The sequence below is a fragment of the Ochlerotatus camptorhynchus genome, unplaced genomic scaffold (assembly GCF_037179485.1).
Source record: "Ochlerotatus camptorhynchus isolate MF236.1 unplaced genomic scaffold, CSIRO-AGI_Acam_v1.1 ptg000204l, whole genome shotgun sequence".
NCBI classification, from domain to species: Eukaryota; Metazoa; Arthropoda; class Insecta; order Diptera; family Culicidae; genus Ochlerotatus; species Ochlerotatus camptorhynchus.
Genome location: NW_027040694.1, coordinates 226,099 through 514,456, shown reverse-complemented (window position 1 = coordinate 514,456; position 288,358 = coordinate 226,099). Strand labels below are relative to the sequence as shown.

The window sequence follows — 288,358 nt, the reverse complement described above, 5'->3', positions numbered from 1 at the left end:
CTGGCTGTCCATGATCCAGCCACTCCGGCAAACGCGACAAGCTGCAACACCAAGAACATGCCGCATTAATGAAAATCCATCTCCATTCAACACCCAACCCACACACACTCACCATTCGGTCCCGCTCCGGTGCAACCTCCGGTGGCGCAAGCCTTATGGCAGTTTGAGCAGAGCAACTTTTCAGCGTCACGAAATGCCTCGTAGTGCTCCGGTCCACAGCCGTCGCAGTTTTCCCCGACATAGCCCTCCTCACAGGAACACTTGCCGTTTCCCTTCCGGGTTCCATTGCCCTTGCATTTCCCGTTGCCAAAACAGCTCGGACATGGATCGCAATTCGGACCATAGAATCCATCGGGGCAGCATACTTTGGCTTGCTCCACGCACAACCACTGTTGCAAGTCAGGTTGCACAGTCTGATGCTCCTTCCACCATTCTTCGATCAGGGATTCGTGTTCCTCGGCCAACTGATGACACTGGTCCTCCCCGCGCCCCACATCCCGACACAATCCCTCCTGTATTTCGACCAGCCGGAGTTCGCTGGTCTTGTAACTTCCAAGCCGTTCCTCTTCCCATGCGGCATCACCGCCATCGTGCTTTGACCGTTCCGTACGTTTCATACCATCGCGGTAGGAATCCACCAGTACCGTACACGCTCGGCATGGTGGTAGCTTTTCGGACTTTTGACGATCCTTTTTCGATTTTGCCAAATTCGGCAACTGGGGAATGTCGGCTTCTGCCAACTGAGTGCAGGCGGAAAGGGTTAGGAGAAAAATTGAACCCAACACCCGGTTGAACCTCATTCCTTCCACAAATGTATGTGTCCTCTACAGTCCTCTGTTCCGCTGGTGGAAGATGCAGTGCTGGGAAAATCAATAACACGTCAGTGTTTTCGGTACACCTAAACTCGGAAGGTGTCGACCGAATGGAAACGTCCAAAAACACTCAATTTATGAAAAGACAATTAACTAGCACCACTATCACTTACCTTTTCTGACCTTTTAATTCATAAATACCCTAATTTCACAAGAATTTATAAGGTTTTACTGAGAAATTTTACAGATCGGGCCGAACTTGCGAACGATTTTCTGGTGCGGAAGAAGACAACAAAATAAAACCGAACCAATTTGACAGTTCGAGTTGACGTGTTCTTTGCACCACAGAAAAACAAAACTACCCACCGCTTGGGTTTTTTAAACTCAAATTTGAGTTATTTTACCTCTGCCCGTTTCATTTCCTCTCGCTATTGTTGTCAAAAGTAGAACGAAAGATTCGACTCAACCGTCTAGTTCCGTACGAGAAGCCAAAATTGAGTAATATGCGATATACCCAAATTTGAGTTAATTGAACTTAATTTTGGGTAGAAAAAATTGAAAATAACTTAGCGATGGGTAATTTTTTTTGCCGTCCTTAAATGCAAACTACTTTGAGCCGGTTTACCCAAATTTGGCTTATCGTACGGAACATGGGAGATGAGTGAAAAGAACTTAATTTTGGGTTGTTTTGAATTTCTGTGACGAGATCAAACTCACTGGGCATGAGCTGAGCTGACCATTTGAAAGGGTATGCGCGCCAATTTTAGGTTTAATTCAAAGTCCTAACTTCACAGCAAAATGATTTTAAATTACATTAATGGTGGTAAGCTCCAACCGGTATTATCCTCGGATTAAATTCCGATCAAGAATGGCCGGCTGGTTTGATGTCGACATCAGAGTTAATCAACATAACTTTGAGCAAACATTTTTCAGATCATACAAACAGAGACGGTATTAAAAGTTAATCCGAGTTGGAGCTTACCGCCATAAATGTTGATCAACGTAATTCATGCTTTATCCAAATATTTAAAAATTTAAAAATTGTATATTTAATACGGATGCAATTGCAAACAGCAGTTACAATCACCTCTATTCTGCGTGTCGTGCATTTGAAAAAGTGACGCGAGATTTGTATGAAGTTCAGTATGAATTTATAGTAGGGTAAAGTATATGGCTTCAGCGCCCATCAATGGTCTGGCGAAACAACATTTCGAAATGGCGCATTATCTACAACCGATCAAACTCCAAGGGTACACACTTAGAAAATATTACCGAACTCGGTTTGATTTCAACCGAGTTTTTATCTGCTGAACGCTCGGTAGCCTGTTCGGTTCAAGGAGGAATAACCAAGCTGTCGTTAGTTCTTATTGTTACCGACAATTTGTCAAAGTTACCGAAAATCTCGGTTGACGAAAAATAAATTTAAGCAGAAATAACCGAAAATTCGGTTTACTCAAAAATTACCGAACGCTGTCAAACAAACCAACCCACCTGTTGTACTTACGGAATTCGGTTCTCTTAGGCAGCGTTCGGTTTTCACTTTAAATTTTGATTAAGGATGCGTTGATCGAATTTTCATAAAAATAAAACCAGTTTTGTCAAAGAAATGTATGAAATATATTTATTTGATTTGTTTTGGAGAATAAAAACTCCCGTAACGCGAGTTACAGCGTGGAAGAGTACAGTCAAAAAAATATCACTGACTTTGAAGTCAGACTTATTCAAATAGTTTTCAAATGCCTTTGCAAACCAAAGACATAATCTTGTACATTTTCACGGCAGTAGAGACAAACTATAGCACAAGATGCCTGCAAATAAAATCATTCAGTTAGTTTCAAATACTTACAAAAGATTTCAATCAAACGTGCATCCTCCTGTCACAGTTGATTCAGAACTTTATCCATTTTTACTAAAGTTTTGCACATGTCCGATGAGCACACGGGAGAAAACATGGCTGACTAATTTTAGACTCAGTTTAGAGAACTGAGTTTTCGGTTAAAATTTCCGTCGCGAAGTTGAGCGCAATTAATCATTTTGTCTGACCATTTTCCACAGAGATGGCGCTGTTCCGCTGGTAGGAAGTGATAAAATTCCCCATATAGAAATTGAGAGAAGTGGGAATAATTCGCTTTCGGTGCATATTCAGGTGAAAAAAAGTGAACAACCTAAAGAAATTAATCAGGGACTTTGTCGTTCAATTTTTCCCAGAAATTATTGTTAAACAAGCTACAATTAAATAAAAATGATTTTTCCCCATACAATTTTACCTGCTTTACTACCAGTCCCCAGAGAGCCAAAAAAATTCAAATTTGAGAGAGAAATTCTCTCTCACGAGCTCAATCTCTCAACATGCCATGTATTTTGTTGACACTCGATTTGTGATTTCCCTTTCACAGATTACAAAATAGAGTACACGACACTACAAAACATGTCTGGTACCTCTATATATGCATTTGCTGTAACATTTGAAGTCCCTCCTTTTTTACATATTCTGCGCAAAGGATACTTTATGCCCCGCCCCATACATAAAATTCGGCGGGAAATTCTGTGAGGGGTGAGCTATTTTGTGTGCAGAATGTGAAAAAAGGAGGGACTTCGAATAATAAGCTAAATGCATATATAGAGGTACCAGACATGTTTTGCACTGTAGTGTCTTCTGTGAACAATTATAGGCAAACAGATTGTGTCTAGTTTCCGATAGATGTCACCGCAAACAACAGCTGTGACATCTGATGGAACATGAATGCAGAAGCTTGACAAAATGATCAATAGGAACGTTTGACGTTTAACACGTTTTAGCGAATACTCGGTTCAGTTTACCGAGTTTCTCGGTTTCCACGTAGTGAATTCGTAAATGTCGATACTTTACCGTACTGTTCGGTTCAGTACGGGTTTCTTCGGGTGTGCTTCGATAAACGATGGTTTTTAAACCATTTATTCGGTTTCTCGTTTGTAACCGAAGAGGTTCGGTAGAAAATTAAACCGAGTTCGGTATTATTTTCTAAGTGTGTAGTAACCTCGTCCACATTTATGGGATCATTTTGTTTTCTCCGAGGGGCACGCAATACAAAGAACAATTTTAGTCCGGAAGTTGAAAGGTGATAGCTCTGTTGAGATTCAGTAGCCCATTTCAGAATGCCTGGTCACTCACGTCCATTCCGAGGTTACTTTCACTCAGTGGCGTCGCCCTAACCTCAATCTACCTGTTCAGCAACTTTCAAAACGTAATCAAATAAAACAATATTGGTATCAATTAATATAAATCAGTGAAATTATAAGACCCTGTGCCTTTTGAAACTTATTTGAATATTAAAATGACCCTAAATAACGTTTCCAAAGCTGTTGCACAGGTAAAAAGTGAGGTTACGCGACGCCACTGCTTTCACTTACAACAAACCCGCATACACGTAGTACCGATATAAATTGTATATTGGTACTGCGTGTACATTTCCATCATCAAAGCAATTCCTGCTTTGTAGATGGCACGTATTTAGTAGGATGCATTTCATATTATCATTCTAGTTGTAATCAGTTAGATCTCACCGCTTATGTATTGTGTCCTTGCTGCTGAATCTTTGTCATCTCGATTCTCGTTGAGTCCTGTTGAATAATCGGCATCTGTAGTGGAATACTCCTCTCTCTTTCTCTTTTTCGATGTTTTTCGTATCTCTTCTTGAATATTGTAACAATCCCATTCCCAACTGTCTGCTGTCTGACAGTGGCAGTATGGATAAAATCTCCCTGCACTGCAAGAAGCTTGAATCCTGGAGTTAGAAGATGACAGCTCTACCGCAGTTCCAATAGCCCATTTCAAGATCGCAATTATTCCGAAGCTATTTTCACACAGCATAAGCCCCGCCAAATAGATTATCGATGCTAATTAACCACTGATAATATATTGAAACTTTCAATCAAGCAGAATGATTCGAGAAAAAAAATTGAATTGAAAATAAATACAAAATATATTTACTAAATTCTCAGGGTAAATTTTGTTCATCAATGTTTAGTTATGTGAAAAATTGGCTTGAACAAAATGGTTAGTTTTGACCTGATTATCTGACCAACACACAGAAAACCAAATCGATCACGTTCTAATCGACGGGAAATTCTTCTCCGACATGATCAACGTTCGCACGTACCCCAGTGCGAACATAGGCTCGGACCACTACCTAGTTGCAGTATGCATGCGCTCAAAACTCTCGACGGTTCATAACACCCGTCGAAGTCGAACGACGCGACCCAACATTGAGCAACTACGGGACGCCGGAGTTGCCCAGGACTACGCGCAGAAGCTGGAAGTTGCACTACCCACGGAAGAGCAGCTTGGCGCAGCTTCTCTTGAAGATGGCTGGAGGGACATCCGTTCAGCCATAGGTAGTACTGCTGCAGCACTAGGTACTGCAATCCCGGACCGAAGAAATGACTTGTTTGACGGCGAATGCAAACTGTTAGTAGAGGAGAAGAATGCAGCACGGGCGAGAATGCTGCAACACCGCACGAGATTGAATGTGGAGCGATACAGACAAGCGCGGAACAGACAAAACTCGGTTTTCCGAAGGAAGAAGCGTCAGCAGAAAGACCGAGATCGCGAGGCGATGGAAAATTTGTACCGCGTAAACGACACACGGAAGTTCTACGAGAAGCTAAATAGTTCGCGCAAAGGCTACGTGCCGCAAGCCGATATGTGCAAGGACTTGGACGGTAACCTTCTCACGAACGAGTGTGAGGTGATTGAGAGGTGGAAGCAGTACTATCAACCGGTGGAAACTAACGATTTAAAATTGGCTCACTACTTGACTAGCCTATTGGTCCCAAGCAAATCGATTAACGTACCCCCTTCTAGTCGAAATTCTAGTACTATACAATGTTTGTTTTGATTCACTATGAAAGTTTGACAGATAAAAGTAGTGGATTTTCCTATGTTTCGAGGGGTGAATCGATTAGCTTGGGACCGAAAATAGTACCAGAACTGAGCCAAAAAGTTGAGCACGTTTCTTCGGGACCTTCTGGTCTTAGAGTTACCTCTATGGTACTATGACGAGCACCTCAACGGTGAAGCAGCAGAAAACGAAGGTGGCACGGCAACATACCTTGGAGCACGCGCAGAAGACGACAGGCTACCGGCCCCTGATCTTCAAGAAGTTGAGGAGGAGATCGGTCGGCTGAAGAACAACAAAGCAACTGGTGTAGATCAACTACCAAGTGAGCTATTTAAATACGGTGGTGAAGCACTGGCTAGAGCGCTGCACTGGGTTATTGCCAGGATTTGGGAGGAGGAGATATTACCGGAGGAGTGGATGGAAGGTGTCGTATGCACAATCTACAAAAAGGGCGACAAGTTGGATTGCTGCAACTACCGCGCGATCACACTGCTGAGCGCCGCCTACATGGTACTCTCCCAAATTCTATGCCGCCGTCTGTCACCATATGCAAGAGCGTTCGTGGGGCAATACCAGGCGGGATTCATGGGTGCCCACGCTACCACGGACCAAATTTTCACGATTCGGCAGGTTCTGCAAAAATGCCGCGAATACAACGTGCCCACACATCATTTGTTCATCGATTTCAAATCCGCATACGACACAATCGATCGAGATCAGCTATGGCAGATTATGCACGAGTACGGATTTCCGGACAAACTGACGCAATTGGTCAAGGCGACGATGGATCGAGTGATGTGCGTTGTTCGAGTATCGGGGACACTCTCGAGTCCCTTTGAATATCGAAGGGGGCTACGGAAGTCCATCCAGCTTCTTGGCTTCGCCAATGACATTGATATTATGGCACGGATCTTTGAGATGATGGCGGAAACGTACATCAGACTGAAGGCTGAAGCTAGGTGGATTGGACTTGCCATCAACGCATCAAAGACAAAATACATGAAAGGAAGAGGTTCTAGGAAAGACAATGTTAGCCTCCCACCCCGAGTTCAGATTGACGGTGACGAAATCGAGGTGGTCGATGAGTTCGTGTATTTGGGCTCACTGGTGACCGCTGAAAACGATACCAGCAGAGAAATTCAAAGACGCATTATGGCAGGGAATCGTGCCTACTTTGGACTCCGGAGGACGCTCCGGTCGAATAAAATTCGCCGCCGCACGAAATTGACTGTCTACAAGACGCTGATTAGACCGGTGCCGGTGGTGCTCTACGGCCACGAGACCTGGACTATTCTCGTGGAGGACCAACGCACCCTTGGTGTTTTCGAACGGAAGGTGTTGCGTACCATCTACGGTGGAGTGCAGATGGATGACGGAACGTGGAGGAGGCAAATGAACCACGAATTGCACCAGCTGCTGGGAGAACCATCCATCGTCCATATTGCAAAAATTGGGCGACTACGGTGGGCTGGGCACGTCGTTAGAATGCCGCACGACGACGCAGTGAAAATGGTTCTAGAAAGCGACCCAACAGGAACAAGAAGAAGAGGCGCGCAGAGGGCAAGGTGGATCGACCAAGTAGAAGGCGACTTGCGGACCCTTCGCAGACTACGAGGTTGGCGAAGTGTGGCCATGGATCGAGTAGAGTGGAGACGACTTCTTCGGACAGCAGAGGACACCAAGGCCTTAGTCTGATTGGTAAGGTAAGTTTGACCTGATTATAAAAAGAAACTTTGACATACATAAAATTTAAAACCTATTTAAATTATATAAACAAGATTATTTTCCTGGTGGACTTATGAAATTCCTGTTTTTTTCCCGGTGAAAATAAATTCCCGAATTTTTCCCGGTTTTCCTGGTTCACTTGCCACCCTGTTAGGTGGATATATGGCCGGAAAGAATTTTGAATTTGAAGACGGTTAAAAAACATGTGGATGAACACACCTACCATCACGATCTCTCCTGTTCCGGAACCTTCCGAGTTTTCAACTCCCATCTCTGAACTAGACAAACTAGAGCAACCAAACGAACTGTCAAAAAGTTCAGCCAACCGAACATCGCCCATTTTTACAGTTTTGGTTTGATTCAGTCCATTTCACCGACTTCGGATTGTTATTTAAGATGTTGCGCTGCGTTTGTAACGTAGTAATTTGTAGATTGCATACTGGAAAATATCATGTATATACTTAAACACTCTTATTCTGATTGCTCAAGGAAAACTAGTTGGGAGTGAATAGCTTTGCAATCAGAGTTCAGAGAGCAGGAAAAGCATGATAATTACCATTGCCGGCCACGCCCATGTTCTCCGTTACGGGGAAAGGGAGGATGTTGTTGATGTCAGCTTATTATGATGGTTAGTTTCCAGAACGTCTGGAAGTCGTCGTTGTTTCTGCGGTCCACCATTCTGACTTGAATGATTGTTGTTAGGTGGTTACAATTGGTCTACAAGACGGACGTACCAGAGTGTTGGTACTGCCTTTAGATAGAGCTACGTCTGATAAGGTCTTAGTGTGATCTGTCAAGGTTCCGAGTATTACTCATCTGTCTGCTCGATGACTTCAACATCACCGGTTGTACGGCGTAGGTAACAGTGGTGTCTGGACAAGTGATTTATTCGGATTGTTTCAATTTGAATACATTTCAAAACCAATACTGTTATTTTCTTACAAATCGACTTTTATTCAGCAGATCAATAATTTGCATCGTAGAAAACTATTTCTTTGAGCGAGATTTCTGAGTAAACAAACAAAAAAAGAAAAAATAGTTATACAAAACTTAAGTTTGAAAATTCCCTGAATTCATCAATTCTATATCCGTATACGGGTTGCGTACTTTCTTCAATTCATGAAGACACACGCACGAGGCTCCAATTTGTAGCTTACATTATCCGCTTAGCGTGCCGGGAAAAAGGGAAAAACTGATGACTTAACAACTCTTATCTAACTCTTACCAACTGTTTTTTACCAGTTGGAGATATTCGAAAAAAGATAGCTTCTTCAAAAAAAATACTTGGCAGTGATTGGCTTGCCACTTTTTTTTTCCCCGCTCCTCCTAAGGCACCGAATTGGTAGCAATGGCAATGGGCCACGTAACCGGACCCTTCATCACAATATCAGCCAGACTCTGTTTGATCCGAATGAAACGTCGCTTGAATTCCAAACCACATCCCTTCGATAAGCGGAAATCGCACAGGATTCTGCCGTCCATTTCCACGATGTTGGCCTTGAAGATCAGCTGCAATTTCCGGCGGTCGATCGTCGAGATGGTGATGACGGCTTCGTCATTGCACTTCCAACTGTAGCCCAACTTTTCGAACGCGGACGAAAGCCGCTTCAGCGTTTCGTCACACTTGGTGGACACGAAAAACCGAGTCATACGACGTACCAACCGCTGAAAGGGGTTGTTCGATTGAGTCGCTCCCACGGACTGGGTGGGATTCATCTGGGTGCACAGGATCAGATCATCCAGCATGGTAGGTTGCGAGAAGCAGAATCCATTGCGAGCTTCGATCGCTTCCTCGACTCCGTGCACCTCGGTGTGGGTTATCGTCGGAACCGGCTGAGATTGCCACATCCGCGAGGTGGAATCATCCAACGGGGACGATAGGTCCTGATTCGAGCAGAGTCGTTTGGCGCGAGGTGAAACGACACCATCGACCACGTCCCGTCCGTTTCCGCTGCTGTCCGAGAGGCCTGCGTTGGTGGAGAGAGAAAAAAAGATGGGGGGAAAAAGTTGTTGATTATCACAGGTCTGTTTTGTTGGAAGGACATTTTATTTGAAACTACAGAAACGAGCGTGCACAGTGTAACGTTTAATGGCGGTGTGTTCTAGTTTTACAAATATGTGGATAAATTAGTCAGACAGACGAATGTATGACTTTCTTCGAAAACTGTATACCTCTCCTTCTCATGGAAACACATGTATTCTCCAACTTTTCGCACTGAATGATTTTTATTCTTATCCTTAGTTGAAATGTGATTGCTGGGGAAATGGGGGTAAAATAAGCATACGGGATAAAGTGAACAATAGACGATTTTAAGTGCTTATTCATTCAAATGTCAATCAATTTGACGCACAGACATACACAATCCTACCCAGGTATAGCTAATAGAGGCCTGAAAAACGGCACATTAGCGGGATTATTGATTGTTTGGATGTATCGGAGAGTATTACTTATAAACTTGTTTCTCTTCCACTGAGCCTAGATTTAAACGGGCAAGTCTGATAGCCATCATATCTGAGAATGAATTGTTTGTTATTCTATATACAATCATGAAAAATACATTTTGTTGCTGGACATCGCGACTAACATTTGAAAATGGTCTAAAATGTTTAACATTCATAATTAGTATTTTTTGAAATTCACATTAACCTGAAAACGGGTGGACTAAGGAAAAGAGTTTGTGTGTGCAAAATTTATCAAAACATATGAGTACAATCGAAGAATCCAAATAAATTATTGCTTTACTAAGAAATATGCAATTTTGTAATATTTTGAAATCAATAAAATTTTTTAAAAATATTGAATTTTATTGAAGCCAGTTACCTGGCTACACTTTTCACCAAATTTCAGAGCATTACTTTAGCTTTCTTAACAAAAAAAAAAAAAAAAATAGATGAAAATCGAAGGAGGCATGTTTTGAGAAAATCAACGATTTATGTTTTTTTTACTATGAATTTACCTAGTTTTTTTTCTTTCAGTGTATTTTTTTTTATCAAAGATCGCTTAGTTACCAAAAACTTTTTCTCAATTTGATCAGATCAATCATTTTCATGTTGATTTTTTGAAAAAAATATAATCTATTTTTTGAATACACCTTTTTCAAAAGTTACTCTTGAGAAAAAATCATAATAAATAAGTAACCAATAGTGACATTTGATCTGATACTGAAATTATTTGTTTTTGTCATGCAACTTAACATGACAATTTCATAAATTCTCCTAATTATATCGAGTCTCACAAAGGAATCTCCTATATAGACCAATGAAGCCACTAGCTTAAATAGAGTTAAATAGATCATTACAACGACAGCATTTTTTATTTTTGAAGATCTTGGATTTGATGCTACGTTTGAAATATTAAAAATTAGAGGTAGATAACTTTGAAAATTCGCTAAGATTTTTCACAAAATTTCTTTAGAATGATCTCAAGAACTTCCCCTTCTCTTAAACTTGCATCTAAAATAATATTAACAAAAATAATATTGTATTCTTGAAATCCTTGGCAGAACAATTAATTTAATTCTTGTAGATAGATTATGTTCGTAGTTGAAGATGCTTAACGTCAAATATCAGACTTAAAGTGTGACATTTTATACGATAGTTGAGGAGATGAAAGTATAGAGTTGATAGTTCCGTTAGAGTACGGCAATGTGAAAATTGTGTATAGAAAGAAGAATGCGAGCAAAGGCTAATTTTGATGAAGGCACGAATCGGATCGAGCATTCCTTTTACCAAACTCACCCATTGATGGATGGTGAGGGGCATTTCTCCCCGCCACCACTGGCAAAAGGGATGATCGCTGATGTTTCACACTCAAATCGCCATCTGACATGCATCTACCCGATTGCTCTCCTCAAAATTGTCCCTTACTCGTCTACTATCTAGGGGGAATGGCTCTAATGTTGGCCTATCGATCTAAGATTGGGCCCATCGCTAAAAATTTGCTATTTATCAATTTTATCTAGATGAATGCGTCATTGGGACGGTACTAATGGATATTTTTGTCGTTATTGAAAATTTAGTCGATTGCTGAATTTATGTATAGGCTCACATTAGGGGCATTTAGGCCGACATTACATCCATTTCCCCTATATACAATTTTCACACTGCCGTACTATAACGGAACTATGAACTCTATACTTTCATTTCCTCCATCGTAAAAAATGTTCCCCGCTAAGTCTGATATCGATAACTTCACGCATGAAGTAATGAAACATGATTAGTTAAAGTAGAGTATTTTTGATTTTTTAATGATTCTTCCAGGAATTCCTTGAAGGTTCCTTCCATTGCTTAGAATTATCTTGGAGTTCTCCCCTGAATTCTATTGGAAATTCAATTCGTATTTCCCTCAGAATTCCCATGGTATTTTCTCAGAATTCTCAAAACCAAAATTCATCTCAGAATACTCTTGAAACTTTTGTCAGAGTTCCTTTGAGATTGAACCCTCCAAATTTGATTCTATTGGAATTCTTTTCGCAAATTATTTCGAGCTCTTTAAAATTCTCTTGGAAATATCCTCAGAAATAACTCCAGAATTCTTTTAGAACTATCAGCAGAGATCTCTCAGAGCTGGTCATAAATAAATCAGAACCTATTTTGAGTTCTTATTAGAATTGGACCTAGAATCCTCATCAAATCATCATAGAATACTTCGTTATAATGCACATAGAGCTCTTCTCTCAATTATATTGGAATTATTTCCAAAATTGTTTCGGAGCTGAATTTTGGGTCTCTAATAGTTTAAACAATAATCAAAAGCGGCGCTCGTATTTGTCAGTTTCAGGGCCGGTTTTCTCAACTCCGCTTAAGCCTTGAAAATCTGATTTAAGATTTCGAGCGGAGGTGAAGAAATCGGCCCTCAGAGCACTTAATTTTACATGAGACTTTCGTAGTATGTACTTTGGTATTATTCTCTGAACTAACTTGCTGTCATCCCTAGAGTTCCTTTAAAAGACTTCTGAAGATCTAGCACAGACAAATTCCATTTAAAAAAGTTCCCCATGTTTAGAATTTATTTTCGGGAACAGGAGGTATATTTCACCGATTCGTAATCGAAATTGAAGGCATTTCCCAGTATTTTTCCTGGTTTTTTAAAGTTCCTTGAATATTTCCGGTTCACTGGCCACTCTGGTTAAATTTTTTAGTTTTTTAACAGATATGCAAATTTTGTCAAGTGCCAAGTAGTCAATTTAAACATTTTGTTGATTTTTTTTTTCAATTTCACTCTATTTTGATTGTGAAAAAGTGACTTTATTGACGATTTTTAGAGAAATAGTAACTTTAGTGACTGACTTCAAAATAGTGACCAAGTCACTAAAAAGTAACATACCAGCTCTGTGTATGTCAAAATTTATTCAATAATTCGAATTATTTGATGGTTTAGAAAAGTGTTTACAAATAATAATCTTAGGTAGAGTAAGCACAGTGTTGCTTTTTGCCGTTTTCGTGCGCTTTTTTAATAGCTTCTCAAACATTGATTTTAGGGGTATAGTTTGTTCAAAGATGTTTTTGCATATGTTAATCCGCTTCTTTTGATGTAGACGATTTGGCAATTAATCCACCGAAAAGTGAGATCAAAAAAATATTTTTTATCTGATTCAGATAGAGACTTAACGTCTTGAATAAAGTATATAAGGTTTGGAAATTGCAGCTATTGTTACCTCTACCACGGTATGTGCTCCTGTCATCGTCGACTTGACGATCTCGAGGGGACACGGGTAGGGTAGGTGCTGCTACTGTACCTTTCTACCAATGACAGTAATTGATGGTATGCTCCCAACCAGAGTTATGTACTTTGACTATATGTTTAGTATTACTTCTGCGTGAAGTCAACGATTTACATAGTTGAAGATGCTAATTTCAAATAACAGACTAAAGTGATAATTTTTATACGATAGATGAGGCCGTACTCTGACGGAACTATCAATTCTATACTTTCATTTCCCCTGCAAATCAGCAAGTTCGATGAGATCTATTGATAGTTATTTTAAGCTTCAAATACATATCTTCTTAAATTAGTTTCAGAAAACGTATTAGCATTAATAAATTCTAAATATTACTAGTTTTGAGCATATTTAGTGTTCGGTTATTGAGTTATAGCAAAGAAAGGAAACCTCATATCTGCTTCGAAAATTGAAAAAAAAATCGATGTACTTTAGAGTGCCACCTAGCGATGGAAAGTACGCTTTTTACACGGAAAATATTGGTAGCATTATACCAGTTTCAATAACAGGTACAAGTACAGCTTAGCTGCTTTAAAGCGGTTTTATAAAAAATGAAATATTTTTCTACCAATACAATTCATTTGTATAGTAACGTCTACGGTAAAGTAGAAAACCGAAAATTCCGCCACGGGCCAATTGATTTTACTCTCAATCTGTATGTAAAACATAACGTCGAACAAAGTTCACTGCATTCGCCCAACGTTTTATGTGTACAATCTGTCGAATTGAAACATGCTTATGGTGGTAAGCCTCAACCGGTATTGTCGTTCCACTTGGAAGCTGGAAATTAGACTCGCGAAAAATGTTTTTTGTTTTATACGTTAAACCTATCGTATAGTGCGCTGTATAGCGCGTCATTGGGTGATCACAAACAAACAAAAAAATCATTTTTCGCTAGTTTGATTTTCCAGCTTTCAAGTGGAACGAAAATATTATACTCGGGTTAAATTCCGATCTCAAATGTCAGGTTTATTTGCTATCGACGTTGGTGTTAATTTATTTTATATCTTTATTAAGGAGAGTTTCAGCCCTGGGCTGGTTCGTCTCCTGGTTGGTGTTAATCAATACATTAACAATCATTCAGCAGATTTTCCAAACAGGGACGGTATTAAAAATTAATCCTGGTTGGAGTTTGCCACCATTAATGTACCAAGTTTGAAAGCATGGTTAGCAATTCGGAATCTGTTGGTTAGCTCTGGAAAAAAAATTGTTCCAAAAGTTTGATGGTATCTTCATTTACAATTTATGGAAAAATAATCATTGAAAATTGTTTTACATTGCGATTAAATTTAATTATTACGTTTGAAAACGTACATTATCTATGTCCGATTTTTAATGAGGAGGGGGAAAGTCTGGAAACTGTGACGATCCATACAAAATTTTATGGGTTGACAATTTCTCATTTCCGTGTAAAATTTTTGATAGATCTTACCGAGGGGAAGTCAGCTTTCATTAAAGTACCTCTTGTACTCAGATTTACTCATAGCTACGCTGAATTACTCTGGTTTGCTGCGAGACACAACTAACTAGGCATATAGTTTTGATTCCTGATTCTGCAGCTGACAGTCCATCGACGAAACACAAACATTTATTATTTTCGCTTGTAAATAACAAAAATACTTTTCAATATTCAATGTAATTCTTAGTTTGAGTGGTAGCCAGAAGATATTTCTGTAATGCTTAGCACAATCGTTTTGTAAAATGCTCTATAACATTAAATCAATGATGATTTTTCATAGCGATGAATGTGTTTTTATGTCGTGTGTCGAATATCGATTTCTGATCACTTCATGTTGTTCCTGTTCCGGAAATATTCAAACTGATATCATAATATTTCTAGATAAATCTCAAAATAGGTAGAGCTAATGGAAGTTCTTATTTTTATTTATGCCACATTGATGATACTAATTTGAGATATGGTCAATATATCAAGATATTGCATAATCAAGAAACTCACTCCTTGGGAATAGGGTATGATTGTGCTTGCCACACAATATACGAATGCAAAAATGGTGCAGGCTAAGAAAGCTCTCTATTAACAACAGTGGAAGTGCTAAAAAAAACACTAAGTTCCCCCCCTCCCCCCCCCCCAACTTAGTGGTGGGGGGGGGGGGAGGTTAGAGACAAAGTGGTACAATTTTGATCGATTCTCTTCATCGACTTTCTCATTTGATAATCACGGCACCAAATAATTTCACATTATTTCCGCTACATAGTTTGGTAAAGGAGGTTATTATCTGTCATACAGTATAGCAACCGCATCAAGGAATATGTTTGCCACTGAGTTATTAACGAAAGACAAAGGCGATTAAGAGAATCAATCAAAATCAATTGTACCCCTTTGCCTCTAATCCTGAGGGTTTTGACGGTACTCGTAAGCAAGCGTACTCGGCAAGCGTAAATAGAAATAGAAGTAGGGCATAATAGCCAAAGAAGAAAAAGAAGATTAAATTTTTTATCTTTAAAACATTTGGCACAAATAGAATGATGCATGTTTGACAAGCTGTGGGTACTCAATTAGAATATCGAATGAATCATGAAATTAATAGATAAATGCAGACAGGACCTCTTGAAATGTTAATCTAGATATGTCCAGTACATAAATACAAAAAAACTTGTTTGTACAAATTGATATGAGCTTTAAAACAACAGTTCGTATTAAGCAGGATGAACTGTAAAGCTAACGGTCATTTCAAAACGTAGTAAGAAATTATACCATTTTATTCTAGATTAAACTGGCATAAACGAACACGTTAAATATAAAATGATTAGATGAAAAGAAATCGATGTTGATTTTTCAATCGTCAGAGTAAACACTTTCTGGTTCATCGTTTGTATGAAGTTACTGTTCCTTTGTTTGGTTATAGTGTTCGGCTTTTTGAAATTCAGTCTAATGAGCCGGAGATGAACCAGCGTTCGGTTGAAAATCCCCTCAATGATCAGAGATCAGGGTGGCCAGTGAATTTTCATTTTGAAATTCCCGGCTTTTTCCCGGTTTAAATCTTAAAAAATTCCCGGTTGTAAATATTAAACAAAAAAACCAAATTGAACACATTTTTAAGAAAGCTCTGAAAGGAATTTACTAAAAGGACAAAAAATGTGATATAAGAAGATTCCCAAGATTCTGGGGCTTTAAGCTTTTTTTCAAAATTTGTGATTACTAACAATCTTTATGATGCAAGATTTGGAGTAAAAATAATTAAAATGTGAGATTTTGGAAAAAAAAATTCAAGATCACAGATATGAAAAATTAAATAAATATCATACTTATGAGTCGTGGAGTCATAATTGTCACGCTCTGAGACTTGGAAGCATTTTAAGGGTTATAAGAAATTTCATAACAATCTATAGAATCTAGCGGACAAACCCTGGATTTTTTAGTAAATTTTAAAAGAATTCAAAGTGTTGAGCAAATTTACAGAATTATTCTGACATGAAAACCCTAATAATTGTTAGATGAATTTGCAAGGATTTCTGTGGAGAAGAATGCAAATTCTAAGTTGAATTGTTAGATAATTTTAGAAGATTTAAAAAGGAGTTGTCAAAAACAAAACATTGCGGAAAATTCCTACGTGATTCTGATGAGATTTGTATGGGTATCGTGAAGAAAATTATGGATGAATTTTAAGAAGAATTCCAAGACAATTATGATCAGAATTCAACCAGAAACAGAGTTCTTAGATTGTGCTGGCAATAATTTCAACCCTAGTGCGAAAGATTCATCACAGAACTCCAACAAAATTTATTGCAAAAAATTCTGAGAATTAGAAACAAATTGTTTAAAATACTCCAAGGAGTTTCTAAATAAAATTTCGAAAGATTTCTGCTATTTTGAATAGAGTTAAAATAAATTTTTGAAAATATTTTCAAAGGAATCAAAGTCTCCGAATAGGCTTAAGGGAATTCTAAGAAGCATTCCAATTAAATTCTTAGACGGGGTTGCAAGGAAATTCCAAAAATAATTCAACGGTAATTATTACGCGGAGTGTCTTCTGGTTTATTTCAGAACAATTTCAAAATAATTCAGAGCCGAATTCCAAGTTAATTCTGGAATTCATGTCATGAGAATTTTGAACAACGAAAAATTAAACCCCCGGAAAAGAATAATTTATTTTCGGTTTTTACAAATATTTGTTTTGAAAGTCCAGCATCTTCAATATTTTCTTTTAAGGACCATGCACTTTACAACTGAAATTGAGACGACAAAAATCAATTTTCAATATTGCTGAGTGATTAAATTCTAAAAACAATAACACGGGAAACTGAAAAAAATTATGCAGCAAATAGAGCAAGACATTCATTTGGTAAAGGATAACTCTGTTTCAATAATTTATTCTGAAATTCTGGTGTAAAAATTTGTTCTTATGGTATGGTTAATTTATTTTCCCGGTTCTCTCACCGAATTCCCGGGTTTTTCCCGGTTTTCCCGGTTACTTTTCAAATTCCCGGATATTTTCCGGTATTCCCGGTTTGCTGGCCAACCTGAGAGATGTTATGCCTCAGAACATCTCGGCGGCGCTGACTGGGATTGAACCCAGGCCTGCTGGGGTGAAAAGTAATTACGCTTACCACTACACCACCGGCCCCGCTACATTCCAAGGATCATTCTAGTGACATTGAAAACATAATTTACGTTTTCAATTTCTGTAAGGACATGATAAAAGAAAAAAAAACTAATCTATAAAGAGATCACTTGACGTTAATGGGTTGGTAAAGACAACCAGTCTAATGACCCACTACAAAAAATAGCCTACCATTCAACTCCTATTTCAAAACCTGGCTATACCCTAATACGAAGCTGAAAACGCTACTTATCCAAGCATCGAGTTAAGTTTCCTAATCTTCTGAAAATTTGGATCATTGAGATTTTCAAGCAGGGCGAAGAATTAGGACGTGGGAGTATGGTGAACTCAAATTTTCACTGTTTATTTTCTTATTAAAAATGAAATTCCATTGAGCATATGTAGGTACCTGAAAACGAAAAAATAATCTATTGTCTTGTGCACGCTAGCGCTGGAGTTATTTTTCAAATTGGGTTAATATCAAAAAAGCACAACATAAACTAAAATAAAAACAATAATCTTGAGCAGGGCGGTCTGAGCGCTGCTGCTGCGGTGTTTGTGGTGCTGGTGCTGCTTTTTCTGCTGATGTTGGTGGGATTATGTGCAAAAGAACTAAAGCGAAACTCAAAAGTCAGCATTCATTAGGTTTTTGGTGATAAAGCTATATGCAATCGGAAACGTATCAGCATACAGCTAAAATCACCAAAGATCCAATAAATGTGATAACACAGGCGGGCGGGCAGGCAGGCAGGCATAAAGAAGCTGAAACTAAAGATTTTCTCACAACACACACAAAAAAAATCGGAATTCAACCAAAACTAATAAAACCAAAGACGATATAAAAATCACTTTTGCCGATCACTTGGTCGGTTTTCGGTTTTTCCGGTTCTCCTCGGCACACACGTACACGGACTCACCGCAAGCTTCCATGCTTTGGTAATCTAGCTTTATGAAATATTAAATTCTATCATACAGCTAAAGCGCCAAAGCGTGGACGATGGGTTCAATCTCTGCTGCTTTATCTCGGTCCATTTGGTTGACTGATCTTGGGGGCAGCTCTTTCGCAACACCGGCTTAGGTACCGAGGTGCACTCAGGGTTTTAGAAATGTACATCTGAGAGTCACTCAGTACCTGAACCAGGATCGCGCGCGACCGCCTTCCAGTAATGAATGAGTGCTTATCACCACTTACGATTTGCAGACGTGGAACAATTTTTCATTCATTCCGGGTGTGTGAATGATTCGATCACATTTTTAACAATTGCCAACGTATGTCTTTGAGGTGCAATAAATAGTCCAAATTAATCACATCACTATTATAATTGAAACATTGCACATTCTGCTCATCCAAATTGCCTTTGTCTTCGCGCACACACAAAAAAAATATGAATGATAATCAACACGTCAAATAAAGCAAAATCTAAAACAAACCTCAAAATATACTGACATCACACGTATAGAAAGCCACACCACTTACCTTGGCTGCTGTGGTTGAACTGCATCTGGCACCACTTGTGGTCCTGGATTTTGTCCAGCGTCAACCGCTGGGACGGATTCGGGACCAGGATCTTCCGCAGCAGTGACAGGGTCAGCGTGTCCAGTTTACTCCAGGGCGTCGCGGTCGTGTACTTGTTCTCCTTCCAGCAGAGATACTCCTGACAGGCCGACGACGGTTGATCCCATGGCAGTTCTAAATCGATGGCACACATTACGGAACGACCGACCGAAATGGAGCCCAACGAAGAAAAAAAAACAAGAACAGAACCGATATCAGTATACCGTAGTTTGGTACAAGCATATTAATTTATCATTCTTTATCAGCAATCGTCCGAGTTCGGCACCATTGCCTATCATCACGACGATTCGGAGTGTGTCCGATATATATTTTTTTCTCTTCTGTTGTATCGTTTTCACATTAGGGTGCCAAGAGCGTGCGAATGGGTATTTAATGGAAAAACAACATCCAACGGGAAAAGTGAAGGCATGGGGAGAGTGATGTGAACTACAAAGTGCAGTGCAGAGAAACACGAAGTCTCGATTTTCGGTCGTATCGGGAATCGTTGAGATATCAAATTTTATCAGTTTACCAGGCTGGAAATAGAAAACAAAAAACAAGCGGCACTTTTGGCGACAGCAACATATACACGGAAGCAGCAGCGGAAGAACAACGATGTCTCGGTCGGTCGGTTGGTGAAATTTTTCGCCACACAAAAGGTACTTAAACTAGACATTGCATTTAGGTTGATTTTAACTTCACAGCGATCCTTGAAGTTTTTTTTAAAGAGTGTGAGAGAGAGAAATGTGAAGGCGAAGGTGAGCGATATTTGGGAGAAGACATTTTCGAGAGGTTAAATATGCGAGAGCGTGATCCTTTTCATTCATACGTTGAAGGGTGGGATAGGTGGAATATATTTGTATTTGTTTACGCAGACAGAACATAAGGACGAGGTGTGAGATATTTGTTGCGTTTGAGATGGCCTGATGGGTTCGCAAAGCGCCGTCGGAGTGGGTTGAGTAATTTCCTTGTAACCCAAGTAACAATTCATGTACAGTAAGAACAGAAGCTGATTATTTGTTGATTTAAGGTGTACAAAGCTGATTAATATTATGCTGAATATATAGTTGAATAGTAGTGCATGAAGCGAATTGTATGCCCATAATCCAACCTCGATAAGTTAGCTGATCTAAAGATTGAACAAGCCTTCTTTAAGCTTATCACAAGTCCACAAATCAGCAATGCGTTACACACATTTTGATAGCTCCTAAATTCACTGCCTACATTTATAATTACAAGCAGTGGCAGGAGTAGAGACTAGGAAGAGCAGATTTTTTGGAATAGCCCCAGGTAGATGTGGGCTGCGACGACTTCGGAAGAGTTAGTATTTGTATTCCTGTGTTTTGTTTGTTATATTGCACTGAAGTTTCAGACCGAATTATTACTCAATTATGGTACTAAAATAGCATCGAAATGACCATCGAAATAAAGCACGCACTTGTGTCCACTTTGTATTAACTGCCCTTGAAAATGAGAGGAATGTTTTACTGTCACCAGTTGTTGTTTACAATTCTGCATTGCTGTATAATACTCTTCCGGTTAATTCAACTTAAATATGACGTGCTTCAAGTCAATGATCATACCATTTGCCACACATATGCTGAAGTCAGGGTGGCCAGTGAATTTTCTTTTGAAATTCCCGGTTTAAATCTTAACATTTCCCGGTTATTAATATTCAACAAAAAACGAAATTGAACGCATTTTTAAAAACGTGCTGAAAGGATAACAAATGTGATTTAAGAAGATTCTCAAGATTCTGGAGTTTTGAAATTTGTGTAGAGTTTGAAACTAGATTTTTTCTTCAAAATTTGTGATTAATAACAATCTTCGTGATGCAAGATTTGGAGAAAAAATAATTAAAATGTGAGATTTTGAAACAATTTCAAGATCACAGATTTGAAAAAAAAAAAAACATATACTTATGAGTCGTGGAGTCATAATTGTCACGCTCACGACTTGGATGCATTTTAAGGGTTATAACAAATTACAGAACAATTTATAGAATCTTGCGGACAAAGCCTGGAATTTTTAGTAAAATTTAAAAGAATTCAAAGTGTTGATTTCGAACAAATATTGAGCAGGATTCTCACACAGCTTTCGAAGGAGAAGTTCTGAGCAGAAGTGATTTTAGAAGATTTCACAAGGAGTTGTGAAAAACAAAACTTTAAAGAAACTTCCCACGTGATTCTGAGGAGATTTGTATGGGGATCGTGAGGAAAATGACAGATGCATTTTAAGAAGAATTCCAAGAGAATTATGATCAGAATTAAATAAGAAATAGAGTTCTAAGAGTGTTCTGGTAATAATTTCAACCCTAGTGCGAAAGATTCATCACAGAACTCCAACAAAATTGATTGCAAAAAAAAAAATTGCTGATAATTAGAAAGAAATTCTTTAAAATACTCCATATATAAAATGAAAGATTTCTGCTGTTTTGAATAGAGTTAAAAGAAATTTTTGAAAAGATGTTCAAAGGAATCAAAGTCTCCGAATAGATTCAAGGGAATTCTAAGAAGGATTTCAAATAAATTCTTAGAAGGGGTTTCAAGTAAAATCCAAAAAGAACTCAACGGTAATTATTCCGCGGAGTGTTTTTTTTTTATTAATTTCAGAAGAATTCCATGATAATTCAAAGCAAAATTTCAAGTTTATTCTGGAATTCATATCATGAGAATTTAGAACAACAAAAAATTAAAAACCCGGAAAAGAATAATTCAGTTTCGGTTTTTACAAATATTTGTTTCCAAAGTCCAGTATCTTCAATATTTTCTTTTAAGGACCATGCACTTTACATCTGAAATTGAAACGATAAAATTCAATTTGCAATATTGCTGAGTGATTAAATTCTCAAAACAATAAGACGGGAAACTGAAGAAAATTATGCAGCAAATAGAGCAAGACATTAATTTGGTAAAGGATCACTCTGTTTTAAGGTTCAATTTACTTTGATGCATTTTCGAAAAATTCATAAGTTTTTTTCGACGAATTATTTCAGATTGCTAAAAGCTCGCGTCATTTTGTGTAGAATAGCAAAAGGAATCGAATAGTTCAAGCATTTTGCAATCTGAACTAATGCGTGGAAAAAAACTGCTCTTCAATTTTTCGAAAAAGCAACAAAATAAATTGAACCTTAATGGTTTATTATGAAATTCTGATGAAAAACATTGTTCCTATGATATGGTTAATTTATTTTTTCCGGTTCTCTCGTCGAATTTCACGGGTTTTCCCCCGTTTTCACGGTTACTTTTCAAATTCCCGGATATTTCCCGGTTTGCTGGCCACCCTGTTAAGTGGTTGACGCCTGTGAATCAGCGACTGCCTGGTTCGAATCCCGAAATGCAAAGGTAATTTTTAGACTTATATTAACAATATAAATATGTAAATCCAATTAGTCAGCAACAATATAAAAACAGTTCCACATAAATGCATAAGATATGAAGCGGTCTTCCATTATTTTTGAAAAAAATTAGAAGCCTGAATAAAGGGTTGGACTGTTATTTAATACCTTAAAAAGCTTATAATGTTTATTACTGTTAAGATTTTGGATGATTAAAATCACCAGATTTAGATGTACAGCAATTATTCAATCAAAGGCTGAATTAAAATCGATTAAACAACACTTGTTAAGCATCAAATTGTTACCTGGGAATTGCTTATATTTTGACAGATTCAACCACTATTTGCAGACATGGGATTCAAAGCTATTTTTTTAAATTTGGAACTGAACTAAATAAATAGAACATGGCATCGACTAATGCCAATTTACCTCCTTTCTTATGGGGCAATTCTCTAGCAATTCCTAATCGTTTTCGGAAGGACTCTTCATAAAATAGTCTCTATAAGTCTGGAGTCCTTTTTGATTCTATCAGACACTACTCTGCTTATTCTTCCTAGAGGCATTTGGACCCGCTACCTCATTTCAAGAGCCACATGTGAAAAGGGCATACAAGTTTTTTTTTTGTAAACAAACCTTTGTAGGCCCTTTTCTCGCCAACCGAGGGTCGCCCACGCAAACCAACAATATCATCAAGAACGGATACCGGGTGATGTTGATGGTTTGCGTGGGTGTCATATAGGTAGCGAAAAAAGGGCATTAGAAGGTTTGTTTACAAAAAAGCGTATATGCCCTTTTCGCATGTTGTTCTTGATTTCTGTTTCATTTGATCATCAAAAAACTATTTGTCGTATGTGCCGACAGATCAAAACATAGCTTAACGTTACATACGACACCTAACTTCTATGGAGGTGTCAAACGCTGTATGTAACAAATTATACAGAAACGTAAACGCTGTACATACGACCTGTCGTTTTTTCCTAAGAAAAGTGCAAATTTTGCAAATCTTCAATTTAAAACGGTTGTGAGTGGTCCATAATACAGTAACTACGCTTTCCGTGAGATATTATTAATTGTAACACTTTTTAAAAGGCGCACGGTCGAATGTAACACCACGGCATGTAAACGGTCGTATAATATTTATTGGTTAAAAAACGTTTATGTTAGAAGCACTCCACTCCTGAGATGCTAGTAAATGGGAATTTTGAAGGGATTATCTATTTCATTGAAAATAGAAACAATTTTTAGTACACCAAAACAAAACACTTCGTTTCCCTAATTCTCTAATTCTCGATTACTTTTTCGAAGGGACGTATCAACTTTTGTAAACAATGCATTTGATCGTCGGTTTGGCGTAGCTGGTAACTCGTTCACGCATACTAAAACCACTATCATGTAGGGGGAAAATTCCTCTATCTGATGGTAGTGGACTAGCTACCAGTTACGCCAAATCGACGATCAAATGCAGTGTTTACAAAAGCTGATACGCTCATTCGTCAACAGTCAGAAGCTATCGATGCGTAGAAATATTTCTGATCGATTGGTGATAAAATTATTGAAATTGGTCTAGGGGCAGCTGAGTTATTAACGTTTAAAATCTTTCATAATTTCGTTACATGTTCCATTTTTGGTTTTCACAAAGTGTACTCCCATATAGAAATCACAGACGTAGTTCTACGTAAAAAAAATGCCAAAGAAAGTATGAAAGTAACATGAAACTTCCGGGGAAGCCACCAGAAGGACGTCTGAGGGAAGAATATTCTGGTGGAAGTCTGGAAAAACTTCCGGAGCATGTCGGAAGAAACTTCGGGGGGGGGGGGGGGGGATCAGATAACATTACTGATAGAAATCAAAAGAAACTTCCTAAAGAAATTGGAACTTGTTTCCAAAAATTTGACTGATTGGTACCTCCAAGGGCGAAAGGGCGTCAAGCTAAAGGAGCGAATTCAGAGAACTTCTACTAAAGGGCTGTCCATAAACTACGTAGACGATTTTTTAGTTTGAACTTGCACACGGCTGGTCTTATAACCTCTTAAGTAATAAAACAGCAAAAAAGGGTTTATATTCCACTTAAATAATTTTGGTATCCATGACAGATACGTATTTCGACTACAATGTGGAATGACACTGATGAAGACTGCACATTGTAGTCAAAATACGTAGCTGTCATGGATCCCAAAATTATTTAAGTGGAATTAAATGGAAGATAAACCCTTTTTTGCTGTAAGCATTCCGCTAAAAACCCAATCTCATTACTTCATTACTCTCAAGTAACATTGCAAGTTTTATTGAGGTTTAAAGCATTCTAAAAATCTTAAGTATAACCTGCAGAGGTTGTAGGACAAAAGGTCGAAAGGACAAACTATCTTATTATAATTAGAGGGACAAAATGACGAATTGAACATAGACGGACGAAAGGTCAAAATGGATAAACTGGCCAAATTGTTGGATGATAAAATGGGTGGCTTTCCATCTTTAAATCAAGCAGTTATTTGGAAAATTTGTTATCTAACAAATAGTTACTGTGCGTGTCAAGGCAATTGAAGAGAAAAATAACTGCCTTTCTCTAGAATATATTCCTTACTTAAATCATGAGCAGATCTTTGGGAGTATTTGCATAGTATTTATTTAAAGTTCTTTTAATATCTCGAAGTAACTGCGAAAATTCTTTGGAATTGATTTGGAATATCTCAGTACTTGTTCTGGATGACGTCTGTCTTTTAAATTCTCGGGAAATAAAGTCTTTTAGACTTTCCGTTGAAAAGACCTTTGCACTTGCTTTAGAATTACTAAGGGCCTGCTTTGGAAGCCGTCTTGCCGTGCAAGTACTTGTCAAGAATGTTCTTTTGCCTTATCTTTTGAAAGTCCTTTAGACTTGTGGTAGAAATCCTCGGAACTTACTTTGAAAGCCTTTGAATTTATCTTGATTCGCAGTGGAAGTCTTTTAAACTTGCTTAAAGCCTGTTGTACTTAGCTAGTACTCTGAACTAGTATAAAAACCTTCTGGACTTACTTAAATTATTCTGAATGTACATTGAAAGTTTTCTAGACTTGACATATAAGTCTTCAGAACATACTATGAAAGCCCTATGTACTTACTTTGGAAATTCTAAGGAACTGTCTTAGAAGCCATACGGACTTGGCATGAAAGAGACTTTTCGACATGACTTGCAAGTCCTCTGCACTTACTTTAAAATGTATGTTTGACTGTAAGTCCTCCGGACTTGCTTTGAAAGGCTTTTAGATTTGATTTGAAAGTCCTTTCTTTGGAAGTATTTTAGACTTGACTTGGAACTTTCAAGTTGAAAGTCTTTTTAATTTGCATAAGAAGTCCTCTGAACTTGCCTTAAAATTGATAGATTTGGCCAGACAGTAATCTGAATTTGCTTTGATAGTTTTTGGGACAAGACAAAGAGATTTATCTTAAAGATAAATCGTCCAGCTCTAACCTTTGTAGGGGGAAGAGGTGGGACCATCATCATCATCATCATCATCATCACCATTTCAACAGTGATGAACTAGCCTACGACTAAAAATCTCACAAATAAAGTTAAAAAAGAAACAAGACTTTCAAGTCCTCTGGACATGCATTGAAAGTCTTTTAGACTTAACATGTAAGTCCTCGAAACTTGCCTTGAAAGTTCAAAGTCCTTTGAGTTTATCTTGAAAGTATTCTGGACTTACATCTATAGTCATCTTGATTTGCCTTGAAAGTTCTCTGGACTTACTTTAAAAGACTTTTAAATTTGACTTGAAAATCCTCAAGACATTCCTTTAAAAGTAGTTTAGACTTGACTTGGAACTTCCAAGTTGGAAGTCTTTTAAATTTGCATAGGTACCCTAATAAAAAAAATTAGCATAAACGAACGATAACCCAAATGATTGAACTATTCCATAAATAGTTTGGATGATACCCCGAACACGTCTTTAAGCAAATTAACCATAACATTTTTATTAGGGTAGTCCTCTGAACTCCTCTTAAGATTGATAGATTTGACTAGACAGTTCTCTGAATTTGCTTTCATAGTCTTTGGGACAAGATTTTCAACAATTATGGAACTTGCCTACGACTAAAACTCTCAAATAAAGTAAAAAAAAACAAGACTTTCATGTCCTCCGGACATGCATTGTAAGTCTTTTTGACTTGGCTTGTAATTCCTTTAAACTTGCCTTGAAAGTTCAAAGTCCTTTGGGCTTATCTTGAAAATCTTCAGGACTTGCAACTATAGTCATCTCGACTGCAAAGTCCACTGGACTTGCTTTGAAAGTTTTTCAAACGTGACTTGGAAGTCCTTTGAACATGAATTGAAAGTCCTTTCAACTTGATTCGAAAGTCTGCTGGACTTGCTTTAAGATTTTTAGATTTGGCTTTGATAGTCTTTGGGACATGACTAGAAAGTCCTCTGGACTTGCTTTGAAAATCTCTTAGACTTGACTTGAAAATCCTCTGAACGTACCTTGAAATCCGAAAGCCCTGTGAACTTCCTTTGAAAGTCTTTTGGACTTTTTTTTTCCTTTGGTTTGTTTTTTTCCGTCGATCTTGTTTTCCGTACTGAGCACCAATGCTACCGACGTGCCAGGAAGGCAGCTCCCACACCTGGACCCTACCTATCGACCCATCAACTCATGAACCGGGGACCACCGGCTTTACTTCCCATCCGAAGGAAGGCGTGATCAGAGATGTTATGCCTCAGAACATCCCGGCGGCGTCGACTGGGATTGAACCCAGGCCTGCTGGGGTGAGAGGTTATCACGCTTACCACTACACCACCGGCGCCGTTAAGTCTTTTGGACTTACATCTATAGTATTTCCATAATGTGCCTCTTGACTTACATCTATAGTATTTCCATAATGTGCCTCTTGACTTACATCTATAGTATTTCCATAATGTGCCTCTTGAAAGTCTTCTGGACTTGCTTTAAGATTTTTAGATTTGGCTTGAAAGTCTTCTGGTCTTCTTTGAGTCTTTGGGTCATGACTATGAAGTCCTCTGGAATTGCTTTGATAGTCGTTGGGAAATGGCATGAAAATTCTCAGGACTTGCATTGTAAATTATTTTAGACTTGACTTGGAAGTCCTCTGAACTTGCCTCGAAAGTCTTCTGATCTTGCCTGGATAGTCCACCGACAGCTTCGAAACTCTTTCAGATTTGACCGCTGAACTTGCCATGGGGAGCCTCTGAACTTACGTTGAAGGTCTTTTGAACTTGCCTGAAAAGTCCTCTAAACTTGCTATGGGCATTTTTACATTGAATGTTTTTTGAACTTATCTTGAGAAGCAACGTTACCGGTTTTATCTTGGCCTTCACGTCCATTCTAGCCTTATGAATCCGGCAAAAACCGTGATAGTCTCGAAATTGTACTTGAGATAGAGGACGTATAAGTCTTCTAAACTTACTTTGATGGTCACCGTAGCTTGGAACTTATCTTGACTAATATTTTGAATTTACTTTGAAAGTCTCCTGGACTTACCATACAAGTCACAAGGTACATTAGAAGCCCTATGGACTTACGGATTAACTTCTAAGTCTTTTGAACTTGCCTTGAAAATCTTCTGTGAATTGCCTTGGAAGTCCTCTTGATTTGCATTGATAGTCTTTGGGATATGGCTTGCAAGGCTTCTGGACTTGCTTTGTATTTTTGATTTGATTCGGAAGTCCTCTGGACTTAACATGAAAGACCGTTGGACTTGCGTTGAAAATCGTTTAGACTTTGCTTCAAAGACTTCTGGATTTGCTTTGAAGCACCTTATAAACTTGCCGTGGAGGTTCTTAACACTAGCTTTGAAAGTCTTTTGGACTCACTCTATGGAGCTTCTAAGTGTCCTGGAGTTACTTTGGACTGTCATATGGACTTGCTTTGACAGTCTTTTGAACTTGACTTGAAAGTCCTTTGGATTTCCCTTGAACGGTCTCCGGGTTTTCCTTGGAAGCCCTCTGGCCTTGCTTTGACGGTTACTTGGAATTTGCTTGAAAATCTTGTAAACTTGCTTTGAAAGACCTTGGACTTACCTTAAAAGCCATATGAATCTTTAACTTCCTCGCACTTGCCATGAAGCCCTCCTTACTAACTAAGCCCTATGGACTAACTTTGAAAGTTTTAAGAACCTTACTTAGAAGTCCAATGGACTTGGCTTGGAAGCCTTCTGGACTTGTTGCTTTGATAGTCTTTGGGACATGGTTTGAATGTCCTCTGAACTTGTATTGAAAGTACTTCGCATTTGACTTGGAAGCCTTCTGGACTTGCTTTGAAAGGTTTTTAGATTTGGCCTCTGGACTAGCTTTGATAGTCTTTGGGACATGGCTGGCAAATCTTTTAACCTTGGAAGTCCTCTGAACTTGCCTTGCAACTCTACAGGGCTTATTTTTGAGTCTGGACTTAAAAAAGAGAGAAGGATTAGGGTGCGTGTACCAGCAATGGCCATACGTTCCTATTATGGTGTGTTCCAATTATGGCCTATGGGAATTCCCGTATAGCCATAACTGGTACATCTACCCTAGTAATTTACATTTAATTCCACTACCTTACTTCCAGTAATCCAAAAAACTCTTTTAAATTGACCTGACTTGACTTTCAAGTTTACTATATTTAGTTTAGATTGTTTGAATATGCCTCTTAAATTTACCCCTTGGTTATCTATCAAGAAGTTCTTCGAACTTACTCCAAAACTTAATCTGGAAGTCAGAAATACGCGTAGCTGACAAGGATAAACAATTAATGTAGTGAAATTTCAATGGAAATTACCAACCCTTCTCTCTTTCTGCATATAGCTAATCCACTATAGACGCCCACATTCATCAGGTTTCCTTTGGACTTACATTGGTAGTTCTCTGGAGTTACCATGAAAGGCATTTGAATTTGCGTCTTTTAGACTTGGCTTGAATGTTCTCTGAGCTTGTCGTGGAAGTTGTCATAACTAGCTTTGAAGCTCTTTTGAACTAACGTTTGGAGTCCTATGGACTTACCCTCAAGTCCTCTTTATTTACTTTGAAAGTCCTGTTGTGAACTTATCTTGAGTCATTTGGATTTACCTTGAACTGCTGGTTGCTGCTTTGACAGTTACTTGTATCTAAGCTTGACGCGAAATCCCATGGTCGAGTGTTGAAAGTCCTCCAAACATTTCCTTTAAATTTTCCGGACTTATCCCTCTAGATCACAAAGTTAACTTTCAAGATTTTTGGAATATGTCTTCAAATTTGCCCCTAAAAGATTCTACCAAGAAGTTCTCTGAACTTATTCCAGAAATTGTAGTTCAAAAGAACTTAATCAGGAAGTCAAATGGACGACACAACGGCAAAAGTCCAGTTTTTAGATCCTTTAGAAATGTCCCGGGAATTATTTACGTGATTTGTCGGTAAATTCACACACTAAAAATTTAATCCGTTAGTGAAGAATTTATAGCGAAACCCACACCAAATTGTCATGGTCCCAAGCTTATAAACATCTCTGAATGCTTCTTGAAACTTTTTCTTTGGCTGAACTTAGAATAATTCATCACCATCGATATACAAGATTTCAAAAACTTTTGTTAACCCAATTTCTAAATCAATCTTTTAATTTTGTCGAACCTCTTAACGGAATCTCTGTCAAAAGATAATCAATTATAACGGAATTAAAAGGAAATAAATCAACTCACTCAAAAAGCTCTTCACAATTTCTATTTTTTAACGTAGCATTACGTCTTTCGGCAACTTATGGGGGGTGCAATTTCGAAAAAATCAAAATCGACCGCGTTACGAAAAGGGGTCAGGTTTTGACCACTTATAACTTTGTCAATAGCTGATGGATTTTAATTCTAAACAAGTCATTCGATTGGAAATTTGTCTACAAATCTGCTCAGATGAACACTTTATCAATTTTTAATAGCTCACTATTTAAAATTACACAAATGTCCAACTGTTACAATGATGATCAAAACTATCACCGCAAATGCAAAAAGCGCACAGATTTTAAAATCTAAGCCGGTCTCGACGACCGATGCTAATTCAACGACCGTGTGTGTGGTGGTGTCCGGTCGATCGTCATCATCATCATCAGCAGCAGCAGTGCTATCGGCGCGTGGCGTTGAACACTGTAGAACACTCCAGTACACAACGAAAGACTGCCCGCAAGCAGCAAGCTGCAGCCCACATGAGCGTCCATTCACCGAAGGAGGAGGAAGAAGCCGCACCGCTGCTGATCGGATTCAGTAGCTCTTCGTGAGTCGCTGTGGCCCATCTATGCCGAGCGCATCACTCTTGTTACAAACAACATACGGCTCTTGCCAGCCTCATCCGTGTTGAACACCCTAATAGCTCAGCATTACTCAACCATCATGACAAAACGGTTCTTTTCAGGACCGCCATAAATTATTGTTGTTTAAGAGTTAATTTCCATTGAACGTTCGGTCGCCTTGCTGCCAGCCACATCACTCCAAAGCAACCAAAAGTTTGTGGTCCAATGCATAACAATGCATTCTCGCAATGACCGAATATCACATGACCTTGTCAATCAACCAGAAACACTTCAAATTAAGGAAAGGCTTTCTCCAGGACGCTAAAAAAAAATCGAATTTATATCATTGATCGCGTATATCTCACGATTAGCAAGAAATTCCTCCTCCTCCAATCAATTTTTGCTTTTTAATTATCTATTGAATAAACCAAAAATTCCATGCGTTTTGTGCACGAAAATGCGTAATTTTGTCATCAGAAAACGAGGCGTTTCCGTGATGGAAAAAAAGGTTTCCCTAACACAGTCGCCGAATATTAATACTGAGCACGTAATCCTACGTCAAATCGACGGTCGTGTCTTGGATACAACCTCTTACTTTTTTCTCTCGCAAGTAAAGCAAACAAGAGGGAGATATTTGTTTTTCCCGATGGAGTCATTAAAAGCAATTTGACAAGCTTTGGCAAACTCGCGATATTCTGAGCTCCAGTGAGCTGATCCCGTTAGTTACCGCTTCGGAAGACTGATGAGGATAGTATCAAGTATACCGTAGCATAGTGGTAGAGCCCCCGTCTAGTGTACTGGAAGGTGTAGGTTCGATTCATTTTCGCAACATAGGGGAAGGAGGATCATAGTGAGCTTCCAGTGCTTTAGCTTTGGATTTCTTATGATGCGAAACATATTAGTTGGTCCATAATCATGGCAATGGTGATATTGAACCTACTGCCAATTAATTTGATTCGAACAATAGAGGTTTGGGACTAGAGGGCGGGATGCTCATTATGCCATCTTACCCCTTTCTCTCCTTTCAAGCCCAAGAAAAGTAGATTGTCTCAACATTAATCATTTACCCTTAAAATTATGCCAAATGTGGGTAGAGTCGTTTATGCAGATGACCGGAGATGAGCCAGCGTCTGGCTTAAAATCTCCTTAATAAAGACAACCAACCAACCGTTTATCCAGACTAAATGACTTCTATAGGGATATTGTACAACAATTGTACGCATCCTTTTCGATCGCAATATGTATCGAACTGGGTGTCCCTATTCCCTCTTGGTCACGATAACATGAAACCCACTCCAACAGCATCCCTACCTTGTGATGGTATGTGAATCCTAAAGGGGGGGAGGAATGACATTAGTCACGCAAATTCCGAGAAAATGGGAGCGAATCGCAACCTCCAGAGCGCGAAAACAATGGCCATCCGTATTGTGATATGATCGATCAATGGAGAAATCCTTGGGAACGTTCGGGAGCGCATTGGTAATGGTGTGATATCTTAGTCACAGTCGTTCGCTATGGGAGAGCAAACATTCCACGACTCGGCGCGGAAGGAAAAAGTGTGTGATAATAGCAATTTAGTATTAACATCGCGAAATTTGGAAAGAGGAGACAGACATGCGCATTCGCATTGGAACTGAAAGCGTTTTCTAATGAGCGAGCGGAGAGAAAGATGCGAACCGAGTCTGACGGCGACGGTGAATGAAGGAAGGAAATGTCACGCCGTCGACGGCCGTGAATGAGCGGATATGGACGCATTAGAGAAGGGAAACAGAAACACACGCACAACACAGCGACGAAGACGACGGACGATCGTTTTGGGGTGCAGCTCATTGCTCTAGAATTTAGGATGTTATCTTAAACGATGCTCCTGACTGTAGTATTGTGGTCGGTTGGTATGATTAGGATATTAATGTTAGTAGTCTGGTTGATATCTGATTGAACAAACTAAGCTAGTTCATTGCAGTACATCTCGAATGCTTCGTGAATGGGATTTAGGTTAATTAGTGCTGTCACTATCACAGATTCCGAGTTTGATAGCCGCGATTTTGTTTTCTCTTATGCTTAGAAACTGATAGCCATCGAGTTGGACAAGCGTGCAATTAGCCAAATACATTCCTGTAACAAACAGCAGCCAAAATAATAACAATTTTCGATTATCACTCTCATCACTTCACACACAGTTTCTCTTCGACGTTTCGACTTTTGATGGAACACTCAGTTGGGAATTCAAAATCACTCTCACACATTCTTCAATTTTTTATATAGATATATAAGTATGTACCTAGTTAGCAAACTTTATTTACTGCATTACACAAGCGATCATAACACGGGCACAGTTTATCGGGTGATAATTTAGATTTATCCACTGAATGAAAAAAGAAATCTGTATAGAAAGTATTTTTTTTCAGAAAATTGTTCACATTTTACAACCTGTCTAGCCTATGAAAACTGCAAGGCTGAGCTTACACTAAATTTACCCTAGGGATAGTTGGCCTGAAAAAGCATCCACAATTAACTGTTGAAATGTTTTACCACTTTAAATGTGGTTTTTGTTTCAGTGTCGTAAGTTAAAAAAAAAACAATTTTGATCATGACCAATTTTGCTTATCTTAAGTAGATTTACTTGTTGTTAAAACCAAGATAGAAAAACATTTAATTCAAATTTGGCCAGCTGAAACTAGAGTTCTTGGTTAAGTTTCATGTGCAAAGTGCATTTTTACAATTTTACCGATAATCACAGAGCACATTTTTCCATCGTCAATTAATTCCGAAACTATCGACGGAATAGTTATTGCAGGGTGTCGACTCAATTATGAAAAGTAAACTACCTGATATTCCCTGACTTTCCAGTCGTTTTTTCCAAAAAATTCCAGACAGGGTTGACAGAAATAAAGGAAATCAATCAAATAAATGAAGCTTACTGATTAAAGTTTAATACGTGAATCTACAGTGTTGGTGCACATCAGTGGCGTGCCGTAACCTCACTTTACCTGTGCACCAACTTTCAAACCCAGAATTCATACTCGAATCGACTGAAAAATACACTTAATCTTCTAGTTTACTCGATATCTATCCATAGCAAGCAATATTTTGATAATTGATTATGTTTTGAGCGTTGGTGCACAGTAGACTGATGCAAAATTTGACTCTTTCGCTCCACAGTGCTTAAATGGTTTCAAATCGGGTCCTGATTAGCCTCTCAAAGTTACAACTCATTTGGCTAGAAACAGACTTCGCACAAGCCATTTGAAGTTAACATGTAAATTACTATGGGAAATCTCAGCTTTTTGTTCATTGCCTACTTGTCTTTTCCCATATTGAGCTGCGAAACAGTTCGATAGCCATTCTTATAGAAAATTTTCTCAGCTACAACTTTGCAAAAGATTGCAAAGACAGGGAAAAGTTATTAATTATTCAAGAGATTGGTAAACTTATGACATGATCAAGCAGCTGCTCTGTAGGCAACACTGTATTTTGCAGTGTGACATAGTAGCCATGATTTGTGTGTCCTATTCAACGCCCCATAAACACCAATGCTGCCTGCTGAGCAGTTGATTGAGCATGATCATAAGACATCAGCGCATTGAACCATTGATAACTTTCGATCCTTGCATTTAATTAAAAAGTGGTCTTGAGCAAAGTTGTAGCTGGGAAAATTTCCTACAGGAACAGTTGAAAACTTTTGAAGCAGACCGATATGGTGAATTATTAGGTAGACATGAACAAAAATGTTGGTTTTACCATGGTAATTCTCATACAAACTTCAAATGGTTTGTGCCATCTCAGTTTCTCACCAAATGGGTTCAAATTTTGAGAGGTTAGTTAGGATCCGATTTGGAATCGTTTAAGTATTGTGGAGCGAAAATTTCAAATTTTGCATCACTCTAGTGCACAGGTAGATTGAGGTTAAGGAAACGCCACTGGGTACCATACTTCGATAGAAACTAGTTACTTTATGGTTTAGTTATAAAGTAAATTATTAAGCTCGTCATCCAGTAATAGGCAACATTTTTATAATTGTGGAAGTTCCTAATGTTGGTTCCTATAACAGAGGAAACAATTGAAGAACAACATGTGAAAAGGGCATACAAGCTTTGTTGTAAACAAACCTTCTTATGCCCTACGCAAACCACCAAGAACTGAGCAGAACATGATGAGTCTAATCTCAGGCCCATCCACATTCAAGATTCGTCAATCGTTTTATTTGTTAATATGACTACATGGTAATAACAGCAACTCGGTGATTAAAAAGGTGCTCGTCTGCCTAGTGGCAAACGTTTTTGCTTACTGAGCAGAAGACCGTGGGTTTAGTCCCAATCTCCTTCGCGTTATATGATCGTTAGGACATCAATTCAGCTTATCGTTTACCAAAACGAACCCTGCTGCAAACCCAACCCTCTTATCCAACATCCCAGTGATTCCTCGTGGAAGTGCAGAGGTGTTCTCGGCTTCCATCAAAGCGAGTGTCATGTCAACACAATCCTTCCCATTCCTTTCTTGACCTGTGTTCGGGCGCGGCCGGCGCTGGTATTGCCTAATTTAAGATCACCAGTTTTTACACATTGAGGATGATTGCTAGTCCCAAGCATCGTCTATTGGTTCTCTGTATAATTACAGCTGATCTGGCAATAACAGAGTAGCAACCGTGGGCGGTCAATCAAGCTCAAGCTCAAGCTCAAGCTATTAAGCACAACCCGCACTTAGTCTTTCTTAATGTATCGTAATTTAGCACCAAACGGAATGTTATTATTACTGATGGCTTCCAAATTTATTTACCTTTCCGTATGTACCGTAAGATTTGATAAAGAGAAACCAATCGTTGAGATATTATCAAAAGTCTAACACTGCTTCTTGACGCCAAACTCGGCCTACGGATTCCAATGCCTAACGCATTGAAACGCCAATGAATTCACTTCGGCCTATCGGATGAAGATAAAAATTGATTCGGTCGGAGCGCTTCTTTTGTTTTTTGGGAATAATGGGTGCAAACCTTCATTTCACGTGTACTCATTGACTTCGTTCCGTAGCTTATTAACTAAAGTATCGTACCAAACGCATAATTGACTTGTTAACTCAGAAATCATGGATTTATTTGAAGTTTTTTGCTCGATAGGCCCAAAATGGGCGATTAGGCCGAAGTAGTTCTCTACCCTATTCTCCGTTTTAATATTGCTTTATCAGCATGTCGTATCACCATTTTATGAAGCGACCGACATAGACTGACCGAAAGCATTTTCCCAGTCAGGTATTACATTTCGAATGAATTGCACTACTTGGCTGGGAACTGAATTCCAAATATCAAAGGGTTCTGTCAGCCTGTTATCCAGGAAAATACCCCTCTTATTGAAGATTGCTGTACAAGAGCATAGCAGGTGTTCAGAGTCTTCTTTTTCTATGCCACATAATCGACACAATGTCAAGTCATGTCCTCTTGAAGTTTTCCTATTAGCTTCAAGTGATATTTACATGAACAGTGTCCTGTTATTAAACCAGTGTACATAATGAAATCTTTTTTTTGATAGTTCAAGAATTTTGCTATGAAATGCTCAGATTAATAAACCGTTTCGACTGCCTAGCAATGTTCCAATTGGTCTCCACTTTCATTTTTTCCCATTTCTTGAACTCCATTCTAAGAGAGCAAGCAGAAACTCCACAGAATGGTTCTGGTCCTGTAAATTGTTGAGATGATCCAAGCCTAGCTAGTGTGTCGGCTTTATCATTCCTTTGAATTCCGCAGTAACCAGATACCCAAAATAGGTTCACTTGGTTTTAACATGTCAATTTTTGGAGTGACGTTGCACATTCCCATACAAGTTTAGAATTACATGTTGCTGATTTCAAAGCATCTAGACATAAAGACATAATGCAGATATTCGAATGTCTATAATTACTACGCAAGCAACTTTTAGAACATTCTAGAATTGCTTGGACTTTTGCTTGGAGCACGGTAGGCCAGTAGCCCATAGCTGTTGAGATATTTATTCCTGGACCTGTTACCTGGACCTGTTAATCTAGAGCCGTCTGTATAAAAGACAATTGATCCTGGACGAATGTTTGGTCCCCCATTGTCCCACAAACCGCAATCCGCATCTGCTACATTGTAAAGACGATCGAAGTAATATTTTTTCTTCATCCAATCTTCATTTTGTATCACAAGAGAATCAATATTGAACATTTTTAGGATGCTCATATGTCCTCTAAGATCATCTTTAAGGAAGTTCTGTGACCGTCGGATCCTTAATGTACTCCTTTTGGTTTCTAATTGAATAATTTGATGCAACGAAAGCAGATAATGTAGAGCATCTAGTGCCATTCTTGGTGTGCTGCTCATTGCATCAGTTATTGAGAGAGTGGCTAGTTTTTACAGCCTCCCCGAGCTTCTTCTGAGCTGATTTTTCATTGCTTTTAGGCCACCACCTACGGGCTGTGCATAGTAGGACGGAAAGTATACTAAAACCGAAGACTACAAATCAAGAAGACTGGCAACTCTGCCAAAAATCAGGAGACAGTAGCGGCAACGCCTCTTCTGAGCAAAAGTGGAACCTGTGAATGATGGTGTGTGTCAATTCACGAGTGCATTCACACACATAGGTAGAAATAAATAGCTGAGTTTTGTTATGATTGTCGTAAAAAGTGAAAAGTTTCTTTCTTTGACAACGAGTAAAATTCCAGCTGAAATTAAACAGATGCGTCAACAGTGTTCACTCGGCTGTCGAGAAAAGCAGACCACTCTCGATGTGTGCTACGCGATCGTCTGTTTTCTCGGCAGCAACCATTGTGTGGTCCTCCTCATTGTTCTTCATCAGCAGTTCTTTCGGTCGATGCGTCGTCGACTTTGGAAAGCAACCGTTTCGTGATGAGTGTGTGAGTGCTGACCACGTTTTGCGCCCATTGCTGCAATGGACGCGCTCTGACCCTCGTTGGCGTACAACAATTTGCCATACAATGAAACTACTGGAAGCGGCTCCAGTTCTGATGGAGGAGGCTTTTTGGATAGCGGAAGATAAAGTGTTTATTGTGTTGTACCTTTTGACTATATATTTAAGATGTATTGTATAGTGACCAAGAATCCTCGGCTCTGTTAAGTTAATTCTGTTGAGCCTTATCAAATAAATTAATAAACAAAAAAAAATAATAAACAGATGCGTAACTAAATTTGTTTTTAAAATTAAAAAAAATGATGGTGGGACATTCCTCGATCATTAATTTGTTATTTCAGAATTATCATCCACTTTTCCTTAGCCCTTTAGTGATGTATTTATGGGCATTCGTATGGTGCATTAGTAAAATGCATGCCCGTTCCGCATGGCTTTGGCACCCGGCCGCAGTGGGGGAAGTTAAGTTGTTACGCTCGGCAACTTGGCACAGTACTCGCTGACCATTTGAGCATACAGAAGATCACTATTCGGTGGTTTTATGTTCAGACAACATCTAAAATGGAAATATATTCTTTATCAATACAATCAATAGGGATTGTAGTCCTTCAACCTTTCATTTTCATTTTCTCCAACATTAGATCCTGCTACGCCTTCCGTTGGATCGTGATGTAGGTACCGGATCTTGCTTATTTTTTAATCCTTGAATTCAGCAGCTTCCGAATGGTAGTTCACTCAATGGTGGTGGAAGCTGCCAATGCCTCGTAATTGATTGCTTCCAACAGGCAAAATAAACAATAATTCGATTCACGTTAGAGTTATTTTCACTAGGTATCGATCCTAGTTTCAATCCTCTACTTGATCCACTATGACAAGTTTTTCGGTTTGGAGTTGGAAACCACCGGCTTGCTGGATACAAATTGCCTTGAAATTTTGTAGAGCAGATCAAAAACAACAACGAGTACCGTGTTATGATTATTCGTTTCGGTGTCTAACTAACACTTGTGCTTCAAAGTTCCACCTTTGATTGACAGAGGCGCTGTTATCAGTGACGTTTGACATGTGTATGGGAGAAGGGAACAGTTGCCAGTCTTCTTGATTTGTAGTCTTCGCTACAACCCTTAAATTGGTCATTATTAAGACAGCATTTTCTGTAAATTTGGTTCTGCATCGAAGACTTCAAACTTTGTCTATGAAAATTGGCTCAAAACTTTATTTTATTTTATTGTTCTCAAGCATTTCTTTGAATAAATACTTAGAATTTTATGTATTACCCGTATTGAAGGATTTTCGCCATGAACTTAAGTTTATTTAAGAGGTACAGGACAAAGGATTAAACCCATTTTCCTTCACAGAGTTCTTTTCAGAATTCTTGTTAAGTAAATTAGGGTTTCTCTCTAGGAAAATTTCTTAAAACAGTCTAGGCATTCTCTGGAGAAAACAAAACAAAATCATGAAAATCGTCCTTTTTCATCCTGTTAGGTACATTACCACTGCGACCATTTATTTGATCTATTGAAGTATAGGTACTCCCCGGTGTTTTGTTAACCTTAGCAGGGTGAAACATTACCATTAGAAGTAACCATCAACGCCTGACTTTAGGTATATTCCCAGCAAGGAATTATAATTGGCGTAGCTAGAAAATGTATATGGAGGGGGCCTAGGGGGCCTGTTGGATTTTTTTTTTTTAATTTTGCTATACTACGATTAAATGAAAACAACATTAAGAACATGTAGAAATGTCGATCTCTTCGATTAAATTTATGTCCGGAATTCAGCTAATTCTTGACAAAATAGATAAATCACCAAGACATGGGTCTTCCCTATAGAAAATGTACAAACATGTCCATAAAATATAGATTCATCATTCAAGATTCCATCAGGTTCAATTAGCTGGAAAAGTGTTTAATGCTTCCTGAACAACCTACAGTCTTGAAAGATAATGTGAATTTTAAAAAAGTTGTTGTTTATTAATTTATTTGATAAGACTCAAACGAATTAACTTTAAAGAGTCGAGGATTCTTGGTCACTATACAATACATCTTAAAACTATAGTCAAAAGGTACAATACAATAAACACTTTATCTTCCGCTATCCAAAAAGCCTCCTCCTCTATCAGAACTGAAGCCGCTTCCATTGGTTTCATTGTATGGCAGTTACGCCAACGGGGGTCAGAGCGCTTCCATTGCAGCAATGGGCGCAAAACGTGGTCAGCACTCACACACTCATCACTAAACGGTTGCTTTCCAAAGTCAACGACGCATCGACCGAAAGAACTGCTGATTAAGAACAATGAGGAGATCCACACAATGGTTACTGCCGAGAAAACAGACGATCGCGTGGCACACATCGAGAGTGGCCTGCTTTTGTCGATAGCCGATTGAACACTCTTTTAAAAAAGTTGGAAATCCTCAGAACTTGATCAACCTTTTTTACTAATATGTTCGTCTATATGGCGATCTTTTGAATATTTCCTGCTGTCTATGAAGGATGTCTGAAAGAATATCCTGTCACTTATGCAACGTTTCCTGAACATCTACAATACTTCCTTAAGTTTTACAAAATATCCTTCAATGTTCCAAATTCCACATTTGTTCCATCTCTCTTATTTCTACGAAGATCTCTGACGGCAACGAAGATTCCTAAACTAAAGCGAGGATCCCTGAAGTTCTTAGAAGTTTATTGAACTATTTTAAGATCTTCTACAAAATTCCGTGAACTTACATGAAGTTTTAAGTAGTTCCTCAAAACGCTACGAAATTCGCAAAACTTCTACAAAGTTTGCTGCATTTCTACGTTTCTCGTTGATTTTCCGCGAAACTAACGAAATGTCTTTTTTTTATCCAGTTCGTTTATCGCGTTCAATCGCGTTAGCTTTACGAAGCCGATAATTCATTGTTCTTTGTTTGTAACAAAATTCTCTTAATTCTATGTCAAGTAGGAGTTGGGCCGAATACTCGCGGCTTACTCGAGGTTAGAGGGGTACATTGTCGAAGGATAGGAAAAGGGGAGGAGCTTGGGAGTAGGGTTTCGTTGTCTCATCAGAGCGTTGTCGCCAGTATGAACGGTAGTGTGGTTCTAGATTCATCTGAACGAAATGTCTTGAATTTGTACGTAATGTCCACACCTATTTCAAGTCCGTAAGACCTAAAAAAAAGTGCCCTGAAATTAAATAGAGGTTGCCGATCAATAATGAGCATCCCTGAAATAAAATTATGTTCCCTTGACTTCTACGAAGCTCATCAAACTTAAATTAATTTTAAACTTCTGCGCAGATTTCAGAACTTTTCCAAGTTCCTTGTTTCTACGAATTTGTCTGAAGATCTATGAAGTTCCCTAAATTTCTACTACGTTTCCTGAACTTTTTGGAAGTCCTTGAAGTTTAACGAAGTTCTCAGAAGTTAAAGAAAAATCCCTTGGTTCATGGCCAATTTGTAGAGCCTGAAGACGTCTTATTATGCCATCGATTGAATATCGATATAATATAATGAGTGAGTCAGAAAAAAAACAGCAAAAGTTCTGGGGGGCTAGATAATTCTGGAGGGAGCCTGGCCCCTTGGCACCCCCATTAGCTACACCAATGGGAATTATGTGTCGTATTAAACGCACTACTTTACTAGGAGATGAACACCATATTTCAAAGAGCTGTAGTACTAGTCCTTTATCAAAGAACTTTGCCCTTCTGTTAGGAAGTGCTGCACAGTTGCACAATAAATGTTCAGAGATTTCTGTTTTCTCGTTACAATACCGACAATTATTATCATCGACTTTTTTTAATTAGTCTAAGATGATATTTGCCTGGACAGTGCCCTGTAATTAGTCCTAACAGTAAGTACATAGGTCTTTCTTTGAGAGACTAAGGAGGTTTTTTGTGTGTGATGCATTTGGCATCACCAACGTTCTTGATTGTCGGGCTAACAGTATTATTCCAATTACAATCTATCATAATCTTTTCTCAGTTCCCTAATTCCTTCTTCATGGAGCTGGGAGAGACCCCACAAAGTGGATCAGGTCCTAGAAATTGGTTAGATGATCCTTACCTGGCTAGTTAATCAGCCTTTTCATTACCTTCTACTCAACAGTATTGTTATCAGACAAGTGTTTAAGTAACTGAAAGCATTCCCATACTAATTCGGAAGTACATGTACATGATTTTAAAGCATTCAAATCTACATGGCTATCAGAAAAGATGCATATATTTTGTCTGTAAAAATTCGTCCTTAGATTCTCTTCAAATTTAAACTTTTCTAAGAATTTACTGAAGCTCCCAAAGTAACTAACAAGCCCGATTAGGGCCTTTTTTTGCAATATAAATCTGATATACGGTAGATATAAAATATCTTCTTCTTCGCATTTCAAGCTTATTGCTTATCGCATATTAGCTTAATGCATGAGCCGTGGAACTTTTATGCGTATAACGGTAGTATAATTGTATGGCGAAAGTATGTACAATCATACTCCTATGCCCAGGGAAGTCGAGAAACCCGAAAAATCCCTGAACCGAACCGGGAATCGAACCCAGCCACCTTCAGCATGGTCTTGCTTTATAGCTGCGCATTTACCGACTGAGATAAGGGTCGATATAAAACATGGAAGCCCATATTAACCTTATTTTCCAAAAAAGGCCCTTATCGTGTTATTAGTGGGCATCGGGGTTACGTGGGTTTCTTCAATTATTTTAATTCGCTTGAATTCTCCTAAGAATTCTCATGCAATTCACATCAGAATTGTATTAAATTTTGCTCAGGATTATCTTGAAGTTCTCCTCTAAATTCTTCAGAAAATTCGCTTGAAATTTTCCTTAAAATTATACAGAAATTCTTTTCGAGATGATCTTAAAATTATCCTCGCAATTTCGTTTGAAACTCTTCGCAGAATTTCTTTGGGATTGCACCATTAAAATGCGATTCTCTTGTTTTTTTTTTCTAGGAACCTGGAATCCTCTTCAAAATTGTCATGGAATTTTCCACAGAGCAATAGCAGATACAATTGATTTGGAATTCTAGTCAAAACTCTATTAGAGCTCATCCCAAAACTCCTTAAGACATTTTCTTTGAGATACCTTGATGTTATCTCTAGGATTCTTTCTTAAATCTGCTTTGGAAAAACAGTTCTAAAATTATCTTAATAATTCTTCGAAGTGACAACAATCTAGTCCAATACTGGTCTTGAATTTTTTCAAGGCATTTTTTTAAGAGAGCAGGAAGTATATTTTTTCCGATTTCTCGTGTCACTTTTCAAAAGGTCCTAAGTAACAAATGTATACAAATCAAGTTAAGCGATACAAACTATTGTTCTTCTATCATCGTATGTGATACAAAAACACCCATCCAAAATACTTTCATTTATTTAAGATAATCATACACACAGAGAAATGATTTTTAAATTCAAATGGATATATTTTTGGCTCTGGGCCTAATATATTTTTGGTATTGATTCAAATATATTATTCGGTTAATCCAAAGAAAAATATTTTTGAATCAACAAACTGGTTGTAGAGTCAATAATCTGTTTGTTGATTCTAAAAACCATTTTGTTGATTCAAAAATATGTTTCGTTAAAATAGTGATACAATATGTTTGAATCAATAACAAAATACATTAGGCCCTGAAATAAAAATCCATTTTTCTGCGTGTAGGTCAACAATTGTCCAATGTACAGTTTGAAATGATGGGTACATGATTGTTACTTCGGTCATTCGGACTGCCTAACATGATTGGTGCTCATTTTCTAAAGGCTGGGCCAATCTAAAGTGAGGTACTCTACTCTGAAATCTGTGAAAGGGAATCTAGTATCATGTAGAACAAAACGTCCAATATAACACTCATTGATTATGTCATTGAGAAAATCGTCCAATGTAACATGTCCGATGTACACCTTGACGAGTCAAAACATCCAATGTGATTTTGTGTTTTTTTTTCTATATTGTAGCATGAAGTTCAAAGTAAAATGGTGATTTTACCGTTTCTACTGAATTTTCTAATAACGTTGACTGACTACATTAGAAATAGTATTGCAAAACGTATTGTTTCTAAACAGTTAAAATAATAATCTGTCGAGCTTCAACTTCAATTTTCTCAAAATGGTTGAAAAGTGACGCGAGATTTGTCATTGAAGTTGCCGGTTTTTTCTCGGTGACTTCGAATTCCCGAACTTTCTCAGTTTTCCCGGTTCATTGGTACCCTGCTTTAATACAAATAATGGAATATTTTGACTTTAAATGATGTTTATTCCTTGTATTTGTGTGGTTAACATATTTGAATTCACAAGTGACACAGACGTGTCTCTTCATCTTTAATTAGTTTGAAATTTGTTTATTTATTGTTGAATTTCCTAATCCTATCAGGCCTATTTTGAGCATTCCCACCTTGGTGGGTCTAATAATGGAATGTTATCTTCTTATATTTATTAAAGAAAGGAATATTGTCTTCTCCGAATATCACTACTTTTATATCATGATCTCCTCAAGCAATATGAAGCAACACCTCATGTTCAAATTTTGATCTCATCTCATCTTTAAGATGGGAAATTACCTAATTGATCATGATCATGATCTGTTCCTTCAATGATAGAAATAATACAAATTATTATTTTACACCAAACCTGCCACTCAGGATGCCGAAACCGGAGGAAGTATTGGAGCAGCCCGAACCGCCATCCGGAAGCTTGGATAGGACCGGAAGATCACCCAAGCTTTCGCCAATAAGAGTAGTGCCTCTGTCCGAGATTTGACCAAAAGCTGTAAACATTGACCAAATGATAACCAAACAGCAATGGTAATCTATTGTCTTACGGATTTTGTGGTTAGCTCCGTCAATACTCGTTCGGACTGTCGCGGGGAGAAAGGGTTAGGTTCTCGCTCCCATCGGTCAATCTTTTCGTCAACATTAATTGTCTACCCGGTTGTTGGAATGGCAATTTAAGTTGACAATATTAGAACAAGTAGAACAAAGTCGATTAGGTTGTTAATATTTTAAGAAGGTTATAGATAGTAGTCAGACGAACTGCACGCCTGTTCGTCCAATGGGTTCTTCAATAGATTCAATAAAAAAAATCTACGCTTCAAGTTTTAATCATTCTTTAAACAGGATTCTTACATAAAGATAACTGAAATAATGCCCCCCTCAGATGTAAATAGTGAACAATTTTCTGAAAATCATCTTCCTGTACAGACAGTATTTTTCTTCTCAGTATAGAGACAGTTCTCAGTTTATCGGATGGTTACAGTCATGTATTATAGGTAAGAAAACACAAGTGAATGGATTAGGAAAAACCAAATTAAAAAAAAAAAACAGCATTCAGTGCAGCAGCAGCAGCAGTCAGCCAGCAGTAGCAAGCAATTCCCAGTTGGACCTCTGGTACTAAAGCTTTAGAAGATACCGTGTTACAAACTCAACATTCTACAGCTAGAATACCAAAGATTCAGCCGGAAATCATACATACGGATTACGAACGAAAGATGTTACGAAACACAACAATCACAACAACAGAAAAAAAATAGATATCGCATCAAACATCGAAAGTACAGGTGCCAAATTTACAGCGCCGCGCGCGGTGTTAGGGGATTGCGTAACCGTTTCTTGCTTTACAGGACACTTGAGCAAAATTATTAGGGTGCTTGTGTGGTAAGTAAGCCATTCTCTTCAGCAGCAACAGCGCTTCAAAACGTACACTTGCAGCAGCGGTGCAATCAATCAAGTCTTCCGGCTGGGATTGATGATGATGGTGGTAATGGTGGTTGTGTGGTAGTGGTGCTGGGAACACTTAAGCTTGCGGTTTAGCAGAGTTCAAATATTTGCAGTAAGACGATAAGGAGCAAATTACACAATGATCTTTTAAAACGAAACGAAAAAGGATTCCAGCAAAGATAGCACAGTTTTCTTCTGGGCAGAACGAAAAAAAAAAACTTGTTTAAACATTCACGAAGCATTCGAGCAAAAAATGAAAGGAAAATGTAGAATTAGTACACAGCAATGTGAGTGTGTGGGGGTGGTGAGTTTCAAAGAAAAAAAAAATAAAGGCAAACAAGAGCATCACTTACCGCCGGCCAGCATCGTGACTAGGATGATCCCGCAGGACCAGATATCGGCTGGGGTGGCCTGGTATGGTTTCAGCAGCACTTCCGGCGCCACGTAGGGCAGGGTACCGCACTTTTTGTCCAACAGCCGCTCTCGACCCTTCATTCTGCGTAGTTGTAGTAGTTGATGGTGGGATTGCGGCGAACGAAATGGGGAAATCGAGAAAAGAAACCAATCAACACTTTTCTTAGATCGTCACGTTCGGACGGGGTCACGGAAGTGTACCTACTACCTAAACATGGTGGCCATTCCGTAGTCGGAGATTTTTACGTTGTCATGCTCGTCCAGGAGAAGGTTTTCCGGCTTCAGATCCCGGTGGGCTACCCCTCGTGTGTGCAGGTAGTCCACACCGGCCAGCAGTTGGTTGAAGTAGCGCTGTGCTTCCGGGATGGGCATCCCGACGTCCGGTTCTGGAAGAGGGAGAAATAAACGGATGGTTGAGTTATTGATTGGTATGTGTTTGGTTTGAAGAATTCTTGGCAATACATCAGGGGCTACGTAGACAGTTTGTTTTGGGTAATTTTAGTTTTTCACGTGTTTGCGGAAACGGTTTGCTTTCCATCCCATATCCCACTTTACTAAGTCGCTGCTCTCCCATCACAATCCACTTCTTATTTTCTTCTTCCAATGTTTGTACGTTACTTTTCCTCATCTGTTTTTCTCCAATGTATACTAAGTCGACCCTCTTTCTTCTGTTCACAATTTAAAGTATAGGCTAACTTCAAAGGGTGGTATGTATCCCTACACTGAAAAAAGTTTTCATATAGTTTCCATTGAGAACGCACATGATATTTTTCCAATAACAAATTTAATGATTTTTATCTGAAAGTCACATAACATTCACATGATCACATGAATTCTATATGATAAATCACATAAACTTCATTGGACACATAAGGTTCATGTGATTTCGTGGTGCGATTCTCAATTATGAGATCACATGAAAGTTATGTGAAATTCTAATGGATATTTTCCATCTGAAATGTGATTTATTTTTTGAGTGTACGCAAAACATGTCCAAAGTAATAATTTTGCGGGAGTACCTTGTTTGGCATAAACGCGGGAAAAAATATAAAAGAATAATTCTAGACCAACAATTGAAATAGGCGAAACAACCAAACGTAAACAATGGATTTAAACGCAAATTTCTCGAGAATCAAAACACACCCACGCAATCCAACAATCTAACATCTGATAGCGTTAAATTCTAGATAGAGCTGCAATTAGGGCGTAACAGCTTTTGTAAAAAATGACTTCTATCGACGATTTCTAGGAACTCAAGGCATGCCCACGCAAACCAACATAACCGACGGGTAGGGGAAGTTTTCCTCTACCCGATGGTGTTGTTGATGGCTTGCCCCAACGGGACTCTCAAGGGCCTTCAGCACACTATCCTAATGATAGCCTTCCAGGTAAAGCTGGACTCCGTAACGGCCGAGAAGATGGCAGCTGCCTCAGTCGACGACGTAGGCTTAAAAAGGCCTATGCTAGTATCTAGGTTGGGGCCGAATACACCATAGCCGACTTCGTTCACTGTTTTCGAACCATCCGTATTGATGAGCTCGTACCCATTCAGCGTTGTCGCTGGTGAATGTTTATGAAAGGTTGCCGATGCTTCTGAAAGGTTATTTTCTTTTTTTGTTAAACTTCTTTGAAGCACTCTGACTAACACTCGTTCCACTGAATGTTTCCGATGTTTCCTGAGAAATATACTATACGAACACACTTTGTAGACTCTTGTTAAGATTTCTCTTATCTTTCATGAAGTTAGCTTCTCAAAGAACTTCTGACCGGTTCAGCAAGTCGTGGAGATCAGCATGTTTTAAAGAACTCCAGAGATTTTCATTGAGCTGTGCATACATTTAAAATTCCGTAGATTTGGCATCGCTGCGGATAGAGATAATATCCCTAACACAGACATCAATTCCAGAAACCAAAACACCAATCCTAACAAGAAAATTCAACCATTGTCTACAGTCATGTATTGATCGCTCCATAGCGAGGTCAGTTAAGCGCGGTGAAAGCTAAATAGATTTTCTGTCAGATTAGCCGCAACGCGTCAAATCCGGATGTTTGTGCGTCGTTGTTTAGTCTGTGAATGCGGCGGTGGTCACAACTAAAGAGGCTGAATTTATAAAGAGACGACACGTCAAAATAGGAACAATCGATTATCAGTCAAAGTCATAGGAAAAGTTGTTCCAATCGAGCAGAAGACTTGTCAAATGTATAAGATGTCGCCTCTTTACCCATTTCAGTCTCTTTAGTCACAACGTTCGTCACCGTTGAACCACCTTGACTTGAATTACTCGTACCGCGTATATCGCGATTTCAATCACACGGAAAGTTGCTGTCTACGGCAACGTTATTCAGATGAACAAGACCTATTGGACAGTTCGGTTCTCACTCACTCACCTACGACCCCAACAATCACAGAAGTGATTGCTTTGCAAAATATTCTGAAATCCTCTTAATAATTCTTCAACGTGACTGTATCCTAAAAATCTAGTGCAGTCCAGTCCGAAGGGTCTTGAAATTTTTCAGGTCCAAAATCTTATTTTTCAAGGAGAGCATGGACCGGCGCCGGTGGTGTAGTGGTAAGCGTGACTGCATTCTAACACCCCAATGGGTCTGGGTTCAATCCCAGCCGAGGTCGGTGGGATTTTTCTGAGGCATAGAAATCTCTGGTCACGTCTTCCTTCGGAAGGGAAGTAAAGCCGTTGGTCCCGGCCCATGTGTGTTGAATGGGGGAGCGATATCCTATGCAGGTGTGGATGCTGCCTTCCTGCACATTCGATTGCCGTCAATGGATGGCAATCGATGTCCGTCGGTGATTGGCACTAGATTGCAGAACAGAGACCGACGTTAAATAAAGGAAAGAAGAAAGGAGAGCATGAGCATGATTGACCGCCAACGGTTTCTACTCTGTTATTGCCAAATCCGCTGTAAGTACGGAGAGAACCAACAGACGATGCTTGGAACTAGTATTCATCCTCAATGTGTAAAACTGGTGATCTCAAGCTAGGCAAGCGCTTTGATGGAAACCGAAGGGTCCTCTGCACTTTCACGAGGAATCACAATAAGAGGGTTGTGTTTGCAGCAGGGTTCGTTTCGGTAAACGATAAGGTGAATTGATGTCCTAACTATATAACACGAGGAGCTTGGGATTGAACCCACAGTCTTCTGGTCAGTAAGCAAAAACGCTTGTCACTACACCGAAAATAGTTTTCATGTAGCTTTCATTGGAAACGCACATGTTTTTCATCCATAATCGAAATTAATGGAGTTCATCTGAATTTCACATAGTATTTATGCGATCACATTAATTTAATATGATTTTTCATATGAATGCCATCGACCTCATATTATTCATGTGATTTGCAGCTATGTGATCACAAGAAAGCTATGTGAAATTCACATAAATTTCATCCATTAGATATGTGATAAATTTTTTGAGTGTAGGCAAACTAGCTCCTTTTTAATCATAGAGTTGGTTCTATTACCTTGTTCATATTAACTGTTCCATCCAAGTAATCACGATGTTCCATTCAAGTAATCGCAGCAATCTACAGCTGCGACCGAGATGGAAAAAATAGTCATTCGAAGTGTAGATGTCAACCTGAATAAACGTATAGTTAGAAGCAGTCAAACTTTCTTTATTCTTTGAGAAGAACACTTCAGTTGGCGACGAGGATGGGATTTGCTTTCCGTTTTCAGTGGACGATGCTGGTTTCTGGGTTTCTGCTCCGAAATGCTATGGACCGAATTCTTCAAACTTGATGGATGTTCGATCATCGTAGTGTCCGACTTGATGTTGACGAGCCGCTGGAACTCGTCGATCAAAGTTTAAATTGTCACCGGAGCATCAGCCGTTTCACCTTCAATCCGGGATAGAAGCCTTGCTCGAATGTCCGCGTAGCGTGGTGCTTTGAGACCACAAACGAAAATCAAGCACTTGAAGTGATCAATCTTCAAATTCTGGTATTCGAACTTTTCACATGCCCTGTTGACTTTTCCATCGAAGATGATTATGTCGTCGGCCTCGGACTTGAGTAGCTGCATGCACTGGTAGCGTTTGTGGAATACGGTGGCCTGTCTGCCGAAGATCTTTGTGAGTGTCTTGACGGTATCGGCAAACGTGACGTCCTTTGGTAGTTTCGGAAGGATGTAGTTGACGTAGCGACTGTGAGAGGACGTGTCCAGCTTCCGGAGCAGAGGCCTAACTTTTGCTGCGTCGTCCAGACTTCGTGCGTCGCTTTCAAACAAATCCGAGTAACGGGCAAACCATTTTTCGAATGTGGTGCCGTTCTCCGGATCGAAGCAGAACTCGCTGATGGTCGTCGACAGGGATTCCAAAACTTGCTCTAGGTTCGTTGCTTGTGGAACGACCAACCGCTGAGAAGCTGCAAAATCGCTGCTTGGAGTTCTTCGTTTGTCGCCGCCATCCTTCCTCGGTTCGATTATGGAATTTCTTGAACTTGTGAGCTTCCAGAAAAATCCTCAACCGTACATCAGCAGCACAACCGAAAGCAGATTAGCAAAACAAGCGTTTCAACAAGAAGCATGGAGCGATTTCGAGGCAGTTCGTTCCGGGTGATGCTGTATATGCTCAAGTCCATCAAGCGAATTCCTGGAAATGGCAGGCTGCCACAGTAATCGAGCGTGTCGGAAAAGTCAACTACAACGTTTTCCTGGAGGATAATCAGCGGCTCCGTTCTCATGCCAATCAACTGAAGCAACGTGCGGTCGAATCTGGTCCAGATCCTAGTCCAAGCCAAGGTCCTAGTCTGTTATCGGTATTCTTCGACGGTTTTGGCCTAGACGTACCATCCGTTCCAGCAACGATACCGGCTTCAGTGCCCGACGAACTTGGTCCAGTTGATGAAGAGCTTGGAAGTGATGAGGCGGAGTATTTTTCGGATGATAGTGAGGCAGACTCGTTTACCAGCTAGATTCGAGATGGAAAAATTAGTCATTCGAAGTGTAGATGTCAACCTGAATAAACGTATATTTAGAAGCACTCAAACTTTCTTTATTCTTTGAGAAGAACACTTCATTAACAAATTGACGAATCTTGAATGTGGATGAGCCTGAGATTAGGCTCACGATGTTTTGCTCTAGTAAGCAAAAAAGGTCGCTCTAAGGCCACCAAGCCCCTCATATCACATCATACCGTTACTCGAGTTGTTGTAACCATTCAAACCCGACACCGACAACGACGACAATTTTCGCAAAATACACCATAAATATTTTTCAAATGAAAGGACCTGGGACCGCGTTTTACTGCTCAGTAAGCAAACCACTGCAACCGACGCTCGTTCAAATCCAAAAACTAAAAGCTACGAAAAAGCACTTCGGCCTTCATTCAATTCCATTTTGACGATTGTTTAAACCCTGTTTAAACAAGCTATTCAAATGAAATTTCGTTTTCGAAATTTGATTCGAAATGTATTCCAAACTAAATCAAGAGTGCGCCCTATGTTTTCTAAACATTCCGAAGCGTTCCACCCAAGATCTATCAGTTACGATTTTCTACAATAATAGCCTGGGATAAATCGTAATGTATTTCTAGTTTTCAATAAACATTGAAGTCTTTCTTAACAAATATTACTTAAGTTCATACGGGGCAATATTAGCAAAATATTTTCTACTTAAATTCTTCAATTTTGCATTATTCTTTTATAAATATGACTGTATCATATGAAATCACGTTTTGAAGCAGCTGCTTTAGTAAAAAAAACAGTCATTCACAAGGCAGTACTTCTCAATTTAAATTTATTCTACAAAAAAATAATTATTTCTTTTAAACGTTTTTTATACTAAAACTGTTCATTGTTGACCCTTCAAAAAGCCTCAAGAGAACGGAAGATTCTTACCGGTTGTTTACAAGGGCGCTGTGTATGGACCTCCCCCGGGCAAGATTTGTCTACGTAGTTAATGAACAGCCCCTCATAAGATTCAAAAATTTACTTTTAATATTCAATTTGTACTCATGATGTAAACAGTGCTTGAAACTATCAATTTGGTTTAAAATCATTCGAATTATCCACATTATATTTGTGGGTATGATTTTCTTAAGGTTACCTAATTGCCCCACTTTCCCCTACATCCACAAGAAATTAAAATACAACCTACCATTAAGGTGACCACAAATTAGGTTTTGATTTTTCTGGTTTTCTCATCGAACTCCCCCCGGGTTTTCCAGGTTTGCCCGGTACTTTTAAAATGTTCGGTTTTTCCGGTTCGCTGGCCACCCTGCCAGTTTGATGAGAGGGCGGATGGATAACAAAACCTTACCGTAAAGAAGCTACAAGACGAGGTTGAAAGGTATGCGTTTGACACATAAAATCTCAATCTGAACGTAAAGTAAAACGTGTAATCATAACATCTTATTATTGCATAATGAGCAACTGCAAACTTGGCTCAAGGAACACAAAGTAGAAATCAGGCGTTGAGTTGGGACATCATAGGCGAGAAGAAGAAGCACTTACGACCAATTGTACCTCTTGTAGTGTGTCTTTCTAATATTATAAGATCTTTGACTTCAAAGAGAAAAGAATTACCTAGAGGTAAGATTGCCAAATTTACCACACAACCGATGATGATAAAATTCCCACCTTTTTTTAAATAGACTTATTTACTTTTCTATCCAACAAGCACAACAAAAATGCACACGAATTTTGACACACTTCCTTCTCTTTTGGATGTCACTGCTCCCAGATTTGGACAACGCACTCTGATAGTGTGTGACTTATCGATTATCACATTGGTATGCTTAATGAAGCGATATTGGCGACTGGCAAAAAAATAAAACGGTACAAAGTAGAAGCTAAAATCTTAATATCATAACAGCACACTTGATTTCCTCCACAATTAGAACAAATTAATCCTGATAGCAAAATCGCTAAAATTTTCATGCTCAATTTCATTGATCTACCACGCGCACGGCGATTCGTTTTCCATCATGGTCTTATTGTTCCACGAAAATCTTCTGCGAACCAACCCTTATCACATGTTCTCAATTATTCGCTCCCCCCTCCCCAATCCCCTGGTCCTCGCTCCATCAGCCCCATCACTTTCACTTCACACTGGCGAACTTTTCTGGGAAAACTTTTACTCCATCTTAGGAAATTTCCCTCCCCGGGTTCAAGTACAAAAAAAAAAGTTCACAAACTACCACCCGGGTACTACAAGTTTGCAATAATGCAGACTTACCTATTCGATCGAACAGCTCCCCGCCGGCGGCGTACTCCAGGAAGATGTACTCGATGTCGCCCTGGGTGCGTTTGCCGAAAAATTTCAATATATTCGGATGCTGCAGGATCTTCTGGATGCAGACTTCCTTCTTGACCGAACTTTCCGCGTCCGGATGCTTTTTCAGATCGACCATCTTCATCGCGACGGCCTCACCCGACTGGCGGTTGATGAGCAGTTTCACTCTGCGGGGACAAGTACACACACCCACAACATAACGGGAGGATGGGGTTTGCGCGAGTGTGTGTGTGTGTTTGAGTAAGTGTTGAGATATAATTTTTTGGATTGCATTCGTTCCGACGGTGGGTGGTGGTGGTGGTTGGTTGGTGGTTGGCGAAAAAGGAAAGCACATGACACGATGCGAGCGGGAACAGCCACGGAGCGAGTGTGAGAGCGGTCATCCAGCGGCAAGTGAGCGTCGCGGTTTGCACGTTCCGATTCAGGAGAGAGCATGAGAAAGAGAGAAAGAGAGAAAAACAGGACAAAGACAGGATACACAAGGTGATTAGTGAGGTTGCCATGTATTACGTTTGTAGGGATGTTCATTATCTCAGTGTTTGGTTTGTTTTGATTTGGAAATCCTTATCTATAGATGGTGAACCCTTAATTCTTTACACACTATAACTTCAGTTCTTCTAACTAAATCAACAATAGCTCAACAATCAACTCGTCAATATGTTACTGAAAGGATTGAGATTGAGAAGGTTTACCTTATATAACTTTCAGCGTAAAGATTAGATTATGAAACAGGAGGTTCTTACATGGTTTACTAACTTCATTCTTCCGAAGACAATATGAATCCTGATGAATGTGGGCGTTCACATAAGTTAGTGGAATTAAATGGAAATTACTACTAATCCTTTTCTCTTCCTTTATACGAAGACAATATATCAAGAAGACCATCAACTGTCATGATGCAAGGAATAAATACAGTGGCGCTGCGCTTGAGGCTAATTAGAACCCCTACATAGAAAAATACTAGTGACGACTCTATCGAAGATCCAGAAATTTTGCAGTTTGCATTTTTTATGAACTTTAAAAAAGAAACAAATTAAATAGGGGAAATGCCTCTAATGTTGGCCTATGGATCTAATATTGGGCCTATCGCTAAAAATCTGCTATTTATGAATTTTATCTAGATGAACGCGTCATCGGGACGGTACTAATGGATATTTTTGGTCGCTATTGAAAGTTTAGTCGATTGCTGAATTTATTTTTGGGCCCAAATTAGGGGCATTTAGACCGACATTACATCCATTTCCCCTGTATACTTTTTGAGGAGATATTTGAGTTTGTTTTTACTCAAAATTACTTTTAAAAAACCATGTATATTTTTCCCAGGAAGACTTTATTCTTCTCTAACTTTGTCTTGAACGTCGTCATTTCGAGGTGACGTTTTCATGCTACAATTTATTGAAAAATTTTAAAAACGCAATTTTGAAAAAAAACAACATTTGAAATGGCCGAATTTTGAAAAAAAAAAAAGTGAATGATTGTCCATAACACACAATTTTGCAAATCGTAGAAGGTCAAGTTTTTCCGATTCGTCATTTGGCGTGGATTTGCTCCTAAGGAAATTTTCAATATTTTGAAGCAAGGACGGTATTTTACATTCCTGAACTTTGCGAGATTGTTTACATGAAATATGGCCTATTTTAAATACAGTAATGACCCGATTTTGTCAGCCACTCCCTCCGCATTTCAGACTTAGGGGCTGTTCATTAACTACGTAGACAGTTTTTTATTTTATTCTTGAGCCCCCCCCCAATTGTCTATACAAAATTTTAAAATTTTGTATGGGCCGTGGATAATTGACAACTCCCCCACCCCCTAAATTGTCTACGTAGTTCATGAACAGCCCCTTATACTTTTTAAATAATTTCACATCATCGTTGTTCCAAATCTTTCTCATTCATCTTCAAGATGAGTGTTTAAGGTGCAATAAAACCACCTGGGCATCGTAGAACATTAGAAAAGATTTTCGAAAAGAGAGCTGACAAAATCGAGTCAATACTGTATATCAGCATAAAAAAAAGAATCATGGCTCTTGGACTACGACACAATTTTAGGATTCTGATACTTCAATGCATTGGTTAGACAATTAACCTGTTAACGACCAAGTCGTTTTCGACCTCTGGACAATGCGCGATTTTTTCCATGAATAACCCAAGTATTATGCTCACGCTAATTAATCATATCGTCCGGCCATTTTCCACAGAGGTGACGCGACGCTGTTCCGCTGGTAGGAAGTGATAAAAATCCCCATATAGAAATTTAGAGAACTGGGAATAATTCTCTTTCGGTGCATATTCAGGTCGAAAAAGTGAACGACAATCTGAAGAAATTAGTCAGGGACTTTATCGTTAAACAAGCTACAATTAAATACTAAGGATTTGTCCCTATACCGTTTAACCTGCTTTACTACCAGCCCCCAGAGAGCCAAAAAATTGAAATTTGAGAGAGAAAATTTGCTCCCACTTGTATTTCTCGACATGCCATGTATTTTTATGACACTCTATTTGGGATTTCCCTTTCACAGACTACAACATAGAGTACCTGACACTACACAACATGTCTGGTACCTCTATAGAGTAAACGCTCCTATAGTTGCGGTACGTTAGAAGCGTTAGGTCTCCATGCACAACTACAGTAAACTAACGCTTCTAACGTACCGCAACTATAGGAGCGTTTCCCCTATATGCATTTCGATTAACATCCGAAGTCCCTACTTTTTTACATATTCTACACAAGATACTTTCTGCCCCGCGCCATTCATAAAATTCGGCAGGAAATCCTGTGAGGGGTGAGCTATTTTGAGTGCAGAATGTGTAAAAAAGAAGGGACTTCGGATGTTAATCTAAATGCATGTATAGAGGTACCAGACATGTTTTGCACTGCACTGTCCTCTGTGTCCTCAATTCGGAAAACAGATTATGTGTATTTTCCGATAGATGTCACCGTCAACAACAGCAATGACGTCTGATGGAAAATGAATGCAGAAGCTTGACAAAATTATTAATTGAAAGCAAGATGTTAAGGATATTCTAAGGCTCATTCTAGTAATATTGAAAACATAAATTACGTTCCCAACTTCTAACACCCCGATGGGTCTGGGTTAAATCCCAGCCAAGGTCGGTGGGATTTTTCTGAGGCATAAAAATCTCTGGTCCCGTCTTCCTTCGGAAGGGAAGTAAAGCCGTTGGTCCCGGCCCATGTGTGTTGAATGGGTGCGATATCCTAAGCAGGTGTGGAAGCTGCCTTCCTGCACATTCGATTGCCGTCAATGGATGGCAATCGATGTCCGTCGGTGATTGGCACTAGATTGCGGAACAGAGACCGACGTTAAATAAAGGAAAGTTCCCAATTTCTGTTAATTGTTTTCTTCTATCATAATGGTGATCTAATAAATAGATCACTGGACTTTAATGGGTTAAAGATGAATTCGAGGGATTCAGGATTTCTGGGGAGATTTTCAATGGAGTTTGACTACAAATTTGAGGTAATTTTGGCGAAGCATTTAAAGAAAATTTCAATGAGAACTACAGGTGATTTCTGAGTAGTTCTGAAGAAACTATTGATGAGTAGAATTTTAGGGAACTTTAAGTAAGTCAGAAGGAATTTCAAAGATCATTCAAAAGGAATTCGTGAATTAATCGCGAAGCACTTAACTGTCATAATACCGAATGCGTGTCGATTATGTGACAAAGCACGAATGTCCCCCGTTGTCGAAAAGCAAGTTTGTTAGTTTCAATCTAATTCAGAATTTAGTTCGAAAAATTCTCTGCAGAACTTTAAGAGAATTCATAAGAAATTTGGAGGAATTTCAAGAAGTATCCGGTAGGGCAGGGCAGGACACTTTTAGCATATTTCCAAACCAACTCTGAAGTAGTGTTCCAGGAGATTCTGAAGAAATTTTAACAAAAATCTAAGGAGAGTTTCAAGAGAATTCCAAGTAAATTCCAAGAGACCGCATTAGAGAAGCGTTTCAAGGAAATTCTGAGGAACTTTTCTTTATGGAATTGTGAACTGTACTCCAAGGAAATATTGGGATAAAGACTGGAAGCGCAAAATTGGTCGACACAAAATCGTTTCTTTCTGTCAAAATTCATCACAAAAATCTTATTTTTTTTTTGGTAGTTCAATTCATATATTTCCGGAGTGATTTGAGATTTGGGCGTAATTACTATTGTAAACAAACACTTCAATCACCGATTTCTCGCGAATAAAAGCTCAACCTTGAAAACTAATAACGCTATGAGGTAGAGGAATAATTCCTCTATCATTTGGTATAGTTTATTTATGAGATTAAGCATCAATTCAAGAGAAATCGACAATTGACGTCTTTGTTTACAAAAGCAATTACGCCCAAATCTCAAATCATTTCGGATTTAAAGGAAAAAATGTTCGTTTATTCTTTTGGTTTGCCAAATCCGAACTGCCGCGCCTTCCGCTTAACCTCTTCCATTCAATTTTGCACAGTGGTCTCATCGACCTTATTCGCCGCCGAACGCCAGTTAGATTTAACTGCTGCTCGTTTTCCATGGTTTTATTAGTTTTTTTGAGATTCCGTTTGACCAAGGCCCAATACCAGTTCGATAGGGCGGAGTTCTGGTCTGTTGGGAGGGTTGTGGTCTTTGGGTATCACAACCACGTTGTTCGCATCGTACCACTCGATTGCCTTTTTCTCATAGTGGCAGCTCGCCAAGTCCGGCCAGAACAGCACAGGTCTATTATGTTGCTTTAGGAATGGTAGCAACCGCTTTTCCAGGCACTCTTAGACGTAGATCTCTTGATTGATGGTTCCCGTAGTAATGAAACTGCCGCTTTTTAGACCACACGTGCATATAGCCTGCCAGACGAGATATTTTTTCGGGAACTTTGATGGTTTGATGATTTGGAAAATTTCAGCCACCTTTCCTTTTCTTGATGCGGTATAAACCTCCTGTTCCGGAAGCTGCTTGAAATCCGCCTTCATTCGTCGTCCATGACGACACAGTCGAACTTTGTGAGCAGATTCTTATACAACTTTCGGGACCGCTGCTTTGCCGACGTGTTTTGTTTGTAATCTCGGTTCGCCACCTTCACCTTCTTAAACGTCGACAACCCGGCTCGTTTCTTGGCCCACTGCACAGTAGTATGGGAGACATTGAGCTTGCCAGCGACGTCCGGATTACGATTGGCGCCGCTTCCAGGCTTCCTCTGGCGGTCGACAGACGCTCCCCGAACACTTTTAAAAACGTCCGTCATAGTCGATTTGACCACATTCAGCAATTTTGCCAACTTGGCGTGTGAGAACGTCAGATTCTCTTGCAACGCGAGCAAAATTTTGACACGCTGCTCCTCTTGCTTGGACGCATTTTGAAAACTAGAGCGCAAACGGTGAAAACTCATCATAGCAACCATTGTATATACACTCAAATTCCAAATGCAGCATTACAGGTTTTTTTTATGCATTTTTAACAGAAATACACCAATTTTAAGTTGACCAATTTTTGCGCGTTCCAGACTTTAATAATATTTTAAATTCCAAATGGCATACCAAGAGATTTGTAGGAATATTTCAAGTGAATTATAAAGAATATAATGAAGAGAAATTAAAGTACAGTCTTGAGAGAATTCTATGATAAATGAAGAGTGAATTTCGTTTTTCTTGAGGGAATTCCTGAAGTGTTTTACACAGAGCTCAGAGACTTTTATGGATACTATGGGGTATGCAAGATATTGGACAAAATTATGAGATTATTGAGGGGAATCCTGAAAGTAAAAGTGATTCTGATGACAATTGAACTTATCCCAAGAAAATCCTTGAGAAATTTACAAAATTATTGAGATAAGTTCCAGAAATACCTCAGTATAGTTTTACATTCTGTGTACAGAAATTCAAGATCCAGGATTAACATAAATTACCAATATTCCGAGACTTTGGTTGAGAACAAATTTCAAGATCTTAGGATTAGAAAACTTGTTTCAAGGTTATAAATAATATCAGACTTTGAATATTTATAAGAAAATAATGAATATGCAATTAAAGATTCCTTCAAATTCCCGGTTATTTTCGATTCCCGGTTCTTCCGGTTGAGGTGCCATACTGATATACGAAACAAGATTTTTCGTAGATTGATTCGTTAGCGTGAGATTTTTCGACAGTCAAAAATTGAGATTTAGATGTGTCGCACCTCTAGGGAAAAAATAGGAAGGCTTGGCATCATAACTTTAAAATTCCTTCAGAATGATGCAGGGTGTCCATTCAAATTCCATTTTTCAATTCCCTCAACTCTACCTTAAACAAAAAAGACGTTTAAAAATAACTCTTTAGAGAGAATGATAAAATTTGTCAGCAGAATTCCTCTACAATATGCAGGGCTGGTAGTGGGTATTTAATACAATATTATTGACCACAATAACGAAAAAAGTTACCAAATAGTGACTTTAAAACAATAAAAAAGTGACCAATAGTGACATTTATTGATCGAAAAGATATGAAAGATATGGATCTAATCTGTCGTTGAATGCGATCCGCTTTGACAAATATTATAAATTCCCAATCCACCATGAGCATTTTACAAGAATTTTCAAAAATAAAACAAATGGTTGAAGGATCTTATTAATTTGTTTTCGTAAAATCAGTATTGATTGGATAATCAATAGTTTAATTTGTAACCTCCATTTCCTCACATTTCTGCCACGATTTTTTGGAAATCAACCGTTGAATAACAGGGTGTCTACTCAATCCAAGGAATCAAATTCCCTGAGTTTTCCAGGTTTTTCCAGGTCGGATGAAAAAAATTCCAGGTGCATACAAATTATAGACATTATTATTTTATCGAACAGGGGGTGTTTGCTGGTGTTCACACTGCTTGCACATGTCGAAAGAACTGTCAATTTAGATTTCAAAACAAAACTGTATCAGGAATCAAAAGTAAATACTTCCATCATGAATTACCGGAAAATTGCTCTAGTTTCGGCAGACGTATTTGCTTTTATTATTTTAAATACAATGAGAAAGAGAAGGTGAACTTTGTGGAGTAGGAAATGGTTGCTCAGGAGGAACACCGGCAGGGATTTGGCTCATCTTGTCCATCAAGAGCTGCGATATGAAGATGAAAATGAATTTCAAAACTTCGCCAGGATGTCGGTACCAACTTTAGACAAGCTAGTGGGAAAAGTTCTCACTAGATATACATGATTCCTTGCGTTCTGAAAATTTCTGTTAACAACTCAATTCTGCAAGGTCTTCAAACCTTCTGACGTCCCTGAAGTTTTGTTTCTGTTCTCCGGTAAAATTTCTTTAAAGATAAACATTCTTTCCTGACAATCTGCAAATGTCTCGATAGTTCTACAGATTTCTTTGAAGTTCTGTATGTTCATCAGAAGTTCAGCAAATTTTCCTAAAAACCTACAAAGTTCCTAAATCCCTGAAGATTTAAGATCCTTGAAGATCAACAATAATCTCTGATGTTCACAAAATTTCAAATAATCTACAAACTTCTCGAAAGTTCTGTAATTTTCTTTGCAGATTTTCATGATTCAATGAATATCTGCAAATATCTATGAACATCTATACAATTTTCTAAAGAATTAAAAGATTATCTAGAAATTTTTGAGCTTTCCGGAAGTTTTAGGAAGTATTCTGAAGATTTTCTAATTTTTCTGAAGCTTTGCAAATATCTCTAAAGATCAGCGAACATACCTGAAGTTCTGTAAATGTCTTTCAAAATCCAAGAACCGCAGTAAAATTCTGAAAATTTATTTAAACATCTGCTAATTTTTGAGTAGATCTACGACCTACCCTCTGAACTTTTCTGAAGTTCCGAAAATTCATTTCAAATTCTGTAAAGTTTTCTGAAGTACTGTATTTCTGCTCTAAAGATCTACGAACTGCCCTGAAGTTCAATAAATTTCACAGTAGATCTCCGAACTTTTCTAAAGTTCTTTAAATTTCTTTGTGGATTCTTGATCTAAAGATCGGCGAACTTTCCCGAAGATCTGTGAGTTTTGCTGAAGTTTTGCAAATTTTTCTAAAAACGTACGAACTTTCTGACGTTCTACAGACTTCTCTTAAGGTCTACGGACTTCTCTGAAGTTCTTTAGATCTATCTATTTCCGACTTCCATGGAGTTCTGCAAAATATTGTACTTTTGTACTTCGCTGCGATTTGTTTTTGGAATTGAGGTGCTTTTCTGACATTTAACGAATTTTTCTGAAGATCTCACATTTGTGTGAAACTTTCTGTAAAATTCCTGCAAATATCTTTAAAGTTCTGTAAAGTTTTCTTAAGCTCCGTAGCTCTATTCCCAAGATCTACAAAAAAAAAAAAAAAAACTTGAGGCTCAATAAATTTCTCAGTAGATCTGCAAACTTCTTTGATGTTTTGTAAATTCCTCTCAGGTTACCCTGAAGATTTGAAAATTTCCTTGAAGATTACCTAAAGTGGTCAAAATTTATCTGAAAATATTTCAGCTTCTTTGAAGTTTTAAATGTCTCCCCAACTTCCCTGAAGTTCTGCAATTTTACTGACGATCCATTAACATTTCTGAGATTCTTGTGATTTTTTCAGAAGTCCTGTGATTTTTTTCAAAGTTCTGTAGCTTTGTTCTGAAGATCTATGAACTTTTCTGATGTTGAATAATATTTCGAGGATCTGCAAACTTCTGTGCAATACTTTATATTTCACTGTAGATTCTTGGACTTGTCTGAAGTTATGCGAATTTCCCTTGAAGATTTGCAAAATTTCGCTTATAGTTTTACAAATTGATTTGAAATTATTTTTGCTTGCTTGAAGTTTTGAAAATTTCGTTGAACATTTATCTGAAGATCTGTTTTTTATGAATTTCTGTTAATAACTTTTAATTTGTTTGTAGTTCTGTTCTCAAGATCTACGAACTACCCTGAAGCTCAACAAATTTCTCAGTGGATCTCCGACCTTCTCTGAAGCTCAAAAAAAAAATTCTATGTTGGGTCTCAGACCTGCTGTTTGGCATGCTTATTCTTATACAATACATGCTTCGTATGCTTCGTTTTGAGGGTTGCTAGCAGGGCTCTACATTTTCGAAGCTCTAAAATGAACTCGAGTTTTGTTTCTCTCATACAAACGTGTTCAACGCTTCATTTCTATAACGCCTAGCTAGACTATCAGCAAGAAATGATAATGAAAAAGAAGCACGCTTAGAAGGAAACGCTGGCTGTGGATCTTCTCGTCGTTGCTTTTCTCATCGCTTTCAATGCAAGTAATGTCGATTTTCTAGTTAAACGAAAAGTCATTATTGCTTTCAATCCCCTTTCACGAACACTCTATCACCGCTTTTTCCATTTGTTTAAAATGCGTTATGTCCCGTTTTCGTTAATTTTTTTTAGATTAATATGTGGATGGAAGATAAATTAAACATATTACGTGTAATCATCAAGTGTTTACACGTGAGAAATGCTTTAAATGTGTAATTTCATTTTCCGTCATATACGTCATGAAACTTCTGTTGATGCGTTTCATGAAAGAGAAAACTATCAAAGTCGAGCGCTCTTTCGCTCATCCGTTTCACCGAAGCTTAAAAGGAAGACCAATGGAGCGACGAGAGAAAGAGAGACAAGCAATTGAACATTTGTAACTGAGGTTCTAGAATGCTGCGAAGCTGTTCGACTTTAACAGAAAAAGAAAGCCAGCAGTCTCTTCGTCGCATCGAGTTGGTCGATTGAAGCTGATATTGTGACGCCCTGGTTGCCAGTCTCTCTTTTTCGGCTGTTTCCTTTTTACAACGATTTTGATCCTCCACATACAAATCAGCGAAGAGCGAGCGTGACAAGATTCTCTGAATGAACTTGTCTCGTTCGCACACGTTGTCTTAGCTTTCAGATGCTTGTCAAGTTCAGTGTCCTTAAGAAACGTTTCGAGAAACTGAACGAAAAACTTCTTTTGAATTACGAATGAAGTGAGAGTTGGAAAATTCCCTGAGTGGAACCAAAATTCCCTGAATATTCCAGGAAAAAAAATAAAATTCCCTGTATTTCCGGTTTTCCAGGTAGTAGACACCCTGAATAAGTTGAATTTAGATTCAGATCGCGAATTGGTTGAACTTTGGGATGTGAAAGATTGAACATAGAAATTTATTAGAAATCTTGAATATGAATAAATTGAGGCCCAGAGAAAAATGTTGAACGTCTTGAAGAAATTCATCAATTTTAATACAAGTAATTTTAAAGATCTCAAATATAGAGACATCTGTAAAACTTCAAACATAGAAAAAAATCATATCTCTGGAATCTAGGTATGTGTTCTGGATCGTATCAATAATTATCATTATTTTGGAACGAGGAAAATTTTCTCGAAAAATCTTGATCTTCAAAAAAAAAAAATGTTGTAAGATTCTGGTATACATTGTAGAGACATTGGATTTTTTTTAATGCTGGTACTTAGTAATTCGCGATCTTCAATTCAAACAAATTAAGAAAGCGAAGAATAACTTACGATATGTTAGAATGTAAGTTCACAGTCCGTGAAAAATTTAATGTTTCGAAAATATAGAAAGTATTTCATGATTTATTTTTATTTATTTAAAATCTGGGATTGGAACTTTGCTGATTCCGGACCTGTAGAAAATACAATTTAATGGCCTTGGGAAAGAACTTCAGAAAAAAAGAAGATTCTACTACATGATTTTCCGATGTTTGCCGATACTAATGCTTCCGGCTTTCAAAGATTTATCGAAATTCATGTCTTTGAAAAAATCTCTAGCGCTTGGAAAGTTTCCTAGACCATGTTTCAACATATTAGGCTTGGAACACTTTCAAGATGACGAAGAGATATCGGAACTAGAGTTTATTTTTTTCGAAACCTCAGAAAATTTGTGATATCTGAGATCATAGACAATGAAATTGTAGGGTTTTTGATCTAATTTCCGTCCTACTAAGCACAACCCACACTTTACCTCTCTTTTCTGAACGAGTTTAAACAAAAAATGGAACATTTCTGTCAAAAATGACTTCTAAATTTATTCACCTTTCCATACGTACCGTTGGATTTGATAAAGAGTCACACATTGTTGAGATATTGTTTTTCGCTTAACTATTGACCCTAAAGAATACAGTATGTAATATGTAGTAAGGTCAAAATATGTTATTCTCATTTTGGGATTGGAATTGACAAGAGAAATGCAAGGAAATTCCAATGATTGTTTTAAATAATCTTAAAATAATCTTTACAGGATTCCAAGAGGATGATTTGAGAATGCTTAGCAAAAATTCAAGGAAAGTATTTTTTATTTATAGTGATTGTCACACTCTCGGATCATTTGTGCTTCATCCGGGTAAGATTTGATCCCATGATTTTGGAGTGAGAGGTATGGATTCAGATCTATATGTTTTACAGACTAACCTTGGATTTTAAAGATGTCCTAATCTTGGTATCTGGTTAGCAAAAAGTGCAGAAATTAATGTTTAATTTATCTCTATGTCCGGTGCAAAGCATGATCGGAGTTTGTAAGGAGTTTAAGATGGCATGAATCTGCTTCTCTATCTTGAAGTAGCAGGATATGTCTCGCTCAGCCTTTATACTAGAACTACTTCACTTGGAAAACTGTAGCAAAAGAATTCAAGCAATGACACCATTTGCATTCTAATGACACCATATGAAATTCTATAAATTTAGCTATCGTAGTAGGAACAACGACAAAATCACCGCTTGATCTGGCGCGAACAGATTGCGAGTGAGAGAAAAGAATAATATGAAAGTTATAAGCAAGAGAATATAATGATGAATGTGAAAGTTGATTGATTTCAAGTAACATCACAAGTTTAAAGGTTTAAAGGATTCTTCAAGGCCAAATTATGGCCTACCAGACTAAAATAAAATCAAATTGTGACTTGTGATGAGTATATACGATTTTTCCCGGTGCAATTTGGGTTTTCCTGCATTTTTCCCGGTAAATCCGAATTCCCGGTTTCTTCCCGGATTTCCCGGTTGGATGGACACCCTGATGATGAGACTGCGCTTGTTTCTTCAGTCTCCTTGATATGCTGTCTTCGATTCTACCTGCATAGAAGTCATGCAAGTACGGGGAATACAGCGGACCTCTATGGAGCTTACTCTCCGTGGAAAAGTTGTTCCGAATGGGGGGCAGTTTAATTCAAAAATCCATCACTACTCGGTGCTAGAGCGTACAACGAGTTCCAACATATGGGGCACGGCATTATCTCTCATCACTAAGTGACGCTAAGCATTGTAAATTTCAACTTCCCGTACATCTTGTAACTCGAAATCTTTGCCATCGAGAAAGTTATCTTCATCAGCAATTTTATTGTTAAGCAGATTGATTCCATTGCGCCGCTCTAGTGTACATAAAGAATGCTTGTTCATACTGCATCTTGGGATCATAGCCTTCTAGAAAGCTGCTGTCTTCGGCAAAGGTTATCAAAAGAAGGTGAAGGGATTTCAAGGCGGTTAATTTCAAATCTCTTATGTTAGTTACTTTATGATTTCAAGACAATCTAGCTGACTTCAACTGAAAGTGAACGTGTCTTCTCCGAATCTGCAATTTTTTGCAACAAACCAATTTTAGTTATTTGTGTTGTGAAATCGTAAAACAATGCCAGTGGTCCAGAAATGCAATCTTGCGGAACAAAATTAATTACTCCAAAGCGTGCCATTTTCGTGACTTTGTGTTTTCGAAAATGTTCTTTTATGTAAAATGCGTCATCCTTTAGTAATTTTTTTTTACTAAACTTGTACTAACCTGCTACACGCCTTTCTAATAGAAACTAAGCGATCGATTCAGCCTCTGGTGGTGAATAGGAGAACGTCAAAAAGACTATTGTGAGCAGACATTGTTGCCTACAGACGGTATAGTAAACACAGACCGGCGGATACGAATCTAGCGGAGCCAAACGAACTGTCAAAATGTTGAGCCAAACGGACAAACGAATAATGTGTGGAGAGTATTGTAATCCCGAACATGGTTTTCCGTTTGTATTATGTTTTTAGTGATAAAAAAACGTTTAATCTGCTTGGTGTCTTGAGTGCACTTATTCTTTATAATGCAAGAAATAAGCGCACCGAAGACACCAATAACATGAGATGTAAACGAGCACTTTTATCACACTTTTTAATAAGTTAAAATGCGATCATGCGAAGTACGCAATAGATTCACATTGATCTAACACACAAAATAATCACTATTTGATCTCACAGAACTTTATTTTTGACACTGTTGACTCTGGGTTCTGTTCCAGACAAATTGGTTACATTCAAGATTCTCCGGAAGATTTGATTGCATACTTGTATCATTAACGGATTGAGAATAATAAACAAAATCGGCACTATTTTCGCCGTCATGTTCATCCGGGTGTAGGAAAATTTCGTCGAAATATTCAATATCTTGATACTGCATGCTTGATACTGTCGAGGTTTGTGGTCTTGGATGTATGTTCTCAATATCATCAACGTCATCCTCCATACTACGATCAGTGCGTTTTAGATGAGAAATTTGCTGGACATCTTTGTAGCAGGGAATCGCCCCGGAAACTTTTCTGATTTTTCCTCCACAGTCCAAATACACATGCTCCTCGTCAAAGTGCAACTAAAATCGGTTTTCGTTCTGTGTTTACTATACCGTCTGTAATTGTTGCCGTGAGACATAGGAAGCGGAACACTTTTTCACTTTTCCTGATAAATTGATTCATCTGAGATGATCCAAAACTTGATCTACAGTTGAACAATTTAATTCTGAATCATTTTTTCAACGATCCAGCTAGTGTTCAGTAATATTGTTGTTGAGAAAAATGAAAAATTTAAAAAAGTGCCTTAGTGGTTATGATCTTCCGGATTTCTTGTGTGTGAATAGTTTAGGCACAGAGAACAGACGTCCAAGTTCGGTCAGAAACTTGTGTAAAGTTAAGTGGAAACGTCGCCGTTACGTGGCGCTAGTATCTCCTGATTTCCTCTGTAAGTTTTGCACTTTCGACCAATTTGGTGCTAGTATCGAAGGGGCGACTCTATCTAAGATGCAGGATTGCTTTGCTGTAGTGAGATGCACTCGCGCTTAATAGATAGAAACACGATTGATTATGATTTGAAGATTTCCTGCAAAAAGGTGGAGAGCGATGCGGGTTTGTTTTTGTTTTCGTAGATTGATTCGCTAGTGTGAGATTTTTCGACCATTTAAAATCGAGATTTAGATGTCTCGCATCCCTCGGCTAGTATCGATAAATTTTCTGATCAAAATTGCCACTTGGCGCTACCAGCACTTGGTGTCTAGTGTAAGTTGTGCAGCGCCATCAGGTTGTCAAAGAGGGTTTTTAAGTGGGGAAGTCGCCGTTATTGGCGCTGAAGTCGAATAGGAATCTTTACACTAGTTTTTACTTTTCAGAGAAATTTTGTTCGAGCCTCAACGTCTGTTCTCTGTGGTTTAGGTGAACATCAGTTCAAATCGTTGGAAAATCGTAAATGGAAATTGATAAAAAAAAATGCTTTAATTTGCGTTGTGAAAAATCCTTATTCTGAAGTAAACAAACGGTTTGGATGACATTTCCTCTCGAACTCGCTTGGCGCACTCTACATTGGTGGTGCATTAAATAAGCCTATTCAAAATGTATATTTTTAATTATTCATTCTGGACGCTTCGATAAAGTTGAGAATGAGGGGTTACAAATGTGTGTCAAGGTATAGGAAAAACGTGACCAAAGGTTAAGGGGAGGGGGTTGATTTTCCCTAAATTTCGCGTGACGTACTTAATGCATGCTCCCTAAGGTAACCTCAGATATCCCATGGCTCTTCGAATAATACGGAACATCACAACTGAATGATGCTTCTTATGAGAGGAGCATTGTTTACAAAAGCTGATACGTCCCGTCGAAAAAGTAATCGAGAAATGCTTACGTAATTACCGGATGACTCCTGTCTACCTATTCGAAGAATTTCGATAAGTTTCTATTGATTGACACCATATACAACTCCAATTTCGCTGGCTTTCGAGAATTCCAGGAGTTCATGGACTTTGATCTGTAAGCAATGGAACAACAACGTTCGCAGCTTTTACAAAACAACGAAGCGAGGATTGGTCCCACTAGATGTTCCACCAAAACGAAGAACATGATCATCAGTAGGCAGCAATAGTGATGGTGATAAGTTTAAAGTAGTTAGTGAAATAATTTGGGTATCTTGCACCACTACTGACATGCAATGAGAAAATAAAAAATAAAATAAAAACGTTGTTGTCCCACTCGAGGAATTGGGTACGACTATTCCTGCTTCTAATCTACAGCACAATACAAAGTGGCTTTGTTTTCGAAGAAGGTTACTAAATTGCACTGAGATAAGGAACACCCCTCGCAGCTACCGGCAACAATGCATGCAAAGCGCGCATCACCACCGGAGAGTAGTGATAAAACGATTAAAGCGCTTTCCGTCGCACCCCCCTTGCTGCCCTTCGCTGCCAACAAACTCAAGAGATAATACTTACTCCCCGTAGGCACCTTCCCCGAGGGTCTGGGCCAGTGTCCATCCTTCGACAAATTCTCGATTCGTTTGAGTCGATGTCATCTCTGGTACTAGGTACGCGCCTTAGGATTTTGGTTTTTTTTATCGTTTGTAGGTATTGTTTCTGGCTCTGTGTCCTAGATTGAAATTTGATTTCGATCCAAATTATTCGCTACCGCAAAAACCGGATCGCGGTGACGACGGATGCTGCTGCTGCTGCTGCTATCGGTGGGGGTAGGATTTTTTCCTTAACGTCTATGGCGGCGGTGCAGTGTGGAAGCAGTATGACCACACACATGTACATGCACCGGAGGTACACACGTGGGATACGACACGAGGGGGGCGAGAGCGAGTTCTCTTTTTGGTTTTGTTCCTTCGGTTTCGGTTGCAATTCCTCCTCCGTATGGGCGCAGAACAATTGCACCAAGCGGCGGGGTTCGGGAGGAGAGGCCACGACACTCTCGACCGGCCGAGAAATTCGTTCTGGTGGCTAGTGATATTAATATTTTTGGTACTTTGCCAAACTGGCAGGGCAAGTTATTTGTGCGACCAACCGACCAACCAGCGAGAGCGATTGGGCTTTTTCTGGTCCTGGTTTGGGCTGCTAGCAGACGGTACTGCGGGAATGGTGATGCTGGCACGAGCTGCAGCAACAGCAGCAGTAGCGAGCGGTACAGGTCGTGTTCTGTATCGATTCAAACAGTCGTCCTTTCGAAACCGTCATCAGTGGCAGAGGCAGTGTTGCCATGTCCTTCCGAGTGGTGCATGCCCCGCGTAGGATTGTGGTATGTAGATCAGTTGGATTCTGGAAGCGAGAAAAAAAAATACGAGGAAAAACAATTAAATGCATTGCCAAGAATAAGGGCTTCGCGTACAATAGATGAGGTGTTGAAAGCTTTATGACGACGATAAATATCTTCACGGGATGTCCCTGATTGGTAACCATTATCAATTTTACGGGAGCTAGTTGCCTTCGGGTGGCATTCTTTTTATTTTAAAATTGGCAATCTGTACGCGTAATAAAGGTGGCTTATTTTACTGGCAGGTATTGAAGCTCCGACGCCGACTTGATCAGGACGACTTGCAATGATGAATAAGAGCTAAATAGCCCGAATGCATGGTACCATAGGGTACGGTGGGGCAAGATGGGTCATCTACTTAATTTATTTATGTTTTTGATTATCACCATCCACAGGCTCAATGTAGCCCCAATGGTGGTTTGAAAAAGCAAACCATCATTGGGGTTGCATTGAGCCTTTTGATTTTGACAAATAAATTCCACATGACCCATCTTGCCCCACCTTATCCTATATATTTTCTTCATCACACTGAAATATGAATTCTAAATTCCAACGTGAACTCTGTAAGTGCTTATCAGCGAAGAACATTGAAAAGTTGCTGAAGGTCTACATTATTCAATGTTTGCAGTTTATAATTCGTGCTTGTTGACGTCACAAATGGTTATTCAATATTCAAAACCCCATCGTCGATGGCATCCGAAGATGACATCAGCTGAAATTCGTGAAAGTAGTGGAGAAGAACTCAGACCAGACTCCTGCGAAAATGCGGATACGATTGGGAGCTCAGGGCGGTTGAACCTCAACAAATCGCAGATCGATTCTACCTGGGCCCAGGTCAAAACGAATGCAAGCAGTCAACCAGAATATAAATCATTCACATTAGCTTGAGCTTGATTGACCGCCCACGGTTGCTACTCTGTTATTGCCAGATCAGCTGTAATTACACAGAGAACCAATAGACGATGCTTGGGACTAGCAATCATCCTCAATGTGTAAAAACTGGTGATCTTAAATTAGGAAATACCAGCGCCGGCCGCGCCCGAACACAGGTCAAGAAAGGAATGGGAAGGATTGTGTTGACATGACACTCGCTTTGATGGAAGCCGAGAACACCTCTGCACTTCCACGAGGAATCACTGGGATGTTGGATAAGAGGGTTGGGTTTGCAGCACGGTTCGTTTTGGTAAACGATAAGCTGAATTGATGTCCTAACGATCATATAACGCGAAGGAGCTTGGGACTAAACCCACGGTCTTCTGCTCAGTAAGCAAAAACGTTTGCCACTAGGCAGACGAGCACCTTTTTAATCACCGAGTTGCTGTTATTACCATGTAGTCATATTAACAAATAAAACGATTGACGAATCTTGAATGTGGATGGGCCTGAGATTAGACTCATGATGTTCTGCTCAGTAAGCAAAAACGGTTGCTCTAAGGCCACCGAGCCCCTCATATCACATAATACCGTTGCTCAAATTTTTGTATCCATTCAAACCCGGAACCAACGACAACAACGAGTTTCGCAAAACTCACGGTACACAAGCGATTTTACCATAAATTTCTTTGATATGTAAGGACCTGGGACCGCGTTTTTCTGCTCAGTAAGCAGGCCACTGTAATCGACGATCTCTCAAATCCGAAAACTAAAAACTACGAAAAAGTACTTAGGCCTTCATTAAGTTCCACTTTCACGCGACGTTCAATGTTTCAATTTGCTCTTTACGTATTTTTCAGACTATAAATAGGCTCTTTTCAAAAGTTACGCGAGAAATACGCACAATCGTCGCCTACTTCGCAAAACTGGTTCCAAACGACAACAAAGGCATAAGCAACGATGGATTGATGAACTTTGCTGGCTGGTGTAGTGCACAGCAAAAAAAAAATGTAATATCGATCAACGTAATTCTAGCTGATGTATGATATAATTATGTAATTGTAATTTTGTAATTTATCAGCACACACCCTGGTCGACCACTGTAAACCAATCTGCCGTTAAGCGAGTGTGTACCTACTGAAACCTGGCCGTAGGCCTATGCTAGACCGTCAGAATATAAATCATTCACATTAGTCCTACGAACTATTAGAGATGCTCAGGGTAAACCTATTTGCTATTAGTAAGTAAATAAGATAGGTATTTACTTCTTTTTTTAGTATCTTTCAATAGTTCCTAGTTCTGAAAAAAAATTTGAGTTCCGGTAATCGGAGTTTTAATATTTGATTTCAAATAAGTCTTCACAATTCCTTAGGATCTAAGCTTTGAAGAAACTCAGGGAAAATATTGGCTTATATCCAGAGGCCATCTAGATAACCTTCAGAGATCTTTTATGTAAACATCGAATACTTTATGGAATTATAGCCTCACTAGTCGACTCTAGTGATTTTTTTTTTCTTGGCGTTTTCTAATTTTAGTGCAAGAAAGTGAAAGTGATCGGTTGGAAATGCATTCCAAAGTGTTTTCGTTTATCATAATCGATGATTCTTATTGGAAGCAGGTGCAAGAGCTTCTTTGAAGATCCGAAGGAATGTTATGAAATGTTTAGCTAGAACTAAGAGCTGCAACAGTCTTTCAAGTATTGGCTTCACGTGCAAACCATCGTTTATTTGGTGAGTTCGTTCCAGTTTATTTGTTTACTTGTTTCGATACCATCTATCAGTTTTTTACAATTTTGTATTGAACATCTTTTCGAAGAGCTACGTTCATGCTGTAATTTGTCGAGCGCACAATTTGCACACGTTGATATCGAGTAGGAACGGCAAGAGAGTCATCCAAGTGCTTTTGTTTCTGGTTTTAGACGTTTGATGTCTTCAGTGATGTTTTTGTACTTTAAAGTTCCCTTTTCTGTGATCATGGTGGGTCTGAAGAGTTTTTGTTGAGCACGCTGAGGCTAAGGCTGAATTGACGGTACTGAAGCAAAGGGTTATGTTTAATATCTTTATATTTGCAACGATGATGATTTCCTATAGTGACACATATCACCTTCTTAATGCTTCAGTATGCCTCAAACGATTAATTCTTGGTTGTTAATAGAACTTCCTTGATGAAATCGGCTGTCTCATGCAGACTGAGCAATTCTGATTATAGTATCAGATTTGTTCTTTATACAGAGGAACTGGGAGGGCTTATTAGAAACTTCTCATATAATAATATAATTAATTTTATCAATATTTTATTTTATTTAAGCATATTATTTTTGTTACAGTCAAATAGCATTAGCATACGATACAAGAGATTTAATATTACTTGCTCGTTTTTGCGTAAAATAATTAATATTTATTTTACTGGTAATTACATTTGAAAGTTTTTTTTTTTTTTTTGTAGTCACGTTTTATTTTATTTTTTTTCATGTAATCATCGTAAATAATAGTTATTCAAAATAGATCGTTCATCCATATATTCGTACTTTGACGCGAAGCGCTGTGGATTATGAGATGCTTGATGACCCTGGAGGGATCGATTTTGCTTACTAAGCAGAAAATCATGGATTTAACCCCAAGCTCTTCCACAGCACAATAAATCGCCACCATCATTTGTATATTTGATATTGAACATTAACCTCGGAAACTATTTGCATATCAAGCGAAAACGTAGTCCTGTATTGTCGCGAAGCGTTATGGTTCTGAGATGCTCGATGACCCTGGAGGGATCGTTTTTGCTTACTGAGCAGAAAATCATGGGTTTAATCCCAAGCTCTCCGTCATGACTCTTAAAATTCATGATCACTAAACAAAATGAATATGTTCTTTCGATAGCCGGCTATCGAGAGATCAAATAAACAACAAATAAATAATACATAATTTTGGTTGCATCGCCAACTTGAGGAGAATCCTAACCGAATACCCTACCCAACCCTCCAACTCCGTAGCACTTATGAGGGTGTCGCTAAGTCGGTGGCCTCTCGTTAAGTAAGTACTACATCAACATTTCCTTCCCTATCCCTAGTTCTGGTAAAGATGGGCGTGGCCGGGAATAGCGACAGTCATGCTTCTGTTACTCTTGTTTAGATTGGAACCAATGTTTACTCCCCAGCATTATTCCTGAAAGTAGTCTAACTGAGAATTTCAGAAGAGACGTGAGTGTCGTTAGTATCCAATCTACGAAGTATATCATAACAACGCTAACGCTAACGCTATAGCCTCACTAGTCAACTCTAGTGACCTTACTGTGTCGAGTTTTAGAGACCTTATTGGGTCAACACTAAATAGCTTTCAAGTCGAACCAACAGGCCTTCTAATAATAATAATACAGGGGGTCGACTCAATGAAGAAATTCCCTTATATTCCCTGATTTTCCAGTAATTTTCAAACAAATTCCAGTTGTAGTGTCTACATGGTTTTGTCAACACGATCTCATCGGCTATTACTTTACTCAGATAGGTATTACCCAACAAACAGTTCTAGCTGCAGACCAGCCTATACAGGCAAAAATTAGATGCATAACGTAATTTTTCGGTTGTTTCAGCTAGTCTGCAGCCAAAATTGTTAGTTGGGTAGTTGCTTTCTGGACATTTTTTCATTTAATACCACATGGAGAGATACCATGAAGAGTGTCCAGTACAATCTCAAATTGAATAAAGCGTACGATACATTTTATAGAATGCAAAAAAGACAGAAATCGCGTGTTTCCAAAAACGGGAAGGCACCACATTTTTCTAAATTCACAAATTGTAATCGCGGTTAGCGCCAGGTAATCAGTTCAATTAATGATTAATAGCGAAAGAAACTGCAACCATCTCGATATTAATTTTCAAACAAGTCGATTTACTCCATGATATGAGAAGATATCCTTTTCATGGAATCCTTAGAAGAAGTGTTGAAAATATTCACCAAAACTCACGATGACTCGCGAACTTTTACCTTGTTGAACTTCGTGAAATATCGTGAACTTTTTCAACCCGACTTAGATGTTCCTATCTGACTGTTTCTGAACTCAACACTAGGGGCAGAAATTCAACCAATTCTCTCACATCTTACATATTAAACACTTGTCTTTAATCCCTTGAGCACAATTTGAGACCCAGCTTCACAAGAAAATTAATCCGATTAATACGCTTAACCAAACGCTAATTTTCAGTCAGATTCCTATGGTGGGAAATCGTAAAAACAGCGCTTTCACCTTTCACTGCATTCAAATTCCATGAACAGTTTTAAAGATCCGAGGAATTTTATTATAATTTCTAAGGACCTAATTCCAAGGGAGCTCTGGAAAAAAAATCATTCAGAAAAACATCAAATGCAATCGAGGTAGTTCTGAGGAATTTTAGATTTCTTATGAAGCCTTAGTTTTGAGTAGAATTCCAAGAAATCTTAGGAATTTCTGAGGAGCACAACTCTTGTGAACTTCACCGGAGAATTCCAAGGGCATTCTGAGGATAATTTCATAAAGTTTGTGGGAGAAAACGGATCCGGAGCAGATGTCCTTGGAATATATATGAAAATACTAAAAGGAGCATTACAAATTAAATCTGAGAATAACTCCAGAACATGTTCAAAGGAATTCAGAAAATAAATTCAGAACAGTTTGCCAAACAAATTATGAGAAGAAATCTAAGGATTTTCTGAGGAGAAATGCCAATGAATTGTTAGGAGACTTTCAATGTAAGTAGAATTCTAAGGGAAGGAGTGAGATTCAAAGAGAAATCTGGAATGAATTCAATGAATACGCGGAGAATCTTTCCAAAGAATTTCTAATTGTGGAGAATTTCAAAGTAATTCCGAGGAAAACTAAAAGAAGATAGCTTCATCGAGCTTTTGAGGAAATCTCCGTTAAATATGGAATGAACTATTTTGAGGTCTTCAAAATCACTTGAAAATTCTCAATTTTTTCCTGAAGTTAATGAAACTGCCTTAAAGTTCTTTGGTAGTTTGATAAACTAGCCTGATGCTCACAATACTTCTCCTCAAATTCTGAAGTTTCTTCAATTTTTCCAACGATCGTGGATCTTCTTTAAAGGATTCACAATTCACTGAAGTTCTCTAAACTTCTTTAAAATTTATGTGACTTCTCTAATGTTGACGGAACTGCTCTGAGGTTCTCTTTTCTTTTCTGAAATTCCCAAAACTTCTCTAAAGTTTTTGCAGTTCTTATGAAGCTTGTTGTACTGCACTGAATTTAATTAAATCGTCCTAAAAATGATTCAGTGAACTTCTGAACTAATGCAAAGACCTCAAGAAAATTTTTAACGTCTCTGAAGTTATCTGAAAATCTGCTTTAATTTTCAAGTTTGCGGATCTCATCTCATCAAGCTCCATAGATTTCTATGAAGTAATGTTTCTGAAGACCACTGTCCTTCTGTAAAGTTTCCGAAGTTTTCTAAATTTCTGGAATTTAATGGGATTATTCTGAAGCTATCTGATCGTCCTCGAAGTACTCGGAACTTCGCTGAATATCAATAAACTGTCTAAAAATATCTAAATTTAGTTCTCTGGAATTTCTTGAAGATATCGCTGCTTGGTAAAAGTTATCTTCGTTGATGTTCTTTAATCAATTTAGCTAAATTTTCACGTTTTCCGGATGTCCATATAATTTTGATCATGTTCCAGATATTCTCTCGGAGCTTTGCAGAAGTTTCCGGAAATTCTCTGAGTTTCTCGAAATTTCTTTAAGGTTTCTACAATTTCCTTGAAATTATTTGAACTGCCCATTGATTATCTGATCTGTCTAGATGTTCTCGAAGCTCCCCTAAAGCTCTCAAGCTATTTACGATTATAGATTTCAAACTGCTCCAAAAGTCTAGACTATAGTTACGGGAACTGCTCTTAAGTTCTGAAATTCCCCAAAGATTTCTAGATCCAGCTTTTCTGAGGTGCTTAGAACTTCTTAGAAATTTGCACAATACCCCTCAAGTTTTCTTAAATTTCTCAAGTTCGTTTGATACCTGTGAAGTTCTCTGAAATTCTAGGAACTTTATAAAAGTTCCTGAAAAGTCTCGGATGCTAAAAGAACCGCTTTGAGGTTCTTACAGCTTCCAGTAAGTTTCCCATATTTTTAGCGTGGTAACTTCCCTTACGTTCCTGCAGTTCGTTTAGAGGGCTTCACTGAAATTCTCAGCATTTCCTTCGCCACAGTTCCTACAATTGTTGTAAAGTTAATGGACCTACAACGATGATCTCTATTATTTCATAAAGTTAATTATGAACTTGAAACTTACTTACTTGGAAAACTCAGGTAATTTTATCCAGAAAAATGAGTAGACATCCTGTATATAGAGAGAGAGACGATTAAACGTCACAACGAAAAGAATAATCAATCTTGAAATAAATTCACTCTAAAAAGTTGAAAATAGTGACTTATTACAAAAAAAAGTGACTTTAGTGACTTGGCCTTAAAAAAAAGAGACTTTTTAGTGACTGACTTGAAAAAAAGTGACCAAGTCACTAAAAAGTGACTCGCTACCAGCCCTGTAGTGAGTGTATGAATCCGCACCATTTGACATCGATTATTCTTGATTCCCTTTGGCTACTCGGCGGGATAACCTCGATTGAGCATGATCTATTGTTCGGTTGAATGTGTGCGATGAGTAAAGCTTTTGTTCGTCTTGAAGCTTGATTCGCTTTGAAATAATAGATACCGTGAGAGAGATCCAACATGGAGGCCTGTAGCTTGACTAATTGGATGTAGTTGTGTTTGGAGGAATGGATTCATAGTATTGATGAAAGTAGACACTAAACCTTGTCTGATTTGACTGATGAGGCTTGAGCAATTAGTTCATAATCAAAGCTCTGCAACTATCCCGTAAACCCTTCCAACTACAGAATCAGTAGGTTGAAGGTAAGTTAGTCACAAGTAGAAATACTCAGAGGGAGAGATAGGCGGAGAAAACAAAATACAATTCGGCCGCAGGGACTTGTTCCTCAATTATCTTGCAACCCTTGCTACAAGTTAGCATTTCTAATGACTTGTATTTTTGATTCGATTTACGTGCAAAATAATAATTGATTGCATCGCAATATTTTGCACATTTCTTGGTGCCATTCATTAACCGACGAAGATCAATTAATCCATATAGTCAGAATATTGTTTTTGATTCCAAAAACTAGTTGAATTTGTGAAGCACACAAAACATTAAGTTGATTGAATTTCTGTTCGATTACAATACTCTCAAATTTATTCTAGTAAGAATAAGCTCGGAAAATTCTAATGAGAATGTTCGATTCGCTCAGATTTTGACAGTTCATTTGGCTCAAAGCATTCTCTCCGCCCATCTCTCCCAATGAACTGGATTACCGAGGTGGAGCAGTCGGTTAAGTTGTGTGAGTAAAACCCCTGTATGATACATGCAATTAGTGACGTCACTACTTGCGTTTAGGTTGATTTTTTGGATTACTAATACAACCATATTTCACGATCTGCTTCACCTCTCTCTGTACCTCATTGCATCTCTCCCTCTGAGTATTTCTAGTCACAAGATCTCTGAAGTTAACCCTACACTCATAAAATAAATCACATAACCAGTGGAAAATATCCATGTGAATTTCACATAACTTTCATGTGATCCCATAATTGGAAATTGCACCACTAAATCACATGAACGTTATGTGTCCAATGAAATCTATATGATTTCTCATATAGAATTTCTAATGCTGTGATATTCAGGTAAAAATCATTGTTTTTGTTTTTGGAAGAATAATATGTGCGTTTCTAATAGAAACTAAGTGAAAACTTTTTTCAGTGTACTGTCCTTGAAGATGATTTATGATGGCAACTAAACTTGGCGAGGCTTGGCAGCTTAGTGGTTACTGTTTCTGCTTACTGGTTGTGAGTTCAATCTCAGACCCTTACCCTTCCCAGCAATTTGTCACTTAGCCTTATTCTATCACCACTAGATTTAGTGGTCTGCTGATTTTACTGATCGTATCAATTACCACAGTGAATTCTGATTTAAAATTAACGCGACACACTAGCTCAACTATCCTTCCCGAGGCAATTGTGGAGATGCAGAGGTAAACTCGGTCTCTGGTAACAACAATTCCCGTCCCCAAAGACTATGAGGAATGTGGCATCGGTACTGATCTATAAATTGAATGAATCTAATCCCAAGCTCCAATTTCACTGGTTCTGATCAGAAATGGAGTAGTAACTACTATGTTCCCGGTCTTTTATATAAATGAAAATATGATGGCCTCTTAGCTCATCCCATACGGTATCTGGAGTCTTCCAATATCAAATATCACAGAGATATTCTGATTTTATACAAAGTTTCTCTTGACTTTGACTATAAGTTGATTTACAATATATTTAAAGCTGACGCTAGTCTTATCCCTTAATACCAATAAAGATAATCGAAGCGTCAATAAACAGTTCGTTCTCGAGTGTTGTCGAAACCGACAATAGCAGCTGTATTCATCTATGTGAATCATGCGATCGCCTGTCGGTTTTTGAAAGCAAAAAAAAAATGAGATGGATGAGTAAAGACTACACTTTGCATCGATTTCCCCAAAGGAAGCGTGAGGCCTACCTTTGGCGAGATGGCCAATTTTATCAAGGCATTGGAAGCGGATGCTGTTGCGATGGAAGCAACTTACTGGATTTCAGAGGGGAAAACATGTTTCATTAAGTTCAAGTCTGAGGAATCTATGCTGTGTACTTTTACGCATAAATCAGATTTGATTCTCCATTATGTGGATGGAAAGGCAGTGGGGTGAGGGGAGTGGCCTAGGTACAATACGTGGGAGTATACGAATTATTACAGGAGATTCGTGACAGTATATTTATTAGCTGACGCTAGTCTTATCCCATAATACCAATAAAGATAATCGAAGCGTCAATAAACAGTTCGTTCTCGAGTATTGTCGAAGCCGACAATAGCAGCTGTATTCCTCGATGTGAATCATGCGATCGCCTGTCGGTCTTTGAAAGCAAAAAAAAAAAGTGAAATGAATGAGTAAAGACTACACTTTGCATCGATTTCCCCAAAGGAAAGCATTGGCAGCGGATGCTGTTGCGATGGAAGCAACTTACTGAATTTCAGAGGAGAAAACATGTTTCATTAAGTTCAAGTCTGAGGAATCTATGCTGTATACTTTTACGCATAACTCAGATTTGATGTTCCATTATGTGGATGGAAAGGCAGTACGGCGAGGGGAGGGGCCTACGTAAAATACGTGGGAGTGTACGAATTATTACAGGAGATTCGTGACAGCGATCAAGTCTTTTCAATAATTTAACATAATTTCCCTGATTTTCCAGTCGTTTTCCTCAAAAATTCAAGGCATGGTAATAAAGGAAATCAATAAATAATTGAAGCGATTTGATTGAAGTTTAATAACTTTATGGTTTAATTACTAAGAAAATTATAAATTTCGAGATAACAGATAGTAGGCACTATTTTTTTATAGTGATTTTTAGCCGTAGGCTAGTTCAACACGTTATACAGCAGATGGTCAGGCTAGATCCTGCCTAAAAAAATAGTTTAAAATTTGACATTAACGTGACGTATAACTGGCTCTGATTACCCCAACGAATGAGACAGACAACATTTTAAAAACTTAATGTAGAGTGAGGATTACATCGGGGCTGTGGTGAGGACTGGGTGCGCGAACAAGGTAGAGCTCCACCGTAGGAGACAGTGCCCGGTCTGGTGGAGAGACCCCGACGGCAGAAAAAATAGAAACGTGAGGAACACACGATCAGTGCAGCCACCGACGGGGGGCTAGATTTGATCATACAACTGGACTTCCTTCAGAAAGGCGATCAGCGCAGCCAACGTCGAGGGGTCATAACCAAGCAGATTACTGACGTTCTCCGGGAGTCCATGTTGCTCGCGTAGCTTCTGGAACTCCGTTCAGACGCACAGCACGTGTTCCACCGAGGCGGGGATGCTGCAAATTGAGCAGACCTTGCGGAAAGGTGTCCCACCGAAATTACAGGAAATCCTCGCATGGCCGGTCCGGAGTCTTGAGATGATCCGCTGGTCCTTGTACTTTTGGCTGTCCAGCCAGGAGCGTACGGTTTCCTTGATCTTCCTTAGGAAAGTGGTCCGCGACTGGAACCATTTCTGCTGTCAGGTTTCCATAATAGTATTCACATTCCAACGCCTGACGTCTAGGAGGGGTACGTTCCTGGTGTACCGGGGACGGGATGCACCTGATCCCGCTAGTCTATCAGCAGCCTCGTTTCCGGGAACACCACAGTGTCCGGGAATCCACATAAAGACGGTTGAAGGTGGGGCGTACCGTGTAATGGCTTGTATCGAGGGGTGGCTCGGGGCTTCGGCTTCCAGCGCTTGGATGACGCTGTGTGAGTCAGTTAACACGAGGATCGGTTGATCTGCCGGAGTGATGGCTGCGTCTAGAATAGCTGCGGCTTCAGCGGAAAAGATGGAATACTCCTCCGGTAGACTTTGACAGTGTTCGGTCCTGCCACTCCGAGTCCAACTCCAGCCCGCAACCACGATCCGTCCGTAAAGCGATGAACGTGCCCCGGATAAACCGACCGCAACAGAACGTCTCAACGCTACAGAGCAATATCCGGCTTGGAATCCACTCTTAATCCGCTTATCTATTTTGACGACGTTTGATCGCCAACTCTTCTCTCCATGCCAGTGGACCCTGGCCACCGGGGGAGGTCACGGTTGGCTGCAGTGCGGAGGGCTCTGTTCCCCTCGTTGAGGAGAAAAACCCTTTCGTTCCCGGATGTCTTAGCAGCGAGGGCAGCGGCTTTCGTAGCAATGGCTGCAGCAGATCGATAGCGGAAGGGGAGGATTTCGATTTCCACACATGCGGCGTCTGCAGGCGTGGAAGGGAGAAGGCCGGATACGATGCATACGTAGGTATTGTATACCGGAGCGAGGATGTGGTTGAGCTTCTCGGTGGCTAAGCAGGTTATTTCGAGGTAGTAGAAAAGTCGACTGTCGATAACAGCCCGAGCGACTCGAAGGCGGATCTAACGGTTGCTGGAGTGATGCGGCCGGGATATTGTCCTGACTATGTTGATGCGGCTACGACAGTTTTCTTTTACCATCCTGAAGTGCTGGTTGAAGCTTAGGGTGCGATCCAGTACTACCCCCAGAACGCGCACTGTTTTCTTGAGCGGAATCGGATGATCTTGGTACAGTTGTGGTAGTTGGTAATTTTGGTTCCCATAATAGATAAACTTAGTTTTGCCTATGGATTCTATTATTCTAAAACCACTATCACAATTATAGGTGCAAATTTATTCGTTTCCGTTAAACCTTTAATTCTGTATGTAAATCCGTCATTATTCGAGCAAAAACCCCATACCACAGCTAAAGCAACTCCACCAGAACCATTAACAGTTTCTAGACTTATAAGTTTTAGGATCGTGCTGTATGGAGCAAGTTGTTTGTAGTGATCTTTAAAGTTTGATATTTGGTATGGGGAATAAAAATTACATCAAATAACACATCCAATAAATTTATAATTAAATAGATTCAAATATTTTTGAGCAACATGGCTACAATCAAGTTTATATTTAAAAAAAATATATAAGTGATTTCAGATAAATTCAACTTCTAGATCTAATAAAGTTTTTCAATTTATGATCATTGCTTTTGTATTTTTTTACAAATCAAGGATCTTTCCATTATCTAAAGTCCTAAAATTTAAACTACCTATTAGTATTGTTTGAGTTTTGGAGCTGGTAATTTTCTATGCCCGGATATTTTTTTTTCTCTTAAATGCGAAGCCTCGATTTATTGCATTTTAACACTCCGAACACGATGCCTCCGGTAAAATGTGTAACGGCAAATTGGCAATGTTTGAAAAATCATTGCTCAGCAAATTAATCGATAGATTTTAAATCTTTTGATACCGAATAAATCGTTAAAGTGTGAAATTTTAAATCGTTTAAAAAAAATCGCAGTATTTCCAAATTTAAAAAAAAAATTGTAAGTCTCTAAAATTAAGCTTCAAGTGTAATAATTGCTTTCAGCACCATAACATCATTGAAGCTTTTAATAGTTTTTGAAAAGTTTAAAATGTATATGGAATCGAATTACAATTAACTCGATTTTTCTAGCCTAAGTGCATTTGATAAAACTAACTTTTTCGAACAGATAGCTAGTATAGATTTTACAAAATTATTGAAAAACACAGACGTTACGGAAATAATGTGTTTTGAAATTTGAGTCAATTATCAGAACCTGGCATGACAACAAAAGTTTTATAATCATAGAAACGCCAATCAACTCTGGATCTGGAATCAATTGGGCATTGTTGAACCAACAGCATGGATAATTAGGACGATTAGAACCGATACAGAAGCAATAAGTAAACACTCTGATGCGTCAATCATAACTGCCAAATTACTGGCTAAATATAATATTATGATAAATTTCAAAGCAGCTAATAGTTGTCACACCTCCTTATCCTTATCCTAAGGCCTAACATCAATGGAAGTCGCTTTGTATAATGCAAATATGTAGTTCTTTTTTGCTCTGATACCAACTAACACAGTGTTATTGATTTTAAATTTCCCGAGATCAAGTGCCGGAAGTCTCGTTACTAGTAGATGTACCTAGAGCAGCATGGTACACTGCTGCCGCCTCCTCCTGATAAGAATGAAAACGTCCTGTGCGCGCTCTCGCGCTCTCTCGTCTATATTCTCACAGGAGCAGCACGGATGTGTGAGAAGCAAAAATCAGACTGGGGCAGGTCGAGAATCAATACTCGGAAGTTTGTCCCTAGGATAGCGAAATTCGCGCTGATGATGGGAGCGTTCGGTTGTGCGTGTCAGAAGGTAGGTATGTGATGAACGAAAACCCTTCTAATGGGTTTGCAAACATGGATAGTATGTTAGGCATACTTACACATACACACAGCAAACCGCCCACGCTTAGCATCATCACCACCGACCGGTACAACTACAGCTAGGAGCATTTACACATACCAGCGCAGTGCATCTAACATCCGTCGATATGGGAATCTACGGAAGGGCAAGTGATTTACTTTGACTAACAATAGGTATTGGGGTTTATTTTGGCTCGTCTGTGTCTAGCTTTGGCACAGTTCAGCTAACGAGGCAGTTAGTGTTTTGTAACCAAATAAAAAAACTATATCTTTGCTATTACATATTGATAACATAGAGAGAGAGAGTCAGGTAGTTGATTGTTCTTATGGATTACTGACGATTCTCGATTACTTTTTCAAAGGGACGTATCTGTTTTTGTAAGCAGAGATTCGAACGTCAATTTGTCGAAACTAATAACACCATCTTGTTGGGGAAACATTACCCTTTCGAATGGTGGTGTTAGTTTGCGTGGGAGTGCTAACAGTTTCCATAAATTGACGTTTGAATCTTTGTTTACAAAAGCAGATACGTCCCCTTGAAAAAGCAATCAAGGATTATCGGTTGTTACTAGAAGAGGGGCAGTTTGAAAACAAACTGCCTTGGCCTCCAAGGAAATGATTTCTAGCAACACGGCCAATGCAATCAAGATAGGCGCTACTTGATTGGCTTTGGCTTTGACAGTTCGTTAGGCTCAAAACCAGCTAGTCCGCTCCTCTCTTATACCAGACCTTCTATAATTCTTACTATTAGGGTAGGGAACTACTTCGGCCTAATCGCCCATTTTGGGCCTATCGAGCAGAAAACTTCAAATAAATCCATGATTTCAGAGTAAACAAGTCAATTATGCGTTTGGTACGATACTTTAGTTAATAAGCTTCCGAACGAAGTCAATGAGAACGCGTGATATGAAGGTTTGCACCCATTATTCCCAAAAACAAAAGAAGCGCTCCGACAGAATCAATTTTTATCTTCATCCGATAGGCCGAAGTGAATTCATTGGCGTTTCATTGCGTTAGGCCAAGTTTAGAATCTGTAGGCCGAGTTTGGCGTCAAGAAGCAGTGTTAGACTTTTGACAATGTCTCAACGATTGGTTTCTCTTTATCAAATCTTACGGTACGTACGGAAAGGTAAATAAATTTGGAAGCCATCAGTAATAATAACATTCCGTTTGGTGCTAAATTGCGCTAGATTAAGAAATACTAAGTGCGAGTTGTGCTTAGTAGGCCGGAAATGGGGTAGTTAACCCTATAGATTTCTAGATGAAGTCTTCAAAAGGTCATCGACTTTCGATCGATAGGACTTTCGTCCAAATTTATCATATGCACGTTCACTAAACCACATCACTGTTAATTTAAATTTCGATTGGATCCATGGAAGGTCCGTGTGGCCACAAAATATTAACAGTGAGATCTTCTTGTTGGTACAACAACTGCTTCATCTATGTGGCTAGCGTCGATACTTCGTCGTGTCACAATTGAGTGTTAAGATGGCTTAACAATAAGAATCAATACTTCCGAAGTGAAAACATATTGAAAAATTTACACACTACCGCCATCTGTTCAGCGTACTACCCACAGTGTATTCAACAGATGGCGGTAATGTTTTGGTGACGATGTTTTACAGTGAGAAATATTCAATGTGTTATGTCTGCTTGTCTGTGACTCAAGTGCCACAAACGTGTTTGCTTATGGTACATGTGACTGAAAGCTAAAGCGACGTTTTCGCTGATAACACTGATAACTTCTTATGTCGCCAGTGGAGATTTTGACGTCGGAAGTCCCAACTCAGATTCACGCACTTCAGTTTAAAGGGTGATACGGTCAAAATTTGGTCAAGGGAAAACGCGTGTAAATCGGTGAAATCGTTTATTTAAAAAATCAAATTAAATTTCTTTTTCAAGTTCAATTAGTATAAAATTCAGGAAAAATATTCAGTTAGGCTTCTGCTTTTCCAAATCCGAATTGCCGGGCCTTACGCTTGACCCCTGCCATCAGATTTTGTACAGCCACCTTGTCCACCTTCTTCGCCGCAGAAAGCCAGTTTGCCTTGAACTGCTGCTCGCCCTTAGCAGTTTTTTTGGTCTTCTTTAGGTTCCGCTCGACAATAGCCCAGTATTTCTCAATTGGGCGGAGCTCTGGCGTGTTGGGAGGGTTCTTGTCCTTGGGAACCACCTGCACGTTGTTGGCGGCGTACCACTCCATGGCCTTTTTACCGTAATGGCAAGATGCCAAATCCGGCCAAAACAGTACGGAACAACCGTGTTTCTTCAGGAAAGGCAGCAGACGTTTATTCAAACACTCTTTCACGTAAATTTCTTGGTTGACAGTCCCGGAAGCTATGAAAATGCTGCTTTTCAAGCCACAGGTACAGATGGCTTGCCAAACCAGATATTTCTTTGCGAACTTTGACAGTTTCATGTGCTTGAAAACATCTGCTACCTTTCCCCTTCCTTTTGCCGTATAAAACTCCTGTCCCGGAAGCTGCTTGTAGTCGGCTTTGACGTAGGTTTCGTCGTCCATTACCACGCAGTCAAACTTCGTCAGCATCGTCGTGCACAGCCTCCGGGATCGCGCTTTGGCCGTCGTATTTTGTTTATCATCGCGATTTGGAGTCACTACCTTCTTGTAAGTCGATAGTCCGGCTCGTTTTTTGGCTCGATGCACAGTTGTAGACGATACACCCAGCTTATTTGCGGCATCTCGGAGAGAGAGGTTAGGGTTTCGCTTGAAACTACCGGCAACTCTCTTTGTCGTCTCAGCGGCTTCCGGTTTTCGATTTCCCCCCGATCCAGACTTCCTGGCTGTCGACAAACGTTCCCCAAACACTTTAATTACATTTGTAACGGTTGATTTGGCAACTTTTAGCGATTTTGCCAACTTTGCGTGCGAGTAGCTCGGATTTTCGCGATGCGCTAGCAAAATTTTGATACGCTGCTCTTCTTGCTTGGACATCATTTTGACAACTGAAGAGTGAATTCCAAAATCAAAATAGGAGCAACATTCTACACACACACCTTCAAAATGAGGGGTGTTCAGGTTTTTTAAATGCAAAATTGAAAGAAATACGTCAAGTTGATATTGACCAAATTTTGACCGTATCACCCTTTAGTGGAGGCGCAGCAATAATTTAAATGTCATAAATAGCTTAAAAGAACTGCTTTATAACTTCAACTATCAAAAGTTAAAGTTTAAATTTGTTTAACAAATCATAAAGAAAAATACTCTAAATTGTTTTTAAGATAACTATGTTTTTTTTTTCTGTTATCTCGATACAATTTATGTGTTTAAATCAACTTGGAACTTTATATAAATTATAAATTTTATCTTATGCATTTATTCCTCACTATTTGCTTCATAATACCGAAGACAACATATCAAGAAGACTAGTAACTCTATCAATTTCTCATACGACCGCTATGAGACCGGCACAATAGCGTCATCTGCCGCGAAAAGGTAAATGCTTCGAACGGATTGGATTGCAAAGATTACAACCTCAGAAGAATTGTTTGTGTATTCACTCATTTCTCTATGCGTTACTTCCACCTTCACTCGAGCGCAGCCCTACTGTATCTGTCGCTTAGATTCTGGCAGAGTTGCCAGTCTTCTTGATGTCTTCGATAATACTCTAGAAATTCTCTATAAAATGCTTTCTGATTAACCATATAAATATCTCTACTCAGTATTCTTCTAAAATTTCCATGGAATAATCTTCGAAATTCCCTCTATATTACACTCAGAATTCTCTTGGAGTGGTTCCATGAATTCCTTCCAATGGCCCTCAGAATTCCAAACGAAATCTTCTTTGAAAGATGATTACAGGAACAACCTTGAAACTCTCCATAGTATTCCTTTGAAAGTTACCATAAAACTTCGTTGGAAATTTCCTTGAAACTTTCCTCAAAACTGCTTAGAAATACCACTAAGAATAATTTTGGAATTATCCTCAGAATTTTCATTGAATTCTTTTCAGAATTCTCTCACTTTTCGTGGAATTCTACTTATAAGTACCTTGGATTTCTTCTTAGAATTCGCTTTCAGGAACGTTCAACGAATTTCAATTCTGCGAACTATAGATAAATCAGCGAACTTCAGGGAGCTACAATGAACTTTAGGAAAGTTCTGCAAACTTTAAAAACGTTCTACGAACTTCAGCGCAGTTTTGTAAATTTCAGTGAAGATTTTACCGCTTTAGGAAAATATTGCGAACTTCAAGAACATTTAGCAGACACTCGGAGAGTTTTACGAGCTTCAGGAACACTCTACGAACTTCAATGAACACTAGTTAGAATTCTCTTCCAAATTCCGTTGAATTTCCCCTGGAAATCTCGTCACATTTAATCGAAATCCTTCGTAGCATACCCTTGAAATAATTTCGGAAAATTCTCATTGATCAGGATGTTCACTGGATTTAATAATTTAAAATCCCAGTTGTGTAGCATAGTTTTCCCGGTTTGATTAAATCTTAGCTGATGTGATAAAAATACTCCCAGTTACATTACAAGTTTTATCGAGGTTCTACAAGAGCATTTTAAAACCAAAACAGTTACTTCGGACACAGACTATTATTTCGGATAAGGGAAAACCTGGCTTAAAAATCAACTCAACAATGCACGTGCTCCAAACAACCTACTATCCCGTATCGATACAGCCTATTCTACAAAATCTTATCATATTTTTCGAAGGGCGGAGCATTAATTCCACTTTGGAGAACAGTAAAAAAAACATCCTTAAAAATACGTACTTTTGTGAATTCTGAAAAACTCAAAAACTGTAAGTGTTACATACAATCTGAGTAGGGTAGAGAACTACTTCGGCCTAATCCTCCATTTTGGGCCTATCGAGCAGAAAACTTCAAATAAATACATGATTTCAGAGTTGACAAGTCAATTATGCGTTTGGGTACGATACTTTAGTTAATAAGCTACGGAACGAAGTCAATGAGAAGGCGTGATATGAAGGTTTGCACCCATTATTCCGAAAAACAAAAGAAGCGCTCCGACCGAATCAATTTTCATCTTCATCCGATAGGCCGAAGTGAATTCATTTGCGTTTCAAATGTGTTTCAATGCGTTAGGCTGAGTTTGGCGTCAAGAAGCAGTGTTAGACTTTTGACAATATATCAACGATTGGTTTCTCTTTATCAAATCTTACGGTACATATGGAAAGGTAAATAAATTTGGAAGCCATAAGTAATAATAACATTCCGTTTGGTGCTGAACTGTGCTAGATTACGAAAGACTAAGTGCGGGTTGTGCTTAATAGGCCGGAAATGGACTCAGCGAGGCAAAATTTTTAAAGTTCAATTCATTTGGTCGAAGTGCGCGGAAAAAGTTTCGATTTTGCCGACCAATGTAATCTTCAAAATCTTACAGTTTTAAAAATTTATCTAGTTTATTTTAAAATACAAAAACATTAATGTGCCTGAAATCTGAAAAATAAAGTTTCTTGAAATTTGCTCCATAATACTTAAAAAATTCTCAATAGAATGCTCTTTGATTCCTTCTGAAATTCTTTTAAAATTCCTAAATGGATTCGTACCTAAGAATTCCCCAAGAATTCTCCTGAAATAAGCTCTCTTCAGTATTCACTAACTCCAAGGAATTATCTTCGGAATTTCCTCTAAATTGCACACATAATTCTCTTGGAGTAGTCCCGTAAATTCCATGAAATGCCTCTCGAATTCCCAATCCTCTCTTTTTTGTGTTCTTTAAAGAATATTATAGAAATAGCATTGAAACTCTCCTAACTATTCCGATAAACTTCGTAGAAAATTTCCATTAAACTGGGTTTAGAATTCCACTAAGAAAGGTGCATATTTGACAAAATTCTTAATTCATATTTGTATGATGGTTAGACCTAGTCGTTTCCTGCATTGACCGCCATGAGGACTCGGTCTGCTTACAATTTGAATTCTAATGTCAGGGCTGGTAGCGGTCAATGCTGTCAAAAATAGTGATTTTAGTGACCATGTTGACGAAATAAGTGACCAAATAGTGACTTATAGTTGTAAAAAAGTGACTAAAAAGTGACCTAAGGGAAGAAAATTAGTCGTTCTGATGGCATACCAAATAACTGTTTGATGTTTTAGACTTATTCAATTAGATCCTCATAAACACTTAAATATGTACGATAGGAACCTTTAAAGCGAAAGATTCAATAGAAAGTTTATGACTAAACCTCCAAGCTTCTACTACCTGCAAAAATTAAAACCCGGGAATTCGCAGGGAATTTTATTTTTCCTGAAAATACCTGGAAGTATCAGGGAATCTTATCATTTCTCAGAAAATTTAATAATTTTCTTACTAAGAATGCATTTTAAATAAAAACATTTAAAATTCCTAGTTATTTTCATTCACACATTGAACTCCACATTTAACTTCCACATTAAAGATCCAGAATAAATTAATCATCAGGAACAAATACATACATTTATAAATTCTGAACTGAAAAGTTATGATGCTTCAAGAAATTTTTAAGAATCTGGAGTCAAATTCCTTGGACAGTTTAAAGGATCATGGAATTTTATTGTAATTTCTAAGGACCTCATTCCACGGGAGTTCATGGAAAAAAATCTATGAGAAAAACATCAACTGCAATCTGCTCGCAATACTTCTCATCATTTCTTTTAACTTCTCCAAACTTTTTCGGACTTCCTAAAGTTTCCACAATTTTCCTAACGACCATGAATCTTCTTTAAAGTGTTAAAAATTCAATGAATTTTTCGATTTTTTTTTTAAATTTAACCTATTTCTCTGCTCTGAGGATATCCGTGCTTTCTTGAAGTTTTTTTTGTATTAGCGTTAAAAAACAGCGTATTAGTTGTTTGAGCGAGATCAATATCTTTCTCGAAATTATCGAAACTTCTCTAAAGTGTTTCCAGTTCTCATGAAGCTTGTTGTACTACCATGAATTTAATTGAACTGTTCAAAAAATGTTTAAGCTTGCGTACATCTCTTAAGTTCTCAGAAAATTCTTGAAATTTCCCGCTAATTGAATTGAACTCCCCAGAAATTCTCTTTGTTTTTGGAGCTTTATTAAAGTTATTTGAGATGCTACCGAAATGTCCATAAAAGTTTCTGAAGTTCTCGGAGTTTCCCTTAAGTTCCATAGACATTTAGAAATTCTCTGTATTGAAGGTTTCGAAGTTATTCTGAAATTTTAGAAACTTCTGTAGGCTTCCGGTGAAATAATTCATATAATTCTATGATTTTCACTGAAGTTTTCAAGATTTGTCTGAAATTGAAATAATCGAAACTAATTCATAACTTCTTCAATAGTCTAGAGTTTCCTGTGGTTTTTAAAACTGCCAAAACATTTCTCAATTTCCTTACAATTCTCTAGACTGCCCTGAATATCTTAGTATTCTCTAAAAAAAACCCACAATTTTACTGGAATTGATTTAATTGCCTTTAAGTTCTACAATTTTCCTTAAGTTTTATTAAGTTTATAAACGCTCACGGAACTTTGCCTCAAAACAATAATTTTCCCTGGAAAGCCTGGACATCCCAGAAGTTTTCTATACTTATTGTATATGTAAGTCGCTGCAAAGTTCCTTTAGTTAATGTGATTTTTTCTGATCCTCGAAGTACTCGGAACTTCACTAAATATAGTGAAACAAACTAAAAATATCTAAATTTCTTAGAAGTTCTCTGGAATTTTTTGGAAAACGTAGGTTCTCGCCTTTTTTATTAATGGAACTTCTTTGATGTTCTTTAATCAACTTAGCTCAATATTCATTTTTTTTTAGATCTTGAAATTCCCATGATATAACACTCTTGAAATACTCTCACATTTGCCGGATATTCATATAATTTTTATTGCGTTCCAGAAATTTTCTCTAAGCAAAAGCAAGTTTCCGGAAATTCCGGTTTCTGAAGGAAATCCTTGAAATGTTCTGAACTGCCCTTTAATTCTCTGATCTGTCTTCATGTTCTCGAAGCTTCCCTAAGACTCTCAACTCTAATGAAGATCTCGGTTCTGCTTTAAAAATAAATGGAATTCTCGTAAACACCTTTAAACTTCCCTGGAATTCTCTGGATTTCTGTAAAGTTCCTGAAATGTTTCGGAAGTTCTCTGTGCTGAATCTTTCGGAACATCTTATGGGTTTTCGATTTTATTTCAGCCCATCATGGAACTATACTGAATTTGTCTAAACTCACACTTATGGATTTTTAAATCAATTCAATAGTCTGGGCAAAAGTTTCGGGGACTTCCCTTTAAGATCTCTGGAATTCCCCAAAGGTCTCTAGATCTAGCTTTTCTGAGATCAATAGAACTTCATTAAAGTTTCCACATTTTTGTTAATACGAAACGTCAAGACATTAAAAATGTTGTGATCTTAGACTTACTAAAATGAAGTAAGTTCAACATTTAATGGATTTGATAGTAAAGCTGTTTCTTTAAAACTAATTGTTATGTCTTAAAAACATAAAACTCAGGGAACTTTATTTAGCCAAATGAGTGGACACCCTGTAGACAGAGAAGAACGATTAAACATAAAAAAAACTCTATACAAGGTCTTCGAATTGTTCAAAAATAGAACAAAACATAGGCCTATCAAGAAGAATGATAAATCTTGAAATAAATTCACGCTTAAAAAAGTTTGAAATAGTGACTTATTACAAGAAAAAGTGACTTTAGTGACTTGGCCTTAAAAAAGAGACTTTTTAGTGATTGTCTTGAAAAAAGTGTCCAAGTCACAGAAAAGTGACTCGCTACCAGCCCTATAATGTGATTTGAGGTTTCACATGATGAATTTTATTCATTAGAGATAATAATTAGCCTCATGCCCCATATAAACCGGAGCATGTTTCGGCCATATTTCCGAAACCTGTTAACCGATTCCAAAAATGCTCTATGGGACCATCATACCTTTCATTTGGCGGCCGTTGCGTCTAATTTGGTTTAGTGGTTGCCGAGAAACATAAATATTTTGTTACACACGGATACCTAAACGTTTTCCGATGTCGTCAAACTGAGTCGACTGGTTTATGACACTCGACCCTGCGGGCTTCCCAAGCGTACAAATGATACTTTATATAATAGGTCAACCATGATTCAAATTCATTGCTGAATATACAGTGGTTGCCTTTAAATTAGCACATTAGGCCGATTTTCATACAAATTGGCTAACTTTGGCATGTTGCAACTATGTTTTGTTAAGATCAAATGAGTTGAAATGTTGACACAGAACTACAAATATGCTGAATTTTGCGTGTACGAAATATCAAATTAATGGAAGCGCTTGCCGTACATTGACGGGCTGGTTATAGCTTTAAAATTTTCAACCATATTGCCAATAGCCGACGGCGTGCTTAAAAAAGTTATTTACCATAATGTAAAAAAAAAACCGAAACAATAGAGTTCGGAAATTTTGAATTATAAATGTGCGAATTAGTTGGCCATTTTCAACCAGCCCGTCAATTTCCGGCAAGCGATTCCAATAATTTGATATTACGTGCACGCAAAATTCAACATATTTGTAGTTATGTGTCAAAATTTCAGCTCAATTGATCATAACAAACATAGCTGCAACCTGCGAGTTGCAACATACCAAAGTTGGCTAGTTTGTATGAAAATCGGCCTATTGTGCTAATTTAAAGGCCACCACTGTAAACGTTTAATTACATCCTATTTTGAAAAAAATATTCTTCCTTCAATATTATTAGAAACTAGAAAGGTAGACTTGTTCACCAAAAACTCATTTTTTCATGACCATATGTTATATTCACTGAAAGAACACGGCATACATATAGACGCAGTGTGAAAATGACATAAATAGGACCAACCAAAATCCATTGCCCTAGTAGATACCCTGATTTAGGAACCAGAAAGCTTGACACACTCGCCTGAGATTATTGTTTTGATCGTAATCAATGGCACTGACAGATTCTAGCTTTGCGGCGTGCACAGTCACAACTGGCAAGGCTACTAAAATAAGGTATCCCGGCAGCACTGTTCCACATTGGCCAGGCTCCGCGTGTGCATCGTTTCTCGCTGTCCTGTTGCTAAGCACGATCCCAACCATGGGAAAATGTCAAAACCTGCTTTTCTGCTTGCTGTTGATGCTGCTGCTGTTGCTGGGGTGGTTTCTTTCTCGGTGGATGAATGCTCCTTGGCTCACTCCTCATATGCACTTGCACTCAGATCAGCAGGAGAAGGAAGAAGCGCGAGTATAAAAGCGAATTGACGAAGGGAGGATGAACGAACTGAGAGGAAAAGGAAAACGACAAAAAGGAAGCGAACATTTCTTCTACTCCTTGTTTTCTCGCGATAACACAAAACTGGATTTGGATTATAATGTGGTGTGTGAAAGTTGCGCGAATGTTCCCCCGCAGCAAACACCGGTGTGCTGGGTGGGTGGCGCTGAAGCGGAAGGATAAGGAAGTGTATGAACCAAGGAAAAAGCAATTTCGTTGATTGTTTGGTGGGTTATAAGAGTTGCATTTTCTGGCTTGAAAATTGCGATAGCTTTTTTTTTAAATCTCATAAATTTTTAAAATAAATTCTTCGATCCAATTGGAATCTCGTAGGCCAAATTTAGTAAGGCAAAAAAAATATGACATGACACGTGAGAATCAGCTATGAAATAAATTAGCGTAAAGTACCACTGAGAGGAAGAAGATCTAAAACTAAAAAAAAAAAAAACGTCCACCAATACCACCAATAAGCATATCTACCATGTTGACCGCGTGTCGATGGAAAGAGTCAGTACCGACCGAACCGGGAACTGCGAAGCAAAAATGTAACGCGAGAAAAAGAGTACTACCAGTTCATGGATGAGAGGAAACAATGGGAAACCCCCGGAATATGAACCGTGAACCACCACACAGCCTACTTGAGCAAATACTTGGCTTTTTGGTTCGGTCAACTTGGCTGACCGACGGCGGACGACGACAACTAAGTGGCGGGAAAGAAAGAGTACTTGTACTAGAGGCCTCCTCCGTTTGAACGCAATCAGTCAACGAAGAAGGGGGTGGCAAGAGGCTCGAGAAAGATCACGGTCAATCGTGGTCTTTCTTTATCCAACGGAGAAACACCTCCAGCAAGCAGGCAAGCAAGTAAGACGACGATCGATCGAGTAATTTGTTTGCTCTTAAAATTGCAATTTTAGGTTTCGTAAGTTGCTAGTTGAGTTCAAATGGTCGGTCGGGGAGTGACCATTTTTGGCAATACCTTTCTAATGTTCGTTACATATCAAACATGATTTAATCATTGTTATTTTGACGGATGTTGCTTTCAAGATCACTATGGACAGTGGCGTCACGTAACCTCACTTTTTACCTGTGCACCAACTTTCAAAAACAGATTTAATACCATATTCATACTCGAATCGGTTGAAAAATACACTTAATCTTCTAGTTAACTCGATATCTATCCATTGCAAGCAATATTTTGATAATTCGACAGTGAGCATGCATAAGGGCCTATACGCGATGATCGATTCTCTTCGTCGATTTTCTCTTTTGTTAATAACTCGCTAGATTTAACGTTTCTCGGTGCGTTTGCTGTTGCTTTTGATAGCCAATACAACCTGTTACTACTCTGTATTGAACAAATTCTAGAAAATTGTTTCGCTTAGCTGCGGCAATGCAAAGAGAAAATCGATGAAGAGAATCGATCATCGCGTATTCGCCCTTATGCATGCTCACTGTCGAATTGTATCTTTTGTGAGTTGGGGCACAGGTAGATTGAGGTTAAGGCGACGCCACTGACTATGGAGCTGTTCCAGGGACATTCTTTGGTTGGTAGAGGCTGCTGGGTGCTACTTTTGGTCCGGTCTGGCGATTTTTCTGAAAGGAAAATCTCGCGACTCCTCTGGACATGGAGGATCATTATCTTTCCACCTGATATACAAATTCATACATTTGCTGGCATACAAAGCTCTCAGTCAATCATATAGTCGAGCAACCAACGATTTTAAGAAAATCAAGAAGCTCCTGATTTTTAAAGCTTTTGTTACGAGGTTCTAGAAGATTAAATCTATACAGAGCTGGAAATGAGCGAGTTGCAGCAAAAGCGGCATTGTACTAAAACTCGATTTTTCTCAACATTTTGGAAAAACCCGGTGCGGTTGAGCGGCACCCTGAGAAGTGCTCAATGTTTACAGATGTTTTTTTTGTATTTTTGAATTAACCAGAAACTTCAAGACGTGAGCCAAATAATCATCTAAGGTAGTCAGAAAAATGTTGGCCGCATCCGGACATGTTCTGGGTACCCCCGAGTAAGTGGCCAGTTTCTGCTTGAACCAACACCCTCATGCGACACATCAAATTACATGAGAATTCAAAAATATGACCATTTTTGTCCATATTAAGTACTGAAGACCACGTTGGCCAGATCTGGACATGTTCCCGGATACCCACGGAGAAGTGAAACTTTGACCTACATCCCCATGTGACACATCAAACTACATGAGAATTCAAAAATAAGAACATTGGTGGCCATATTAAGTACTGAGAAGAACATTTTAAGGAAAACTTAAAATGAATCATATGCAAGTTCAGAAGAGACTGCTATGGGGATTAAAAGTAGAGTTCCATGGAGCTCCAAAGAAAATTCAGAAGGGATTTCCGGGTGGATTCTAAAAGAATTAAACCTACGACCAAATTAATGATGATATGGCTACAATCCTGAAACAACGCCTAATGACGACCTACGGCATAAAATCTCCTAAAAGTTGATCGATCAATTAAGCAAATAGAAATTCAAAGTAGAGTAGAACAACCGTAAATGTGGTCAGTTCATGAGACTGTACTTATTGATATGTTATCATGTGAATCCGAAAGAACCGTAATAGTGCCAATTTTGAGTTTGTTCTTGATCTTTCGGAGGGCCATTCTGGAACCTGATGGCTGTCCAAACCTGCTCCACATAGTTCCATGAATCGTTCTCGATGGCCTTTGGACACCTCCACCAGTAGATTTACGGCTGTTGTTAGGATTCCGATCGCAACGAAAGACCTCGTAGCCAGATACATCAGGCAATAACTGACCATCATCAAGTCTCATTGGATACTCGCCATAGTGAGTGGGTTGGAAGACCCCTCTCCACATCCGACAGCAGGTCCGGAACGACTATGATGAACGAAGGCTGCTGATGGCAGGACTGAGACGGAGGGATTGGGGGCTTCCATGGGGCTTTTTACGGTGCGTTTCGGGTTTCCAGGATTGGGAGTTACAGAGGCATCATCACAATGACTAACATAGTCAGAATGGCTGAAAATTTGATCGGCATCAGGCAGTGAATACTTGCTTGTAGAGGCAAGGTGGAAGACTCCTGATTCATATCCAGCCACAGGTTCAGGACGACTATGCTGAACGCTGGCAGGAATCGGCACAACTGGGCTGGAGGAACCAGGAGCTTCCAAAGAGCTGTCTATTGTGCGTCCCGGAGATGAATTAGGATTGTTCGAACAGTAAAGCAGATGTTGTGAATGAGCGGTATCAGGAGTGCTTCTCAACTGGAAATAGCCGGCAGATGCTTGAGGCGTTGCACTGGAAGGAAGCTGATCAGGAAAATTACTGTAACTAACTTGCATACTTGCCTGAAAGCGATGGTTGGGAGACCCCACCACCGTACTCGACCGCAGGTCCAGAACGACGCTGATGGTAGGAAATAGAACGACTTTGATAGCGGGAAACAGCTAGCGCGACTGGATCGAGTAGTTCGAGGTCTCCCATAATGCAACAGGCAGTGCGTTCTGGTTTACAGCGTTCCAATTCACAACGCAACATCTTATTCTGAATCAGCATACTGGGTCTTGTCCGGAGATGGGAGTTGAGAACTCGGAAGGTCCCGGAGGAGAGATCGAGATAGCTGGCTTGTTCAAACGAGGCATCCACATGTTTTTTGAACCGTCTTCAAATTCACGGAACAAAATTCCTTTCGGCCATGTATCCGATGTAAGAGCAACTTCACGTAGTTTGGGAGCCATTCCGACTTTGTCTGAGATTAAGTTCATTCGACTGATGTCGAACCCTTTTTGACTAGCGGCACAATCTTAATCAGATCCTCGCACTGTACACAACCTTTGACCAGCTTCTCGATTGATTCCGATTTCACGCTAGGATGTATACGAGAAATGTACAGCCAAAACAGCTCGGTGGGTTCAGGGATAGTACCACCAACAAGTGGTTTGCTGGTGATCGAGCCTTCATCGCGGCGCCGTTTTAATGGCGGTTGACGCATAAGATCGCCGGAACTCAAGTGTGTTGGAGTTGTCAATGCGATTCGTTTCGACAGCTGAGCGATCTGCTGTCCTTGCTTAGTAATTTCCTTCCTAAGCTCAGCGAGTGCGATTTCCTGTTTCTAGGTGATAGAATCAATCGCACTACCCAACGACGAAACAGTAGTTTTGAACCGGGCACATTTCATCAGCTTCGCGCACTCGTTGCACATCCAGAGCAAGTTCGGGCTAGTGTGGATAATCTTCAGAAAAGCCTTGTTCAACTTTGTGCCGCCGCATTTCAGGTGAATCATCCTGTCGCAAAAAGCCATGCAGGAGACGGATTCTTCATCGCCTTTAACTGGTTTAGCGCATTGGTCACAAGCGGAAGTCATGCTGACTCAGTTTCCAAATCTAATTTAGAAACAGCGGTGGAGATGCTCTAATACGCAAGGAGGAGTTGGATTCTGCAGAGCGTCTGATATCGACAATAACAACAGTAAATACTACAAGATGACCGATTAAATAACTTTTTCACTGTTTTCACAACACGGAATATGCTCCAAATAGACGATTATCACAACGAACTGCACTTTCCACTAACAAACGGTAAAATTTTGCAAGTCTTCAGAACGGGAAAAACAAAGAACGATAGCCCGGGTGATAAAAAATCTTAAAATTTAACAGCGCAAAATCACGACGATGTGAATAACACAAACGATTGTCAACAACTTAGTGTGATCAAAGTAGTCAATCGCGTTAAGAAATAACGTCAAATGGAACTCGAAAGAAGAAAAAATATTGTGCACAAACACCTGGAAAATTCGAAGTGGTTCGGTTCCAAGCTGGCTAAAGTGCTGAAGATGCCGAAAACAACAGTTTGTCGAGTGCTCAAACCCTACAAGGAAACCCTGATTGTGGAAAGGAATCAGCGGACTTACGAAAAAAAAAACTGGAACCAGGGATCGTCAGCTGCGCAGCAAGGTGTTGAGGTGCGTTAAAGCCAACCCCGATTTTCGATCCGAGATGTGGCCAGAAGGTACAACGCCAACTTTCAAACGGTGCGGGACATCCTTGCCAGGAAAGGATACAAGTCGTACAAAGCCAGTAAGCATCCGAACCGGCACATGAAGCAGAATTCCGTGATTAAAAAAGCGTGCAAGGCTCTTGTACGACCGTTTTTTTTTTGACGAAACACAAGGGCTGCACTTTGATCGATGACGAAACATTCGTCAAACTCGATTTTAAAGAACGGAACGCAAGATTAAAGTTCGTGTATGCCGACAAGTTCACGAAGAAGGTCATGATTTGCCAAGCGATTTGCAGTTGTGGCCTGCCGGGAAAAGCGTGTATTACCGGTCACCCGCAAGAATAGGGGCAAAGTCATATTTTGACCTGATTTGGCCAGCTGCTACTACTCCAAGGTGGTTCTGGAGTGGTGTGCTGCCAACAAGATCGATTTTGTCCCCAAGCTAATGAATCCTCCGAATTGCCCGGAATTTCGACCAATCGAAAAATACTGGGCAATTTCAAAGCAGCGACTTCGACGAAGCGGCGGGCAGTCAAGGACATCCAGTTTTCACTATGCGGGCGTTGATGGGCTCCATCAAGAGGAAGGTTCATCTAATGCTGTAACTTTGAAGTTTTAATAAAAGTACTGTAAAGCAACCATTAATGGACTTTTTAGACTTATTGAATCACGGATTACAGCTCTTTTTGTGTGTACCAATTTACTTTTAGTCAGCATTTACACTGCGGTTATCCGAGTTTCAATATACAAAACAACCCCTCTTTCAGTCCCCTCTTCCTAGCTACGTCCAATATTGTTAAAATAATCATATTGTATATTTTAATACTAAATTGTTTCAAACTTCTGCAAATTGCTTCGAGTTAAAATTCCGGATAATCGAACCCAGGATAATCGAGTCCAACCTGTATTTACAACGTTGATATTAGATGCAAATCGTAAATTGGTGATTAGATCGCAAAATTGAGGCACAGAGAAAAATGTTTTCAAGGATTTAGACAAATTTTGACAATTTTAGCGTTTAGCAACGTGAAGTACCGCAGTCTAGAATTAGAAGTAGATCTTAGTTAGCTCTGAGTATTTTATCTAAAAAAAAATTGTTATCTTCTTTGTAGCCTCTATATTAGCGAACTAGTCGTCTCCATTCTTCTCAAGTATAGAATCTTCTTTCACAACTTCAACACAAATTCAAAACTCTGGGACCTAACCAACGTTTCTAGAGCGCAGTCTAAGAAAACATTTCATTATTATGGAACCAGGAAAATTATCTCAGATGGAAAGATCACGGACATACTACAAAATTTGAATGCATCTAGGACTAAAAATCTCGATCGTGTTAAATTAGAGATGTAGAGATGCATTTTAGAGTTTTGGACAATTTCTGGGACTTAAAAATTCGATTCTATGACATGATTTTTGGGTTGTAAAACATCTCAAGATCGATCTACGTAGTTTATGAACCTCTCTTTTTACCTGTTCTCAACGACTTTGAAAACGTTAATCAGGGTCGTGTTTACATTCAAATCAGTTTCAAAAGGCACAGGGTCTTCTAGTTTCACTGATGTGTATCTATTGGAAACAATATTCTGTTTATTTGTTCACGTTTTGAAAGTTGTTGAACAGGTAGATTGAGGCCGGCGCCGGTGGTGTAGAGGTAAGCGTGACTGCTTTCTCACCCCAATGGGTCTGGGTTCAATCCCAGCCGAGGTCGGTGGTCCCGGCCCATGTGTGTGTTGAATGGGTGCGATATCCTACGCAAGTGTGGAAGCTGCCTTTCTGCACATTCGATTGCCGTGAATGGATGACAATCGATGTCCGTCGGTGATTGGCACTAGATTGTGCAGACCAGAGACCGACATTAAATAAAGGAATAGCGGCGCCGGTCGTGTAGTGGTAAGCGTGATTGCCTCTCACCCCAAAATGCCTGGGTTCAATCCCAGTCAGCGCCGCCGGGATTTTCTGAGTCACAAAATCTCTGATCACGTCTTCCCTTCGGAAGGGAAGCCAAGTGCATTTTTTTTAACGCTATGGGACTAAATGGATCATTAGACCAAATTGTAAACAAAGAGAGATTGAATTAAAAAATGTTTCCCTTTAAATTGATTACAAATAAGAATAAATGGATAGAAATCCCCTTGTACAATTTGAAAAATTTCTATTGCTGATTATTCATAAAATGTGTAATTCAACTGATACGCAGATGCCTTGCAAAAAAGTTAATCAAGATCATACCGTTTATGCATTTTTATCGGACCTATGTGGTTAGTCTTATGGAATGTATAAGACTGATTTGTTAATTACTTTATTTATTTGTACAGGCTCAATCGAATAAACTTTACAGAGCCAAATTATCATTTCCGTTATACATTATTAATGTCTTAAATCTCAAGTTAAAAGCATTCAACCGAATACTCGCGGTGTTCTCGAGGTTAGTGGATGACAATTTTATAGATGTGGAGAGGGAGAAGGAGATCTGGAGTATGATTTATGATTGATTTTGAATTTTGGTATCAACCAATAGATTTCAAAACATTCAGATTACTAAATTTGATTTAATGATACATATCATAATAAAAACTAATTTAGTTTTTTTTTTGTTTTCCTTTCCTACCATAGTTATTGATTACTTATTTTGTTTATTATTAACGAAATTACTGATATCTAAACGCATACATGGATTTGTTATCAAGAATACATGATTTGTTATAATTTTAATATCCTTCATATGCCATTCGGATCTCATTATTGTTATGATTACTGTTAACTCGACCACACGATAGGCAAAATATGTTGATATTTTGAACGCTTATATCAAAATATCAAATTTAGTGTTCATTCTCTGCTCGGGTACCTAGCTGAATAGCCCTTAGTAGACAAATTGTCTAAGGTATCCTGTAAGGGTCCTTGCAGGTCGATCCCCTGTGATAGTATAAGCCTGATGTTTTGGAAACAAAGGTTGAAGTGAAACACATGAATGAAATACTTAATTTTCGTTTCGTGTAGGGAAAATTCTTGGAGTCTTCGAAGCAAGAAATTAAGTTCCCACTTGCATATAATAAACAGTATCCAAAAAAATAAAACCCAAAAAATCGCTGATTTTTTATATGATGTGTAAAAAAGCCAAGGACAAATATAAAAACATATTGCGCCCTATGTCTACAAACAATGAAAATCATAAAAAAAAAACAAATACAATTAATGTTTTTAATACAAAAGCACAAGCCCAGTTTTTTAATATCATTATTTTTTCCTAAAAAGTTTTTTGATCTTTGAAATCGGCCCAGTGGTTCAAAAGTAATAAACTTTTGAAGTCATTTCTGAAAAAAAAACGATTTTTTGGATCACCCTAACATGGAAATGGTCACCCTAATGACAAAATAAAAAAATACGAGTCTAATATTTTGCGATAAGGAACAAAACTACGAAATTTTGAGAACCACTATATCGTTTTGCTATGGAATGGCTGAAAAGTAATAAACATAAACCTCCATATGTCTTCTTCTTTTTCTTTCTCGCATTTCAAGCTTATTGCTTATAGCATATTAGCATCGACGAACCGACATGCCACAGGAGCATTTCGTTTGTCCACAATTCGAATTGTCAAATAAGCGATTCGAACTTTCAAACGGTCGATCAGATCTATCAAACGAGGTGAGACGCGAACCAAGGCAATATAAATTATACGTGGGTTCGTGTCCTTGCTCATGGTATGACGCGATCGGATGAGTAGATGTCGGTAGTGTTTAACGTATTTTAAATATGGCGTCTTGGGCACGAATTTGAAAGTAGCTTGTATGAGCTGTCACGTCGGTTCGTCGGTGATATTAGCCTATTGCGTGCTCTCAACTTAGTGTTCTAAATGCACTTCCACAGTTATTAATTAATCATATCGTCCGGCCATTTTCCACAGAGATGGCACTGTTCCGCAGGTAGGAAGTGATAAAAATCCCCATATAGAAAATTAGAGAAGTGGGAATAATTCGCTTTCGGTACATATGCCGTGTATTTTGATGACGCTCTATTTCTGATTTCCCTCTCACAGACTACAAAATAGAGTACCAGGCACTGCAAAACATGTCTGGTACCTCCATATATGCATTTCGATTAACATTCGAAGTCCCTCCTTTTTTACATATTCTGGACAAAATATACTTTCTGCCCCGCCCTATTCATAGAAAACGGCGCGAAATCCTGTCAGGCGCGGGGCTTAAACAGTATATTTTGTCCAGAATATGTAAAAAAAGAAGGGACTCGGATGCATTTTGTGTGCAGAATTTGTAAAAAAGGAGGGACTTCGGATTTTAATCTAACTGAATATATAGAGGTACCATACATGTTTTGACCGCACTGCCCTCTGTTAACAACGAGTTAACAATTAACGGAACTAAGTGTATGGGTAATTTCCGATAGATGTCACCATTAAGAACAGCAGTGACATCTGAAGGAAAATTAACATAGTCGCATGGGAACTTGGTTGTGTGGCAAGTACAATCATTCGAAAAATTCCTAGACCGAACCGGGAATCGAACCCAGCCACCTCCCAGCAACTCCAACTGTCTAGGAACCCAGCCATACAGCTACGATACGTTGTGTAAATTGTTAGTTGGAATTTGATAAGAATCCCAGAATTTAATGTAATAGGGTAGATAATTACTTCGGCCTTATCGCCCATTTTGAGCCTATCGAGCAGATAACTTCAAATAAATCCATGATATCAGAGTTAACAAGTCAATTATGAAATTGGTACGATACCTTATTTAATAAGCTACCGAATGAAATCAATGAGAACGCGTGATATGAAGGTTTGCACCCATAATTCCCAAAGACAAAATAAGTGCTCCAACCGAATAAATTTGTATCTTCATCCGATAGGCCGAAGTGAATTCATTGGCGTTTCAATGCGTTAGGCATTGGAATCCGTAGGCCGAGTTTGGCGTCAAGAAGCAGTGTTAGACTTTTTACAATATCTTAACGATTGGTTTCTCGTACAGTACGCACGGAAAGGTAAATAAATTTGGAAGCCATCAGTAATAATAACATTCCATAGGATTGTTTGGCATGCATAGTAACGCAAAGCTAAGATTGAATCAACAATTCAATTCTTCAGCACAAGGATGACTAGAAAAAAAAACAATGAATGGGATCGATCCAAGCTGCTTTTTGCATGAGATTTCTTGAAGACTGTGTTTTAAGTAATTTGTTCATGTATTTTCATCTTCCTACGTGGATTTTATTTTATTTTTCTGGACAGCCGGTGAAAATTATAACCTGAATTTATTTCTCCCTATTTATGAATACTGCATATTTGACTGCCGCTTGGCATAAATGCGGAAAAACGCTATTTATAACGATAAAGAACTTTTTTGCCATCTTTTTTTTCATGGACTGTACTTCCACGGAATATGAAAAAATAACTCATGATCAAAAGAAGGGATAGTAATCATTTGAGGGTAGTTCCTTTCTTTTGGACATGAGCTGTTCTTTTATGTTTATGGTAGAACAGATTATGATAAAAAAGCAATAAGTATTGTTCGATAAAGGCAATAAAATGCTTATTTTTTTCGGTTCATGTCAAACGGTTACTATGCCCATCCGGATGTAAAGATGATTAAACAAGTACCTAAAGACCGAAATACACGGTACAAGTGAGTTGATTCAACTCACCTTCGATTTAGTGGTCGCTATTTAAATGATATAAATGCAAACTACAACAGGTTGACATCGATCTAGTTAGTGAATTGAATACGACCTTAAATCTCCTATGTAATCTAGAGACTCAGACCTAGAAGCCAAATCTCATGACATTACTAGGTACTTATTGCCTACCCTCGAGTGTTGTTTAGATGTAAAACGCAATTAAATAACATTATTAAATTTATTTTTTTGCTGAACTGGCCCATTCCTACCGAAATCGAACCAAATCATCTCGACCGGCAGCACTGCCGCCGCTACTGCTGATGACTGCAAAAAGAAACGAAATACGCAGACCAACACGACTAAACTGGACTGGAATGGGTAGGTATTGGATGTTTCCGAATGGGACCTTCAGTTTCAAGTTTTTTTTTGCCGAAAAATCTGGCCATTTTCAAATTTACGCCCAAAACCACTTTGAGGCACCCAGTTTCGTAAAACCTTCCACTCGCTTAAGTTTATCCTACCAACCATATTTATCGAACAAAAGCAGAAACACTTACCTTCCAGCGAGACGCCTTCGTAGTCAATCTTCCGGCTTGTATGTTCCGGGCATAGAATCACTGCACACAAGCCACACACCCGCGATCGATTCGAGTGCACAATTTCGACACTAACCGGCGGCCAGATTGGCCAGGTTTGATCTTTTTTCTTTGGATTTTTAATCTCCGTTCAGATTGTTCCTGAATCCGGACAGCAACTTCTTTGTGCGGCGGCGGCGACGACACGAAAGAATGGAGAAAAATGTGGCGCTGCTGGCTGACTGATGGCAAATATGGCAGAACCAGAGAACACGCACACTCGCACGTACACTCTCGTCATAGGCCGATGACATAGTAACGCGTTTAGCGAAGCGTGCGCGTGCGCGTGTGCGTGTGCGTCTGAGCTGCTTTGATGAACGTCCATGCAAAATGCTTCGTGAAACGCTTACACATGTCATAGTACACGCGTTGCGATGCGTCAGCAATAGCGTCAAAGCACTCCTTGAAGTGTTTTCACGCGCGTGCACGCAAAAGACTATTGTAGTGCCATCGAATTTAAATGGTGATCGACTAGGAAACTGTGATTACGTATAAATAGCATCGGTAGATCGGACGTTTTAAATATAGCCGTTGTTGTTTTGTTTAATGATACATGTTAAATGTTAAACAAACTATTAATAAGAAATTGTAAATGTAAAATGTTAAATATTAAATGGTGATCGTTAAATGTTAATTTTTATATGTTAAATGCTACTCAATAAATTCTAAATTTCAAATGTAAAATTAAAAATGCCTAATGTTAATTGCTAAATGATGAATTCTAAATGCTGAATGTTAAATGTTACATATTAAAATTTACATGATAAATGTTACATGATAAATGTTACATGTTAAATTTTAAATGTTTAATGTTACATGTTAAATGTTGCATGTCAAATGTTTATTGTTTAATGTTAAATATTAATTGTTAAATGTTAAATGTAAAATTTTAAATATTTTTTGTTAATTGTTAAATGCTTAATGTTGAATGCTCAATGCTAAAGATTAAATGCTAAATACTAAATGTAATATGTTAGATGTTAGATGTAAATTTTCAATGTTAAATGTTAAATGCTAAATGTTGAATGTTAATTGTTACATTTTACACGTCACACTTTAAATGATTAATTTTAAATGTGAAATGTTAAATGTTAAATTTTAAATGTTAAATGATAAATGTTGAGTGTTTAATATATAAATTGGTTATTGTTAAATGTTTAATGCCAAATGATAGATGGAATTGTATAAATGTAAGATGTTAATTGTTAAATGTTAAATGAGCATGTCAAAGTTTATTTGCTAATGCTTGCTGTGCTATTACAAACAGAGAGTAACAATTTCAAATTTGTATGTTTTGTGGGAGCTGACATTTGTGCCTTTGAAGTTTCACGCTAAGGCTTCCTTAGAGTATTACCTTGATGTTAGACGTTAAATGTTGAATGTGTATGTCAAACGCTAAATGCTGAATATTAAATGTTACATGTTAAATGTAAATTGTTAATTGTCAAATGTTACATGTTCATTTTTCATCTTGTTAGTATCAATTTTGAGTAGCCCTAGTTTCGACGGAATTTGAGTAGATCAAAACTAGAGCTACTCAAAATTGAGTACTAAAACTTGGTACTAACAAGAAGACAAATGAACGTGTTACATGTAACAATTAACAATTTACATTTAACATGTATCATTTAACATTAAGCATTTACCATTTGACATACACATTCAGCATTTAACATCTAACATTAAACATTTAACATCTCTACTCAATCTCCTTTACTGAAAATTGGGTAGTTTAGGATTAGCGTAAAGACCAGTTATTTTAACTGACAACAATGCGAGCTGCGCTTTCAAAAACGCGTTGAGTATGTCATAGCACGCATCACTCGACGCTTTATTGAAATTCAGAAAACGCGAACAACACGCGTTGCTCGACGCTCCGCGTTTCTATGTCATCGGCCATACACTCTTGCGCACTCAGCAGAGCATCAGCAGAAACTGCGTCCGACGAACCGCAATCCGCCGTCCGCTATACAATCTCTCAGCTCTCGCACCAATACAAGCCCGGGTGCAACAGTGGAGTGGATATCAGCACAAAGCAGCAGCGGAGCCTTTTCTCGATGGATTTTCGCTTCTTTTTCTCTTGCTCCCGGTGGTGGATTATTCCTATTCCTCCTCCTGCGCGAAGGCTTCTTTCAGCACCAACTCTGTTGTATCGCAATATAGGTGTGTTTCGGATTATCTCCTCGCTGCGAGGCACTCTTCCTTTTCTATTCTTCAGGAACTCGGAACGTGTTTCGTCCTTCAACGACGCCCACTTTCACATAAGCTTTCTGGAGAATTTTCCACAGCCACGTTTCTTCAACCGGTAGTTTTTCACTTTCTACACTATTGCTTGTATAGTAACTTCTAAATCATTGAAACAGTGTTCATGGTCACTAACTTTATTTTATGGACAAAAAACATGCACCTTCACGCCCGACGATTGTTTGCCGCTAATTGTGCACAATTTTCTGCTTCTGCTTCTGCGAATCGACAACGAACGATTATGAAAAAAATGGATTTTTGCCGGCTTTTGCCTGTCGCCGCCGGTGCTTGTTTGACCCTTTTTTTGACGGATAAGGCTAGGGATGTCAACATTTTAGTACGAGTTCGGATTTTGCGCGCGTTTCGAAGGCATGGCCCAGTGAGTTTGAGACAGGGTGACCAGCACCCAAATGGGAAATCTATCAAGATCAAAAAATATCCCGAATAAACAAACACTATTTGCAGTATATGCTTCTTATTGTACAATAAATTCAAACAGTATCGTGATGCATTGTTTTATCCATAAATAAGCGTAATATTTTTAACTCATTGAGGTATGAAGTGTACGATTAGTAAATTTATATTAATAATCCAACAAACAGTAAATGCGCAGACAGACACGAGGGCACCCGAAAAAAAAAATAATTTTAATAAAACAACGAAATTACAATGATTTTTACTGTTGAATTTCGAGCACATTAAATTTTATTTTGTTAAATTATTGTACGGGAGAAAAAATAGATTTCGATTTTTAACGATACAATGCTCAGACAACGAAAATTAGTGTGATGAAATCAAATTTGTTCGAGAAAAATCACTTTTTTTTATATTGTTAAGATCTAGAGGCAAGACGGCTGTACCAACAATCAATACGAAACTAACGATTTTAAATTGGCTTACCACTTTAGTAGCCTATTGGTCCCAAGCAAACGATTAACGTACCCTATTCTAGTTGAAATTCTATTACTACACTATGTTTGTTTTGATTCGCTATGAAAGTTTGACAGATAACATCAGGGGTGTGTGGATTCATGAAGAACATGCAGGGGTGAGTGAAATAGCTTGGGACTGCTTGGGACCGTTGTTCTGGTACTGAGTGAGCCAAAAATAATAATGATTTTCTTCGGGACCCAGTGGTCTTAGAGTTACCTCTATGGCTGTACTCAGAGTTAATATTTTCACAGTGAGCAAATTTGAGCAACTCATATTTACTCAAAAGTGATCAAAGTAGTCTCACATTCGTCAAGAAATTAAAAATTAAATCAGTATAAACATACATTATCGGTCAGAGTGTCAGCACACAAAGAACAAAAATTGTTGCTATAAAAATAATGCATAATCAAATTAAAAGTTTCCCAAAATTCGTAGCTTCAACTATGAAAGTTTTCAAAATTAAACTTATATTTTTGGTTTAAAAATGTTTCTTTCACTTTCGACTTGTAATTTTAAAAGTGATTTTTTTAAAATAAAAGTTGTAAAACTGTCAAAATACCTCTTCATTGCGTAGTTTTTGACAGTACTAGACCTCCGTTTCCCGCTAAATTTGACATGGGAAATAAAAAATAAAACAAAACCAGCTGTGAGAACTTGCAGGAGTAGCAGCAGTGTATTCTATTTTTTCATATATTTCATCCGCCGGCACGATAGTTTCCCTTCTTTACGATACGAATAATAATATGGAGGCACCCGCGGGGACACTACTGAGTGGAAGGATACTCCAGTTGCCGGATTTGGAGGTAAGTTGATGAAATTTTTAAAGACTTTCGATCTTGCTTCCGATTTGACTAATTGATGTGTTTTGATCTTCAGCAGCCTCGTCAGTCTTGCCGGAAAGGAAAGCTACTCCAATCAACCATCACCATTAAGCAGGAACTTTTCTTCAAGCACGTTCCCACACCGAGCCCATCAGGAAGTAATTATTCAGATATTAACTGTACCATTAGTGTAAAATGCTTCCAATGGAAGATTCCACAATGCAGTGGCCTTTCAGTGATGATTGAAAATTTTAATAAACTAAAATGAATTAAATTAAATATGTATGTGTTTCATTTTTCTAAAGCAATAAATAATATTTGAGATGAAAACGTACACCATTGCGATAAAAATGCCCATCTTTTAAATTAAAACCTTTAATGAGTATATTTAAAAACCATAGGCTATTAGATTGACAGTTCTACAATTCGATTTGAAAGTTTCAACTTTTAAAATTAAAGAATGAGCTACTTTTGAATTGACAGTTGGCCGACTTTTGTTTTGAATTGAAAAGACTTTCTGCCAAAAAGAACCAACGCAAACTTTTAATTCTATCAATGGTTTTTTTTAAATTTTATTAACGATAATTTTTTGTGTGAGGGTAATCCTATCCGTATTTTATTTTTTGTATTCTTGCATCAAATACTAATTAATCCGTGTGTTCTTCTTTTCAGTATGAATTACTCTTATATGCGTGGTCTCTACTATCGTGGGTAATAAAGTTGACGAATCAGGAAAAGGTATTTCCGATATGATCCGGAGAAATGAACCCGTTATTTGGCGTGCTTTATTACGAATTGCCAAGGGTGTATTCTTTCGATGATGATGATGATGATGATTTAGCATTCTATTATCAGTTTTGGCATTGAATCTTATAATGATCATGCATTGGAAAGTGCTGATTAGACCTATTTTTAGTTTTAAGCCTGTTCAAAATTTGACCAATCAAGCAAAATTGGTTAAGATTAAGAATCTTAAACGCTGTCCAGACTGGAGAGTTATAACATGTTATAACGGTTGTCAAATAATTGCAACACAGAAACCACCATCAAGATAGCGCTATAACATGTTATAACTCTGTAGTCTGAACGTACTATTAACCGCTTCAAATGTATGATTTGATTTCAGCATCTTATAGTACGTTCAGACTACATAGTTATAACATGTTATAGCGCTATCTTGATGGTGGTTTCTGTGTTGCAATTATTTGACAACCGTTATAACATGTTATAACTCTCCAGTCTGGACAGCGTTTTATATAAATAAGTTAACACGAGTTGCGAATTCTAGTTTGAATTGTTCTGATAGAGCAGTAAATTTTTTTATTTGACTAGTCAATGATCCTACCAATAATCTCGGTTTAAACTTTGTGAAAACTGTAACTCCTCAATGATTATTTCTCTCCAAAGTCGTAAATGAAACGCGATGCAAAGGAAGAGAAAAACTACCATCAAAAAATTCAGTTTTCATTCGTGAGCAATACAGTCCTGGCATCATAAAGCCGTAGTCTTTGAAACCTCTGCCAAAATGTGCATCATCAATACGTTAAATTATGTCAACTCCATTTTCACTTGAAAATCCCATTATTATCATCGTAAATCAATGATAAGCATACACAGATTTTGCAGGCTGCAACACGGATTTTGGGGATGGCAATCCGGTACGTAATGTTGTTAAATGATGAACGTAGATTTTCCTCGTCAAACGTCTTTGCTTGGCAATCGTGGAATGCAGTCAAAACTAACAGGTTGCTATGTCACCGTGCATTAAATATTGAGCAACTCGAGTTACTCAGAGCTACTCAAAATTTACTCCAATATTACTCATTATCAAAAGCTGTCTCACCCCTAGGTTAAGATGCTTAACAACCCCCCTTTTTTACTGTAAATTTCTCAAATACCATGATTTTCATTGTTGTGAACCATGAATTTCGTTGGGATTTTATGGTAATGGACAAAAATGTCCAACGTTTTGACAGTGAATAACATGTTTACAATGACAATGAAAATCATTGTATTTTTCGAGGGGGGCGACTCTATCTAAGATACATGAATTTTTTTGCTTTGCTGTTGTGAGATGCACTCGCGCTTAATAGATAGAAACATGATTGATTATGATTTTCAAGATTTCCTGCAAAAAGGTGGAGAGCGATGCGAGTAGATGGGTTAAGATGCAAGAGATGAAAAAAAGATTTTTCGTAGATTGATTCACTAGTGAGAGATTTTTCGACCATTTAAAATCGAGATTTAGATGTGTCGCACCCCTCGGTATTTTTATGGAATTTTTTTTACGGGCAGACACTCCAGTTAGAAGCTCAGTATGTGTAAAATTTGATAACCGCCATTTCAAATGAGATATTCAAGTAGCGATAAGCCAGATGGCACCCTCACAACATTTCTTTAATTATGATCGGTACTTAGTCTGCTAAATTTGTTCTGCAAAACATAATGTTTACCGCGAGGGGAACAGCGTATATCGATGCAGGAAATAAAGTGTTTTGCTGTGGCCTGATGCTAGCTGCGTGCAAGCTGAGTAGATAGACAATTGCAATGGACTAGTCAACACACATAAATTGTACACACATCAGCAATTTATGCTTCGTCAGTCTTTCACTCTCACGCACTCATACACACTCATACACACTCATACACTGAACCAATATGACATATTCCTGTTATGTGGAAATCTTATAAATTTGCGCTATAAGATAATCCATTGAAAATTATATGATTGAAAATGTGCCAGGTAAATTCTATATGAATATCTGATACATTTACAATGCTGATAATTTGGTAACTTTTATATGATCGTCGTATGATAAATGAAAATCGATCAAATTATAATAATTAACTGAAATGGATTTGAAACCCATAAGCATAAGCTTTACGTTTCACCACAATATAATATATGTGTCATAAATCAATCGAAGTAAAGTTTATGTGAAAATCACATGAAATTTACTTCTTCTTTTGACACATATATTTAATCGATTTCTAAAAATAAATCGAAAAATAAACATCAGGCAGTGGGAGCTTTCACAGTTGTGTCTTTTTTTATTGCAGCTGATTTGGGATTCGATCAAGAACTGTTGAGGTGTGATGCTTTCGGTTTCTGCGCTCGATTCCACTGGGCCACGGCTGACTTCAAGATTGAGCTCGTTCAATTAGCATGAAGTAAGAACAGCTCTCCCGACATGGAATGTAGTGCAACTTTATGCTCGTTTTGCTAGAGTGAAGACAAATAGCACTGACAAGTTTATGTTCCGTTTCGGTGGTGTGGTTTGTTCAAATCTTTCTTAATGCACCTGTGTGCAATAAATCAACGACTAAATTATATAAGTTGATGTAACTGGTTCATGAAGTTCGAGTACTAGGGCTGGAATCTGAATTAGCCATGTAGAAGGCTTACAATTAGAATCATAGCAAAGTAAATATTGCAGTAGAATCATTTTTTTTTCAATCTCAATACCACAGACAAACAGACATAACACATTGAATATTTCTCAATGTAAAACATCGTCGCTAAAACATTACCGCCATCTGTTGAGTACACTGTGGTGGGTAGTACGCTGAACAGATGGCGGTAGTGTGTAAACGTCAAATGCAAGGGAATTGACTATGCGCGCCACAGGTGGCGGTACTACCAACTACGATACTTTTAAATTGACCGTTAAATGCTTGTTCGATGAACAACTTTCGACTGTTATGTCTGTTTGTCTGTGTCAATACATTATTTTCCGGAAACAAACAAAGATTATTCAATACAGTATCATTGTTGTTAGTAGTATTTAGTTCAACTAATCATTTTAATGAGTGTCCGATAACATCGTTGAAAATTGTTTCAATAATTTATAAAGAACAATCATGTAAGATGTATTTTATTGGGAGCGATATTCAGCCCAGAAAAACATGCAAAAACAAACGTTTGCTGTTGGATTTCTTAAAAGGCATATCTATATGACTATTAAATGATTGGGATGGATCTGTTTACAATCTTTAAACCTCAAAAATCAAAGGAAGCTATTCCAATGAGATATACATGTTTTCCTATACTGCAAATGACAGTCCAATAGTTTCTTCATGTCTGTTTACACGCGACATATCAACAAACGTCAAAAATCATTAAAAGCAACTCCAATAAAATATACATCATTATCTTATAAGATATAAATTTTAGTTAGCAATATTCATCATGAAAACAGGTATATTTTACTGGATTTTCTCATAGTGCAAACTTATATGATTTTCCATTAGTTTCTAGATGTCTGTTCCCACCCATGACATATCAACAGTTTTTCACCATGAAATATATCAGACAATATTCATATACTTATTACCTATCGCTAACCACGTTCGAAGCAAAGTATTATCAAGTACTAAGTATGTGAAATTACGATAGAAATCATTCCATATCGCAGTCATAGTTTTTAAGTGATAATCCAATGGAATCTATCAATCATCACATAGAATGAATAAATCTGCTGACATTGCTATGTTATAAGATGGATCCAATAAACGGTACATGTCGATTTGTTTCAGTGTACTGGCAGCTGTCATCAACGTTCCAGGAGGCTGCTATAGACACTCTTGTGATAGACACGCATCCAGGGGCTTTCACTTCTTACTTCCAACACTCCTCCTGTTCCGTAGCACTCCTCCTGCTTTTCGTTACTACTGGCTGCCTCAGGTAGTATAGTCCACCGCTCCTATCACCTACAGCGACATCCTTGCCAGCTTTCAAAATTCTGCAGTCCTTCGCACCCAACAGCACATCGTAGCCATAGCTGGTGATTCGACCACATTCGACTCACCGACAGCACACTTCCAGATAATCCAGGAACGTACAGCAATCCATTCAGCTTCATATCCACAGCTTCGCCCTCCAATACGGCGCCTGTGATTCTTCCTTGCCCACTTCCTCTTGCCTTCACGTCATACCAACAATCAATACGAAACTAACGATTTTAAATTGGCTCACCACTTTAGTAGCCTATTGGTCCCAAGCAAACGATTAACGTACCCTATTCTACTTGAAATTCTATTACTACACTATGTTTGTTTTGATTCGCTATGAAAGTTTGACAGATAATATCAGGGGTGTGTGGATTAATGCAGAACATGCAGGGGTGAGTGAAATATCTTGGGACTGCTTGGGACCGTTGTTCTGGTACTGAGTGAGCCAAAAATAATAATGATTTTCTTCGGGACCCAGTGGTCTTAGAGTTATCTCTATGGTCATACTGTCGAAGCTCACAGTCAATCCAGTCATATGTTTCGAACAGCCGGTGTCGATGATCCAACGACCGTCAATAGACACATCACTTGCAGTCGTCGTCTTGAAGCGCACTCCTCGACTACTGTCACTGCAACCGGCATCCGGTTGTTTGTCCTTAACCACCATCGACTTCGTTTGGTTTTGTCGCCTCTCCTCCATCAACACAGGACAAATCCACCGCAAATGCCCTTCTCGCTTGCAATGGTAACAAGCCCGTACCAAAACTCTCCGTTCTTCCGATCGCACTGGGGTTTCCATCGTCATTTCACTTGCCTTTTCATGCACTTTGCACGAGATTTTGCATTCATCTTCTCCGCCACTCATCTAGAAGCGTACCTTTCACGTACTCCGGCTTCAGGTCTTCTTCTGGACGGCCTTCAAGAGCATTAACGAGCGGGTTGTACGTCTCCGGTAAATTCGACAGCAAAATCGCCACAACAAGATGTTCCTTCAACGGCTCTCCCATGCTGGCTAATCGGTGAACCAACTCTGACGCTTGGACGAGATGCTCTGACATATTCCCGTCATCTATCAGACGCATCGAGCACAATCTCCGCAGTACATGGATCTTGTTCGACAGAGATCCTCGCTTGTGGTAGCCTTTGAGCTTGTCCCACATCTCCTTTACACTAGCAGTTCCCATAATGTGGCACAACTGACCATCTTCTAGCGCCAAACCGATCGTCACAGCAGCAACAACTCCATCCAGAATTTCCGAGTCGCCCAATTAAAATCGTTCAACCACAAACGAAGTGACAGACGGAGCGGCTCGAAAACTTTGGTGACTAATCTGCTATTGCCATTTTTCAGTGTACCACATGGCAACACCACTACTACTGGATTGTACCACATGGCAACACTACTACTAGATTGAACTAGCATTTTCACCAAATGTACTAGAATGTTTTGGTTCTATCTCTTTCACTCTACTCAAAACTGAAATGCATAAAAAAATGACAAAATGATACGCACTCTTTGCACACTGTCAAAGAATCATTGTACACAAAATCAACTTTGTTCAAATCAAAACAAAAATCCTAACCCATCTGGTGGATGATGGCACAAGCTTCTAAGAAAATTCTATTACAGCGAACCACATTATTTTAATTGATTTCTTCACCAGTAAGTCGTCTGTCACTTCGTTTGTGGTTCAACCGATCTAATGTTATCTGCGTCTCGGCAATTTTCCACGAAACAAAAAAAAACACTACGCGCACGGTCAGGCAAAGAAAACAGCTTCACAATCGAGTGAACAAAAAACAATGGTCACAATTCGATAATTTCCACAAAGTGTTCTTTCCTATAAGCTTCTTTTTTTTCGAGTGAAGTGTATCTTCTTCAGTTCAAACAATCGCACTTTTATCATAGAGGTAACTCTAAGACCACTGGGTCCCGAAGAAAATCATTATTATTTTTGGCTCACTCAGTACCAGAACAACGGTCCCAAGCAGTCTCAAGCTATTTCACTCACCCCTGCATGTTCTGCATGAATCCACACACCCCTGATGTTATCTGTCAAACTTTCATAGCGAATCAAAACAAACATAGTGTAGTAATAGAATTTCAACTAGAATAGGGTACGTTAATCGTTTGCTTGGGACCAATAGGCTACTAAAGTGGTGAGCCAATTTAAAATCGTTAGTTTCGTATTGATTGTTGCTTTTACTACTTACTTCCAGCAGATTTTACTGAGGATTTTTCGAAGATTGATCCGCTATTGGAAGATTTTTTGAGCATCCAGAATTGAGATTAAGATGTGGTTCTAGATGCTCAAAAAAATCTCACACTAGCGAATCAATCTTCGTAAAATTTTCTTTCATTTCTCGCAGCTACTGGCATTGAGCCGAGCATCGAGCATCATATTTTTGCAGAGAATATTCAGAATCGTCATCAATCTTCTTTCTATTTACTCAGGTGGTGTAGCGTTCTTGGAAAATGTATTCGGCACACCAGATCAGAAATCATGTGACATTCACCGAAGAAAAGTGTTTTCTATAAGTTTTTAACCATTATAATGAAGCATTTGCATCGTTCTATAACGTGGTAGCAATAACGCAATATGTTCATGTTTGCGACTTGGTCCTAATGAAACTGCCGTATTTCTCGAGAATCAAAACAAAATTATACTCAAATTTGGCTTGCTTAAGGCTGTGTTCCATTTGGTGAATATTCACTAACATTTGACACCTCGAAAATACATTATAATGTTCGAAAATCCCGAAAATCGAAAATCTGTTGTTGATCATCTGATTTTTGAGAAGGTGTTTGTCAAATTTAATTCCTGGTCTGTCAGAAATAAGTTTGGTAGGGGAAAAGTTCTCTTCGGCAATACCTTACTTAACCTATTATCGTCAGGGGGTAAACAACGTCCTTGAGAGCTCAATTTGGCATGTGGATACATTGTGTTTCAGAGCAACTATTGGCCAAATTTGAGTGCTCTAGGACTTTGTTCACCCCCCTGACGATAATAGGTTAAGGTATTGCCGAAGCCAACTTTTCCCCTATTTGAAAATTTTCCATCCGTTAAATTTTAGTGAACATTCCAGGGGGACCCTATCTCTGACAACCACATATAGATACACCATATCGCACATGATTTTTACATTTTTGGGCAATATGACACTTTTGGGCATACTAACTTACTAACAGAGGTACTCGCAGAGGTACGACCAAGGGGTGGTCCGAGGGGGGGCGACTCTATCTACGATGAAGGAAAAATTGTTTTATGCTGTGGTTAGCTGCGCGCACGCTGAGTAGATAGTAAGAAGATTTATGACGATTCTAAAGATTTCCTGCAAAAAGATGATGCACGATGCGAGTAGATGCGAGAAATTAAAGAAGATTTTTCGAAGATTGATTAGCTAGTGTGAGATTTGTTGAGCACCTAGAATTAAGATTTAGATGTGTCGTTCCCCTCGTAATAAACTGACCCTTCCAGAGAGAGATGACCGTTGAAGCATGCAGTAGATTTAAGTAGATTTGCTAAAACAGTAATGGAAGGAAATACTTAAACACGTAGTAGAATGTAGAAATTTATTCCTCTTAGATGAAATGTATGCCCGGAATTTAGCTGCTGATTGGAACAAGCATCCCTATTCTGTGAGTCGTGACACTCTGTCACCAGTGAGGTGAGAAAAATCACGTCGTGTGAAGTGATCCTCCATTTGATTTGGACAGAGAGTCACCTCACACGGCGTAACTTTTGCCACCTCAATAGGGATGTACTGATCAGGTCATTGAACGGATGATTCCTCATGTAATAACTCATCACTGAGAAAATAAATTACTTAGGACTAAAAAAAGTTCGAAGCTCAATCTAAAAATCTCGTTTATAAAGATTAAAAAAAAACTTCCTTGGAAGTGGAAATTGCTTGTCTAAATCAATTCGTTTTACTAGTATGTTGAACAGCGATTGGGTATAAAATTCTGTAGTGATCCGATGGTGATACAGATGAGTGTCCTGATGTGGCTGATACGAGTGTTAACATTTTGAGCGTCCAACTCGGCTGGTTGAATACTCTTGTTAGATGTCTTATTCACGACCAGTTGAAACCCGGATATCGGCTTTTCGTGGGGCCTGACCTGATTAGCAATTGGGAAAGATTTTTTTCTAAAAAATAAATAAGTCGAACTCAAACATACATCAAACTGGCAGTTTCATTGGATCTTACAATTTTTCTCCGAATATCAATCTCACAATCTTTTGCAACTTCAACCGATGCTTCTAAACGGCCATTAATTCGACGTAGAAATGTTTTCTTTACCTTTTCTGTTCAACACTTTTTCACAACACTTTATTATCGAGCCGTAGTAATATGTAAACAAATAACATTGCTGACGTTTACTGTTTTTTGTTCAACGGTCTCTGTGATTACTTCGATGACGATGCGAGTGATGTGACAAAAGATGCAAGATTCGAGAGTAGATGAAAGTAGATGGCACAGATATAAACAGATAGCGTGCGGTAAATAAATATATAAAGATATGTGTGATTAATGATGAGAAGAAGATAATCCAGATGTGTCGCCCCCTCGCCCAAACCCAAAATTTCATCAATTTTGTCACACTGGAACTATTTTAAATAACTACGATTACATTTGCAAAAATCCCTAATTAGCGCCTCTCGGTGTCATTTTGTATGGGAGCGAGCTGTCAGTTTGTCAGTTTAGTGTCAAACAGTGAAGTTATTATTTTGCTTTAAATCATGATTTAAAAATCGAGATGAAAGTGCGTGGGGTTGAAAAAAATATCACTGTGCTCAGAAATCGAAGCTTTTTCAGATGATATATGAAAACCGATATATTTTTCAAAATTAAAGAACCCAATTATGTCACGATAAATTTAGCAAAAAAATACCCCCTCCCCCCCTATCGTGACGTTATTCCTATACCTAATGCATTGCTTGTCACAAAATCTTAGACCACCCCCTCCCCCCTTATAGCGTGACATAATATATGCATCAACCCTTGTTGCCCCCGTGGAAAATTCACCAAATGGAACACAGCCTACACGCTAATTCAATATTGCCAAAATTAGGGTAGAATCCACCCAGATCGGTTAAAACAATAGAGCTAATAAACTATAGAGGAAGAATAGCGCTGCCGTCGCTGTCGAAACATCTTTTCCTTACATCGAATAGGGACACAACTGTCAAAGCGAAAAAAAAACTATGCAGTTTGACAGTGCTGTACCCGGTATTATTCAACATCGGAACAAAGGAAACACCAGCGCTATTCTTCCTCTATAGTATATTAGCTCTATTGTTAAAACTGAACCTACCCAAAAATGAGTAAACTATGTTGAGAGTGACAAGTTGACAAATGAACAAAGTCGATCGGATTCATGTTGATGTTGTCCATTTGTCAACATTCCCAACATAGTTTACCCATTTTGGGTAGGTTAAATCTAGATAGAGCTGGAATTAGGGCGTAACCACTTTTGTAAACAATGCCTTCTCTCGATGGTTTCTAGAAAGCCAAGACTCGCTCACTCAAATCAACGTCACCATCAGGTAGGGGAAGACTTCCGCTTCCCGTTGGTTATGTTGGTTGGCGTGGGAGTGCCTTGAGTTTCGAGAAATCATCGAGAGAAGTCATTGTTTACAAAAGCTGTTACGCCCTAATTTCAGCTCTATCAAGAAATATTGACCGATCTGGGTGGATTTTACCCAAATTTGGTTAATTTTGAAATAGCGTGTAAGAAATAAAGTGCTTTGAATAAAAGTCAAGCACACTGGGCACATATTTAGTACGAATCTGTGTTTTAGTACAATCTCCCGGCATTTTCAAACTGTCATAAAATTACACATGTTTATAAACAAACTTCGCCGATAAACGTTTTTCTTTGCAGAACTTTTCTCTTTCCTGGCATTCGTTTGCACGTAGTATTTTTGAATAATCTGATACATTATGGCTGATAAAAAGGTAAGTAACGACATGCTCTTTGGAAGTAGCAACCCGTTAAACCTTCCCGTTGCAGTCCGGTCCGAGTGGCCCTGGAGGCGGCGGTGGCGGAGGCGGAGGCGGCGGCGGTGGTGGTGGTGGCGATAACAAGGAAAAGCGCCGAAAGGAATCGATCTTGGATCTGAGCAAATACCTCGAGAAAACCATTAGGGTTAAATTTTCCGGTGGTCGGGAAGCGGCTGGCGTTCTGAAAGGATATGACCCTCTGCTCAATCTGGTGCTGGACAATACGGTGGAATTCCTACGAGATCCGGACGACTACAAACTGGCGGAAGAGACGCGACATCTCGGCTTGGTGGTGTGCCGGGGGACGTCGGTGGTGCTAATCTGTCCCCAGGAGGGTATGGAGTCCATTCAGAATCCTTTCATCACGCAGGAAGGTTGAGGTGGGTGGAATGTACATTCTAATCTTTTGGGATTTCTCATGAAGAAGCAAAATCGGGGTCATTCGTTTCACTGTTAATTTATTTTGTTCTTCCAAGATCACGAATCCAGATTCGATGGTTAACAGTAGATTTTCGGTTTGTACAATTTTCAACATCAATGTTCATTCAAATAATAAATTGCATTTCTTTTTTTTTTCGCCGAATAATTCTAGAAAGCTTTGTTTGCTACTGTTTCCCATCAGCATTTTGCGTTCTTTTTGGCACCTAAAAAGTAAGTCTTACAACAAAACCTAAAGTACGTTCTATAAATTAAATATTGCAACAAATAAATTTAACAACAATAAACTTAAACTATTTCAATCTTTCTTCGGGTTTTGTGTTTAAAAGAAAGCCAAACAAAAAAAAAATGCGAGATTCTTACTACCTAGTCGGTGTTGCGTTAAATTAAGCAAAATTAATACTGCTGCTGCTGTTGCTGCTGGGCCTAGTCCAATCCGAACTCGTTCCTTATCCATGGATACTGGGACGGGCATTCGTTGCAGGTGAACAGATATCGGTCCTGCTGCAGGACTCGACTGTGCAGCTTACAGGTACGTGGGAGGTTGCATGCCAGCTCGGTCGGGTCTAGCTGCTTCGGTTGGCAGTACCACGGGTCGAAGTGACCTAGTTGATTTAGCGGGGTTGGATTGCGGATCCATTCGATGGCTTGGTAGTTGGTCACGAAGTACACATCCGGATGCTTCTGCATGTCGTCGAGGAATCTCTGCAATTTTAGAACAGTGGAAAATTTCTGTTAAGTCCTGTGGATATTCAGGTCGATCAAGTATTGTTGTAAAAAAACCCCGATTTTGGATAGGCGCATAATCATGGTCAACATTTTTAAGAAGGAGATTAAAAGAGCGCCGATCAACATATTGGCGCCGGCTTCGTTGACCGGCGTGAGCCTTTTTTTACTGAATAATAAATAAACTCCACATAGTTCTACAGAAGATTAGATTTAAGTTGACCTTAAGCTGCAGCTCTTAAGTGAAAATGTCTTCTTCTTTCACGCATATAAGCTTATTGCGTGTTCCCAACTTAGTGTTCTAGATGCACTTCCACAGTTATTAATTGAGAGCTTTCGATGATTTTCCAACCCAAAAAATTCCTAGACCGAACCGAGAATCGAACCCAGCCACCTACAGGTCTTGCTTTGTAGCTGCACCTTTACCGACTGTGCTAAGGTAGGTGAAAATGTACCTAGGTTTATTATTTATTCGGTATGTTGCGATAGTTTCTTCAGTCGAGTATTAGTACAATACACTGAAGTAGTCTGCATTGTCGACGAAATACGCAATTCTGTCAAGGATAAGTAATTAAGGAAAGTTGAATTAAAAGGAAAATACGAATTCTTCTCTCTTTCTTTATAAAGTTTTTATCAATCTTAGGGAAATTCCAGGCACATCAACGGAAGAGTAACCAGAGTTTCACGAAAGTTCCAAGAACTTCGGGAATGATTAGAGAACTTTAAAGAGATTAATGAAAATTGCATGAGCTTTAAAAAAGTTTCGAGGAATAAAAGGAAATATCGAGGATTTCGAAAAAAAAAAACAATCACGGGATAACAAAAAAACTTTTCTACAATTGCGGGCACTTCAGGGATGCTTTGAGAACCTTCAACTTTTAAGAATAATTGCTAGACTTAAGGGATATCTAGGGAACTACAAAAAAAAAAATCAAGTAAACTTCAGAGAAGTCCAGAGAACTGAAAGTAAATTGAGAAAACTTTAAGGTGATTCCTTGTTGAGTCCACAAATGGCCGCCACCAAAGATATCTAATTAACAAGATGTCCTACTAATAAAATCCTTGAACAAGACAATGGATACATCACCCTTATGTGATCTCATTGCCATCTGGTGAGTGGACATTGAAACTATAGGGTGCCCCCCGCCAACTTCACCACCAGTGCTCAATAAAGGTCCGTTTAGACTATCTGATTTCTTGGTCTGATTTTGATCGCCGCCATAATGACAAATCTACTCGATTTTACTTTCGACACACTTTTTTGAACCCCCTGTTTGTTGTTCACCGACATGAATGACCATAACAAAAACAATAAAATTTCTGACCAAAGCACACTACTGACACCTGGCTCCGTGTTCGCGGGAAATCTTTAACTAAACCTTGAACCCGCATGCAAAAGCTATGAATTGGTTCGTGTCTGATCTATTCTGGTCAAATTATTTTTATCTAGTTCAAAAAATCCTATGGTTTTGACAGTTCGGATCACTGCACATTTAAATCGGCCGTTTACGATTTTCGGACATAATTCAGAATTAAGTGTCATGTCGGTTTGTCGGTGTTCACACTGCTTGCACATGTCGAAAGAACTGTCAGTTTAGATTTCAAAACAAAATTGTATCAGGAATCAAAAGTAAATACTTCATTACCGAAAAATTGCTCTAGCTTCGGCAGGCGTATTCACTTTTATTATTTTAAATAAATTTAGGAAGGAGAAGGTGAACTTTGTGGAGTAGGAAATGATTGCTCAGTAGAGACACCGGTAGGGATCTGGCTCATATTGTCTTTCAAGAACTGCGATATAAAGACGAAAAAGGATTTCAAAACTTTGCCATGATGTCGATACCAACTTTCGACAAGTTCTCAATAAATCTACATGATTCCTTGCGTTCTGCCAATTTCTGTTAAGATCTCAATTCTTCATATTTCTCTGAAGACCTTCGGATGTCCCTGAAGTTTTGTTTCTGTTCACTGGTAAAATATCTTTGAAGATGAACAATCTTTCCTGAAGATCTGAAAAATTCCCGGTAGTTCTGCAGATTTCTTAGAAATCCTGTCTGTTCTTCAGAAGTTCTGCAAATTTATCTAAAACTCTAAAAAAGTTCCTGAATCCATGCATGATCCTTAAATATCAACAATTATCACTGATGTTCACTAAATTTCTAATAATCTACTCGAAAGTTCTGTAAGTTTCTCTGTAAATTTTCATGATTCAATGAATATCTGCAAATATCCCTGAAAATCTACACCATTTCCTTGAGTATAAAAAAATGTATTATCAATTGTTGAGCTTCTCGGAAATTTAAGGAAGTTCTCTAAAGATCTACTAATTTGTCTGAAGTTGTACAAATATCTGGTCGGTAAATGCTGGGTAATGCGCAATACAGATCCCATTGAGATCACTAGCCTCTTCCCAGCAACTCCTATCCCTACCTCCCCGTGGTACCGGCCGGGAACTGTGAGCAACCTTAGGGAAGATCGGGTAACCAACCCCGGTGGGAACTTTGGTCATAGGCTGACAGGGAAGGGGGGGGGGGTTTGCTTCAGCAAGCCTGAGCGTTTGTTCCCCATGTTATGGGCGGCTGATCTACGTCCGAGTGCCAGTGAAGGACTCTAAGCACAACTGTGCACCCTGGTCCTCCGGAAAGTTAGGGGGTTGGTGTCAGGCCCTGCGAGCCAGCCGTAAAAAAGCATTGCAACGGAAAATCAGCAACAGAGGAATACGAACCGAGACCAACGGCAACGACCCCAGCGACGAAATAGGACTTTCGATTGGAAACTCGGCACGTGGAACTCTCGATCTCTCAATTTCATCGGGGCACCCGAATACTCTACTGAAGGACCGCGGATTCGGCATCGTAGCGCTGCAGGAGGTGTGTTGGACAGGATCCATGGTGCGAACGTTTAGAGGTAATCATAGCATCTACCAGAGTTGCGGCAACACACGCGAGCTGGGCACAGCTTTCATCGTGATGGGTGAAATACAGAAGCGCGTCATCCGTTGGTGGTTGATCGACGAAAGAATGTGCAGGTTGATGATCAAGGGCCGATTCTTCAACTTCTGCATAATCAACGTGCACAGCGCTCACTCCGGAAGCACTGATGATGACAAGGACGCATTTTACGCGCAGCTCGACCGCGAGTACGATCGCTGCCCAAGCCACGATGTCAAGATCATCATAGGAGACCTAAACGCTCAGGTAGGCCAGGAGGACGAATTCAGACCGACGATTGGAAAGTTCAGCGCCCACCAGCTGACGAACGGGAACGGCCTACGACTCATAGATTTCGCCGCCTCCAAGAACATGGCCATACGTAGCCCCTTCTTCCAACACAACCTTCCTTATCGTTACACCTGGAGATCACCACAGCAGACAGAATCGCAAATCGACCACGTTCTGATTGATGGACGGCACTTCTCCGACGTTATCGACGTCAGGACCTATCGTGGCGCTAACATCGACTCTGACCACTATCTGGTGATGGTCAAACTGCGCCCAAAACTTTCCGTCATCAACAATGTACGGTACCGACGCCCGCCACGGTACAACCTAGAGCGACTGAAGCAACCGGATGCCGCCTTAGCATACGCGCAGAATCTCGAGGCAGCGTTGCCAGAGGAGGGCGAGCTTGATGTGCCCCCTCTAGAGGCCTGCTGGAGTACAGTAAAAGCAGTCATCACCGACGCAGCCGAGAGCATCATCGGGTACGTGGAAAGAAGTCGACGGAATGAATGGTTCGACGAGGAGTGCAGAGCGATTTTGGAGGAGAAGAACGCAGCGCGGGCGGTAATGCTGCAGCATGGAACCCGACAGAACGTGGAAACAGCAGACCCGCATCTTTCGGAAGAAAAAAAGCCGCCTGGAAGAAGCGGAGTGCGAGGAAATGGAACTGCTGTGCCGTTCCCAAGAAACACGGAAGTTCTGCCAGAAGCTCAACGCATCCCGCAACGGCTTCTTGCCGCGAGCCGAAATGTGCAAGGATAAGGACGGGAGCCTCTTGACGGATGGACGTGAGGTGATTGAAAGGTGGAAGCAGCACTTCGAGGCGTACCTGAATGGCGAGGAGAACGTAGGCACGGGAGACCAGCGCAATGGAGGAAACGACTACGTCAGTGCAGCAGAGGACGGAACTGACCCAACTCCCACGCTGAGGGAAGTTAAGGATGCCATTCAGCAGCTCAAAAACAACAAAGCAGCTGGTAAGGATGGTATTGCAGCCGAACTCATCAAGATGGGCCCAGAAAAGTTGGCCACCAGCCTGCACCGGATGATAGTCAGGATCTGGGAAACAGAACAGCTACCGGAGGAGTGAAAGGAGGGGGTCATCTGCCCCATTCACACAAAAGGCGACCATTTGGAATGTGAGAACTTCAGAGCGATCACCATTTTGAATGCCGCCTACAAAGTGCTATCCCAGATCATCTTCCGTCGTCTATCACCTAAAATGACCGAGTTCGTGGGAAGTTATCAAGCCGGCTTCATCGACGGCCGATCGACAACGGACCACATCTTCACCGTACGGCAAATCCTCCAGAAATGCCGTGAATACCAGGTCCCAACGCATCATTTGTTCATCGACTTTAAGGCGGCATACGACAGTATCGACCGCACAGAGCTATGGAAAATCACGGACGAGAACGGCTTTCCTGGGAAGCTGATCATACTGATCAAAGCAACGATGGACGGTGTGCAAAACTGCGTAAGGGTTTCGGGTGAACTATCCAGTTCATTCGAATCTCGCCGGGGACTGCGACAAGGTGACGGACTCTCATGCCTACTCTTCAACATTGCTCTAGAAGGTGTAATGCGACAAGCCGGGCTCAACAGCCGGGGTACGATTTTCACGAAATCTGGTCAATTTGTATGCTTTGCGGACGACATGGACATTATCGCAAGAACATTTGGAACGGTGGCAGAACTATACTTCTTCTTCTTCTTCTTCTTCTTCTTCTTCTTCTTCTTCTTCTTCTTCTTCTTCTTCTTCTTCGCATTTCAAGCTTATTGCATTTCGCATATTAGCTTATTGCGTGCTCTCAACTTAGTGTTCTAGATGCACTTCCACAGTTATTAATTGAGAGCTTTCGATGCCTGTACCATTTTTGCATTGGTATAATTGTGTGGCAAGTCCAATCATACTTCTATGCCCAGGGTAGTCGAGAAATTTTCCAGCCCGAAAAATTCCTAGACCGGACCGGGAATTGAACCCAGCCACCTCCAGCATGGTCTTGCTTTGTAGCTGCGTCTTTACCGACTGAGCTAAGGGAGGCCCCAGAACTATACACCCGCCTGAAACACGAAGCAGCAAAGGTCGGACTGGTGGTGAGTGCGTCAAAAACAAAGTACATGCTAGTAGGCGGAACCGAACATGACAGGATTCGTCTAGGAAGTAATGTCACGATAGACGGGGATACTTTCGAGGTAGTGGAGGAATTCGTTTACCTTGGATCCTTAATGACGGCTGACAACAATGTGAGCCGTGAAATACGAAGGCGCATCATCAGCGGAAGTCGTGCCTACTACGGGCTCCAGAAGAAACTACGGTCAAAAAAGATTCACCCCCGCACCAAATGTACCATGTACAGAACGCTAATAAGACCGGTGGTCCTCTATGGACACGAGACATGGACTATGCTCGAAGAGGACCTGCAAGCACTCGGAGTTTTCGAGCGACGTGTGCTAAGGACGATCTTCGGCGGCGTGCAGGAGAACGGTGAGTGGCGGCGAAGAATGAACCACGAACTCGCTGCACTCTACGACGAACCCAGCATCCAGAAGGTGGCCAAAGCCGGAAGGATGCGGTGGGCAGGGCATGTTGCAAGAATGCCGGACAACAACCCTGCAAACTTGGTGTTCGCTACTGATCCGGTTGGCACAAGAAGGCGTGGAGCGCAGAGTGCACGATGGGCGGACCAGGTAGAGCGTGATCTAGCGAGCATTGGGCATGACCGAGGATGGAGAGCGGCAGCCGTAAACCGTGTATTGTGGCGCACTATTGTTGATTATGTCTTATCTTAAATGTGATGTTGTACGAATAAATGTATGTATGTATGTTGTACAAATATCTCCAAAGATCAGCGAATTTCTCTTAAAATCCAAGAACCTCAATAAAATTCTGAAAATTTATTTAAAAATCTGCAGATTTTTCAGTAAATTTTCTATCTACCCTCTACCCTCTAAACTTTTTTGAAGTTCTTACAATTTCTAAAAATTCTGTATATTTTTCTAGTGTACTGTATTTCTGCTCTGAAGATCTACGAACTGCCCTGAAGTTCAATAAATTTCTCAGTAGATCTCCGAACTTCTATAAAGTTCTGTAAATTTCTTTGTTGATTCTTGGACTTCCATAAAGTTCTGAAGATTTATCTGAAATTCTTTGAAATTCCCTAAAGCTCTACAAACTCAATCTGTTTCGCAATTTTCGGAGCTGATAGTCCCCGGTCCAGCTCCGCCTTCTTCACGATAGCTCTGTCAATTCGGTCAGTTGTCTTTGAAGGACGCCACGATCACTTAGCTGGTGAGATAGAATCACGCTTTTTGTACATCTGCACAATTCTAGCGACCGTATCTTTGTGAAGCTGGACAATATCGGCAATATCACGGTAGCTTTTGCCAGTTTTGTGATGTTCAATAATCAAATTTCGGATACTGATCGAAATTTGTGCTTTTTTGGGTATTTTGCAACAAATAACTTCCAATTTTGAACACGAAAACTTCAAGAGAACTAAATGACAGCTAGAAACTATGTTTACATTCGAAAAAGTTGCAGAATACACACTAAAACTCTGTAAAACACACTTAAGTGATAGTATAGTATTTTCATAATTTATCACATGAAATCTCAAGAAAAGATATAAACGCCATATTTTCAATGGCAATGTGATAAATAAACATAAATTGATAAATCATTTATAAAATTAAACTGATTTTCACCAGAAAAAAAATGTAAATTGGTAGGGGGTGGATAAACTTTTTTTGCATACTGTATCTCTGAAGATTTACGAATTTCTCTGAAGTTGTGTAAATACTTCTAAAGATCGGCGAACTTTTTCGAAGTTTTGTGAGTTTTGATAAAGTTTTGCAATTTTTTTCTAAAAATGTACGAACTTCCTGAAGTTCTACAGCCTTCTTTTAAGGTCTACGGATTTCTCTGAAGCTCTTCAGATCAATCTATTTCCTACTTCGATGGAGTTCTGGAAAATTTTGGACTTTCGTACTTCACTGAGATTTGTTTTTGGAATTGAAGTACTTTTCTGAAATATTACGAATTTTTCTGAAGATCTCACATTTTTCTGAAACTGTGAAGCTTTCTGAACTATTGAATGTCTCTGAAGGTCTACAAAATTCCTTGCAGGTCTACAGATTTCTCCTAATATCTACTATTCTGAAGTTCTGCAAATGCCTTTTAAGTTCTGTAAAGTTGTCTGAAGCTGAGAAGTTTTAATCTCAATATCTACCTGCTGTTTTAATGCTCAATATCTGAATGCTGCGGTTGAAAGTCCTGTGGGCATGACCCTCCTAATTTTCCGACAGAACTGTAAGGATTTTTACGTCGCAATCCTTCGTACAATGCAAGACCAATCACCATTGTCATACCCTATGACTAGATATGTTTCTTGCCTCGACCCTGCTGTTATATCGAATTCTCCTGAAACAGCTAAAAAGCAGTTGAAATTTTGTCTTGAACAACTAGTGGAGAAGGATAATATTAATAGTACGGACAAAATTAAGGTGGAATATAATGCGTTGCGATTGCGATGCTCTTAATTTTAAGGAAATTATGAAAAATTATCGCTGAAGTGAGGAACGTTTGGACAGCTGGTGGATGAGGCTTATGAATGTTGCTGGCAAAGATTTTTCCAAACCTGATGGGTTTCGTCACGAAAATTCTTAAATTGTCGCATGGAAATGCCACACTGGAACAGGGATTTTTCGTAAATAAGGAGTGCTTGGTGATCAACCAGACAGAAGAAAGTCTTGTCACATTGTTCATAATGCAATATTGAATGCTGGAGGCGTGACGAAAGTCGCCATATGCCAAAAACTCCTACGATCGGTACAAGGAAGCTATCAACAGAAAGAAACAGGAGACTATCCATAGGAAAAGTTGCTCAAAATGATAAGGAGTTGAAGACTAAAAATGCAAACAATACTTCCAACTGCTCAAAAAGAAGCATCCCCAACAAACAATTGCCTATTGAAGAAACGACCTCTTGACGGTTTTATTCAACTGCATGCTTAATAATACTTGTACTATTTTTAATAATAATATCTGTTCAGGCTTTGTTCACACAAATCTGGAGAATTTATTCAACCACAACATCGAAATATTTGGTGCTGAATAAGGTATGTCGAGAAGCTTTTATTCGACTTACAAGAGTTGTAACAGATCTGTATTCGATCAATTTTTTGATTATTCAGCGCATCATTTACTTCCTTAAACAGCGATGGTATAAAGGTGTACACATTTATAGACGCTTGATTCTCATCATGTGAAATAATGTTTAATTAAACACTATTATACGTTTATTAAACGATTATTCAACTACGGGATAATTAATCCGAAAATTAGAACGGCAGGGTTGTTTTTCTCTCGTTCGTGATTGTTGTGTCGTTAAATTCTTCTGTCGAAGCACACACCCACCATACAGATAATACTAGAAAATTTACTACATACCTACACACACCGTTAGATGGGAACCATGACCTTCCGATCACCAGCCGCTTGCCTTGCCATCTGAGCTATCCTAGATTACATCATATGGGCAGCTAAATAATCAATAAAAGCTTGAATTTGAAAACCTGTCAGCACTCCCAGCCGTAACTCTAGCTAATTCAAGGAGATGTGAGAATGATTAATTCATTCATATTTGTTTAACATGAGACCAACGTTACCTCTCCATATTTCTAATTTCGATGATGCTATTATTTTCGATAGATTTATTAATTGGTTGTCGTGAGTGATACGATCTATGATTACGATTTAAATTAATTAGGCGTAGAAAATAAATTCAAAAAAGGGTTGATGTTGGGAGATTGAACTCACGACCTTCTACTTGGAAAGCGGAAACGGTAACCACTATGCTACCAATTTCGTTTTGTTGTTAGCCTGAAGCAGTGTTGTGGAATGATGAATGAATACGCCGTTTGTAAAGCATTTACAAAGCATGAAATTAAAACATGGACGCATAGTGGTATCCCAAGTAACAAATCTAGAGCTGCTTGGCTATATTCCAAATTTATAAAGGTTTTATTGCAGCTGCAACCATTACCTACAGCTTTATGACGGTCATATACAATGCAAGTCATGAAACATTCTTATAGCTATCTACAAAACCCCTATAAAGCTAATTAAAAAACCAACTGATGCTTATGCTATTTTCACTTATGAAAGGTTTTATGATTGCTTTGAAGTATACCAAAAAGTAATATAAATTGCCCTTATAAAACCAAACAAATTAATCCTTTCGTTGCTTTATAAATAAGCGCAATAAAACTAGTTGGCCATGAAACAGTTATTTTAAAACAATTATAAGCATTCAGTTGCGACTTGTCAGAAATGTAAATAGGTGGTTTATTTTTACAACAGAGAAAAGAATCAAAACTTTCCGGTACTTCCAAGCGAAGCGCAAAGAAAATCAACAAAATTGTTAGCATGAGCATGAAAACATTTCGTGTATACGTCTCGCTCGCATATACATGGGGTGACACGGTCGAATCTTGGTCGAAATGGTGACAGTCCTAGGGCAAAAAGGTTGAAATCACGCATAACTTTTCATAAAGGTTAATGTACCATTCAAAACTTTTCTAAATGTTTGTAAAATTCATCGGTTGCACCCGTATAATAGGAATATACATTTGCCCTCAAATAAAAAAAATGAATTCAAGCTGAATATTGCATTAGGTTCTAAGTAATATTGACAGATTCGCTTCGTCAACTTTCTCTTTGCATCCCCACGGTCATGTAAAGACATTCCCAGGTATTTTCAGCACATAAATCGATAAAAGAAGCTTTTATCTAGCATCCAATATGACAAACACATCAAGAAACGGTTCTGTGAATAAGTTATCAACGAAAGAGAAAGTTGCGATTTTTTGCGCTTTGGGAGATATTAATGTTCAAAAATTGTGTTTTTTTTCTCGTTTTTTCAACAATATCTTTTAAATTTGAAGCTTTATTCAGTATGTTTCTTCACAAAAGCTATTTATTTAATGTATTTGCATAAGAGAATAATAAAACATTATAAAGCTGTAAGCAAAAAAAACCGAAACAGAAAAAAACCATATTTTCGACATTTTTTTCTTTAACTCCATATAACTTGGAACCAGTAGACAGTGGAAATTTAACGTCTTTGAAATAGGTGTTTATTTTGTCAAGATAAACAACTTTACCCAAAACATCAAGTCTCCAAAACGTCAGAGAAAGAAGTTAGATTGTGGCACCATCTTTGCGGAAGAGTTTTGAACTATTTGTTTATGTCAATAGATGGTCCTTATTATGACGAGAAATTTTGCCGAAGACACCAAGTCGCGGAAATGCTTCGTTTCGGAGTTATTAATTTTGATCCGCTAGGTTGCATTCCTGACCCAGTGTGCAATGTAAGCATTAGACATTTTAAGAAATTGCGCTTGGTGTTTTTCTTGCCTGCTGTCCTCTGTCGCCATATTGTCATTAAGAAAATGCCATTAGCCTTGGAATAAAATCCAAGAAATTTCAATAAAATAATGGCTAAATAAGAGATCCGAAATGATTTCCAGTGTGCATTGGTATGAATTTATGTATTGAGATCAATTTTCTGTAAAATTAAGGTAATTCCATCAAATTCATTTGATTTCTGAAACAATCTTTTTTGTTAACTTGAATTATTTTGGAGGCGCATTTATTTAACGCTCATATTATCTCAATATACACGATAACATTTCAAGCGCATATGTTTTGGAACTTCTAAAAAGTCATATATTTTCTTTAAAATTTTCATTAATGTCGCCATGAAACAAAATTGATGGCATGGTGATCTTGACACCAACACTCAAACATATTTTTACCGCTAAAGATTTCCATTTGGAAAAAAAAGTTTCAGCAGAACAAAACAACAACAAGCTAATTTATGGCGGTTGCTTTGAAGCCAATAAAAATTAAATTGGCTTTATAACTGATTTTCACCAAAGCGTAATAAAACTGCTTGGATACAATATTACTCTTATAGAGGCTATGAGAACCTTTTGTAGAGTATGAGGCTTCCTGACAAAAGGTTTTAAGACAGCTTTATTGTGATTCTCAAACATGCTTTATAAACCTTATCAAGAGTGGTCCACTAAGCTGTATGACGATCTTATAGCGGTTATCAAAAGGTTGTGCTGGAGCTATTAATTTTATTGGCGGTTTTATGAAATTGATCTCAATAACCACTAATAGAGTGCAATAAAACAAGAAATGCTACTTGGGATAAGAGCTATTATGCTGGCTGTATTCACCTTTATACACTGGAGTCGCTTTTTACGCGGGTGATACGTCCCGCGTATAAAAAAATCGCGTAAAAAAAAACCGCGTAAATTCCGGAATCCGCGTAAAAAAAACCGCGTAAATACCGAAATCCGCGTAAAAAAAAACCGAGTAAAAAAAGACCGTGTAAGAAAAAAACGCGTAAAAAGCGATATACCGCGTAAATTCCGAATCCGCGTAAAAAAAACCGCGTAAATTCCGAAATCCGCGTAAAAAAAAAACCGCGTAAAAAAAAACCGTGTAAAAAAAAACCGCGTAAAAAGCGACTCCAGTGTACAGCAATATTGTAAAGCAATGCAATGACATTTGAGCATTTGTATGTGCAAATTACACTTATTCATTTTATTATTAGATCAAACTTCTGGTTCTGAATCAGGAAGACAGTCAACGTTTATAAAGCTTTTAATAAGTAAATTAATTATATCAAAGGCGCATCTGTCGATCTCAATGAGCTTTTTTCAGCACATAATTCGACATCCTCTTTTATTCAGCATTGTACACTGTTATACAGGATTAATTCAATATGTATGCTTATTTGTGACTTTGAATTGTTTGTTTGGTCATTAGTCGACGAGCATCTTAACCATTAAATACGCAATATATTGAAACATGTTTGGCAATGACATTTTAGAACTTTTTTAACAGCTATTTGGAATATTCAATTGAATTTGCTTTATGGAGCCAATAGTTCACTGTTCATTTTCTGTAACATTTGAAAATGATCGAGTTCAAACATTGCAAGTTTTCCGTTTCACAATCTACCTACGGCTTCTTGTTCGGCGTGTAAGTGACATATAAATGCCAATATCGCTAAGGACCAATGTACCCATTTAGTTAAACCAGGATTAAGGCTGCGAAGGTCAAGAAATTAACCTTAAGCTGCTTGAATACAGTAGACGTTAGCTAAGTGAAAAATCTTGAACTACAAATACTCGGCTAATGGATATTTATCTGTCAAAATTTAATTTCAATTTGTTGACATGAACCGGGTGAGCACTGATGTATTTTAAATATTTTTTTATTATCTGGTTTGACACATGATATGCATTTTAGTTAACGAAATTTTTATAGAAGAAACCAGGTAAACCGAAAAAACAGGAATTTTAAATCAGGGGCCACATAGCGCATCTCGAAACGAAAGACTTTTTGTACGAACACTTGTATGAAAAAGTTTTTCGTTTCGAGATGTGCAATATGGTCACAGAAATTCACTTGCCACTGTAGGATCTCGGGCTACCCTGAACATCTGAAAATTTCCCTGAAGATCTTCTAAATTACCTAAAGTTCTCCAAGATAGAAAATAGTTGAGCCTTGAAGTTTTAAATGTTTCTCTCAAGATCTACTTTTTTTTTCTTTTTTTTTTTAATTATAGTCACTTTAACGCTCTTGGGTCATTCGTGACTTGTCCGGGGGTGAGATTTGAACTCGTGACTTTGGCGTGAGAGGTATGGATGCTAACCACTACGCCGGGGTCGCCCCCCTCAAGATCTACAAATTTCCCTGAAATTGTATAAATATTGAATTAAAAAAAAATCGCCGAACCTCCCTGAAGTTCTTCAGTGAAATGAAGATCCATTAAAATTAATATTAGAAAATCTGCACACTTTCTTGAAGGTCTTCAAATTTCTCTGATGATCTATGACCATTCTTGTTATTTTTTCAGAAGTTTTGTAAATTTTTTCAAAGCTCTGTAGCTTTGTTTTGAAGATCTACGAACTTTTCTGATGTTCAATAATTTTTCAGTAGATCTCCAAACTTCTGTGAAATTCTTTGCATTTCACTGTAGATTCTTGGACATGTCTGAAGTTCTGCCATGTCATGTCTGACATGTCTGAATATTAGCCAAATTCCCCTTATAGTTTTACAAATTGATCTTAACATATTTTAGCTTGCTTGAAGTTTTGAAAAAAAAATTCTTTCTGAAGATCTACGATCTCTCTTGTGAATGTTTCTGAATTTCAGACAATTTCATTTAATTTCATTAAAATTTTCTGAAGTTTTGTAGTTATGTTCTCAAGATCTACGAACTACCCTGAAGCTCAACAAATTTCTCCGTTGATCTCCAAACCTCTCTGAAGCTCTAAAACATTCTTAGTAGGCTCTCAGACCTGCTGTTTGGCATGCTTATACTTATATAATACATGCTACGTTTTGTTTTGTTGACCATGCCATGATCAAAGCCATTACGACATCTTTCTGCCAATAACACTGGAAAATAAAAATCAGTCAAATCGTACACAGGACAATATTAAATAGTGAAATCGGTTAAGAAAGGGTTGATGCATATATTATGTCACGCTGTAGGGGGAGGGGGGGGGGGGTGTCTAAGATTTTGTGACAAGTAATCATCACCACCAAGACCACCCTAATATCACTTCTTCCATAGAAAGATTGGCCAAACAATATATAACAACTTTCCCGAAGACGTAGTTTACCTATAACTAACAGTTTAAGCGCAAACTCTGATGTCTTCCTAAATACGGCTTTGGGACCATGAGCCTGCTCACCACCGCCACCACGAACCCGAAAAAGAACTTTGAAAACCAATTACCAAAAACGCTTCCAGATATTCCTGCTTCCGGAACCAGGTCGAGTGGAAGTACAACCCGTACGGCGCCCGGTTCGTGTGATAATGCCGCTTGAAGTTGTGCACAAACATCTTGTACATGTCTTCTCCGCTCATATTGGCCGGACAGGTATCGACCATCCCGCAGGTGAACTCCCCGGCTTCCAGCTGATTCATCACCATCTCCCAGATGCCGGGATAGCTCCGGGAGGGACAGTACTGGTTATTCCCGTTGCAGGCATGTGGCATCTTGTAATCCAACGTGTACGGCCACAGCGGCGGGTTGGAGTGGGGTGCCACCATCGACGAATCGTACACGAATCCAAACTCCTTCATCATCAGGAACTGGCGATTCCAACCGACCCGTAGAAACGGAACTCGCATCCCCCGGAGCTCCTCCATCCGCACGTTCGAGAACCGGTTGATGATGTTGGCTTGTCCGACCATTTCATCGAACCAATCTTCGATGGTTGCATTCCGGGACCACCACTCCTCCGGACCGCGGTGGGTGATCGAGTGGATTGCGATTTCGTGACCATCGTTCCACATTTTTTGCACCTGCTGGTAGTTGGTGTACTGATGCGAGATGAAGAACGTCGCCCGCAATGGACATCCGTTGGGATTCTTCCGGTTTGGCGTGAAGATCTTCTGCGTGTAGAGTTCCCAATTTTCAAAGTTAATTGCATCGTCGAACGTTAGCACGATCATCTGAGGCGTCTGGGTTCGTTCCAGACGGGATGGGATGATCGTTCCATCTTTGGAGCAGAAGCAATCCGGAAGTTCGCAAACCGACAGGTCACAAGGATCGGCTGCGTTCGGATCGTTTTCGACATCGCACCAACCCTCGTCCGATCCATCCGGGCAATCGATGGAACCGTCGCAGAAGTATTCGTTCGGAAGACAAGTGCCATCGCCGCAGCCCAGCTGCGATCGTTCCTCGCACTGGGCGGCGTCTAGCAGCGGTTTCGGAACGCGGGCCTCTGTGGAAGAAAGATAGATCGTAATTAGATGATTATGTTATGATAACTAGATGATTGGACCGACCCGCCGTAACTTCGCAGTTGTCCACGTTCTGCTTGAAGTCGCAAATCTGCCGGGTCACATCGAACATCAGCCCGACGGAACATTTGAACTCGAACACTTCCCCATCGAGACAGAGGTAGTACTTGGCGCACTCCGCGTTGGTCCACATCTTCTGTACGGGTCGTTCTGGATTCCTGTGGGTGAAGGGGAAGAGAAATTGTAATTTTCCTTTCTCATATCGTGTGCCGGTGCATGGCGCCGCCCGGCACGTGATCGGGTCAATAAGCTTGATGATTGATTCAATCATTGGCTTCATTAGTGCGGTTTAATCGGTGTGCGCTCGATAGAGCGGTATCGTTTGTACCACGCACGCCCGACCGCATGCGGTCTTTCAAGCACTACTTAACGATAGAAATTGTGACAACAGAAGTAAAGTAGGAAATGGAGAGGAATAAGTAATACAACATATAGGCAAGTAGTGTTCAAGGTACGTCAGTGCACTTCGTATTATAAGAGGCAGATAGAGCATAATAGCTTGGATAAACGTGACACCAATAGCTGACCTGTAAAATCGTCCATCCTCTAAGCAAAGAACTGTGTTTTTCAGACTGCGCTTGACCAAGTTGCCGGCATGTGCTGTGGAAGGAGATAAATGAAATGGAAAAAAAATGTCAATACAAATTTCTTGTCGATAAGTAGTTTTCAATTATTTAGGTAGGTATTTGGTAATGAAACAAAAAATAGAAAATGTCAGAAACGGGGAGAATGAAACAGAAACCCCCTCCCCACCCTTCCCAGAGCATTGAGGTAAATATAAAATGTCTTTGTAACAAATGTGGGACAACTTTTACTCGTTTTCATATGCACAGAATGGGAACCGATTTTAGCGGTTTTTATTTCTATAGTCCACTTTTCGTTCCAGCCTCTTGTATGAAAAATATCGATGACATGTTTTAATGTTTGTAGGACTATTAAAATGCAGGGAAAAGAAAAGAATTCTCTTTCAAATCGTTATGATGTTGAAATTCAAATTTTTAGCATTGAATTCATTATAACAAGCACTCAGGCCAGGCACAGGGATAATTTTAGTCGAATAATAAAAGAAAAACATCGACAAGAGCTTTTGGCAAACTGAATTGCTGTCTCGGAGAGCATTTTTGAAACTTTTTATTTACTCATTAGGTCACTTTCACCTTAGTGGGCGTTGGCCAGATTTGGATTTTTCAGATATAATCCGAAATAGGACCTAGCTTATTTAATACTCTAGTAACCACAATTGTTTCATTGTGATTAATCAACACTCAATGGGTAAAATATCAAATTTGGGGTGAATTTGAAAGAAAGGGAACTTGGAGTGTAGAGCGCACTGCCCACTGGACGATTCTGAAGCCTGGCCAAATGAGTGGGTTATGGGTTTATTTGATTGGACGTCATTTCCAATTTATATATTGATAAATTCAAATCATTGGCATTTGGTATTTGAGATAAGACAGAGATAGGATGCTGAGGGCCCGCTTAGGGAAAGCGTAACTCATGTTATGGTTTCCATTTATTAAATAGTTCAGATAGGCTAGAAATGACAGGTTCCTAGTGAGATAATGTACCATATGGTACACACTAAAATGATCCCGAAACTAACACTCATCCATCGCACTTTAAGTCATAAAGTAGTTTTATTTATTTTCGGTGGACATTGGCCAAATCTCGGGCCAAATTTGGATTTTTCATATATAATCCTAAAAAGGACCTAGATTATTTAAGCTAAGAAATAGCTCAGATTAGCATAGAGTAATAGTTTTATTGCTAGGGAACGTTCTTTCGGGATCGTCTTTTCTTCATACATTTCTCATTATTCATACTATATTATTCATGATCAGTATTAGAAAATGTTATATGTTTAAGCTCAGTTCTAGATTAGTTTGTTATTAATATCTTTTGCATAACGGCGCCGGTGGTGTAGTGGTAAGCGTGATTTCCTCTCACGCAGGCCTGGGTTCAATCCCAGTCAGCGCCGCCGGGATGTTCTGAGGCATAACATCTCTGATCACGCCTTTCTTCGGATGGGAAGTAAAGCCGTTGGTCCCCGGTTCATGAGTTGATGGGTCGATAGGTAGGGTCCAGGTGTGGGAGCTGCCTTCCTGGCGTCGGTAGCATTGGTGCTCAGCACGGAAAACAAGATCGACGGAAAACAAATCAAGGAAAAAAAAATATCTTTTGCATTGCAGTTCGCGAGAGGTTACCAAATACGGGTTCCTCTTTATAATCCACAATAGTTTGGGGGAGGGGGCGAGTCGAACGTTGCGATCTAAGGGCGAAATAGAGGCAAATAAAATAGGGAACACAACACCATGACCCAAACGACTAACCAAAGTATGCGGCTCACACTTAACTTGTTCTATTTCTTTCTTCCTCTCATGTACCAATATAACAAATGGGAACACGCCTTGGAACAAATGGGAACACGGCCAGATGTTCAATAGGAGGAATAATAGCGAGAAAGCATGAGCAAAGAAGAATTAAATAAGACATGCATCGAAAAGAGTAAGCAGTCAGAAAGGATCACGCCAGTTGGAGACAACCAATTTATACTGGGCGGAAGTGGTATGTAGTAGAGTTGGGCAAAACAGCTCATCTGCCTGAGTGGATAAAACCCATCCAGCTCACTGAAGGGAGTCGATTATTTTGAACAGCTCTTCAGCTCACATTGAAATTATAGAAATTATGACACAATTTCAAAATCGGAAAATTAATTAGTGGTTTTAGTGCTTAAAACTGCATAAAATCGTAAAAGTAGTCTAAACCAATAAATCCATGGCTTTACTTTTCAATGGAAAACGCTACTAACGCAACAACTGATCAACCATCGCGTAAACCAAAATGCACGCAAAATGTGCCAACAACATAGCAGTTAAAAATGTATGCGAGAGAGCTACACCTATGTCACACGTGATGATATGATTGACAACGTGGCACACGATGTTACGCCTTTTCTCAAGCTATGCAATCCAGTCTAAATTCAAATTTTATTTCTGATGTTAATTCTCCAGCAGAATTTCTCTCACTATTCTCGGCATCAGCTCAGATACGGATCCGGAGCAGAATCGTAAAGAATGGAGTGAGAAAAAAAGATCCGAAGAGCTGGTCGGGTCCGAGAGTTGTCATCCTAAACAGCTCCCAGTGAATCATTCGAGTCGATGATTCGGATCCGGAGCTGAGCTGATAAGCTGGAGAGCTGCATTTCACTTTTCGGTTATTTGCTTTTGTGCGGATCTTCCGCTCCCCCAGAGAATGATGGGAGGAGAGGTGAGAGCACATATGCTGGAGGAATAACATCAGCAATAAGAGCACATGTACATATTTCGCTCTCTCCCAAACAGCCGCTTGGAAGTTTGCTTTTACCGTTGGTGCTGTCGATCAGTAGGCACATGTTGTATAACGCGCGCGTCTGATGAGCTGCGGTTCCTAAAAAATGAACCGCGTTTCATCAGCTCACTTTAGAGAATCGGGTCTATAGAACAGCTCGGGAGCGGATCGCTCATCTCTAGATGTAGGATAAGAATTGTAAAAGGTGTGTGCTTGCATGATTTACCTATTTTAGCCAATAAGCTACATCAGAACCTCATTTCCTTCAATTACTACTCCATCGCAGCACACACCTAATAATGATCACTAACCTTCATACACAGCAAAAAATAAATTTTAATATTACATCCAAGAGGATGCACTTCAATCATGTCGAAAATCTTATGTTATTTTTATGGCCACCAAAATAAACAAATGCAGTAAAAGCAGCATACTGTCAGTTCATGCACTGTATTAATGATAATTTTGTCCTTTTTGGTAAGTAATATTACACCATATTTTTGACACGATTGAAGTGGATCCACTTTGATGTGATATCAAAATTAATTTTTTGCTGTGTATAGTTTCAGCATTATCGATATTAAAATCAAAAGGTGAGTTGTAAAGTATAATTACCATCCATAGAGATAAGTTAATGTACCAGAACCTGGAGGGACATGAACAGAGCCCCACAAAGTCACTTTCAATCGAAAATCGTCAAGTGAAAGTCATTCTGTCTCTCTTCGAGCAGAACCCCGTCAACATCAACAGAACCACTTTCGATCAGTTTTCATGCTGTTTGTTTTGGCTTGACTCGTGTTCATTTCTTCTTTTATTGTCAAATGAACTTACTTTTCCATTGAAGCGAAGCTGTTCGATGTTTTTATGACTTTTGTTGATTGTTCACTCGATTCATTTAAGCGCATGTGCATAGATCTGTGCACGCGGATGTCAAATTTATCATTGTCGGGTGGTTTATTTACCCATGAATATGAGTATTTTTTTTAATCGGGGTGACATCTAGAGAATAAAAATTGGTATGCAACGCCATTTTGAAATCCAAGATGGCGGCTTCCAGTTCAAGAAAAAGTGGGAAATGCTGTCAAATACTTATCAATAAAGATATTTTTCGAATCAGGATGATGTCTAAAGGATGAAAATCGATATCCGACGCCATTTTGGAATCGAAGATGGTTCACACTTAGATTTTTTTTGGGCATCACCGAGCAGTTCGGCATTTTATTTTGCTGGATCTTGGAAAAACTTGCCGAGATTCAGCAAAATTTATGTTTGTTAGCTGAGTTCTCGGCAAAATTTCCATTCGTTACCTGAATCTCGGCGAATTTTTCACTGAGATCCAGCAAAATAAAATGCCGAGCTGCTCGGTGATGCCCATCTCGGCAAAAAAAAATCTAGGTGTGTGGCTTCCGATTTCTGAATAAGTGGAAATACAGTCAAATACACACCAATATTGGTATTTTTGTAGTCGGTATGAAGTCTACAGATCGAAAAATGATATGCGACGCGATTTCGAAATCCAAGATGGCGGCTTTTGATTTCAGAACAAGTGGGAAATATTGTCAATATTGTTGTATTGGAATTCGGTTGGCGTCTAGAGGCCGGAAATCGATATCCGACGCCATTTTGAAATCCAATATGACGGCTTCCTATTTCAGAAAAAATGGGAAATGTTGATGCCGTCCCATCAATAAGGGCAAAAATACCGGGGTGACGTCTGGAGATTGGAAATCAATATCCGACGCCATGTTGAAATCCATGATGGCGGCTTACGGTTTAAGAAAAAGTTGTAAATTCTATCAAATACCCAAACAAACGTTTTTTTTAGAATCAGAGTAACGTCTAGTAGTAATCCAATATGGCGGCTTCCTATTTCAGACAAAAATGGGAAATGCTGATGCCGTCCCATAAAAACGGGTATTTTTGAAATCGGGGTGACGTCTGGAGATTGGAAATCAATATCCGACGCCATTTTGTAATCCAAGACGGCGGCTTCTGATTTGCGGAAAAGTGTCCAATACCCTAAAATATGGTTAGTTTCAGAATAGGGATGAGACATAGATACCGAAAATTGATGTCACGCCGTCTTTAAATCCAAAATGGCGGCTTTTGTTCAGACAAACTGTGAAATTCTCTCGAAAATACTGCCAAATACCGATCAATGTGGGTTTTTTAGGAATCGGGGTGACATCTAGAAGCCAGAAATCGATGTCCGACGTCATCTTGAAATTCAAGATGGTGGCTTCAGATTTCAGAAGAAGTGTCAAATAGCCTACAAATGGCATCGAATATTGATTTTCAGCATCTACGCGTCGTCCCCGTTCCGAAAATACCCAGATCCTAGGGTATTTGACACTTTTTGTGAAACCCGATGGCCGCCATATTGGATTCCAAAATGGCATCGGATATCGGTTTTTGGCATCTAAGCGTTGTCCCTGTTTCGAAAATACCCATATTATAGGGTATTTGACACTTTCTGAATCCTGATGGCCGCCATATTGGATTCCAACATAGCGTCGGATATCGATTTTTGGCATCTACGCGTTGTTCCCGTTCCGAAAATACCCATATATATTATCTAGGGTATTTTACACTTCATAAAACCAATGGCCACTTCCAAAATGCCGTCGGGTATCGATTTTTAGCATCTACGCGCCATTCCCGTTCCGAAATTACCCTATTATAGGGTATTTAACACTTTCTGAAACCCGATGGCCGCCATTTTGGATTCTAAAATGGCGTCGACTATCGATTTTCGGCACCTTCGCGTCGTCCCCGTTCCGAAAATACCCATATTGTAGGGTATTTGAGGCTTTCCCTGACCCCGATGGCCGCCATCTTGGACTACAGAATGGCCTCGTTAATTAAATTTACGTTTAATATAAAATAATTTATTATTACTACATATAATCCGGATGCCATCCCTATCGGCAACCGATATTGTTCGGATACTATCCGGATACTATATGTTGATGCCAACGTCGTCAGGTCGTGACAAGTCGAATGAGCCCCGAATTGAAGTGAAAGTGGAAAAAAAAACGAAGGAAGTTTTCGAGTCATTCATTTCGTCAATTGAAACCAACCTTTGCTTCAAATGAAATGAACTGAAGCACTTGACGAACGAAACAAGCGATAGTCCAGTCATGTTTGAAAAGAGGAATGTTCATCGTGACTCGATAACAAGTAACACGATGACGCACCATGATATTGCTCGAAATTAAGCGATTCTGTGGAGAGTTCATTTTCTTTACTCTGTTTCGAAAATGCAGAACCCTGCTCTAGACACACATGGGTGGTCGTATCCGGGTCCGACCCGGATACGACCACCCATATGTGTCTAGAGTATCGCACGAGCTGACGAGTGCAACGGGAAGGACAGTAGGTCTATACGACTAGGGGGTTAGACCCTAGATAAATCAACTTAGTGGTTGGCACAGCCTATACACTAAACAATTACAATTACAATTACAATTAGGTCACTATAACCTTAAGTGACACAAGTTGCGTCTTCCGTTGATTCGGTTCTACACCAACTCATAAAATTTATATGAAAGAGGGCTGCTATTTTGAAAACAAAAGCTGAAACTATCTTCAGACGATAATAAGGATGCTAACGTTACCGCACTTCGTGTTATCTTCAATGTTAATTCAACAATAGGAAAACCCTGGAGATAAAAAGGCTTCTTACTTCTGCCACTAAATAAGTTATTATAGTATGCATGTTCGTCAGACCGAAAAAACGAAAAGTAATTATACTTTCCAATCGAGTTAAAACATGTATCGTCATGACAATGATGGGGTAGAGGTAATTAATAATTTCACTGGCGCTAATTAGTCATAACATGATTTGAAACATAGTACTTAACAAATTGGTCATCATTTCATCGGCTTTCATTGAAACCGCTTGGCTGTTTACATGTTTGTTTCTAATTGAAAACTGAAATCCGCTCAATTTCTTTTATCGCACATATTTGAACTAGATCTTTCGCTTTCATAATAACCCCACCGTGTGACTCGGTGATGCAATCTATACTTTTCTAGACACAAAGAAAGCTCGATTATATGCATCACTTTGTTGATGGTTCCCCAAACGACCCGGGGGGCGGAGGAGACGGAGGAATCTACAAATATTTATCTCCTTCTCGATATGCTTCAATTACGTGACTTTGTGTCCACTTGACGTGAAGCGACGAACCCTGCCCGGCGGCGACAATGCCCAATGCAATGCAATTATTCATGCCTGTGGGTCTTTTGCTTGCTGTCAGGTTGACCACTGAATGTTTGGTGCGATGATGGCGAGGTGGCTAAGAAATACAACGACCCTTCAGGGCATTTGATATTGGATCGCTTCTCAGTCGGTCAGCCACATCTTGCCAGGCAGGTCTTGGATTTCAAAGCATGGTATGTAAATTGTGATGACTGTTTTTGTTTACACAGCCGCTAATGAACTGAAGCGACAATTAGATACTATTTATTATGATGAGAATTTAAGAGAGGTCAAGTGGCGTTAGTTGTCTACGATGTTACTTATTGTAGTGTTTCATCATTTTACAACTAGAGCAGAATTAATGCATGGCAACAATCGAGCAATAACGTTTATCAACACTGCTGACTTTGCATAAACTTACGCAAGAAGTTAACTCTACGCTCATGCGGGAAATGCTAGATTATCTTATGGTTTTAGCTAAAATGTATACTGAATCAGTATGTGTTTCGAATTGTATCAGTTGTGCAGGTTTATGAAACTTACAAACAAATGTTTCGGTTACGGTTTTATCAATTTTCAAGTATCCATATAAAAAAAAATCATTTTTATGAGCTTTTAAAAAAAAATGAAGATATACGTATTGAGATATTTAAGTTTTTAACACATTTTATTTGTACTCAAAATTACTAAAAAATACCGTGTATATTTTTCCCAGAAAAAAACTTTATTTTTATGTTTAATTTTATAATGTTTTTTTTGAAAGCGTGGTTTAAAGGCTTAGGCTTAAAAGTCGGGACTTCATGCACGTGATGAGTATACTTATGTCCAGCGAGTAGCTAGGTGCGCATTTCCTTAGAATACACCTCGTCTACTGCAACATATGTCAGTGTGGAAGGGGTCAGAATCTGACGCAAACTAAATCACATCAAATCATCTAAATTGATTGATGAGCGTTTTAGCTTGAGCTTGAGCTTGAGCTTGATTGACCGCCCACGGTTGCTACTCTGTTACTGCCAGATCAGCTGTAATTACACAGAGAACCAATAGACGATGCTTGGGACTAGCAATCATCCTCAATGTGTAAAAACTGGTGATCTTAAATTAGGCAATACCAGCGCCGGCCACGCCCGAACACAGGTCAAGAATGGAATGGGAAGGATTGTGTTGACATGACACTCGCTTTGATGGAAGCCGAGAACACCTCTGCACTTCCACGAGGAATCACTGGGATGTTGGATAAGAGGGTTGGGTTTGCAGCAGGGTTCGTTTTGGTAAACGATAAGCTGAATTGATGTCCTAACGATCATATAACGCGTAGGAGCTTGGGAATAAACCCACGGTCTTCTGCTCAGTAAGCAAAAACGTTTGCCACTAGGCAGACGAGCACCTTTTTAATCATCGAGTTCCTGTTATTACCATGTAGTCATATTAACAAATAAAACGATTGACGAATCTTGAATGTGGATGGGCCTGAGATTAGACTCATGATGTTCTGCTCAGTAAGCAAAAACGGTTGCTCTAAGGCCACCGAGCCCCTCATATCACATAATACCGTTGCTCAAATTTGTGTATCCATTCAAACCCGGAACCAACGACAACAACGAGTTTCGCAAAATACACGATACGCGATACGATAAATCTCTTTGATATGTAAGGACCTGGGACCGCGTTTTTCTGCTCAGTAAGCAGGCCACTGTAACCGACGATCTTTCAAATCCGAAAACTAAAAACTACGAAAAAGTACTTAGGCCTTCATTAAGTTCCACTTTCACGCGACGTTCAATGACAGGGTCCTATCCAGGATTACATCTGAAAAATCCAAATCTGGCCAACGCCCACCCTAAACCTAAACTTGTTCTAATCCACCTGAAATGACTAACGAATTGAAGAGTTTGACTACCCAGCCATGCAATAGTCTCATTCCGTGCCTTATGGCAACTTGATGATTCTATTGCGCTCATCTTTTGGCACCACCCAGGGAAGACTTGGTCCTGTACCCAATGCTTAACTTATCTCCATTCCACTCAGCTACTCGCAATTTCTTGTGATATAGTGGGCGGAATATTATTATGTGAGACAATTCAATGCAGACGTCTTTACAAATTTGGCAGATCGACAGGTAATCGGTGAGTTAAAGGGTGATACGGTCAAAATTTGGTCAAGGGAAAACGCGTGTAAATCGGTGAAATCGTTTATTTAAAAAATCAAATTAAATTTCTTTTTCAAGTTCAATTAGTATAAAATTCAGGAAAAATATTCAGTTAGGCTTCCGCTTTTCCAAATCCAAATTGCCGGGCCTTACGCTTGACCCCTGCCATCAGATTTTGTACAGCCACCTTGTCCACCTTCTTCGCCGCAGAAAGCCAGTTTGCCTTGAACTGCTGCTCGCCCTTAGCAGTTTTTTGGTCTTCTTTAGGTTCCGCTTGACAATAGCCCAGTATTTCTCAATTGGGCGGAGCTCTGGCGTGTTGGGAGGGTTCTTGTCCTTGGGAACCACCTGCACGTTGTTGGCGGCGTACCACTCCATGGCCTTTTTACCGTAATGGCAAGATGCCAAATCCGGCCAAAACAGTACGGAACAACCGTGTTTCTTCAGGAAAGGCAGCAGACGTTTATTCAAACACTCTTTCACGTAAATTTCTTGGTTGACAGTCCCGGAAGCTATGAAAATGCTGCTTTTCAAGCCACAGGTACAGATGGCTTGCCAAACCAGATATTTCTTTGCGAACTTTGACAGTTTCATGTGCTTGAAAACATCTGCTACCTTTCCCCTTCCTTTTGCCGTATAAAACTCCTGTCCCGGAAGCTGCTTGTAGTCGGCTTTGACGTAGGTTTCGTCGTCCATTACCACGCAGTCAAACTTCGTCAGCATCGTCGTGTACAGCCTCCGGAATCGCGCTTTGGCCGTCGTATTTTGTTTATCATCGCGATTTGGAGTCACTACCTTCTTGTAAGTCGATAGTCCGGCTCGTTTTTTGGCTCGATGCACGGTTGTAGACGATACACCCAGCTTATTTGCGGCATCTCGGAGAGAGAGGTTAGGGTTTCGCTTGAAACTACCGGCAACTGTCTTTGTCGTCTCAGCGGCTTCCGGTTTTCGATTTCCCCCCGATCCAGACTTCCTGGCTGTCGACAAACGTTCCCCAAACACTTTAATTACATTTGTAACGGTTGATTTGGCAACTTTTAGCGATTTTGCCAACTTTGCGTGCGAGTAGGTCGGATTTTCGCGATGCGCGAGCAAAATTTTGATACGCTGCTCTTCTTGCTTGGACGGCATTTTGACAACTGAAGAGTGAATTCCAAAATCAAAATAGGAGCAACATTCTACACACACACACCTTCAAAATGAGGGGTGTTCAGGTTTTTTAAATGCAAAATTGAAAGAAATACGTCAAGTTGATATTGACCAAATTTTGACCGTATCACCCTTTATTACACAAAATACACGATTATTCGATAAAAAATACTTCAATACGTTCATCAATACGTTGGCCTGAATCGAAAATACATAAGTGAATCGCCCCTCGGGAAAATCCACTAACCCCTCATTTTATCTGTCAAACTTTCATAGCGAATCAAACCAAACATAGTGTAGTACTGGAATTTATACTAGAATGGGGTACGTTAGTCGATTTGCTTGGGACCAATAGGCTAGTCAAGTAGTGAGCCAATTTAAAATCGTTAGTTTCGTATTGATTGTTGGTACTACCATAGAGGTAACTCTAAGACCACTGGGTCTCGAAGAAAATCATTATTATTTTTGGCTCACTCAGTACCAGAACAACGGTCCCAAGCAGTCCCAAGCTATTTCACTCACCCCTGCATGTTCTGCATGAATCCACACACCCCTGATGTTATCTGTCAAACTTTCATAGCGAATCAAAACAAACATAGTGTAGTAATAGAATTTCAACTAGAATAGGGTACGTTAATCGTTTGCTTGGGACCAATAGGCTACTAAAATGGTGAGCCAATTTAAAATCGTTAGTTTCGTATTGATTGTTGGTACTACCTTCGGTCCCAAGCTAATCGAATCACCCCTCGAAACATAGGGAATCCACTATTCCCTCATTTTATCTGTAAAATTTTCATAACGAATCAAAACAAACATTGTGTAGTACTAGAATTTTGACTTGAATGGGGTTCGTTTATCGATTTGCTTGGGCCTAATAGGCTACTGTGTTACCTGACTTATAACGAATATACGTTGTATACGAGTACCCCGAATACAACGTATAGTTCGTCTAATTTTACATTGCAAATGCTATGGGTGAGGCTCGGTAGCTCAGTGGTTACCGTTTCTGCTTACTGAGCAGAAGTTCGGGAGTTCAATCCCAGGCCCGTCCCCTTCCTTGCAATTTTTCACTTTGCCTTATTCTATACCCACTAGATTTTAATGAAAACAAATTCTTCTTTAACACCGATCGCATCACTTACCAGTGTGGGTCCTGATCTAAAAATAGAAATTGGATGAGTGCGCGCGCGCGTGTGTGTGTGTGTGTTTGTGTATTATAATCGCTCTACCAAAAAACGATCCCTGCGTGTGCGTGCAACCTTTCCCCACATCCAACATCCCAGTGATTTCTCGTGGAAGCGCAGAGGATTTCTCGGTTTCCTTCACAGCGAGTACCACGTTAACACATTCCTTCCCATTCCCTAGTTGACCTGCATTCGGACACGGCCGGCGCTGGTATTGCTAAATATTAGATCTCCAGTTCTTACACATTGAGGATGAATGTTAGTCCCAAACATCATCTGTTGGTTCTCTGTGTAATTGCAGCTGATCTGGTAATAACAGAGCAGCAACCGTGGGCGGTCAATCATGCTTTTTCAAGCTCATGCTTTTTACATTGCAAATGCTATGCAAAATTAGACGAGTCATACGTTGTATTCGGGGTACTCGTATACAGCGTATATTCGTTATAAGTCAGGTAACACTGTAGTCAGGTACTGAGCCAATTTAAAATCATTAGTTTCGTATTGATTGTTGGTAGTAGTGTTGCCATGTGGTACACTGAAAAATTGCAATAGCAGGTTCGACACCAAAGTTTTCGAGCCCCTCCGTCTGTCACTCCGTTTGTGCTTGAAACACTATTCCTCCCTATCCGGCATCTTAAGCAGGATTCACTTGATCCCTGTGATTGTTATTCTGTGGTGCCAAATCTTTACCTCTACCCCTCTGCAGCACGGACAGTGAAGTTTCACTGGAGGCCTGGCCCTATGACCAAGCGGTGGAAACTAAATTGGCTCACTACTTGACTAGCCTATTGGTCCCATGCAAATCGATTAACGTTCCCCATTCTAGTCGACATTATAGTACTACACTATGTTTGTTTTGATTCGCTATGACAGTTTAACAGGTAAAATGAGGGGTCCGTGGATTTTCCTATGTTTCGAGGGGTGCATCGATTAGCTTGGGACCTAAGAGAATACCAGAGCTGAGCCAAAAAGTTGAGCACGTTTCTTCGGGACCTTCTGGTCTTAGAGTTACCTCTATGGTACCATAAAACGGGGTAAGATTGATAGTTTTAAAAAGTTTATTCTAAATAAACAACAATGAATGTTTTTCAAATTTTATATTTTTAAAACAAGTACTGAGGATCCAATAGTTCATTCCTCAGTAATATGTTTAACGGAAATTTAAACATTTGCACTATTTTTTTAGTTTTTCTTTTTTTTTCAGTATTTTGATTTAAGGTTACTTTGATAATGATCGACAAATGTAGAAGAAAATGAATGAAACTCAAACAATTTAGTTCTTTAAATATGAAACTTTGAATGAGTATATAATCAGAAATCATCATAAGCAATAAGAATACAACATTGAATTTGTGATGGATCTATGAGAAATACATTTCATAAGTGATGGTTTGAGTGGTTTTTCAAACAGGCTAAAAATACTAATTTTTTTTTATTAATATGTTTGTAAAATATGTAACACATATTATATAAAAACTATATACGATATCAACGGAAATACCCAAAGCTACAAAATGGAACCAATGTTTTTTATTTGGAAAAAGCGCAGCGAGTAAATTTAATCTTTATATTATGCTATCCAAGTTACCCGCATTATTAAAGATACCCCGTTTTACGGTACTTGTATTTTGACTAGAATTGGGTACTTTAATCGATTTACTTGGTACCGATAGGCTAGCGATATTTTTACGGCTATTGATACGCCGATGCACCTCTATGCTAATATACTGTCGACCGGGTAAACTCACTGTTACTATGATTTGTATTCAAGACAAGTTTGTTACTTTTATTACTATTCACATAATTGTTTCAACAAGCTACATACGAAACGGAATTTGAAATTAGAGTTTAGCAATTTTTCCAAAAATAAAATATGTACGAATGGTCAGATATCACCATAGGTGGAGAAGTTCAGGTTTTCAAGTAGAGGAGCGTAGCGACAGAAGGTGCTTGAGCATTTGTTTTTAGAAGCTTCCTATACAACCTTGTCCATTGCTACGATTCTCTAAGTAAGGCATGCAATAGGGGGGAAATGCGGGTAAAATGAAAACCTAACTTCACACTTAGAAAAATTAATGTAAATTTAGGTCCACTGAGACTGACATATACGAGCGTCAATTTTGACATAAAATTGAGCCATATTAGACGCGAAATTCAGCTCAATCAAACGTAATTTCGAACTTTTCAGTCTCGGAGCACTTAATTTAACATGACACGTTTGTTTACGTATCATCCTTTATGTCAAAGATGGATTCCGTCACGTGTAAGGTTAGGTATTTCTAAGTGTGTTTTTAAACGGTGAAATCGCCAGAATTCTGTAAATGTAAACAATTCAAGGGGTAGAAAAGGCATCGATTGAATTGCCTGTGTGCTGAATAGGTTGATATTGTGATGAATAAGCCCTTATAAACGTCAAGTGTTCATTTTACATGCATTGTTCATTATACCCGCATATCCCCTACATATGTAATTGAGCATTTTTTAAGTTTATGGAGCATTTGCACTTTTAAATTATACAAAACATAACTTTGCCATTCCGTAGCTGAAAACATGCCACCATTTCTCAAATATGTTTTCCATTATGCTCTGTAAATACGTTTAAAAATGAACAAATGCAATTGTATCTATCTGTTGGCAGTAACAACCCGTTGAACAGAAAAGTCGCACACCCACTGTTTCGAACACACGAAAATGAAAATCGAAAGTCGAATCACCATAACAAAACAACTGTGCAGTGAGTGCTACCGAGGAAAACAATAAATCCAGAAGTGAAAATTGGAAATTTTCCACCTGCTGCATTGAACAATAGTGTGAATCGTGGTACTCACTGGTACCGTGCTATTGTCATTCAAAGGTGAATGTGTGTGTGTGTGTGTGAGGAAGCAGATAAAACTTTTGCTTTATTTCACTTTTTACCCGCATTGCAGCATTCGATATCAAATGGTATAAATGAGAGGTTCCGAATTTTTTTTTTTGGATCAAATTAGTTTGATCCGCTTGTCATAGATTCAATTCGCATGATCTGGATCACGCTTTCACGCAGCGATAGTTCGTTCGCGTGTCACTTGAACGAAACTAGCTGTGCCTAGTAATTATCCAATTATGGACTTGAGCCGGTTAATCGTCCACATGCGATATACCTTCTTCATCTCTCAAGTAGGTGTGCCTTGTTTATTCATCTGTTGTCGGTTTGTTTCTCCCTTGTTTCCTGATGGTTTACGTCGGATTACTTGAGCGCTTCCGTTTCTTGTCGGTGCGAGAGATGACTCAAGATGCGTGCTTTTTGAAATGGTAGATACTTGATTTGTGTTGCGGGTTTTCTCGCTAGAGATGCTCACTCGTCGGAGCTATCGGAGTACGACGTTCGGAGTGACGTTTAACGTTGATGATCCCAATCTGAGCTAAGTGTGCTCTGATAAACCAGATACCAGCAACCACTTGATGTTTCCTGTTTTAAAGGGGGGAAATTGCTCTTATGGTTTCATCGCTCCAATGTCAAGTAGGTATCTCTTATTATTACATTTATTTGTCTAGTTTATTATTTACGCTCTGTTTGACTCGTATTTAATAACAGGGGCTGCATTGTGAAGCCAATATGAATCACTTTATGTTTAATACTATCACCTGATATGATACCCAACAATCACACAATTTTCACTTTTCTGTTATCATAAATTACAGCGTGCTTTGATCCAAAGTGTTGCGATTCGAATTAGATTGATTGCGGGCCGAGGTCGATAGACTAAATTGAAACGCAGTAGTCTGCGAAACACCCAACTACAAGTGATTCGCTCGAGCAATAAAACGGTGGATAATTCCTTCCAACCCAATCTAAGCTACTGGGGGTAAGCGTGAGCCGACCGAGCGCACCCACAATTTTCCTCCGAAGTCTTTCAATAACAGCCGTCAAAACGTGTTCATTTTAATTCAATTTATTAACCGGCCAAATCGCTTCCAATCGAAATCGAAAGCCTGCGTCGGATGAGGTGAAGATGAAGATATAGGTACGTACTTGGTGGGTGTGCAACGGGGATGGAGAAGGGGGCGCAGAAAGTGGTTCCAGATTGGCATAATTTCGCCGTCCGCATCATAAGAAAGCATTCCGTGCGGGGTGTTATCCAACATGCGGATCGCCACCGTTCGATCTTGGATGAAGCGCGGTGCGGAGAACAAGAAGAAGTTTAGGTGCGCGGCTGATCGGGCCGAATCGTCTGCTATTACGATCGGTTACGATGCAACAACGAACGAGGACAAGCCTAAGGCGTATGTGCTCGTATCGGTGATCTTTAAGGGGGTGATAGAAAGCGCAATCTGGTTCTCTAACGATGGAGCGACTTTTACCGGGATTCATAAATTTCAACATGAGAAAGGTGAACGGAATTGCAAAATTCATGAGGCTTTGTAAGCAATGCGATCTGCCTTTTTATGACTAAAATGTTTTATAAAGTGATGGGTACAAACCACTTTTTATCGTTCAACGAGGTTGAGGGCAAGTATATTCACGGTACCAACGAGTCTGCTATACCACCTTTTAGCTTTACATGACTTTTGCACGGCTAATGTATAACTCATAAGTCCTATGGACCGCTTGGGTAAGAGAAGGTTTTGCTGAATGCTGAGCTTAGCTGCTTGGTACCGGACCGTGAGCGGAAGGTTCATGGGTTCCGGTTAATGAATCTGCAAATGGAATGCAATCCGGTTAATAAATGAGTTGCAAATCTTAAATAATCAAACAGCGTTCAGTGGTCAAAATTCGAACTTATTATTTATTTGTTCCAAATTTAAATTAAATTATATTTCATTTTGACCTAGGTTCTCCAGCTACTACAACTTAACAGGCCAATTGTTATGATATAAATCTAAGTGTTTTTACATTGTTCCTGCCTGGGCAATTCAGTAGTTTAAACAGGTTTTCTATACCTGCATGTAAGTATAACAATTGACATCTTAAAACTAAAACTAAAACTAAATCTTATCTAAATATAAAGGGAATTAACGATTCTTGCCTGAAATTATTAATTATGTTGTTGGACATTTTTTCTAAAGTCTCAACATTGTAAATTCTATGTACCTCGGTAGTGTTGTACCAGGGAGGCAACTTCAAAATGATCTTCAGAAGTTTGTTCTGAATTCTTTGAAGTGCTTTTTTTGTAGTGCAAAAACTAGACCATATTGGCCCAGCGTAAAGCATGGTCGGTCTAAAAACTTGTTTAAATATTAGAAGTTTATTCGTCAGGCAAAGTTTGGATTTCCTGTTTATAAGAGGATACAAACATTTTATATATTTGTTAAATTTTGACACAGATACAGATACAGATCACATGCCCTAAATGTGATCTTTAACGGTTAATTTTGGGTCAAGTACTAATCCAAGATATTTCATTTGACTTGACCAAGAAATTGGAACTCCGTTCATAGTGACTATGTGACTATTATTAGGTTTGAAAAGGGAAGCTCTAGGCTTATGTGGGAATATTATAAGTTGAGTTTTGGAAGCGTTGGGAGAAATCTTCCATTTTTGTAAATAAGAAGAGAAAATATCTAAACTTTTCTGCAGTATGCCGCAAATAACACGAAAACTTCTTCCTTTAGCGGAAATGCCTGTGTCATCGACGTACAAAGATTTGTGGCAACCCTGAGGCAAATCAGGGAGGTCCGAAGTGAAAATGTTATAAAATATAGGCCCAAGAATGCTACCCTGAGGAACTTCTGCTCTAACAGGAAGTCGATTAGATTTGGAATTTTGATAATTTACCTGCAGAGTTCTGCCAGTTAAATAATTTTGAACTAATTTCATAGTTTGTAAAGTGGAAATTCAAACTTTTTCAATTTAGCAATCAAACCTTCATGCCAAACACTGTCGAATGCTTTTTCTATGTCTAGAAGAGCAACTCCAGTTGAATGGCCTTCAGATTTGTTTGAATGAATTAAATTGGTAACTCTTAAGAGTTGATGAGTAGTTGAATGCCCATGGCGAAATCCAAACTGCTCATCTGCAAAAAATGAGTTCGTAGTTATGTGAAGCATCATTCTATTCAAAATTATCTTTTCAAAAAGTTTACTTATTGAAGAAAGCAAACTTATTGGACGGTAGCTAAAAGCTTCATTGGATCATTTTTGCATTTTTTTTTCATATATCAGGAAAGTATTAAAACTGAAAACACCTGTAAATAATTTTATCAAGAAAGATAATGTACTCTCTGGGAGTTTTTTTTTTGATGAGGATATAGAAAATTCAACATATTTTGAAACTTTTTAGTTAAAGATCTTACTTCGTCCAAATCAGGGATCATCAAAAATATTTTCCCGAGAGAAAATATTCAGATAATCCCGAGCAACCTGATTCTCAATAGGACTAGTAAGACCCAAACTGTAATTAAATAAGGGAACTTTCGAATTGCTTAGCAAGTTTCTGAGCTTTTTCCGAATTTGTGATCAAAATTTTACCACCTTCTTTAAGGGGAAGTTTACCGCCCTGAGAATATCAATTTTGTTTTCGGAACGTTTTTATTTTTTTTTAATATTGGGAAAAATTATCAAAAATCCAAGAAAATCCGTTTTTTCCTTAGATACGTTTAATTTTTTTTATATCATCATGAAAAAAATTGGACCCTTAGCAAAACCGAAAAGTCAATGTTTCGTGCTTTTTTGGGTCCAACTTTATGCCACCATGACTTATAAAAAATGTTTTTGCTTGTGAATTTTCTTTGATAAATAAGAAAAAAATGATTTTTGATATCTTTTTCCAATATTTTAGAAAAATCAAAACGTAATTATTTTTCGAATTTTTTGTGATTTTTCAAAAGGGTTTGGAACTCGCGTTTAATTTCGAAACATTATTTTCAAAAGTTTTGTTCTTCAGGGCAGAGAATCGCTTTAAATTTTTTTTTCAAAATTCGCCAGATATCTTTCATGGCAGGATCGCATGTTCTTTGATATTGCCGCCTACGGACATTTTTTAGACGGATCAAGAGCTGAAGATCGTCGTCTGTAATAATTGAATCGAATTTAGAATCGCATTTTGGTACTCCCTCCTCATGGCTAGTTTTTGCACCTTGACGTTGATGGGAGGGCTTAATCTCATGTCATAATGAAGTGCTGGAGACGGTGGGTTTATAGCTGGCATCTCTAGCTCATGTCGTGGCAGTGTGCCGTCATGGACGGGCGTTGTGGATTAGTGAGCCTTCCGTCTCTGATGAACCAAATGGCTTGAGAGAACCAAAGTTCTAGCTGCTACTGTATATAATTTATTCGATAGCCATGACACAGCACGTTTATGTAAAGGCACTTACTTTGGGCTTGGGTGTGGTACTACTGGGTTACCTGACTTATAACGAATACACGTTGTATACGAGTACCCCGAATACAACGTATGACTCGTATAATTTTGCATAGCATTTGCAATGTAAAATTAGACGAACTATACATTGTATTCGGGGTACTCGTATACAACGTATATTCGTTATAAGTCAGGTAACACAGTAGCGGGATAAGCCACCGGTTACTCTTATTTTATTTTGACACATCCCAAGCAACCTAAAGTTCGGATTTTACTTGAGAAACGAACTCAAAAGTTCATATCTCGTTCAAATTTAGTTCCGTTGAACTTTCTTGCTGATTAACAAGGCACTACACGTACAAACAGAACTAAATGCTCTCTAAAGTACTGCCAATATTTATTGGAAACTTGAAAGTTCAACAGAAGTTTCTTGTTCCCGTTCAATTGAACTGTGACGTTCGCAAAAAGTTAATAAAGAACTTGTTTCGAACCTCTAACACAATGTTCCATCTATGTACTAACCGTTCCTTTAAGCAGCGTGAAAGTTCACAATTAAGCTATGTTGACCTTCTTTAAGACTTTAACGTACACGTAAAGTTTTAGATAAGACTTTGCAAGAACTTAAGAAAAACATAAACAAAGTTCGAAGGAAGTTCGACTTGAACCTTCACTTAAACTTGTAAGCAACTTTGGAAATATCAATTTAAGAAATGTTGTTTACTTTTGGAGATTAAAACGGTGTTCTGCTCCAAGCTTGACTATAGGTACAAAAGCGTAAAATAGTTTTTTCGAAAACGATAAAAAATAATGGCTTGTTTTACTATCATCGCAATAAACTGCTGGTGAAATGGGAATCGGAAAACAAAGCTGTCGACAGTCTAGTATGTTTTTTTAAATAGCAAATACCTAGGCATTAGACTGATGCAAAATTTGAAATTTTCACTCCACAGTGCTCAAACGGTTCCAAATTGGGTTCTTTAAGGGTATTGAGGTGAATGCATATTCGTAATCTGCATTAAAAATGGAACCCAAACCCAAAATTTCATATATGTTGGTACACTGGAACTATTTTAAATAAGTACGATTACATTTGCAAAAATCACCTTATTAGCGCGAGATGAAAGTGTGTGGGTTCGAAAAAAATATCGCTTTGCTCAGAAAACGAAGCTTTTTCAGATGAAATATTAAAAACGATATATTTTTCAAAATTAAAGAACCCAATTGGGTCTTGATTAGCCTCGCAAAATTTGAACTCGTTTAGTAAATTTGCTACAATCACTGCTATCATTTTCAAAAGGATAGTGATGTGGTGAATTGTTTGATAGATATGAACTGAAATCATGGTTTCTCCATAGTATTTTCCATATAAACTTCAAATGGTTTGTGCCAAGTCAGTTTCTCACTAAATGAGTTCAAGTTTTGGGAGGCTAATCAGGGCCCAATTTCGAACCGTTTGAGCACTGTGCATCAGCCTAGAGGCTGTTCATTAGCTACGTAAACAGTTTTTTGGGATTAATGACCCCCCCCCCCTCACACCCTCCCCCTACGTAGACAATTGTCTATACATTGTTTTTTTTTTTAATTTTGTATGGGCCTTGGATAATTGTCACCCCCTCAACTGTCTACGTAGTTTATGAACAGCTCCTGATCTTATTTGCTTGACAAGATCAACAGCCGACCACATCTAAACATGCTCCAATATAAAAAAGAAATTGATTACCGATCTTCCAAGACAATCATTGCTTCCCTTCAGTGAAAGATAATATAGGATTTCGTCTCACCGTACATCGGAATTTCAGCCATGACTTTTTGGAACAGCTGCTTTCGTCACGGATCAATTTATCTTGTTCTACGATACTGTTTGCGTTTGGTCAGAACGAAATGTGTCCACTCTTTGATTTTTGCAGCCATTGATCTGGAACGACCGACAGCTCCTTACAGCCTCGAGCGTTCAATGTTTCTACTACAGCGAATGGTATTGCGTTCCACTACCATACCTTAATGATTTTCTGAATAAAGCAAGTCGCAAAACAGGTAAATTTACTACAATTAAGTCAATTTGTTTCGTACTTTTTGAGGTTTCTGAAAACTTCTGCGGAAAACAAAACAAGCTGTCAAACGTCAAACGGTGCAAGTTCACAATAGACTTTCACGTTCACATAGAGCAGTGGTATGTACATCGGTTTCAAAGAGGAGGACTCGAGATCGAGACTTGTGGTAAGTAATTTAAAAACATGTTTCAAACATTTATCTTCCGACAACGCAGCAGCTCATAATAAATTAGAAGAGAACGTGGTAAACAGCAGAATAAAAGATATATTTGTTTTCTATTTTGGTTTGTGGATTTCATTCAAGTTTTCTTTTTGGGCTGAATAACATTCCCTCCAACGGTTAAACGAACCTTTTGTGAACTTTCAAGTTCTCTTTAAAAGCGAAACAGCATTCTATTAGAAGCTTAAACATCGAATGTGAACTTGGAAGTTCGGTTAATTACTTAAAAAGTAAGCTGAATAGAATTCTCTTCATAATCTTTCGATTAAAGGGTGATACGGTCAAAATTTGGTCAATATCAACTTGACGTATTTCTTTCAATTTTGCATTTAAAAAACCTGAACACCCCTCATTTTGAAGGTGTGTGTGTGTAGAATGTTGCTCCTATTTTGATTTTGGAATTCACTCTTCAGTTGTCAAAATGCCGTCCAAGCAAGAAGAGCAGCGTATCTAAATTGTGCTCGCGCATCGCGAAAATCCGAGCTACTCGCACGCAAAGTTGGCAAAATCGCTAAAAGTTGCCAAATCAACCGTTACAAAAGTGTTTGGGGAACGTTTGTCGACAGCCAGGAAGTCTGGATCGGGGGGAAATCGAAAACCGGAAGCCGCTGAGACGACAAAGAGAGTTGCCGGTAGTTTCAAGCGAAACCCTAACCTCTTTCTCCGAGATGCCGCAAATAAGCTGGGTGTATCGTCTATAACCGTGCATCGAGCCAAAAAACGAGCCGGACTATCGACTTACAAGAAGGTAGTGACTCCAAATCGCGATGATAAACAAAATACGACGGCCAAAGCGTGATCCCGGAGGCTGTACACGACGATGCTGACGAAGTTTGACTACGTGGTAATGGACGATGAAACCTACGTCAAAGCCGACTACAAGCAGCTTCCGGGACAGGAGTTTTATACGGCAAAAGGAAGGGGAAAGGTAGCAGATGTTTTCAAGCACATGAAACTGTCAAAGTTCGCAAAGAAATATCTGGTTTGGCAAGCCATCTGTACCTGTGGCTTGAAAAGCAGCATTTTCATAGCTTCTGGGACTGTCAACCAAGAAATTTACGTGAAAGAGTGTTTGAATAAACGTCTGCTGCCTTTCCTGAAGAAACACGGTTGTTCCGTACTGTTTTGGCCGGATTTGGCATCTTGCCATTACGGTAAAAAGGCCATAGAGTGGTACGCCGCCAACAACGTGCAGGTGGTTCCCAAGGACAAGAACCCTCCCAACACGCCAGAGCTCCGCCCAATTGAGAAATACTGGGCTATTGTCAAGTGGAACCTAAAGAAGACCAAAAAAACTTCTAAGGGCGAGCAGCAGTTCAAGGCAAACTGGCTTTCTGCGGCGAAGAAGGTGGACAAGGTGGCTGTACAAAATCTGATGGCAGGGGTCAAGCGTAAGGCCCGGCAATTCGGATTTGGAAAAGCGGAAGCCTAACTGAATATTTTTCCTGAATTTTATACTAATTGAACTTGAAAAAGAAATTTAATTTAATTTTTTAAATAAACGATTTCACCGATTTACACGCGTTTTCCCTTGACCAAATTTTGACCGATCACCCTTTAGCTGATAAAGCCAAAAAAGGGCTTTTATTCGAACTTTTGGTTGCTTGGGATGCTAGTTTGATTTAGTTTTGAAAAGGAAACTAGGACTCACTTCTCTGTGGGGGGTGTTTTTCGGGTTTGTGGAATCATTGGATGCTGTAGTGGTGTTTTGTGCTTGTCAGATGCAGTTAGTTGGGAGGTATGTGTTTGACACATGAAGCTTGTCGGTTTCGCTTTCGGTGCGTTGCAGTCGGCGAGTTTGTGACTCGTGAGCGTTCACTCAGTGAGCGCTCACGAGTAGTAGAATCGCTGATTGTGACGCGCTGGAAGAGATGGTGACGGGTTTTGTCTGCCGGGCACGTTGTTCGCAGGCTTTTCAGTTCTAATGATTTCATAGTTCCGAAAAAACAATTGTTTATGGCGGGTGAGTGGAAGCAGCCCTGCTCTTCGAATCTAATCAAGAGAAGGCTGAATAATTTGGGGAGGTAAGTTAATCTGGCTGAGATTCTATATTCACATTCCGGTTCAATTTTAATTTTTAGGTGGCTCCTTTAGTAGGTAGTATTTCACTGAGTTATTTTTTTTTCTATTCTATTAAGTGCATTTTGAACTTTTCGTGGCTGTCGGGACGCTGTTGCCCTGTTTACATTATGCTGGTCAGCTTTTGACGTAGGATTACGTCTTTGGGCAACATATTGGGGGTGAAATTAAAAAGAATCGAGCGCGTTACGAAAAGTGGTCAGGTTTTGACCACTTATAACTCTGTCAATAGCTGATGGATTTTAATTCAAAACAAGCCAATCGATTTGTAATTTTTCTACAAAGCTGCTAAAATGAATACTTTATAAATCTTTAATAGGTCACTATTGAAAATTACACAAATGTCACACGTTTCCCTAAAAAAATTGTCGCCAAATATTGATACCGAGCACGTAATCCTACGTCAAATCTACGGTCGAGTCTTGGATACAACTTCCTAATTTTTTGCTAGCAGGTGGCTCATTAGTGCTAGTGCAACAGAATAAGTGTAAACACCCCATTAGTAATGCGCAATTCGATAGAGCTTACCAAACGCTTTCTGGGCTTGTGTAGTTTGGAATTTAGTCGGTACGGACACGAATATTTGTAAGGAGGATCTAGTAGTAGAAAATTTGTAAGGAGGATCCTGGAAGGGCCTCCAAAATTCTGACTTATGCGCCAGACGACGAGAGTCGTCTGTCAGAACTCAGATCGGTTTGCCCTGCTAGCTGTTTGTCCAACCTGTAACTATTAAAACCTTTCCCTCACCCTACCTTCTCCTAACTGTAATATGTGGTCCCTAAACGTGAGCCAATCGACTGGTATTGAATCCCCTCTCCCCTTTCTTCCCCTACTAATATAAACTGTCTTCCCTACTGGATGTGGTGTGTTCGTGTGGGTACTAAAGAAACGGTTCAGGTACTTACAGCTTCCGTCGATCGTTGGATTACCTTGCACCAACCACGGACGGGAATTTTGGTAAAGAGAGATGATCGAACCGATTTGTACCTTCCTAAAAAGTTGTCCTTGCTCTCTTTCTACTCTCTATATACAATTTTCACACTGTAGTACTCTAACGGAACTATCAACTCTATACTTTCATCTCCTCATCTATCGTATAAAAATTACCACATTAGTCTGTTATATGAAATTAGCATCTTCAACTAGGATAGACTGTTTAAATTGCTTTCACAATCACTTAGACTTTGTTTCGATTAGCTTCTAGATTAACTTTTAAAATGTTCAATTTAAGACTTTACAGTTCGGCAATTTAAGACTTTACAGTTTACAATTAACTGACATGCTACTCCCCTTATTACCATCATTACCTACTGATTCGAGCACTTCCCAGGTAACAATTCAAGCTGAACATTGAGAACAGAAGCTGATTATTGGTTGATTTAAGGTGTACAAAGCTGATTAACATCAGGCTGAATATATTGTTGATTAGTAGTGCATGAAGCGAATTGTACCCCCATAATCCAACCTCAATAAGTTAGCTGATCTAAACATTGAACAACCCTTATTTAAGCTTAACACAATTCTCCACAAATCAGCAATGCGTTACACATATTTTGATAGCTTGATTTGTTAAATGTCGTCAGTGTCTGTGTCCCTCGTTGCATGTCCGACATTTTAGTTCTTTTAAATTCACTGCCTACCTTTCTAATTACAAGCAGTGGCAGCAGTAAAGACAACGAAAAGGAGATTTTTAGGAATAGCTGGTAGATGTGGGCTGCGACAAGTATACATTTGTATTCCTGTGTTTTGTCTGTTATACTGAAGTTTCAGACCGCATTTCAAAAATATTAGTTGTTGTTTACAATTCTGCATTACTGTATAATACTCTTCCGGTTGCTGTTATTCAACTTAAATTTGACGTGCTTCAAGTTAATGGTCATACCTTTTGCCACACATATGCTTAAATGGTCCAGTAGGTATGGTTGACGCCTGTGATTCAGCGACTGCCGGTTCGAATCCCAAAATCTAAAGGTAATTTTTAAACTTATATTAACAACATAAATATGTAAATTCAATTAGTCAGCAACAATTTAAAGCAGTTCCATATAAATGCATAAGATATGAAGCGGTCTTCCATTATTATTTTTGAAATAAAACTAGAAGGCTGAACAAGGGTTGGAAAAGACTGTTATGTAATGCCTTAAACAGCTTATAATGTACATTACTGTTCAGCTTTTGGCTGATTAAAATCACCAGATTTAGATGTTTAAAAGCTGAACAAAGGTTAACGTGGTCTATGTACAGCAATTATTCAATCTAAGGCTGAATTAAAAATCGATTAAACAACACTTGTTAAGCATCAAATTGGTACCTGGGTTTGGTTGTCTATTTCTAAGGCGCAAATTAAGGGGAAGCTCACCGGCCCAAAAATAAAAAAATATTTTCGGTACGTTTTTATTTTTCTAAAAATATTGGGAAAAATTATCAAAAATCCAAGAAAATCAGTTTCTTTCTTAGATTTTTGTCAAAAATTACATGCAAAAAAAATTTTTCTATCCCATCATGAAAAAAAATTGGACTCTCAGAAAAACCGAAAAGTTGATGTTTTGTGGTTTTTTGAGTCCAACTTTATGCCATAATGACTTATAAAACATGTTTTTGCACGTGATTTTTTTTTTTAAATTAGAAAAAATGTGATTTTTTTAGATTTTTGATACTTTTTTTCAATATTTTTAGAAAAATCAAAACGTAATTATTTTTTTCGAAGCGGTGAACTTTCCCTTAATACCAAAAATAGGGTTGTTAATGAAACTTGAACTGTAAGTCAGTTTCATATTTAGGGAGGAAACCAAAATTAATCAACTTGCCAATATAGGCTATCACATTTATTTTGGTGGCACTCTGCTAATAAGCTATTTTTATTATTATTTGTTTTTTATGCTGTTTCGCGCGGCGTTCGGAACTTACTCGGTTTACGGAACTCACTTAGTTTAGATATTATATACTTAAACAGATTTATTGATTCAATCGGAGTACTGTATCCTTTGACGGATGGTCCCGGACGTATCCTTTTACTTGTTAATATATTTATTCTATTTTGTCAAGTGCATTTTTAACTTTTCGCGACTGTCAGATTTAACGTGGTCCACGGAGCTTATGGGATTCACAATTCAATACTAATTCAATCGGATTACTACGCGGATATATTTTTTGCTTCGTTAATACGCACTCACAACACAGCATTTTTTCCAGAACTTTCTTCAAACAATATACTGGAACCAGTGTTCAAACTGCCAACATAGACTAGTCCTTCTGTAGTATTGTCGAAAGATAAAAGCAAAATTTACTCACATCTGTCAGGTTTTGAAAACTAAGCTGTCACGCAGCTCCACTCTGATACCATAAAAAAGTATCCAAGTAAACAACTTTAAGTCCGGAGTGATTTGAGATTTGGGCGTGGTTGCTTTTGTGAACAGGCAAGTCAATCGCCGAATTCTCTAGAATAATGGATCAATCTCGTAAACAAACTAAACCAAATGGTACAGGAATCATTCATCTACCTGATAGTGTTATTAATTTTCGAGATCGAGATTTGGTTCGCGAGAGGTCGGCGATTGACGTGTTTGTTTGCGGGTGCGATTGTTCCCGAGTCTCAAATCACTCCGGGTGGGTTCAGTGTGAGACAATGTCACTGATATATGCTACCGTTGGTTGGGCATTCAAATGAAATTATTACTTTGAAAAACTAATCCTGGTTGTGTCTATTTTTCGTTTGCATGTAACACTATTTGATATTACTAACCATATCAAATCTATGATGCACCGAGTATTTATTCCGGGTGGCGAGCGAAGAGGAGGAAGATGACTATACAGTGTGGGTGTTACCATAGAGCCCCTTCTCGGAACGAGTGTATTGTTGATGGACCTGGTCTACGATTCAGGGTTGGCTTCTGTGATTTTTTTTTCCTTGATTTGTTTTCTGTGCTGAGCACCAATGCTACCGACGCCAGGGAGGCAGCTCCCACACCTGGACCCTACCTATCGACCCATCAACTCATGAACCGGGGACCAACGGCTTTACTTACCTTCAGAAGGAAGGCGTGATCAGAAATGTTATGCCTCAGAACATCACGGCGGCGCCGACTGGGATTGAACACAGGCCTGCTGGGGTGAGGCTTTTGTGATGATTGGTATCACATAAAAGGTAAAATATGTGGCACCATCTTCATCGAAATGTAAGTATTATTGTCAATAATCATAACTAGATGATATGCAAATTTATATGATAGGTAACTGAATTTACAAGAATTACAGGTACTGCAAAACATGGTCCTCTGTACGTTTACTTTCCAACTTTTACTATTACTACTGTTACTCTGACTATCCTCTACTTTCCTCTCTATTCGGCATCTTAAGCAGGATTTACTTGATCCCTGTGATTATTATTCTGTGGTGCCAAATCATTACCTCTACCGTTGTACTGTATGGACAATAATGTTTTACTGGAGACCCCCTTCTGTGCTTGAAAATGAAAATGAAAATGAAGTTCAAAATGAATCTACATGTTTGCTGCTGCGTTTAATTTTCAGTTCTGTATGACTTCTGGATGACCAGGATTAGTGCTAGGGATAACGCGAATTGGCGGGACTCCGTGAACCTTGTCCTTAAACTACTGCGTCCATTGATTCGAACTTTTGTAGTACATCCCTGTTTACTGTACGCATCATGCAAGCCGAACACCATTAATTTTTATCTTTTATGCAAAACTGTAAAAGAATCCTACATTCCTCGGTTTGGTGTACATTTCTTGACGTTACCATTCGAAAAATAACAAGGTTGTATTTTCCGACTGGTTGTCGTCAAGCCGTAATTACCAGGATGTTTTTGTAGCTTTTCAGTGTTTTGGTTCTCTCATTCCGTTGGATAATTAGCTTCGAACTTTCACTTCGCTTCCCCCAATATTACGCAATTACGCGCCACATGCCGTTTTTGCTCGCCAGCATCCAGACCAGAACCTGCACCACACATTCATATAACTTAGACAAATCCCGCTCGGGTACGTACCGTTTCCAGTGAAAGTAAATAGCGCTGCCGTTGCAAAAAGTATAAATAGATCCATTCCGGCAGCTGTCTTGTGTTGAACCGTCCGTCGACCAACCGCCCAGTTGTGGTCAGTTTGTATATCGTTATGCCCCGCAGAGGTTTTTCCAGCTTCCTCGTCGTCGTCGAATATTGAACGGATTAATTTTCCGTCTGCTTCAGTGGGCCATCACACTTCACACCGTAATTTATTTATTTGATTTCAAGTCGTTTCTTTTCCCACGGCGCAATGTTGTTTTGATTCCAACCACACCGAACCGAATTCGAGCAACGATTGTTCAGCGAAGAATCCACTAAAAAAAAATTGTTTGTATTTCACCGAACCACTCTCATTACCGCTACAGTTACACCACTTCCGAGGCACTTTTATTTACCAACTCGAACATTCGTTTGTTCACAATTCAACGCCCTCTCCAGCGCGGATTGCAAGTCACACTGTCACACACGAATTTTCACAAACTCGAAGTTTTCCCTTTCAGCATCGTTTCGGAGCACGAAGGAAAAGCCACCAAACTTGATCTTGATCGCGACTTTTACTTTACAACTGACGCCTCATCCCGACGGGTGACGACGACGACAACGACGATAAAAGAAAACACGCATCCGATCACCTTCGCAGTTGGTTTTCCTCTGGTGCACGCGACTCGAATCAAACTCTCCGTTGATGCAGTTAATGCTCGACCGAATCGACGAGACTTTTCCTTTCCGTTCGTTCGATCGGTGCAGCGTGCTGTGATCTTCTGGTCTGGTTGGTTGGTGGGCAGACTCTGTTGATCATGCGCGCGTGCTCTCTTTAGGGCTGCTAGGTGGGAGTGAATCGAACGGCGGACTGCTCGCTCAGCTGCTGCGGATCAGTGCACTCCTAATTAATGTATATAGATCGTTTACCATCCGAAATGAGAGATAAAACAATGTACTGGAGTGAAATTGCCGGTTCGATCGCAAGGGTGTCCTATGTGGTTGAAATTGAAGTTTTTTCCGTGATGCAATTTTATGTGCGACACCCTTTCTACAGCCATTTCATAGCAAAAGGATATAGTGGTTCTCAGAATTTCATAAAAAAATTGTAGTTTTGTTCCTTATTGCAAAATATGAGACCAGTATTTTTTTTAATTTTGTCATTAGGGTGACCATTTCCATTTTAGGGTGGTCGAAAAAAGTTTTTTTTTGAATTTATAACTTGGGCCGATTTCAAAGATCAAAATATCAAATGAAAGATAATTAAAAATATTTTATAGAAAAATATAATGATCTAAAAATAAATGGATTTTGTATTGAAAAACATTGATTGTATTTGTATTTTTATGGTTTTCATGGTTTGAAGACACACATACAAAAACATCAGCGACGTATTTTTTAAAATTATTTTTGACTTATATTTTTTGGAAGTTATTAAGTTTTGGATTTTCGTTCAATACTCCTATGAGAATATAAAATAGGTATAGATTCCACACAAACAATAACCATAAGAAGCACCTAACCACTAATTCCGGATTTCATCCGAACTCTATGCGGTATGGTCGCACCATCTATGATATAGTTTGTGTATGGTACCCGTTTATAAGGGATGTGACTATGTTTCAATGGAGACGCATGGTTGTGTAGTATTCTTTATAGTGATATTCTTCAGTATCATGAATACACTATATTTGACATCAGTACACTCAATTCTGTTTTAAAGCGATTGTATTTCGCCTTTATTTTTGATCATGCGTTCTCGAATTGCAACCAAATCTAATGTAAATTGTTTCAAACATTCTCAATAAAAAAACATAGAAATATATTCGAAACTCAAACGCCACTAGCCAAATACATCCGTATAAACCATAGGTCCACCGTTGTATAATTGGCAATGTACCCGTGTAGTGAATGGTAATTGTGGGTTCGCATCCCACCGGAGCCCTTGGATTTTTTTTGCAAATTTTCTCCCACACACCCCAAGTAACAATTCAAGCTGAACAGTAAGAACAGAAGCTGATTATTGGTTGATTTAAGGTGTACAAAGCTTATTAACAGCAGGCTGAATATATAGTTGATTAGTAGTGCACGAAGCTTATTGTATCCGCGTAATTTAACCTCAATAAGTTAGCTGATCTAATCAGCAATGCACTACAAATATTTGATAGCCTAATTGGTGAAATGTAGTCAGTGCCACTCGTTGCATTTCCGGCATTTTAGTTCTTGTAAAATCATTGCCAACCAAACTAAATCCAAGCAGAGGCAGCAGCAAAGACAAGGTAGATGAGCTTTTTAGGAATAGCTCCAGGTATACGTAGGCTGCGACGACGTCGGAAGTATTAACATTTGTATTTCTGTGTTTTGACTGCTATTTTTTACTGAATTTTCAGACAGCATTCCAAAAATATAATTCAATTATGGCACTAAAATAGCTTCCACATGACCATAGAAATAATTCGCGCACTTGTGTCTACATTGTGTTAACTACACTTGAAAATGAGAGGAATGTTTTACTGTCACCAGTTGTTTACAATTCTGCATTGCTGTATTATACTCTTCCGGTTGCTGTTATTCATCTTAAATTTGACGTGTTTCAAGTTAATGATCATACCTTTTGCCACACATATGCTTAAGTGGTCCAGTAGGTATGATTAATGCCTGTGAATCAGCGACTGCCGGTTCGAATCCCGAAATGCAAAGGTAATTTTTAGACACTATATACACTGCAATATAAATATGTAAATCTAATTAGTCAGCACCTTGTTTGCAATCCCATTGAAATATATAAGATTTTAGTTTTAGCTTATTTTTTTCTAATCAAACTAGGCTGAACAAGGGTTGGAAAAGACTGTTCTTTAATGCCATAAAAAGCTTAATATTTATATAACTGTTAAGCTTTCGGCTGATTAAAATCTCCAGATTTAGATGTTTAAAAACTGAACAAAGGTTAAAATAGACAACAATTATTCAAACTAAAGCTGAATTAAAATCGATTAAACAACACTTGTTAAGCATCAAATTGTTACCTGGGGTGTTTTGTTTTTTTTTTGTTTTTGGTCATAACTCAAAACCAGGGATCGGGTGCTAATTTTCTGCGAGTAAAACACACGCTGTTGCGAAACAGCGCTATCATTTCCAAAGAGACGTGGTGCAGCACATTCAATTCTTCTTGTGTTGGAGAGCTGCCGCTAGAGTGTTAAGTCTCTTTCTCTCCCTCTTTTGCTTCTCCTAGAGTGTGCTTTTTCTATTGCTGTATTAGGATAGCTAGCAGACGAGGTAGCTTCTATGTGCCTTTATGGGGTGCTTACATCTGTGCCGAGGGGGACGACACATCTAAATCTCAATTTTAGATACTCAAAAAATCTCACACTAGCGAATCAATCTTCGAAAAATCTTCTTGCATTTCTCGCATATACTTGCATCGCGCATCATTTTTTTGCAGGAAATTTTCAGAACCGTCATCAATCTTCTTTCTATCTACTCATCGTGCGAGCAGCTAGCCACAGCACAACACAATCTTTCCTGCAGCGTAGATAGAGTCGTCTCCCTCGATCTGTGCGGATTTTCTAGCGCTAGTGTACTCGCCAACTAGCACGAATTTCAGTTGCTCCTGCTGGTAGACGTTGATGCCCTGTTTACATTATGCTAGTGAGTTTTTTGCTAGCAGCTAGCTCATTAGCGCTAGTAAAATAGCATAAGTGTAAACACCCCATTAGCATTATTCATTTTCCAAGCGTCGACAGACCAGTGGTGAAGGCACGGACCCCGTTATATCAGCCTTCTTGGTTGGTTTCCAGTTTGCTTCGCTTTATGTTTTTGGCATTGTTATATTTCATAAGGTAATTTAATGAAAATCATACCGAATTTTACTAATAGTTTACTTCGCTAAGTGTACCGTGGTGGATTAATCAACATTGGACCTAGGATTTTTAATAACTTAAAGTTAGTTTGGGCTCTTAAATTCACAAAACCTTTGGTTCTTAAATATTCTATTGGAAAAAAAATGGTGCAATTTTCGGAGGTTTTTTTCTTTAGGGCCGTTTCCAAATATTTATATAGTAAATTACGATAAAATTAATTAATTCAAATAAGGACTGCGCGCTACTTCATCGTTCTATGTGCTAATACCATAAAAATAAAACTTTCAGATTAATTACAAATGATGTAGGTAAAATGAGCGATTTTGGGGCGAGAGTATTATGAACCGAAGTGGAGTACGACGAAGTGGTGCGGAGCCCTATTCCCCTAAAGAATATTTTAAAGCCAATCGATTTAGGACTGTTAGCACTCAAATTTGATGTTTCCGCCACTTCGGACACAGCGTGCGCGTGTGAAGCAAACTGCTCCTGCGGGACAGGATGTCAGATAAATAGCCTAACCCAGTTTAAAGATTGATACTTGAAAATTTAGTGGACTTTTTCTGTTCCCACACTGACCCAAAATAGCTTCTTCACAACAATTAAATGTGTTATATTTACATCGAACTTTAAAAAAATCTGCATGAAATCAAGCATCAAAATTGGTATTTTCCCACGCTGTTGAACACCATACAGTCACTGCGACATATATTTTATGAGTGTCATGCACCCAGCCTAACGTTTACAGTAATTCCTGTAAATCTCTAAGCCATGTCCGATTGAAAAGTGCTCCTCCCGTCATAACACAGTGCACTACTCGATTGTGCTATATGCAAGTAGCACCTGTGCAGTCCAACTACTCTCTCCTAGGATAAAATCTCTCTCTCCTTTGTCTCTTTCTCTTTCCAAATGTAAGGGACCCACTCCCGTATTTGAGAGTAGCACAAGAACTTCTAGGGAAGATAATGTTAGCCCCGAGTTCAGATTGACGGTGACGAAATCGAGATGGTCGATGAGTTCGTGTATTTGGGCTCACTGGTGACCGTCGAAAATGATACCAGCAGAGAAATTCAAAGACGCATTATGGTAGAGAATCGTGCCTACTTTGGACTCCGGAGGACGCTCTGTTTGAATAAAATTCGCCGCCGCACAAAGTTGACTGTCTACAAGACGCTGATTAGACCGGTGGTCCTCTACGGCCACGAGACCTGGACTATGCTCATGGAGGACCAACGTGCCCTTGGTGTTTTCGAACGGAAGGTGCTGCGTACCATCTACGGTGGAGTGCAGATGGATGACGGAACTACGAATTGCACCAGCTGCTGGGAGAACCATCCATCGTCCACAATGCAAAAATTGGGCGACTACGGTGGGCTAGGCACGTCGTAAGAATGCCGCACGACGACCCAGTGAAAATGGTTCTCGAAAGCGACCCAACAGGAACAAGAAGAAGAGGCGCGCAGCGGGCAAGGTGGATCGACCAAGTAGAAGGCGACCTGCGGTCTACGAGGCTGGCGAAGTGTAGCCATGGATCGAGTAGAATGGAGACGACTTCTTCGGACAGCAGAGGACAACAAGGCCTTAGCCTGATTGGTAAAGTAAGTAACCGGTGTTTTTTGCGCCACTCCGAGTTTTTAGTCGATCCCTGCTCAAAACCAGTAAGAGACACCAACCAGTGAAAGATAAAAAGTTTTCAAGCATGAAAAAATCATTAGAAACATTTTCAATACCCTTACAATGATTGATTTTCCATTCGATTTCCATTCACCGTGAACATTTTAGTGGAACACATGAGATAATTTTCTTATCATTTTACTACCCAATGTTCTTTCTACGATACTTGCTTCATGAGTTATGAATTTTGAAAGTACACGATGCCCGGGAAAATCCGAAAACATCCACAAAGATTTCTGGGAAAATTAACCATCTTAATTTTTTTTTCGATCATATAATTCTTAGACCCTTTGAACCAAACCTGTCCGGCAGTAAGTAAAAAAAATCACAAGATGAGATGTTTACGCCTTAAAGAAATAATGAATATCAAGATTCCACATGGAAATAGTTATAAGACATGGGATTAAGAAGATCTTCGGTGCATGCAATCTATTCAAATTCGAAATTCCAAGACTCCAGATTCAATATACAGGGGCTTACTATTGAAACGAAACTGGTTTGTTGAATATCATATTTCACGAAATTAAACCCAGTTGAAATGTTCTGTACTTCTATCATTCCACGGCAATTCCAATTCCATCTGCGGAATCATCGTTTACTACCACTCGAACTTTGAAATAAAACATTATTTTGAGATTTTTTCTTCTAGAACATCGAGAAAAGTTGCGCGTTTCATAAAAAACAATAGGTCAAGTTTTGTGAAATCGCTGGTAGAAAGTCACACCAAAACTGCTTGACAAAGTGGTCAATTGGCTATGTACGTTTTTTTTTGTGATTTTGAGTGAATGTAACTAAAATTTGAATATGTAAATTGACCGTGTTTCACTTATATATTTTTGCCAAAACATCAGCCTTATACATTCCATAAGACAAACCACACAGGTCCTATAAGAATGCATAAAAAGTATGTGTGACCGCTTATACATTTCATTTGACACATGATCTTCATTAACTTTTTGCAAGGCGTCTGCTTATTAGTTGACTTATACATTTTATGAATAATCAGCAATAGAAATTTGCCAAAAGGTATAAGGAGATTTCTATCCGCGTATGATTTTGACATTTTTGGGCAAACTAACAGCGGTAAAACTGACGGACGTATGACAGAACAAAACAGCTTACTCTTTCACACTTGCATCGCAGTGCATAATGCTCCAAAGAGTAGTCTGTTGCAGTCATTCTCGCCCACTATATTCATCACAATGATGTGAGCTTCGCCAAAATTCGTGATTGTTGCCCCCGTGTCAAACTCGTCTCTACTTTGAGTTACTCTCATTGGCCGTGTTTTATCGATTGAAGTTCTTTAACACTGAACCACATGGGACACCCTTGCTTGCAGCCCGCAAGCTTTGCACTCAATCGTCAACCGCATCGGAACCGTTCGTAGCGCAATTAGAGTGCAAAGAGATAGAAATTTCTTCACTTTTTCCACTTTGCCATCACTCGGCTAGCAATAATCGTGGGCTGTCGAATGCAGGTAGGTTGCCTGTTAATAATATCGTATAGCAGATCTCGTTCACTGACGACGGCAGAACGATCCGTTTTGGTAGGCACAAAGTCGAACCTTTAGTAGAGCGCGAATTTTGCACACGCGATCTCGGCAGTTGGTTTGGTCGGTGGTAAATACAACACCGATATGGTAGGGAGGAGCAGAGCGATCCAGACTTCGCGAACGACGCTTTGCAACTGACTCCTATCCGATCCGAGAGTTGGGGGCTGGTTTGAAGCTGGGGCGAAAGCTGCACCAGCGTTTTCACCCGAGTGCTATTTCAGTCATCATCATCATCATCATCATGATCAGTGTTAAACGGTAGAAAGGCTCTCGTTTTGCGGGGGATCACTCTCTTGGGGGAGCTTTTTCTTCATGCTATGGCGAATCTGGTGCACCACCGTTGTTGGTGGTTAGGTCTGTGTGTGTGAGGGGCACGGTGGATGCTGCAGTTGCTGCTGCTGGATCACTTTCTTGTGGCACGCCTGCATGTGTGGTGGTTGTTGCACTCTCCGAGGGTCGGCAACTACCAAGATCGTAGGATTCGATCCGTGTACAGCCGGTGGGCAAAATAGTGCTTTTATGGGTGGTCCACCTAGTGGGAGGTTGCTTTTGGTTTGTACTGCACTGGCTGCAAAATTGTTGCTTGCACTTGCTTTGAAAGAGGGATCGTAACAAATTCGATTGTATGCATTTTACGTTTGCTGGATGTGTAACTTTTTCTGTCGAGTTATCGAGTCGTTGTTCATTGTAAACAAAACCGGGCTTGGAATTTTATCTCAACTGTATGTAATGAATAATCCGGGTATCAAATTCTATGTAATTTATGCTATTGCAATGCATCAAATGGAATTAAAAATGAAGTCGAAATTCCAAGATCAAAGCAGATTTAAATATTCTTAAGCCTCTGTAACATTCTCAAGTATGAGTTTTCATAAGAAATTAGATAGCACAGAATACATAATTATGTAAAATTTTGAAAAACGATATTAACACTGATATTTTTAGATTACTCCAGACAAATAAAACTCTATCTTTCGGGAAATAGGAACTTCGGATTGGTATGCTAATAAGTAGATGTGGATGGTTTTCTCGAGACGATAAAACTATTCTAATTATTTATATTACAAATATAATACATTTTACTATGCAAAAATTTAATTTTCCTCGCTACTGTATTTCACTCATTGAACTTAAAAGATCCTTAACGAGGTTTATCTTCAGCATCTAAAAAAAAAATAGAGGCTTGAATTGTTTTCTTCAGGTTCTGGAAAATGGATATTTTGACGTAGGACTACGCCTGTGGTTTCTATATGGGAGGAAGCTTTTTGAAAACCGAAAATGGAACGTGTAACAAAATTATGAAAGATTTTGAGCGTTAATAACTCAGCTGCCCCTGGACCAATTTCAATAATTTTAACACCAATCGATCTGATGTATTTCTACGCATATGTTAAAATTAGGACTTTATCATTTTTCAAAATTCCCTTCTCCGCCCTGCAGAACGGAGCCCAGCCGCAGTCGTTAGATTTTAGCCGGTTCAACCGGCGAAGCTTCCGACGATTCTCCGCTGTCAACGGATGAGATCGTTACACTGCTGGCCCAGGCCATCATCATCAAGCGCACCTGCGCTACAAGAACACAACAGCTCCAAGCTATCATCTCCTTCGTCGCTAATTATGGTCCGTGAAGCCATAAAGATCGCCAACTGGAACGCTCGCTCCGTAGGGGCGAAAAACATTGAGCTTGCAGACTTCCTCCGCAAGCACGACATCGACGTGGGCCTTCTCATCGAGACCCACCTCAAGACTGGTGACAGCCTCTGGCTGCCCGACCACAGCATTGTCCGGCTTGATCGCACCAGCTCCAGGGGAGGCGGTGTCACGGTCATCATCAAGAAAGGCATCTAGTACTGCACCCTACCCCACTACCGCACTTCCATCATCGAGGCAGTCGGCGTAGAGGTGGAAACATCGACCGGAAACGCCTACTGCCCCCGGCAATGTACCGTTAGCAATGGTACAGCACATCAGTTCAAGAACGACCTTGCCATCATAACCCGCACCAATGCCCGCTTCGTAATCGGAGGGGACCTGAACGCCCGGCACGAGGCCTGGCGAAATTACCAGCAGAACCAGAACGGTCGCCTATTATTCGACCATTCCCAGCATGGTCTCTATTCCGTCTGGTTTCCGGACGAACCAACCTTCACATCACCGGCGGGCAACCCATCGACGCTGGACCTGTTCTTGGCAAACACTGGATTAGCCAAGCCGGTTGCCGTCAACGACCTGAGTTCGGACCACCAACCGGTGCTGACCGAGCTGGGCTACAACGTGGCCCCTGCACCGTGCCTGCGGAAGGACTACCATCGAGTCAACTGGGTCCAGTTTCGGCACGTGGTCGACCGCCACATCGTCGACAACCCACCGCTCGACACAGTGGAGGACATCGACCGGGCCCTGGAGGGTCTCCATCAAGCCATATCCGTGGCTGACGAAGAGTGCGTTCGACGAGTTCCTGTGAGGGGTAAGTTTCAAGAAATTGATTCCCACACCAACTCTTGATTCGGCTCAGAAATGTTCGTAGACGCCAGTTCCAGCGGACTGGGGATCTGCAGCGTAAATACGAAATGGTCGATCTGAATTGGCAGATCGCTTCCAGAATGGTCTCAATCCGGAACGAGAGTTTCGGGCGGCTCGTTCAGAACCTGGACGACCGTTCCAGACCATTCTGGAAGGTTGCCAAGGTGCTGAAGTCTCACCCCAAGCCCATTCCACCACTTAGAGTCAATGACGAACGGCTTATCACCAACGAAGAGAAAGCCAATGCGATTGGGGAGCACATTGCCCAGTCGCATTTGCTTGGCTCAAAAATCCCAAGTCCACTCGAGAACCAGGTTGCGCAGTGCCTCCAGACGTTAGATGCCTCCCCTTGTGCCGTCCCTCCAGAAGAACGGATTACAGAGGAACAAATTTGCTCAGCGCTGAAACACAGTAAGAACATGAAGGCTCCCGGGTTTGACGGAATATTCAACCTAGAGTTGAAAAATCTCAGCGCGAGGGTGCACTCGCTGCTGGCTGCCATCCTCAACAGGTGCCTGGAGCTGCACTACTTTCCAAGCATCTGGAAGGTGGCAAAAATCATCCCGATCCGCAAACCTGGGAAAGACCCTTCACTACCGTCAAGCTACAGACCGATTAGCCTGCTCTCAGCGCTGAGCAAGCTGTTCGAAAAATTGATCCTCAGCCGACTAAACAAGTTTGTGGAGGAACATGACATTCTTCTTCCGGAACAGTTCGGGTTCCGCAAGGGGCATTCCACCAATCATCAGCTAGTGCGGGTGATGAATAACATCCGAAGTAACAAAGCTGTATCCAAGTCCACAGCCATGGCTTTGTTAGACGTCGAAAAGGCGTTTGACTATGTCTGGCACGACGGACTTATATACAAGCTTTGTAACTCTAACTTTCCACCATACCTTGTGAAAATCACCCGTAACTACCTCCAGCAAAGGTCGTTCCGGGTGTCGTTGAATAGTTCCCTTTCGGGACAATTTCCGATCCCAGCAGGTGTTCCGCAAGGGAGTCTGCTGGGACTACTGCTTTACAGCATCTACACGTCGGACATCCCTCCTCTAGGAGACGGTTGCGTGTTCTTCCTGTTCGCAGATGACACCGCGATAGCCGTCAAGGGTAGGATGCCTCGTGAAATTACGAACAAGCTCCAACGATGCCTTAACACCTTTACTGATTATGCCACCACGTGGAAAATCAAAACCAACACCTCGAAAACCCAAGCGATCATGTTCCTTCACAGACAATCGCCAAAACTTAAACCGTCTCCCTCCTGTACCGTAATAATGGATGGTACAAGGGTTGAGTGGTCCGCTGATGTTACTTATCTCGGGATGTTGTTCGATGAGAAGCTCCTGTTCAGCTCGCACATAGAGAAAACCCTAGTTAAGTGCTCCGCCTTGGTTAGGTGTTTGTATCCGCTCATTTGCCGCAGATCCCGCCTCTCAAGGCAAAACAAACTGGCTGTCTACAAACAGATCATAGCCCCCGCGATCTTCTATGTCGCCCCGGTGTGGGAATCGTGCACTCAGACCCACAGGAACAAAATCCAGGTTGCACAGAATAGAGTGTTGAGGATGATCCTAGATCGTCCATTCGACACAAGAATAGCAGACCTCCATCAAGAGGCAGAAATTCCCAAAGTAGATTCCAAAATTGAGGATATGACAACCAAATATATCCAAAAATGCAATCTTTCTGAACATGCTTTAATAAGCAATTTGTACATAGTAGGTTAAGTGTATATAGTAGAGTAGGTTAGTTTTAAGCTGTAAATAGTAGTATTAAGTAGTTTCTCTTCAAATTCTAAAAACAAAACGAACCAATCCCACCAAGGTGGTCGACCGTGTACTAAGTCTAGGACTAATTCTGTAAAACAAATTTTGAATTTTGCCCATACCTAAAGATGAAGAAAGCAATTAAATCACTTAGACAAATGTATATGGTAATCATTCAAGTTGAACTGAAATAAAGATCATTTAAACTAAACTAACGCCCGTTCCATCATTGTCTATCCGATCGTCGACCCAGCAGCAGAGCAGCAGAGCAGCAGTACTAGAGCAGCGGCAGAGCCTAGGGGCGAAAGCGCAACTACGCCGAGTGCGTTGGTGCCAGTGCTCCGGTATACTGGGCCGCCGTCATGGAATGCTAAGCTGCTGCAGTTCTCAGTCGGTCGTATTCACCGTCTGCTCCGCAAGGACAACTACGCCGAGCGCGTTGGAAAAATGGCCCTTTTCAGGGCCACAACATTAGCAAGAAAGAGTTTAACGTACGTATGCGAGTATCTGACACCTCTGATATTTTCTGTTCTACTATATAAGCGTCCAACAAGGTCGCCCGTTCCATCATTGTCAACAACATCAGCCCAACAAAACGGCCCTTTTCAGGGCCACCAAACTTTCGCAAAAGAGTTATTAAGGAATATTCCTAAAATATAATATACAGTATGCAAAAAAAGTTTATCCACCCCCCTACCAATTTACAATTTATTTTTGTTTTTCTGGTAAAAATCAGTTTAATTTTATGAGTGTTCCTCCATGCTTTATCAATTTATGTTTATTTATCACATTGCCATTGAAAATACGGCGTTTATATCTTTTCTTGAGGTTTCATGTGATAAATTATGAAAAATGGTGAAAAATTACGCAAAAAAAGTTTATCCACCCCCAAACGGATACTATGATTTAAGTGTGTTTTACAGAGTTTTAGTGTGTATTCTGCAACTTTATCGAATGTTAACATTGTGCCTATCTGTCATTTAGTGCTCTTGAAGTTTTCGTGCTCAAAATTTCAGTTTTGTGTTCAAAATTGGAAGTTATTTGTTTCAAAATGCCCAAAAAAGACCAAATTTCGATCAGTATCCGAAATTCGATTATTGAACATCACAAAACTGACAAAAGCTACCGTGATATTGCTGATATTGTCAAGCTTCACAAAGATACGGTCGCTAGAATTGTGCAGATGTACAAAAAGTGTGGTTCTATCTCGCCAGCTAAGCGATCGGGGCGTCCTTCAAAGACAACTGACCGAATTGACAGAGCTATCGTGAAGAAGAAGTAGCTGGACCGGGGACTATCATCAGCTCCGAAAGATGCGAAACAGATTGAAAGCGAGTTTTTCATTCAACTGACATCACAATCCGTACGAAATCGTCTTCATAAGAAAAGTCTTAAGGGCAGAGTAGCTCTTAAGAAGCCATGGTTGTCCGCAATATATATAAAAAAAAATTGAAGTGGGCCCAGGACCACATTTCATGGACCAAAATTTTATGGTATCTGATGGTATGGTCTGATGGTATCAATGGTGACCCAAAGAGCATTACTTTCGTCTCGTCTGACCAGATTACCTTATTTCAGTCATCACTGGTCCATGAAATGTGGTCCTGGGCCCACTTCAATCTTTTTTTAATTTTTTTTTGCGGACAACCATGGCTTCTTAAGAGCTACTTTGCCATTAAGACTGTTCTTATGAAGACGATTTCGTACGGATTGTGATGTCAGTTGAATGAAAAACTCGCTTTCAATCTGTTTCGCATCTTTCGGAGCTGATAGTCCCTGGTCCAGCTCCGCCTTCTTCACGATAGCTCTGTCAATTCGGTCAGTTGTCTTTGAAGGACGCCCCGATCGCTTAGCTGGCGAGATAAAACCACGCTTTTTGCACATCTGCACAATTCTAGCGTCCGTATCTTTGTGAAGCTTGACAATATCAGCAATATCACGGTAGCTTTTGCCAGTTTTGTGATGTTCAATAATCAAATTTCGGATACTGATCGAAATTTGGTCTTTTTTGGGCATTTTGAAACAAATAACTTCCAATTTTGAACACAAAACTGAAATTTTGAGCACGAAAACTTCAAGAGCACTAAATGACAGATAGGCACAATGTTTACATTCGATAAAGTTGCAGAATACACACTAAAACTCTGTAAAACACACTTAAATCATAGTATCCGTTTGAGGGTGGATAAACTTTTTTTGCGTAATTTTTCACCATTTTTCATAATTTATCACATGAAATCTCAAGAAAAGATATAAACGCCGTATTTTAAATGGCAATGTGATAAATAAACATAAATTGATAAATCATGGAGGAACACTTATAAAATTAAACTGATTTTCACCAGAAAAACAAAAACAATTGTAAATTGGTAGGGGGGTGGATAAACTTTTTTTGCATACTGTACACAATTAAGTACAACACATAACAGACGTTATCCAACGCCAACCCTGCGGTCGTATCTAGTATACAACCCTTCCAACTTTTTTTAAAATTTTTAATTTGAACACTTTTTTTTTTAAATTCTTAAAAATAATTATACTTGAAGAAATTATCAAGAACCTATTGCCTAGGTATTTTCAAGATCACAAATAAAAAAACATCAAGACCTTGCATAATCTTCAAGGCTCATGAAATTGGATGATAATTTCTAAGGAACTCATTCCAAGGGTGTTTTGGGAAGAATTGTGAGAGCAAAACATCAAGTGCAATCTGCTTTCAAGGTAGTCCTGAGTAACTCCAGATTCTATGTGTAACGTGACTACCAAGGTAGCTCTGAGTAGTGTTTAAAGTAAACCCTGCACAGGTTTCGAATGGAATTTTAATGAAAATTCATACGAATTTTTGCAGTTAATTCCTAAGGACGACTCTTAGGAATGCCAATGGAATTCTGAGGATAATTTCAAAAAGTTTTAGGGAGAAAAACAATGCCAAACATAATTCCATGGAAATTTTCGGAGAATACTTCGGGAGTATACTAAAACGAGGAAAACAATTAAATCTGAATATAATTCTAAAAAAACTTCAAAGGAACTCGGACAAGAATTCCAGGAGAGTTCTGGCTTGAAACACATAAAAAAAAATTAATAAGAAATCGAAGGAATTTGTTGCTTCACTGCAAGAAACTTTCAAATAGAGTGGAATCCCAAGGGAAGAAAAAAAAAATTCAAAGGGCATTCTGAAATGAATTAATTTAAATTGCTGAGAATTGAATTCAGAGCATGATCCCAATGAAAATTCGAGAAAAAATTGCAATCATGATCCTGTGATAATTTTTAACCGTCCGTTACTTTGTACAACACATCTGAGTTTTTCAATGCCATTTTATTGCCGAGCTACCAATTGATCTGAAACCAATGTGTATTCTTCAAAAAATTTATTTTGAACTTAACAAGCCAACATTTTGATTACAGTAAACCCCCGAAAATGCGAATAATAGGGGAAATGTAAATGGAAACCTTGTAAACGGTGTTCATACTATGTGGGATTTAACGTAATTGGTTACAACATGGAATATCTCCAGATCCTGACCAGATAGAAAGTTACTGTTTCCAAAAAAGTTGTTCAGGAGATCATAACCTTTTTGCTGGTGGACAGTAGTTCAGAATTTTCTCACTGCGTAGCGCTAGCATACAAGTGAAATTATCGCATGTGATATATCGCAAGATCCTGACCAGATAGAAAGTTACTGTCTTCGACAAAGTTGTTAAAGAAGTCAAAGCCCTCTGAGTTTTCTCACTTCGCGGCGCAACTTTTTGGCTCAGCTCTGGTACTAAAGGGTGATACGGTCAAAATTTGGTCAAGGGAAAACGCGTGTAAATCGGTGAAATCGTTTATTTAAAAAATCAAATTAAATTTCTTTCTCAAGTTCAATTAGTATAAAGTTCAGGAAAAATATTCAGTTAGGCTTCCGCTTTTCCAAATCCGAATTGCCGGGCCTTACGCTTGACCCCTGCCATCAGATTTTGTACAGCCACCTTGTCCACCTTCTTCGCCGCAGAAAGCCAGTTTGCCTTGAACTGCTGCTCGCCCTTAGCAGTTTTTTGGTCTTCTTTAGGTTCCGCTTGACAATAGCCCAGTATTTCTCAATTGGGCGGAGCTCTGGCGTGTTGGGAGGGTTCTTGTCCTTGGGAACCACCTGCACGTTGTTGGTGGCGTACCACTCCATGGCCTTTTTACCGTAATGGCAAGATGCCAAATCCGGCCAAAACAGTACGGAACAACCGTGTTTCTTCAGGAAAGGCAGCAGACGTTTATTCAAACACTCTTCACGTAAATTTCTTGGTTGACAGTCCCGGAAGCTATGAAAATGCTGCTTTTCAAGCCACAGGTACAGATGGCTTGCCAAACCAGATATTTCTTTGCGAACTTTGACAGTTTCATGTGCTTGAAAACATCTGCTACCTTTCCCCTTCCTTTTGCCGTATAAAACTCCTGTCCCGGAAGCTGCTTGTAGTCGGCTTTGACGTAGGTTTTGTCGTCCATTACCACGCAGTCAAACTTCGTCAGCATCGTCGTGTACAGCCTCCGGGATCGTGCTTTGGCCGTCGTATTTTGTTTATCATCGCGATTTGGAGTCACTACCTTCTTGTAAGTCGATAGTCCGGCTCGTTTTTTGGCTCGATGCACGGTTGTAGACGATACACCCAGCTTATTTGCGGCATCTCGGAGAGAGAGGTTAGGGTTTCGCTTGAAACTACCGGCAACTCTCTTTGTCGTCTCAGCGGCTTCCGGTTTTCGATTTCCCCCCGATCCAGACTTCCTGGCTGTCGACAAACGTTCCCCAAACACTTTAATTACATTTGTAACGGTTGATTTGGCAACTTTTAGCGATTTTGCCAACTTTGCGTGCGAGTAGCTCGGATTTTCGCGATGCGCGAGCAAAATTTTGATACGCTGCTCTTCTTGCTTGGACGGCATTTTGACAACTGAAGAGTGAATTCCAAAATCAAAATAGGAGCAACATTCTACACACACACACACCTTCAAAATGAGGGGTGTTCAGGTTTTTTAAATGCAAAATTGAAAGAAATACGTCAAGTTGATATTGACCAAATTTTGACCGTATCACCCTTTATCTTCGGTCCCAAGCTTTTTAGTAAACAGGACCCCGCTGTTGTGTCACTTTTTGTCGAGTGAGTGAACTCAAGTCCATCCGTGCACTCGTCTATGTTTGTTTTGATTCGCTATCAAAGTTTGACAGGTAAAATGAGGGGTTCGTGGATTTTCCTATATTTCGAGGGGTGTATCGATTAGCTTGGGACCGAAGAGAGTACCGGAGATGAGCCAAAAAGTTGAGCACGTTTCTTTGGGACCTTCTGGTCTTAGAGTTACTTCTATGGTATGATTCTGTAACTAATTAAAAACCAAACTCTAGGGCTTAGAAAGAGTTTGACGATCCCACATAGGGTGGAGCACTACTTCGGCATACGGGACCCATTTCCGTCATACGCCTCAATAACAATGAAGTCATTCAGCTACATCTTACATCTTATTAAATCATCAAGTTCTTTACTCACGAGTTAAATTAAGATTGATGTAAAATAAATTCTACGAGGATGTCAAATCACCGATTTAAGAGGTGGCGTGCCGAAGCGAAGTGAAGTATGATGAAGTAGTGCTACACCTTAATTAACGTTTTTTTTTATTCTAAAGAATTTGAATTAAAAAAAAATATATTCTTTAAATGAATCAGCTAACATTGCTCAAACCATTACCTAGTAGCTACGCTCAAACCATGCTTTCACTTCCCATTTGAAATTGCATACAATCTGCCTCCAACTTGTATGCAATAGAATAAACGAATAATTCGACAGTGAGCATGCATAAAGGCCTATACGCGATGATCGATTCTCTTCGTCGATTTTCTCTTTTGTTAATAACTCGCTAGATTTAACGTTTCTCGTTGCGTTTGCTGTTGCTTTTGATAGCCAATACAACCTGTTACTACTCTGCATTGAACAAATTCTAGAAAATTGTTTCGCCTAGCTGTAGCAATGCAAAGAGAAAATCGATGAAGAGAATCGATCATCGCGTATTCGCCCTTATGAATGCTCACTGTCGAATTATTCTGATAAGTTCATCGAATTCATCTATCCAATTTAGTAGCCCGAGTTAATTGGAATAATCACATGGCAACCAAAATGTGTTTGAAACCAGTTTTCCTACAGTGAAAAAAAAAATTGTTCGTAATACGTTTCAGAAGATCAATTTTCGAACAATTTTCATAATCAAGAATTTCGTCGTAGCTCACATCAATATGATGAACATATGGGTAGGGTGACTGCAAACTCTTCTCAAGTGTGAAAGAGTTATCTGGTTTGTTCTGTCACATCGTCAGTTTTACCAAAGAGGTAACTCTAAGACCACAAGGTCCCGAAAAAACGTGCTCAACCTTTTGGCTCAGCTCTGGTACTATCTTCGGTCCCAAGCTAATCGATGCACCCTTCGAAACATAGGAAAATCCACGAACTCCTTATTTTATCTGTCAAACTTTCAAAGCAAATCAAAACAAACATAGTGTAGTACTAGACTTTCGACTAGAATGGGGCACGTTAATCGTTTGCTAGTCAAGTAGTGAGCCAATTTAAAATCGCTAGTTTCGAATTGATTGTTGGTTTTACCGCTTCCAGTTTGCCCAAAAAATTCAAAATCATGTGAGCTATGGTGCATCTGTATGTGGTTCACAGTGACAGATGCCCCCTGAAATTTACGGTAACGATAAAGTTAACTGAACATACCATAACGTTCGGGACACCCGGCATCGCGTGTTTACATCTTCCACTGAGTTCATTTTTCATACCGTGGAAGGCAAAATGAATCCACTGCAGCAATAAACCGCATTCATTCCATCACAACATTGCCAATCGGGAGCGTAGACCAGTTGACAACTCGTCGCCAGTTGCACCGTACGTCCGACTCATTAGAGAGTACCGATGTCATAAGAACTGCTTAGAATACAAAACTCGGACAATTTTGTGATAAAAATGAAACACATTTTGGGAATTGTTCTGTTATCGCTAGTGCTAGTTCAGTTTTCCGGTGCGACGTTATCGCCATCGAATGTCAAGGGGAAAGGCAAGAAAGTGAAAGAGCTGAAAGTGAAGCAGGGTCCCCAGGGGACGAGTGTTTTCGATCGGGGTTTGATCCAGGAGGAACCATCCGCCAAGGATATCCTGGTGGAGAGTGGTGCGTATTATGAGGAGACGGCACTGAAGAATTTTAAAGGAAATGTGCTGGGCTATGTGACACCGGTAAGAGAATTTATTCTGATGATTTTGTGATTATGTTATGGTCCTACTTTTTCTTTCAGTGGAACAACCACGGATATGACGTGGCCAAAACTTGGGGAGGCAAACTCAACTACGTCTCGCCCGTGTGGCTGCAGGTGTTAAGGAAGGGCCCGAAGCAGTATGAGCTGGGTGGTGCTCATGATATCGATGCAGGTTGGGTGAGGGACGTTAAGAAGGCCGGGGAAGCGATCAATAATAAAGGTATGATTAAATTTTTAATGGTAAGTAAACGTTGAATTATTGCTTTATGCATTGGCGTAGGAAAGTGGGGGAGTAGGATATGCTATGCACCCCCCTGGTGCTTTCGTTGTACCTCCTGAGAATGAGCCTGATTTAAAGTTTTTTGATTTTGTTACAGACACGAATAAATGCATTCAGTATGAACAGATTTGAAACATTGGGAATAGATTTTTTTCCAATGCAGATACATTCAACTCTCCACAACTCGATATTATATAACTCGATTTGTTAAGCGATCCTTTTATTTTTCGATGTATCGTACTCTCCATAAGTCAATATTTCCACAAGTCGATGCCTCCTTTGATTGATGTTCTATGTAGCGTTAATTTTCTATAACTCGATGTGTCAAAGGCAGACCTTCTGAATTCTGTGATTCTGATGTTAATATCAAAGATACTTTTTTTTTTAAATGATAACTGTTGGTCTTATTGAGTACCCAAGCCCCATTAAACCATGCTCCTAATGTTCTTGGGGAAATGTTCTGATACTTTAAGTCATACCAGAATATCATTAAACAAGTCCAACCAGTCAGACCTTCAGAGAAGTGATCAAAACCAGATAAGAAGCATCAGCTGTTATACCATAGATCAAATCTCATAAGCTTAGGTAACAGTGCCTTCCCGTTTTGGCACAACAACGTCATCAGCTATTTTCTCAATCCATTTTTTAATTTAATCACCAGCCATCCCTAATTCCTAAGGAACAATCAATTAATGTCATAAATTAAGTTTGGTGTGCGATGGATTTTATAGAAAGTAAAGAAACAAAAACACGTATTGCTAAAAACGGGAAGGCACTGTATGTTGAACGTCTATTGTAGGCAATGACCTATACTTGTCAGGAACCAGTACCTTTCATGTGACACACAACATTTTAAGAATTGGCAGTTGTATTGAGTGCCTTTGTTCCCATAAAGTTTACTGTCCTCTATGAAGTTCTACGAATTTTGGTGTAGCTCTTCGTATTTTTATGAAGTTCTCCGAACTTCTATGAAATATCTTCAATCTTCTCAGAAGTTCCCAAAACTTCTGTAAATTTCCCAAATTTCTATTAAATCCTCTCAACTACTATGAAGTCAAATATATTATATTATCAATATGATCCACTCTTTCGCTTAGCTGGTGAATCGAATTTTTTGCTATTAAAGCGCCTCTGTGACCAAAAAGGTTTCCAATATATTTGTTTATCTTCACGAGGGGTAAACCTAATGAGAATTTCTATAATATTTTGTTGGAGGTAGAAACCTAGCAAGCGACGAATAATCGAAGCAACCTACAAATAAATGTATTCTCATAGTCTGAAATAAAATGCCATTCCCAGTTTGTCTCTCATCAAGCTATGACGTATTTCAAGTAGTAGTAAATCCGGTCTACGGCCATATCACATTCAAGAGGTTTTGGGCCCGAAGAAGTTCAAGATGGAAAGATCCGGAATAACGAAGCTGACGAAAGAAAACTACGAAACCTGGAAGCTGGAGTTGAAATTCCTGCTGGTTCGCGAAGGACTATGGAAGTACATCGTGCCCGAAGTCAAGCCGGAAGAGGCTGCCCTGCAGACAGGTCTCACAAGGCAAAACCAAACCGCACTGCTTAATATTGATGCCCGTCGCCAATTGTCGTTGCTCCAGTTCTTGGACTGCCTTGACATCACGGTGACCGAGCCTACGGTGCCAGTCATGCAAACAGTTCTTCTTATTGCAATGCTCAGTTGCCGCACCCACGCGTTCCTCCATCTGCAAGTGCTAGAGACCGTTGCTACGCCTTGCTACAGCCGCAATCCGTGTACCTTTGACAATCGTACAGCCATTGTCGTTGAAATCTACCGCTGCGCCTTTTTGGACGAGTTTCCCGACGGAATCGAGGTTCATATCCAGATCTGGGACGTACAGGACACCGGTGAGCACGATTTGCTTCGCTTCACTGTCTTTCCCGTACCAATGGATCTGGCAGTTCCCCACACCTTTCACGAATGCTTTCTTACCATTAGCGACAGTAACGAAACTTGGGATATCATCTCGTGGTTTCTCAACGGATATGAAAAACTTTCGATTGGCGCACATGTGGGAGCTGGCTCCAGGGAAAGATGCCACGACTGCCATTTCCAAAGGAAGCAACGAAGAAAAAGACGGCTGTGATGGACCTGGTACACAGTGACCTATGTGGACCAATGAGGATGGTGACCCCGGGTGTTCGTCGTTATTTCCTGACGCTTATTGACGACCACAGCCGGTACACAACGCTGTATCTGATGCGAGAAAAATCAGAAACATTTGACGCTATCCAGGACTATGTGCAGAAAATGAAGACGAAGTTTGGCAGACCGCCGAAAGTGCTGAGATCCAGGGAGGCGAAGATCATGACGTTCCTCAAGCGTGAAGGTATCCAGCAACAATTTACGGCAGCATATTCACCGCAGCAGAACGGAGTCGCAAAAAGAAAGAACCGTTCCTTGGTGGAGATGGCCAGGTGTATGCTTTTGGAAGCAGGTATGCATAATCGCTACTGGGGAGAAGCAATCAACACAGCAAGTCATCTGCAAAACATGTTGCCAACGAAAGCGGTTAATCAAACTCCGTACGAGATTTGGCATGGAGTCAAGCCGGACGTTTCGAACCTGCAAGTGTTCGGAACATCAGCATACGTATTTGTTCCTGAAGTCAAACGATCGAAACTCGAATCCAAAGCCGAAAAACTTACTTTTGTCGGCTACTCGTTGCAACACAAAGCGTGGCGTTTCATCAGCATGAAGACGAACAAAGTGACGATTAGCCGGGATGCCCGATTCCTGCCTTCGATGATCGACAAGGGGGAAATTTCCACAGAGGACGAAGGTACGTTATTCTTTCCGTTATCGCTATTCAATCAAAACCGTAGTGAGACGGATACACCGGAGGAGCTGAGACAACCTGAACCAGCAATTGATCGTGAAATCAAGGAAGAGGAAGATCTCCACGGTGTTGAAGAACATTCGGATGAAAGCCTGTACGAAGATGCTGATGAAGCAGAAGCACTCGATGGAGGTGAGTCACAGGAGGAGCCGGTACCAATCCACGTAGAGCAAGATGTAGGTACACAGCGACTATCAACCAGGGTGACGAAGGGTAGTCCACCTCAACGCTACTGTGCCGACAGTCGGGTTGCACATCACGACAATGACGAGCCGCGCACCTATCAAGAAGCTGTGACTGGTCCGGAGAAAGACATGTGGAAGCAAGCCATACAGGATGAATTGCAATCGATGTACGAGAACAACGTGTGGGAGTTGACCATGCTGCCGGCTGGTAAGAAAACCATTGGATGTCGCTGGATCTTCAAAAAGAAAACGGACGAGAATGAAAGGGTCATTCGGTACAAGGTGCGGCTTGTCGCTCAAGGGTTTACGCAGATATATGGAGTCGACTACGATGAAGTTTTTGCTCCCGTGGTGAAGCAAACAACGTACCGGACACTATTCTCCGTCGCCTGCCTGAAGAAACTTCTCATCAAACATGCAGATGTCAAGACAGCGTACTTGAATGGTGAGCTACAAGAACCCGTCTACATGCGGTTGCCTCCTGGATGCACAGCGGATGCAGAAAACGTGGTTTGTTGTTTGCGCAAAGGATTGTACGGGTTGAAGCAAGCCGCCCGTATTTGGAACCACAAATTGGACAAAACGCTGATACAAATGGGGTTCAAGCCGTCCAAGAACGATTGTTGTCTCTACGTCATGCAGAACAGAGGTAAAATCGCTTATATTGCTGTATATGTTGACGATTTCATTCATTCATTCAATTTGCGAGACTGAAAACGACTACAAGGCCATCGTTAATGAGCTGAACCAATATTTCACGGTGACGTCGCTCGGAGATATCCAGCACTTCCTTGGTATCCAGGTCTTCCGTTCCGAGAAACACGTTGCACTAAGTCAGAGAGCCTACATCCAGAAGTTTCTGACCAGATTCGGTTTGGAAAACGCGAAGCCACCCGCTATACCATTGGACCCAGGCCACCTACATCCAAAGGAGGAGATCCCGCTGCCCAATAACCATCAGTATGCCAGCTTGATTGGTGGGTTGTTGTACGTGGCCATGTGTACTCGACCTGATGTTGCAGCAGCTGTTTCAATCCTGGGGAGGAAAACTAGTTGCCCATCACAGGCTGATTGGGTGGAGGCGAAGCGTATCTTGAGGTACTTAAAAGGTACTATTGACCACGAGCTAATCCTGGGAGCCGATTACACGCAATTGGAGGTGTACGTAGATGCCGACCGAACTGGTGACACCAAAGATCGCAAGTCAACCACAGGCTACCTGATCCGGTATGCAGGAGGTATGATTGGATGGTGTTCCAGGAAACAAGATTGCGTAACATTGAGCAGTTCGGAAGCCGAGTACGTTAACGGAGAGCTGCAAGGAGTTATGCTGGATATTACGACTATTCGACGATTTGGGAATCCACACCAAGTTTCCGGTTGCTGTGAACGAGGACAACCAGAGCACCATCAAGTAACTCGAATCCAACTCCAGCGAGCGACGTTCGAAGCATGTTGACACGAAGTACCACTATGCGCGTCAACTGAAGGAGCAAGGAATCATCAGTCCACAGTACCTTCCAACAAACGAAATGATTGCAGACATGATGACGAAACCTCTTCAACGTATCAAGCAAACGCGGTTTCGAGATGCAGCCATGATTCTTTCGTCGAGGAGGAGTGTTGGAGGTAGAAACCTAGCAAACGACGAATAATCGATAAATGTATTCTCATAGTCTGAAATAAAATGCTATTCCAAGTTTGTCTCTCATCAAGCTAAGACGTATTTTCAAGTAGTAGTAAATGCGGTCTACGGCCATATCACATTCAAGATATTTTAATTGTATGCATTTCAGTATATTATTTTATTCGATTAGTGACAAAAATTTTCATGCAATATACAAAATGTAATTAATGAAATAATTTAACTTTTGTTTTTGAAATAAGTGCCATATTTGCGACCTTCATTTGGATGATTTTTCAACGCTAGATGGTGCGTGAAGCAATATTTTTCGGGCCGTCATTGAAATTTATGGAAACGGCATGAATGGATCATATTGTTAATATGATATATTTGATGAAGTTCTCTGAACATTTACGAGAAACATCTGTTCATCCAATGAAATTTGACACAGACTACCTTTCGTGTTTTTGTTATAGTTTCAAATTGAAACAGTCCAACATTTAAACTGGATGGAAACGAACCAGAAGACCAAAATATCCAATTTAAATGCTTCTACCAATCTTGACCTTTTTGACATCCATCAATATTTGCAGTCGTTCCCCGAGTCTTGTTCGACAAATTCACCGACAAGGACTTCTCCCAGCTGCTGACGTACAGCGAAGAGCGTACGATAGCGGCCAAACTGATCCTGCACAGCGTCCGAAAGTACAAATTCGATGGCATCGTCCTGGAGGTGTGGTCGCAACTGTCCGCTCGGGTCGACGATGAGTACCTGGTCGGTTTGGTGAAGGAAATCTGCGAAACCTTAACCGCTGCGAGCTACGATTGCATACTGGTGATTCCGCCAGCCCGGAAGGAAACCTACGATCTGTTTTCACGGAAACACTTTGAAACTTTGGCTCCCGTGGTGACGGCATTCTCGCTGATGACCTACGACTATTCCAGCGTTCAGCGACCGGGAGCCTGTGCCCCTCTCTATTGGGTGAAGAATGCAGTGCAACACATCTGCCCGGATAGTGCGGAGAATGTGAAGGAGAAACGAGCCCAGATTCTGCTGGGTTTGAATCTCTATGGAAGCGATTACACCCCTAACGGGGGACAACCGATTGTGAGTCACGAGTATATGGGATTGCTGAAGCATCTGAAGGGGCATCTCACGTTCGATGAGCATGATGTGGAAAATTTCTTCGAAGTGAAGTGAGTGTCAATTCAATTCTATTTAGGAGGACTTCAGAACTAAATAATTTGATCATTTCAGAACATCGAACGGTCGCCATATGGTATTCTACCCAACGTTGTTCTCCATCAACGAAAGACTGAAGCTGGCCAGGGAGCTGGGAACGGGAATTTCCCTGTGGGAACTTGGACAAGGATTAGACTACTTCTACGATCTCTTCTAGTCAGATTTCACCATTCTTAAAATAAAACGCATTTTCAAGACTTTTCGTTTATTTGAAAGTACTTTAAGTTTTAAAGTAGTTACAAAACGTCTTACACTCTAGGAAGCCGGTAAATATTTTTTTAGCTTTTCCGTATTAGAGATAAAATCTTATTTTTTTTCTTCAAAAACCGCTCTTTTGAACTGTTACTATAAATACTTTATATATTAATAGCAAAATAAATTTTTTAACACGTTCGACACGAATCGAAAAACCGAAATCGGGAAGTAGGTAGCCATCAGTAATAATTTAATCAACGGAAAGAACGACGAATGTGCGGCCAGGGCTCAGCCAGCAGTGGCCTTGCCTCGTCCCCGGAATCCCATCATCGTTTGAGGACCTTTCATGATGCGGTTCATCAGCTCCCAGCAGACCTTGGCCGGGAGGAGGCACTTCAGGGGCAAGAAGACGCGTACGTTGTCCGGCAAGGTGCAGTTGACTTCGTTCTTCAGGATCGACTTGACCATGCTGTCGGCGACGTACTTCGGTTCCAACATTGGCAACAGTCGGGGTTTGCAGCCGGCAAACATCCCGGTGTTGATGTAGTACGGACAGACCAGCGTCAGGTGGATGTTGTCGTAGCCGTGGGTCTGAAAGAGGGATAAGATTGGGTAAGTGGTTTTCTTTAAAAATGATTGCTTGGATTTGACGCCCGTTAGGAGTTGCGGTCAATATAAATGGGATATGGTTCAGGCGTAACTATACCTCTCTCGCCAAAGTCACGAGTTCAAATATCATCTCCAGATAAGTCACGAATGACCCAAGAGTATTAAATTGACTAAATTGACCTCACCAAATAACGATTGGATACGATTTGCGTGAAGCTTTGCATAATTGTTTGTTAAGGCTAATTATTAACATTTGAGCTAAAATTCGGCCATTTTGAGTCCTGCGAAAAAAGTCAATTCAGTCGTTCTACAATGTTATAAATAAAAAGCTTACTGGTATAGTCTGGAGCGTAGATAGAACACGAAAGAAAAAGACAATAAACCATTACATCGCCTGTAAGGTCAACTTCTAACATTCGTTGCGATGTTCACGAACAGAGGATGATAGGAAATGGAACTAACATTCATTGTAATAAATTTTTGGTTTGCGTGTATGTTTTGGATAGCTGTGGGATGGGACATAGTACAGTACTTGTTCGCTAACTGGGCTAACAGCGCAGTCCAGTTAGTGAATGGCACTCGGTAACTGGGCTACAGCGTTGCCAGATTGTTTTAAAGCTTATCGGTATCAAAAGTATTAAAAAATCGGTATATATCGCTATTTACTATTTATTTAATTTTATATTATAGCCGTTTTTGAAAGCGAATTTTTTTAACGATGGTGACGACTGGGATTTAAAGGGAATTGCTTTGTATGACGGCTTTCTCAGTCTTAAAGCACTTTTTATTTCATTTTATTTTTTTTTAATTATTGTTGTTCTCAAGTGGTGATCAAAAATGCGACCAAGTAGTGTTTTTTCTTCAATTAAATATCTTTAAATGAAACCAAAATTTGGAAAACGATTGACAATAATGACAAATAATATTTTCCCTTGAAAAAAGCCACAAGCTATGGCCGAAAAGAGTCTAATTTATATAAATTCAGGCTCTTTAGGGCAGATTACATCGTAGTCGTTGCAGTGTTTTAAGACTGAGAAAGCTGTTAATCAAAGCAAAATTTTAGCTTTTGAACTATGATCGGAAAATTCCGGATGAAAACCCCGGGAAATGTTTGAATTAGCTTCTGAAAGGAGCTGAAAAAACATCCAGAGAAAGACGAATGAAGCTCAAGAAAAGCTGAGAAAACCTCCGGGAAACTTCCAAGACACGAATTTAGAAACTTGTGGCGAAAATTTAAATAAACTATCGGAAAAAAAACGGATATCACATCCAACGGAAGCCAGACAAGTTTCGGACATCGGTAATAAATTTTCAGAAGTAGCCATTTCCAGGGAAAGCCAGAAGAAGCTCGGAAAAACCTTCCAATAGAAGTCGAACAAAAAACCTTTGGCTTATGGTCAAACTTCCAGAAGAAGACCAAAGAAATTTCTGGTAGAATTAATTGAACTTCCTGGAGAAGACGAAAGAAACTTCCTGGAGACGCTGGCAGAAACTTCCTAAGGTAAATTGGAAGAAACATCTGAAGAAAGTCGGAAGCCAAAACGCTTACGGAACAGTCGTAAGAAACAAGAACATAATTCCGAATGAAAGAGATTTCGGGGGAGGGGGGGATGTTCTAATGATCCAGAAAATTTTCCTGATATTCAAAAAAACATCCCTGAAGACTCTGAAATTTCCCTGAAGTTTTCGGAACATTCCTGAAATGCAGGAATGGAATATTCCATAATTTCTCGAAATTCCTAAAAAGTTTTTGTAATTTTCCTGAAACTAGGAGCTGTTTTGGAGTTCTCTGGGCATCCTCGAGGCGCAAGAGCCCTGATTATAATAAGACTACCGGAATATCTCTGATCATCTTAGAAGGTCTCTGGACTTTTTTAGAGATTTACTTTAGATTACTCTCACAATTTTCATGAATTTATTGTAACATCAGCATTGAAGTTCTCTGATCTTCCTGATTTTTTTTTACTTTTTAAAAGTTATCGACACTGCCATTAAAAAACATAAAACATCCCATAAAATGTTATCACAATGATCTAATGTTCATGTAACTTCCCTTACGTTTCCTAAATTTACATGAACATTGCTGAAGTTTTCGGAAATTGCCTGAGTTTCTCGGAACTCCTTTATAATTTCAGCAATTTCATTGAAATAAATTGATCTGCCGTGATGTTCTCTGACTTCACTAAATTTCCTGAAAACCATTAAATTTCCCTGAAGTTCTTTGGACTTGTGAAGTTTCCAAAATATTTATGATGTTTCCTTAAGTTCACTGTAGTTCGCTGGACTATTGTGAAATTTCCGGGTTTTGAATTTTAAGAGAAGTTAATGAAGCTTTAATTTATCGAAACTTACACAAAAGTCTGGACTTTTCTGAAGTTTCAGAGCTTCTTAAATGTGCCTGCAGCTAGTGTGGATCCGCAATAAAAATCTGATAGCATCCTTGAAGCTCCGGGAAAGTTAAAAAACTGGCGGGTGAAGATGAAATAATCATTCGAGCGAATGCTGAAGAAGCTTCCAAGGTAAGGTGGAAGAAAATTCCAGGGAAGTTGGACAAAACTTCAGGAAAATTAAAAATGAATAAAAACTTCCGGAAGTAAAATAAAGTTTAAAAAATATTTCTCGATTGCCTAGGTATTACCGGAAAGAGCCATAGACTATTTATCGATTGATGGGTAGCCAAAAACGGTGAGAGGAGTCGAGTTTCGAACGCCTTTGGATACGGTTGTGTATTAAGTGTGTTCTCTGTTTTTTGCGTGCATTCGCTTTCATAGTTTTCGGCTGCATTTGCCGGATTAGCGCTGGCACTCTGCCTCCCGGACGGTTATACGTATGTGAGTGGTGGTTTTCTCGCTTTCCGAGAAGTTTTAGAATCGAGAAAGAAAACATGATTCATCATGTTTGCAAGCAACACAAGATTTAACGCAATCTGCGTTGTTTGATTTTTTCTCCCGGTCCAAACATTTGTGGCATCGCGAGTGATAATTTTAATTTTAGTTTATTTACGCGGTGATGATGTTGGTGCACTCGCAACTATTTTTTGAAAAATTAAGTGTTTTCGAACGAAAGTGTACCATAAGTGCTTCTGAACGTGTTTCGCAGTTGGGTGTGGTGAAATTCGTGCATTCCCGTTTGATTTTGGAAATCCGTATCACAAAATTGCCCACCGATTCCTTTTTTTGCCGTTCGACGACGACGGGTGTGCTTCCGCAAGAGTAACGTTTATTGGATCCGTTTCTTTGCACAGGAGTGTTTTTTTTTTGTAACTAGCGTAAGTGTGCCTGCGAATTGCATCGAGTGACGGAGATTGTGACTAAGCTGAAGGATGTTTCGCTGGATACGCCCAAGATTGGACCGGCGGTAGCTGGTGGCCGTGAACGGTTCCTGGGGAAAGCACTAGATGCGAACCTCCTCCCAGATCACCATGGCAATACAGGAAGTATCACAACAAAGGTAATTGCTATTAGATATTTTGCAAACAGTGACAGATAGCGGACATGAAGAACCAGTGGAGGTGCCGGGCAAAGGTGTTTATCCTAGACAAATGGTAAGTTACAAATTCTCTGTTGTCGTTGTCGTAGGCTCCGTCATAGTCGCTGTCGTAGGCGCCGTCGTAATCGCCATCGTAGTCGTAGGCAGTACCGTTGGTATATTTAAAATTAAACATCAACCGCTGAAAATATGAATTATCGCGTATTTCTGTTGTTCATTACATTCCAAGTGAAATTCGAGAACGTAATTTCATTTGAATAGCTTGTTTAACCAGGTCTTAAACAATCGTCACGTCGGTCATAGCTTGTTATGATTGTCTGAACCATGCGTAAAGAGAAAATCGAAACAATGAACGTCGCGTGAAAGTGGATCTTAACTAGGGTTACCATATGGTATCCTAAAAGAGGACATGTCCTCCTTTTTCAACATTTTTTGACATGTCCTCCTTTTGCCTCAAAATATCCTCCTTTTTAATCCTTGAATATTTTTTATAAATAAATTATATACATGTATTATAAATTCATTTTATTTTGACGCAACCTCATCCTATTTGAAAGGTTTTGAAGTTATTAAACTGACGTTTTCATGCAAAGCAGTGCATTAGTTCATTTCCAAGTATGTACAGAACCGAAGGAAAGGAGTGGACTGGCTGGTTTTGAGCCAAACGAACTGTCAAAGCCATAGTCAACCGAGCATCGCCTATCTTGATTCCATTGGCAGTTTTGCCAGAAACCTCCTAGTCAGAGGTTGCCAAGGCAGTTTGTTTTGAATCTGCTTCGTACACGAAAATTTGTTCATTAGATTCTACTTGCCTACTGGAAAACAGTGAACACTTTTTCATTGACAGAATTTCGGGTTCAAACGAAAAACTGCTCTTGAATTTCCAAAAAAATATGACGTCCCCTTTTCCCTTAAAAGAATGATGATTATAATCGAATTGATGACGACTACACTACACTACACCTTTTGAAAATCATAAATTTTGAGTAAGTGCATATGTTTTCAAAACGTTGGATAAAACTCGTTGTCCTCCTCCATTGATGATATAAAATATATACTTTGTCCTCTGGCTTGCTTACTGAGGAGAAAGACGCGGTCCCAGATCCTTTCATATTAAAAATTTAAAATATCGCTTGTTTATCGTGTATTTTGTAAAACTTTTCGTTGTCGTCGGTGCCGGGTTTGAATAGTTATAAAAACTTGAGTAACGCTATAATGTGATATGAGAGGCTCGGTGGCCTTAGATCAACCGTTTTTGCTTACTGAGCAGAACATCATGAGTCTAGTCTCAGGCCCATCCACATTCAAGATTCGTCAATGATTAAAAAGGAGCTCGTCTGCCTAGTGGCAGACGTTTTTGCTTACTGAGCAGAGAACCGTGGGTTCAATCCCAAGCTTCTTCGCGTTATACGATCGTTAGGACATCAATTCAGCTTATCGTTTACCAAAACGAACCCTGCTGCTAACCCAACCCTCTTTCCCAACATCCCTGTGATTCCTCGTGGAAGTGCAGAGGACTCCTCGGCTTCCATCAAAGCGAGTGTCACGTCAACACATTCCTACCCATTCCTTTCTTGACCTGCGTTCAGGCGCGGCTGGCGCTGGTATTGTCTAATTCGAGATCACCAGTTTTTACACATTGAGGATGATTGCTAGTCCCAAGCATCGTCTATTGGTTCTCTGTGTAATTACAGCTGGTCTGGCAATAACAGAGTAGCAACCGTTGGCGGTCAATCATGCTCATGCATGCTCATGCTCATGATGGGTAGCCAAAAACGGTGAGGAAATGCAAACATTAATCGAAAGAGTATCAAGCATAAGGCATCTTAGAGATGATTGTTTAGAATTTTGAAGGTTCAAAAAATATGAGGTATTCAAAAAGATACAAGTCTCTCACAAAAATTTTCTCCGAAATTCGAGCTCGGGCAGGCAATAATAAGTTTGATTATTAAAAAAAAAAACGGTATAAATCGGTATAAAATTTTAAAAATCGGTATATCGATATCTAGTTTGGAAATCGGTATATCTGGCAATGCTCCTGGGCTGGCTTGTCAAACGTCAAAAAACACTGAGGGGAACTCCAATGGATTGTTTGATAAACGATAAAAACATTTCACGTGCATAGAATTGAAACAGTGTAAAGTTTGTTATTGTTATTTTCGTAGCATTAAAATTTCGCTAAAAATCCTTTCAAATCTGGATTTCAGCATAAAATGAAAATAGTTTCAAATTTATGTATCTTAAGGTGAAAGTTAATGCTTTTCCGTTGATACTGACTCCGCACCCGTTCGAACCACACCCAAATTCAAAATGCATCAATACCAACAACCATTGCAAATTCGCAAAATGGGAAGTATTGAAATTTTGACAAATACAAAATTATTGTAAAGTTATAATAATTCTACTACTGAAATGACAATTTCAATTCCAAGATTCCAAGGACAGGAAAGTCCTACTGAAGTTCAGGGAAGTCTTGGCGTAGTTCAGGGAAGGCCTGCCGAACTTCAGGAAAGTCCTGCCAAAGTTCAGGGAAGTCCTACCAATGTTCAGGAAAGTCCTGCCAAAGATCAGGGAAGTCCTGCCAAAGTTCAGGACAGTCCTGCCAAAGTTCAGGGAAGTCCTTCCGTAGTTCAGCGTAGTCCTGCCGAAGTTCAGGGAAGTCCTGCCGTAGTTCAGCGAAGTCCTGCCGAAGTTCAGGGAAGTCCTGCCGTAGTTCAGAGAAGTCCGGCCATTTCAATTCTTGGAAATCAGGGTTGTCCTGATGAAGTTCAGAGAAGTCCTGCCGAAGTTCAGGGACGGCCTGTCGAAGGTCCGGGAAGTCCTGCTGAACTTCAGGGAAGTCCTGCTGAACTTCAGAGAAGTCCTGCTGAAGTTCAGAGAAAGCCTGCCGAAGTTCATGCAACTATTGCCGAAGTTCAGGGAAGTCCTTCCGAAGTTCATGCAACTATTGCCGAAGTTCAGGGAAGTCCTGTTGAAGTTCAGAGAAGTTCTGCCATTTCAATTCTTGGAAATCAGGGAAGTCCTGCCAAAGTTCAGAGAAGTCCAGCCGACGTTCAGAGAAAGCCTGCCAACGCTCAGGGATGTTGTGCCGAAGTTCAGGGAAGTTTTGCTGATGTTCAGGGAAGTTCTGCCGAGGTTCAGGGAAGTATTGTTGAAGTTCAGAGAAGTCCTACTGCAGTTCATGGAAGTCCTGCCGAAGTTCAGGGAAATTCTGCCGAAGTTCAGGGAAGCTTTTCTGAAATTTAGGGAAGTCCTGCCAATGTTCCTGGAAGGCCTGCTGAACTTCAGGAAAGTCCTGCCAAAGTTCAGGGAAGTCCTTCCAATGTTCAGGAAAGTCCTGCCAAAGATCAGGGAAGTCCTGCCAAAGTTCAGGACAGTCCTGCCAAAGTTCAGGGAAGTCCTTCCGTAGTTCAGCGTAGTCCTGCCGAAGTTCAGGGAAGTCCTGCCGTAGTTCAGCGAAGTCCTGCCGAAGTTCAGGGAAGTCCTGCCGTAGTTCAGAGAAGTCCGGCCATTTCAATTCTTGGATATCAGGGTTGTCCTGATGAAGTTCAGAGAAGTCCTGCTGAAGTTCAGGGACGGCCTGTCGAAGGTCCGGGAAGTCCTGCTGAACTTCAGGGAAGTCCTGCCGAACTTCAGAGAAGTCCTGCTGAAGTTCAGAGAAAGCCTGCCGAAGTTCATGCAACTATTGCCGAAGTTCAGGGAAGTCCTTCCAAAGTTCATGCAACTATTGCCGAAGTTCAGGGAAGTCCTGTTGAAGTTCAGAGAAGTTCTGCCATTTCGATTCTTGGAAATCAGGAAAGTCCTGCCAAAGTTCAGAGAAGTCCAGCCGACGTTCAGAGAAAGCCTGCCAACGCTCAGGGATGTTGTGCCGAAGTTCAGGGAAGTTTTGCTGATGTTGACCGGTACTTATTGTTGTATGACCGTGTGCCGTAGCAACCATCAACATACACTGTTGTACCTGGAAGTTCACCAGACATAGAAAGCACCGAAGATTTCTCTTCCTCAACGGCGCTGGTAGTGGAGTTCGCTACGTGCCTTTCCAATATACCGTCCAACTCCTCCTCATCTTTGAGAAAAGATTTGAATGAAATCCACGGTATGTCCGCTGCTGCCAATAACTCTCCTGTGGTTCCATGCGTTCCGCCACTCAGCAATGATCCTACTACCAAAGATCGTCGAATTTGCTGTTCTTGTAATGGGTCTTCCGTTTTACCTTGGAACAGCCCACTGCATGTCAAGCATTCGAATGTGATGGTTGATATCATCGATGAGTTGTACTCCTTCAGGAAAACGAACCGAGGATTTGAACAAGTTTTGCCGTCGAGTACAGTCGAATATTAGTACAAGACATTGCAGAAGTCTGCACATTGTAGACGAAATACGCGTATCTGTCAAGGATAAGCAAATAAGGTAGTAGAATTAAATGGAAATTACTAATCCTTCTCTCTCTCTTTATATTTAAACATAAACAAATTTCTGCCTAAGCTCGTAGCACAGTTTGACAGAAGATGATGTTAGCTTGCGCCTGAAACAACACACTTAATGGGAAATTCATTTGCAGTCGGGTTATTCGCGAAAGAGAAAATCGATCAACAATGATAGGCCCTTTTCTCGTGTTGCATGAGAATTGTTCAGATCGGCTATTGAAACCATGGGTATATACAAAGCTTTGTCACTGTATGGGTGAGAACATCCTGGGGAGGAAAAGTGCGATTTTAGAGCAAATAGTAAAGAAATTCGGTCACTGTCCCATACAAAAATCCAACATGGCAGAATCATGAATTTGACACATTTGGACACCTCTACACTGAAAATAAAATTTCGTTTATACAATGAAATCGCTCGTTTGTACTACGAATCCATTCGCTGTTTTCTGCAACGAAATTGTTTCGTACTTTATACGAAGCGGTTTTCGTTTCGATTCCTAAAATCAATTGCATCCTAACATTTTTTTAGTTTACGAAGCGTTTCTAAAATATATATACGAATTATTCGTTTAAGAAAATCCAAGCATTGAAAAAAGTACGAATCATTCGTATATCCATAAAGCATCATTCATTCAATGTATAAAAATCAGTACAATGACACGAACATTTCGTAAACAAATAAAATTGTTGTTTTGGATATCGTTGAAAGTACGAAAGCATTTCGTACAGCCATATTCTTTTATTCCATACCATAAACGAATACAATTTGTACAATTTTTGTAGTTATGCTTTAATAATACGTCATTATGCTTTTAATATTACAGGGTTTTACAAAACATAAACGGGTTGGGTGCCTGGTGATGTCAGCTCCGATGCTAAATCGGACCGGGCTGAAGATCTCTCCACTTGTTGACTTGTACCGCGGGGCAGCTGTATGACGGGGGCTTTGGTGTTTCTACTTCTGAATGTAATCCGGGATTGACTCTTCGCACAGATCACTCAGTCTCGAAAAACATGGTACAAATTGTATGCTCAGTTCGTCAGTGATTCACTTCCGAATTCTGGTTTCCCTGTTCATTGCCTGCCATCAGAATAGAAAATCCTGCCTGTGACTGTTCATGATGTGCTTCGGTTTCACAGATTAATGGCAATCTAGAATCTGGGTTATTTTAAGCCACGGCAAGGAACCTTGAAGGAGTATAACTTTTAGACATCGTTAGAATCATAAATTACTGCAAATAAGTTACTATAGTTTGACTGATAAAATATCGCCATAAATTGTGCTGCAACGGAAACTACTGCGACCGAACACTTTCACGAAAACAAATAACAAATCGAAATCCAGTTGTTTGGAATTTAATGACAGGCAACGAATTATAATTCAAACTTCAAACGAATAATTTCATAGAGTTCACGAATAACAGCGACAATAGCACGTATAGACGAAAGATTTTCGTATTGTATATGTATGTAGCTTTCATGTCAATACGAAACACATTTAATTTATTGTACGAATTATGCGTTATATTGGCGATGCACCGAACGGCATACAATACGGATGTTTCGTACAATTAACGAAACAATTGTTTTATCTACGAATCACATGTTTACGAAATAAGCGTAAGAGAATTAACGAAAAAATATTTTAAGTGTATGTAGTTACCTTGATTGAAACGATGTGAATTCCAGAATTCGTTCAGAAAACGGCTCAAATAATAGAGCTAATAAACAATAGAGGAAGCATAGCACTGCCGTCGCTGTCGAAACATCTTTTCCTTACATCTAATAGGAACACAACTGCCAAAACGAGAAAAAAAACTATGCAGTTTGACAGTTCGGTATTATTCAACATCGGAACAAAGGGAACACCAGTGCTATTCTTCCTCTATAGTATATTAGTTATATTGCTCAAATGATGCTGGGAAAGTGTCCACCACATTGCACAGTGGGGAAAAATCGACCCAAAATCCCACTTAATTAGACGGCGCACGGTAGGAGTCCTGCAAAATAGCCTATCTTATGAAAAAAAAAAAAAAAATCGGAAAATCGATTGGTGATGGTCCCGCTTAGGGTTGACTTCAGGAAGTGGAAGAAAAATATAAGTACCATCCAGAAACTGAACTTGGTGCGCTTAGATTGAGCCAACATGAACTTTATCGTTATAAAAAGAGCTAGTTTTACTTTGATCAGACGTCAAAAAGTGGTCAATTTTACCCGATTTCCCCTTGGCCTTTAAAAACAAGATTAAACACTCGGAAAGTAGAATTTGACGGACGTAATATTGAACTTTATGCACTTAATGATTGTACAATTATCCAAGGAATCCAATGCTGTGAAGTTCGCCATGGGGTGACCACTGTAAAACCCCATTTCACCCTATATTCCCCTCAAACTTGAACAAACTCATATATCATGTGGTTTTATAGATTAGCGTCATTAATATTACACGCACTTGTACTGTTCCTATGTCAAAATGTCCGGCGAATTGAATGATGATGGTACCTTCTTGGTCAGACTTCAGGAAAGGGTCTATTTTGCCCGATCTCCCCTCAAATAAAAAAACCTATATAAATCAAGTGGAAATTTAAATTGGTACTATAATGTATAAACCTATATGCACTAAACTATCGTAGAATTATCCAAGGAATCGAATGATGCGAGCCCCATTTTATGGTGACTCTTGCAATACCCCATATTCCCCTCAAACTTGAACAAATTCTTACATCATGTGGTTTTATAGATTGTTGTTGACCAATTTTTGTACGTTACAGACTTTAACACATCAAGCCGGATGTTTCTTTGCTGTTGTTGTTGTTTTGCTTAACAGCAGTTTTTCGACTTCGCACCTCCAAATGTTGCTGTGATGCGAAAAGTGAAAAAAAACCAATGATAGTGATCTTGCTCACGGAGCAATGTGTACTCGAGGTGCCTCAAAAGCAACTCTGAAATTGCTCATGATTAGGAGCTGTCTTGCCCCTTGATGTGACGTATAAACGTATTTTTGACGTATATTTAACTGAACGCCCAGTTAAAAAGCATTCCAGTTAAAGAATGAAGCGCAGTTAGCGAACAAGTACTGTAAATAGAAGAATCTTCATGAACAAAAATGAGCGCTTTACCCCCTGACAATAATAGGTTAAGGTATTACTGAAGCCGGCATCTACGCTAGAGAATCTAGCCTTTGATTATTGTTTATTTTGATGATAAAAAAAAGATTTACGATTAGAGGAATATAAATTTAAATGGAAAGAATTGCTGAATAGTTTTTTGACGTAGGACTACGTCTGTGATTTCTATATGGGGGTACACTTTGTGAAAACTGAAATTGGAACATGTAACAAAATTATGAAAGATTTTGGACGTTAATAACTTAGCTGCCCGTGGACCAATTTCAATAATTTTAGCATTAATTGATCAGATATATTTCTACGCATCTGTAAAATTTAAGACTTTATCATTTTTCAATATGTCACTATTGAAAATTGCACGAATGGCAACTGCTTTTGATAGTTAAAATTATCACCGATTGCCTGCGAAAAGCGAATTCCTTAACACAGATTTCAAAGTTAAATTTCATCCGGTCTCACCAAACTGTGTTAATTCAATCACCGCGTGGTGAGTGGTGGTGTTTTCCAGTGCACAACGAAAGGCTTCCTGCAACTCGGCCTGCAAGCAGCGAGCTGCAGCACACATGAGCATTAGACTGATGCAAAATTTGAAATTTTCGCTCCACAGTGTTCAAATAGTTTCAAATTGGGTCCTGATTAGCCTCCGAAAGTTTAAACTCATTTGATAAGAAACTGACTTGGCACAAACCATTTGAAGTTTATATGGAAATTACTATGGAAAAACAAAACTTTTTGTTCATTGTCTTCTAGCCTTTTTACATATTGTACTGTTAACAAATTATATTGCTATTCTTATGGGATTTTTTATCAGCTACAACTTTCCAGAACATTGTTTTCCAGTCAAACGTCATATTAAATAGTTATTAATTGTTTAAGATATTGATAATCTTATGGTAAAATTAAGCAACTGTATTGTGGGCAACACTGTATTCTGTACTCTATTCTGCGCGCTATAAATACCAATGTTGCCTGCTGAACAGTTGATTGAGCATAATCATAAGACATCAGTGACTTTAATCATTAATAATTGTTGTTCCTTACATTTGATCGAAAAGTGGTCACGAACAAAGTTATAGCTGAGAAAATTGTCAACAAGCTTAGCTATCATTGTCTAAAGTACAGTGAACTGGTGAATTTCGAGATAGATATGAACCGAAATTATGGTTTCTCCGTAGTAATTCCCATAGAAACTTCAAATGGTTTGTGCCAATGCAGTTTCTCACTAAATGAGTTCAAATTTTGGAAGGCTAATCAGGGCCCTATTTGGAACCGTTTGAGCACTGTGGAGCGGAAATTTCAAATTTTGCATCAGTCTAATGAGCATCCATAGAAAGAGGAAGAAGCTGCACCGCTATTGATCGGAATCAGTAGCTCTTCGTGAGTTGCTGTGGGCCATCTATGTCAACCGCGTCATACTAAAGCTTATAAACAGAGAGAACCCCGCTCAAATTCTTATTAGTACACATAACACAAGCTCCTGCTGCAGATAACAAATGCGATTTATTATATAAGACCACGTAGTCCTACGTCATCATTGCGTACAACTCCATAGGGCTGTCCCTTGTAGTTTTTTTCGAATGAATATACAAATTTGCAATGGGACAGCTCTATTACTCACCTTCAGTTCAGTGTACAGCGCTTCGTGGAATCCGACGCACGCAAATTTGGTGGCACTGTAATCAGTACAGCCGTACGTTCCGAGCAGTCCAGCGACGGATCCGACGGTGACAATGTGTCCCCTGTTGGCGTTCATCATTTCCGGCAGGAAAGCCCTCGTGGTCTAAAAGAATTTCATTCGTAAATATAAGATCCCCAAGCTCATCATCTTGATTTGCATACATACCCAGTAGTGCGAAAGAATATTAACCGCATAGGTGCTCTCGATGGCTTTGTCCGACAGGTCCCACAGCGTCCGGCAGGCGACGATTCCGGCATTGTTAATGAGGATGTCGACGTCGCCTACCTCCTGCTTGACCTTCTTGGCCAGCTCGTAGACCTGCTCCCGATCGGAGATGTCCACCAGATAGGTGTGGCAGTAGTAACCCTCGGCTTCCAACTCGTCGGCGGTGCCTTTCAGAGCTACGAGAGAGGAGAAGATAAACGAGCAAACATTACAGTCAGTCAAATTCAATTCAGTTAGTTAGTTAGTTAGTTAGTCGTGTCAGTGAACGACCGTTTCGTGGACAAAAGGGTTTCTTTTGAATGGGAAGACGATGCTTGGACAATATACATTTGCTTGTGGCAAATACGAGGTCGACGGAAATTTGCACGCCATTTTTCAGCGGGAAGTGAGTCACGTTCCAAATGGATGATGGTTCGTGGTTGGCGTTAATTGAGATATGACATGGAGACAGTTTGTTTAAGATTGTGGCTCATGCAAATTTCAAACCTTCGGCAAATACGGGTTGCAGATTCACGTCTGTTTGTTTGACACTCGGTATGACGGAGCTATACAAGATGACAAATGTGTTAAGAGGAAGCACGTGGGAAGAGAAATCTGCAATTGGAAAATTTACTTCTCAAGAAACGTCAAGGGTTTACATTTAAAATAGGGGAACTAGGAGCATTATGAACAACCGGGACAGATTGGACAACCCGTATAATTTCCAAAATAACAACATTTTTTCAACAGATATTTCATTCCTCTTCTGAATGAGTAGTTTAACGAGTGAACTAATTTCAATATGTTCCATATCACGGTAAATTCTTGAAAAAAAAAACGCACAGGATTGCTGTATGCTGAAAAAATATAATTGTCGCGTATCACCAAATAAGGGTAGCGAGCAGATTACGGTAGTTAGACTGCAATTATTGTTTATTGTGGAATATTCAATTGTTTTTGTTGTTCCCACATATATCGTTGTATAATTTTCGGTAGGTACATTAAAATAATCATAAACTACTGCCCCGAAGGGGTGTCTATTTTTCCCCGCTTGCTTTACAATGTCAATGTAATGTAACAAATTTTCAAACTGTTTTTTAAGAAAAAAAAAAAAGTTATTTCAAACTTGGTAAAATCCTTAGTGTGTCCATAATGCTCCTAGGTCCCCTAAGTGTATGTAGCTGCCTACTTGGATAGTGAAGATACATAGAGTTGCCATAAGCAGATGCTCCAGTAACCGAGACCACCTGTAAATTTCAGGTTTTTGGGGCTATATCGAGATCGGTCATGATTTCTCCACTAGAAATTGATTTAATTAATGTAAATTAATCCAACAACCCCGCAGATCTGTAAACAAACCGCTCACTAATGCGGCACGGATGAATTAATCAATGAATTCCGTCAACCTACATTTTGAACGCAGGCACCGGGTGGTGGCATCTCCGTACTGCGATAGTAGCATCTGAGCCCTCTGCTGCTGTGAAACTAGTTCTTCGCATTTCCACAGCCAACGAAACGAGACAACTCCGAACAACAGCCAGCCGGGTGTGGACCGATGGCACATGCTTCGGTTGCATAATGCGGTTTCGCTTTTGTTTTCTCCTCTCAGATGATGATAATGCGTCTTCGTCTTCTTCCCATGCAGGTGTGGTCACATGAGGACCGTGCCGTTGTTGCCGGTATAAACTCTGACAGCTTTGTAAGAATGTCGAATGTCCTTGCTGGGATGTCGTAACATGCTGTGCAGAGTGGACAGTGAAGAAAAGAACAGCGCCGGATGGAAAGTTTGGGGCTGGTAATTGGACCTTAACTTGGAACGAAGCATGAAAAACAAAAGTTGGATAACTTCAGTTCCAATTATGCAACAATTAAAGCATTTTTTTGGCATGAATAATTTAGTTAACCGCGGTTGTTTGAGGGACCTTTTGTCTTTTGTGTATCATTTCGCACCAATCTCGGTCTTTGTGTAAACGGCGCCGGTGGTGTAGTGGTAAGCGTGATTACCTCTCACCCCAGTAGGCCTGGGTTCAATCCCAGTCGGCGCCGCCGGGATGTTCTGAGGCATAACATCTCTGATCACGCCTTCCTTCGGATGGGAAGTAAAGCCGTTGGTCCCCGGTTCATGAGTTGATGGGTCGATAGGTAGGGTCCAGGTGTGGGAGCTGCCTTCCTGGCACGTCGGTAGCATTGGTGCTCAGCACGGAAAACAAGATCGACGGAAAAAACAAACCAAACGGTCTTTGTGTTGAGTGAATCAGTGGTGCGTTTTCTTTTACCAAACACGACTCGAGGTTTTACGGTGCAGTGTTTCTCATTAGGGCTGCTGCCGAGTGAAATGTGGCGACGAACGGTTGGTCGCGTTTGGAAATCATTACAGTTTTACTACAAACGATACAAGTACTTTTCCAACCATACTGACTGTTTTGCACACGTTCGATGGCTTATTCATTGTTTTGGTAAGATTGATGTTCTGTTAATTAAAAGGGTAGAGCTATCGCTCATGACAAGTCGGTCCTCCATTGCTTCTTATGTAATAGGACTACTTGACTTTTTGCCTTTCTCGTGAACTGAATGGCTATAATATAAATTGAAAAATACATTTTCGTTCTAAGACCGTCAAGGGTCAAGTGTCATATACCAATCGGCTCTAAGAAAAAAGGGACATCAAGATATTCCAGAATGAACCACGTTTGTTCTATATGTGGTGTAACAAAAGCCTTCTGTAACTTAGCGTTCAAAAAAGAAAATCATAGCCAATCGAGCAGCGCCTATCTTGATTGAATAACCAAGGCATAGGTTGCCAAGGCAGTTTGTTTTGAATCTGCTCCTCTTTTATACTAGACCCTCTGAACTTCTCCCTTTTCTTTTGTCAACTATAAAATGGGTCTATCATAAAACAATCGTCATGTTTTTAGTACAGTTATTAACCTAAAAGTTGTTGAATCTTTTTTGCTTTTAAACAAAATGTACTTCAGAACCATCTGTGGATTATATAGGGGAAATGACGGCTTCGGCATGACAGACTATTTTCGGCAACCCAAATTGAAACACTATTTTCACTGGATTTTCTTACGAAAACACTTCGCTTTATGCTTTCAGCTTCAATTTGACTATATTTTTACCACTGAGAAAAAGCAATCTAGCAGGGTTTTCTTGAAATGAAACACACGCACTACAAATTGTAGCTGATTTCGAGTTGCCGATAATAGAACAGCAGAATTACATGCAGTTCAAATGGAACGGTTGCCGAAGAAAAACTGGTTGCCGACAATACTCGCTCTCACTAGAGAAGATTGGAGCTTTGTAAAAGCGTTTCAAAACAGTTTTTGACAATTCTTTCGACTGAAATTGTTAGAGCAGCTGGCAGCAAAAGATTGTAAACAAACCAATACTGCATATGTGTGCGTTCCATAGAGAAAAAGGCTATAGAAAGAAGGTCGCTGCTTAGGTTGCCGAGAATACGTAAATTCCCCTATCTGTGGGTTTTGGATTTTCACGAGATAAAAGCATACATTGGAAAACGTGGAACTGGAAAGAATCGACTGATGGCTACCCGCGTAATTAATAATATAATAAAACCATTTCCAGAACAGTTTAAACTTTACTTGCACCTTACTACGTTAACCTTATATAAAATGGTTTTATTATAGTTCATGAAATTAATAAACGTTATTAAAACATAACATTCTGCTGTTACTATTTATGGTATGTTCCACATGCATTTCATTAAAGTCAGATAACTATATTGAACTGTTACAGAACAATACGAAAAAATACGAAGAAACGTTGACAATATTTATGATTTTCATGTTTCAATTTCGTAATAATGTGTTACAGTTTTAGCATATCTTGATTATATTTTATTAAATTACTCGCATAGATTTCGGATCATAATGTAAAATTTATCATTGCTTTAAGTTCATTAGGATTGTCATATATTTTGTCACATTGGATCTGATTCTACAAAGAAAAATTTAATTGATATGTTGTGCTTCACATCAATCTACACAGAATGTAAGTTATTTCCATTTCGTCAAGCCAGTGTAGACTACATACAATGATTATTACAATGTTTACTTACATACTATGCATTAATTCTATTCTGTTTTAGCTTAGTTTGTATTTGCTCGCAGGAGTGGAACTTCGGAACAGAAAGTGGCTCCACTTGTCATTTGCAAACACTAGCGCACCTAGCGGTAGAAGGCATCTTCTGCCTGCAGTTAAGATAGGCAGCATGCTATGATAGTGTGAGTGCACATAGAAAGCCCGTGTGGAACGCTACCACAACACATCGCTTGTTAAGCAGAAAAACGAACCACTTTTAATTCACCGATTTGTTTGCACTTCCCCTTCTGTTCTGTGATTTGCTGCTTGGACATAGTGATGTCAATAGTTCCGCAATGCAAATTATATAGGCACATCATGTGTAATAAAACGACTTATGACAATCTATTCTAATACTAATACTTTGATACTGTCTCATCCACTTTTATTAAATTTAACGTTTGATTAATCGATAGCTTTTCGAGAAAATCTGAATCAATTTTCAAATATTCTATGCTCCTGATTAAAAAGTAATAACTTTCGTTATCCGTTAATATTTTACAAATTTCTCCTAGACCTAAACCTGTATCAGAAAAATATGCAAAGTATGAGTCATTGTTCGATCGATTTATTGCATCATTATTAGTTTGGACTCTGAAACTGCGTTTATATGTATAATTACTAAATTTCAAGTAAGAAAGTTCATAAAATTTGCTGTTGCTATAGTTATTAATTACGTTTTCCGGGAGTATGTATTCAAAGTTGAGTTTGTGAGGAGAATTTTTGATTTTGATTGAAATTTTTTCGCAGAAATCTTGCACGTTTGAACTTAGTTCTGAAAATGTCTCGGAGTTATGTCTAACATGTGATAATATACATCGATTTGCAATCTGAATTAATGGCTCTTTTGGACCCTTAACATAACTTTTCAATAAACTATTGATATCTTCAAAAACAAATAACGACACAGTCCACAACGGTCCATAGTTTTGACAGCATTCCACAACATGCATTAGCAAATGAATGTTGTAGTTCATTTCATCAACTGTATATAATGTCTCAAACTGTTCAACGAAATTAGTGAGCCGAGTGTTATATAAATCAAGCACATCTGCAGTTATGTCAGATTGAAGCAAATTTGAAACTGATACAACAAGTAGCCTGTAATGATTATAATATTCTGAAGGCAAAACACATTTAAGTATGCATGAGCTGTAATGCAAGATCCAATGAAGTTATTCGTTGGCCTTCCAAGAGTTACGATCGCTTATTTTTCGAGCTGATCTTGAGGCTTCTGCGAACGAACCAATTGATTCCAAATTGTTATCTATAATATTAATTTAACTTTTGATGTAACATGGCGCTTTCGGTTTTCCAAACCAGATTTTGCATAATTGTTTGGTTACTCCCAAAAGAATAGCGTGCATGTAATCAACCAGATTATGCACGAGTACGGATTTCCGGATAAACTGACGTGCTTGGTCAAGGCGACGATGGATCGAGTGATGTGCGTTGTTCGAGTATCGGGGACACTCTCGAGTCCCTTTGAATCTCGAAGGGGGTTACGACAGGGTGATGGACTTTCGTGTCTGCTGTTCAACATCGCGTTAGAAGGTGTGATCATAAGAGCTGGGATAGACACGAGTGGCACGATATTCAGGAAGTCCATCCAGCTCCTTGGTTTCGCCGATAACATTGACATTATGGCACGGAACTTTGAGATGATGGCGGAAACGTACATCAGACTGAAGGCTGAAGCTAGACGGATTGGACTTGCCATCAACGCATCAAAGACAAAATACATGAAAGCAAGAGGTTCTAGGGAAGACAATGTTAGCCTCCCACCCCGAGTTCAGATTGACGGTGACGAAATCGAGGTGGTCGATGAGTTCGTGTATTTGGGCTCACTGGTGACCGCCGAAAATGATACCAGCAGAGAAATTCAAAGACGCATTATGGCAGGGAATCGTGCCTACTTTGGACTCCGGAGGACGCTCCGGTCGAATAAAATTCGCCGCCGCACGAAGTTGACTGTCTACAAGACGCTGATTAGACCGGTGGTCCTTTACGGCCAAAAGACCTGGACTATGCTCGTGGAGGACCAACGCGCCCTTGGTGTTTTCGAACGGAAGGTGTTGCGTACCATCTACGGTGGAGTGCAGATGGATGACGGAACGTGGAGGAGGCGAATGAACCACGAATTGCACCAGCTGCTGGGAGAACCATCCATCGTCCACATTGCAAAAATTGGGCGACTACGGTGGGCTGGGCACGTCGTAAGAATGCCGCACGACGACCCAGTGAAAATGGTTCTAGAAAGCGACCCAACAGGAACAAGAAGAAGAGGCGCGCAGCGGGCAAGGTGGATCGACCAAGTAGAAGGTGACCTGCGGACCCTTCGCAGACTACGAGGCTGGCGAACTGTGGCCATGGATCGAGTAGAGTGGAGACGACTTCTTCGGACAGCAGAGGACAACAAGGCCTTAGCCTGATTGGTAAGTAAGTAAGCATGTAATCAACCGGACAGTTTTTTTTACAACATTGAAGGAAGGAATTAATATAAGTGGCGTTACACCTTTAACTCCATTTACTGGTATTTCACGTGAATGACTCAGAGCCATTGCATTTAATGTATCCAGATGATTTCGTAACTGTACATTTTTGATAAATCCATACTTGATTTGGCTACCGGAAGCTTGATGCCCTGGGTGTAAGCAATAACTGCAGCCCTGAGAACCATTAAATTGTTTAAAGTTTTGAATTTTACATCGTGCTTTGGTATCGACACAGCAAGCAACTGTCCTAATAGAAGGTATAACTCTAGAACCTATATCTAATCCTTCAAGATGTAAGTTTCGTAGGACCTTGAAAAAAGGTTTCATAAAAACGTCAACATCAGGATCTCCATTGTGGAGCCATAATCCAGCAACAATTACATTTTTCCTTAAGAATCGTAGACGAGGAGGTAATTCATTGATGATCGTGATTATTGGCCAAAGGGACCTTTTGATGTTCGAATTAAATATTTTCACTCCATCTGTATTAATGCATCGAGTGATTTGATCCTTAACATAATTGCTTGTCACAACCGCAGCATTGGTAATGTCCCTAATAACAGTGGGGTTGATGATTTCCTGTTGGTATTTAAGAATCTCCGTCCAGTTGTGTCTCAAAATATCTCTTAGAGTTGAACAAAAATCGAACATGATGAAGAAGAACGTTTTACATTCGTTGCAGTTGGCGCATCGTTTATGCTCGGTTCCGATATAATGTTTACAAACGTAGTGCATTGTATACTAATGAGTTCGAAAGAAGTCTTGAAATCGATTGTAGTTTTCCGGTAATGAATCAAATCCAATAATAAGATTTATCATACAAAGTAAATCTGTGATAGCGACGTTCGTTAGGTTGTGCCTCATGAATATATTCATAAGCATGAACATTACTTCAACTCGACTTGCGTTGAGATTCGCATGAATCTTGTCTTCGATATATGCGTTCTCCTGTAAATAGATATGTTAGCTGGTAAGAAATCAAAGGCCCAGTTATTCAAAACTGAATCAAAAATCTGTGAAGGATCAGTCTCATCAACATCACACTCATTTTCGGAACCAATCGAAGATGTATCCTTGCAGGGAGTTTCATTAGAACAATCTCTGTTCTGATAAAGGGTGTCCACGATGAAATTGCCACACTATGAAATTGCTCTAACTTTTTTTTTTGCGTTGGGTAGAATTTAATGAAAATTTGGGTGGATTTAGTTCATAGTGAATTATTTACATCCTGCAAGTTTTAAAGTCCTGTGATTAAAACTCGCGGAAATGGAGTCGAAAGAACAGCTCGTGCGTGATAAAATCTTGCGCATTCATCACGAGAACAAGGATCTCTCGCATCGTTCCATCGCTAAAACGTTGGGAATCGCGAATTCCACGGTGTCGCGAGTGATTAAGCGGTTCGAGGAACGGCTGACCACCGATCGGAAGCCCAGAAGTGAAGGAAAAAGTATTCCGTACAACACCAAAAATCACAACCGCGTAGTTGGGGCCTTCAACCGAAATCCGAACGCCTCCGTTAGGGATGTGGCTAAGAAGCTGCACCTAAGCCGAAGTTTTGTCCAGAAGGCCAAAACTAAGGCTGGGCTTCGAACGTTCAAGGTACAAAAGGCCCCTAATCGCGACGAGAAGCAGAACAAGTCCGCCACTACATGCCACTACTCCAAGGACGTGCTGAAGTGGTATGCGGACAATAAGGTCAATTTTGTGCCGAAAATGTTCAACCCTCCCAACACTCCGGAGCTCCGCCCCATCGAGAAGTACTGGGCGATTATGAAGCAGCACCTTCTTAAACGACCTAAGGTAGTGAAGACAGTCGAGGAACTGAAGAAAGTATGGGTTTACATGCAAAAAACGGTTGATTCACAGGTTGTGCAGAATCTTATGGCCGGGGTTAAGGCCAAGGTGCGGGCATTTGCGTATGGACTGTAAATAAAATACGAGTAAAATGGTAAAATGAAGTTTAATAGTTATTTCTCAATCCCTGAAAATTTGATGGCAATCGGATGAAAAATCGAATTTTGCGAATCAATTTTGTGTGTGGCAATTTCATCGTGGACACCCTTTACTCCGCCAAAAGATGTTTCTGTGAGCTGGCTCGATTGACGACTTTTAGAGGACGTGGAACTTTGCGCCTAAAAAGAAGGTTGATTTTCATTTCTGGTTGAAAATTATATACGCAAACAAACCTTCTTAATTCTGCGAACGTACACGGTTAGAAAAAAGTACCCAAAAGTAAGTTCTTTTCACTCATCTCGGCACTATAGTGCAGGAACCCAAAAATAGGTAAAGCGGGTCAAAGTAGTTTTCATTTACTTGTGTGCAATTCGTATGGAATTTTCCACTAGCTTTCAACGCAAAAGTAAGTTAGTTGTACCCAACAGTAGGTAAATATGATTATACTCAACGTTGGGTTCCCACACTTTACTACCCCTGTTGGGTGGTCTTGCTCCTCCGTTTTTGACAACATTAGAAGGAGAAAACGAGACAAACTAGTCAAAAGTAGGTAAAAGTGAACTGGCCGTTGGGTACTTTTTTCTTACCGTGTAAGGAACATTCCTGTGAATATAGAACAGCTTTTCCCTTCTGGAACTTCTCATTTTAGTGAAAAAGTTTAAAAGAAACATTTTTTTTTTCATTCGAGCAAACTTCCACTGTTTACGAACTGTAACAACAATATTCCGTGTGAAGTTCAACTGTACCGCCATGCATAACAGGTCTGGCAATGTTAGTTTGTTGACGTTTCGCTTCTCCCACTATTATTATGAAACAAGGAGTGTGACGTCAAACTCTTTGATACATAAAAACAATTGGATAGTGAAAAAGACGAACAATTTACATCGCCTGACCTGTTCTGTATGGTATTTATACAACTATAGTCCTTATAGCACATAAACCGTTTCAAATGGTTACTGACAAACAGTAGCGATTTGAAACGCTTACGTGTTGCGTGTATGGTTGTTTTATGTTTTGACAATTGACCAAGACAGTATAGGAAGAACGCTTTTGCTTGAAACGGCAGCCATTTTTGTAGTGCGTGCTTATTAGTTTTAGTTTTATCATCAAAAATGCCTCCAAAACGCAAGCAAACTCAAAAAATCATCAACAAAAATACGAAACGTAAGTTATATTAGTTTAAAACATCAATTTCTAACTTAACGCTTGTATTTGTTTCAAAAATATGTAGAGCCTTCCACAATCTCAACCAACACTGCGAACAGCGCCTATCTACATGCGGAGGTAAATTCTAACCTGGAATTATCAATTATTCAATTTTAATTTATTAATTTCGGTTTACAGTTGAGGAATTTACTTTCCGGGGAACAATTCAGCCAGTCCGGCTATGTCGTAGCAGTAGATCTGGCAATTTATAACAATTCAGTGAATGGATCTGGATCAGGATCATCGCAAGACCCTTTAGGGTCTCAGTCCTTCTTCATATTCCAAGGCGAGCAGGTATTTGCCTATCACGATTCAGAAGCGGAGAAGGTGGAACCAGAGCAGCAACTAGCGGCGGAATCAGGGTCGGATGGATCGGACGGCGCACATCATTCGGAATTACAACCAGTGCAGGTTCACACGAACGGTGCCGAAGAAGTTGTCGCTGGAATAATAGTGAAGGGGTCGGAAGAATTACAGCAAATTTACTGTCAATGTCCTGTTGTTCTGAAAGTGACTCCACCCGATTTGGAAAACGAGGAGATTCGTAAACTACGGAAGAATATTTCGGATCAAGCACAACCGGATCTGAATTCGGAGTTGAGAGAATCGGACGAAGCCCATCAACTGGGACAACCAGTGCAGATTTACCCGAACGGAAATGAATCCGAAGCCGATCGATTTGACGAGTGCACGTCAAATAAGTGGCGTAGAAATTATCGTTGGATTAAAAACGAAGGAGTGGGAAGAACAACAGCCAATTGAACATCAATGTCCTATTGCTCCTCCATCCGATTCTGAATGCAAATCCTACAACGGGGATTTTTTTCCTTTGGTTTTGTTTTTTCCGTCGATCTTGTTTTCCGTGCTGAGCATCAATGCTACCGACGTGTCAGGAAGGCAGCTCCCACGCCTGATCCCTACCTATCGACCCATCAACTCATGAACCGGGGACCAACGGCTTTACTTCCCATCCGAAGGAAGGCGTGATCAGAGATGTTATGCCTCAGAGCATCCCGGCGGCGCCGACTGGGATTGAACCCAGGCCTGCTGGGGTGAGAGGTAATCACGCTTACCACTACACCACCGGCGCCATTCTACAACGGGGATGTTACCAAGAAAAATGCGGAAATTCGAAGACTACGAAAGAAAATTTCGGATCAAGAGCATCAAATTGTGATCCTCAAAGATAATGTCTTGTTTCTAGCACGTGAGAACCAGGAATTAAAAGATAAACAACATATCCCGTCGGTCGTAAGTAATTTACTGTATTTACCATATGGACACAAGCCAGTTTCTCGATTTTTTTTTATCATAATACATTTGGGAACTACAAAAGAACTTTACTTAAATAACTGCTTTCAGATCGGATTCACAGCAAAAGAAAACATTAATATGAGCCTCACAGAGATTGCGGCTATTGACTCAGCTTCACATTCGGATAGCATTTTTGTGGCCAACCTTGCTATCCATTTTTATGGAACAGATCACCTCATAAACATGAAGTCAACGGGACATCTAATACCGCGTTTCAAGAATCTACTGAAAGACGATGGTACACTATTGTACCCGGCCAGGGAGCAAATTGAACCCAAGGTTTTCAAATTTATCTTTGGTATGTATTCAGTTAAATAATTCATGAAATGGCATTTTTATATACATATTGTTATTATGTTTTAGAAAAAACTCACTGAACGTGTTACCCAACGCCTGGGCCCTTCTCAGGTGAAGGAGGTTGCTTACTATGCGAACGAACATATTGTGCGTAAACACATTGCACAAACAATCAGCAATCTTAACAAAGCCGCTGCACGTCGTCGTGAATGATTATTGTTTTTCTGGCCCTATATACAAACTGAGTTTGCTTTTAATGAATTTTAAATTTGAATTGATACATGAGTTTATTTTGATAATAATAAAAATAAGGCAGAGCAATTGAGTATTTACATTTCTTCATTAAAAAAATCACAATTAATATAAATCCATATCCACTACAATCCACATAAGATACAACAGTATTAAAACCTCAATAAGCATGGTCATTTCTATCCGTTTTAAGTGTATCGGGAAGTTAATAACAATGGTTGGCTCAAAACCATACTACCTTATTGAAACCTAATTGGAAATTGGTTTCAAATATTCAACTAGAAGCTTTTCTGACATGGTCAGGTTATGCTTACTTTACCAAAAATGTATGGGAAAATGTAAGAATTCGTACGGTAAACGTTCTTAACCACCCATTGTTTGTATGGTCAGGTCTTCAAAAACCTTAATCAATATAGTCAAAACTTTATCTAGGTATGGTTTGATTAAAGTTGAATGAACCATTCTCATTATGGTTTTTAGAGAAATATAGACCCTATTGGATGTGGTTATCGTATGGTTACAATTTATGCGGGTATAGACCTCATCTATGTAATGGATTTAATTCCGAATAAGAACCTACTGTATACTAGCACATATATTCGATGGTGCTTGAAATGTAAAGTCAAAATCTCCACTTGTGCGCTCCATGATCTACATCATCCAAGGGATGGTCACTCTACATACTTATTTTGTGTTAACTTTTTTCTCAGTGTGCCGCAGCTGTGCCGACATTTCAAGAGTGCCAGTCACGTGATCAACTTTGTTTGCTTGTGAATAACGACATGCTTGGAAACCCGGTTAATTTGACAGTTCAAATGTTTTGTTTGAAAGGTGAATGAACAACAAAACCAAGAAATCAGGTGTAACATTTGATAACGACATAAAAGTTTTTGAAAAAAACTTTGTAAGGTCTTTTGCACGTGAACCAAAGTACGCCCACGCAAACCAATACCACTTTCGTAAAGGCTAGAGTTGCCCGTACCCGATGATGTTGTTGGTTTGGGCGTACTTTGGTTCGCGTGCAAAGGGCCTTACAAATATTGTTAACAAAAGCTTTTGTGGCGTTATCAAATGTTACGCCTGAAATAAAATCCGATCCAAAACGGTAATCTAAAGCCATTCCACTCCACCGGCAGGCTGATACACACTAGAGCGACCCTCCAAAAACCGATCGAGTTCCTCCGATCGTGGCAGGTGCTTGGCAAAGAACTCGCCAACGACAACATCGAAACGCATCTAATGGCATTTGAAATATGCAACCAACAACGGGACGAGCTGCTGTTGAAATCGCTAAAACTCTTATGGTATAAAAATCCGCTGCGGTGATCAACGATGGATACCTGGCAGCAAACCGGGACAACGCGGATGCACGGTTTGAGGTGCACAATGTTATGAAAGATCTTGAGGAGAAGAAACTGAACGAAACGGTTAAGTGCTTACATCGATGGACAATGGTGACACTGGAGATCGGGACGAAAGTATTCCGCGGCTAAAAGCTAGCTCTTTCAGCGGATGCCCGGTTTTAGTCTGCTTATGGCGGAATGAATTACTATTTTGGACAGGCATTAGAATGTGCGCTGATGGGGAATCCATGGTGGGAATTAAGCGAAAATTCATGGTTGGGGTTGTCCGAATTGAATTATGTGAACAACAATGTTTTTTTTCAGAGCGTTAAAAAAGAAAAAAAAAAACGATGTACAAACAGTGTCGGCTAAAATCAAGAACACAATCAGCTATATTTCAAGATCAATATCACCTAAAATCACAGGCACCAATATCACAAGCCATAAAACACAAAAGTGAAATTGACCTCTCTGTTCCGTAGTCACCTAGTAAATTTACTGGATCATGATGCCAGAAGTAACGAAAGTTTCGCTTTCAGCCCACAACTGCAGATTGCAACAAGAATTTTTTTTGGGGAATTTCGACTTCTTTTTGATTATACATTCTTCCGGGGTACTATTCTGGTCAACGGAGGAATAAAATTTCTGCCCAGGAATTTGATCGAAAATTGCAGCGAGCGTATAGACCAAAATTTTTGTTTCGAGCGTCCAATATCGAATCACGACGTGCTTGCTCCGGTACAGCCATGATATAAACAAATGAACTTATCCTGACAACCAATGCCTACTGTGATATATATATACACATATATACACTCTTAGCTTGGATCAGTGAAATTTTCAAAAAATTCCTTTTCGTGTTCAACATTTAGTAGTAGTTTGGTCACCTTATTCAGTCACGCGCGATACATGAATAGAATCAGTACAAAAGCAATTTTTATTGTTTACACATCAAAAATCAGGCTGGACAAGATATCCTCTTCCATCATGCTCATCAGCATCCAAATTTTTTTTTTATATCTTTATTAAGGAGCATCCAAACATTAATAGAGCGCCGCGAATTTGCAATGGTCTTATTTGTAAACGTTTCGCATTGCATTGATTAACCAACACTTTTATCAAAATTTAACTACGGCAACTACGAAATCAAAATATTTGGGCCTTTGAATTAGATGATGGCAACTTAAAATAAGCATAGCGTAACTATTGACTTTACAATGACAAAATGCAAATTGAAGTAATACTTCAATTCTATACCTTAATTATGAACAAAGTAATACAATGTAAACAATATAATGTTTAGTCTAGTTTTTTTTGGATATAATATTGTTTAGATGTAAGACATAAAATGTAATTATCATTTTATCAAATCGGTCTACTCCTGATTGGCGACAAATAGATAAAAGAAAGTAGTGCTTTCTTGAAAATCTCGAAAATAGAAAAAGATACCCTGGACCAAGGAGTGCTCGAACGTCCCTAAAATTTGGATTCTTAAAAGTTAGACTAAAATAACCATCTCCTCCAAAATTGGACCAAATCGAAAGAGGTCAATTGCGCTTGCCTCGGACACGTGGAATAACCGATATTTATTCAAAAGTCTTCAAAATCTGGCATCCCTGATGGCGAAATTTGCTGTTGGATAATGTCAGTAGTGGTAAGCGTGACTGCTTTCTCACCCCAATGGGTCTGGGTTCAATCCCAGCCGAGGTCGGTGGGATTTTTCTGAGGGTTCAAAAATCTCTGGTCACGGAAGGGCCGTTGGTCCCGGCCCATGTGTGTTGAATGGGTGCGATACCCTACGCAGGTGTGGAAGCTGCCTTCTTGCATGCACATTAGACCGATGCAAAATTTGAAATTTTCGCTCCACAGTGCTCAAATGGTTTCAAATCAGGTGCTGATTAGCCTCCCAAAATTTAAAATCATTTGGTAAGAAACTGACTTGGCACAAACTATTCGAAGTTTATATGGAAATTACTATGGGAAAATCAAACTTTTTGTTTATTGTCTTCTGCCCATTTTCCATATCGCTTTTTCGAAAATTTCTATAGCTATTCTTACGGGAAATTTTCTAAGCTACATTTTTGGGCAATATTGTTTTTCAGCCAAATGTCAAATTAAATTGTTATTAATTGTTTAAGAGATTGATAATCTTATGGCATGATCAAGCAGCTGATGTTTGTGCTCTATTCTTCGCACTAGAAACACTAATGTTGCCTGCTGAACAGTTGAATGAGCACAATCATAAGACATCAGTGACTTGAATCATTAATAACTTTTGTTCCTTTCATTTGATTGAAAAGTAGAGAAATTTTTCTACAATCACTGCTATCATTTTTAAAAGCATAGTGATGTGGTGAATTGTTAGATAGATATGAACAAAAACATAAGTTTTCCCATAGTAATTCCCATATAAACTTGAAATGGTTTGTGCCAAGTCAGTTTCTTACTAAAGTAGTTCAAATTGTGGGAGGCTAAGCAGGACCCAATTTGGAACCGTTTAAGCACTGTGGAGCGAAAATTTCAAATTTTGCATCAGTCTAATGCACATTCGATTGCCGTCAATGGGTGGCAATCGATGTCCGTCTGTGATTGGCACTAGATTGCGGAACAGAAACCGACGTTAAATAAAGAAATGCAGAATAAGAAGAAGAAATCAGATTGATCTTCTCTTCCGCCTCAGACTTCCGTTGCAGTTGATAAACAACGCAACAGCAACCTCCCTTAGCTCAGTCGGTAAAGGCGCAGCTACAAAGCAAGACCATGCTGGAGGTGGCTGGGTTCGATTCCCGGTCCGGTCTAGGAATTTTTCGGGTTGGAAAATTTCTCGACTTCCCTGGGCATAGAAGTATGATTGTACTTTCAAAGTGTTTTAATGTTACTTCATACGCAAAGTTGCCACACAATTATACTAATGCAAAAATGGTACAGGCATCGGAAGCTCTCAATTAATAACTGTGGAAGTGCATCTAGAACACTAAGTTGAGAGCACGCAATAAGCTAATATGCGATATGTAATAAGCTTGAAATGCGAAGAAGAAGAAGAGAAGCAGCTTAGCCATTAAAGATCGTAATTATGTAACTGCTGCCGCTTGACGTCGGAACATCCATCTGGCGTCCACACAAGTCGGTGTGATTGATGTCTAGCACTTCTTTCGATTTTACCTGCGACTTTTTGGACAGTTTACCTTGACACCACTGTTAACCAGGTACAACTGTCCCAACTATGTTCCTCTCGTACAAACTTGCTACTGTTCGCGACGGCACCACATGTGCTGGCAATCATTTCGATGACGTGCAATTACTTACAACGACCGTTCTTGATGAAGCATAAGTGCTAAGATTCACGTTGTGAGTTCCATCGACGACAGCTTCATCGTTCTTCTGAATCAGGCAGCCGCACCGATCAAATACCATCTCGTACTCTTCGTGAGCGATTTTGGTGAAGGACAGTTAATATTGGTAATTGCTAGAACGTTCTTCAGTTTGTTATCCACTATTGAGCGTCGGTTTCCTATTCCTCTTCCATATGCGCTATGCATCTCAAATCCAGAAACCAAAACACACTGTGCGTTCAAACTCGCTTTGTTCGCTTTATGAGTTTTGTCATTTGACCTCCGGTTCTGTCGGCTTGCTTCCTCGGAAGTTGAGTTCTGTTTCCGCTGCTGATCCTGCATGAGCTTCCTGCAATTGGACGTGTAATGCCTTTCCTTTCCCCAGTACCACAACTACCACCACATTCAGGGTAGGGACGGGATGTCCCGTGCTGTACGATGAAATCGTCTCCATTCCACTCGATCCATAGCTGCAAGTCGCCAGCCATGCCGTTTACGGAGCGTCCGAAGGTCGCCTTCCCTGCGCGCCTCTTCGTCTTGTTCCAGTCGGGTTGCTATCAAGAACCATTTGCACCGGGTGGTCGTCCGACTTTCTTACGACATGCCACAGGCGTGCCTAGCCTCCCCTTTAGTTACGCCAATGCAGGTACAATACTATTTGGTTTTATTTGAGCCATCTGTAGAGAGCTTAAGAAAATATCAGAAATACTACGGAAACTTCATAGTGCTATAGAGAAATTCAGGGATGTCTAATGGTTTTCAGGACAGCACCAAAAGGTTTTCAGGACAGTACCATATAGTCTAGTCGATAAAAGCAAGGTATTATGGTTCGATTCTCGGTCTGGTCGAGGACATTTTTCTGGTTGAAAATTTACTCGACTTTCCTGGGCATAGTGGATCATTGTGCTTGCCACACAAGCTCATGCATTGGCGGGCATAGAAAGCTCTGTGGAAGTGGATCTAGAACACTAAGTTAAGAACCGATAAAATGCTCGCCTAGAACAGCCTAGAAGAAAAAGGATAACTAATAACTTCAGGAGGTTTGAGAGAACTTCAGGAAAGCTACGAGAAAATCAATTAATTTCATGAAAATTGCTTTGCACATTTTGGAAAAGCTAGGGAAGTAACATGAACATAAGGAAAATGTTAGAACATTTCTCGCATTATATTTGAAAAGGGCATATTAACTTTTGTAAATAGAAAATGTTCCGAGGGGCACACACCAGCCTTTCAATACTACGCAGCCTACTGACCAAAAATTTAAAATCTTTCCATTACTGCATTCATTACTTTAAATACACTCTTAATTTCATTAAATACTTTAATTACCGTAAAACGGGGTATCTTTGATAATGCGGGTAACTTTGATAGTATAATGCAAAGACTAAATTTACTCGCTACGCTTTTTCCAAATTAGAAACATTGGTTCCACATTGGTTGATATCGTACATACTATATGTGTTACATATTTTACAAACATATTAAAAGACAATTTTTGTGTTTTTCGTCTGTTTGAAAAAGCACTCAAACCATCACTGACGAAATATTTTTCCGATATAGCCATCACAAATTCAATGTTGTATTGAATTAAAGGGTGATACGGTCAAAATTTGGTCAAGGGAAAACGCGTGTAAATCGGTGAAATCGTTTATTTAAAAAATCAAATTAAATTTCTTTTTCAAGTTCAATTAGTATAAAATTCAGGAAAATATTCAGTTAGGCTTCCGCTTTTCCAAATCCGAATTGCCGGGCCTTACGCTTGACCCCTGCCATCAGATTTTGTACAGCCACCTTGTCCACCTTCTTCGCCACAGAAAGCCAGTTTGCCTTGAACTGCTGCTCGCCCTTAGCAGTTTTTTTGGTCTTCTTTAGGTTCCGCTTGACAATAGCCCAGTATTTCTCAATTGGGCGGAGCTCTGGAGTGTTGGGAGGGTTCTTGTCCTTGGGAACCACCTGCACGTTGTTGGCGGCGTACCACTCCATGGCCTTTTTACCGTAATGGCAAGATGCCAAATCCGGCCAAAACAGTACGGAACAACCGTGTTTCTTCAGGAAAGGCAGCAGACGTTTATTCAAACACTCTTTCACGTAAATTTCTTGGTTGACAGTCCCGGAAGCTATGAAAATGCTGCTTTTCAAGCCACAGGTACAGATGGCTTGCCAAACCAGATATTTCTTTGCGAACTTTGACAGTTTCATGTGCTTGAAAACATCTGCTACCTTTCCCCTTCCTTTTGCCGTATAAAACTCCTGTCCCGGAAGCTGCTTGTAGTCGGCTTTGACGTAGGTTTCGTCGTCCATTACCACGCAGTCAAACTTCGTCAGCATCGTCGTGTACAGCCTCCGGGATCGCGCTTTGGCCGTCGTATTTTGTTTATCATCGCGATTTGGAGTCACTACCTTCTTGTAAGTCGATAGTCCGGCTCGTTTTTTGGCTCGATGCACGGTTGTAGACGATACACCCAGCTTATTTGCGGCATCTCGGAGAGAGAGGTTAGGGTTTCGCTAGGAACTACCGGCAACTCTCTTTGTCGTCTCAGCGGCTTCCGGTTTTCGATTTCCCCCCGATCCAGACTTCCTGGCTGTCGACAAACGTTCCCCAAACACTTTAATTACATTTGTAACGGTTGATTTGGCAACTTTTAGCGATTTTGCCAACTTTGCGTGCGAGTAGCTCGGATTTTCGCGATGCGCGAGCAAAATTTTGATACGCTGCTCTTCTTGCTTGGACGGCATTTTGACAACTGAAGAGTGAATTCCAAAATCAAAATAGGAGCAACATTCTACACACACACACCTTCAAAATGAGGGGTGTTCAGGTTTTTTAAATGCAAAATTGAAAGAAATACGTCAAGTTGATATTGACCAAATTTTGACCGTATCACCCTTTATTGCTTATGATGTTTTGTGATTATAAACTTGTTCAAAGTTTCATATTTAAAGAACTACATTGTTTGAGTTTCACCCATTTTTTTTTACATTCATCGAGCATTATCAAAGTAACCCCAACTCAAAAATCTGAAGTTCGTTCACAAAACTAAAAAAAGAAGTGCAAATGCTTTAATTTTCGTTAAACATATTACTAACGAAATGACTCTTGGATCCTCAGTACTTGTTTGAAAAATATAAAATTTGAAAAAAACATTCATTGCTGTGAAAATTATTTAGAATATACTTTAAAAAACTATCAATGTTACCCCGTTTTACGGTACCGACAAAATTTGATATTTTAATTATTTTCAATACAGTTAAATTATGTTTCATTACATTAACTATTGTTGATTATTTGGTGATTACTTTCAATACCGCTAAAAGTAAAATTCGAATTATGACTGTCTTCAAAATATTTAAGTTACTACGATGAATTTTAAATATCACGCACTCATACCTAGAAGTACGTGCCCCTCGAAATGTCCCCTATTTGATGGGTTGTTGGTTTGCGTGGGTGGTGTAGGTTGTTGGGTTCGTGCAAAAAGAGCCTTACAAAAGCTGTTTACAAAAGCTGATAGGGTCTTTTCAAATAGTACGCGAGGTTTTAGGAGAAGTGCCATGTTTTATAATGGGAGATTCAAGAACATTAAAAAAAAAGCGGGGACTTCAACGAAGATCATAAAACATGAAGACAGTTCCATTAACTTAAAGAAAATTGCGAGAGTTTTTAAGAAGTTCTGAAAGCTCCGACAGAAAGTTTAGAAAATTTGAAAGGAGATCATAGACTTTTAGGTTGTTTCATTATATTCATCCTCCCCCGCCCAGAACTTCAGAGCAGTCCCATGAACTTCAAGAAAACTGCAGAAACTTTCAAGGAGTTCCGAGGAAGTATGGATCATCCGAAAAAGCGATTTACATGTTTCGATATGAATGGTCGGAAGATTCATACGAACAGAAGATGATGTTTTGGTACAGTGTACTACAAGTACCTACATACCAGATGCGGTTATAGAAAATAGCTAGATACAGCTGTAGTGGGAACTGGGATTGTGAGATCCTAATGAATGCCCACATCCGCGAAAATTGCCCTGACATTGAATTGTTATCTACGATAAAATAATAAAGCGGGTAATGCTCATCGCTATCACTGTACCGTTGGATCGCAATTTTCAATCATCATTCACGGCCAAGATAACGAAGGAGTTGAAGCAGATATGGCAGTGCGCATTGTTCCGGTAGTGATTTCCTGCGACCGGAATTGTTACACGCATCCTCATCTGTCCTGATTTTCTCGTAGCTTTCCTGAAGTTCTCTCAAACCTCCTGAAGTTATTAGTTATCCTTTTTCTTCTAGGCTGTTCTAGGCGAGCATTTGATCGGTTCTTAACTTAGTGTTCTAGATGCACTTCCACAGTTTTTAATTTTGAGCTTTCTATGCCCGCCAATGCATGAGTTTGTGTGGCAAGCACAATGATCCGCTATGCCCAGGAAAGTCGAGTAAATTTTCAACCAGAAAAATGTCCTCGACCAGACCGAGAATCGAACCATAATACCGTGCCTTTATCGACTAGGCTATATGGTACGTCCTGAAAACCTTTTGGTGCGACAAAATTAGCAGGGGTTTCTACCTAGCATCTTTTCCACGGCATTTATTCCACTGACATGAGTGTAATTCGAAAGGCATTCTGCAGAGAACTCCAAGGGAATTCTGGAAAGTATTCTTGAGGACTTTAGTGGAGAATTACAAGGTAGTTCTTAAAAGAATGGGCTTGGCAAAGTGCACTTTATGTCAATTTTTTCGAGAACTCCAAAGGTATTAGGGACCATCCATAAATGGCATAGAATTGTTTGGTCAATTCTATACCCTCCTCTTCCCTAGTAGCATATTGTAAATGTATTTATGTATAAATGTATTATGTTAAAAATATGATCAGCTATTTCGCTTAACTGGCGAACCGAATTTTTAGCTATGAAAGCGCCTCTGTGGCCAAAAGGGCTACCAATGTATTTGATTATGTTCACGAGGGGAAACCAAATGAAAATTTGTATAATATTTTAAATTTATGTTAGCATATTAAAAATAGTGAAATGATGATTGTTGCTGACCCTTTTCGACGCTAGATATTGCGTTAAGCAATATGTTTCGGGTCGCCATTGCAATATGTGGAAAAGGCATGAATGAATCATATTGTTGATATAATATATCTGATATTTCGCTATACCTTTACTATACATGGTCGGTAAAACTCCTGAAATCCCCCCCCAGCTTCAAATGCTACATCATTTATGTATATTCCCTAACGTTAATGACGAGGAGAATTGCATTTTGATAGTAAAGAATATTCATCAGGAATAGGCATCTGAGCAACATTTAAATGAAACTCTGAGGACGATTCCAAGGGATTTCTGATCAAAATTCCAAAAAAAAATTGACAAGAGCTCTGTAATATTGTAAGTTTTATCAAGGTTTTAAAGCATTCTACAAGTTTAAACCAAATTGTTACATAGGCAAAGATCTCCTACCATGATTTGGATCTGAAAACTGAAGTCTAAGGAGAACATGCCTACCCAAAGTAACCTAACCTAACCTAACATTGCAAGTTTTATCGTGGTTTTTAAGGGTAAAGGGTGATACGGTCAAAATTTGGTCAATATCAACTTGACGTATTTCTTTCAATTTTGCATTTAAAAAACCTGAACACCCCTCATTTTGAAGGTGTGTGTGTGTAGAATGTTGCTCCTATTTTGATTTTGGAATTCACTCTTCAGTTGTCAAAATGCCGTCCAAGCAAGAAGAGCAGCGTATCAAAATTTTGCTCGCGCATCGCGAAAATCCGAGCTACTCGCACGCAAAGTTGGCAAAATCGCTAAAAGTTGCCAAATCAACCGTTACAAATGTAATTAAAGTGTTTGGGGAACGTTTGTCGACAGCCAGGAAGTCTGGATCGGGGGGAAATCGAAAACCGGAAGCCGCTGAGACGACAAAGAGAGTTGCCGGTAGTTCCTAGCGAAACCCTAACCTCTCTCTCCGAGATGCCGCAAATAAGCTGGGTGTATCGTCTACAACCGTGCATCGAGCCAAAAAACGAGCCGGACTATCGACTTACAAGAAGGTAGTGACTCCAAATCGCGATGATAAACAAAAATACGACGGCCAAAGCGCGATCCCGGAGGCTGTACACGACGATGCTGACGAAGTTTGACTGCGTGGTAATGGACGACGAAACCTACGTCAAAGCCGACTACAAGCAGCTTCCGGGACAGGAGTTTTATACGGCAAAAGGAAGGGGAAAGGTAGCAGATGTTTTCAAGCACATGAAACTGTCAAAGTTCGCAAAGAAATATCTGGTTTGGCAAGCCATCTGTACCTGTGGCTTGAAAAGCAGCATTTTCATAGCTTCCGGGACTGTCAACCAAGAAATTTACGTGAAAGAGTGTTTGAATAAACGTCTGCTGCCTTTCCTGAAGAAACACGGTTGTTCCGTACTGTTTTGGCCGGATTTGGCATCTTGCCATACGGTAAAAAGGCCATGGAGTGGTACGCCGCCAACAACGTGCAGGTGGTTCCCAAGGACAAGAACCCTCCCAACACTCCAGAGCTCCGCCCAATTGAGAAATACTGGGCTATTGTCAAGCGGAACCTAAAGAAGACCAAAAAAACTGCTAAGGGCGAGCAGCAGTTCAAGGCAAACTGGCTTTCTGTGGCGAAGAAGGTGGACAAGGTGGCTGTACAAAATCTGATGGCAGGGGTCAAGCGTAAGGCCCGGCAATTCGGATTTGGAAAAGCGGAAGCCTAACTGAATATTTTTCCTGAATTTTATACTAATTGAACTTGAAAAAGAAATTTAATTTGATTTTTCACCGATTTACACGCGTTTTCCCTTGACCAAATTTTGACCGTATCACCCTTTATATGTTTTAAAGGTTGTAGAACAAAAGGTCAAAGGGGCAAAACGTTGAATCACAAAAACACAAACATACAGAAGGTAGAAGGGACAAAAAGTCGAAGGGGCAAAAGTTCGAAAGGACAAAAGGTCGAAAGAACAAAAGGTCGAAGGTAAAATAGGCCGATGGGACTAAAAAGGTAAAGGACAAAGAGTTGAAAAAGCAATATACTGAGTAAAGCAAGCAAGCAAACAAAAGTAAAGCGCAAATAAGCAATTTGACTAAAATTTATAAAGAAATTTATCTTTTTATAAATTCGAAGCAATCTTTATAACATGAGCAACAGTCTTTGAAAGATAAAAGGTATCGAACAATCCAATGAAAAAAAAAATCCAAAGACTTTTCTCATTTTTGGAAATGTCTCCTTCTTTAGGGAACATCGATTAAATACGTCACGCTCTGAGAGGGGACAGTAATTTTACTGATTAAGCCAAAACATCTATAGAAATAAAAATAATAATAACGAATGTACAAACCAAAAATTGGTTGCTCAAGCCGTTTATTATTCTACTGTAGGAGGTGGTGCATCAATTATGTCACGTTTTAAGAGGTGAGAGGGGGTTTTATATTTTGTGATAAGCAATGCATTGGGTGTTGGAAACACGTGACGAAGGGGTGGGTAAATATTTCCTCAATTTAGAGCGACACAGTTAATGCATGACCCCTTGTTACATACAATTTCATTTAGTTTCGTTTCGAATCAGACTACAAGAAATTTTGAAAGTTTTATTATAGTTATTCTTCTAGCAGAGAGATTGAATAACATGCATCTTCCCATTAATTGATCGTACATCTTATTACCCAACACTCCAATTACAGCCATGGACGATCAGCGCGGCCTACGTTGGATAATTGTACTGCTACTCCTGTCTCCACCCGTACTCTTCACCGTTATTCAAATGTCCCGTGAAAATACTCTGTTGAAGTTCGGCTACTACACCATCACACTGATGTACTACCTGTTAATGTTGTTCAAAATGACCGTCATGAGAGTCACTTTCGACAAGACGGAATCCCTGATCAACTATTTCAACGCGCACGTGTTCCATCGGGATGATCCCGTTAGCTATCGGCTCCGTCGGAAGACCTACTTCGTCACGTGGAAAATTTTCTTCTCTTTGGCAGCTTTCAACGTCTTCAACATGTTTGCCTTCATGGCACTCACCAAGCCAACCAGTTCCTATATCGGATTCGGCAACACTGAGATCAGCTGGTATCACGTGGTTCTCGTCCAGATGAATGGCGTTTTCGCTCTGTTGCATCAATGCGTTTATGCAACTTCCATTTTGGTCGTTTCGTTTCTTATGCATTGGTTCCAAACGGAGCTGGAAATTTTGGCGAAAGGTTTCGGCAAAATCTTCCACGAAAAACCACCGCTCGCGCTGTGGAAGAGCGATAACCGGCCGAGGGTCTGGCTGCAGCGAGAGGAAATCAAGTGGACGGGAATCGAACGACGGTTAGTCTACTGCATCAGCCGGCATGGGGAAATAATTGAGTAAGATTTGAGTGGGTTGAACAAATTTACATAGCTTTGTTTTACAATTAATCATTACAGAATGATGAGGATCCTGCGCAAAATAGTGGAACCCATTTTCCTTGGATTAGGGTTCTACATAGTTACCATGATTTCTACTCTCATTTTTGTAATGATCAAGGATAACAGATTTAACTTTATGGGATTTGTACACGTGTTGGTGATAATCATTGAGTTCTACTACTACGCACATCTGGTAGACGACTTGGATGACAAGGTACCTCGCTGCTGTCTAACTGACCGAATCAAAGTATGTCATTTTCTGATTTCTTTTCTCTTTTATGAAACTCAACCGCAGAATCACCTAATCGCTGACGCCATCTACGATCAGGACTGGTTCGGGCAGATGAAACATTCGCGCCGCTTCGCGAAACATTACAAAAGTGTCAAAAGTATGATATTGATCGTGATCATGCACTCGCAAAGGCCGTTTCGCTTCACCTGCGGCGGATTGTACAAAATGACGGTGCCGGTGTTTACCACTATGATCGAGACACTCTACTTTGCGGTGACTTTTATGCTTAGGACGATTAAAATTCAGCGCTAACGGACATTGAGTTGTTTCAAGATTTGGAGGTGGCTAAAAAACTAGAAGTTCATTGACCACATTGATTTGTACTCTTAGTAAGAATAAATTATCGTTGTGCTTTGTCATATTTCATACTCGACTTAAATACTCACCATCTTTATTAATATCCCAAATCACTACTCGCGTCCGGAGTCGTGCAAAGTTCAACGCTAGATGTCGTCCAACACCACCGCCTCCTCCGGTAATTAGTACCACTTGTCCGGAGACATCCTGGAGCAAATAAAGAGAAAGATAAATACATTAACATCAAATATCCATCAGACAGTGATCAAACAAAAACACGCATGCTGCGTTAACACCTCTTCCCAGCCATAAACGCAGTTGACTTTGAACGATTTTTCTCACGCTTCGATAGGCCTGCCATGCCTATTATTTCAAGCTGAATAATGCATTAGGTCCTAAGTAGCATTGACAGATTCTCTTCGTCGACTTTCTCTTTGCATCCTCACGGCCATGTTAAGACATTTCCAGCTATCTTTGCCGGCAGTGCTAATAGTGCCAGTCATCGGACATGTTTGGCAACCCGGTATTTTGACAGCTCGAATGTTTTGTTTTGCTTGCTGAAACCCGACCCGAGATGATAATACCGGAGCTTTGCGAACCGAGACACGGACTGTAAGCTGCGAGATGAATTTGCCTCCTGCCAATATTTGCGAAACATTGCTGCAACCTTCTTGTGCTGGACGATGGACATGCCGGTACAGCAGCAGCAGCAGCAGTCACCGTGACGGGAAGCTAACAGGCTAAAAATAGCCCAGTATCACGACGAGTAGCTGCAGATGGATCGTAATTTCTGACTGCTGCAATGCTTTGGTTTAACCACTAACCTTCTGGGCATTAATCTAATCCGCTGTTAGGTAGAGAACGGATAGAACTCAAACATGCTACGGATAACGATTTTGATTTTCGAGCAGGTTATGGAGCTGGTGGGTATCATGCATTCGGAAGGAATAAAATTTTTGTCGAGAATTAGGGCCACTAGATTTTTTGAAGGTACATCTTTTATCGATCACCAGCGGTGCTGTTTGGAATGTGGGATTTACTGAGGCGGTGTGGGGAGTTGATATACATGCAATGTTGATAATTTTCAGCACAGTAGCGATTACCCTGGCTTTGCTTAATGCAAATGGTCTGAATCTGGGACTGAATGTGTTAACTGCTTCGGACAGGCATTAGGATGTGCGTTGACTATTTTTTGGGCAATCCATGGCGCCAATCACCAATCACGTTTGTAGTTTCCGAAAATTGCATTGATTGTGTAAACTTCAATGATTCAATAAAATGTTGACACATGCGCACTGCGCAGGCACAGATACAATACAGTATTGCCAGATACTTAAAAATTTCTATCCATGGGTGTTAAACATTGCCAATGAGTATGCCCAGGTGTGCCCAAGGCGCACCGGGTGGAGTGACCAACCCCTTGAGGCCTAATGCATTGTTCAGCTTGATTTGATCATTTATCGTAATTAGATATTGAATTTTCGATTTGATCTTACCTTCTAGGCATAGTAGGCTGTCATTAGTGAGTTTACGTTCCAAAAACGGATTAGGCAACATTTGTCACATCTCGCATGTAATTAATTCTTACTCACGCGTAATTTATCGTTCAGTGATTTTTATTTGCCACCTCGGCGAAGAAAAAGCAGGCAACGGTTTCTCAAGCAGACGCAAATTGTATGGCATTTTGAAAAGTTTCATAAATTGGCGCAATCAAATTTCAGGTGATTTGAGTCGATGTCAATTATACAAGGTCTGGCCTCAAAGTGCATTAACACAGGTGGGTTGGAACTAACGATCCGCTAGTGGTGATGATTTATTTGCAGTTAATGTTCATGAAAAGTTCACTATTTTGCAAGGGGTAGGTCGATCCGCACACCAATCAGTGTGCCGCAAGTGTGGCGCAGGTGTGCCGATTGTTCCGGTCATAGTGCAAGCAGCTATTGTTTAAAATACCCATCCCGACAACCCGGTATTTCACCTTGAATGTTTTGGTTTGAAATCGCAAGGATAAATCGGATTGAGGATGACGCGGGAAGTGGCGGGAGCGCAAAATTTTGGTGTTTTGTTTTCATAGCATAATAAAAGTCCTGTGTTTTAGGGTTTTATAATGCCCTCAATGGCAGACCAGAATCCTAGCTTTTCGTGATGTGAAAAGCAACGGTCTATCAGCGGCCGGAAATAGTTGGAACCGGTGGGGAACATTGTTGGAGACTGACCATAGAGGATGATTCAGAATAGACTTCTGTAGTTTGTTTTGTGTGAGTTGCAGCATTATTTGAATTAAGGGAACTAATGAGGTATGATTACTTAGTATAATTTCGGCACAATGTGCTGAGTGACTTACTTCTTGCTATTTTGCCATAAATGGTGCCGAAACAAAAAGGTTTACGGTTGGACAGATTTGGTTGGACCTGTTTCATGCTACCAAAAGTTGTATGCTGATCACAAATGCCTTGTCAAATTGACTTCCTACGCAAGTGATGTGAATTTCGCGAATAAACACGAGAAGCATTGACTATAGCAAAATTTGCCATATACAAGCGTCTTAGTTCATTTGCGTATTTAAAGTAAGGCCATTCGCAATGCTGAGTTTCAAAATTGTTTCAAACTACTCGACAGTTCTAAAATTTGAAACTGTCAGAAATGAAACTGCAACGCGATCAGCGGAACGCACAGTTTTAAAAGGTGTTTGATATTCATCCCTACATATGTGTGCGTGTCAAGGGGTAATCAACTCTACACACTGTGCCGCAACACAGCATGGCACACTATTCGGCTCTTTAGGACAAACGTTGACAAGTAGGATACAATCGACATAATATAAAACGGCATCACTGTTGAGAGTTGACGTTTTGCCAATAGACCTGTGCACGGGTGAACTTTAGTTCATCTACTGAAATTTTTTTAACACAACAGCGGGGCCCTGTTACTGAAAATGAACACATGAATAATGCTCGCGTAACATTTGAAAAGGGCCTATCAACTTTTGTAAATAACTTGCTAAATCCTTTTCACGAGAACCAAAGCACTATTGGGAAGGGGAGAATTTCCTCTGCCCGATGGTGTTGTTAGTTTGCGTGAGCGTATTCGGTTCGCGCGAAAAAGGTTCTACAAGTTTTGTGTACATAAGTTGATAGACCCGTTTCAAATGCTACGTGAGTATTATTCATGAGTGAACTCAAATCCATCCGTGCACTCGCCTACACTGTACACAAACATCATCCTCTGATCGAATGAAACCTCAGCCCATTCAAAACAAAAGACCGAAATCGCTTTTTCGAATGATAGCTGCAACCGGATGACGGTTGTTTTGAAATCAGATGATTTTCCTCTCGAATACTGGATAAAATTTGTAATGAGAAGGGATAGGGCCTTCAGTTGAAATGCGTAATGCTCTCTGCAGAATGGCTGTCATACTAAATGGAAATGCATATGGTATTGGATCAGCCCCATAACGCAAATCATTCAAAACGATGATGTAAATAATTCTATCGAACGTCATTTGCTGATCTGAGCTGACAAACAAGGTGGAAGCATATGCATCGCTATCAGAGCTGTTACGAACAAAGGTAAAGGATGAAAACCAATGTTTGGCTAATTCGTGGTGGAGGAGGTTTTCTCCACCACGAATATTTTTTGTATCCATAATGGAATGGCTTATTATGGCTATTCAGTATGGAATTAAACATAATCAGATTATAAATCTAATTAAAAGCACTTGCATGTCACACTATTCTTAAATGTTTGTCCTCTGAGTGCCGTATGTTTTATAGCTAATTTTCAAACGAAAATCATCCTGTATTTGGATGACAGTCATATGGATGTTCATCATCTGACGACGAATTCAACCATAAGAAAATCATCCGAAATTCGAATGCATATTGTTAAAGGGCTCGAGCAATGCAATAATCATTCGAAGTATTGCGGATGTTTTGGTTCAGTGTATCGTTGCTAAGGTTGTCTTCTTTGTTTACTCCATTGGGCTTCGCATTGGGTTCGGATTCCAAGGAAAAATGCTGTGAGTATTGCCTGCACCTGTCTGTACCTAACTTTATCTCATCTGATTCGTAGCGAAAATCCCAGCGGCTTGAGGTTGCGTCCAGAATAGCTTCACGCCAACAGAGGGTCGTTACGACAGTCAAGATGGCCAAAATGGGTTCCCTTCAGCAACGGTTCGTCAAATGCCTGTAAGATCTCCAATACGATGGTATGGTGCTGAATGCGATCGGCGAACTGAATGGACAAATATCCTCTGAACGACGACAATATTGTTCCAGCTGCGGAGGATTTTCGTTTTGTTTTACAAGGTTGTTATGCAGAGCGAACTATAAAGAAACAAATCGCATCATAGAGGGTGTGGGTGATGGGTTTTGTATTTCGGCCATGTTTGAATCCCGGTCTTGCCAAGGATCATCACATTTTATCGTTTTCTCCTACGTTTTTCCTTAGGTATCCTTGCCAGTCATTGGTTTCAATTTATATGGACTTCGATGGGAAATCCACAGGACTTTATAGGGATGTCCATACAAGTCCCAGTACTTATTGGGTGATGTCGATACGTATTAATCCCAAATATTCCATCAGGTCTGGACGATTGCATTAGCAAAACAGTAAAGGATTTATAAGAACAGATCAATGCAATCAAAAATGTACTCTGTGAGTACACCCCATCATCAACGATCCAATATGCACTCTTCTGTTGCACTAGTTCGTCTTCAAAGGATCCGGTGCGATGTGGCCTACCACATCAATCAATTATTTGTTGTTCGGCAAGATCCCATGGGCATGCAAAGCAACAACAATAACAGGGTAAACTTGAATTGCAGATGCGAAGTTTATCTGGATCATGCACCATTTCCGTGGTATGACAGATATGAAGTGGGGGGACATTAGATGGTTTTCCCTGGTGGTACATTGACCATTGGTTTTAATTTGTGGTACCTTGTGGAAAGTATCACATCTGCAAAGGATCGTGAACTTGATAGCCTTGAACGTGTGTTATTGGGTGATGGTAGGAGTCATCACTATCTGCGATAAAATAGGCTTGGGTGATGTCTTCGAGGTAGCGTAGTTTTGAGTAAAGGGTGATACGGTCAAAATTTGGTCAAGGGAAAACGCGTGTAAATCGGTGAAATCGTTTATTTAAAAAATCAAATTAAATTTCTTTTTCAAGTTCAATTAGTATAAAATTCAGGAAAATATTCAGTTAGGCTTCCGCTTCTCCAAATCCGAATTGCCGGGCCTTACGCTTGACCCCTGCCATCAGATTTTGTACAGCCACCTTGTCCACCTTCTTCGCCGCAAAAAGCCAGTTTGCCTTGAACTGCTGCTCGCCCTTAGCAGTTTTTTTGGTCTTCTTTAGGTTCCGCTTTACAATAGCCCAGTATTTCTCAATTGGGCGGAGCTCTGGCGTGTTGGGAGGGTTCTTGTCCTTGGGAACCACCTGCACGTTGTTGGCGGCGTACCACTCCATGGCCTTTTTACCGTAATGGCAAGATGCCAAATCCGGCCAAAACAGTACGGAACAACCGTGTTTCTTCAGGAAAGGCAGCAGACGTTTATTCAAACACTCTTTCACGTAAATTTCTTGGTTGACAGTCCCGGAAGCTATGAAAATGCTGCTTTTCAAGCCACAGGTACAGATGGCTTACCAAACCAGATATTTCTTTGCGAACTTTGACAGTTTCATGTGCTTGAAAACATCTGCTACCTTTCCCCTTCCTTTTGCCGTATAAAACTCCTGTCCCGGAAGCTGCTTGTAGTCGGCTTTGACGTAGGTTTCGTCGTCCATTACCACGCAGTCAAACTTCGTCAGCATCGTCGTGTACAGCCTCCGGGATCGCGCTTTGGCCGTCGTATTTTGTTTATCATCGCGATTTGGAGTCACTACCTTCTTGTAAGTCGATAGTCCGGCTCGTTTTTTGGCTCGATGCACGGTTGTAGACGATACACCCAGCTTATTTGCGGCATCTCGGAGAGAGAGGTTAGGGTTTCGCTTGAAACTACCGGCAACTCTCTTTGTCGTCTCAGCGGCTTCCGGTTTTCGATTTCCCCCCGATCCAGACTTCCTGGCTGTCGACAAACGTTCCCCAAACACTTTAATTACATTTGTAACGGTTGATTTGGCAACTTTTAGCGATTTTGCCAACTTTACGTGCGAGTAGCTCGGATTTTCGCGATGCGCGAGCAAAATTTTGATACGCTGCTCTTCTTGCTTGGACGGCATTTTGACAACTGAAGAGTGAATTCCAAAATCAAAATAGGAGCAACATTCTACACACACACACACCTTCAAAATGAGGGGTGTTCAGGTTTTTTAAATGCAAAATTGAAAGAAATACGTCAAGTTGATATTGACCAAATTTTGACCGTATCACCCTTTAGATCGGAACTGTTTCGAGGATGTTGTTTCTAGGGTGGGAGTAAACTTTTGTCCGTTCGAGTTCTGGATTTGATTTTGTCAGGGAGCATTTTACTGGCAGCTGGTGAATATATCGTCCACCGTCCGTTTCTTGTGGACGAGTCATATAAGTCGTATTGTTAGCAGTTCCTCTTCCACTGCCCAATTCCCTCTCATTCTAATGAGAAAGAAGCTTAATATTTGTCATGAACCATGGTCATAAATTAGATAAATTGAAAATGTAAACACAATCACAAAAGTTGAACCTCACGGTTGCCAAATTCACGGGATATTGACATCTTGAATGATACACTTCGGCCTACTTTGGAAAGATCGGCACAGCTTTCGGCACTGCCAAAACTCTTGGCACAGATTAAGGTGTGCAGAGTTGAATACCCCTTGGTGCGTGTGCAAAGTTTGTTTGCTTCGGTGATGTTATCACAAATATGAACCTGATGGCACTTGAAATAATTCTGAGCAACGAGGGATGCGATTCTGTTGGGTACATTATCAAAGAGCTTTGGGGGTGATATGGCTGGCAGCAAAGTGAGCGAACGTTCAATGAAAATTAACTCTTAAACAACAATGGCCTATGGTGGTCCTGAAAAGAACCATTTTGTTGTGATGGTTGAGTAATGCTGAGCTATTAGAGTGTTCAACACGTATAAGGCTGGCGAGCTGTATTTTGTTTGGAACGATGGTAATGCGCTTGGCATAGATGGCCCACAGAGGCGGACGACGAGCAACTGAATCCAATCAGTAGCGATGTGGCTTCTTCGGTGAATGGACGCTCGGGCTGCAGCTCGCTGCTTGCGGGCAGTCTTTCGTTGTGTAATGGAGAACAATGTTCAACACCACGGACCGACCGGACACCACCACACACGGTGCTTGAATAAGCACCGTTCGGCGAGACCAGCTGGAATTTGGTATTGAAATCTGGGTTAGGGAAAGCGTTTTTTGCAGGCAATCGGTGATAATTTTGATCGCCATTGGACATTTGTGAAGCTTTCAATAGTGACCTATTGATAATTGATAAAATGTTCACTTTAGCAGATCTGTAGAAAAATTTCCAATCGATTGGCTTGTTTAGAATTAAAATCCACCCGCTATTGATAGAGTTATAAGTGGTCAAAACCTGACCACTTTTCGTAACGCGGTAGATTTTGTTTTTTTTAAATTGCATCCCCAATATGCTGCCAAAAGACGTAATCCTACGTAAAAAAAAACTCGTTCGACGGCAGAGGTGAAGTAGTCCACTATAATCCAGGTCAGTCACGAGGGAAAGATTGTAGTCGTATATCGGTCGCTCGATTAGGCCAGTTCAAGACTGTGGGAGGTAAAAAAAAAACACTGATTGTTGCCTCAAATTTACCACCCTTACCTTCAGAGGTCAGTTTGTGTACCTCATTTTCTATAAGTTCTTAACAGATTTAGATCCAATCCAGAGGCGATTGTGTTAAAAGACAATTGTATGACTACTAAAGTTGTTCAAGATGTCTTGCACGCCCTTTATGCTTGAGTAAGGAACTTAGGATAAGTGTTGGCTTTAGATTTACTTTTGGATGCATAATATTGGCCATCGTTCAACCTTCGTTCCGTTCCGAAGACAATGTAGAGCACATGTTTTGTTTTACACAGTAAGTAGCAAAACAGACAAAAACAATAATTACCATCATACCAACTGAAGCATAAATAAAGGAAAGCAAAAACCACCAAACGAGTGTATCCTCCCCTAGACGTTCCACATGTTGACCACAAATGTTTACCTTTTGATTATTGATAGCACTTACGTTGACAAATAACTCATAAGAAACAACTCATTAGTCTCCGTCCGACCGTGACATCAATATATCCGTCAAATGGCTGTGTGCGATCATTACAATACTGTTTCTTCATCATTTCCTTCCTATGATGGATTTCCCTTCCCGCATCAATGTTATAACCCGTACACTACATGATCTTACACACTGTATATTTTATCATAAATTTGGAAGTTCGAGAATTTATGATGGGCGCTGAGATTCCGACCATCTTCCAATGATTAATTGGGCATCTGTCCCAGTCAGGGTCGAATTCGAGATAGATTCCCTTCGTGACTGGAATTGCTATCGCTTGATTTACTTCTAACCCCAAATTGTTATCATCTGCAGTCCGATCATGCTTCGCTTCGTTAGTTAATGAATATCCACACACGGCGCAATTCATAAACGCGGAAAGTATGTGATGGTCAAAAGCGATAGAATTTTTTCGCTAATAGCTTCACATTCACCGGCTCGCAAATGGACTATTGTTTTCGCGCTTAGTGGGCACATTTCACTCCCTACCAGGTGGGGGTCGATTTGAATAAATTTAGCAGCCGATGCGTTTGTAGGTGGAAACGATCGGCGACGGCATGCACTGCATTGTGTCTTAGGCAGGTATGATAGCACGTTTGTAAGTGAACGACCACTAATGCCGATCGGCTAATGCTTTTGTGGAGTGGTGCTGAAGCTGAACACACTCCGTCATAAGGAGGAAGACTTGCACCGTAGTAAAGCGACGAACCCTATTTTGATTTTCCATTGCGTTGAGTCGGAGCGTTACTGTAATGCTCCGAATACCGGACAGTGCGGGTATTTTATTTTTAATAAATTATTATGTCTACTTTGCAACATTATAAACATGAGTGATGATTCTGAACGATGACATAAGGTCATGTTAAAAATTACTTAGCATGGCAGGCATTGAGAATCAACCTTTAGAATTGTCCAGATTACGGTGCATTGCGGTATCAGTGGTAGATGAAAACCAATGAAACTTGAGTCTGCATCGTCTAGAATTGGCATAAACCAGAGCAATTAACACATGTAGGATCAATTTGCATTTATGCATGAGACTGCAAACGGATGTCAACATCATAATTTGACGCAGTGTCAACGCCGCAATTAACCTGTGGCAGGGGGTCCGGATAGTATCAATTTGCATACATTTCACACACAAAAGCGTTGTACTGCAAATCAACAAAAAAAAAAAAAAAAATGCACAACAATTAACAGTCAAGCGTCCAATTTGACCTAAAGCATAACGTGCATAGATTCAATTGAGCAACAGCCCCGTCACACCATGTGTGGATGCAAAAGTTCGATGACGTAAATCTAACGTTCATTACCCTTTGCCCTCCTCCTAATCAGGATTCCTTGATCTTACGCGTTACAAGTGCCCTTTCGTAATGCACACCAACCTAAGCTGATCATCTTTCGGCACGCACCCAGCTCTTAAACCTTCCGAAAGTGTTTGTTTATGGGTTTTCAATGCAAATCAAACAGTTTACTATCATGGTGGATCGCCATTCGGACGAAACCGAAAACGAACACCTGAGCGTATCAATATTTAAACAGCCATAAAATCATCATTGGTCAATTCGAGGCTCGTTGCTTGATCGACTAACGATGTCGTTTGGATTCTATGCTAAGCAAATGTTGACAATGTCATCTCGTCTCGGACTTTTTGCGTTGCGATGAAAACCTCTTCTCGGCGTGAGTGTACTGTTATCCAGGTGAAGTCCCCGCCATCGTGCGGAAAGGTGCGATCATTGTGAATGAATATTTTTTTATGATTTAACCGAAACGGAACGCCGGACCTTCCTCAACATGATAGCATATGAGTAGATGTGAGAAGGTGAATAAATGTTATGAATCCAGCAACTAATAGAGCTGTGCAATCACTCGGGTAGTGCTGAAAAATGTAAGGAAGGTGATGATCTGAGTACTGCGAACTAACTCAAAATGCTTGTCATCTAGGAGCCGAGTCAAACTGTCAAACGGGAGCCAAACATTCAAAAGAGCTCAGAAGTCACGTAGGTAGTTACTGTTTGAACCACAAGTAAAGGTGTTGCCACCTACTGAAAACAAATTAAGAATTATAATTATGAAACTGTCGAAACATCAACCTTAGTAGGCGGATAATGTAAATCATCGAGCGTGATGCTCGAAAAAGTGTTTTTATTTGATATTAATAATTCCAAAACTGGGTTGCTGAAACAAGAATGTAATCAAACTTTATAAGAATCATGTGAGCTTTGTGGGCAGGTGCACTCCATGTATAAGTTATTTCTGGAGCAGAGGAGGAGGAGCCAAGAGTTCATTTGACAGCATGTATATACAATTTCGTGAGCTGTTTCAACAAAACAATTTGAAACTTCGGAAGATTTTCAAGATGTTTTCTAGCTCACTTGAAAAATATAATCGGCTGAGTTCGCAGTACTCGGGTGATGATGATGGTCGCACCTAGAGCGAATAGTCCCGGGATTTTTACGTTTTCCGAGATTTCCGTATCCCGGGAAAACAATTCAAAACCTGGGATCCCGTGCATCTTGGGATTTGTGGGCCACTTTTAGCATAAAAAGAGCTACTATTGGGTTATCTGGAAGTGGGATTTGAACCTATGACTTTTAAGCAGATTCATGCCAAATGACATAATGCATAATTGATTCTTCTTCTTCTTCTTCTTCTTTGCATTTCAAGCTTATTAAGTGCTCTCAACTTAGTTGGTGTTCCATTTGGAGAATTTTCACTTAAATTTAACAGATGGAAAATTTTCAAATAAACATTTCTGACAGACAAGGAATCAATTTTGACAAACACCTTTTCGAAAATCGGATGATCAACAACAGAGGGATTTTAACGAACATTATAATTTATTTTCGAAGTGTCAAATTTAAGTGAAAATTCACCAAATGGAACACAGCCTTAGTGTCCGTCTTTTGCATAAAAGATGAGACGTAAACAAACTTGTCATGTAATATTGAGTGCTCCGAGACTGAAAAGTTTCTTGCTTGACGAAAACTACGTTTGATTGAGCTATATTTCGCGTCTGTTATGACTCAAATTTATGTCAAAATTGACGCTCGTATATGTCACTCTCAGAGCAACTATATTTATATGTACTTTTTTAAGTTTGTAGTAGCACTTCCAGAGTTGTTATTTGAGAGCTTTCGATGCCTGTACCATTTTTGCATTAGTATAATTGTGTGGCAAGTACAGTCATACTCTATTCCCAGAGAAATCGAGCAATTTTCCTACAGGAATCAAACCCAGCTAGCTCCAGCATGGTCTTGCTATGTAGCTGCGTCTTCACTGACTGAGCTAATGTAGGATGTTTGTTATGGGAAATGATTCACATTTTTGCTACAATTTGGCCATTTTGGATCTAACTGGGTGCAAACATATTGATCTTCGTTGTATTAACAACATAATGGAATATTCAAAATTTTCAGAGAAGCTTCAAACACTTCAGGGAAGTTCCAAGGACTTCAGGATGTCCAGAACTTTGGGGAAGTTTTTACGATCTTTAAAGGTAAGTTCTGAGTATGTCAGGGTAATTCTCCATATACTTTAAGAAAGTTTCGTTGACTTGGTGAAGATTGGAGAACTTCATGACTCTTCCAATACCTTTACGGAATACGGAATAGGAACTTTACGGGAACTTTAAGAAAGCTTTGGTAAGTTAAAAGATCTTTGAAAAAGGTCAGAGAGCTTTGGGGAATTTCTGATAACTTCAGGTCAGAAAATTTTGAGGAGTTCAAAACAACTGGCAATCACGCTTACCACTACACCACCGCTGGAAAAAAAAAATAATGAGATTTTGACACAGCTTTTGGCAATCATTCTAGTGACAATGTCAAAACTGACTTTGCCAACATCGCCTGAAATCTTGCCTTCAACGGCAACGACATGCTTCAGCACTGTCATCGGGCACAATTAGAATATGCATGCCGAAGGCTACAAACTTCGAAAAACTATTTCAGAAGCTACGTATTTAGTGGTCCTGCCGACATGATCGTGTGTTGCTAATTTAATTTGGAAAGGTGCGTAGAAAATAGAAAATGAGCTTCGTGGCGTGTTAATTCGATTGGAGTGATCAATCACTTGATCGATTGAACGTTTGATTAACGGTTGTTGTGCTGCTGACATGTGAACAAGTTTTTTTTCTGTCATGGTTATATAGAGTGACGAAATTGAAGTAAATCTTGTTGCATTTGTGATAGTGTGCCCTAAGGCAACTAGCAATTGAACTAACAGAAAACGGATTGTGATTGATACCGTTTTGCCTTTCTCATACACCTAGTAGTCTCGAATGGCTACAAAAATGACTGTGGCAGAAAGCGAATTATGGATGGGGAGCAACAATTTGAGAATATTGCTGAAAAATTGGACAACCATATGAATGGATCAGTTCTTTCGATATTTACTGTAGCAATGATTTTGGCAGTTTGGATGAAGTATGATTTAACATAATTTCGCATTATTTTTCCGCTGCTCATTCTGCTGGCATTATTTAATGCATTCAGGATAATTATCACGGCGCTATTTTGATTTCCCCTCTGCTCACTGTCTGCATTGCATCCACCCTAGATCTTACCTTACCCAATTTTCGATAATATGAGACCGGTTTCTCAGCAACTGCTGCACCAAATTGGAAGGTACCATCACAAACGAAGCGATAGACGACTAACTGGCGAAGAAATCAATTAAAATAATGTAGTTTGCTGTAATAGAATTTTCTTAGAAGCTTGTGTCATCAGCCACCAGATGGGCTAGTATTATTGTTTTGATTTGAACAAAGTTGATTTTGTGTGCAATGGTATTTGACAGTGTGCAAAAAGTGTATCATTTTTTTCATTTTTTATGCATTTCAGTTTTAAGTAGAGTGAAAGAGAAAGCACCAAAACATTCTAGCACATTTAGTGAAAATGTTAGTACATTCAAGTAGTAGCATAGAGGTAACTCTAAGACTAGTAGGTCCAAAAGAAACGTGCTCAACTTTTTGGCTCAGCTCTGGTACTATCTTCGGTCCCAAGCTAATCGATGCACCCCTCGAAACATAGAAAAATCCACGAACCCCTCATTTTATCTGTCAAACTTTCATAGCAAATCAAAACAAACATTGTGTAGTACTAGAATTTCGACTAGAATGGGTTACGTTAATCGATTTGCTTGGGACCAATAGGCTAGTCAAGTAGTGAGCCAATTTAAAATCGATAGTTTCGTATTGATTGTTGGTAGTAGTGTTGCCATGTGGTACACTAAAAAAATGCAATAGCAGGTTCATCACCAACGTTTTCGAGCCGCTCTGTCTGTCACTTTGTTTGTGGTACCATGGTCCTATAGAATCGGTCAACTAGTTCCGGATATATGAACAATTTTTTCTGATAATTATATTTTCTTGACATTGACCTAATAGTAAAAAAATTCTTAGAAAAAGACCATTGTTCAGCACAAAATACTCCATCATGCGTCATCTCAAATCACATGAGAATTCAAAAACCAGTTCAATGATGGTCACATCCGAGTAAGTTGTTAATGACTCCTTAGCAACCTTCTGATTGCAATTAACAGGTAGATAAAACTTTTCAATGCGCTTGTGACACTCCACAAGGTTGGTTAAATAGGGGAAATTCGCCTATGGATCTAATGATTGTGTTCATCGATAAACCAAATTCCTGTTCATCGATTTGTCATACAAATGAACATAAATGCCTTATTTTGGAATATGGACATGGGCCCAATATTAGACAAACCAATCCTATACCCATTTCCAAACCACTGCATAATGGGGTAAAGGGATTCAAAATCCAACGTTATTAAAAGCCGCTGCACAGTGGGGCGACCCCATACAAATTTTGTTTAAAATCGTAACCAACATATTTTTTAAGTAGCTTGATGCCCCTGAATCCACATCACTCGTTCAGAATGATATTAAATTAATCAAATATTTTAGGGTGATTCTAACATTGGCACTTAATAATAGCAATGGGTCGTAGGCTATATTTGTTTTAATATGATTAAACATTGTTATCGCTCTAAATCAAGACACAATCTAAGCCCTAGGGTGGTTCCTAAATATAACCGAAAAAAAATCTTCATGACAATAATCTATTTTAATATGGAAGCACAAAGTTGTGCAAATTGTGGTCCACATATATAGAAAGGTCTTGAAAAACCCTTTTATTTTGTTAAAAAAGCGATTTTTTTTTTCAAAAACGTTTTTTTTTCAAAAAATTATATCTTTTGAACCTTTGGATCAATCTTAAAGATGAAAATATCAAATGAAAGGTAATTAAACATTAATTTTTGGAAAAACATAATGATATTAAAAATTGGCATTTTTTTGAAAAACATTGATTGTGTTTTTTTTTTATGGTTTTCATGGTTTGTAGACTGAGGGCGAAATTTGTTTTATATTTTTCCTTGAAAATTTAGGTTTTTTACAACATATTAAAATCAGTAATGTGGTTTTCTTTCATATCATATCAAGTTTTGGGTTTTCGCTCAATACTCCGATGCGACTAGACTTATGACTTAGATTATGTGACTATGTTAGCTATGTATCAATGGAGACGCATTGTAAATCTTATACGCCTTTAGCATCATCCCCTTTCCAAGCGCTGATAGACGAGTGGTCAAAGCATTGGTACCATAATAGCAACGTCCATGGTTTGATTCCAATCTGCTGAGCCCCACTTCATTTTTTTTGTCAACATTATTTTTAATAAGGTAACTCTATGAAATTTATTTTGATTTCTTTTGGCTTAAAAGCATAACGCAATCTTATGAATCTTATGAGCTCTAGGGATTTTTTACATAAAAAATATTTAAAAAATAAAAAAAAACACACAAAATTAAACAATGAATGTATTTTTTAATTTATAATAAAATTTATATTATAAAATTGAATTTTTGTGGTCACTATGGGAGTTTTCATGTCATGCTAAATAGTTCTGGTGGAAGATTCTTTAGTAACTTTTTGAGTTCTATATGACTGGAATAAGGCCTATCCATTTTAGTTAATTATGCTTAACTTAGAACATTTTTTTGAAGATTGCTGTGTGGCGGCCAAGTAACGGCTACACTTAATACCCCGTACAGACTATGGCTTATATCATGTAATATAGGCTGTCTTGCAATGAGCACTCATACATAGGATTCCCAGTGAAAACTAGATGTATGAGTGCTCATTGCAAGACAGCCTATATTAAATGATATAAGCCATAGTCTGTACGGGGTATTAGTCCAATTTAGACCTTAATTATTCTTTAGATAGTACCCGATTCATGTGCATTATAGTAGGTAACTTTCAGTCATATACACACTTAAAATTTTTCACCGAGATTCCAACAGCCGAGTAATTCTGAAATTTATTCTGCTGAGATTCAGTCAAACAATTGTCGAGACTCAGCTAACAAATAACATTTTGCTGAGATATCAGCTAACAAACAGATATTGTGCACAGATATCAGCAAAAGTAAATGCCGAAGTAATCGGCTGATGGAGATTTTACCGAGCTAGATTAAGTGTGTATACTAGACTGGCCCACAAAAATAATAGTTCTAATTTTGCACGGGCCAACCTCTACATTTGTGCCTTTAGGTGAGAAAACCATTCTCTGAAAGTTTCAGCTCATTTGGTTGTAGCATGAGCTGGCGCTTTTAATTTGAATTTTGTATGGGGAATTGGGATCAAATACATGAAAAAAATAACACTCCTTTACTCTATCGATCATAAAAAAGTTTCCTTATCCTCGATTTGATTCAGATTTACAAAAAATTGTAGTTCAATTCATGAGTAAAAACTTTGCTGAAGATCGCGTCATGAATCCAGTTAGTTTTATTGAGATATTCGCTTTTGAAAACATTTGAGCATTTTGTATATGAAAATATTAACCAAATCTCCTATATAAATATTAAATCAAAAGCATCAGCCCGTTTTACGTCAAAAACAGCTGAAACATTAAGAGAGTGGTTATCTCATCTACTGACACGAGCCTGGATGTTGGCCTGTGGAAAATACGAACTTTTATTTTTAGCGGTAATCTAGTTGATACGTTGAATAAGCTGCCTGTATTTTGTGACAATATACGAGCAGAATTCACATAATTAATTAAAATCTCCATAATACTAACTTGAATCATGATGCTGTCTTGAGCAAAGTTGTTTCTTATAGAATAAGCTACATGTGCAGAAATTCTGAGCATAAAAGAGTTTGCTGAACCAGTTTTATGCAAGAAAGAGTGAAGGGGATGTTATTTCTCCATACATTTCGAAAAAAATCCCCATACAAACTTTAAGCAAAAAGCAACAGCTCGAGTAACATCCGAATGAGCTGAAATTTTCAGATAGTGGTTTTCTCACCTAATGGCATAAATTTGGGGGTTGGCCCGTTGAAACAAAATGATAAAAAATATCTCCCATATAAATGTGGGCCAGTCTAATATATACCTAACCTGGTATTAATGCTGCTGCTGCTCAATGCAAAAGCCATTTTTTTTCCTTCATTTGATTTCCTTTTTTCTTGTTTTCCGTGCTGAGCACCAATGCTACCCCAGACAACCAGAATGCACGTATATTCAAAGTTGTTTTCGTGATATACAAACATATATACAAACAAACAATTCGTATAGAATGCAAATAAATGGCTTATACGTACAAAAGTGGAGGCCATATACGTGCATATTTTAATTTATTTTTAAACGAGTTGATTTAACATCACATACGATTTAATCTGTAATAACAAATTCATTTTGAAAAGTCATACGATGTAATCCGATTTAATTTGTGATACAGTACGACGGAAAAATGCGTCATCGCATATAGGTCGGAAATTTGCATTCTATACGATTTAACTTAAACATAATGCGAGGTATGCCATTCTTATATGCGATTTTGACTTAAACTGTAGCAATTAATGATACTGTCCGTACATTGTTATACGACTTCTGGTTGTCTGGGACCGAAGCCATGGAGACAGCTCCCATCCCACACCTGGACCCTACATATCGACCCATCAACTCATGAATCGGGGACCAACGGCTTTACTTCCCTTCAGAAGGAAGGAGTGATCAGAGGTGTTATGCCTCAGAACATCCCGGTGACGCTGACTGGGATTGAACTCAGGCCTGCTGGGGTGAGAGATAATCACGCTTACCACTACACCACCGGCGCTGCTAATGCAAAAGCCATGATCTACTTTCAATTCCATATGTAAGCATGTATAATAGAGTCATTATTGATTTGTTTGATGCGAAATTAACGCATAATGAAAATGTGTAATGAGTCTTAAAATTCATTTGCGAAAACTTTAAAATTTCGGTGGAGAAAAAGAAACGTCTGAATCACAATATTCATATACTCGCCACTAAATACAAAAAGTGGCTTGAAGTTAATCGCATTTTTTAGATTGGCTTGATGGAGATTTTGGCATCGAAGATTTCATCGAACAGGAGCAATGCGGCCTCAGGAACAAAACGTGGAAGACCTTCAAAACCTTTCTCGGATTTGAGCGAAAGAGGAAAACGTCGCATCATCGATAATGCAGCAGTTGATCCTAAAGGCGATACCGTCGAAAAAGTATTGTTATTAGCAAGACGGACCGCTTATAACAGAAAGGATCTGAATCTAATTAAAGTTATTGGGCATATTTTGAAACGCCAAAATAGTTCTAAAACAATACTGGCTCAATTAACTGATCAATGGGGAATGATATCAGCAGATGAAGCTTTTAGTCTACTTATCGAAGGTGGATTGAGTAGATTTCAATATGAACCAATGCATAGAGAAACGCCTTCAAGATTTCCACCTTACGATGTGATCGGGGCAGTTAAAAAATATGCGACCCTACTAATGAATTCATCGAAGATAGTGCATCGAAAATAAGAGTGAAACTCCAGGCGCTGATGGAAAATACAGTGAAACGAATCGTAGAACTCAACGAGTACATGGATTGCAACGGTATAAAGGGTGATACGGTCAAAATTTGGTCAAGGGAAAACGCGTGTAAATCGGTGAAATCGTTTATTTAAAAAATCAAATTAAATTTCTTTTTCAAGTTCAATTAGTATAAAATTCAGGAAACATATTCAGTTAGGCTTCCGCTTTTCCAAATCCGAATTGCCGGGCCTTACGCTTGACCCCTGCCATCAGATTTTGTACAGCCACCTTGTCCACCTTCTTCGCCGCAGAAAGCCAGTTTGCCTTGAACTGCTGCTCGCCCTTAGCAGTTTTTTTGGTCTTCTGTAGGCTCCGCTTGACAATAGCCCAGTATTTCTCAATTGGGCGGAGCTCTGGCGTGTTGGGAGGGTTCTTGTCCTTGGGAACCACCTGCACGTTGTTGGCGGCGTACCACTCCATGGCCTTTTTACCGTAATGGCAAGATGCCAAATCCGGCCAAAACAGTACGGAACAACCGTGTTTCTTCAGGAAAGGCAGCAGACGTTTATTCAAAAACTCTTTCACGTAAATTTCTTGGTTGACAGTCCCGGAAGCTATGAAAATGCTGCTTTTCAAGCCACAGGTACAGATGGCTTGCCAAACCAGATATTTCTTTGCGAACTTTGACAGTTTCATGTGCTTGAAAACATCTGCTACCTTTCCCCTTCCTTTTGCCGTATAAAACTCCTGTCCCGAAAGCTGCTTGTAGTCGGCTTTGACGTAGGTTTCGTCGTCCATTACCACGCAGTCAAACTTCGTCAGCATCGTCGTGTACAGCCTCCGGGATCGCGCTTTGGCCGTCGTATTTTGTTTATCATCGCGATTTGGAGTCACTACCTTCTTATAAGTCGATAGTCCGGCTCGTTTTTTGGCTCGATGCACGGTTGTAGACGATACACCCAGCTTATTTGCGGCATCTCGGAGAGAGAGGTTAGGGTTTCGCTTGAAACTACCGGCAACTCTCTTTGTCGTCTCAGCGGCTTCCGGTTTTCGATTTCCCCCCGATCCAGACTTCCTGGCTGTCGACAAACGTTCCCCAAACACTTTAATTACATTTGTAACGATTGATTTGGCAACTTTTAGCGATTTTGCCAACTTTGCGTGCGAGTAGCTCGGATTTTCGCGATGCACGAGCAAAATTTTGATACGCTGCTCTTCTTGCTTGGACGGCATTTTGACAACTGAAGAGTGAATTCCAAAATCAAAATAGGAGCAACATTCTACACACACACACCTTCAAAATGAGGGGTGTTCAGGTTTTTTAAATGCAAAATTGAAAGAAATACGTCAAGTTGATATTGACCAAATTTTGACCGTATCACCCTTTAATTTCTGCAGAACTGGCTCTTCTATGTTCCTGGGGTATGTATGAATCAACTGGATATTTGCGGTTTTGATAAGTTCTTTAGTGGAAATGACACTGATGAAGACTGTACATTGTAGTCGAAATAGCATTCCGTTAACAACCCAATTTGATTACTTCATCCTAACTTATATTACTGGAAATTCTTCGATGCAGAATTGTCCAATATGTGGAGCAACTTCAAATATAATGAATGACATAGATAAATTTGAGGAATGATTTACATCAAACAAAGAGGCATTGCATTACGGCATTTCTCCACTTCATGCTTGGATACAATTTTTTGAATGCCTTTTGCATATTGCATATGGAGGATGGATATAAAGAAATGGAAGGTCACGAAACCATTAAAGGAACTTTATGTAGAAGAAAAAAAAAAACATGGAACGACACAACTTTACGAAACATTTGGAGTAATAGTAGATCAACCAAGATCGGGTGGAGTAGGTATCAGTACGACAGGGAACCTTTGTCGACGAGCATTCGCAAATCCTACACATTGAAGCTCTGCGATGAAGAATTAATTTTCAGATGTCGAATTATTCTAATTGCTATTAACTGCCAAGAATCAACTAACTAATTGATATATATTGCAAGTAAACATACCGGCTCTATCTTATATTGTATAATTGGTATAAAATTCTTGCAACCGTGCACAGCGTTCTCGCTCATGCTGGTGAAATAATTAAACATTCACCAGCACCACTTGGTTCATTAGCGGAAGAGGCAGCAGAAAGTCAACATGAGCAATTAAAAAATATCAAACCCATTGTGCAAGAAAACGATCAAGAGCAGTTAATATACAAAATGTCTTCATTCGTGCCATGAATGAATCGGACCCACTGATCAGTTGGATGGCGAAAAGACGACAAAATTATTTTATTTCTGGATTTCTCGAAATTCGGTCGAAATTCTAGTACTACGCAATGTTTGTTTTGATTCGCTATGAAAGTTTGACAGATAAAATAAGGGGTTATTAGTTTTTCTTATGTTTCGAGGGGTGAATCGATTAGCTTGGGACCGAAGAGAGTACCAGAGCTGAGCCAAAAAGTTGAGCACGTTATTTCGGGACCTTCTAGTCTTAGAGTTACCTCTATGCTGGTACGGAGTGTAAAACTCAATGCTCTTGGTGGTGTGTTTGTAGGTAAAACTGCCACCCGTGCAAAATGGTTCAGTGTTTTTACCATGGCTGCTATGATTGTTACGTTGCATTTTGGGTCCAGGTACCATTTATGCAGGTACCATTTTGATTTATTCCATTGTAATTTATGATTCCATCCTTGTGTAACGGTGGATTACTATGGCTCGTGATATTTTCGGAGTAAGGGCATGAAATTTGAGATTATAGGTCGGATTCAATTTGGTTGATTTATAGTATGCTACACTTGCATTGTAATACAACCTCTTGTTTGCTTTGGGTCAATTCTGTTTACACAAGTTTCCATTCACTGTGACTCTGAAATCTTCCATTGCTGTGGAACCATCTGTCACTGTCAAATGTGAGCATATGAAATCTTTCACAGCACAAGTTAACTTTGGATTAAGTACTTAATCAAGGTCGTTATTTTGATCGCACAGATAAAACTGCGTGGTACGTACATAGCTTTCCATCCTACCGTGACTGTATTCAACGGATGGGTTGTGTAATAAAACAGTTTCCTACGCCTTGGACCACTTCAGTTAAGGTTAAAAAAGGTAAATTTTTAATGAGGTACACCGTTAGGTAGTCATTTCGTTTTTGTTTTTATATTCGGTCCAGACATTTTTAGTTCCAACAGACTATTCAATGGATGAATCTTTAACTCTGTAATGTGGTTTTCTTACATCACCAATCCACCGGACCTACCATAAGAATCAGTCTGCATTCACCAACAACATGTAGGTACATAACATCAGACGAACCGAGTAAAGTCGCAGCGTCGCAGTCTTAACATAATTTGAGATCCGATGTTAAACGGATTCTGAACTAACCCAAGCCTGCACCCAATTAAAACAATACAAACATTAGCGCCTTGGTAGTCTCGTAAAGCAGCCTGACCGTTTGATAAAAAAAAGTCAGTAAATGAGTATCTTCATTCGATTCAACAGAAGGCTTGTTTTTACACATTCAACGTCGGAGATGAACTACTAAAAATCTCCTTAATAAATAATTACAAAACACATTCAACGATTGGTTTAAGACTGATGCAGAATTTGCTCTATAATGCTCAAACGAGTCAAAAACGGCCTCAAAATTTGAACTCATTTGGTAAGAAACTGACTTGGAAAAAACCATTTGAAGATTATATGGCAATTACTATGGGAAACACAAACATTTTTTTCATTGTGTTCTAGCCTTTTCCATTTTGCACTGTTTAAATGTTATATAGCTATTCTAAAGTTGTAGCTGAGATTTCATTTTTAATGCATAGCAATATGGTGATAGTAATTTTCATATACCATTCACATGCTTTGTACCAAGTCAGTCAGTTATTAAATGAGTTCAAATTTTGGGAGGCTAATCAGTACCCAATTTGGAACCGTTTGATCACTCTGGAGTGAAAATTTAAAATTTTGCATCAGTATATTGTACTTAAATATACAGCTGTTCCATAGCAAAACGATATGGTTCTCAAACTTTCGTAGAATTTTGTAGTTTGGTTCCTTATCGCAAAATATTAGACCCGTAGTTTTTTTTGTCATTGGGTGGAAGTTATGGAGTTATGAATTTTTGGAAAAGTCATTTTTGAAAAAAATCGATTTTTTAACCACTCTATGGAAACGTCAGAATAAAAAAAATACGGTTCTAATATTTTGCGATAAGGAACAAAACTACTAATTTTTTCGAAATTATATCGTTTTGCTATGCAATAGTTGTAAATCCAGTGTGGAGAAAGTGGAAGAGAACCGAAACGTGATGCACTCTTGCGTGCTTTCTCAATTGGCTGTTGGATGTTAATTTACATTTTCAAATCCATACCTTCCGGCACCCGAAGTATGTTGAAACTTATGACTGCACCTACACTTACACTGTCGCACAGTCCCAGACAAAAGTATATCACCTCATGTTTTTTTTTCTCATTACAAATGTTAAAGAGTTGTAAGTCAGATGTTCATGAAAATTTCAAAAATCTTGGCTGCTAGTTGGTCACACGGGGTATTGAACCATGAATAGTATCGTCAAACTTGCATGGACCTCTGATTTATTTTCGACAAAAATTAGGCAACTGATTCAGAACTAATATGCACATAGTTTGAAAATATGTCATCGGCGAAAATGGCTTATTTCTTACTCTGGCATCATATCATATGAGAACCCAAAATAAAGTTGGTAGTCATATTGAGTGCCAAGAGCCACATTTGTAACTCCTGAATATATTCTTGGTGGAAGTGATCACTTTCTAAATTGGACCAAAACCCATCGTACGATGCATAAAATCACACGAGCACTCGAATCTAAGTTGATTGGTGGTCATATCGGGGCGTCACAATATCACCTTCAATCAATGCGACGAAGATACTGCTAGTTTTCACAGCTTCGCATTATTCTAGAACCTTAGGTCTTTTTGTCTACAAACAAATTATCAATCGTTTGTATTTCTTCCTCCCGTCGCTTAATTCGTGTTTCTTTCAAGCTTCGGTGAAGCGGACGAGTGAAAGAGCACTCGACTTTGATAGTTTCGTTTTTCATGAAACACATCAACAGAGGTTTCATGGCGTGCATGACAAATAAAGAAAATACATAGGGAAAATGGCTCTAATGTTGGCCTATGGATCTAAGATTGGGCCCATCGCTAAAAATCTGCTATTTATCAATTTTATCTAGAAGAATTGGGACGGTACTAATGGATATTTTTGGTAGCTATTGAAAATTTAGTCGATTGCTGAATTCATGTATGGTCCCAAATTAGGGGCATTTACGCCGACATTACATCCATTTCCTCTACACGGCGAATGAGCACGACCCAAATTTGAGTTTAGTTCACTCATAATCGCCGAAAGTGCAGGAACTCAGCGATGAGTTAATTCGCCTCATGTTTTCCCAGGTTTTTCCACGATTTTCCAGGGAAAAATTCATGAATTTGAGAAAAGTAAAGATTGCATTCACTCAGTCTATTGGTACTACTAGGAGACTGAATAAAATTTTCGTCAATTTCCTCATTTTCCGGCAGATTTTTTAGGTTTTCCACAGGAAACCATGAGACAAATTTTACTCATCGCTGAGTTCCTGCACTTTTGGCGATTATGAGTGAACTAAACTCAAATTTGAGTCGTTCTCATTCACTGTGTATTTAAAGCATTTCTCACGTGAAAACGCTTGAAGATTACTCGTAATATATTTAATTTGTTTTTCATCCACATATTTATCTAAAAAAACGAAAACGGGACATAACGCATGTTAAACAAATTGAAACAGTGGTGATTGAATGTCGGTGAAAGGGATTGAAAGGAATAAGGAGGTTTCGTTTGGTCTCGATAATCGACGTTACTTTAATTGAAAATGATGAGCAAAGTAACGACGAGAAATTCAACAGTCTGCCTTTCGTTCTAAGCGTGCTTCTTTTTCATTTTCGTTTCGTGCTGATAGTCTTGTTAGGTGTTATAGAAATGATGCGTTGAACACGTTGTATTAAAGAGGCAAAACTCGAGTTAACTTTGGAGCTTCGAAAATGTAGAACCCTGGGTTATATTGAATCTTTAGCAGATGCAGTGATGAAATCCATGACATGGGTCAAACACAATAAGCGACTCTTCACAAAGTGCCAGTTTCTTGTCACTTCTTCTGAAGTTCCGGAATATGGATTCTGGGACATTAGGTCTAATGGTTATCAAGCCAAATGGTCAGTAAACCGAATAATTATTTAGCCGAATGATCATTAGGCTGAATAGACATTAGGCCGAACGGTAGTTTGGCCGAATGGCAACTTCCGTTTCTTTACACTTCCCAAGAGTGATGGCATAATCAATAGGAAATTGATATTTTTCCGCTACTTACGCTATTAAAATCACGCGTGATATTGGATCAAAACATCAGTTGTTTGCGTGTTGATTTTTGTCTACGGAAATCAGGCGTGATCTTGCTCTTTGGTGAGACATGATTTTTTACGTAAGTCAGATCTGAGCTGTACGATTCCCTTCGGGCTCGAGGTAGACAACCTAATGTTCCAGTTCGGAATGTTCTGGCTGGGTGTGATCTGGAGTTTATGAAACTCATATATGTTTACTTAAAGACTATTAACCTTAGATTGTAAGTTTGATTAACCTTGTGTTTAGTTTGTATTTTGTACGTGTACTTTTTTCGAAATGTTTGTTTTCTAGATGAATAGAAATAAATTCACGTTTTAGGATTAATTAAATATTGTATCGTAAATCACATTTCAAACCTACTACTCCCTTTTCCTATCCAAAGTATTGTAAATCTACACTAACCTCGCGACAACCGCGAGTATTCAGTCCAGTTCCTTTAACTTTAAATATAAGACAGTAATGATGTATAACAAAAATGATAACTCAGCTCTTTAAAGTTTATTCGATTGAGCCTGTACAAATAAAGTAATTATTTAGAAAAAAAATGATTTTTTTTACGTAGGACTGCGTCTTTCTTTACTTTAAACGAAATCGAAAATTTGGCTTGTAACGAAAATGGGGGGAAGGGGGGAAGAGGGAGTTGTTTTTAAACGCACATTTCTAAAAACCATTAATGGGAAATATGTCATGCAATTTGTCATTCGACGGATAATTTATCTAATTTTCAAGTAGTGAAAATAGTTAAACAATTAATCAATTAAGAAATGTAACAAACAAAATAGGAATATTTCGCGAACTAATCAGAAGAGCGGACGGATGGGATGAATCTATATTCTCTCACACGGATATCACTTTCCAACTTGTGCGCAAATTTGCCTTCCACAGCGCTTTCTGGCACATAACTACGGTCGATGTGATCGGAGTTCGGTGAAAACTGATTACGCAAGAATATTGGAAAAGGCAGAGCAGCCAACATATTCGTTTAAAAAAAAGGGTCTGCTAAATCATTCTTCCCATCCGCATAGCACAGGAAGCATATAAAACGCGTAAGTTACCAATAATAGGTATTAGAGTCAGTAGCTGCAATCGGTACGCTTGCTGTATCAGAAAGAAACTCGTGGCCCTGGCGACAAACGAAGAAGAAGAAAAACTACGACAACGCCAGGCAACAACATGTACTAATCTTCGATTTAATTTAAATAAATTCACAAGTCAGATGCAAATACCTATGTGAGATAATAAACGGTGTACTACTATCCTGAGTTAATCAAAAATAATAATTACATCAAAATACGAGTAGGACTGTATTCCAATGAACACGCCTTACGAGATTCATACGATATAATTATGATCGTATTAGAAAGCATTAAGCATCATCGTATTAAATTAAAAATAAATTATTTTTGCAAAAATTCTTATGGGCATTCTTATGGAAATTAGTCGATTTGTATTTTCAGTGTACCATCAGTTGCTGCCAGATAGTCTTTAAAGTTGAATAAAGACGGTTTTTCCCATCATTTTGACGTAGGACTACGTCTTTGATTTCTACATGGAGGTACACTTTGTGAAAACCGAAAATGGAACATGTAACGAAATTATGAAAGATTTTGAACGTTAATAACTCAGCTGCCTTTGGACCAATTTCAATAATTTGATCGCCAATCGATCATAAATATTTCTACAACATTTGATTTTTTAAATAAGGAACGATTGACAAAGCGGTAAATGTCAAGCATTGTCCAAAGGCGTCAAAATATCTAACAAATCCCCCAATTACGTACATGCATATGCTTCTTCCCCAACACAGTCATCAGAGAATCGTTTCTAGACGAAACATGTCGATGTAGTATTGCTGCTTCCCCAAGAGTCGGTAGTAGACGAAACAAGTCGATGTGGCATTCACCTCCGATCTTCGGGCGTGTGCAAATAGGGAGGATGCAATTGCGTAACATTTTGCACACTCATCGCCATATTCAGCACCACACCAAATGCTCTCCAGAGTTGTAATCTTGTAACCAAACTTGGAAGCAGGGTGCAAGTGATTTTGATCGATTCTCTTCATCGAATTTCTGTTTCGTTAATAACTCGACGACAAACACATTCAGTGATAGAAGAGCATAGCAGAAATAGTGCAAAATAGGCTAGTGAAGCCATTGTCTTAAAAGAGCAAATCGATGAAGAAAATTGACTTTCACCCCTCTACTTCTAAGCCCCTTAATTCAGTCGTCGTCATAGCAACGAAAACTAGCTTGTGGTTCTTGGGTTACACTTGCTGGTTGCAATTCTGCTGTTCGACATTTTCGAACGACCACCAAAAAAACATGAAATTACATTTTATAGGGATGCTTAAAAGTCAAAAAAAAAATTCCAGCAATTCGATTAAATATTTATCGAATTTTCAATTATTCGAGTGCGTAACCGACATCCCATCGTTTGATTTAGCGCTGTAGAGAAAATAAATAAAAGTACTAATTTATCTGAACAGGTTTATAGAAGAACCATGACGTGAAACAGGATCATGAATTCACCGAAAAAAGTGTTCAGCGTCCTTCTGCTAAAGGCTAAAATTTACCAACTTGTTGAGAGAAGGAGTTTAACGAGAACTAAAAAAGGGAGGAGCTTCAGCTGGGTGGACACTGATATTCTGCGGCCTTTCAACCTGTCGCCGACACCAGTTCAACTCCTGTCCAGCAGCAGACGAGCAGACGAGCCGAGAAAAATAATCATCCTTATCAGAATTTGGATCCATCCTTACTTATAGCCCCAGTTGAAAAGGCCAATGCTTTTGGTCAACACTTTGTGAATTCACATAACCTTGGCCAAGCCATGGTGAGTCTCTACGAGCCTGCAGTATCGTAGGCAATGTCTAGAGTCAGTTCCACCCCGTAGTTGTGCCTGACGAAAGTAGAATATCGGCTGATGAGGTGACAGCAGCGATTAAATCATCCAAGAACATGAAGGCCGCTGGTGTCGATGGAGTGGTCAACCTCGAGTTGAAAAACTTGAGTGTTGACTTCTTCGAGCACCTTGCAGCAGTATCAAATAAGAGTTTGGTGCGTGGCTACTTCCCTGCAGGCTGGAAGTTAGCCAAAGTCATGCCAATCCGCAAGCCTGGCAAAGACCCTACCCATCTCGAAGCTATTCGAAAAGTTGATACTCAGCCGTCTACTGGTGATTTCAAATGATAATAACATCTTTCTCAAAGAGCAATACGGGTTTAGGAAAGGCCACTCGACAATGTTTGGTATGATGGGCTAGTGTACAAGCTGCATCGATACAACTTACCGATCTACCTCGTGAAATCATCAAAAACTACTTGTCGGGCAGATCATTCCAGGTCTACTTGAACAATGTCCCCTCTGATACGTTCAATGTGGGTGCAGGGGTCTCTCAGGGTAGCCTGCTTGGGCCTATCCTATTCAACATTTTCACGTCAGACGTTCCTTCCCTTCCGGGTGGTGGTATTTTATCAATGTTTGCGGATGACACTGCCATCATCTGTAAGGGTCGAGTGATCCGTGCGCTGACGAGAAAACTCCAATCAGGCCTGAATGTTCCGTCCTACTATTTCAAGATTTGAAAGATTTGTATCAATGCACCTAAAACACAGACCATACTTTTTCCGCACTCCAATTCACCTCGGCTTGTCCCGCCTGGTAAATTAAAAGTCCACCTTGTCGTCTAGCTTGATATCACCCTTGATAGCAAGTTGCTGTTCCGTTCCCATGTGGACAAATAATCCACAAAGCGCAACATCTTGATTAGGTCGCTCTATCCACTTATCAGCAGAAAGTCCACCCTGCCCATTAAAAACAAGCTTGCCGGTCACAAGCAAATTATTCTCCCCGCCATTGAGTACGGAACGCCAATATGGGAGAGCTGAGCTAAATGCCATGACCTCAAACTCCAAAGGATCCAGAACAAGATGCTTAGGGTGATCCTCAAGAGTCCCTCGTAAACTCGAAATTCTGAGATCCACCGCCTGGCTGGTCTTCAGACACTGGAGGAGCGGAGTACGCTCATCCTGGAAAGGTTCAGAGTAGTGCTGGGACTTGAGTATCCGGATATTTTTATTTTTCAATTTTATTAAATTTGGGCAATTAACAGATCTGCCATTCCACACCTGGTCACATGGGCAACCTAGAACCAACTTTTTGACAAATATTTAGAACAGTAAAAATCATGGACTCTCTTGGATTTGAATTTGTTTGACTGTTTACTCTAGACTGAGAAATCCATATCAAAGAAATCTCCATACGTACCAGTCGTAAAAATCTAATAGATATTAGAAAGGTTGTAGTATAACAGAGGAGCGGATTCAAAACCAACTGTCTTGGCTACCTATGCTTAGGTTATTTCTAGCAACACTGCTAATGCAATCAAGATAGGTGCGGCTCGATTGGCTCTAGCTTTGACAGTTCATTTGGCTCAAAACCAGCCAGTCCGCTCCTCTCTTATTCTAGACCCTCTTTAATAGATATGATTAATTCATTCAATTTTGTTAGAAATTTAACAGAAAACAAAACATGCACATGTTCGTCACTGACAAGCGACATGGCATCCTTTGAGGATCCTTTTTTTATTTTGTGAATATCGCTATTTTGTCAATATCGTCGATATTTTTCAACACGGGCGCCGACTACTACACCTCTGTTTATTTATCTTTTCTGTGTGAACACCAAAAATACAAACGACGTACTCAACGAGCAACGAGCGTAGCGCGGTTGTTGGCAGTGATGCGATGACGTACACGGGAGTTCAACAAACTGATCTTTCGTCTGCAACCGGTTGAGGAGTTGCATCGACCGTTGATTAACGGCATTTCTCTAACAAGTTTGACCCAATTTTGTGCTGTTTGAGCAACTTTGGGGTCGTTGTCTTTTTGTTTTGATCGATTTTCGGTTACTGTTTATGGATTTATACTGTGGTTCAACCGGTTGTGAGCAGGGCTGCAAAATCTCGACAATGCACGGCGAAATGCACAATTCTGCTTTGGTCACTCATTTGAGCTAACAGTCATCATCAAGGCAAACTATGTCAGTTGTGAGTGACAATGCTGTCAGTGACAAACATGTGCAGATTTTTTTTACTAGGTAAATTTGTAACGAAGTTAAATAACTTTAGCAAAAAATACATGGACCTGCTAAAGTGAACAACTATCTACGTCCTGAACTGCTTGGATAATGTGACACAGAAAGGACGAAATCACACTGTTTGTGTGAATCTTTGTCATTGGTGAAAAAATGAATGAGATTTTGACGAAGATTTTGACAATAACAGATCTCAGCACTGGTGGGAAGTTCGAACGGTTATGTTTCCGTCAAAATTTAAACAGCCCATCGTGATCGAACGTCGACGGCTAACATTTAATTATGCTCACATGTTGTACTACAACAATGTACATTTATTTTTTTATTGTTGCCAATCAGGTAAGCTTCGCCGCAAAGTGAATCATTCGCACGTTAAACCACAGCAATACCGATAACCGTGTGGTTCCCTCTCAACGAGCGATGGCAATTTTTTTTTTCGATCACACCGAGTTATGCAAAAGTAATGTCAGACACCCGTTTTCTCTTCCTCTGGGTCAAATGGCCATTTATTGGGGATGGATGGAAATTTTTCTTTTAAGTTGCCTGTTTTATTAGCGTGTGTTCGTTGTGAATCAAATTAATTTTGATTGCATAAGCATGTGAGGAATGTAATATAGCTCTATTTGCAAACGCCTACGAAAAGTTTGCGGGTCATTAAATTTATACCGTTAGCAGCCCAAAAAGGTGCTATGATGTGCAAAACTTTTCGTACAAAGACTTTGATAGATACGACCGGTTGACATTTCTCAGGCTAGGACAAACTGACCTTTCTTTTTCTTTATTAAAAGTGAGCTCGTGCCGGAAAGTTGACTGCAAGTACACTTGGCGGCCTGTAGTGTAGGTTAGGTAATTTGGCAGCATGCTGTCATCTTATACTTATTTACTGCTAGTGGCTCGGCTAGAGGAGCATTGCTTCAGGGCATGGTGTCATGGATGAATTTCATCGGCTCATGTCCAATAAATCACAACGAATGGGTGGATTATGAGCATATTTGAGGTCTTTGGGTGCGCACATGTTTAGAGTATAGTATTGGTGGTCCAAAATGCTTTTTTGTACGATGATCTGTTTGCACCTTTTTGATTTGTATGCGTCGACTGAAAGTAGACTTGGCCAATTGATGATTAATCACCGACGGCAATCGAGTGCCCCACCTGAAATCAATCGAATCTCTGGGCCGGAACCAGCGGCTTTACTTCCATTCCGAAGTAAGACAAGATCGTATTATTTAGCCTCAGAAAAATCCCAACGTCGTCGGTGACACTGGGGTGAGGAATCTTTTTTTTATCTTGTTACTTGTTCATAAACTGTGTTCCAGTTGGATTCCAAAAGTACAGTTTATTTTCTGGCAGCGCCCAAAGAGGTACACAGCTAAAAAAAAGTAGTGTAAATTTCCGTTACTATGATGCACATAAATGGAGCGTCATATATCATACAAGTTTAGATTATAGATCGTGTAAATTTATGAGACATGTCATGTAATATCCCATATATTGTATGCAACTGTCCACTTTTGTTTGCAACATTTCTTGCAAGTTGCTAGTTTACGTGAAAAGGAAGTTTACATGTATGAATGTTTGCATGCATGGATGTTTACATCGCCAGTAAAATTCAGAATTTTTTGGTGTGTAGGTTATTGACTACAGTCAACTTTCGCTCGTTGGGCTAAACCCATAGCCCACTTAGTTAAATGCTTTCGTTAGTTGGACAGAGCTGTCAGTTGAATCGTATAGCAGTTTTCCGCTAGGGGCAAGACAGCTTTTGCTCATGAGGTAAAACCGAGTTAATTTTGAGTAACTCTGAGTATCTCGAGTTATTCAAAATTCACAACAAGCAGACTCAGCAACCATGTTTTTGTTGTGCTCATTTCCCAGATGTAAAACAACAATATCATCTAACCGCGTTTCATACCGGATCATCTCTCTCAAGTTTTGTAATTGTTCGTCCTCCGAAAAATAGTATAGTCCATTGTTGCTTTCTATTTTCAGATTTTAAATGAGTCTTCTAGTCGCTCATCTATGAGTACTAACTTGAAGAAATTTAGCTTGCCTGGCCCTCGACTGAAACAACCACGGCACTCACAATATTACAACGATTTGTACTGGAAATTCAATGCAGCAGTTCAATGCAGTTGTAGTTAGTTGTAGTTATTCGATTATTTTATTTTATTATTGCAACATTGTATATTCTATATTATGCATTAAAACCACAATATGCCTCATTAGTGTACCATGGCTCGACGACAAACACCATTGTTTTCAGAAGGTTTTTCAATAAGGAATTCCATCTGGCCGATGATTACAATTTTCAAATTCAAGCATGCGGATGGCAGACTTAATTTTTAAATCAGACCAATCCCTTTGGGTAGAAATCTTATTTATTATTGCTCTTCCATGTTACTGACTACAGTTTTTGTTTGCTATTAATTTTGACCAAACTGTTACAAAAATATGCATCAATATTTTTAAATCCGTGCCATATGATTTGGTATTCAGGTTCTTTTAATAACAGTAGCAGTGAAACTGCTATACAAGTCCACAACCAAACTGCTATTTCACTCTTCACAAGTACTCGTTGGGTTGCCGTCGTGTTTATTCAAACTGATGACATTTGTCCTCCTGCTTTCACTTGTTGACATAGGACTACTTTGATCACTTTTGAGTAATTATAAGTAACTCAAATTTACTAGATTTAAAAATATTAGCTCGGAGTACAGCTGGCTTGCCCCTAGGTTTTCCGTATTGTTCATCCATGAAGCCCTCGAAAAGGAATCAGCACTGTCAGAAATGACGCTACAGCCCAACTAAAACGTAGCATAGCATAGCATAAACCAGGTTGCACATTGTCGTAGGTGGTACGAGCTCCAAACTGTTGTTAAAAAGGAGACCCACCGTCATCCGTTGCTGTTAGATAGTAATTTGTAATTGATCTTAGATAAAGCATGTGTCTCCCTCCAACAGACCAGAGGTGTCCTGGCCACGTCTTTGCAGCTGGGGAGAGGGAGGAATGTTAGTCCGACACTTACTTAAGAGAGATGCAGATAACTCTACGACCCCTCATAAGTGTCACAGGAAGGGTGGAATTTTGTTAGTAGGGAGAGGTAGCAGTAAGGTAGCAGCAGGAAGAGGGACAAAATACCAATAAAGTCCCAGGTAACAATTTGTTGCTGTTTAAACATTGTTACAACCGTTTTTATTCAACCTCAGGCTGGACAAATGTTGTACTTTAGAAATAAAAGCCTTAATTCAGCTCATAAACATCTAGATCTGGTGATTTTATCAAGCTTCACGCTTATAAGGAGCTTTAGTTGAAGCTGAAAATAAGCTTAACAAGCACTTCCTCACTTTTCTTAAAAAGCGATTGATTCCTTCGCTGCTTAAGATATGTATAAAAGTGCTTGTTAAGCTTTCGATCAGCAAATGTTCATCTGTAAACAAGCTTTGATCTGTAAACAAGTCTATTTTTAGAACATGAAGCTGTTTTGAAAAGGTGTTATAATTACTTGATCAGCAATATTTCAACCTTTGTTCAGGAAATTTTCAACCTTATTTTTTAAAATAAAATAATCGAATGGCATACTTTTCACGATGTTATACACTGTATGTGATTTAGGCTTTTTGTCTATGAACACTCATTTGTATATATTTATGTAAATTATACATAGACTGAAAATGCCCGTTTTCATCTGAGAATTGAACTGCCATCCTTGGATTAATAGCTGCACACTGTACTATCTGCTCCATTTGCGCCTGCATAGTCGTCACCCAATAACATGACATAAAGTGGAAATGAATTGCTTTCTAAACGGGCAGCAACATTTACTCATAAAGTGAGTTTACGTTGCTTACTTTTGGTTTATCTATGGAAATCCTATTTAAATTTCACTCACTTTTGCCGAAAAATAGTGAAATTTATGTTTGATATACACGGATTACCCAAAAGTTAGTATGCTTAACTCACTTCGTGAGTCACTTTTACTGGTCGTGTACCTCAAGGCTGCTTTATCGCTGTGCAACAGATAAACAAAACGGCATATAGAAGAGGAGCATGAAAACTCTGATTGTCAACAGTTGTTATTGTAGTTCTGTGTCTGGTGGATTTCGATTCATTGTGTCGTGGTGAAGATTGTTTTAAAATGAAGAAAAGTACAGGTAAATGCAAATAAAATGTTGTAAGAATTAGAAATCAATGCAACTTTATTCTATTCAATAGTTAACAAACATCATTTTACCATTGTCGAAACTATGGAGTGTGGAGGACCACTCCTGTCCATTGTACCCCACCAGTGGGTGAACGGAAAGTTTTTGATGTGGCCAGACAAAAAAGCCGAACTTTTGGTCAAGGACCAGTCTTCAACACCGACCCCGAAATGGAGCAAGATCCCATGCGCCGTGAAAAGAAGATTCATCAGAACGTTTTCGGAAGCTGAGTTCGAGGCGGCTGAAATGTCTGGTCATACGGACTCGGACTCTCAGCAGCTACCACCATCGAAGAAATTCAAAACAAAGGGGGCCGTCAAAGGATTTCAAACCGATTTCAACGAGCTCATGAATCAAGGTGATTATGCAATAAATTCGGCAATGGACACAATTTCAATAACAAAGTAATCATAACAGGTCCTTCGACGTCGCATCACTCTGTCACCCAACCAAGAAATGAACCACCAGCCTCAAGTTCTGGTGTGTCAGCTGAAATCCTCGAAGCACCGACCATCACACAGCCAGACAACGTACCGATTCAACTGTCCCAGCCAACCAGCGATACCGATACATTTTGAATGCAGAGCCGGTGAGTTTCTTGTACAAATTCCATCTGAACCTGTGGTGGTACCGTCCACCCCCCTTTTTTTTGTTGTCCTTCAACCAATTGACGGGTTTTCAATAGGATTTTCTAAGCAAACTGTCCCATATGAATTGAAAATCAAGCAAAGATGGGACAGTTATGGGAATAGCGGCTGCCTATCACGTATACAAAATCAGCTCAATTAGTTGAAGGACGACAAAAAATACCGATGGGCGGAAACACCCACCGCAGATATGGGAGGAAGGCTGTATGTTCCTCTATTTTTTATCATTTCCTCCATAGCATTGGGGGCCATGCACTAATTACGTAAGCACTTATGGGGCAGGGGGTGTAGCCTTTTCTTACGCTCCATATTTTTGACGTTCTCTTTAAAAGCTCTATATAAAAAAAAAACAATTTTATATGAAGAAAGTCTTACAAAGGGGGGATATATACTTACGTAATAAAAGCATGGCCCCTTGAGTGGAACGGTAAAAAGGTATATGGCTATTTTATACAAAAACCTAAACCTAATTGAACTCTTTTTTATAGCAACTAATTGACGGAGACGAACTTAAAAAAGAAATTTTTGCGAAAATTGAGGAAGAACGTGACCACATCATTGCAGAAGTTACTAATGTTACATTGAATGCCATGGAAACATTAATTACTAAAACAATCGCAGCTGTTAAGTGCGATTTCGACAACAAAATGATGTTGTTGCAACAAACCAGGGAGCAGGAAAATGATTATGGAACTGAATTCCAATTTATTCCTGTTTCATCAGCCGCGGAATTGGAGCAACTGGAAAATAACCTGGACGATAAGGAATACGCTAAAGTGGTAAGTCTATGCATATGTTACAAATTTGCCTAGTTTGCCTGAAAACGTGTTTTTGGTGTTAGGGTCCATTCAATAATTACGTAAGCATATTTTCGATTTTACGCCCTCCCTCCCTCATGTGTAAGATTTTCTTCATATATAATTGATTCTTTTTATATGGAGTGACAAGCCCCCCCCCCTGTGGGCTTACGTAATTAATGGATGGCCCTTTACTCATAAGCCGCACGTGTGCTACACCAGAACCCCTCCACCCTCCTCTCAACCCTGTCTCTGCATTGTCGTTGTAGATTGACATTATTGAAAATCATTCATTTCTTTCTAGCTTACTAACATGATTTATTTTTCAATATTTTCCTTACAGATGAAATTCATTCGAAACATCATTGGCCAGAATGGTGATGACTGCAATGGTTTGAATACTTGCTATCAAATCATTGATTATTTCTTTGATAGAAAGTTCATGCCCAATTGCTCCTGGACTGGTGCGAGCCGTGGAGAGAGTGTAAAATGCTCCATTCAAAACTGCAAAAACATACAAAATGTGTTTTTTGCGATCGTTAAGAGTGTGAACGATGGTTTTTCGGTTAAAATGATGGAAACATTTTTCAAGACAATGACAAAAAACGCGAAGAAAAGGAGTGAGACAAAGGGTTTGAGACAGTCGTCTTCTCATCATCGCGCAAGGAAGCCTACGATGGCCGCAGTTGGTGTAAAGCAAGGTATTGTAATACAGGGTGACTGGTATGTCATGGTCAATACTGAAAAGGGTAGTAGATGGCCTTTAACTGAGCAAGCAATTGTTCTACATTAAAGGGTGATACGGTCAAAATTTGGTCAAGGTAAAACGCGTGTAAATCGGTGAAATCGTTTATTTAAAAAATCAAATTAAATTTCTTTTTGAAGTTCAATTAGTATAAAATTCAGGAAAAATATTCAGTTAGGCTTCCGCTTTTCCAAATCCGAATTGCCGGGCCTTACGCTTGACCCCTGCCATCAGATTTTGTACAGCCACCTTGTCCACCTTCTTCGCCGCAGAAAGCCAGTTTGCCTTGAACTGCTGCTCGCCCTTAGCAGTTTTTTTGGTCTTCTTTAGGTTCCACTTGACAATAACCCAGTATTTCTCAATTGGGCGGAGCTCTGGCGTGTTGGGAGGGTTCTTGTCCTTGGGAACCACCTGCACGTTGTTGGCGGCGTACCACTCCATGGCCTTTTTACCGTAATGGCAAGATGCCAAATCCGGCCAAAACAGTACGGAACAACCGTGTTTCTTCAGGAAAGGCAGCAGACGTTTATTCAAACACTCTTTCACGTAAATTTCTTGGTTGACAGTCCCGGAATCTATGAAAATGCTGCTTTTCAAGCCACAGGTACAGATGGCTTGCCAAACCAGATATTTCTTTGCGAACTTTGACAGTTTTATGTGCTTGAAAACATCTGCTACCTTTCCCCTTCCTTTTGCCGTATAAAACTCCTGTCCCGGAAGCTGCTTGTAGTCGGCTTTGACGTAGGTTTCGTCGTCCATTACCACGCAGTCAAACTTCGTCAGCATCGTCGTGTACAGCCTCCGGGATCGCGCTTTGGCCGTCGTATTTTGTTTACCATCGCGATTTGGAGTCACTACCTTCTTGTAAGTCGATAGTCCGGCTCGTTTTTTAGCTCGATGCACGGTTGTAGACGATACACCCAGCTTATTTGCGGCATCTCGGAGAGAGAGGTTAGGGTTTCGCTTGAAACTACCGGCAACTCTCTTTGTCGTCTCAGCGGCTTCCGGTTTTCGATTTCCCCCTGATCCAGACTTCCTGGCTGTCGACAAACGTTCCCCAAACACTTTAATTACATTTGTAACGGTTGATTTGGCAACTTTTAGCGATTTTGCCAACTTTGCGTGCGAGTAGCTCGGATTTTCGCGATGCGCGAGCAAAATTTTGATACGCTGCTCTTCTTGCTTGGACGGCATTTTGACAACTGAAGAGTGAATTCCAAAATCAAAATAGGAGCAACATTCTACACACACACACCTTCAAAATGAGGGGTGTTCAGGTTTTTTAAATGCAAAATTGAAAGAAATACGTCAAGTTGATATTGACCAAATTTTGACCGTATCACCCTTTATACCTCAATTCTCTATTCTAACGGAGATATTAAGGTTCAAAGTTTTGGGCCACCCTATTTAGCATCCTGAATGAACTGGAAAGCTCCCGTTCCGACCTTCTCTGCTCGTCATGCGAAATTGTCATGAGATGACTCTTTCCTCCAGCTCTATAGGGACAAAATGCATTGCTTCAATTGAGTTCTGAATTTGTAAAGAATAATACTTACATCAACATATTTAAACTCCCAAGAAAGCCAATATAAAAAATCACAAAATTCATTACAAATTCAGGTGTTCCAAACTCATGACTTACTTCAGTACGTACGGCACAGTGCTAGGCATAGCATTCGGCACAACTAAAACTCTCGGCACAAATTATGGTGTGCAGAGTTGATTGCCCCTAGTTTGTCACTCATTTTAATGTATCTTGAGCAGATGGTGATCATCATTGAAATACATCTCGATGAACATTTCTAATGGCTGTCCTAGAAGGCAGTGATAAAATCAAAATTTGGGAAATTGGTTTTCACAAATGTGGAAATAATCCTTAGGATATTTCTAAATAAACATACCAAAAGGTCCTAGCTGCATGGATCGAATCTCTTCATTGACTATCTCATTTACCTTTAATTTTGATTTTCAGTCAGAAGATGATTTTCCCACTGATACCAACGTCCCGGTATTGATTTGCCGAGGAGCGTTCATGGAGGACTCAGCAGACTTTGCCATCTGTTTGGGATCAATGTTGGTCAATGTCCAACTTGACGTTGCATCTGCATTCGAGGTTTGGTATTCGGTTTAGAACCCCCGCAACAGGACAAACAGTTACATTCCTTTGTAACCGGAGCAGTCTATGGTGTAGGAAGCATGAGTACTGCATGTGAGAAGTTTTTAGTTTCTCTCGATTGAGCCTCTTTTTCCTATAGTAGTGACGGTACCATTTTTGAACAGTTTCTTTTTTACCGGAACATGGTTTTTGACGTGGGACTACGTCTTTAATTTCTATACTGGGGGTACATTTTGTGAAAACCGAAAATGGAACATGAAACAAAATTATGAAAGATTTTGAACATTAGTAACTCAGCTGCCCCTGGACCAATTTCTATAATGTTATCACCAATCGATCAGAAATATTTCGACGCATCTATAGCAATGTTTGTGACTGATGCTTTTCAACAAAAAACTATTGAAAATGTGGTAATGTCAAGCATTGTCCAATGTACAACTAAAAAGTGATAATTGTATCGCTGTTTTCATGAAATAAACGTTCCTCCCAAACACAGTCGTCATAATCGAGTACCACTTGGTTGCACATCATTCTGCTTTAACCTGAAAAGATTGTCTACGCTTTGAAGCGACAGACGCACTCTGTACGGTTTCGGAGGTTAAATCATCACCAACTTTGGCAATAGAACGGCCCTTTTCAGGGCCAACAAGCTTATAATAGCAAAGAGTTGGAATAGAACTTATATGTGCCTGTTTGTCCACATTCAGAATCACACGGCCCCAACCGACCACACAAAATGCTCTCCAGAGTTGTAATATTGTAACCAAACTTAGAAGCAGGGGTGCAAGTGATTTTGATCGATCGATCGATGATCTTCATCAACTATCATTTTAAAAAAATACTGCAAACTTGGTACGCCTACAAATTAAAAACGGAAAGAGTTAAGATAATTGATGATTGATCAATCAAAAGAACTAAATGCTCTTCACAATTGTTCCGTCCACTAGCGGTCCTACGTCAAGCTTCCGTTCGTGCCCCTAGGCACAGACCCTTCTACTTTTTTAAATGATTTTCAATAATAAAAGCACATTTATGCATCCCAAAACAAATTAAATAAATATATTTTATACATTTCTTTGAAAAACACTGGTTTTATTTTTATGAAAATTCGAAGCAACGTACCCTTAATCAAAATTTAAAGCAGGATTTGAAGTGAAAACCGAGCGCTGCCCAAAAGAACCGAATTTCACAAGGGGGGCGACACATATAAATCTCAATTCTAGATTCTCAACAAATCTCACACTAGCGAATCGATCTACGAAAAACCTTTTTTCATTTCTCGCATCTACTTGCATTGCGCATCATCTTTTTGCTGGAAATCTTCAGAATCGCCATCAATCTTCTTTCTATCTACTCAGCATGCGTGCAGCTAACCACAGCAAAACACAATTTTTCCTGCATTGTAGATAGCAGATAAAAACTCGGTTGTAATCAAACCGCGTTCGGTATTATTTTCTAAGTAGGCCACTGTGATCCATTCAAGAAAACTTGGAAGACAGTGCTGAACAAAAATGGCCGGAGATTGTACAGCACATGACTGCCATTTGAATATGAGTGAACGTTATAATGGTTTGCTTCATTTTGTAAATGTTAAAAGACAAAATGAATCAATGATTGTTAATGTACACCCTTTAGTAGAGTAGCACCGAATAGTGCAATTCGGCATGGTATTCGGTGTGCATATGAAAAATTTTGCTGATATTCGGCCATTTTCTTTCAAATGATTGGCCAACAAAACGTTCGAGTGAAATTTTGTTAGTGTAAAGCCTGATATTCGGCCAAAGTATTCGGCCGAATATTCGGTACAGCACTACCCTTTAGCATTTTTTTTTAACTAAGATTGTTTCTATAATGCACATTATATTGATAAATATAAGATATTTATTATATTATGTTGTATTATATTATATAATATTATTTAAATTATAAGATATTTGATATAAGATAAAACCGAAAATCCATTATTGCTAAATTGCCTGCTTGGAAACATGCCAGATTGAAGATCTTCTTCTAAGTTGCAATACGTTTTTCATTATCAAAGCAGCGTTAAAAATAAATTTGCAAACAACGTTTCCAAAACTTCTTACCTTCACCTTCCGGAATCGATACGGAATGCAGGTTAGCAGACAGGTTTCCAGCGTATAGTAGATCGATTTGAAGAAGAATATAAAAAAATCCACAAACAGCGTCAGGAAGTGATCCAGCGGATTTTCGTACAGCATATCGGTCATCTGGAGAGCCATTCTGCCCCGTCGTTTACTTATCTTCTATGCAAGCTCCGAGCCAAAAGAAACCCACTTTTGGTTAAACAAAAACTTATCACATCAAACACTTTCTTCACCCAAAAATAGCTCGTAAACCTGCCCTCAAACGATTGCCAGCCACGGAAGACGAAGACCGCTACCAACTGGGAGAGCTTTGGGAACTTTCTTTTTCTTATGCCTTTCTTCGTCTCACTCACTCAAGCGCCGTTTCTTCAACCGTCGTCTTTCAATCAATAAAATGCTTACAATTGCAGCAGGCCACGAGTAAACACACTAGCGGGCAAGAAGAGCAGAGAAAGACGAAACAAGATTCGGAACGCGGAACAGTTATGGGTAGCAGGCCACGACTTTCTTCGAACCCGGTGTAGGCTCTTGGGTAACAACAATGCAAAGCACAAAGTAGACAGGTATGGTTGCACGCCCGGTAAGGAAAGCGATTCGACCGATCGCTGGAAGACGATGGAGCAGACTGACTGATCGTAGTTTCTGTGCTCAGGTGAGTGTGGCGATGATCGCGAGGGTGCATACGACGCCCGATGGACGACGTCGGCGGCGCGAAGACAACCGGATCGTTTCGAAACGACCACGTGGTGGGTTCCACTCTATCCGAATTATGGTTTTTCGTAAGTAACTCAAGTGCTTTGGAGTGTTTTTTCTTTTCTTTTTTTTTGTGATTGATTTGAGTTTTGGAGAAAGAATTTTGCTGACTGTTTGCGTATGGATCCTACGAGAAGCCCTTCAACACGGGGTCATCGGTTTGACCTGGCTGGCGTGAAGCGTAATGTGTTACCTGAGTCATAAAAAATATACAGATGTGGCCCAATTAAGTGAAGAGAACATTAAGAGGCTAACTGATTTTTTTTTTTTTTATTAACTAGTTCGTTTATTTGGGAGGCTCAATCGCGTTAGCTTTACGGAGCCGATAGTTCATTGTTCTTTGTTTGTAACAAAATTCACTTAATTCTATGTCTAGTAGGAGTTGGGCCGAATACTCGCGGCTTACTCGAGGTTAGAGAGGTACATTGTCGAAGGATAGGATCAGGGGAGGAGTTTGGGGGTAAGGTTTCGTTGTCTCATCAGAGCGTTGTCGCCAGTATGAATGGTAGTGCGGTTCTAGTTTCGTCTGGAGTTCGACCGGCTATGGTGACCAGTGGGCGACGATGAGACTCATCGAGACGGGGGGACAAGACAAACAGAAACTATTAAAGAGAGACAAAAGACAAAGGAATTAAATTCTTATACTAGACATTTTAAGAAACACATAAACCGACTGCATATAGCAGATATCGCGAGTTCCCAACACGTCTCTGATAGGAACATAGGGTTGTCTTCCTTGGGCCTCAAGGGTATTCAAAAGTCGCTCTCTGGCGGCGTCATTATCCGTACATTGCCAAACTGCGTGATCGATGTCATCGTAACCGTTTCCACACCGACAGATGTTGCTGTCTACGAGGTTTATTCTATTGAGATGAGCATCTAGCGAGTAGTGGTTGGACATAAGTCTACTCATCACGCGAATGAAGTCACGACTTAAGTCCAAGCCTTTAAACCACGCTCTCGAAGAAACATTAGGAATAATTGAATGTAACCACCGTCCAAGATTTCCATTGTCCCAATCGGTTTGCCAACTCGAAAGGGTACTCTGACGCACTAAATAGTAAAATTCATCGTGTGAAATTTGCCTGTCATAAAATTCGCCTTCCTGCGCGCCCACCTTTGCGAGAGAGTCCGCCTTCTCATTGCCTGGGATTGAGCAATGTGATGGGACCCATACAAAGGTAATCATATGTGATCTTTCGACCAGTACACTCATCTGCTCCCTTACCTTTGAAAGGAAATAAGATGAGTGCCTACTTGGTTTCATCGACCGAATAGCCTCAATCGAACTGAGACTATCCGAGAAGATGAAGTAATGGTCTGCGGGCATGGTGGAAATCATCCCCAATGCGAAGTTGATTGCTGCCAGCTCAGCAACAAAAACGGAACAAGGTTCCTGGAGTTTGCGGAAGGCGCTAGAGTTTTCATTGAAGACACCGAAGCCAGTGGATCCACTGAGACGAGACCCGTCTGTAAAATATCTGTTTACGCAATTGACGTGTTGGTACTTTTCAGTAAAAATACGCGGGATAATAATAGTTCGAAGTTGATCTGGAATCCCGTTAATCACTTGTTTCATGGACAGATCATATTCAATTGAGGAACTGCGATTGGTGAAGTGAGCACGGTCTGGAGTATAACAAGGAAGACACATATCCGACGATATGTAGTGGTGGTAGATTCTCATAAATCGAGATTGTGAATTCAGCCCAAGAATTTCTTCAAAATTTGCAATTATAAGTGTGTTCGTCACTCCGCATTTGATTAGTATTCTGAGAGAGAGCTCCCAGAAACGGTTTTGGAGGGGGGTTACTCCTGCCAGAACCTCGAGACTCATGTTATGCGTTGAGTGCATACAGCCAAGAGCAATACGCAGACAACGATATTGAATTCGTTCCAATTTTATTAGGTGACATTTTCTTGCCGAAAGAAAGCAGAAAGAGCCGTACTCTAGAACAGAGAGAATAGTTGTTTTATAAAGCGTTATGAGGTCTCCCGGATGAGAACCCCACCATGTGCCGCAAATTGAACGGAGAAAGTTGATCCTCTGCTGACATTTTTGCTTCAAATACGTAATATGGGTATTCCAAGTGCACTTTGAATCAAACCAGACCCCAAGGTACTTGAAAAACAATGATTGAGTTTCTGCCCAAAAGATTAAGATGCATTTGGGCTAGGTACCGCTTTCGAGTAAACACTACCAGTTCAGTTTTCTGCGGCGAGAATTCGATCCCTAGATTCCTAGCCCAAGAAGACAAGTTATCTAAGGAACTTTGCAATGGTCCTTGCAAGTCCACGGCATGTGGACCTCTTATGGAAACCACACCGTCATCTGCAAGTTGTCTTAGCGTGCATTGTTCTGCCAAACAGTTGTCGATATCTTTGACATAAAAGTTATAAAGAAGAGGGCTGAGACATGAGCCTTGGGGCAGGCCCATGTAGCTAATTCTGGAAGTTGTCAGTTGTCCAAGGGAAAAGTTCATTTGCTTTTCTGACAACAAATTGTACAAGAAATTATTTAAAATTCCGGAAAGTCCACATCTGTGCAGATTGTCTGACAGAATTTCAATGGAAACTGAATCAAAAGCCCCCTTAGTGTCCAAGAATACTGAAGCCAATTGCTCCTTGTGCGCAAAGGCCAGTTGAATATCTGTGGAAAGCAGCTCTAGACAATCGTTTGTTCCTTTGCTCTTGCGGAACCCAAACTGTGTATTTGATAGCAAGTTATTTGATTCGACCCAGTGATCGAGTCTCCGAAGGATCATTTTCTCCAACAATTTCCTAATGCACGAAAGCATAGCAATCGGACGGTATGAGTTATGGTCAGACGCTGATTTGCCAGGTTTTTTAATGGCTATTACTTTGACCTGTCTCCATTCAGGCGGTACAATGTTGTTTTCTAGCAAGGAATTGAATAAATCTAGCAAGCGTCTTTTAGCGATATCTGGGAGATTTTTCAGAAGATTGAATTTAATCATATCGCTTCCCGGTGAGGAGTTGTTCGATGAAAGAAGAGCCATAGAGAATTCCAGCATTGTGAATGGTATATCCAGAGAGCTGCCGCTCGGAGACGCTTCTCGAAGAATGTGTTGTGCTGGAACTGAGTCCGGACAGACCTTTTTAGCGAAATCGAATATCCATCGGTTGGAGTATTCTTCACTCTCATTAGAAGATGAGCGGTTACGCATGTTGCGAGCCACCCTCCACAAGGTGGTCATTGAGGTTTCTCGTGAGAGTCCCTCGACGAAATTGCGCCAATAACCGCGTTTTTTTGCTTTGATTAACTGTTTCAGCTTTGTCTCAAGCTTTGAATATTCCTCGAAGTATGTGGAGGTTTTGTGTCTACGAAAAGCTTTGAAAGCATCAGATTTTTCTACATACAGTTTTGTGCATTCTTCGTCCCATCCAGGTGTGGCTGGTCTCCTTTTGAAGGGCGCACTTGGAACTTTTCTTTTTTGTGCTTCCAGTGAGCTTTTGTAAATCAAATCGGCGAGGAATCGATATTCTTCCAATGGTGGAAGCGTATCTATTGATTCGGCACCGATTGTCACCGCCGTTGCATATTTCTACCAATCTATGTTCCTTGTAAGATGAAATGGAACTCGAGATGGTTCTGCAGAGTGAGGGGCACACTTAATTGAAATGATGATTGGCAAATGATCGCTACCATGGGGATCATTGATAACCTTCCACAGACAATCCAATGATAGCGATCTTGAACACAAAGATATGTCGAGTCGGCTTTCTCGAGCCGGAGGTTTTGCTATACGTGTCACTTCACCAGTGTTCAAAATAGTCAAGTTGAAATCGTCGCATAAATCGTAAAAAATAGCCGCTCTATTGTCATCATATAGATCGCCCCACCCAGTACCATGGGAGTTCATATCACCCAGAATTAATACTGGGGATGGAAGAATCGAAACTAGATTCCAGAGTTGACTACGGCTAATGGAGGTTCTTGGTGGAACATAAACTGAAGCTATGCAAAGGTCTTTGTTCTTCACATTTATTTGGCAAGCGACGATTTCGACGCCTGATAGAGCAGGAAGGGAAATTTTGTAGAAAGGGTAGCACTTTTTGATCCCTAAAAGTACTCCTCCATAAGAATCGTCTCTATCCAGGCGTATAATGTTAAAATCGTGGAAGTTGAGTTCTTTATCGGAAGAAAGCCATGTTTCACAGAGAGCAAATATATCACAATCAGAATTGTGAAGTAAAAATTTGAACGAGTCTAGTTTAGGCACTAGACTACGGCAGTTCCACTGTAGCACAGTGATCATATCTTCAACCTCGTTCGACGAATTATCCATCGAAAGATATGATTGATGCAAGGAGGGGCCATGAAACAGTCAATTGCTTAAGATATGATTCTAACGTTGGAAGCAAGGCAGAAACTAAGCTTCTTAGAGGGTCTTGTATGTTGAACATGTTTAATATGAATTCCACAATGTCCGAAAAAGCTAGCAAACCTCGTTCGGACTTGGATTTCTTTTGAGAAGTTTGAGGAGCAGCTTTTTTATTTTTTTTATCTTTGTTGGGCAATGGCGGAAAATTCTTGCTACATCCAGGGATTGGATCAACAGGAGCCTTCGGTTTTGTTTTTTCATCCCCATTACCCTGAGAATTTGGCAATCGTCTGGAGGTGACTTTAGTTTTCTTACGGCGCACTTTCGGGGAGGGGCATTTTCTTTTTGAGGAACCGTCTATTTTTGAAGGTGCGTGTACCACCGTAGAATCACCTTCATCGGATGAGTCAGAGTCCGATTCTTCAGCTGACAAAATCGAAAATTGGTTTGCATCTTGGACGGCTGATGCAGCCTTCAACATTTGAGCATATGTCTGCTTGGAGCGTCCTGAGATTGAACGCTGCACTTTATCGGAGTGCTGCTTGTACATCGGGCACTCCTGCAAGGGGTGAGGATTCTCGCCACAGTACGCGCATTTTACTGATTCTTTGTGGCAAGAATCCTCTTTGTGGTTTTCACCACATTTGCCACAACGAGTTTTGTTGCCGCGATGGCTGGCCGAGTGTCCTAGCCTTTTGCAGTTGGTACAGTTATAAACCCTCTGTACAAACAACCGCACCGGAAAAAAAGCACCATCAACTTTGACAAAGTTTGGGAGAACTGAACCAGCGAAAGTCACCCGAAACGAGTCTGAATGCTGATAGACTTTCTTGCCATCTTGTAAAGACACTGAATGCAGTTGCCTAACATCCAGTATCTTTACAAGCTCGCTTGTGACTTTTCTGTTTTTAAAACAACCCGAGGCACGTTTCAAGTCCTCGACAGACAGACTCGCGTCGGAGACCACGCCTTCTATCTCCACATCTCGAGAAGGGATGTAGATGTTGTACTCAACACTAAACAACTCGTGATCAGCAATTTTATTTGCTACATCATAATTCGGTGCTTCTACACGCAGTTTGTTGAATCTCTCCTTATGTACCAAGATTCCCGGATACTTACGCAGCAAGTCTCTCGAAATATCGAGAGTTTTCAAGGGTTTATTTTTAGGCCGAAAAAAGACAACCCATGGTCCTTTCGAAAGTGGTTGGTAATACCTGGTTCGCGCAACGTTGGCATCGGAAGATGCCATAAGTGTTGCGCAAAAGCGGTGCGCAACCGCTTAAGAAGGAGAAAAAAAATAAAAACCTTCTCCAATTTATTAATTTTAATTACTAGTAATTAATTTTTTTGCACGGCGTACAAGCAAATTAAAGCGAAAAAAAAAACGAAAAAAAAACTTTTATCTAGTTGCAACAAGTTGTCTCACTATGAACCATACTCCCTTACCAGGGGTGAGAGACAGAACCACGCGCCACGAGGCAAAACAAAACTACAATAGGGAGGCAATGGACTTGCAAAATGTATTGTACTATACTTATGCCGGTTGTGTAAACAACCTATCAGCCGGTGCAGCTAGGTATTCCGTTTGCTGCTGCTACGCTGCGGCTATTGACGGAGATGATGCGATGATGATGGTGATGATTTGATGATGATCGATCACTGGGGTAAAGGTGAACAGTCTATACGTAAGACTCAGCTTACGATACCTGCTTCCGAAAACCGTGCGCGATTCATCTGAACACTTTTTTTCAACAACGATAGCGATGGAAACGCGGTAAAAAACGAGTGTCGTATGAAGAGACCAGGACGCTGTTAACTGGCTCAGCGCTCGATACGGAATGAGGCTAACAACTATTTAAAGTCCTTACAAGCCAATCTGTTTTTAATGTTCAACTGTCAAACTACCTGAATTATCTCGATAAACTTAAGTCATGGAGACTTAATGTCTTGAGCAAAGTTGACTTTATATTTTCTACAACTATGTCTAGAAAACCTACTCTCTATCTGTTGGAATTAAAAAATAGATTTCTGAAGTACAATCAGATGCGTAAATAATGGGGGGTTGCCTGGCGTTGACAAACATCAGGAGAACTATATTGAAATTAAATTTCAAATCCATGGATATCAACTAAGTTCTGTAAAAATTATACGAAGGTTGCTGTATTTATACAAAGTTTATTTAATTCAATTCCATGAAATCAAAAATAAAAGCTCGCTGACCTTCTGTTCAATCCATTTAAGGGGGTATTCCCAATCTTTTGCCTTTTTTCGGCCTGTTTTTCAATTAATTTTTTTTAAGGAAAATGAATAGTAATGCGCCTAACTCTTTGGGATTCTTGTTTATTGAACATTAAAGTTTACAAATAAATTTTTTTCGACATAAAAAAAGACATTATTGACGTCACAAAATGGCGGCAAACAGACCCCTGTTCGCCGCAAACACCTGGACGGGCGAAGACTTTTCTCTGGAACGGCTTCATCTGAAACAGATTTCGTGATGAAATTAATAATCTGCATAAGATTCTCTGGAGCTTCTCCCGTTGGCAGCAAAAAATCTAGCAAATTAACAAAATGGCGGCCATATGAAAAAACAGGCGATTTTTAGCCCGCTTTTTTGCAGCTTTAAGGTGCTTCAAACAATGTTAAATGTTAATATTTTTGGCTGAAAGTGGGAGAAGCTCCAAAGAATTTAATAAGGAACAAAATGCGCAAAGATTGAAGTCAATATCTCTTATAGTTTTTGAGAAAAATCTTCGCCCGATAAAAAAAATGTGGTTTCGAGAAAAACGCGTTTAAAGTTTTGACTTTAGTTAAAACCATTTGGGGGTTCTTACCATTAGTCAGCTATGCCTGGACACCGAATTCGCTGATCGGAAAACGGCTTGGGGGGATGAAAGTATATAGTCTAAAGTACAAAAAAACGTGAAAAAAAACTTGATTTTTTGAAAAAAAAGATCGGGAATACCCCCTTAACTTATCCTTGAGCCTCTATGAAGTTCCTAAAATTTCTGGAAAGCTCTCCAAATTTACGTTAGATTTCAAGCATTTCCACGATTTCACTTTAACATCTCCAAAGACACTCAAATTTAAAGAAACTCAATAAAGGTAAAGAAAATGCCAAAACTTTAACGGACTTCCCCAAATTTCTATAAAGTTTGGTGAAGTTCTACTAAACAATTAGCATTTCTACGAAGTTCACTGAAGTTTTACAAAGTTCATACGATTTCTATGAAGTTCGCTGAGCTTTTACAATAATAACTGAGCTCCTATGAAAATTTGTTGCACCTATAGAAAATTTTCTAATCTTCGACGCAGTTCCTGAAGTTCATAAAAGTTTTCTATGGTGCTATGAAATTTCTGAATATTTATGAGATTTGTTGAAGTTAAACCTTCCTAAACTACTAAAAAGTTTCTTAACAATCTACGAAGTTCCAGAAATCAATCTTTGAAGTCATAGCTTCTACGATTTTTTGTTGATTTCTAAGAAGATAGGGGAATTTACGTATTCTCGTCAATCTAAGCAGCGTCTGCACTTCTACTAGCATTTTCTCAGCGTCACGCACATATATGATGTGTCTTTTTTTTTTTTTTTTTTTTTTTATTTTTTTTTTTTTTTTAATTATAGTCACTTTAACGCTCTTGGGTCATTCGTGACTTGTTCGGGGGTGAGAATTGAACTCGTGACTTTGGCGTGAGAGGTATGAATGCTAACCACTACGCCGGGGTCGCCCCCCATATGATGTGTCTGTTTGTTTACATTCATCTGCTGCTTGCTTCTCTATCCATTCCAATCGACAGAATTTTTAAAAACGTTTTGAAAACGTTTTTACAACGCTCCAAACTTCTCAGGTGAGTGTGACTATTGTCGGCAGCCTCTTTTTCTTCGGCAACCTTCCCATTAGAACTGCGTGTTAACCAGATGTTCTATTATCGGCAACTCGAAATCAACCCCATTTTGTAGTGCGTATGCTTTATTTGAAGAAAAATGTAGTATTACTGGATTGCTCGATCGTTCAAATATAATCAGATTGAAGCTGAAAGGCTAAACAATCGTTTGGACACATTCAGGGAAGTGCGTTGATGGGAAAACATAGTGAAATTAACGTTTAAATTTTGGTTGCCGAACACAGTCAATGGGTGCCGAAGCCAACATTTACCCTATCTAAACTTATGGAAAAACTCAGTTTAAAAATCTGAAAGAGTGCTTATTTTTTTGTTGATTACTTTATTTGTACAGGCTCAATCGAATAAACTTTACAGAGCCAAGTTATCATTTGCGTTATAGATTATTAATGTATTAAATCTAAAATTAAAGGATTTTAACCGATTACTCGCGGTCTTCTCGAGGTTAGTGGATGACAATTGTATGGATAGGGAGAGGGAGAAGGAGATTTGGAATATGATTTATGACTTAAATTGTTCACTATTTCTAAGGAGTGCACATCTTTTGCCACCCGTAATTTTTAAATGTAGAAGTGAAGACACTTCGTTTATCCCTCCATACTACCGACGGCTTATGGTTTATGTCTTGTTAGTTAGGGTCATGGGTCTCCCCCTAGCCCAACATCGTAATTACGGTCGCACCATAAGAAAAGCTTAAGGTGCATATTTCAAAACATGCGAAAGATAAAATTATGAATATCTTCCGAACGTACTTAAACTTAAACACCAACATGTACGCGTTCATCAGATATCAATAATCAGTTCATGAATTTTCACTTTTAAACCACTTGTTGGGTTCTGTTATTAACATTAACAAACACAAACACAAAAGGTCTAAGGACAAAACGTCGAAAGGACTAAAGGTCCAAGGACAAAAAGTCGGAAGGGGAAAAGGTCTAAGGAACAAAAGGTCGAATAGAAAAAAGGTCGAATGGACAAAATGTTGAATGGACAAATGGTCGAATTGAACTTAGATGGACAAAAGGTCGATTGGACAAAAGATTGAATGGAAAAAAGGTCAAATGGACTGGAGGCGAAGTGTACAAAAGGTCGAATGGAAATACTGTCACATAAACAAAAGGTTGAAATGGGCAAATTGTCGGAATGGATAAACTGGTCGAATTATTGAAGGATGAAATGAGTGGCTTATTCCAAAGACATCATATCAAGTAGACTGGCAACTTTGCCAGAATAGAAAAAAAGAGCAAATGCACAAACCTTTTTTCTGAGGATGTAATCTTTGCTATAAAATTAGTTCGAAGCATATACCTTTGAGCGGCAGATGACGCGATTGTACCTGTCTCATAGCGGTGTGCAAGAAAATGGAAGAGTTGCCAGTCTTCTTGATATGTTGTCTTCGCTTATTTTCAAATATTTTTCCACCTTTAAATCATGAGCGGTTCTTTGGAACATTTATGGCGGCACGCTCCAACTCGGATGATCTTTTAATACCGACCCTGATTAAATATATGAGCTGCCAAATGTTGGCTTAAGATCACACTGATTAACACCGACATCGACCTCAAAGCAGCACGACATTCGTGATCGTGAGCATTTCTCACTTCATTTTTGCAACGCAAAATCAAATACAGTTTATTTACTAGAATTAAAAACACATTTTTTTTTCGTATCTATAACAAGCTTAAACTCTCCTCTGCTTCAAAAAGAACTATGTTTCGTCAGCTCTGTGCAAAGTTATTAGCAAATGAGCAGTTCGTGACCTAAACTGTGTATGCCAAGCATAACCATTAGACAAAAAAAATAGTTACTGTGCATGCAAATCATATGGAATATCCTATAGAATTCTGTAAATATTGTTTCACCTTCCTGCAACTTAAGCAAAGCTCCATCTATCCTAAAATTTTCAATTGCATATGAAGGGGTTAGAAGGAAAGGAGTGTAAGTGACTTTGACCGATTCTCTTCATCGCCTTTTACTTTCGCTAATAAATCAGCTGCAAACACATTCCTTGATTCGTGTGCCATTCTGGATGCTAGATGAGAACCTGTGACTATCAAAAGAGAAAGTCGATGAAGAGAATCGATCAAAGTCACTTACACCCCTGTCCTTCTAACCCCCTAATATTAAATACGTATTATTTGCTACCTATATTTTAAAAGCTACAACGTAGAAAAACTTGATTGATTTGCTCAAGATTAAGCCGGTTCGATCCCGATGATAGTATCCGGCTCATTTTCAATAGCCTTTGTTCACTTAGATCACTTTTTGTGGAGTGCTTGAGTAGTGTGGTTCAACTTTTAAAATCGAAGTTAAAACAGTTTAAGAAGCTAAATTCCCAAAACCCTAAAACAACCAGTACGAAGTTTTTGATAGTAAAATGTTGGTTTTTTAGAAGTTTTTAGGTAGCGGCGACGGTGGTGTAGTGGTAAGCGTGATTACCTCTCACCCCAGCAGGCCTGGGTTCAATCCCAGTCGGCGCCTCCGGGATGTTCTGAGGCATTACATCTCTGATCGTGAAATTGTTTATAATCCCTCCTAAACTTTAACTGTGAAATGTTTATGGAACTTTACATGAACGTTTGTGTGATAGAATTTTAACCTTATGTATTAGGGTTTTTCTGAAGTGGACCTTACAAATAATGGGTTGTTAAGAACCATTACCATTCCAAATTCTTGTTTTCTCCATACGTTTTTGGAAAGAGAACTATATTAGAAACTTTTTACTTATGGTTTGAGAATTTTAATGGTAATGGTCATGGTAGTCAGGTGGTTTTGTATTATCGGTCAACTTTACGTGGAATATATCGTGAATTGGTGATCATTAATTTACAGGCAACCAATTCGCTATATATTCCACATAAAGTTGATCGATGTTACAAAACCATGCATGGACCTTACGGACTACCATAACCATTACCATTAAAGTTATCAAACAATAAGTGAAAACGTCCTAATATAGTTCTTTTTCCCGAAATGTATGAAGAAAACATGAATTTTGAATGGTAATGGTTATTAACAACCCATTATTTGTAAGGTCCACTTCCAAAAAACCATAATACATAAGGTTAAAACTTTATCACACAAACGTTCATGTAAATTTCCATAACCATTTCAGTTAAAGTTTAGCAGGGATAATAAACAATTTTAACCATTTTCGGTTAGGTCAATTTATGGTTCGCGTTTATGTGGGTCTGGAACTCTCTTCGGTCCCAAGCTAATTGATGCACCCTTCTAAACAAAGGAAATTCCTCGAACCCCTAATTTTATCTGTCAAACTTTCAGCGAATCCAAATAAACATAGTGTAGTACTATAATTTCGACTAGAATGGCGTACGCTTATAGATTTCCTTGGGACCAATAGACTAGTCAAGTAGTAAGCCGATTTAAAATCCACCGGTTGCTAACACCCTTATTCCCAGTTACGACGTAATTCCAGAAATTCTTGGAAATTCGTAGAGCTTCTGGAAAAATCGTAGAACTTCTGCAAAATTCGAAAAATCGCTCCGAAAATCTTAGAATTTCTGCAGATTTCATAGAATTTCAGCATAATTCGTAGATCTTATGTAGACGTAGACGCAAAATTTGGAGAACATCTGAAAATATCCGTAGAAATTCTCCAAAATTTGTAGAACATAAATTTTAGTACTGCTAGGAAGTTCGTAGAGCTTCTGGGAATTTCGTACAACTTATCAAAAAGTTGGTAGATCTTTAGAAAAGTTCGTAGAATTTTCTGAGAAATTCGCAGAACTTTTGGGAAAATCTCAGAATTTCTGAGAAAATTTTAGAACTGCTATGATGTTTGTAAAAATTCTTGAATGTTCGTAGAGCTTCTGAGAAAATCGCAGAACTTCTGGGAATTGCGTAGAACTACAGGAAAGTTCGTAAAACTTGTGGGACATTCGTAGAACTTCTGCTAAATTGGTAGAACTTTTGGAAATTCTTGGAACTTCTGGAATTTTTTAAGTACTACTGGAAAGTTTGTGGAGCTTTTGGAAAATTTGTAGAACTTATGGTAAACTCATAGTAAAGAAAAATCGTAGAACTTGTGGGAAATTCGAAAATCTTCTTATAGAACTTTTGAGAAAATCGTAGCACTTCTGGGAAATTCGACTAGCTTTTGTGAAATTCGTAGAACTTCTGGGAAAATTAAGAACTGCTGGGAAGTTTGTAGAAATTTTTACTAGTTCGGAGAACTTCTGAGAAATTTGTAGAGCTTCTGGAAAATTCATTGATCTTCTGGGAAATTCGTTGAACTTTTGGAAATGCTTAGTGCCAGAAGTATATTTTTGAACTACTGGGAAGTTTGTGGGGCTTGTGGGAAAATTCTTAGAATTTATGATAAATTTGTAGAACTTCAAAGTAGTTGGTAGATCTTAAAGAAAGCTTTTAGACCTTATAAAATATTCGTAGAAGTTATGGGGACATTTAAGAGCTACTGGAAAGTTTGTGAATATTAGAAAAGTCGAACAACTTCTGAGAAATTCTTAAAACTCCTAGGAAGTTCGTTGAACTTCAGGGAAATGCTAAGAACTTCTAGGAAACTTGATGAACTTCAGGGAAATTTTTAGAGCTTCTGAAAAATTCGTAGAACTTTTGAGAAAATTTAGGACTGTTGGGAAGTTCGTTGAAACTCTTGTAAGTTAGAAGAACTTCTGAGAAATTCGATCAACTTCTGGTAAGTTAATTGAACTTCTTGAAAATTTGTTGAACTTCTGGGAAATTCTTAGAATTCTGAGAAATTCTTAGAACTTATGGTAAATTTGTAGGGCTTCAGAGTAGTTGAGTAGTCTTCTAACTTACAAGAACCTCAACGAACTTCCCAACAGTCCTAAATTTTCTCAAAAGTTCTACGAATTTCTCAGAAGCTCTAAAAATTTCCCTGAAGTTCTACAAGTTTCCTAGAAGTTCTTAGCATTTCCCTGAAGAATCGTTGAACTTCAGGGAAATGCTAAGAACTTCTAGGAAACTTGTAGAACTTCAGGGAAATTTTTAGAGCTTCTGAGAAATTCGTAGAACTTTTGGAAAAATTTAGAACTGTTGGGAAGTTTGTTGAAATTCTTGTAAGTTCGAAGAACATCTGAGAAATTCGAACCACTTCTGGAAAATTAATTGAACGTATTGAAAATTTGTAGAACTTATGGGAGATTCATAGAACTTCTGAGAAATTCTTAGAACTACTGGAAAGTTCGTAGAAATTCTTGGAAGTTCGTAGAGCTTCTGGAATAATTGAACCACTTGTGAAAAATTCTTAAAACTCCTAGGAAATTCGTTGAGCTTCAGTGAAATGCTGAGAACTTCTAGGAAACTTGAGGAACTTCAGGGAAATTTTTAGAGTTTCTGAAAAATTCGTACAACTTTTGGAAAAATTTAGGACTGTTGGGAAGTTCGTTGAAATTCTTGTAAGTTCGAAGAACTTCTGAGAAATTTGAACAACTTCTGGAAAATTAATTGAACTTCTTGAAAATTTGTAGAAATTCTGGGAAATTCATAGAACTGAAATTCTTAAAACTTATGGTAGGGCTTCAGAGTAGTTGGTAGAGCTTTAGGAAAGTTCATAAGACATATAAAATATTCGTAGAACTTCTGGGAAAATTTTAAAACTACTGAAAAGATTGTAGAAATTCTTGGAAGTTCGTAGAGCTTCTGGAAAAATCGTACAACTTCTGAGAATTTCGTAGATTGGACTACCATACTGCGATCAGTTTCATAACGGCTTCTTTTGGCCAGTCACGCTAAAGTATTAGAATATAAAAATAATTCAACTATTAGAACCCAAAGAGTAATTATATTAATCAAAAATTTACTTTGCTACTGGACGCCGTTATCTTGTTATCTTTCTCCATTCCTTGTAATGTTTATCTAAAAATCTCTTCACACCAAAAACAATTATAAAAACGGCATATACAAGTCGAACGCGAATTAAAAACAAACCTATCCTGTTCGACAAATCAAACGTTAAGTCTTATCGCAATCATTGGATCCGGCATAATTTTCGAGCAGTCAGCTCGAATCAGATCAACACTATTCAAACTTTGATTAACGATTCAAAAAAAACTTCCATCGAGCTCCACCCCAAACTTTTCATAGAATTGTTGAAAGGGGGGCGACACATCTAAAACTCAATTCTAGATGCTCAAAAAATCTCAAACTAGTGAAGAAATCTTCGAAAAATCTTCTTTCATTTCTCGCATCTACTTGCATCTTTTTGCAGGAATTCTTCAAAATCGAGATAAATCTTCTTTCTATTTACTCAGCGTACGCGCAGCTAGCCACAGCAAAACACAATATTTCCAGCATCGTAGATAGAGTCGTCCCCCTCGGAATTGCTGGTAAAATTGTCCTTTATAAGACCATATATGATTTAGTTGCAACTTTTTGCAACTCTACCAGATTTTTAACCTTTTGTAGGACAACGCCAATTGCTTTTAAAGCAGCAAATTTTTGAAAAATGGGTCACATGTGAGGAAAGCAAAAGAACGCCAGTGTTTTCCGCTATTTGACGTCATGCTTATCGGATGACACACCTGAGCACGTTTTGAAGAATTTGCACAAATTTTACGTCGTGGATTGCTCAAAATTGAACTCCAAGTGGGTTAAATGTCATCGAGTAAAGAAGTATTTAATTAAAAAATATAATGCTTGGTTGAAGTCATCAATTGCATTGCCTGCTTACGATGTAAATGTTGACGATGATTCAAATGAAAATTCTACCCGCGGTCGGCCCCAGAAAGACGAGTTGCAGATGTCGTTTCCAAAACCGCTCCAGAAGAACTAGTATTCGTCGCAAACGTGTCATTAATTCATCTGTTCCTACAGAAAATACCAATATATACTTAAGCCCTGCTCAAGCTCTACCTCTGTTTATTAATCTGGATCTGTCAGAGATGAAGTACATTGTGCTTCGAAATGCTGTGAACGCCATTGATAAAGATTATTTTCCAAGTCTGTATGCTCTAAAAAAGCAAAGAACAGAATCATCCCACAAAACTTTCGGTTACAGAAACATTTGCTATGGTAAATCGTCAAGAATTGCTCAACCTAACAGTTAGTGGTATCACTAAAAAAATACAGATAACTCACCCCAAAAAAGTAAGATTGGTTTGTAAGTGGGGAATGGATGTTAGTTCTGGTCACAGCACTTATAAACAAAAAAATTCGGATTCAAATTCAACAGAAGAATTCTTATTCCTAATTGCTTTTGTTCCTCTCAAACTCATTGATGCAGAAACAGAAGAAACTTTGTGGCCAAACCCCCGACCAGCCTCTACGAATTTTTGCAGACCAATTAAATTTATGTTTGCTAAGGAGGGTTCAACTTTAATTTTAAATGAGCAAGCCACAGTGGAGTCTTCCCAAGTAACAATTTGGCAGCCTTTTGGCTTTAACACTGATTTATTGTTGTTTTATAATGGCAATAAGCAATCTTTTTAGTTTAAATACAGCATTTAGAAGTGCAACACATTCTTGGTCAGTAATTCAGCATTTTGCTGTCTTAAAAACCTTATAAAGTCTGAAGATAAAGTCAAAACGGGTCTGGTTTTAAAAATTAATATAATGAATATAAAACAGCACTGTATCCCTGTATAAAACTATTCAGTTAGCCAATCATAAACCTGCTCGGTATTGTTTTATTGATGCCGCGACAAAATACTCAATAAAGGTATTTTATCATTATATAAGCATCTATAAAACCGTTCGGTTTCAAACGGGAGCAAAAAGCATATATTGCTGCTTTTTGGTATCGATAAAGTGTATCACAAAATTCCCTACTGTTTACAAATTAAACTAAAAATATGGATCCGCCTAGAGACAGAAAAATAAATCGATTGGTGCTTTAAACGAAGAATCACAAGGACATGCCAAAGGATAGTCTAATAATAATACTAGCGATAGTAGGAGGAATAATTTTTTTTTTAACCAGTATGTTTATTTGGAAGGCTCAATCGCGTTAGCTTTACGGAGCCGATAGTTCATTGTTCTTTGTTTGTAACAAAATTCACTTAATTCTATGTCTAGTAGGAGTTGGGCCGAATACTCGCGGCTTACTCGAGGTTAGAGAGGTACATTGTCGAAGGATAGGATCAGGGGAGGAGCTTGGGGGTAAGGTTTCGTTGTCTCATCAGAGCGTTGTCGCCAGTATGAATGGTAGTGCGGTTCTAGTTTCGTCTGGAGTTCGACCGGCTATGGTGGGTGACCAGTGGGCGACGATGAGACTCATCGAGACGGGGGGACAAGACAAACAAAAACTAATAAAGAGAGACAAAAGACAAAGGAATTAAATTCTTATACTAGACATTTGAAGAAATACATAAACCGACTGCATATAGCAGATATCGCGAGTTCCCAACACGTCTCTGATAGGAACATAGGGTTGTCTTCCTTGGGCCTCAAGGGTATTCAAAAGTCGCTCTCTGGCGGCGTAATTATCCGTACATTGCCAAACTGCATGATCGATGTCATCGTAACCGTTTCCACACCGACAGATGTTGCTGTCCACGAGGTTTATTCTATTGAGATGAGCATCTAGCGAGTAGTGGTTGGACATAAGTCTACTCATCACGCGAATGAAGTCACGACTTAAGCCCAAGCCTTTAAACCACGCTCTCGAAGAAACATTAGGAATAATTGAATGTAACCACCGTCCAAGATTTCCATTGTCCCAATCGGTTTGCCAACTCGAAAGGGTACTCTGACGCACTAAATAGTAAAATTCATCGTGTGAAATTTGCCTGTCATAAAATTCGCCTTCCTGCGCGCCCACCTTTGCGAGAGAGTCCGCCTTCTCATTGCCTGGGATTGAGCAATGTGAGGGGACCCATACAAAGGTAATCATATATGATCTTTCGACCAGCACACACATCTGCTCCCTTACCTTTGAAAGGAAATAAGATGAGTGCCTACCTTGTTTCATCGACCGAATAGCCTCAATCGAACTGAGACTATCCGTGAAGATGAAGTAATGGTCTGCGGGCATGTTGGAAATCATCCCCAATGCGAAGTTGATTGCTGCCAGCTCAGCAACAAAAACGGAACAAGGTTCCTGAAGTTTGCGGAAGGCGCTAGAGTTTTCATTGAAGACACCGAAGCCAGTGGATCCATTGAGACGGGACCCGTCTGTAAAATATCTTTTCATGCAATTGACTTGTTGGTACTTTTCAGTAAAAATACGCGGAATAATAATAGGTCGAAGTTGATCGGGAATCCCATGAGTTGCTTGTTTCATGGTCAGATCATATTCAATTGAGGAACTGCGATTGGTGAAGTGAACACGGTCTGGAGTATAACAAGGAAGACACATATCTGATGATATGTAGTGGTGGTAGATTCTCATAAATCGAGATTGTGTGTTCAGCCCAAGAATTTCTTCAAAATTAGCAATTATAAGTGTGTTCGTCACTCCGCATTTGATTAGTATTCTGAGAGAGAGCTCCCAGAAACGGTTCTGGAGGGGTGTTACTCCTGCCAGAACCTCGAGACTCATGTTATGCGTTGAGTGCATACAGCCTAGAGCAATACGCAGACAACGATATTGAATTCGTTCCAATTTTATTAGGTGACATTTTCTTGCCGAGAGAAAGCAGAAAGAGCCGTACTCTAGAACAGAGAGAATAGTTGTTTTATAAAGCGTTATGAGGTCTCCCGGATGAGAACCCCACCATGTGCCGCAAATTGAACGGAGAAAGTTGATCCTCTGCTGACATTTTTGCTTCAAATACGTAATATGGGCATTCCAAGTGCACTTTGAATCAAACCAGACCCCAAGGTACTTGAAAGACAATGATTGGGTAATGTTTCTGCCCAAAAGATTAAGCTGCATTTGGGCTGGGTACCGCTTTCGAGTAAACACTACCAGTTCAGTTTTCTGCGGCGAGAAATCGATCCCTAGATTCCTAGCCCAAGACGACAAGTTATCTAAGGAACTTTGCAATGGTCCTTGCAAGTCCACGGCATGTGGACCTCTTACGGAAACCACACCGTCATCTGCAAGTTGTCTAAGCGTGCATTGTTCTGCCAAACAGTTGTCGATATCTTTGACATAAAAGTTATAAAGAAGAGGGCTGAGACATGAGCCTTGGGGCAGGCCCATGTAGCTAATTCTGGAAGTTGTCAGTTGTCCAAGGGAAAAGTTCATTTGCTTTTCTGACAACAAATTGTACAAGAAATTATTTAAAATTCCAGAAAGTCCACATCTGTGCAGATTGTCTGACAGAATTTCAATGGAAACTGAATCAAAAGCCCCCTTAATGTCCAAGAATACTGAAGCCAATTGCTCCTTGTGTGCAAAGGCCAGTTGAATATCTGTGGAAAGCAGCGCTAGACAATCGTTTGTTCCTTTGCTCTTGCGGAACCCAAACTGTGTATTTGATAGCAAGTTATTTGCTTCGACCCACTGATCGAGTCTCCGAAGGATCATTTTCTCCAACAATTTCCTAATGCACGAAAGCATTGCAATCGGACGGTATGAGTTATGGTCAGACGCTGGTTTGCCAGGTTTTCGAATGGCTATTACTTTGACCTGTCTCCATTCAGGCGGTACAATGTTATTTTCTAGTAAGGAATTGAATAAGTCTAGCAAGCGTCTTTTAGCGATGTCTGGGAGATTTTTCAGAAGATTGAATTTAATCATATCGCTTCCCGGTGAGGAGTTGTTTGATGAAAGAAGAGCCATAGAGAATTCCAGCATTGTGAATGGTCTATCCAGAGAGCTGCCGCTCGGAGACGCTTCTCGAAGAATGTGTTGTGCTGGAACTGAGTCCGGACAGACCTTTTTAGCGAAATCGAATATCCATCGGTTGGAGTATTCTTCACTCTCATTAGAAGATGAGCGGTTACGCATGTTGCGAGCCACCCTCCACAAGGTGTTCATTGAGGTTTCTCGTGAGAGTCCCTCGACGAAATTGCGCCAATAACCGCGTTTTTTTGCTTTGATTATTTGTTTCAGCTTTGTTTCAAGCTTTGAATATTCCTCGAAGTATGTGGAGGTTTTGTGTCTACGAAAAGCTTTGAAAGCATCAGATTTTTCTAAATACAATTTTGTGCATTCTTCGTCCCATCCAGGTGTGGCTGGTCTCCTTTTGAAGGGCGCACTTGGAACTTTTCTTTTTTGTGCTTCCAGTGAGCTT

The 288,358-nt window shown here is 39.4% G+C and overlaps 7 protein-coding genes across 9 annotated transcripts in view; 3 read left to right on the top strand and 4 right to left on the bottom strand.

The window, feature by feature from the left end:
- Positions 1–1,104, bottom strand: part of Creld (Cysteine rich with EGF like domains) — a 2,415-nt gene extending 1,311 nt beyond the window's left edge. Inside the window, exons 1-3 of one of the 3 annotated variants that reach the window (XM_065224045.1) lie at positions 986–1,104; positions 113–860; positions 1–41 (exon numbers count right to left, since the gene is read on the bottom strand). The exon at positions 1–41 is cut by the window's left edge and continues 97 nt beyond it. In XM_065224045.1, the coding sequence (XP_065080117.1) occupies positions 1–41; positions 113–800 (729 nt within the window). In that variant the 5' untranslated portion in view covers positions 801–860; positions 986–1,104. Of the gene's footprint in view, positions 42–112; positions 883–985 lie in introns of those variants that run through there. The other 2 variants (XM_065224043.1, XM_065224044.1) reach the window with 2 other exon arrangements.
- Positions 1,105–8,350: 7,246 nt separating this feature from the next.
- grp (serine/threonine-protein kinase grp) lies at positions 8,351–104,717 on the bottom strand. The gene is made up of 7 exons (XM_065224088.1): positions 104,404–104,717; positions 68,453–69,274; positions 52,968–53,191; positions 45,988–46,165; positions 45,719–45,861; positions 19,177–19,389; positions 8,351–9,384 (listed from the first exon to the last, which is right to left on the bottom strand). The coding sequence occupies exons 2-7, from the start codon at positions 68,530–68,532 to the stop codon at positions 8,744–8,746; spliced, it is 1,479 nt and encodes a 492-aa protein (XP_065080160.1). The 5' UTR covers positions 68,533–69,274; positions 104,404–104,717; the 3' UTR covers positions 8,351–8,743.
- A 14,404-nt stretch (positions 104,718–119,121) lies between these two features.
- Positions 119,122–119,950, top strand: LSm7 (U6 snRNA-associated Sm-like protein LSm7). Its single transcript, XM_065224102.1, has 2 exons — positions 119,122–119,174; positions 119,230–119,950. Exons 1-2 carry the CDS (start codon positions 119,160–119,162, stop codon positions 119,596–119,598), a joined length of 384 nt encoding a protein of 127 aa, XP_065080174.1. The 5' UTR covers positions 119,122–119,159; the 3' UTR covers positions 119,599–119,950.
- A 99-nt stretch (positions 119,951–120,049) lies between these two features.
- ChLD3 (Chitin and LDLR binding deacetylase 3) lies at positions 120,050–164,271 on the bottom strand. Its single transcript, XM_065224087.1, has 5 exons — positions 164,154–164,271; positions 136,035–136,107; positions 135,493–135,665; positions 134,434–135,428; positions 120,050–120,362 (listed from the first exon to the last, which is right to left on the bottom strand). The coding sequence occupies exons 1-5, from the start codon at positions 164,206–164,208 to the stop codon at positions 120,084–120,086; spliced, it is 1,575 nt and encodes a 524-aa protein (XP_065080159.1). The 5' UTR covers positions 164,209–164,271; the 3' UTR covers positions 120,050–120,083.
- Positions 164,272–182,399: 18,128 nt separating this feature from the next.
- Positions 182,400–189,208, top strand: LOC135703002 (chitinase domain-containing protein 1). The gene is made up of 4 exons (XM_065224093.1): positions 182,400–182,772; positions 182,832–183,012; positions 188,341–188,944; positions 189,006–189,208. Exons 1-4 carry the CDS (start codon positions 182,506–182,508, stop codon positions 189,145–189,147), a joined length of 1,194 nt encoding a protein of 397 aa, XP_065080165.1. The 5' UTR covers positions 182,400–182,505; the 3' UTR covers positions 189,148–189,208.
- Positions 189,209–189,458: 250 nt separating this feature from the next.
- LOC135703003 (estradiol 17-beta-dehydrogenase 11) lies at positions 189,459–268,391 on the bottom strand. Its single transcript, XM_065224094.1, has 5 exons — positions 268,210–268,391; positions 228,107–228,224; positions 202,682–202,917; positions 202,457–202,618; positions 189,459–189,776 (listed from the first exon to the last, which is right to left on the bottom strand). Exons 1-5 carry the CDS (start codon positions 268,363–268,365, stop codon positions 189,474–189,476), a joined length of 975 nt encoding a protein of 324 aa, XP_065080166.1. The 5' UTR covers positions 268,366–268,391; the 3' UTR covers positions 189,459–189,473.
- Positions 226,713–227,972, top strand: LOC135702966 (uncharacterized). Its single transcript, XM_065224042.1, has 3 exons — positions 226,713–227,386; positions 227,447–227,642; positions 227,724–227,972. The coding sequence occupies exons 1-3, from the start codon at positions 226,713–226,715 to the stop codon at positions 227,970–227,972; spliced, it is 1,119 nt and encodes a 372-aa protein (XP_065080114.1).
- Positions 268,392–288,358: the final 19,967 nt, after the last annotated feature.

What these genes read in the sequence shown, in the direction of transcription:
- grp (XM_065224088.1), bottom strand. Translation starts at nt 68,532, where the DNA reads ATGACATCGACTCAAACGAATCGAGAATTTGTCGAAGGATGGACACTG. An exon ending in GGGGAAGGTGCCTACGGGGA is followed by an intron (nt 53,192 to 68,452) that starts GTAAGTATTATC and finishes TTGTCCCCGCAG; the next exon opens with AGTGAAACTGCTCATCAACC. An exon ending in GGAATGGCCACCATGTTTAG is followed by an intron (nt 45,862 to 45,987) that starts GTAGTAGGTACA and finishes ACAACTACGCAG; the next exon opens with AATGAAGGGTCGAGAGCGGC.
- ChLD3 (XM_065224087.1), bottom strand. Translation starts at nt 164,208, where the DNA reads ATGGATCTATTTATACTTTTTGCAACGGCAGCGCTATTTACTTTCACT. An exon ending in ATTTACTTTCACTGGAAACG is followed by an intron (nt 136,108 to 164,153) that starts GTACGTACCCGA and finishes CTCCTTCCACAG; the next exon opens with CACATGCCGGCAACTTGGTC. An exon ending in CAACTGCGAAGTTACGGCGG is followed by an intron (nt 135,429 to 135,492) that starts GTCGGTCCAATC and finishes TTTCTTCCACAG; the next exon opens with AGGCCCGCGTTCCGAAACCG.
- LOC135703002 (XM_065224093.1), top strand. Translation starts at nt 182,506, where the DNA reads ATGAAACACATTTTGGGAATTGTTCTGTTATCGCTAGTGCTAGTTCAG. An exon ending in GGAAGCGATCAATAATAAAG is followed by an intron (nt 183,013 to 188,340) that starts GTATGATTAAAT and finishes CAATATTTGCAG; the next exon opens with TCGTTCCCCGAGTCTTGTTC. An exon ending in GAAAATTTCTTCGAAGTGAA is followed by an intron (nt 188,945 to 189,005) that starts GTGAGTGTCAAT and finishes TGATCATTTCAG; the next exon opens with AACATCGAACGGTCGCCATA.
- LOC135702966 (XM_065224042.1), top strand. Translation starts at nt 226,713, where the DNA reads ATGGACGATCAGCGCGGCCTACGTTGGATAATTGTACTGCTACTCCTG. An exon ending in CGGCATGGGGAAATAATTGA is followed by an intron (nt 227,387 to 227,446) that starts GTAAGATTTGAG and finishes TAATCATTACAG; the next exon opens with AATGATGAGGATCCTGCGCA. An exon ending in TAGACGACTTGGATGACAAG is followed by an intron (nt 227,643 to 227,723) that starts GTACCTCGCTGC and finishes ACTCAACCGCAG; the next exon opens with AATCACCTAATCGCTGACGC.
- LOC135703003 (XM_065224094.1), bottom strand. Translation starts at nt 268,365, where the DNA reads ATGGCTCTCCAGATGACCGATATGCTGTACGAAAATCCGCTGGATCAC. An exon ending in ATCGATTCCGGAAGGTGAAG is followed by an intron (nt 228,225 to 268,209) that starts GTAAGAAGTTTT and finishes TATTTGCTCCAG; the next exon opens with GATGTCTCCGGACAAGTGGT. An exon ending in TTGGGATATTAATAAAGATG is followed by an intron (nt 202,918 to 228,106) that starts GTGAGTATTTAA and finishes CCTCTCTCGTAG; the next exon opens with CTCTGAAAGGCACCGCCGAC.